The 282,001-nt window shown below is 39.4% G+C and overlaps 1 protein-coding gene across 1 annotated transcript; it reads right to left on the bottom strand.

Annotated features, from left to right (window-relative positions):
- Positions 1–40,968: 40,968 nt before the first annotated feature.
- On the bottom strand, positions 40,969–161,724 carry ADCY8 (adenylate cyclase 8). Its single transcript, XM_083867583.1, has 18 exons — positions 160,780–161,724; positions 129,476–129,625; positions 110,028–110,158; positions 107,713–107,824; positions 96,477–96,604; positions 87,270–87,428; positions 83,003–83,273; positions 77,105–77,302; positions 70,424–70,524; positions 66,137–66,338; positions 63,658–63,747; positions 62,135–62,307; positions 59,212–59,293; positions 54,688–54,846; positions 50,860–51,006; positions 45,490–45,582; positions 43,183–43,297; positions 40,969–41,678 (listed from the first exon to the last, which is right to left on the bottom strand). The coding sequence occupies exons 1-18, from the start codon at positions 161,704–161,706 to the stop codon at positions 41,191–41,193; spliced, it is 3,726 nt and encodes a 1,241-aa protein (XP_083723709.1). The 5' UTR covers positions 161,707–161,724; the 3' UTR covers positions 40,969–41,190.
- Between the last annotated feature and the right edge of the window lie 120,277 nt (positions 161,725–282,001).

Genomic DNA, 282,001 nt, shown 5'->3' with positions numbered 1-282,001 from the left:
GATACACACACACAGGTTGTCCAGGTGATTTTTTTTCTCAAGTAATTCTCAAGTTTTTATAAGTGCAATTTTGTTTTACAGAAAAGTCAGGTTTAATGGGAAAAAACAAACAACTGGTGGTTCATATCCAAGTTCATATCTGCAGGTAAATGGTGAGAGGAGAAGCAGAATATGTGACGTTTCTTAATTCAACAGATATCTGATGTACTGTCTCTGGAATAGAGGACAATTACTTTTTGATCTGAGATCCATAGCAAATGACTGGCAGACATTGTTAAGGAGTGCATCTGTCTGATTCATGCTCCTAAGTGAAGGTGCCTCTGTCCTAAACGGTTCAAATCAAAAGAGAGTTTGTTTAGCTCTTCAAATCCAGCAGCTGTCTCTCATTAAGGGAATTGCTGAGAGCTGTCAGGATATTGTTTCTGGACTTTTTGAACAACTGACATTTGATTCAGGCTTTTTCTCTCCCATCTGATGAAACTAGAAAGAGTATGACAGATGAGGAACAAAAACCAGAATCAGGCAAAGTTCTGAAAATACGTGTATACACACAAACATACACTGCTGTTTTTTATATTAATCTCTGGGAGTTATTTTACATCCTCCACATTTTGCTTGATATAAAATCGGTTAGAAAAAAAAAATTGCACTTGCTGATGTGAGTTCTGGTCTTATGTAGCTGACTTTTATATTTATGTTTATCATAGGATCATGGAATAATTTAGGTTGGAAAAGACCTCCAAGATCAAGCCCAACTGTTAACCCAGCACTGTTAAGTCTGCCACTAAACCATCTTCTTAAGTACCACACTTAGAAGTCTTTTAAATACCTCCCAGGATGCTGAGTGAACCACTTTCCTGGGCAGCCTTTTCCAATGCTTGACAACCCTTAAGTGAAGAAATTTGTCCTAATATCTAACCTGAACCTTCCCTGGTGCAAACTGAGGCTATTTCCTCTTATCTCCTCACTTGTTAACTGGCAGAAGAGACTGACCCCCACCCGAGTATAGCCTCCTTTCAGGAGTTGTAGAGACTGGTAAGGTCCCCCAGGAGCCTCCTTTTCTCCAGGCTGAACACCCCAAGCTCCCTCAGCTGCTCCTCATCAGACTTGTGTTCCAGACCCTTCCCCAACTCCATTGTCCTTCTCTGGACACGCTCCAGCCCCTCTGTGGTAGTTCAAGTTCCATTGTTATTGGACTGTTCTGTATCCCTCTGTTTCCCTGAAATAATGGTTTTGCCCCAAAAGTTGTTTCCAAACCCTGAGCTGCCACTAGCACCTAACCCAACTCCTTTTTCCGGAAAGTTCTAAGTCAATCTTTCCCTGGACCAATCCCTGTTGAAACCCACCCCCAGGAGTCCCCTCATCCTCAACACCCCATTGGCCCAAGTGACCTGTTCTCCTCCCACTGTTTTCCTATTGGTTCCTGAAGGATGAAACTCCCCCTTGTTCTACTCCCACATCCTCTTACTATTGGTTAGAATTTGGTATCCGCCCCTGGGACCTCTCCCATTTATAAGTTGATGCAGGCTGTATTCTGGGTCTCATCTGTCAGTGGCTGTTCAGAGGAATAGACTCTACTGGATTACAGACAGAGGACTTCCCCCTCATTCCTTGTCCCCATCCAGCACCAATCTAAAGACCTCTGTACCATGGAGCACTTTAAGCTGTGTCTCTTTGTCATCCTCTCAGGAGATGTGTCCTCCTCTCAGTGCTGTGCTAAAATAATCCAGCACAGCATCACCCCTCAATGTCTGTCTCACTGTGAGAGGCCCAAACTGGACACAGGATTTGAGGTGTGGCCTCACCAGTGCCCAGTACAGAGGCAAAATCCCTGCCCCAGCCCTGCTGGCCACACTGTTGTGGACACAGGCCAGGTGCAATTGACCTTCTTGGCCACCTGGCCATGGCACACTGGCTCATGTTCAGCTGCTGTTGACCAGCACCTCCAGGTCATTTTCTTCTGGGCAGCTTTCCAGTCCCTCTGCCTCAAGCCTGGATGTCAGAGTCAAGACAGCCACTGCACTCAGAGTGCTTCAATAAAAACCTCAGGGGGCTTTAAGTATCAGCAGCATATTACCTAAACATCTTTCATACCTTTTCTATGTAGCAATCCTATGGGCAGCTCCACGCAGTTCTGGCTCCTTTTCTCCTTTCCTTCTACAGTTCCAGCTCACTGCTTCCTGTTCCTAGCATGGCCACCATGTCTGTCCCTCATACAGTGGCTTACCTTACCTGTCCCTTGCATGACCTCCTGTCCCTTCATTCTCATGGAGTCTGTCCAACAGACTCCAACTGACTGACTACCAACTAACTCACTCTTTTCTTACACCCAGCTGTGAGGGCAAGGCTGTGCCCACTCCTTGTGCCCACTCCTTGGCAGCTGTGTTTCCTAATACAGCTGCAATATATCAGAGGCAGGATTGCTTTCTGCACTACTTCTATCTGTCTTCCCACACCTGGACCACTGCATGAGGTTGCTGCAACCCAAGGGCAGGATCTGGCACTAGTTCTGGTTGAAACTCATACAATTGATCCAGCCTGTCCAGATCCCTCTGCAAAGTCTTCCCACCCTCCAGCAGATCAGCACTTCCACTCAGCTTGGTGTCGTCTGCAAACTGACTGAGAGTGCCCTTGATCCTCTCATTGAGATCATTGATAAAGATATCAAATAGAATTATCCCCAAAACTGAGCCCTGGGGAACACCACTGGTGACTGAGCACCAGCTGGATTTAGCTCCACTCACCACCAATCTCTGAGGCTGACCGTCCAGTGAACAGTGCACCTGTCCAAGCCATGGAAAGACAGTTTCTCCAGGAGAATACTGTGGAAAACAGTGTCAAAGGCTTTCCTAAAGCTCAGGTAGACAACATTCACAAACTTTCTCTCATCTACTTGGAGGGTCAGCTTGTCACACAGGAGCTTCAGTTAGATATCATCACAATAAGACAAAACTTCTCAAACATTTCTATACATTTTAAATACCATACAATAAATGTTGATCTCACTTATTATCTTTTAGAAATAAGTGAGATCAACATTTGAAAAAAAGAAAGTACTCTGAATATGATAGAAGCTCTAAGTCTTTAAAGATATAATAGTTTTCCATCTGGCTATTACTAGATCTGAAAAGGCAGATTTTCATGAGGAACTTTCAGAAGTGGTAAGTCTGAAAGTTTAGAATTTCCACCTTGTTCTGAGCCAGGTTCTTTTTTCATTGCCAGTGTCTGGCCTAGCTGTAGAAATAGAGCAACAAATCTGTTCTTCCTGGATTTCTAATTGTCACAGTTTTCTAAAAAGCTGTCTGGCAAGGGTACTGGATTTATCTTGAAAATGTAAGTAGTTTGGAGACCAAACAGTTGAACAAAGGCCTCATTTCTTCTTTTAATACAGGCAGCAAGAGGTTTGCCACTTACTTAAAAAGAAGGAAAGCTGGATCTATATAAAGCTCTGGATATGTTTCATCTCAGTGTACACATGTCCAGGCAGACAGCTCATCATTCCAGGAAAAATCACCCAGTTTACTCTAAAATGAATGTGAAAAAAGACAAAAATATCAACTTCACCATCTGTCAAGATGATCCTTTTTGTTGCCATGACCATACTGTGTTTTACCCAGACAAAATCCAGCTCCTGGTTCAAATCACTCATCTGAGATGCTCAAAAATAATTTATAGACATTCATTTAATCTTTCAAAGCCTGTATGTGGAGAGCATAAAATGACAGATAGAGAAAGTGAGGACAGAGAAATGTTAAGTTCTCAAAGGTGTTTGCCTTCTCATCTCTTAAATCCATGGAGGGGATACTTGGTCTTGGATCCCAGATGTGCTTTTCAGGTCATCACCCCCTTATACTTCACATTTCACACGTACACATCAGCTTAGACACTCTTCTTCAGCTCATGTGAATTGTGTTCAGCCCACAGTATCCCAGCTAAACATCTCCTCAGGTTCTCAATCCCATGTCCTATAGTCAGAAATTAAAGGACAAATTAAACAGTCCAGGAGAATCTGGGTGAGGGACACCTTTGTCCTGCTTGGTCCTACAGGGATGACAGACCATGCAACAGCTTGTGGGGCTGAGTCAGACCTCTGTCAGCCCCTGGAGGACCAGCTGCAGGTTTATTTTAAGGTAAGAAAAATAAATGCAATGAAAATCTCCCCCTTCCTGCCAAAAAAATTATCTTTGTCTGGGTAAAATGTTTCCATGAAATAATACATAGCATGACTGAAAATACCCAACAGCCAGTGCTGTTGAGGGTCAACCAAAACCTTTAACACATAAAAAATAATACAAATAATACTTAAGATCTAATGAGGCATTTTTGCTTTCCAGGTACTTTCATAACATCAACTCAATAATCCTCATAACTGCCAAAAAAGTATTTTAGAGATGAGAAAACTCATGAATTATAGCTGTTAAAAATCCCAGTTTAAGGATATAAAGTGACTTTTAGCTTGCTCTGGAGAATATTGAATACTTGAGGTGTCATAGCAAAATCTGCAGTCATACCATAAATAAAAAGCCTGTACATACAAACAGAAATGTTCACTTGCATATCTTTAGAGAAGAGAAGGAAGGAACATAACAACATTTACCAATTTGTGAATGTCTTATAAAGACGTGTAGGGCAGTGGTACCTGCCTAGTGGCTGATTTGAAGCCTTGTTCTTCATTCCTTGCTGCAAACCAAACCTAGAAACTGCCAAAAGATAGCATCAAAATGGATATTAGCAGGTAGCATGAAGGTTTGCTTATAAAACCAGCCTATAGCTTTAAAATAATTGTTGGCTCTGTTGCTCTACTGGGATTTATCTTCAGCTAAATTTAAGTCTATAGTGAGCAGGTTGATATGTTAAATCACAGTTTATTGTAAAAATCCTAGAGTTTCTCTCAAAATATGAAATCTTGTCTTAACTACTCCTGTTACCATCCATTATTTTGGCTATCCATTATTTTTGCTATCCACTGACACAAGGTTTTATGTGTTCATAATAAGGTGTTTCATGAATTTCCAAGATGATCTGCTATGTAGCATTAGACTGGGATAATTTTATCACTTTTTCATATTTCACCCAGCAGTTTTGGGTGGGTTGTTAGATTGCTAACCCAGATCTATTTTTTTTCCTCTTCAAATGTGAGCTGTTCTGGAGTTCTGCGTTTTTCCTATTTTCCCTCTGAGCCATGTCTTCTCTAACAACCAGATGGCTGCTAAAAAACAGGGAGGCTTTTACGTGGTCTTTATGACTAATATTTTAGTAGAATGGTGCAGCTGCTTATTAGATGGTCAAATAGAGATTATGTCAGGATACAGAAAACATGAAATTAACTAATAAACAGTGACTGAAAATATAACCCTGCATGTTAAAAAATTGTTTTCATTTCAATTGGCTGCTTTTAGCAGGAAGAGGAGCAAAGGACTTTATAACACATGTTTTAAAATCTTTATCTTGTTCATAAGGTATGGTTTTTTACAGTTTCACTCAGTAAATACATTGAACCAAGCTAGTCTTCTGAAGCCATATATTTAAATTAATCAGAAATAACATGCTGTGAACCAGTTTGAGATGTGAGAAGTACTGTGTTAATCCACTGACTGAAAGAGCAAGAGAATGTTTATTCCACAAGTAAATATTCACAACTTCATGTGAAGGTTGCAAATCAGTTTAATAACCCTCCCTGGCACAGGTATTCCCTCAGTGGAGCATCTAGCAGCTGCCTAAATTGGATCTGTGGCCAGCTGGTCAGTCCTATAAGTGGGCAAAATAACACAGAAAATACCAAGAGTATTAATAATACAAATACTAATATAGAAGTGTAAAATGAAACAGATGGGATATAGTCATTCCACCTCACTGGAAGATTCAAGACAAAAGCAAAACAATAAACTAAACAAAATTACTCTTTGGAGTTCTAAATTAATCTTATCCTGCCACATTGCTGAACATAAAGGCCATACTCCTATAATATGCCTATTTTTAAAAACCAAACACGAAACAAAAGTAAGATTTCAAGAACTGGTAATCTTTATCTGCATCAACATTCCAAATATTGGAATAACGGCAGGTGCCCACCGAAGTTGTTCTGTCACTTCCTTGCTCAACTGGATAGGGAAAAGAAAAGAGAAGAAAAGGTTCACAAATTCCATCATGGACAAATAGACTTGATTTGGCGGAATAAGTTTAATTTATTACCAATCACATCAGACCAGGATAATGAGAAATCAAACCAACTTTCAAAACACCTTTCCCCCACATATATTTGTAGAGATGACTCACCACGTGAAATTTTGGCATGGGTTTCCTGTTATTTTTCAAACATACGCACACACCTCTTTCTTGCTCTGAAAAAATAAATTGTGTGGTAAGATATTGCTCTGCTGTGTCATTGCACTTTCATATGATTCAAATCCACAACAAGGCTGCTGATTGAATGCAGGACTGTATAAGCCCCTGAGAAGTTTAGGTGTTCTTAGGGTACCAGGGGCCAGCAAACAAAAATTTAGATATATCCTCAACAGTGCATGCAGAATATCTCCAGTCATTCCCAAAGGATGAGTGTAGCAGGCAGTCCTTAACCCTTTCTGAGGCAGCCACATGGGAACAGAGCACTTCTTAAAATAAAAATACTGATCAAGGGGTCATTAAGGTTGGAAAAGACCTTTAAGATGGTCAAGTCCAACATTTGACCAAACACCACAATACCAACTAGACCATGTCCCATCAAATCCACACAAGTGCCACATCAAATCAGAGGGGCAAGGGAACAATCACTTCCCTAATCCTGCTGGCCACTTTATCCTTGACAGACAGACCAGGGTGCCACTTGTCTGCCATTGACATGGGCACATTCTGGCTCCTGTTCAGCTGCTGTCAACCAACACCCCCAGATCCTTTTCTGCTGGGCAGTTTTCCGGCCACTCTGTCCCCAGCCTGGAGCACTGCAGGAGTTGTTGTGACCCAAGGTCAGGACCTGGCACTTGACCGTCTTGAATATCATCCAAGTGACCTCAGATCATCGATCCAGCCTGTCAAGATCCCACTGCAGAGCCTTCCTGCCCTCCAGCAGATCAACATTCTCACCCAGCTTGGTGTCATCTGCCAACTGACTGACCCTTGACCCTCTCACCCAGATCACCAGACAAGATATTAAACAGAACTTACTCCATTTCTGAGCCTAGAGAACACCACTGGTTGCCATCTGCCAGCTGGATGTAGCTCCATTCACCACCCCTTTCTGGGCCTGGCCATCCAGCTGGGTTTTAACCCAGCCAAGAATGCAGGAGTCCGAGCCATGGGGCTGTCAGCTTCTCCAGGAGAATGCCATGGGAAACAGTATAAAGGGATGTACTGGAGTCCAGGTAGCTTATATCCACAGCTTTTCCCTCACCTATGTGGTGGGTCACCTGATCATAGAAGAACATCAAAGACCTGCTTTTTTTAAACTCATGTGTTTTTAGGCCTGATCCCCTGGTTATCCTGTATGACAGCACTCAAGGCAATCTGGTCCATAAGTCTCCTGGGCACTGAGCTCAGGCTGACAGGACTGTAGTTCCCCAGATCCTCCTTCCAGCTGTTCTCATAGATGGCTGTCACATTTGCTGACCTCCAGGGAATTGGAATCTCCTCAGTGAGCCAGGACTGCTGGCAAACGATGGAGAGTGGCTTGGTCAGCTCTTCCACCAGCTGCCTCAGTACCTTGGGTGCATCCCAGTCAACCCCATAGACTTGTGAGTGTCTAAATGGCTCAAGTGCTTCCTCCTGGATTACGGGGGGGGTGTAGCCTTCTCCTCTCCTCATCAGGGGGTGCTTGTCCTGAGGATATCAGTTCAAGGCTGAGGCAAAGAGGGCATTGAATACTTCAGCCTTTTCCTCCTCCTCAATGACAATAAAGTATGGAGATATTCCTTAGCCCTCCTTTTGTCAATGATGTATTTATAAAACACTTTATTATCTTTCACAGCAGTACCTGAGTTCTAGCTGACCTTTCATCTTTCTGATTTTCTCTCTACATGACCTAGCATCTTTGGATTCTTTCTGAGTTGCCTGCCTCTTCTTCTGAAGGCCATAAACTCTCCTAAGGTCTTCTGCAGGAGCTTCTTAGGCTGCCTCCTCTCTGCTGTGTTGAGTTTCTTCAACAAGCTAAAAAATCTGACAAGCTAAACTTTCCTACAAAACCAGGGACCAGAGATCATGAAATTTCATTCTGCCATTTATAGAATACCTTGATTGCACCTTCACTGGGATCAAATCTTTTGGGGAATAAACTCAGCTGCTGATACCTGATTTCCTTGCAGGGCTGGGTTATGGCAGCAAGCTCAAGAAACCACTGAATCAGAGCCCTGCAAGTGGCTGCTGTATGAGCTAGAAGTATCAATTATATATGAGAGCATGGATTTCACTCTGAAACTCATTTATTTCTTTGAGCAATGACTGCTTCAGTTCAAATTTGCAAACCGTCAGCTTTCCTGGAGGAGTCCCTTTCTTGGATGTTCTTTATCTTATCATTTTCCACGACATGTGTTGTACTGTAATAGTACAAGTGTTATCTTGAGAACAGTGTTCCAGTCTTCTGTGGGTGCTCTCCTGCAAACTGAATTTTCCTTATTCTCAGTTCTACTATCACTTAGCAACCAAGAGGATTATCACTGAAATTCTAAATATTATCTTCTCAAGGAGGTCAAAACATAAAATACATTATTATATTGCTGAGGAAAAATACCACCTCTTCTTTTGTTTTTTGTTTGTTTGCTTTGTTTAGGGTTTTATGTTTGTTTGTTTGCTTGCTTTGCTTCAGCAAGTAGATGATGCAAAAAATTGCTGGTCATAGTGAATTTATACTGCAGTCTAAGGATCTGGAAGATATCTCCAGGAATGGATGCATTTCAAAACTCTTTAAGTCAAAAATAGTCCAAAGAGACAAGGAGGTGGATCTACTGGAGGCAGAACTATGGCTTAGTGTAATATCACCAGCAATACCCTTCTGATGGTGTTGTGATTTATTCAAATATTTTGTGCACAGAGGTCAGTGACACTTCACCTACTGGAAAGGTTACTTAGAGAACAGAGAAAGATCAGATCTGTGCAAGAATAGATGGTATAATAACACCCAAGGAGTTTGGAAAAGGAATTAGAAGAATTGCTCCCAGTGTCTTAACCTATCATTACTGCCTTGAGATTTGACTTGCTGGATCACCCAGGCCAGAGATTATCACTCAGAAATTCTGTTTAATGCCCATGACTCAGTTAAAAAATATATTTTCAGAGAGGCAGTGTCACAGTATTTAAAGGGTGATGACTATTCAATTAGGTTGTAAAGAAAGATTTTCAGTGCTTAATTATCCAGTAAAATGTGTCTTATTTCCAGTCTGAGTTTACCTAGCTTTAAAAAAACTGAATTCTGTCCTTTTTTGTTACATTAAACAATCTTTATAGAGGTCATCTTTTCCTCATGGAAACATTTATATTCTGTCATCAGTTTGTCTTCTCACTGTGATTTTTATTAAGCTTTTCTATCAACCTTCTTTAGTCTTTCTCCCTAGTGCTGTCTCCAACCTCTCCTGTCACTGTTCTGGAACCTTTATTTCTTGGAAACTAAAGAAAAGGAACAAGAAAAACCCCCCAAAATTTGCAATGGGTGGAAGCCATTGTTCAAATGCAAACCTTAGCACTGAGCTCAGTATCCTAGTACTGAGTTCCTCAGGCAGAGGTAAATACTTTAGACCTTTTCCTGATCAGCATTTCATGGGGTTTGGTCTCTTCAGTGAGTTATTATAAAAAGGGTCAGTGTTCATCTGATTACCCTCAGGGAACTCTGAGCTGCCTTTTTTAAAAACACAGTTTATTATTACCGAAGTGCAACACAGTTACTGTGATGAACATTATTGTGCCTGTTTTAAATAACATCTTGCAGGAGTTGAGCTTGCATATGTTCTAGATCACACTGTATAACTGATGGTTGCTTTGAGTTTTGAGAAACTTATCAGGCTTTGGGTCATTCTACAACTTCACCATTTTATAATTTCTCCTGGTTAATAGCTAATGATCGTGGACTATAAATATAGAAAGGACTTCAGGAGGTCATCTAACCTATCCTGCTGAACACAGGCAATTATTAAGAAAAGTCCCACGCAAGTGAGGTTCAGTGGCTGTTCTGTCTTCTGACTGAAGGCACTCCAGCTTCACAGTTAGCAGCACACAAAGGCAGGGGAAGGTATGACCAGCATTTCCATCTGTCCCTCTTGAATTCTTGGCACAGGGTATCAAGAACTTGCTTACGCTTGGAGGTAAGTGCCTGTCTCCAGCAAGGTCTCAGCTCATGCTTTTGAACCTTTTGGGTAGACTTTTGGTGACCTAACAGCAGCACAGTTGTCCCCTGGGACTCCATTGGTGTCATGGTTTGAAAGCAAAATGAGCGAGAGGTTCACTTGTTTAATAAAGAGAAAGGAAATAAATAAAATAAAATAAAATAATACAAAAGACCACTGACAGAATCAGAACAGAACCTGAGCAGGGTGGTGGAAGCAGTCCAGGTGAGGTGCTCTTCCTGAAGCAGTGATCCTGTAGAAAGGTCTGGTAGCTCTGCTCCTCTGGGAATCCAGTGGGTAAGGGCTGCTTGTACTGTCCCAAATCCCAGATTTTATCCAGGTGGGAATGCTTGGCTCCTCCCCCTGGGCAGAGCATCTCCCAATGGGATGAGGAGTCGTGAAGTGGGTCCTTGATGGCCCATTAAACAGAGATAACCCCTGGAGGGAGTTACCTGTGAGTCATGGGCAAGGCATTGATGGGCCGTTAGCAGAAGAGACCAAAGGAAGGGGGCCTGGGAAAACACTGCCCCACCTGGTTCCAATAGCTCATGGAGATGGTGATAGAATAAATACTTTGTGTACATCCTACACTACAACCCAGGACAGTTGGGATGACAGAATTTAAGACAGACAAGCAGCTCCCTCAAGATACAGCTCCTGTATCTCAGAAACCAGCAGCCAGCAGACAAAGCTTTCTTCAATGGGAGGAGGTGATTAAAAAGTGGAGGACTGTGTTAATATCACAACAGAGAGTTGTGCAGGGGCATTGCAGACTTAGGCCATGCAACTGCAATTGATCTTAATGTTTCCTGCAGAAATCCATGTGGTGAAGGGTAACTGGTTCTGATAGTGTTGTTTCTTATTAAATAGGGAAAAAGATGGACAGGCAAAACCATCCTGGAGCATACCTGTAGTTCAGGATAATATTAATTAAAGAAAAACCAAAAAAAAGCTTTTATCTCCATTTTCAATTGCATTAATGGCAGTTAAGCTGCCTTCAGAGGCCCTGAGGCCTCTTAGAAGAAAATGTTGCTGTCTCCTTTCTGCAGGCTGGGATCCAAAAGGCACAGAGATAAGCTGACTTGGGGGTGTCACACAATCATCATTAAGCATGAGTTATGAAAAGACCCTCAGGTGTCTGACTTTCATTTCTCTGCACTGCTTAGTAGATAATTCCTTCTTTCATTCAGAAAATATACAGAGTTGCTGTCACCAGCAAATGATTTATTTCATCTCCTATTTGTAGCCATATAAATGACAAAATTAATCTGCATACAAGAACTCATGGGACAATGTCTACTCATGTGTACCATGATATCATAGTAACAACAGGTTTCCAACATATTTTCCTGATTTCTTGCCACTAAAGGCTTGGCTGTAATTTATTCTCTACCTGCTTTCTTGTTTCCTGCTGCCTGACTCTGAGGTTCTTGTACCACTAATCAGGAAAGAGGACCATGCTTAAAAATTTCCAGGATCTCTGGCTAAAGTGTTGGTGGATTACCCTAAACTAATCCTAATCTGGATTCTTCTTGGGATGCAGCTGGTATAAAGGGGACGTGCTGCATTAAGCAATATTTGAAGCCTACCAATTGCACACCTCTTTGCTTTCATCTGATCTTCTCACTTTTGGTTTTTTGTGCTTTCAGGAGCCCAGAAACTATTCTGAACTCTCTTCCTTCTGCTTTGGAGTTTTTTTTATGTGTTGGATTATTCCTGGATGGGCACCAGGTACCCACCAAAGCAGCTCAGTCATTCCCCTCCTCAGATGAACAAGGTAGAAAAAATAATGCAAAAGGCTTGTGGGTGGAGATAAGGGCAGGAAGAGACAACTGTCCAGTTACTGTCCAAACACACCACAGCATTACAAGTTAGCAATAGAACCATTTTAACCTTCTGCCCATTTCTGCCTTTCCACTATTTACTGAGTGATAGCTTATGTCCTTTGTGTGAAGTTGTATTTCCTCATCTTCTTAGTAACTTTTGGGAGATCCTCAGATCTTCACGGGTCTACAAATCCTGGAAGACCATGAATAGCCTTCAAGTACTAAATACTTATAAAAACTAACTCAAATAATGTGGGTGCCATCCTACTGATTGCCTAAATTAACTCCTACAGTGAAACAAAAGTACAAACTTCTGTGGCTGTTCTTTCCATGGCATGACAAATAGACAGTGAAATAGCAGCACAGGGGCAGATATCAATAATATTACAGAAAAGGGGATGCAGCAAGGGGTGAGGGGTCTGTGTGCAGGGGTGATCCTTATTCCTGTCTATATGGGAACTGCATTTTCCCCAGGATGGCCCATTCTGCCTCCAACCAGGACTTCCAAAACACGGTGGGAAGTAAAAATTTCCCTCCTGGGATGATGATCTGATACCTTTTTCTTCCCTTTTCATCTCTATTCCTGTAGTGCCTGTGATGCTGAAAGCCAGGGTAGGAGTTTTAATGTTTTCTCTATATGTATTTATGAACCATGAAAATAAATTAAAATCATTGTTTCTGTACCTTTGGCTGAGGCTTACAAATTGCCTGAATGATGCCCTCATTTTTAGCAGCCTCAGTGAAAGGAGACAATTTAAAACTTATAAACTGTTTCCATCCCTTTTTGGTAGCAGCTGAACAACAAAGAAAGAGCAGCTGATGTTCTCACATTAAACATTTGGTTCAATATTTAAACATCGAGGCCTAAATTTTTAACATAATGCAGAAATCTTCAGCTGTGTGCCTCCTGTGAAAAGTAATAAGAGGCATGGAGCTAAATCCCACTACACCACATTTAATATTTATCCCTAAAGGGCCCTTCTACTGCTGAAGAGATTTGAGCACACTGCACTGGCTCAGGCTTTTGGAGGCATTTCAGTATCACCTAGCTGATTATGTGTTTTGCAAAGAGCATATTAACTTTATGCCTTGAAGTGCATATGGAGGGGAGGGAGAAGCAAAACTGTTGTGCCAGGCTGCAGGCTACAAAAGACATTTGTAGGATTTAAAAGAAAACCAGTTAATTAATCCAGCCTAAATGATTTAATATACTAATCTGACAGGGCTAGATAAAAGATAAATGAACTAACAGAGCCTATTTATTTACCATCCCATATTTTTAGATCTTGGCCACAAAACATGTTTCTATTTATGATGTCTTTAATTTAAGCTCCTCTTTCTGCCTATGCAACCTCTGTCCTCAGGTTTTCATCAAATCTCTGAAGAGGCAATGGCACACACTTCTTCCATGGTAGAATGTTTGAGTCAGTTGCAAAAAGGTCCCTGGTTCCCTCTTTTATCTGGGGTAAGCTGTGTCTGTTTTGTATTCCACACAGTATACTTTCCCCTCTGCACCTCCTGAACAGTGTGACTCTCTTGGGGGAGGAAAACCTTCACCCACTGTTGTCCCCCAGACTGCTGGGGGAGAGAGAAGCAAGGCTGCTGTCTTTCACGGAGGCTCTGCACCCTGTGATGCAAAGTTGAGAATGGAGCAGTGGATTGAGGATGCAGGAGTGCCCAGGGCAAGGGGCAGGATTGCCCCGGGGCACTGGGGCTCAGTCTGAGGGCAGGTGAGGCAGTTTTGTGTTGTCCCCATGTGTGGGCTGTGGGTTCTCCCACTCGTTCTTTTGTCCTACAGACACATGGTGTGAGAAGGGTTCCTACCACGTATTTCCCATCCTGTGCTTTCCTTCCCCAAACAGCTGAGTGAATAACCTTCATGGCCATGGGATGCTTCCCTGGGCACACTTCAGGTGTAAACTCACAGCATGGACTATTTACAGTCTGGTCTTAAAGCTGCACTCAGCAGAGGAGGCACAGCCCACTGCCTCATTGTGTGAAACATCTCATGGGAAACTTTGCCCAGGTTTTCTCTCCTTGGAAGGAATCTTATTTTGAACAATTATTGGCCTGCGCTTTTGAGCCCAGACCCAGAAGGAATGATATGACACTTGCAGATTTGTGAAGAAAACTTTACAGGACTACAGCTGATTAATGTGATGGAATAATTAAATATATGGACATATAATATATGGATGATAATTAAGTATATGGACAATAATTAAATGGAATAATTAAAACAGTATACAGACTATTGTCTAATAACTACCTGAGCTAGTGATTTATCAGTTAAGAGATTCAGGAATTAAAAATTTCCATAATCTGATTAGGAATATTTTTTAATTTTTAAGTGACAATTAATGGAAACTCTGAGATAGACTTTATAATTATGATGAATTTTCAGTATAAAAATATAAAAGTAACAAACATTGAGGCATGTGGTAAAGTGGGAGAGGGCATTTAGTGGATCTACTTACCACAGAGAATATAACCAGAATATTTCATCATATGGATCCTCCATCATTATGCTTACAATATTTTAAGACATATGACATAATGAATATATGATTCCTATGTGACCCTCAAAATGAGCAAATTTTTTAATGAATAAATATACAAGTTAGTATATTATAAATATACAAGTTAGTTGTCTTGTAGGGGTGTCCAGTCCAAAGTGCCAGGAAAGTACTACAATTATAAGGTCAGATACTGGGTGATTTTCCTCTACAAGGGAGTCTGTTGGGCTTGTCCCCCAGTGCAGGGTGGTTACGTGAGGATAAGGAAGGGGGGGAGGGCTGATCTCACATGAAGAATCCAGAAAACTTTCTTCCTTCCTCCTGACTTATCTCCATAGGTTGGCTATGCCTGTAAGCCAGGTCAGCCTCTTCATCTTGAGATGGAGCCAAGAGACTTCTAAGACATACCACTAATCTTTCAGTCTGACTCTATTATGTATCTGATAAAAATCTGATAAAATAATATTATCATTATCTTTGGTGGCAATGCTTGCAGCAATGAATCAAAAGGAATATGAGCTGTAGTCTGCTGCTATGGTAGAGACTTGACATGGGATCTGTCAAATAATGAATAAAAAGTAGTGGGAATCAGATTTAACCTCGGCAGCTGCAATTTTTTAATCACTGCTCATAACTGTGTAACATGCTTTATTTCATTTTGCATATAGTGTTCCCTATATGCTCCCCTTAGCAACTGGCAGTAGGAATAGGATATGGTCCTATATTTCCCACTGTGTTAGAGCTTTACTGAGCATTTGTAGGTACATTTGTGAGGCTGCCTGAAGCTGGAACACCTTGATGGAGGATATTGCCAAACTTTCATTGTCCTACCATTACCTGCCTGCAATGACCAAAGGCTGAGGAGGAATAATGAAGGGAAAGAGAAAACAAACAATGCAAAAGCTGCCTCTGAAAAAAAAAAAAAAGCCATGTGTGAAATCAGAGAGCAAAATCCCCCAATAAGTTCACTACTGAATTATTTATCTGAATTTTAATTGTTGTGGTTGGATTGAGTCTTTCAACTCAAAAGTTGTTTGCTGAATGCCCTCAAAAGTGCTCTGGAGGAGTGGTCATGGTACATTGCAAATCCTCCTCTGCTCCTGTCTCTGCTGTCTTGTTCTGCACAGGAAATAAGCTCCTGCATTCTTTCTGGCATGCGGCATTTCACAGGGGTGGGTGGAAAATAACTACAAAGTGGAAAACTGTTCTTTTTTGAACACATAGGTTGCAAAAATGACCTTACAAAATGAGATTCCTTCTGGTCTCATGAAGTCAGAATTAAAAGTAATTTAAAAAGATCTTATATAGTGGTATGTAGCTAAACCCCTATTTTTTTACTAATAATTAGCCTTGTTACTTTCAGCTAAAATCAACCACATAATCAATGTGTTGAGAATAAGGTTGTGATTTCCTCTGCAAGTTGAAAAGGCATGACCTATCTGAGGAGGCTTTCTGAAAGAAAGTCACCAGAAACTGAAAGCACAGCAGAAATTTAAATAGAATGGTTACTCTCAAGCCACATTTTAATTTGTAAGGTGATGTTCTCTGTAAAGGAGATGTGATAGTTGTGTCAGACAGGGAGGCCATCAAACACAAGGGAGGAAGCAGCCCTGACTTGTGATGAAGGCCTGCTGACCAAAAATACAACAGTATGAGCTTGCATAAAAAAATTAGGAAAACCTCTAGTTGCAGTATCTTCTCTTAGGGTAGCTGGTTGGAGATGTGAAAAATTATCTTAGGGAGGCAATGGAAAATTCAACCCTTAAGGAAATAAGGACAGTGCAAATTTGAAAACTAATTTGGTCAAAGCTCTAGTGAAATCTTGCTCCTTAGGATCTGCAACTATCTAATAAAATTTAATGTCCATTTAAAATGGAATTAATTTATTTTTATTTGTTTTAGATTAGTTTTTAACAATAAATCGCCATAACTTTAACCTAAAACAATATAAGTTGTACTCCTGCAATCACTTGCTAGAATTGCCATGCAGTTTTAATTTCTTATTTTGTTAAAGGTGTTTACATTGACTGCAACAACTTGTTATTGCCACCAAGTGTCAATATTTTAGGGTACTTGTCTGCCTCTACGTCATTGGAGAAAGATCACAAAATATATTTAGTTGGAAAGACCTCAATACTAAAACAGAAGCAAGTGAACACAGACTGTGCCTGGCAAGCACTACCATAGGAGCAAACACAGAATGTGATCAAAGTTGTGATGGATGTAATGACAGAAGATAAGATGTTGCTCTGATGAGGGGTTCGACTTTGACTGTCTCATGTGAAACACATTTTTATTTCTATATAGCTGAGTATGAGTAAGTTTTTTGCCAGCTCCAGAGCTTATCCCCCTCCAGTTGGCAGCAGTGAAAATCTGGCAGATTCATTTCCCATGAAAATGAGAAAAGTTTTTTCTTGAAATGTTTTATTCCTCATTGTTTCTAAGCTTGTACAAGATGATTTAGCTCAGTAGTTATATTTGCATCAGTTTTTATTGCATTTGAGGCATCATTAGCCAAGTTGAGGTAGTGAATTAAAGTGCTTGTTACCAAAATTTAATATCCTGAATTTCCCTTTGCATAAAACATGAATTTACCTGAAGTTTTCAAGGTATGCATCTTCTGGATAAAACTACCATTCCTTCATAAGAAAATACATGAGTTTACTTCCTGTGTGTGAGGAGAGTTTCTGTGATGTTTCATAAGGCATTGCCTTCACAAAATGAGGGGAAAACTGACTCTCTTTCTTTTGAAGGTGTAGCAATGTCAATCACAGTTATCTTGATTAGATGGCAAGAAGTATAATTGCTGTTCAAGTCTTCACTGATTGCTGGCTATGTAAATGTGAGGGGTTGATAAAACACCCTGGCAGCAGAGTTGTTAACTCTCTGCAGCTTTTCTGGAATTTTAAAGAAAGTATATGGATGTGATTGGTAAGCAATGGTATTTGAAGCAAGTTACTCAGTTGTCATGATGCACTTTTAGCACCTTATAAAAGGTAACCAAAACATTATTAAAAGACAGATTTGTAAATCCCACTCTGTGTGGGCTGAGGCAGCAACCCACAGTCGCTGATTTGTGAGGATTGGACTTGGATCTTTCTTCTCTGCATGGGTTAAAACTGACATTGTAAAAGGTCAGAGGGAGCTGTCCAAGGACAGAGTTGTGGAATGCATATTAGGGGCTGGTTGTGTGAGTAAGGCAACTGAAAAAGACCTGAAGTCTCTTACGACTTTCAACAAATCCTCTGTGATCTTTCTCAAATGGGGCTTTTCATACTTTAGCACTCCTAAAGTAATACAGCTGTACCAGTAGTCTTCTGTTTTCAGTAAAACTGATGCATGGCCTCAGAAGGACAAAAGTTAAAGGTGATTAAATTTCATTTGGGGGTTCATATCAGGTTGTTAATGAAGAATTGCCCTCCTTGGTTTTCCAGACTGAAGTCTCAAGTCTCCCTTTAATGTACCTGTACAGATGATTTTCCTTTGTTGAGGGTTTGACAGATGTCACGAACTAAAAATCCTCCCATCCCCGGGCATGACCTGATTAACTTTAGTCTGAGGTTATTTTTAAACCTCATTTTACACTGCTTCTTGTCAGTGGTGACAATTCATTATGGTAATGAAGGTTAATAGAGAGGAACATTTTCCATCAGCCATGAGAGATGATCTTTAATTTTCTGTATAGAACCCTTATAAAAAAAAATGTATTTTCCTTGAATGGCAGACATAATATTAATAACAATTATAAAAAGGGAGTTTCTGAGGAGAAGTCCATTAATACCACCGTCAGTATTAGCCAGAGGATTAAACAAAAAATGTGGTTAGTGAAAAGCAAAGCAGGGAGATAATAAAAGGCTATGCCTTGAAAAATAAAAACATAGTAGAATTTTATCAGTACCTTTTATAGAAGCCATTAAAGAGTAAGAGAAGGTAGAATGAATTTGGAAGAGCTTGTGTATGAACACTAATGCCCAGCTATCTGCAAAGGATGGAGCCAGACCTTCCACCTTGCAGTTGTCCTTGCACAGAAGTGCTGATCTCCCATCCAGCATTCTAGTTCTGATTTGTATTTACGTTTCCAAAAACTTCATAGGGCACCTACTGCCCCCAAAATCTAAGGTGGTACCTCTGGGGGAATTTATCTCACTTAGATCTCAGTGTTTGTAATACAGACTCCTGTGGGACCATGGGATCTCTTTGTAACCCACAGAGTTAAAGGAGTGTGGGATGTGATTGTCTTACTGCAGGGTAAGTGCCCGCATCTGACCAGCTGGGTCACAGCCCAGACTCCACTGACTCACCACTGGCTACAGGAGCCCTTAAACTGGTCAAGACAATACTTCACTGTGCTTTCCCCTCCCTTAGCTTTTTGTACCCGCTTACCCCATGACTCTGGGATTTTGGTGTTTTGGCGTTTTGGCAGAGCAGACCTGCATCATGACACATAAAGTCCAGAAGTCCTCAAGTAGAATTAATTGTAACTGGTTACTTGTGGGATTAAAAGCTCTTGAAGTCAATTACTACCAATGCTGCCATTTGTATTGAATTTACCAATGTTAAATGTTAATCACAATTACTTTGTATCTTGTTGGGGCCTATTCAAGAGACAGAAAGGCTCCAGCTGGTTTTAATGAGATAGGGGAGAAGCCTAAGATGGGCATTAAATGTGGGATTCTTTGCTATGTTCTGGCAGGAGAGTCATGGTTTATATGTCTGCCATGGGAAGCCTTCTGTTGAAATAAAATTGAGTCCTCTTCAGGGACAATCAGTTACTGATGTATCTCTCCAGAACGTGTCTGTTGTACCAGTCTTGTGAAACACACATCCTTGGTGGGCTAGTTCAGATCTCATTAGAAAGTATTCTTAAACCTGAAATGCACAAATGGAAATTTTTGTGCTCTAAAGATGTCTAAAGAAGTATATGCCAATTTATGCAGAAACCCCTGTCACTGTAAAGAGGAGACCTATAGACTTTGTGCAGGGCTGGATGAGTTCCCTGTGGATGTCTGAGGGCTGGTCCTGGGCAGATGACAATGCCTTATACACTTCCAGGAAAGCATTAATTTTGCTTATGTTTCCTATTCAACCACATAAGAATAAAATGTAACTGGTGAAGAGTGTGAGAAGTTACTGTTTAGTAGTTTGGAAGCACCTCCCAGATGTAAAATGGACATTTAGATATTCTTACCTTTTTAATTTGACCAATGGCTCATTCTTCCAGTAAACCTATGCCTTGAGGCAGTGATTTTAATGTTAATTACATTTTTTCCTAATTAAAACAGGTGGCTGAATTACGAGTCTATTACACAGACCATTTCCTGTTCTAGGAGTGGTAGATGTCTAATAGTGCTCCTGTTCTTCAAGCATCTAACCACAGGTTTGGGAAATTTTTTCCCTCTCACAGAATGGGGCAAAGATTTGTGCAGCCTCCTATTCCTGTGAATAAATACGTTTCTCTGCTATCTGAAAACTCAAATCTCTCACAGCCGTATCTAAATCTCTCACAGCCTAAATTTCCCTAAGTATAAAGCCAATTAAAAGCATAGAAGAATATCTCCAAAACTAATTAGCCCTTCTTAGCCAAGCTTTTAAGCTCTCCAGGTTGGAGCAGATCTTGAGACAGAGGCATCTGCCAGGTCTGTGCAGCTGTTAGTGTGCAGCCTTGTGGCCCAGGTGATGCAGACAAAGCAATAATCTGGAATTATACTCACTTTTTCATAGTGGGTTGACACTGAGGTGTCCTGGCATGATGGAACAGGGAGTGAAGGTCTCTAGAGAACCTGTCCCAGAGGCACCCAAGGCCAGCCAGCACCTTGGGTGACTTGCTGAGATGCTCAGGTCCTCACTGTGCCACAATTCTGAGACCTGCAGATCACCTGTCAACCACCAAAAGGTTAAGGAGTCTTCTAGATCTTCTCAGCATCAGAAAAAGGGCCATTGTGTTATTTTGCTGAATGCTGTCTCTCAGAGCCATGGCTGCATTTGGTTCCCTTGTGTTCATATGTGCAGGTGCAGGGTCTAGCTGCTTCATCAGGTATTATCAAAAAGGCTATTTTTTTCCTCACTTCCCTGGAGTTGAAAAATGTCTAAATGATAAAGAAATAAATTCATTTAGGTGAATAACACTATAACTCGGAAAGCATTAGACAACTGATAGCTCTGAAAATCCAAAAAATAGTGCTCAGAAGATGAAAGGAAAATGATCCTGGCAACTGTTGTCCCTTAAACTACAAATTAAGTGACAGGGGTGTTCTTGGATAAAGAAAATACTGTGTGCAGAAAAGCATGGGACATGTTTTGAAAACTTGATTTTTGGCAGAATTACACTGCAAAGGTTTGTTCCCTGCAGCTCTCCTTAAAGCCAAAACAGCTTTTGATTTAAAGGAGATACTGAGAATGGTGTGTAAAGGGATTCCTACCCAAAACATGAATTCAAAATGTCATAGCAGGCAAATGGGTTAAAAAACACTGAAATTGCAGCATATTTGAAGGCATGGCTAATGGCTACAGTTAGAAGAAATCTTTTTTAACACCCGTGTTAGTGGTCCAAGAAGGCTGAGTAGACTCATTGTTAACGACCCCATTAACAGACCTTAGAATTAGAAGTAATTCCCTTAGAATTAAAGGGAAATGTGAACACCAGTAACAATGCTAAAAGCGCAAAAGCTGCTAGCAAATAAAAATTAGGTTTGGTTTAGAGGAAAATAAACAAAATGATCCAGTGAAAATAATTTTTTGTTTAGGCAGTAGGTAAAGAATATTAAAAATTAACGATGCTGGATAAAATGTAGAAACAAAAATGTATCTGTTGGAATGTTATGGATAGAAGTGACAAGGTTTGGATCAGAAGGATGGCCCAGATGCTTTCTTCTTTTCTATCCTGCTTTCTAAGACTCTGCAACTTTTCAACAAGCTATTACTGTAATCTTTGGTCAGCATAAACAAACTGAGCAAAGAAAAGTAATTTAGCTGAGCAGTGTCAGTATCTGTATTCTGAGCATCTCTGTACACAGGACAATGCAGCCAACACAACGAAAATTCAAAGGAAGAAAATTGAGGCATTTAGGAAAATGGAAGAATTATATATAGAGAGATAGATTAGATATAGATAGAGATAGATATAAGAGGAAAATATTAGATGCCAAATTGATAAATCCAAAAAAGGTGTTATAAACAGGGCTGGGCAGAGTTCCAGACCAGAGAGAGTGGCTCAGCTGTGGCATTTCTGACATGACAGTTCACTGCTGTGCAGGTCTCCCAAACAGGGTGAGCAGCAGGGAGGGTGGAAGGGGACCCTGCACCTTTCCTGAACAGCAGCTGATACCAAGAAGGCTAAGATCATCCTGGCTGTTATCAGTAAAGAGGGACCAACAGGACTGTACTCAGCAATGGTGAAGCCACACCTTGAATTGTGTGTCCAGTTTTGGGTTCCTCATGAAAATAAAGATATTGAGGTTCTGGAGCATGTTCAGAGAAGGGCAATGGAGCTGGGGAAGGGTCTGGAGCACAAGTCTGAGAAGCAGCTGAGGGAGCTGGGGATGTTTAGCCTGGAGAAAAAGGAGCCCAGGGGAGATGTTATCACTCTCTATAACTCTCTGAAAGGAGGTTGTAGCCAGGTGAGTGTTGGTCCCTCAGACAAAATAATGTGCTAAATTCACAAAGTGTGGATAAACAGGGTTGTCACTACAGTTTGGGAATCAGAAATTGCTGCAGAACTGAATATGTTGCTCATTACTGAAAATCAATAGTTGAGATACTAATTGACATCACTTCCTTCTCTCATAATTTATGTTGTGTTTTCTAGGTGTTAAATATTATTGTGGATCCAGTGAGTGGAAAACTGTGACTTGACATTGTGTTTGCTCATTTTGCCACATTCTGTATGAGGACATAAGAAAAATGATTGCAGGAAATTAGGACGTGAAGGTGTTGGTTTGTTTTTAATGTTCTGACACAAGATTGGTTAAGCTGTTCCTTAAATTGAGCACAAGGAAAATGATACCTTATGGGCTAGAATTTCTGCAGGTGCTAATTAATGTAGTATCAGTCAATGCAACAGAGCTACACCCATTTGCATCAATCAGTGATTCACAGAAATTTGCATTGGCTTGGAGAAGTGTCCTGATTTCCTTTGCACACCTTCCCCACATGTCAAAACAATATATATTTTTGCTTTTCATGTTTGGACTGTTTGTTAATGAGATAGTGACAGGCAGTGCATGAGTTTACAGGTGTCAGTGATTTAAACAAAATAGTAATTACTGTAGCAAATCACTGATGATAACACTTGCCTGGTTCCATCATAAGGTAGTGCTGTCTCCAGCTGTGTGTTGCTGTATGGTCAGAGGAGATAAAAAAGAGCTTGGGTCCACATGGGTGGAGAGCATTAGTGAATTGCCAGACTATTTTGCACACTGGATAGCATTCATCAGCCTTAGAAAGGCACTCACAGTTAGTTATGTCAGGCATTACATGAACAAATGGAGCATTTTTGGCCTGAGAGAATGCAAACATTATGCAGCTTGGTCAAGTGGGCAGAGTACGGGTGTCCAGTTCAGAGAATGGAAAATGCTTGCTTGCTGTGTGACCTTGAATAAATTGATTTGCCATTTAGTTTTTTTAGTTATCTCATCTGTAGAATTGTGGCTGTGTTGCTGATCTCCACTGAAAAATACTTTGGGATAATTTGATAGGCAAAAAAAACCCAGTGATGCCTACTTCATTATCTCTAGCAGAGCCCAGTGAGAGCACTTTAAATTTTAGTGCCAAGCTCAAAGTAGATGAATCTCTTCCATTATAGTGATTCACCCTCTTGAACCGAGGTTCTGGCTCACAACACTTACCACTTTTGACAAGATATTTTCTATTGCTTCCTGAAAAATTAACGGGGATGTGGCTGTTCTGCATTGTTCCAGCATCTTGAATGAATTGCTTGCTGACGAACTTTCCCCCTCCAGCTACCAGATGTCCTCTTCTAGGATTGGTGGCCACCCCCTTTAAACACTTTTAAAGTAATTTACCAGATTTACACAAAAAAATGTTCTTTGCTTCTCCAAATGATCACAGAACCTTTAACACAGAACATTTGTAGTTGCTCCGGGTTTGGGAAGTCACATACACCAAAAACTGAGATACAGCACAGTCCAACAGGAAGACCTGCAGTGGTACTCTTCTCTGCAAATAGGAAGGTGCTGATGGGAATCTTTGAAAACTTGCCCTCAGGTGATCTCACTAAGTTTCAGAATAGTAGGATTTTACATAAAATCTTATTTTTGGTCTTACTTTACAAGTAGCTGCGAAGTAGCACAAATAATGCACTGCTTTAATGAATTAATCATTCTGGGGGAGGGGGAAGTGGCATAATCTCCCAAATCCATTCTTTTAGGGCTGACATTTAGTTCCCTAAGCACCCTCAAAGAACTAACTTGGCTGACTTGTACATGCCAGCATCACCCACAGTGACATCTGAAGGGGGGTTGGGGTGGATTTAAGGGGGTGTGCTCCTTCAGTTAATGGTGGCTCCAAAGGCTTTTGAATGCCCAAGGAAAGAGAGACTTGGAGCATCTTCTTGAAGACCCATGGGAAAGGTTTATGGTGGCCTAAACTTCCACAGTTTGGAAACATCAGCCACTTCTTAAAGACCTGAATATCTGCCTGCTGATTATGGAATTCAGCCTTTGCCATCTGAGAGAGATAATTTTGTACTGAGAGGAAATAAGAGGCAGAAATAATCTCAAGGAAACGTATTTAAAGTGTCTGAGCTGATGCTGTTTCCAGTGCCTTAGTGAGAGACCGGGTTTAGTTGCAGTGCAGTACCTACAGAGCCCTGCAGTCCCCCAGGCTTTTACAGCACTGTTTCATTGGGATAGCAGAAAGACCTTCAGGCCTCTCAGGTTTATGTCACACATTCTGTGGATATTTTCTTTGACAGTGGAGCGAGCTGGAGCTGCAGCTCATCTAGAGATGATTACATTATCTGCTCTGGGCCACCCTGTATTGGATAATAACATTTGGCTACTCATAAATAAGCATCATGTGGAACCATTAGTCAGAAATTAAATATGTTAATAAACTGGTTCTGTGAAAGGGAACATACCATGACTATAAAACACTCAGGTAAATTGTTATGATTTACCACCATAAAGTTACACTTTGTGTTCGTGGTGCCACAGGACATCTTTAAATTGCCTGTGAGTTTTGTCATTCCTATGGACTTGAGCAATCCTTACAGCATCTAATGTATGATTATTCTGTGGGGTTTTTTTGAGTATTTTCTGCTCTTTCCTATTTTGTATAAAAAGACTTGTCTGTCTGGAGAGGTGTATTTTTATTGTCATAATCATAAATTTAAAAAAAAGCATTTACCTGACACTAAACAAGGGCTCACATAGTCTTCATCATTCATCATCTCAAGCAGTCCCAAAAACATATAAACCTCAAAGTGACCTTTCTTCAGCTTCATTTTAGGGATAAATCTGTATTACCCTGAAGAACAGATCTCTTCTTGGAAAATCTTGGATAACAAGATTTTCAAAAGTGAGAGTCATCTGTAATGTGAGATGACTGTAGAGTGCAAGTGACACTGAGAACCTCAGAACTGAGGTCAGGAGTCCAGCTCTCTTATAGACTCTTTTAGGCTTTCTGGGCTACAAGTGCACATTGCTGAATCACAATAAACTTTTTGTCCACAAAGCAAATTTCTCTCCTGTGCTAATTTTGACCCATTCCCCATCCAGCCTGTACTTGTGATTAAATGTATATTTACATAATACATATGTATATAGTACATATAGGTATATATTTTATGTATGTATATGTGTCTGTTTGGTCCCAGTTAAAGGAAAAAGGATTAAGGAATTAACTGTTTCATGCTGGTTTCACCTGTCCTGGACTATGTTGTTTTACCACACAGATATTTGACATTGAGCTGTTTTACCATACAGAGACTAGCACCAACAGAAAACCTGTTTTCTACTGTGAAGAAACTGCGTGAAATAAACCAGGCTTTTTTTACAGAGATCTATCTCCAGTCTAGGTGAATTTAGGTCAGGATGTATTTTGGTGAATGAAGGCTTTTATTTCTGTCCTGAATGGGCAAAGTGTTTTTGCTGTTCTCCCACAAGAGGGCAGCAAAGGAAAGTGGTTGCTGAAACCCAAGACAAAAACATTCAAGGACGTTTAAGCATTTAAGTTTCCCACTGTGTTTAATAGGATTCTGAAAATACCATTGTGTGGGAACTAGGAGAGCTTGTAGAAGCCACCTGGTGAGAGCAGGAGATTTTTTTATTTTTTTTTTTCAAAAGCTCTCCAAGCCTCTCAATCTATTGATAGCTTAATGAAGTTATTTGCTATTACCTTCAAATATGCTCCCTGATCATGTGGTAGCAGCACAGCAGCTGGGCAAGGTCTCCTGGGCTTCAGCATCCTCATCTCTAGTGTTAATTGCTCGATTATTTCAGAATTTAAGTGCTTTATCTCAAATCCCTCCTTCTCTTTCTAAACTCTTCACCTGCGGAAGGGCTGACACAAATGGAAAGGGCTGCACTTGACGAATGACCTGGTGGCAACAAAACTACCTCACTCTGGGATATTTTATTCCCAAATGCAACCTAAATAATAAAGGAGTTCTGATTGGGTGTGTGGGGGTGGGGGGGAGTGGATGTTTGGGGTGTGTTTTTGGGCAGCTTTACCCAGAGCTGTTCAAGCAGGAGTCAGGGTGTTACAGCTGGTTCGAGTTGCTGGGGGAGTGTCTGTGAGCCACACTGGCTGTGCTGAATGCAAATAGAGGTTTAATCAAAGTGGTTCTGTGCAGCAAGCTGTATTTTTATTCATGTGTTCTGTGGTCCTTGCAGGCAACCAGGGCACCAGCATGTTAATTACCGATAAAATAGACAGGAGAATTTTCCCAGTTTTAAATGTTTCAGCTTCTAAATAAATGATAAACAGAAAGTAGAGGAAAAAAAAAAAAAAAAAAAAAAAAAAAAAAAAAAAAAAAAAAAAAAAAAAAAAGAAAACACCCCAACATAAATTAGCATTGAAAAGTGAAGGCATCTTTCCAAGGGATGTATCAGAGCTTGTATTTGGACCCAGATCTGAGATTTTTGTAGCCTCAGGATTGTGGGGTTTTCTGCTACCACTGCTGCTGTGTTGTATTTAAGAGAAAGTGTGCTCTGGGTGATAGCAGAACACAAGTGAGAGGGACAGGGACACAGGAACAGGTTTGTTCATGCCAAGCAGGATCTCCCTCTGTACTACTTCCAGTGAGTGCAGTAGAATGAGAGGTGAATTGCAGCAAGCCACAAGTGCAGCCAAAACTGATACAGCTTACCTGAGGCTGAGGATGCAGAGAAACTACTCCTTTTCAAATGATGTTCAAATGGGTTACTGGATCTAGGACAAGACCAGGTCATCCCTCCAGCATGTGCCTGACTGCCTGAAAACAAATCCTGAGCATCTGCCCCAAGGGAAGCAGCAATATGCTCCAACCTGCTGCTCAGATTAAGAAGGTGGGAACTGTCCCCACTCCAACCTGAGTGGATGTGGCCAGACAGAGCTGCTGTCTTTACTGAGCCAAACTTGGCTGCCTGGAATACTGCTCTAATAAAAGGTTATTACTTCTGTGTACCTCTGTCCCTGCCTTTTATTTTTTTACTGCAAACTGGCCTATTTCTTTTCTCCTAGTGGAGATGCCAGCTTCAGATTCAAGCTAAAAGTGATAACTAAGCACTCAAACTGCAAGTGATAACTGAACACTGTACCTTGTCAGCTGCTGCTAAGACACTCCAGCATTGACTGCAGTGCATCCCACTCTGTGCATCTCTGTGGTGCAGCAGCTGGGTCTTGTCTGGGACCTGCCTGCAGCTGTGCAAACTCCCCAAGCACATCTGCCTGAGACCAAGGGTACCACGTCCCTCTGTGGTTTTTGGGTCATGCTTCTGCTATGGCTTTTTATGGTGAGGGGCATGGTCCCATCCCTTCAGGGTTGCAAGAATCAACCCTAGATCTGTTCCAGGGCAGGAAAGGCTCTGGCTAAGCCCTGGTTAAGACCTAAAATGAAACCCAACTATGAGCACAGTGTAACACTTTAAAGCACAGGAAAATGAAATCTTTTTTGTGTTAGACTGAACATCTAAAATAGTAAGTACCATTCAGCTCTCCAGAGCTCTAGCAGATGGATGAACTGGGAGTGTTTTTTTAAGCCAATGCACATCTCTCCAAGTAAAATGCCACTCTCCATTATTCTGAGTTGGAAGAATAATGAAAGAATCAATCAAATCCTGTAACATTGACAGAAAACAGACAAAAATCCATGAGTCCCTTTGAGGCTTTAAGAGGATTAAACTCCTCAGGCAGGAACTCTTCTGTAAGGCTTTGTTTGTGGTAAGAAAAAAGTTTGATAGATGTGTATGGTCAGTTCAAAACATGAGCCTTACAAACCTCCCATATTATCTGAAGTGAAACAACCCTGTTCCTTAGGTCTGTGTTAGGATCAACAACCTGAAATGCAATTTTGAGTCTGGTACAAACAAGCCAAGAAGCATCAGACAAACCCCTTTGGTGCTTAGAGCTCTTCATGTTCTTCCATATTCAGCCCATTTATTTCTGTGGTAGCAAACTCCTCAAGGCTGGCATTATAGACACTTAAAGAAGCAGCTAATTAGTGGTTAATGCAACCTGAGACCACTCAGGGAGCCTTGTGTAGTGTTACCGTGCTAGATCAGTGTGCAATGATTGAGTTGAGGAGAACCAAGGAAGATCCCCTTCCATCAGCAATGCTTTCTGAGGTGTCAGCACCCTGCAGGAGTCTGTGTTAGTGCAAAAGTGCTGCTGAATTCTTCCACTCGTGCACAGCATAATTGCACCTGGACCTGAATCCGATAACATTTCCAGGAGCACTGAAGAGATAATTAACTCCTTCTACACAGTGTGCAGTGAGGTCCCAGTTTTGGCTAGAGACTATTACAAATCAAGGAGCATCTGGTGTAACATAAAAGTAAGTGTAGCATGAATAAGCCATTTCCTTGTATTTTGCTCAGGTGGGATAACGTTTTGGAGAATATAAGAACAGGGGAGATTTTTCAGGATTTTCTGGGTTGGGTCTCAGGATATATTCTCCTGATCAGAGGAAACCAAAGTCCCATAACTTCATGGGTTGCAATATATTATTAAGGTTGTTTTAAGCATTGTGGGTAACACTGATTTGTCTGTGCAACTGGAACATGGTGGTGCTAACTACTGCAGCATGTTGTGTGACATGGACAGGGATGTACACACTGGATCCCTGAAATGCCATAAAGCCCAGGGCTTACAGAGACCCATCAGGGAGATGTCCTGGGTGCTATTCTCAGTATTACTTCCATTTAGGTATTCCTAGCACATCTGGCTGCTGTACAGGACAAAGATACTAAAAAAAAAAATATAAATCCTTGATTTGGTTTGAAGGGAAACACAGAAAATACTGAGGATTGCCAGAAGAAATCAGATTAGAAAAGTTCACCTGTTTTCTGGCACCCTACTTCTCATTTCAATTGCTGTCCCCTTCACAGAATTGAATCACAGGTCAGTTTGGGTTGGAGGGGACCCTTAAAGATCATCTTGTCCAGCCTCACTGCCAAACCTCAAGGTTAGTTTGGGTCTTACTGCTGACCTGAAAATCTCAGATGTTATGTGTCCTTCTGGGAAACTGATGTGATCTTTGAGTAGAGTCAGATGATTTCCATGCAGTTTAATTTGCATTCTGAATTTTTGGCTCTGCTATAAATACAATGGCACTGTATTTTTAGACATATCTGCATTCCTTGTTCAAGGCAGAGGGTATTGAGCATGAGCAGAGCATCTGATAGTTGTTTATTAGAGGCCCACTTGAATTTAGAGCTCCTTTTAGAAATGATGTACTGTAGAGGAATGAAAACAGCAGATCTTTCTGCACATAAACTTTCTGTGCTGGTAAAAGACTGAGTACTATTTAAGGATGTCACAGAAAAGCAAGAAAGAGAGAAAGTTGTTCATAGCTACCTAAACAATGATTACACAGTAAATGGATCCCTCAGAAAATACTGGAATGATTTCTAATGCTTGTGGTTTTCCTCTCTCTGCAGCATGACAGATTTGCAGATGAATTAGACTGCAACAGTCAGCAGATATGATTGTTTTGCAGAACCACGTTTTAAGACACCCCTACTGAATTCTCCTGATTTTTTTTCAAGCACCCTACCTCCAAAAGGAGCTTTTATTGTTTCTTTTTTTTCCCCACCTCCCACAACATATTACAGATTTTGGTGTTTATTAACTTATAAATGAAGTGAGCCATAAGAGCATGTCGGTTTCATGACAGCTTGTTTCAGATAAGCTGGACTGAGCCTGTGTTTGCCCATGGGTATGTTTGTTCTGCATGCAGTTTTGCATCCTGTCTGTTTCTGTACTTGTGACTCTTTATAACTTTCATCATTTTCATCATAGAATTATAGAATATGCTGAGTTGGAAGACACCCATCAGGATCATCAAGTCCTGGTCCTGCGGAAGAGAACCCCAAGAGTCACCACATTGTGCCTGAGAGCATTTTCCAAACTCCTTTTGAGCTCTGTCAGCCTTGGGGCTGTGACCACTTCCCTGGGGAGCCTGTTCCAGTGCCCAGCCACTCTCTGGGTGAAGAACCTTTTCCCAATACCCAGCCTAAACCTCCCCTGGCACAGCTTGAGGCCATTCCCTTGGGTCCTGTCACTGGTCACTAGAGATAAGAGGTCAGTGTCTGCCCCTCCTTTTCCCCTCATGAGGAAGCTGTAACTGCAATGAGATCTCCCCTCAGTCTGCTCCAGGCTGAACAATCCAAGTGACCTCAGCTGCTCCCCATGGTACCAGCTGTCTTACCACAAAAAAATAGAAGAATTTGCACCTAACTCTAACAAGGGTTCAGGTAATGCCAAGTGTGGGAAGATTCATATGCTAAAAATAATTTCATCTAAGTGTGCATATGAGTGTTTCAGCACCAAAGTTGGTATCATGCAGCCAAGTACTATAGCATAACTCAGGAGAGGTATCTGTTATGATCTGACGGCTCTGGAAATAGAGCTCACAGTCCTTAATGTGCTTTGGCAACCACAGTAATGAACATCATGCTCAGGGGCTAAGTCCAGCAAGAGCACAAGATTCAATGTGAAGAATGCCAAGGTCAGTCCCTGGAAGGGCCTGTCAATACTGGCAGGATGATGATCATGAGGGAAAGTCAACAGCAAAGATCAGTTTAGGAGAAGAATTCAGAGGGGTGTCTGAGACATCAGTAGCCACTTTATGCTGTTTGTCATGGAAAGAAAGGTCTTAGTTGAGCTGGTTGGTGTTCCAATAAAACTTTGGGCTCATTCATTCCCCCAGTTCAAATGTCTGTGGCTGAGATTTGCGCCAGGAGAGTGGAGACCTGAAATGATTAAGAAATCTTCAGACATAGCTGGAAGGACATAAGTTTCCATGAATGCTTGAAGAAATGCAATATATATACTCCTGAGGAAAGGATTAGCTGTCCCCAGGTTAGGGGGGAAATTTCAGGACTTGGCAGACTGACAGGGTCCAGGTCATAGATTAAAATCAAGTGAGGTCAGAAATTAATGCTGATTTTGTTTGGGTCATAAAACTAATTTATTTAGATTATCCAGCTCTAGGTGTTTTCAGTGTAAGACATAAAGACAGGGCTATAACATGCAGAAGGACTGTGCCCACAGGCAATACCCACAGCTCTGAATACATGGTCCCTGCCTTTCCTTGTGGTGGCATTGTGAAAAGGGTATGTACAACAGCACCTTTTGTCTGGATTTATCCTGAGCCTGGTTACTTGCTGTTATACGGGAATCAAAATTAATAACCTGGTCATCTCTGTCTGCTTCATCTTTTCCATCTCTCCAGCCAATAATTTCATCCTGTTTGCAGGTGCAAAAAGGAATTGCTGTGTCATTTATATTTGTTTCATGCTTTAAGTGTTTCTGCAAAAGAAAAAAAAGTGAGTTTCTGCAGCAAAAAATACAATCTTATGTTTTCTAGGTAAATGAATCTGAAAAAAAAAAAGAGATTCATGGTTTCTCTGCAAGCCATCACACCTTGAATTTTTTCACTTATCCAAGATAGAGGAGGTAGGAAAAATTGTAAATGAAGATGTTTCTGAAGAAAGAACTTTTTGCATAGTTCCAAGAGCAACCATAGAAGTGCACAATGGACACAACTTACTCCAGCATGCTGCAGCTTAAACTTCAAGCTTTTTAGAAAGTAAGGTCATTATATTTCAGAACATTTATATGGACACATCAAATACATGACTGACAAACCCCTGAGTTGTGCTTGCTGGCATTTCCCATGAGTCATAATGATTTCAGGACACCTGTGACAGGTATCCAGCAAAAGTGCTTTCCTGTTGTCTTGAAGAAGTTGCTCCTCTGCCTCAAAAACACCATTTAAGATGGTGTAAGATATATTAGGAAAAGATTGAACATCAGAACCTGTGGGGTACACTGCATAAAGACAACGAATAGAAAGGAATAATAATATTTCATGCAAATATTTGCCTACATAATAAAAAAAATCTATTTTTAAACAGAATTTAAGGGGCTTGATGACACTAAACTGTTCTCCCTCCACTTAGATGCAATTGAAAGTGTCTTCCCAAAAAATAACTCTTTTGAAATTCCCATGTCATGCCTCTTAGCAGGATGTTATGTCTTTAAGAAGTCTGCCCTGCCCTGCCCTGACACTACCCCTGGTGTGAAATAGCTGTGTAGGCTCAAAGCACAGTTAAAAGGCTTGAAGTACACTGGAAGCTGTGCTCCCTTCTCCTGAGTCCCCTGACAAGAGAACAGTGTGACTGGGCTGTGCTCTGAGGTGAGGCACTATTAATAATTCAGAGCAGTAGACACTTACTCTGCCTTGCCATTGTGACTTTCCAGTGCAAATCTCTCACCTCTGTCACTTGGTGGGAACTGCTAATCCAAGTGAAAAATTAGGAGTTATTCTCATCTTGGTGTCAGAATTAGGTGACAGTGCATTTTGGGTAGGGAGAGGGAAAAATTCTTCTTGTCAGCCTTTGTGAGAAGTTGGAGAAATACATCATGAATTGCAGGTTGTAAGTAGATAATTGGGTTATTTGGAAGGTATTTTATGAGCATTTAATGTGCCTCTTTTTCTTCCCTCCAGACAAGTTCAGATGTAGCTTTTCCTTTCATTCTTCTTTTACTGCATCCTGTGTTTTTCCTGTTTTCTGTTTCCAAGAGATTTTTCTGGATGTGGAATAAAAGCATATAGAAGCCTTGTCAGGGTGGGTATTTACATATGTAATATCACATGTTTATAAAAAAATGACAGAGATAGATCATTATAATAAACTCCTCTTGCAGAAAACCCTTTATTTATTTAAGTCAAGGCCACATTTCTCGTTTTAAGGGAAAGTACAAACACCCTCAGTTTGACAAAGTCACACAACTCAGCACCATAAGCACTTCCTGATATCTCACTGAACCCTGTGTGAAGAAAGTCTTGTTAAGAAACAAATGCTCTTCCCCAGTGGGTCCTACAGCCTTTCTTAGAACAACTGCAATGGGGAGTGATTGCTCTGAGCACTGGGGCAAGGCAGGAAAAATGGCAGAGTGAGCAGTAAGGGGGTGGGAATGGTGGAATGCAATTGTGGGAGTAATTCACTTTCTTTCTTGATGCTTGACTACAGAGTTTTTTAGTAAAATCAATGAAGCAGTTATGTAAGTGATTGGGAAGGTAAATAGCTTGGTGGAGTGTCTGCCAGTGAGCTGAGCCACTGGTTTGCAAAGCCTCCAGTGCATTCACAAAGGGAGACAAATAACAAATTATGTTTTTTCCAGGCTCTGAATCAATGCATGAAATTGAAAAGGTTTTCCTTCCTCATCTTCAGTCAGTACTTCATCTTCAGTACTAGCAAGAACTGTGAAACATTCTCAGGGCTGAAGATTTTGTCTTTTTCTCTTTTGGTTCTTTATCTCAGTGGTGAAGAGATAATGCCAAATTCATGGATATATCAAACAGAAAGCTTGAAATATCCAGCCTGCTTGTTGGAATTTCACAGATTGTAGAAAACACATTGTTCCCCATCCGTGGACTCAGGCACTTGTATTTGAATAAAGCATAGTTTCCACAAAGGTCTCCATAATCTCATTTTGACAGGAGATAACAGGTCCATTGTTTTTCATTGTGTCCTGTTGCAGTGTTTACTGTCAGATGTATGTGCTTTATTTCCAATTTGATCTTGTGTATCTTCCCATCATAATTTTTGTTCTTCACTAGATTAAAGACATCTCAAGAAACTATGGCCCATGAAAGCATTCATACATTGGGATTAAATCAATTAACTCCAGTGAAACCTTCATTTCCATAGCTACACAACTTGACTTAGTTCTGGCACTGACCTACAACAGAATTTTTATGAACACAGTTGTGAGAGTCTTAGGGATCACAAGATCATAGAATCATTTAGATTGGAAAAGACCTCTAAGAGCAACAAGTCCAACCATTGACCCACCACTGCCAATTCCACCATTAAACAGTACCCTAAGTTCCATGCCATCTCTTTTAAATACCCCCAGGGATGGTGACTCCACCACTTTCCTGGACAGCTTGTTCCAATGCCTGACTGTGCTTTAGGAGAAGAAATCTTTTTCCCAATATCTAATCTTAACCTCTCCTGGAGCAGGTTGAGGCCATTTCCTCTTGTCCTGTCTCTTGTTAGCTGGGAGAAGAGGCTGACCCCCACCTGGCAACAGCCTCCTGTCAAGAAGTTTAGAGTGATAAGGTCTGAGCCTCATTTTCTCCAGGCTGAACACCCTCAACTGCCTCAACTGCTCATCACCAGACTTGTGCTCCAGACTTTTAACCAGCTCTATTATCCACCTCTGGACACTATCCAAAACCTCAAAATCTTTATTTTTATGAGAGACCCAGGGCTGGACACAGGGTTTGAAGTGCAGGCTCACCTGTGCTGAGTACAGGGGGAATGGTCACTGCTCTGGTCCTCTTGGGCTGTTGTGGAGTAGCAAAGATTGTTACAAAACTGAGAGCCAGGGCTGAAATAGTCTGACATCTGAAACAGACTTACACAGAAGACAGGTGCACAAATTTAAAGCTATGGCCTTGAGCAAAGATGATGATGGCTGTTGTTTAGATGTAGTGGTTTCTACATTAAAGGAGGAACTCTGGCTGGATACCAGTCTCTGCTTCAGTCACAGACTAAAAAAAGGCTTTTTTATTGCTTTACTGGTAATTTCTTAGCCTTTGGAACATGGAGCAAAACCTGCTTCTTCCTAATGTATTTATGCTATGATGTAATACTTTCTGACATCCACAAGATATATTACAGCAGGGGTTTAAAAAAAGAGATGGATAATAATTTGGAGCTATGAAGATTGTTCTTGGACTCTTAACCAAAAAATCCATAGTAGGATATGGCTAAGTGTCTGAAAGTGGAAGTCCCCATTGCAGAGATTACTATCAAAGTTTTCTTTCTTGGGTGTCTGACAGGAGGTGCTCCAAAGAGAGAATCCAAAGGTGTGGGTTGCTGGGTCTAGCAGAGATTGGCCAATGTCAGTATGCTCTGCATGGGAATACAGACTAGATGTGAAAGCAGCATCAAATGTGAAAATAAAACCTGTGAAACTTGTTCTGGGGGCAATGGCTGATAGTGGTGTTCTCTGTGCTCACCGTGACCTTAAAGCTGAAAATAAAATACTGACTTTTATCTTGAAAGCTTGAGATAGCTTGGAACTTTTTCATGGAGTTCGTTTTTCATTTTTTAAAAATATAATTCTCAGGCTCATGGAGGCCCTTCTGCTCTAGTCCTCTAGCTCTGAAACTGATGTGAACAGAAAGATGGGGTTAATTGGTGTCTGAGATCACCTCGCAAATATATAGGAAACTTTCAGTTCATAGTGTTGAGGACAGAATAGCTCTGGGAGGTAACTATGGTGGAGATCCATAAACTGCAATGGGCATGACCTACCCCATCCCAGAGAGGAGGAAATTAAGTTTTAAGTGTTGGTGAGTTGTTTCTGAATAAATTCTGAGTGGATAAATAAAATGGAAATTGTGAGGTACTTGAGCGTCTGTTTGTTCCGCAGGAAGCAACAAAAAAAAAAAAAAAAAAACAAAAAAAAAAAAAAAAAAAAAAAAAAACAAAAAAAAAAACCACCAGAAATAGAAAAGGAAGTTGTTGGAGATGGTTCCATGAAAACTTGGTTGCTAACATCTTTATGGTGAATTGTGAGAGGTAATGGGTCCTGCCAAGTTAATTGCCAGGAAAAGGGGAGTCCCACAGGGCAGTAGGTGACTGCACACTGCAGTGTCAGCTGTGGCATGTGGGGTGTATTCCCTGTGCCCTCATTATCCTGTGAACAGGTCTGGGACTGCTAAACTGCCAAGTGTAACAACTTGCAGATTATTAGGCTGTTAATGAAGAATGAGCTGTAAAAGCAGTGTGTTGATTCACCTTGTGATGTAGATCCTGCTAGGATCTTCTTCCCAACATCATTCACATGGGAAAAGTGCTAAAGAACAGCTCCCAGCTTGTTCAAACCTCTGGTTATGCCTTTCTTGGGAACAGGGACACGGAGAATGAATTGGTGCTTCTGCAAGGCTTGTCCTTATCCATACAGAATATGCTGACTCTGAGACAGGGTTGTAACTCCTGACTCCTGGATGGAGCTTTAGAGCATTGATCTGGGCACATCCAAAGGAGGCAATCACTCAACTGAAGCAAAACTAGTTGGTGATTTATAGAAACTTACAAAACTGAGAGCCTGTCAAAACAGTCTGTGTGGAATGATGAATAGGAGGAGGCTGTTGTATTTTTATTATTTTAAATAACTGAGGATTTAATTAAAATTATACTTAATATCCTGTAGCTGTAATAATATCCTTTAGAGTACCTCATGTCACTACTGCTGGGAGTGGGTTTTGCAATCAAAAGTTGTTTCACACATATCATTCGTTTTAGAACCTTAGATTTTCTGCAAACCAGCTGAGATTGCTTCTTCTTTGTCTCCATGTGGCAACAGTGATGCTTTTTTGTTTTCAATTAATATTGCAAAACTGAAGGAGGCACTGATTTCAGGACCCTCAGATCATGCAAGAACTGTGAAACAGAGACATGTTCAGTATATAAATATTAACATAATATCCTGTGATTCTGTCACCTGGAAATATTTCACAACCAGAAAGACAGAACACCTTGAGATGAGGGAGATCTGGGTCAGGAGAAGTAGCATGAGATGGCATTTTACAGGAGATTAACCAGCCCTGCATATAGCTGTTGTTTTCACATGAAAGAGCTGAATTAATCAGTCTCTGTGTAGCTCTGTTACTCTGACAGCTATCACATATAGAATAGCTTGGGGGCAAATAGACAGAAATGAAGGAAATTTTTAGAAAAAAATTGGCCTTATCTACTAAAGTTATGTAAACAATGGAAAATTTTGTTCTTCTGGAAGAGCTAATGAGAGCATTCCTTAAAAACTGCTGTAATCCTCAAGTGCCTGGAGATATGCATATTGAGTTTTTACCCCTTCCCTCCCATCTGCCAGCTGCTCTGCTGTCATATTTATTTTTTTTTCCCTCCTCCAGCAAAACACAGAGCTGGGGAAACCACAAACCCAGAATTGTGTCACTGCCCAGAAGAAGATGGATGAGGAGGTTAATAAGTTGACTGTGCAATTATAACGCTCACCGTGTACCATCGACGATGGTTAATGTGGTTATTTCCTGCTCCTCTGATTATTTTTCTGCCTGTTTGTCAAGTCAGCTGTGGAGCCAGGCTCTGCTCCCTTGCCTTGCTGCTCCACAGTGGGCAGCCCCAGGAAACCTGGCTATCAGGCATTTTGCTGTGCCAGGTGTTTGTATAAACTCCTTGACTCCCAGCGCACTTAGGAAAGGCAGCTGAAGTTCTGCTAATGAGAAAAGGATTAGATGAGATTTTTTTTTTTATTTATTGCTCTGCTTTTCCAAATGTGAAAACAACTGTGAAATAATCAGGAATGGATTAAGACTGAAGATAGTGAGTGATTTTTCCCCCCCCCCCCTGTGCTTTAAAGCTATTTTTGAACTGCTTTTTTTGTTAGCAGACAGTTCTAAATGATATCACACCTATCACATTGTACTCAGTAGGGTTAAACTCAGTGGTTTGAGTCTTAATGTGAGCCAAGAGTAGCTACCTTGACTGGTATCGGTACCTAACTGTGAATTTCTAAATAGACAGGATAAAAATTGGCCAATGGCATAAATTACTTAACACAAAAACTCCTTCACTGCCCTTCAAACAAACACTCTTGCTACAGGTATAACTTTTTGCTAGAATTTAGGTGTGATGGTTGCAAAATGCACTTGGAGCACTACAAAGTTAATGATTTTGGTGAGAAGTGTTGTCAAGATTGTCAATATTCCATCTGCTTTAATGATTGAGTACTTCAAAGCATAAGCTACCCTTGATGCAGTTGATTTTATGTTGCTTTTCAGAGAAAAAAGCTGTGGGTTTCAGCCTGTTTATTTAGAAATCATTTAAGAGCTCCTGACATGGAGCTTCTTGGAGGAACTGAGATGCAAATTTCTGAGGGAGCAGCCTGTTACTGTTTATTTCTGTGTGGAGCACATTTGTAGAAAGAAATAAGGTGACATCAAAGAATATAGTCAAATTTTGCCAAGGCTTTCTTCTCCTAATCTATGAAAAATCTATGAAAGTTCTCAATATTTGGTAGCTGCTTCAGCTGAAGTGTTATGATATCAAGACAATTTGCTTTTATTAACCCAGGCATCCCTGTTTCAAGGGATAATTACTAGGTGTTTGGCTTTATAGGTCCTTCTTGTACAAACAATTCTATCCTTTATGAACAAGAGACCCTGAAGATGGTTTTGAGGGAAAGCTGAATACACTAACGGTATCATAACACAACAAGCAGACTGAGACCATAATTAATAACTGTGCTCCACAGTAAACAGATGCTACAATGAGAAATAACATTGCTGAACATATAAAGTCACCTCATATGAAAAGGAAAAAACAATGCAGTTGCTGGAATGACAAATAGCCAGCAAGTGTAGAAAAATTTTCTCATGCAGGGCTTTACCTGCTACAGCAACAAGTGAAATTCCTCACTAAAGAATTGCTCATGACAATGAGCTGGTTTAACAGCAATGAACTGATTTACCAAACTTTATCTGGTCAACGAGGACTCAGGTTTCACTAGCCAGTGATTTTCTTGGGAGCACAGTTATGCAAATGGGGATTTTTGAGAGGAATGACAGAGAAAGACATCTGTGTCTCTGATAAGAAACAGGAAATTTGGCCCTGTGCTAAGGAACAGTGCAGTTGCGCTCACAACTCCAGTCTCCAATCCTGTTATCCAGTTAACACCTTCCATTCACTGAGAATTGTCATTACAGAGGTGGTGAGAATTAGAAAACCAGTTCAGCTGGGCTATTAGCAAGAATTAAATATTTAGAGGACCAGGAGAACTGGACTCATCCAGCACAGAAAAAAAAAATATTAAAAAAAGCTGTTAAGGAGAGGGCAGGTGTTGATGAACTGTTTAAACCAGCCAAAGCTTCCTTATTTACTGCCTGAAATACCACAGTAAACATGAAATTAATTTAAATGCTTCAGATGTCATCAGTTCCATGTCTTCATCTCTTACAGCATCAGCACTTACCTAGGTAAGCTGATGGGTTTGATTTTCCATGTGTAGCATAAAAGTGATATTTGTGGGGACTAAATGGAGTAATACATTTGGAATTAGAGCTCAGTTACTGGTAGAAACATCACTGGGTATAAGATTTCAGACTGCTCATTGCTTTCTCTCCTGACCCACTATTCAGTGATACAACTTGCTGTGGAATTTACTTGTCCATTTTATTTTCTGTTTCAGAATATGGCACTTTACTCATAAATCATTGCCCTACAAGCCCATTCACTGGGTCACTTTACAATGAAACACATTATTTTTTATCTCATTACAATTAAACACTTTGGTAACTCTTTTGTTAGTAAACAGTAGCGTCTGCTAAAATGTATTAGTCAGGATGTTGTAGACAAATTGGCCATCTTCTAATCCAACAGCAGTGCTCCTAAGAGCCCTGAGTTTTTATTAAGGGCCAGGTAACAGCAGCCTGCAAAAGGCAAGTCTGTATTTACAAAGCATCTCTATGTTGCACTGCACTGTTTGAGTGTGGTTATTTTGGGGATTGCTGTGTGATTACAGGTTCTGCTCTTCCATCTGTGATTTACTTTAAAGATAGTATTTACTGAAACAAACCCAGCTCCTTTGAGAACAGCCTCAATGAGAGGTTGGTTCATGTGCTTTACAGCTGGGTGTGAATCATGGCACGAGTGCATATACAAACCTGGGCTATGTGTTTACTTTTTCCAAGGTGAAGTTGATTAGCCAGTCCCCAAAACGTTAACCTCCTTTTGATGCAGGGCTTGTAGCACTTGATGTCCTTGTAGCACCTCAGTAGGACTGTCTGTGCTGGCACACAAATAATTTAGGGTATTCTCAGTCTTGGCTTCCCCTCATTTTGGGTCAACTGAGTGGGAGCTTAGCAGTGAGTTTTGTCTCTTGCTGTACTTCAACACACACTCATTTTACAGCCTCAAAAAATGCTTGTTTTGGTGGCAACTCAGACTGGTGACAGGGAAAATAACACCAGAGAACCTGATTAGTTTCTTGACTGTACAATTGATTCAGCTGTAGGCTCCAGATGTGTCATTCAAGGTGTAACTCTGTTGTCTGTTTGTCTGTGTGCCAGTCAAGACACCACAGTGTGTTTGGGCCCTCCAAACAGGAGTGATGGATGTGACAAAGTGCCCACTGGAGAATCTTGACCTCCTGCCTTGGGTGCAAGGGGTCAGGTGGACACCAACATTCAATTTATCTACAGTGCAGTCACCCACCTGTGAGGAGGACACCTCAGTCTATTTTAAGAGTGAACTCAATGGAATCACTGAGTTTAGGACAAAATTCATCTCTTCTGTCTTCCAGATCCTCATACCTGGGTGGATGACACACCTTAAAACCCTTTTGCTGTATTGTCAATATTTTCCCTGTAGTTATGGGGACGAGGCAACTACCTTAGATTGTGTAAATCTACTTGAATACAACTAAAAATGAGAAGAACCTCTCAATCTCCTTTTGTTTTGCTTTCATCTGAAAAACGTGGACAGTATTTTCTCCTTACACCATCATTAGCTCCCTCCACAATTCATGCTCTAAATCCTTCCAGTCAGGGGTTTATTCTTGCCCCTTTCTGTAGGTAGATGACACAGCAGGCTGGTGGCCTACACCTACTGTGTCTGGACATTGAGATGTTAACCACAGCTGGCTGGGGAGAGATGCTGCATCACTTGATAAAATATAAGAATTTGAATGTCATCGAAATATCACACCATTAAAAAAAATTTAAAAAATCACACTCCTTCTAAAAAAAAGTAAACCCTTTTTATTTGTATATTTATTTTTATATATAAAAGAAATACAAAAAAACAACCCCACAAACAATGCTGATTATGGCAATTCAGTTTTGTCAGCCCCTTCTGCTTGGGCTGCTGCCTCAGATCCACCGGGAGTGAGCAAAGTCCTCCGGTTGTAATGTCCTTTTATGATTCCAGAGTTATTGTTCTCATTAAGAATTTGTTTCTGTTTTTGCCTGTTAAGAGACTGTACAAGTCCTAATACAACAGCTGCTAATGAATACTGTCCAGTCAGTTTTCTTGGTTGTAAGATTAGAGGATTTGGTTGAACTCTTCCTAGAAGAAAATATGTTTTGATTTTTCCTTCCTGTTCACTGATACCTTTGACATAAATTTCTCCCCGGTAGTCGAAGGCAAATCCCCGGTCCTTCAGGATCAGATACGTTTCTTCAGGCACTTGTATTCTGTCACTGACACCTGTGCTGTCCATTCGACTTGCTAAATTCACTGTTTTGCCCCAGATATCATACTGGGGTTTCTTAGCACCGATAACTCCTGCTACGACAGAGCCATGGCTAATCCCTAATAAAAAAAAAAAAAAAAAAAAAAAAAAAAAAAAAAAAAAAATGAAAAAGAAATGAAAAATGGAAGATAAAGTGTATACAATAATGACTAAAACCTATATTTGCACTTAAGAACCATATGAAGCCTGGTTCAGATACACTTATCTATAGGCTTAAGAAAGAGGTGCATATATAAAGAAATTAAACAAAAAACAACCTGCAAAATCTAGAAAACTTGAAAAGTTATATCAACAGGGTTATTTTATGGGACACCCATGTCAGTGGACTCAAAATACTCATCTGTTATCTGTATTCTGCACATTATTGCCAAAGCTCCTGAAAACTTCGTAGGAAAGGTTTCTGGAACTATACTTGTTGAGGACGACCTTGTTAGTGCTATACAGTCAAGAAATTGCATTCTTATGTTCTGTAAAGTAAAAATAATAAAGCATTCTGGGGAGTTATTGAAAGACTGCGTTTTGTAAGATTGTTGCATAAAAAGACAAGGAATAGCTATTTTTTTTTTTCTATAACAGTGATATAAGAATAATTTCAGTAGAGTGTAAGATATCTTTTGGAAAAAGATTTTAGTTTTTTAGTTTCTTTTTTTTTCTTTTTTTCAAGATTTTTTTTTTTAATAATGATAGAAATATTATCAAATACTCTTGCATTTATGCTCTACGAAATCTTTAATGTGATCCACACTTCCTAAGTGTGGATGCCTGTTCCTTGAGAAATCTTGGGAACTATGTGTTTTGCCTTCAAAACTGTTAGGAAGTGCAGATCAGATAGTGATGCTGTGACCCTCCATACTGTGACTGATGAATATACTTCAGTTTTTCTATGAAAGGGCTATCTATAAATGACATTTCCCTTCCAGGTGCTTTTTTGTTTTGGCCAATGATCGAATCAGCATGAGAAGTCATCAAATTTACTCTTGCTATGTGCCATATATTCAAGCCATTTTTTAATGTGGCCATGCAGGATATTCCATCCAGAGAAACAGCTTATCCATCACAGGAATTCAGAGCTGCCACCACTGGTCAGGTCAGAGATGGAATTCAATTTTTGTGCAAAACAGAAGTACTACTCCCAAAGTTTAGGAAAATCTACTTTTGTCCCTTTACTGAAGGGACAAATATTATACAGGGAGATTAATTAGAGACTGCGTGAGTATCAGTCTTGGGGTTGGATCTAGGTTGTCCTGTTCACTTTCTGTGTTATATGTGCAGATTCTTAATACCAGACTTACTGAAGACAGTAAATTAATTATGTTCCCCGTTCACAATTCACTGAAATTTTGAAGTCCTGCAATCACAAAATCAGGGCCTATATTCTGCAAATGGAGTATTTCATATTTCTGACTTTGCCAAGGCTGAAGTCAATTTGAAAAGAGAGGATACGGTATTTGGACTCTCTTAAATTTTGCACGTCCTTGTAGTGTTCCTGGATTGTAGTTCCTCCACTCAGTCATCCTTGCAGACAAAACCCCATTTTAACTCTTGTGTTTGAAGCATGCTTACCAATACGGAGTTCAAAGTTGTTGAACGAATGCTTGTTGATCTCCTGTATGCTTTCATTCAAAGCTATGGAGAAGTCAGCCAGGGCACACAAATGTCCCCATTTGTCTTCACATTGCTGAGGAAAAGTTATACACCAATAATGTTAATAAAGTTTTGCATTTGCCCAGCTGCCACCCATCCCTACAAGTAGCAAGTGTTTGCATTTGGAATCTAGCCTCAGCATTCTAGATGAAAGAGAGGTACACTGCTATTAATGGTAATGTTTCCCATCATGTTATACTTGTATAACTGGATAGAGGGCAGCTTAAAAGGCCAGAGAAAGTAACTTTCTGTCAACAATCTGACAGGCAATCATGAGAATTAACAAGGCATGTGAAACATGTCTAAGACTGAGAAAGAAAGTATAGAGAGGATTGATATTGCTCAGACTCAAGGGTCAAAATCTAGTGGGAACAAGGGATGACCCCCATAAGCAAGAAGTAGAATGAAAGAAGTGAAGGATGTGTAATCCTCCTTTGCTGAAACTATCACCCAGGAAAAACATCAATTCAAGTGCTCTCAGAGATGTAATGATGACATGAACAACAGGGCAAGCCAGGTAATCTGGGGTTGGTTAAGACAGAGAGAAAAGGCTCTTCTGTAGCTCATTAATTGCCTTTGCTTAGGGCAGGCAAGTCCCTCCCTGCTCCTTCTCTTCCATTTCCATTCCTACAAAGCAGTCAATGTACATTTGGGGACCAGCAGTAGGTTTTAATCTTCCCAGAACACCAACAGAACAGATGATGGGGCAAGGACTCTCAAGAGAGGCAGCAGAGTAAGGAACAGCTGTGAGTTTGGCCCAGTGATGGTATGACGTCTTCTCATCTGTTCTGAAACAAGGTAATTCTTTGTTCAAATTTCCATTTCCTAGTACAAAGGATTGTAAGTCTCTCCCTGGGTCATGCAGTCCAGCCCTTACAGTTTTCATCATCCTGTGTGTTTAATACTGAACATGAACATCTCCTTGGCATCACCCAGTTCTGTTCACACCATGCTTGGTCCTTATCCTTTAACTCGCTCTGTTCAGAGCATGCCAACCTCCCTCAGCAGCCTGCACCTCTTAGGTGCTGACAAGGTGACAGACATGTATGTATGACAAGTATATTTAAAACATCCATTAAAATTCCATTAAGCTATTACAGTTCAAGAAAAGAGAAGTTAATCAGTCTTGGAAAGGCAGTGAAGCTTTTCTCCCTTTGAATTTTTACCCCCATCAAGAGTTAAAGGAAGTGATTAGGAGCTGTGTAGCTATAACCAACTATTCTCCCTGGTGTTCTATCCTTTGCTCATGTCTGCACAGAAGCATTTTGACAGTCAAAAATCCCATGCATATCTAGTTTTATGGATTTCTAGCTGTCAGCATCACTTGCTGCTCCGTAGGCGGGAGACGCTCAGCTAGTTACACTCCATGTGTTTTATAATGTATTCTTAACAAACAGTGGAAATTTTCTGGTTTATAAAGCTCATGATAATTTGGTTTCTGCTTTTCAGATGTTGTGATCAATGTGGGCAAATGTGATTCCCAGCCTGTGCCCCGTCAGGGGCAGCACACCCCTTTTGTGCTGCTCTTCCTGGGGACAGGCTTTAGTTGCCAAAAAAACAGATTTCAGCAACAGACGACTTCTCGTTGGATGTATTTTAGAGCCTCATCTAATTTGTTTCCAGGCAAATTCTTGTGCGGAATTATGAATGGATTTCTCTCATCTGACTTATATGAGGTTTATGTCTGACTGTGTGTATGTCCTCTGTGGCTATTTATCCCCTCAACTTGGTTTGCTTGTCCATCAGTTGAACTGATGATCTGCGTTCTTTTTGATGTGTAGTTCTCATGCTGTCTGTAGATATGCTGTATCAAAAAGGTATAAATGCAGCATTACACTTGCATAAGTACAGTTAATGGCTCCTCTCTCTTCCTCATTATTGGAGGTTGTCAGTCATGCTCCTGTCTGAGTTACTGAGGTGGCTTTAGAGTATGGCTGAAGATACAGACAGACCTGATCCAGATTCACATTGGTGTGACTGAAAGGAATTTTTTTTCTCTTCTAAACCTAAATTTGAGGAAAGAATCCATATGGTTCTTGTTCCAAGCACAAGATGGCATTTCAATTCATCAAGAAGTACAACTGCTGTCTGCCAGAAGCCCCAAATGTCTATTTTATTTTAGCAAAACAAGTTTTATGAACAACATGAAGATAACACTTATATTTTCAAATATGAATGGTCAGAATAATCACAAGCTTTAATTCTTAAAGAAAAGTATCCTCTTACCTGTTTTTCAGGTGATAATCCTGACACGGCCATGTATGTGCTGCCAATTGTTTTAATTTTTTCAATATCTTGAAATCTCTCTTCACCTAGTAACTAATACATATGTAAAAAGAAAAATACTGTCACTTCTTTAATTCTTAACACAAAAATGTTTCTAAAGATGTGAGAATGTATCTTTACACCTGTGGAACTTCCAGTCAGTTATGTAACAGAATTTATTCTGGGTTCTGAGGAACACTGATCTGGAACTTTGGAATTCCATTCTAACCCAACCCAAACCATTCTATAATTCTATGACCTTACACAGTCAATGGATGGAGGTAGATGCCTCCAAAAAAACCCTTTAAGAGACCAAGTCCTCTTACATCCCCTGCTTCCCTCTACCTAGTGTCAGATTGGACTCCAGCATGTCCATTGGATCATTCGTTCTATACATTTGTTATATATTTCCCCTTCTAACAAAAATTCCAAGAACCGATGGGAAATGGTAAATCCCCGTATCTATTTGGGGTTTGTATAGCTATGGGTGTGAAGTAGGTATAAAGAACTTGTAAGATTGAGACTCTGGAAGAGGAAGAATAAATTTAGTTGAGTGACTAAAGCACTGAATGAAGTGGGAGTGAAAGTTTGGTCCCTATTCCAAGACCATATTTATGGTTTACCTAAAGACTTGCCATGGAATAAAAACCAGAGCTTACATTCCTTGAAAGACCTTAGCAGAATTCAGGATGTGGGTTTTTTCAGTGACAACAGAGTGTGAGATATGGGCATTAATCACCTCATCACAGGAAAATATTTGTTGGTGGTCTTAATGCCAAATACCCTGTGAAACTTCGTGATAAGCTGTATAGTATCTAATAAATTTAAGGATCAATATGGTTACGGCATCATGGGAGAAAAAAAGCGCTTCACCAAGAAAAGGAATTTTAAACTTTCAATTCTAAAGGCTCAGTTTTGTTGAGGTTTAAATGGAAAGTCTTTTTGTGGTCAGGCAAAAATGTAACAAAATATTTTCCCCTTTCTTTTTGTATTATACTTTTGTGCATTATGTTTTCCATCTTGTGGGTTGGAATTTCCTGTCCACTAGAGGGATTGCTTCATTCAAAGGGAGACACATACCAAAGGCATAACATGAAATATCCCCTGCCACTGCAGTAACCCCAGCCAGAGTCAGCCCCAGCTCTGGGGCCCTGGAAGCTTTGCTGTTGGTGTGCAGATATCACACCATCTGTCTCTAATGGGAGGCTGCACACAGGGAATACAAAGCCATATGGTTAATGGCTCCTGTCCAAGCCAGGAAAGTCCAAAGACTTGACCTGCTTCTCATTTTTCTTCAAACTGCCAGAACAGCCCATTGTGTACCTTTCTGTCTTTCAAGGGCAGCTCTTCCAACTGCTCTCTTAAAGAAAAAGATAATTTCTTGTAGCTCTGCCTCTGAGCAGTCTGAGAGCACCATGTGTGTGGGCAAGGGGAGAAAATGGTCTTGCTTGAAACAGTCCATATTTTCATTTCCAGATGGTTGCTGGAAGCAACAGCAAACAGCACACTAATTTAAAATTTATAATAAATATCTAAAATTACCCTTTTTAGCAAAGAAAAACACCACTGACTGTAATGCAATTTAAAAAAAAACTGATCTCACTTGTTTTCTTTCCTCATTCATTACCGTTTCCAAATCTCCTGTTGGTTTCTTTTCCCCTCCCCCTGTTTTATATGGCTTGTCCAATAGCTTCTTTCCTTTTTCAAATAATGATCTGTCTACTAATTACTTTCTTCATAGTATGACAGGATGATGGATTTTGATATTGGGGAAAGATATTCCAACCCAGTCCTGCATCAGCTGCCATTTGTTAAAACATTTAAAGCAGGCTGCTAATTTAACATGATAGTCCAGGGACACATCTTCAAACACTAGAATGTGGTTTGTATCCAAAAAGAAACTAATGGCTTGATGCTGCAATTCATGTACAGCCAAGGTTGTGTGGAGGTCAGACCCTGGGACCACATGTACAAAACTGTACAAAAAAGAATACTGCAGGACATGGCACACAAATGCAAAGTAATCAAAGAATCTGAAAGCAGGATCCAGTGTTCTGTTGAAACCTCTGCTTGTGGCAATATAATACATTGGTATCCATTGTGATATACCCTGTAAATCACTGCAGGATAAATAAAATGCAGGAAAATAAAAGGATCTGTGAACAATAAAGCTGTTCTGAAAAAACAAATCTCAAGTACAACATTAACATACATAAATGACAGATTAAAAAGTCTTGAAAGAATACTACATTGAAAAAAAATCCTTCAAGACTCATCTGCAGAAATGTTATAATGTTAATTTTTTGGTCTAAAATTTCTAAGAAAGGGAGTTTAGCCCTCTATGTGTCTTAGAACTACAGTCATATAAAAAGCAATTATAAAAGTAAGTTTTCAATGTTCATATTTGTTTCTTTATGCCAGTCCAGAAACTAGCACCTCCTGTTCTGCCTCAGCTGGCAGGAAGACCGGATAATTTGGAAGTCAGAAAATTTGTGAACCATGAGGGAAAAATAACAACTGAGTGAAGGTTGTATTTTGACAATAGTCAACCACCTATTCTGCAAAACTGACTTTTGTATCACATTCTTCCATTCCCTAAGAAAGACCCAGCCACAATTTGACACTCCTCTGTGGGCACCTACCCCATGCAGTCATCAGTGACAGGTTCTGTTCCAACATTCACTATTTATTTACTATTTCTTTGTAACTGGCTTTGTCTCTCTAACATAGATCTATTATGTGGAAAGCAAAGTAACAGATCCAGACTGTAACCTTGCTGTGTTGCATTAACAAGGAAAACCCTCTAAAAAGAAGAAATAACACAGATTTCTTTCTTGTGTACCCATCACATTTTCCAAACCAGGTCAATTTGTATTTTTACCACAGCTTACATTAGATGCATCATTTGGGCCCTGTAGACAGATCATCTCTAGTATTATTATCTCTGTAGGGAAAAGAGGAAATTCACAGTGTAGAATCTGATATGAGCTTAGGAACTCAATTCAGTTGTCTAAATATGTATGTCCAGTGTGATCCAGAGTTTTCTTGCCTAGAAAACCTCCAGTGGCTTCCACAACACACGTTGTCTGACAATGCAGTATGGGAGCTGATAACCCCGTGTGGGTGCCCCAAATCACTTAAGATGTGTCAAATGCCATCAGGTGCCTGTGTCTTACACTCCTGTGCTAAGATTTCTGCATTATGGTGTCTCTACAGAGGTGCTCACTTGATGCTGAGAAGCAGAGTTTCCCCATGATAACAGAGCTGTTCTGCTCTCAAGCTGTACATCTGCATTTTGCTCCCGGGGCTGTACTGGAACAGCAGGCAATCTTGGCAAGGAACACAGGGAAAAAGGAAGGAATAGTGACATTGTATAGTGTCAGTTACATGGAAACATTGCTAGCCCTGAAACATTGCACCTGGAATGATTTCTGGTTCCTTTTCTGTGGATAAGGTTACTCCTTTCAGTTGTTCTGTCTGGCATATCACCTTTCAGATTGCTCAGGCAGAGTAAACTAATGACATGACCATGCTGCAAGTAGGTTAGCAGTCAGCAGGGGATCCCATAATTTCATTTGCTACCTGCACCAAGAACATATCTCTTCTTCAATGAAACATGTCTGGGACATAATACAGTCTCTAATTAGGTCCTTTATTAATTACAGAGAAGGTGTTAGGGGCCTGACAGTAATATTGTGTTAGGGTTTTGATTAAAACCTTGTCTTCAGTAATTGCCAGAGCAGCAAAGGAATTTTGTTGTGAAGATTACATGAATGTGCATGACAAAATAACTTAATGCAACGACTATTGCTATGAATTAATTAAAGTTTGAGTGGTAATCATTTTAATCAGGTCTGGAAATAAAAACAAAACTATTAATCAAGAAGGATGCTGACAGCTGTGCTAGATCCTGGAGGTAAGAAGCAGTGATTTATACCCATGGGGAATACAGTGCGGGAGCTTAGCAAGTGACAGAGCTCTTCTTGTGATGGAGAAATTTTGTTCTTTGTTAAAATGCACAGGGAAGAGTTTCCTGTGAATTCTTCTATTTCTCACTTGTAGTTTTAGTATCACCATACCAATTATATGGATAAATTCTCAATTTCAGTGTCAGTAATTTTAGCCTTGGTACAGTCTTTGTGAGCAACCACTCATTCCCTCATGCAGATGCCCAGGATGGAGATCACAGACCAATGATACCAGGATATTTTCTGCTTCCCTTTTCTATCTGGACCATTGCAGTCTTCTACATAGGTCCAATCTCTTTGATAAGTAGAGGTGGTTCCAGTTCTATTTTTACCATTCTGGGAGCACAGGAGTGCTGGACACTCCTGAAAAATGTCTGCAGTATAGAGATTAAAATTCTCTCTGCTAGCTAATTTTGGCAGTACTTTTTCATCCTTCCTGGTTTCGAAATTGTTTTAAAGCTTTTCATTGACCAATGATTTGTCTCCTTTCTTAATTCCTCTTGGGCTCATTGCAGGACATGATACCACCTGTCTAAGCTTCCTTACAAACTGCTTTGGAGAGTATGCAAATTTATCCTGACTTCCTCTCTTCATTTACCAAATTTTCTTTGCTTCCACCTAACAAAAGCTACACTGGGGATCTGACTTTTCTTCTCCTTTTTATCTTTTCTTATTATTATTTTTTATCTTTCCCCTCCTTAGCTCCTTTTCTGAAATTAACTGGACAGAATATTTAAATAAATTCCTTTTCCTTTCTGTGTCCTTTCCATTAAAAAAAAAAAATCCCTTCACCTCTGAATTCCTCAGTGAAACAAGCATCTGAACTTCATTTATCTCTTTATAAAATTCCTAGCCAGACAAGTCTTCTCAGTTAATATGTCACCACCACCTTTCATTCTCTACCTAACATTTGCTTCTGAGCTGCGTGTTTCACATTTAACTGGACATTGCTTTGCCCTTTAATATTCATTGAGTCCATTCAACCAACACATTTAAAGCAACATCTTTGCCTGTTAGTATTTAGACCACTATTTTCCAGAACAGTTGCAGATATGCTCATACTTCTTTCTTCTGCAGAATTGAAGTATTTTCTACTTTCAGATATTCTGGTACAGATTTGTGCTTTTATGGATGTTTATACTTGAGCATTGTTTTCATTCTCTGTCTCATTAGATCATTCCTACCAATGTTTGGCAGGATGAAGGGCAAAAAAGCAAATCAGACAATTGTAATATGAGAAAAAAAATCAGAGAATTATTGGAAGCAAAATAATTACCAAATTTGATAATTTAGGATGACATATTTGCCATTTGGAAACTCATATTTTAAACACTCTCAGGTTTCCTCTAGTAGATGGTATTACCTCATCAAAGTCTGCAATGATTTCATTCAGTAAGCGCAGACATTCTACTCCTTGGTTATTCATCTCAGTCTGGGAATAAAAGTCAGCAAATCCAGGAATAGAAGCAAACATCACACCAACAGCATCATAGGACTGAGAGTATAATTCCTAAAAAAACAATGAGGAAAAATGAAGTGGTAAAATAAGGGACAAAATGTAATTGGCAACAATTAAAATAGTTTTCTTAATTATTTTGCATGAAAAATACTTTAACATCCGATATTAGCATTAGTATATTAACTGCTCCGGGTTCAACAGGAGGAGGCTGACAGCTCTTAATGTTTTTATTGCAGATTATATGCAGAGTTTTCCCTTTTTTTGAATGCCAATTATTTCTGCTTCTCATGTAAAGCAGCTACACCAGCAAAAGTGAAATGGAAATTTTGCTTTTAATTTATATGGGAAATGACTTGAAGACATGAAGGATTCATTACCAAGTACAAATACCAGTTATCACATTTTCTGGTGGATAATTTGTACTTCACACCACTGCAGCTCTTTACAAGTTTGTTTATTCACAAGTTTTCAGAAAACCCTTACTCTCTGGTAAACTCTGGTTCTCCTAAGGTGGGTGTGGAGCTTTTTGGTTGCCTGACTCTGGGAGATGTTCCTGCTCTCAGGGTTCGAAAGGAGGGAGAAACAGAAGTGGGAGTGATAATAGAGTTACTGGAGAGGACAGAAAGCAGTTTATAAGGGATCAGTGACAGAAGGATATTAGGATAAAATATGCCCTGGAATAAGCTCCCACTTGCATTATTCGTATAATTCACTCTGGTACTGAATGACAGATTTATTTCTGGAGGGGCTTGTGCCATTACATATGTGAAAACGTTGACAGTTCTTGTCTGAACTAGAGCTAATTTTTAGGAAAAAAACTAATTTCAACTTTAAAGATTCCAAATAGTGCTACCACAACTCCTGGTATGCTTTTCTTTTGGCTAATATACAACCATCATATGTATTCTCCTTTGACTTTTTTTTTCCTGGCTTCAACTTCTGTAGTTTTACCTAATGGTGGACACTTTCATATCTGTTTATGAACATTTCTTATTTTGTTATGACCTGAGGTACATTTTTTTTAACAAAGTTCTTGTTGGTGGCTTTAAGAAATTTTAATGCTTTGGTTTCATGATAAAAAGATTTACTGCTGGTTGCCATGAAAACTTGACATGAGCAATTTAGGCCCTTCTTTCTTTATCCTGCTTCTCCCTAGAAAAGCATCCTGAACCTCTGCTCTTTGATATGCTGCTAATGCTTCTGCTTTTCCAGGCTCTTATACAATGTGTCTTGGAGTAAAACTGGGAAATTCTTCTGGTTTCCAAAGCCACTGTGAAGCTTTGATTGGAGAAAACATGATGGATTTCCTTCCTGCCCTTACCCTTTCTTTCACTGAAGAGCATCTTCAGGGTTGTGGAAGCCACACTCTAAGAACATTCTTATTCCCTTTTGTGGGTAAAAACCATTAATTTGTGGATGCTTATGAAAGATTTGTCGATGTGTGCTAGGAAAAGTGTGAATACACTGAGCCACACTCTTGCCTTGGATCATGAAGATAGAAAACAACTGCCTGAGCCCTCAGCTGCTCCATTTTTCTATTTTTGGCAAGAAGCATGAGGATAGAAATAATACATCCATAAGAAAACGCTACAGTACACATTTGAGAATTTATTTTTTTTGAGAGCAGAGAAATTAACTTAATGGCCAGACATGAACTGTAGGATTGAGTGCACTGAAATCTGGTAGATCTCACTGACTACCAGCTCATGCATAAATCATCCCCAAGTACAGTAACTCTGGAAATTGCCTTACGAAAAGCAGGGGTGGTGGAATTTAATTCAGTGGCAAATTATTGAAACATCAAGCAGTGATCCATGGGGCATCTGCTGGCTTCTGAAGATTATTATGGATGTGACCATACGTGAATGAAAGTGTAAGATGGGAAACTTATTTTCTGAAAATCTCTGATGCAGATATGCCAGAACACACTCTTGCCTGGTATCAAGGTCTGCTCCATTTGCAATGAAACATTTTAACCTGGTTGCTTTCACACTCACATTTTCTCATGTGCATAGCAGGGTTTCTATGGCACTTTCATACCCACAGAGTGTAAAATTTCTCAAGAGTGATTTCTAAAGTGCCTTTTCTTGTAGCGTCTCACTGTTTCATCCTTCCTTAGGTGATACTTGAAATCAGAACACAATTCCTCATTGTGCAGTCTAATTTCTCTGGCTACACCCATTTCCAAAATGTACAACAGAAAATTGTAGCCTTGATTCCTTTTCGCTGCACGATCAGTAAGATATGTCAGGCAAAGTGAATCTTGCAACATTCCTTCTCATTATAAAAGATAATTCCAACTATACATGAAAAAAAATCCAATTTCATCATATAGTACCTTAATATATACATGATATTATAATATACATTTACTTTGTTTCAAATAAGGAATAAGTGACTTACTTCTGCTTTCAGAAACAAATTCTGAAGTTTCCTTTATCCATCTTCAAACTTAATTTTAGGAATATTCAGAGACTCCGTTATCATGCTTTTCTTTGTGTACTGCAAACACTTTCTAAAAATATAGCCACAAACTCTGTCTCCAAATATGGGTGTTTTGTTATCTGCCACAAACAGGCAATTCAGGGCCAATATGAAATGGCAAAAATGTTCCCTTGTGTCTGAAGATATGAGAGCCTCAGGTCTGTTGCAGCTTGTTCCTTCCATAATCACTGTCAGGGCTCTAATAATATTTCTGCAGCATTGGGCTATGATAAACTTGGACAGACATTCTGTTAAATTCACATATCTTTTTTATGAATAGTAGATTTTCATAGACCTGAACACTAGATTTTTTCATAGACTCATAGACCGGAACAGACTTCTGAATCTCATTTAATACAGTTTGCTTTCAAAGCAAGACTAATTAGATCAAGTCTTTCACAGCCTTTTGGATTTGAGGGTTGAGCCCTGCTCTGCCTTCACGGAATCACAAAATCACAGAATCACAGAATTGCTGGACTTGGAAGGGACCTCTGGAGGTCATCCAGGCCAAATCCCCTACCCAGGCAGGGTCACCTAGACCAGGTTACACAGGAATGCATCCAGGTGGGTTTGGAATGTCTCCAGGGAGGGACACTGCATGACCTCTGTGAGCAACCTCTTCCAGGGTCTATGTACAGCAGTTCTTCCTCTGTTGAAGTGGAACATTTTGTGTTGTAATTAATGCCCATTTGTCCTTGTCCTGTCCCTGGGCACCACTGAAAAGAGCTCTGAAAAGAGCAACATCCTCCTGGTGCCTGCCTTGGAGACATTTAAACGCCTTAATGAGATCCCTTCTCAATCTTCTCTTCCCAAGTCTCTCCTCATAAGAGAGATATTCCAGGCCCTTAATAATGTCTATTTTATAAACACTCATTAGGTACTTGAAGACAACAATGAGATGCTCTTTCAGTCTTTTCTTCTTAAAGTTGTATGACCTCAGGTCTCTCAGCCTCTCCTGACACGTTATGTACCCCAATCCTATAACCATCTTGGTGAATTATTGCTAGAATTTCTCTGTGTGTGGCCCATGTGTTTCCTACTGGTGAGTCTGACCATGGAAACATCACTCCAGATGTTTCCTAAAACCTTTACTGCAAAACATGATTATTTTTCAGTGTGGGTCAGATACCAAGTATTGGCAGTGTTTGTGCAATGAATCCTATGGAGAAATAAGTTTCAACAATTTCCTACCAGATCTACTTTTCTCTTACTAATTAAACAAAAAAATATCAGAAAACTGACACGTACTTCATTATCCCGATCCTTCTCCAGGAAGTGACGGGCAACGTGACTGGGTAAAATATTCCGTAGCATGTTTTCATTGTGCTCCCTCAGCTCCTTCATTTCGTTGATTTCTTCTTTTGCTTGAACACGCCACAGAAAATCCAGCCTTGCTGTGTATTCAAGCTGTAGTTTCAGAAAGAAAAAAAGAGGGGAAAAATAAAAGCTGACAAGATAAGAGTAGAGATTGTGCTGCCATCCTGGCAGGCTGCTCCTGCCGTGTAGCCACCTTCAATGCTGCTGGAGATCTCTGAAACAATTTGATTTTCTTGCCAGAAAAAGAGATTATTTCTTTGCCTTATGTGCAGTGAGGCTCTCGGAGTAATCTTGAACAAAATAATATTTGCCATATTACCCCTATGGTCAGTGGATATAAACTGTCACCAATTTTCCCTTTAAGCATATCATTATGGACTTAATGGAGTCAGACAGAAGATAAGGTATTGGCAGATATTGATTTGAAAAAAAAAAAAAATGTTCCTCTTTTCCTAAGTGTTTTCAAATTAAATGAGAAGATTAGCATGAGGCTAACTCTAAACTCTTGGCAAGGATGTCCTTCTCAAGAATGAACATCTTTCAGCAAAACTCTGTATAACATCCTGAAGTACTCCCAAAGAGAATGTCCAGATCTGTGGCACAAAAATCCTATAGTCATACTGTTGGACATGCAGTTGCTTACAACTTTAATCTTATAAAAAATAATGGAAAACATGCTGATTGTCATCCTCTCCAATACTCTGTGCCTGTGTTTTGGGATCAGAGTCTAAAATCACAGTCTATACTTGCCAAGACTCAATGCCTGATATCCATTCACTGGAGTGAAATGATTTCCAGTGTGGTTTATGTGCAGAACAAAAACTGTGCATAGCAGAGATTATACATCCATACATAATATATGCATTGTTGATATATATATATATATATATATATATTCATATTCATTTAAATATGAATGACAACTGTCTGCTAGCTGGAGCAGGGAACATGTTGAAGCATCGTGTTTGCCACTTTTCCTGAGAGGCACATGTGTGTCAGCACATGGACAAACCCAACAATGCCAGAGATTTTGTGTGCATTACACTGGGAGCAGAGTTTTAAGCAGATTTCAAGGCAGCTGATACTGTAGCTTGTACAAGGAGGTACAGCATTGCTGAAAATGATGGAGATATATATATACTCAGTAAACTGAAAGAGAAAATATATTTGTAAGGTCTGAGATGCTCCAACCAGGTATAATAGCACCCAGCAAAGAAATGTTTTATGTGAGCAAATATATGAATTTTACAATTTCGAGAGACATCAAAAGGGGCTGGGATAGAGGAAGTTTTTGAAATATAATTCATGTAACAAACTAAAATAAAGGAGCAGCCTGGAGTGGGTGGGAATGACTAAGAGGGGGTTCAGGCATTGTTCAGTGACTCATCTTGGTCACAGTTTTAGTCAGCAGTAGTCATGAATGGCAAACTCTTCAGATGAAAAAAAGCAAAGCACTTTTCAAGGGATCTTATATGTTGGCTGCACTCTAGGGAGCTTTCCTTCCTAAAAGCTAAAAGTGACCATAGCTTGATATAAACTTCCAAAGACTATATGCAATTTGGCAGTGATTTACTTGCCCTCTGGGTGCTGTAGTCAATTCCCTGAATAAATTTAAAAAAAAAAAAAAAAAAAAAAAAAAAAAAAAAAAAAAAAAAAGCCTGTCAGGAAAGACTATTTTAAACAACTTTTTTTCAGCATTTTTCACTTTCCTTTGCCCTTCTTTTATGCTGGAAGACAGAGCCCATACCAGATAACTGACTTTTATCTTTACCAACTAACTGAGAAGAAAAAATTAACTGTGAATTTGAAAGCAGTTCTAAAGGTATTTCAAAGATTGACTTCAAATAGGAGCTGCTGCTGGATTTTGAGTTCTTTGATGCTTCAAGATATTTAATGCTACTACAATAAGAGCTTGGCAAAAACCTGTGGTAGTTTTTCAGAGCTGATTTTTTATGCTGCTCTACAGAGAAATGTCACATCTCTAAGCCTAGCTCAGAATAGCAGCAGCTAATTTTTACATTTTAAATAACGTCATTGTGGTTATTTATGACCACATTTTAAAATGAAATACCTTTTTTTTCATCATCAGTGGACTACTAAGATGACACTGTCAGCTCAGAAAGCAAGGAGTGATACATATAGATAGATTTGAAAATAGAAAATATTAAAAAAAAAAGCTTTGCTAAGTTCTTATATTTGCTAAAATTAAAAGGATTGTAGGATGGAGTTTTGGGTTTGTTGCTTGATTGTCTAAAGAAATATTCCTGGATTTAAATCCCAAAGTGTCTGTGTTTTCCTGCCCTGATATGCAGCTTTAAGAAACACCTCTAATTACAGTGGTTAGTGAAGAAAAGAGAGGTGTAATGCACAGAAAGCCCAACATTATGTCCTCAATGTGCTGCACAACCCAACCACTCTGCAGACAATTGCCACATGCAATTGAATTAAATCTAATAAGATGATGCCACACACCTTTTTCTCAAACTTGATTTTAAATTTTGGGTGCTAAATTTGGCATTAAGTTGCAATGGATAAAAGCTAATAGTTAATTATCCAGAAATTGAAGTTCCATGAATATTACCTTACAAAAATAATCCTTTTCAGTAAATCCACCTAGCATAAGACAAATTTTAAGCTATTCTACTTCAAAATACTTTTGAAGCTTGTGAGATGGCAAGGTGTGCTGGAGGTCACCTTTGTTGGACTTAATGTGCTCCTTAATTCACACTTTTGAAGAGGTTTTCTTTGTTTTCTTTTTAATGTGGTTTGAATGGAACTTATATACATATTAAGTTAGCAGCTATACAGAGATCTTTAGGTTAACTCTATAATAAGAAATTAAACAAGTGAATGAAATGCTCCTGGACTCTGCCATTGGATGCTGTTAAATTGATAGACTGGCCTTATGAATCATTTGAGAGAACGTGCAGGACTTAGCACATCTCAGGGACCATTTCCAAGGGCAGTTTTAGTGCAGCCGTCCTGTTTTATGGAACAAGAAAGGTCAATAAAATGGAAAATAACTTGTGGTCTGCTTAAAGACCTGCGGACTTGAAAACACTCTTAAACACCCCAGCTCAGGTTTTGTAGAAAACAGACATTTACACTCAGGATTGGGATCCTGAAGAGCATTGCCTGGCTTCTGCCTAATTCTTACTCCACCTAAACTCCTCTAGTACCTTCCTGAGCCTGAGGTTTTTATCTTGACATATGTTAATATTCACTGGGAATACAATAAGGCTTATCACAAATTTAAGTTGTTCAGTTCTTATTTGTTCCATATTTTTCCTAAGTGGACTTTATGTCTTGATAAAGACATGTTACAGTTCATTTCTTTCCATCAAATTTAAATCTGCACATTGTGCAAAATGCATTTCATCCCTTGCTTCCCCTGCTCACTCATTCTTCATTCCTTCAAAAAAGAATATAAACAGTAGGAAATATAATAGAATATTTAGGTGTTTTTGGTCTCCTCTGGAAGAAATGGATGCTTTAACTTCTGGAACAGCTTAGAAAGTTATTGTAATAAAGTGTATAATATTGTCTTATTTATCACAGCATCATTTCTCTCTTCCAGGAAGATTGAGAAATGCTGGAGTTTATCAGCCTAATGGTCTTGAGGGGAAAATCTTTAGGCAAGTCAACAATGTTTAAAGGCAACTGTGCTTGGTTCTTTCTTTAATACAATGTGCTCCTTGCTTTCTGTGGTTAGAAACTGCCTCAACTCAGCATGTTTGACATCCAGAGCCTGAGAGACAGAAACACTGTGGAGGAAACACCTTGCTTTAGCTGGTTTTTTATTAAACTCATTTGTTATTTTAAACCTAAATTTGCAATAGTTCTCTCTCCCTGTGCATTGTGTATGTATTCCTGAAATACCCAGTTTCTCAGTTCCTCCTCAAGCATATCAGTCCTAAAGCTCTGAGGCCCCCAAATCCTGTTTGAAGCCTAGGTCCATGTGAAAGGATTTTTGTAAGTGGTCCATGACACAGATGAGTAAGTAGTGGTGTTTAACCCAACTTTTCCTCATTTCCTTGAGTCTGCTGTTTTTTTCTTTATATACATAATAAGCTATTTCATGATAGTTTCATTATTTCCTGGATTTTATTCCCTTTCTGTATTTTGGGTTTATGCCTATTCAAGGCCACTGAAGCTGTCAGGTGCCTCCAGAGTTGCACACGTGTCTAAAATAATGGTGTCCTGTTTGCTTCTTCAAATAGAAAATGCAATATAATTTGACTATTTCTGAATAGAATATTGCACATGTTCTTTAAGAATGCTAGGCAGTGTCAGGTGTGGGCTTTCTTTAATCTGATTCTCCATATGGTTTATTAAATTGTGAAAGGTCATATGCTCAAGAGGGAGAAAAGGCAGATGGTATTTTAAAAGTAATTGTTGTCACATCTTGTAATTGCAAAGGACAAAGGGAAAGGTTGAAGAAAATGTTTGCATTACCTGTTGACCATGATAAAATACAGCTAAAAGGAACATTGCCATCAGTAGTAAAGATGCCTCCTTTGTACCCAGGAAGTCTGTGCTGGAAAAAAAATTAAAAGAAACAACTAAGTAAAATACAGTTATTGGTTTGTCAGTGTTGTAATTGTTCAGAAGTTTCCTTTTATAAGTGGCAATTTTTGTTGTTCTTTAAAAAAAAATCCACTGATTTGAAAATTTAATTTAGCAGTAATTAGTTGAAGAGAACAAGAGTGTAATTGGAGAGCTCCCTGTTTGGAGACACATCTTAAGTAACTAAATTGTAGCCTACAGGAGGTACACAGGAGGTGATGAGCTTTCACTTTCAAATTGATCTGCAAGCTGTGTGTCAGTCAGTCTCTTCCTGGGAGTTTGGTAAACAGCCCCTGTGGAGTGCAGGAGGTGGCAGCTCTGGGGGGGAAAGGTTGAGCTGGAGCTGACAAAGGGAAACTTCCAGGCTGTGAAAGTCAAAGTCCAGTGAATAAGGACAGAGATAAAGGGATGAACTCCAAGGCAGGAGCTGAAATTAAACATCCTCATATTGTGAGAAGGGTTTGGAGATGACAGGAATATAGGGTGGATTAAAAGAGGACCAAAAAAAAAGGCAAACAGTAGCTAGGACTGGTTTTACTGAGCTACAAAGAGGAGACCAGAAAAGCCTGTGACAAGGGAGGTGAAGGAAACCCTTGCAGAGTACAGGGAAGCAGAGAAGATGAGCCGAGCAGGTACTTGCTGTATGAAATCTGCTGTATTAAACCACTGAGGGGCTGTGTAGGGAGCACAAAGAAAAATTAAAATAAAATGAAAGGGGTTAAAAGCAGTAGCAGGAGTTTTCAAATATTGTGAGAAATTATAGTTATATATAAAGATGAATAAATGCTGAAGAAAGTATCTCTGTACGCCAGGATGTTTTTTAAAAAACATGTTTCCCAGGGAACAGACAAATGAGGTTGGGAAACTGGTAGACCCAAACTTGTAGTAAAGCAAATGTGAAAAAAAAAAAAAAAATTGGAGGTGAATTGAACAGGGGTGCTTGTCATTTATTTTGTTGAAGGGAGATGAGAAAAGGAAGTTTTTATGTGGTGATAAAACCTTGAAATTTTGAAAAAAAAAAAAAAAAAAAAAAAAGAATAAATGAGGACCAGAAATTGGAAGAGACTTTGGGACAATTTTTAGTCTGTCTTGAGATCTAAGAACAAAGCAAAGTCCAGATACTGGATCTGGTTTCCATAGCAATTTTGAAAGAAGTATAGGATAGTATTTGTCAGAGAAGGACTCCTATGACAGAAAAATTAGAGAAAGAGAGAGTAGAACTTGAGACTAAACCAAAAGGAAACTTTCTACTGAGAGAGAGAACTGAACTGACTTTGTGGTCCTAATGAATTTATTGTGCTGGAAATGTGCTGCCACGGTATGAGTCATCAATATAGAGCAAGAGCAAGCAGGAAGTATCTTTGTCATCTGCAGATATGCTGGAATTCAAATGTTTCCTATTTTGAAGTTGTCTGAAATGCAACCTCCAAATGAACACATTTCAGAAGGACCCCTTGAACACTGGCTAAAGGCAAGAACCCGAAAGGTTTATATAGTTTATAACTATATAAACTCTCCTGTTATTGAATATTGTGGTGTTGTAGCTATACCCACCATTGCCGGATGTGTTTTGTAAGGAGTTTCAAACCCTTTTATTCAAATGATTTCCGTAGCTAAAAAACCAAATAATTTTCAGGGCACACAATCTTGAACTTCATTCTCCCATACGTCAGGGCTTAAGTTCATATCCTTGTCATGAGAATGGAGGGTCTCAACTGATTTCACTCTGTCTTGGGCTGTTGGATACCCCAGGGAATATTCCTACATCTTTCTCACTCCTCTGTGGTAATAGTCACTAGAGATTCATTGACACAGGGAATAGAGGCCAATCTGAATTCTTCAAGATTTTTACACAGAAGAGATTCTTTGCCATGCCTGGTTAGTGACAATTTTCATGATTTCTACTTCTAGTTACTTAGCCAAAGTATTGCTTGCTGCCATTTGTCAGATTTTCTGGGGTCTGCTCTGGATATATGATATGTCTGCACGATGATAATGAGCTTTAGGAAAAGGAATTGCACCCCAAACTTCTGATACCTTGCTACTGTATAAGAAGCAAGTAAAGAAAGATTTGCATGCAGAGCCTCACCACATATAAGGATGTTGATATTGTGAGAATTAATTGTACTGCAAATCCATGCTTCTCTCTCACTCTGAGAATCTTCATCTGCATTTACAAGCACAAGCAACTGCAATACTACACTGGCCAAATATCAAGGACTGAACAAGTGTTTTCCTGAATGATTTAAATTACTGCTACTCTGGATTCAGTTATTGCAACACTAAGTGCACTTCTTACTCTGCAAATCATTGTGGTTCTTCTGTGCTTCTCTTCAGTTCCTCGTGCTGGGAAAGAAAGCTGTGGGAGGAGGAGTAGTATATCCCTCAAACAAGATCATCCCTGTGTTCCTTATATCTTTCACAACTGCACATTATTTGTTTGGATTTTATTCTAAAAAATCAATTGTTCACTCTTGTTTTCTTAAACTGAGGGGAATTTTTCATTTGGTATCTCTGGAGGTTTTAGGAACAGAAGTGACCAAGGTATATGTATTTTTAGTCAACATTGATAGACTATAGGAGATGTAAAAAACAAATACTGCTAAATATTTAAATGCCCTCATGAAGTGAACATTTAAATAAAAAGGCTTGAGAAAAAAACAGATTATAAATAATTTTGAATTAGTCATTGCCTGTTGCAACCATCACTCCATATTTAATTATACTACTATCCAATACACTCATACACTGGCAAGACTTGAACCATCACCTTAAGAAAAAGCAGTTCCTGAAGGGGGCTGTGAACACTTACTCTCCATTGTGGTTAAAGTTGTCATATTGCAGGAAAAGGGAAGCATAAATGGTCTCAGTCAGCAGAGAGTAGATGGCAATCATGATGAGAAGCACTGCCAGCTTCAGGACAGAGTTGAGACGAAGAAAGACTGCACAAGTCACCATTGCCAGAACACCAGTGAAGACAAAATACTGAACAGAAAACAGCACTGGTTATTTTGGGAGATCAGAGACAACCATCTATGTAAATAATCGAGTAACCAGAAATATGGAAAGATTATCTTGGATTTCAGTGCTCAGCTAAGTCCTCTTAGGGCCCAAGGCATTTTGAAATAAAGCATTTTGCTAAAATAGAATGTGAAATTACAAATTCTCTATTTTTCATGGTCCCTCCATGTCAGCAGAGATTGTTTTCTGTGCCTTTACAGCAATTACATTGCATTATAAGGGAAATGACATCCTTTATAATTAAAAGAGGAAAGGGAGTGATGCTGCTTGCAGTAGTTTGCTAGTGAAAAGTCAACTGGGAGAAACCAATTTGTATTGCTTTGGGATCTAAATTTCCACAAAACCCACAAAATACTCAGGATGGGAGAATCATATTTCTACTTTAATTCTTCCCACGCTACTGAATAAAGAGGATAAAGCCACAGGTTTGGACATTTTTTCCCTCTTCTTTTTTTTTTTTTTTTTTTTTTTTTTTTAAATAATATTGTAGGTCCAGTTTGGTTACATTGCTCTCTTAAAATGTGATGCCTAAAAGTTTTATTCATATCTTATTTTCTAATCTTTTAATTGTCTCATTTTTCTCAATGATTAGTCATCTGCCAAATGCAATCCATGCAGCTGATACTGGATAGAGAGAGACAATCATGGTCATGAGCTGTTCAGCCTTAAAATAGCAACACCAACATCCACAGTCCAAACGTAGTTTAAATTAACTCCAATCACACAGCTTTATGAGCAATCATATTCATTTTTCTGGGTTTTTTCTTTAGTACAGTTTCCCTGTAGGAAAGTCTGCATCCCTGCTGTTTAGAGCATACTGCTGGCAGTATCATGACTCTGCCATATGACTTTGTAAGCAGCATACTTCTCTTAACTACACATGACCAACACATTGATTTTGTTGCCTGCTTGCTCATCTTAGAGAGGATTTATTTTTTTCTTTCCTCCAAAACCAATCTTAAAATAACCACAGCAGTCTAACTACCGTCTTTGTCATGCAAGAAGTTTTGCTCTCCATTACATTCATGCAAATTAGGTGTTTTACTTCACTAGGTTCATTGAATCATTGCTGGGTGTGTTCTCAGCATAAAGGTTCTGCAGGAAGTTCAAAGGTTAAATCTTATCTGTAAATGCACCATTAGATCATAAGGTCAATTTCTTCTGTAACCAGCCTCTGCTTTTTCTATCCACATATGGTTAGATGGAAATGTTTCTTCTTCACAGTGTTGAGCCCCTGACTCCACCACAAGGCAGTGGTAGCCATATAACCTTTGTGGATCCACACCTCAGAAATAAAAGCACCCTCAGAAATACCTCAGGACAGGAACAGATGTCTGTAAAAGAAGCAGAGGAATTGAAGGTCTGGTTCTTCAGGGCTATTGGTTTGTCAAAATCACACCATAGCTGTGAAGAAATAAAACAAAATCAGGGCTATATTGTGCACTGGTGACTAATTGCTTGTCTGGCTGGCTGGGTTCAGGGGTGGGACTGGCTGACCTGCTGCTCTCCATGCCCAGCTGCCCAGCTGGCACCAAGGACTGAATAAATGGACAGTAAGAAGTCATACTGTGGAGGTGAAAGGCAAAACGGGGAGCTATTTGTGCTCCCTATGCTCTCTTTTCAGAGTGGAAAGATGAACTCCTCTGGGATTTCCAGAGAACTGATGTTAACTCTTAAGAATTACCTCTCAAAGTGCTTAGACTTTGCTATAAACTATAGAGAAAATTATTTAATTGGAAACATAAAATCAGATTGAATGTGTGCCTTTTCTGCAAGCTGTTTGCATCTGCTATGGATACTGTTATCCTTTTGGATGTGGGACATCCATTCTTCATTTTCATATCACACAGACCTGGTTGTACCAAAACATGGTGTGGTTCCAGAACAGCAATTGTGATGCTTAGAATGGAGGGGAATAAAATTCACTGATGAAACAATGGTTCTGATAATGTAATATGCCTTTTTGCTGTTATGACCTGCATTCATTTTAATAGTATTTCTAACCAAGAGCATTAGATACAAAGAAACCAGCAGTGTTGTGCTGGAATACATTATGGTCTTAGAATGAATAAAAAATCAGTAATTGTTTCATGTTTTGACATTTAAAGCAGATGGAGTCTCCTGTCATATATATATTTATTTACTCTGGATGATTTTAATAGGTCATGTCATCAACCTGGTGTGTACAAGCTAGTTAGAGAATTCATTTAATGAGGCCCAATTTCTTATGATTAAATTCAAATTAATTTTGAACTAGGGACTCTTTTGTTTGTTCTTTTAGCCACTCAGCCATCTCTGCAGTGCAGGAGTATTACCTGGCTGGCTGTGCCCTCTTCCCTGACACCTGACAATTAATGGTACCTTCTGAAAATTTATGAGGTGTACAGCACCTCTCTGCAGAGCAGAATGTCACAAGAACAAGTAGAGGTGTTTTTGAAAAAGACTTTCAGGATCAGAAACTTAATTTTATAACAATAAGAATGCACTTAACCCTCATAGGACTCATTTGCCCCCTTGGTGAAACCAAAGCTTTATGGCTCTTCTCAGAAAGCATCTGAGTATTAGACCCCTCCAGTTGGCTGCATTTGAGCTCAGTGAACACATAAAGCTGCAAGGCTGAGATGCATTACCTGTTCTTAAATACATGCAGATCCCTCCTGAACAAACTATTATTTATGTAAGAACTTTGGCATATGAAATAATGAGACTATATTAATGTTGTAATTTCCTATAGAGGTCAGGACTCAGTGACTCAAGCCATTGTCCAGCTAAATATATGACAATACATATGACTGTTTATTGCTTTATAGAAAACCACTGGTGTGACAGTAAAAACAATAATTTTCTTCCGATTGTCTTTAATTAGCCAACCCAGAAAATTGCAATCTTATAAAAATAATTAACAGGAAGTCAGGGGAAGTAACAAATTTTGCATGGATAGTGTGTTAGAGATTTTGTTTTAAGATCAAGACTAATTCTACTAAAATATTTCCTGAAAGGAGTTGGATAGACATGATTTTAAAACCTCTGAATTCTAAAACACTGCTTAGTGATTTATATTTTAATACACCATTGTGCTGTTTTCCGGGAAGTTTTCAGCCCAACTCAACTTCCTGACATTTACTGTATTTATATTTTTTTCTGTAATGATAGAAATGAGTGGCTGTATTTTTCTTTCTCTGACTTACTCTCCTATCAGTGATACTTTTAATCTATCAGTGAGATATTTACCACATTCTTCGCTCAGACTTAAGCGCCTGTCAGGCTGTCTGACATTATAATCTGCCTAATTGTGCAAAGGTCTCTCATGTTGCTGAATACATCAGGATAATCGGGGTCTCTTGGAATTTTTAAAATTATATTTTAGCTATTGTTTTATTTTTCTTCATAATGTAAATAATTTACGAACTTTAAGATGAGCTGAGAACTTATGAGAGAAAGAGTTTAATATCCATAAGCATTTTTTGATTGATTTTTTTGATTGAGTCTCTAAGAAATTATTTCAGCATGCCAGAAAATGACAAATGGTCCTCAAAAGGTGGATATGTTGAACAGAAAGTTGATGAAAAGTTTTAAATATAAACGATACTCATGAAGAAGAAATAATTAGATATTTTAGAAATACATAGATTAAGCAATGGATTGAATTTCTTGAAGCTGTGATGCCTTGCCTTTTTAATATTATCTAAATTACAGCTGGCTTATAGACATAGTTAACAAGTCCTGTGGCAAGCTTAATAATTCATAAATCATCTTTTCCTGTATAATATTCCTTGGTTCCCTATAAGCTTACAATATTGATGATGGCTCCGAGAAAATTAATCAGAATGGATGCAAATATAATGACATTCCTTGCCAAGTAGGTCTCATTAATCCAGCAGCAAGTTTTCCGGAGCATTAGGGGTAAACATTTGTAATCCTCTGCCGTAGTTATCAGCACAAGGGCGGAGTGCAGCATAATCAGGATAGAAAACTGAATGACCATTGGTATCACTCTAGGGAAAAAAAAAAAAAAAAAAAAAAAAAAAAAAAAAAAAAAAAAAAAGAGAGAATCCAGCATTAAATTTCAATACAATCAGTAAATCAAGAGAAAAGCTGGACAGCATGTCCATGTAGAACTAGTCAAAGGAGTCAGGAGAGCTCGTCACATTGGATAAAATTTATCTCACTGCATAGTAGTCTCTTAGTTTTCTGCAGATAGAAGGCACCTTGAGATTTAGATTGGCTTGTTATCCAGTGGCTATACTTTGATTTTGGGTTATGGACACTGACAGAGGGCCATGAAAGATTAGTTCCTTCAGTTTCCCACAGTACAGCAGTGTTCTACAACAGCCTTCTCTCCTTGCAAAGCCAAGTGCCTGCAATCTGATTTGGAACTGATAGTTTCTAAGTGTATCTCAGATATATATAGACAGTCTATATATGCTGGTGTAGCCTACCAGTTCTGCTAACCTAGTCTGATCCAGTTCTGAACAAAGCCAAATTCAGGCCTTCAGAAAGATTAGGATCAAGCATCAAGAGGTTCAGCCTGAGGACACCAAACATTAGTTCTTCTTTTGGACTGCCCAACTCTAAATGTAAGACCCATGTTAGTGAATGAAGGTACTATAAAGAAGCATTTACACACCTAAGTCTGGGATATAAACCCAAAATTGCAGAATAACCTGCTTATATGCCTGAGAAACTGAGACCTTGTATTTGTTCACAATAAATTTATAAGTAACAAAATCTTTTCCACTGTAGCTGTTCGATTGAAGATTGATGTACTTGTCTCTTGCCTAAGCCTGCTTGATTTAAAAACAAAACTTAGAGTAGCATAGTATGACCTCTCAGACAAACAGTCCAGTATCTGTGCTGATTTTGATGGGAGTATGCTGATAGGATCAAGTACAATAAAATGCACAGACAAGGTTAGAGGAATCAAAACAAAAAACAATAAAATTTGTTATCCATGAACTTCCCCCAGAACAAAGACACCTGGCTTGGATTTCCCCTTCATTCAAGAAGAAGTTCAAGACTAATTGATTTTCTTTTTAGGGATTCTCTTACTGCCAAGATCAAGTGAAGTTTTTAAAAAGAGTTTTGTCTTCCCTCTTCCTCATGTTCAGCCTCAAATCAACTGATTTGAGCCAAAAGGAAAACTCATGTAAAACTGAAGATGCAAATGTTTAAATTAATAACGATTTGAAATCTGCTTTTCTCCTTCACAAGAATAACCCATTGAAAAATGGGCAGAAATAAGAGTATTTCAGCAGTCTACTCTAGTAAGATCTACTGTCCATGTGAGCATACAAATAGTTCATTGCAAGAAATTAATGAAGCTCCCAGGACTCTCAGATGGAGATGAATCACGGCAAGGTTGGCAATGTAATATAATGGTTTCATAAAGGACAGTTAGGGAAAAAATATGGCATTAATTTATCTCACTTAGAGTAATTTCCTCAACTCCATATTTCAAAGAATGAAAACTATTGCAAAGATTTTTCAATTCACATGCATCTGCCCTGTCAGGGAAAAATGCATGAATGGATTGAATATTTATCCTTAGGGAGATAGATATAAACTGAGATAAAATTCTGAAACTTCCATATACATTAGATTTGGGATATGGTTCCCTTATTTAACATGTAGACTAACGTAAACCCTCTGAAAAGCTCCCTGAAGAACCTTTGTAATGTGTGTTCTATGACAATTTAAATAGCGTTTTCACCAAATTTTAAGAAACCAAAAGACAGCTCAAAATATATTCACACAGATGTTTGTATTAAGCAAATACAAAATTTCATCCTTGTTCAACAGAAATCTGAAGCATTCACTGAAAAACTCTCATATGAGCTTTTAGGAAATAGGTAAGTCAGCATGAGGACTGAATTATAGTTTCTTAGTGGTTTCTTGGAAATTATTTCCATGGTTTTCCACCCTCGTATTTTACTTCTCTGATATTTATCAGAGGTGTAGCAAATGAATGTGCAGTTATTTCAAGGATTCTCTGAATCCAAATCCTGTCTAACTTTGTGATAATTTGTTCAATTGCTTATGTCTTGAACTGCTTTTAGAACTGGAACTTAGGAAATTTGAACTTCCAGATTATTTTCTCATCCAATATGTTTGAGCATATTGAAACCTTCTCACTCAAAACCCCAATCCTGTTATTTTAGGGTTGCTCATCTGTTGACAGGCATGCTTTTTAAAAAACTGAAACATATTTTTTGAAGCAGAGTGTCAGAACTTGAAAAAACAAGATCAAAATTTGCCTCCTTAAGCCTGCCTTGAGAGTGATCTTCAGCTCCTGACAGGACACAGGAACTGTCATAAAACACCCATATGTCTCCAAAACTTCTCTCACAAAAAGGGTAGAGGTAAATACCCTTTCCCTAAATATCTTCCCAAGTGCCAGCAATCAAACTTTCAGGGCATTCTCGAAAACAAGGTCATATTCTTTTAAAAACCTCTGCTGATCTTTTCTTGTAGGAATTTATCAAATCTTCATTTTGAGCTATTTGTATTTGCAACATGTTTAACATTCAGTGATAAAAAGGTCCTCAGGGAAAAAACACAAGACTACTGGCAAGATGAGAAACTAGGAGGTGAGACAGCTGCAGGCAATGTATTTGTGTGACTCCTTCCCCCTCATTCCAATGACACTAGATACCCTCACAAGAATTAACAGAGATGAATCTGTGCAGATTAAAAAAAAAAAAAAAAAAAAAAAAAAAAAAAAAAAAAAAAGTATTTTTAAATTTTTTCCCCCCTTGCTTGTATGGCAGTGATTGATATAGTAGCAGAAATCTTTTTGGAAAACAGGTTCTGTTAATAAGATCCATAAATCTTGTACATACTGAGGAAAAAAAAATAACAAACAAACAAACACACAAACAAAAACATCTAGCAGAAGTGAAGAACTTTAAATGTGTATTGGGAGAAGAAATTTCAAAAAGCAAGTGAATTACTAGGGGCAATATAGCACAGAAGGAGCAACAGAAGGTCACTCACTACGCTGGGTACTTTCTCAGCTGAAAATTACAGGACATATGAGACACCACTGCTACAGAATGTAGTTGCCTGCCTGCACCTGACCATCACTTTGGTGTTCTCAAACATCAGCCTGGTAACTCACAACTTCCAGAGATGATCCAAGAAATTTTGCTGCACTACTGTAACACAAGAAATGTCTTATTTCTTGTACAAATAATATTAGTATAATACAGTATTTTCAATAGTATAATATAGTATTTTCAAAGTTACTCTACTGCCGGTCATAAGGTTCATCTGAGTGCTAGAAACTACATGAGAAAAATGTTAAGATATATGGATATTTCTCTTTTAACATTTGCTCTGTCAAAGACCAAATGGGACTAGAGGATTGTTATAGTGGCAGTCCTGTTCTAGAAAACTGACCTCAACCCTTGCACATGCTCTTGTGATCTCATTATTAAACTGTAGACAAAAAATGCCAAATGATAGGTTTGAGTCTGTGAAATGTGGACACCCAGGTCTCATCTATGTCACATTTTCATCACCTTGATAGGAATACATTGCTTGGTCAGCCCCGGAGAAGGGCAGAAGTGAAAGCAGATCTACCAGATCACCTCCGTTCTTATTAATGGCCTGAGACTGCTTTTCCCAGCTGGGCAAATCACATTGTCAGCAGCAAAGCAAGCAGGACAATTCTCTTACAAAGCAATTATGAAACAAAACCAAGAGAGTCACTGATACCCAAGGTGCTTATCAATCACTTAGCAAACAGGCACAGCTATTGTTCTGGATCATGTTTCACCAAGACACACTATGGCAAATTTTTGTAACCCAAAAATTCCACTCAGCTTGATGGAAGTTCTACTTGAAAGCATAAAAACATAACATCAGTACATGCTGCTGTCTCACTTGAAAACATGTAGCTGCAGATAAAGTGGTAAAAAAAAATTAGTTAGTATTGCAAAAAAAGTGAACAAATATTTCCAAACACTTCTGGGGAATAAGCAGATTTTATTGGTTCATTGCACCCTCAATCCTAAAAATGTTATTCCACTGTGTCCCTAAGAGTGCCTTCAGATATATAGAGATATGTTTCTATATTTACCTGGAAGAAGGGAGCAAGCTTTGGATAGCGGTGATAAATACAAGAACAATAAATGCACACACCAAGTTTGATTTGAATACTTCATCCCGCATTTGAGAATACTAGAATAAAAAAAAAAAAAGAACAAAAAACAAACACATAGAGAAGCAAATTAACTGTTAACTCATGCAGTAGTTTCATTAAGGCTGATGTACATAGGAGAAAGGGGGAAAATTAGGACAATGCACCAATAAATCAATAAACCTGAATTTTTGTATTAAAATCAAACCCATTGAATAAATTGTTAATAATCTGGTAAAATATTTTAAGCAAGAGAGCAAAAATCTGTAATTTGCAATACAAAATCATTCTGCTTAGTTCAAAATTATTTGCTTTAAAAATCCTGAGGTAGATACGAGGAGCTTGTGCTGCTGAGTATAATACTAAACATTTAATTGCTTAATAGAATACTTAATAACCAGAGAAATCACCAATTTCCTCACAAGCACTGGAGTCATCTGTGACTCTGCATGCATGATGGCACAGAGGTGTCTCCATGATGACCAAATTGAGGCCACTCTGCTATTTTATCTAATTTCCTTTTTTAAGAAAAGTACGTAGTTAGAACATTCTGTGACTATTTGGGATGCTGGAACTCTGTATCTGAACTTACTCAGAGCCTATGTAGAAACTTGGCTATATGGGCATTCTCCAAATATAAAAGACTATTTAAGGTGCATTATTACAAAGATTTATTGAAAAAAAAAAAATTCTCCAGCATATCAAACAACTGAGAATGCTATCAGGTTCCTTTTTTATGGGAAATACCAAGAAATGGAGTAACAGACACATTGATAGATCTCAGTGGATCAGCTAAATTGGAAATATTAACCAAGTCCTAAGCTGTTATTTATTATCACTAATTCATTTAAACTGCAGCTGTGTACAGCAGATAAAGATTAGTCTACAGGAATATTTTTTGTAATTCTCTATATCCTTTATGGATGCCACCAAAGTTTCTTTGTCTTATAAGAAATCCTGCAAAGGCTTGCCCCAGTCATTTTTCTTCCTCTGAACAATAACTTCATTTTGTTTAAATCTTTGCAGTTTTAAAAGGGCTGAAAAAAAAAAAAAAAAAAAAAGGTTATAAGAATCAAAGCAATATCAGATACCAGAATGTCTCTCCAGAAATTTGGATGTAGGGAAAATTGCTGTTAGAAATGCCTAGAAAGCATTATAACATTAAAGAAGTATTAAGAAATGTGTGAGAAACATACTCCCAGAGAGTCTAGCTATGAACTGGATTTCATAGCTAATTTGCTCTTGAAGGGAGATCCTACCTGATTTAGAGTATCTTCCCTACATGGACCTTTGGTGGGACATCATCTCAGCTATAAACAGCTGCTGTAAACAGTCTCAAGCTCCCAGATGGAGTAAAGGTTTCTCACTTGCTCCCATTTGTCATGAGTAAGAGAGGGGGCTCATTTGTTGGTGTCCCTCATTTTGGCTCCTCCTCTCCTGTGATTATACCTTGTGTCTGCTGTTGGCACTATCACTTTGGCATGACTTTTGATAGTGCTTACAGGTGATTCCACTTCATTTTGCTGCTGGAGCCCCAGAGGCACTGACCCTGATTTCATGTGCAAGGAAACAGAACTGCATCAGCCTGCATAAATAATGGACCAGGGCTTTTGTTAAACAGGGAAAAAGAAAGGTCTGTTCCTTAAAATATAACATGAAACCCCAACTGTTCCATAGGGAAATTAAGGCAAACTAGATGAATGAAACACAAACACAGAATGGCCTGCTGTGTTGAGCATTATGTCAAAAGGATGGATGCTGTGTTCTAATCAGTAACAACATTGTGATGAGGAATTGTTGGCATCCCTAGGCAGCACTGACATAAATGATAAACGTAACAGTTCTGTAGCAGTCTACCCCTTAATGACTTGGAGAAGTGATTGAAGGACTGACTAACCCTCAAGGCCCTTCAAAAAGCATGGAGAGGCATGTAGCCAACCAGAGCTGTGCACAGGGGCAGGAAGAATTGTGATGTGACCTTGTCTGCAGTGAAAACCTTCACTGCAGCATCCCACCTCTGCTTGCTGATGGTGCAGTGAAGGCTCCCATGGGGCTTGGGCCACTTGCCTGCCCTGTTGGGAGGGAACTGTTTATCCATGTGCTTGCCCAGCCTGTTGGCTGAAACTAAAAAAGTCCACAGAAAGGTCTCTTCTGTGCAGTAATACTGCTTATTCCTCACCTTTCTTTCCCAAAGCCTCCTTGAAAGGGGAGCACCAGTAACATGACAGGCTTCACATGTTCCCCTAAAGAAAATGTTTGTACCCTGGGAAGGAAGGTTTTTGGTCTTATCTTCAGTGCTGCTCTTTCACTCAGATAGGACCTTAGAGATGAAAAGGGAGACCAGGTTTTTTTCTTCATTAGAGTAATGTTGGAAAAGTTTCTGCAATACAGGAGAGAGATGGAAGAATATGTTTCAAGAAGTCTAAGACAGGAGTGGAAATGAACTCCTGAGAAGACCAAAGAGATCCAATTTCTGACTAATGATAGAAAAGTTGCTGAGCAGACACAGTTTGCCCAGCATCCATTGCAGACCTCCTTGCAACTGAAAGTTGAAGGGAGGAGGTGATGCCTGTGTCTGCTGAGATACAGCCATTACAAAGAGCAAAATTGTTTTTCTACTCATGTAATTTCTATTTATCTTGCCAGTCAGAAATTCTGAAACAGAGAAACTCAGATATTTAGGTCTAATATTTGAACTAAGAACACGTGCACTTTGAAATTCAAAACTCTTTTGATATTTCCTGTGTGCTCACCTCACAGAAAATATGTAAATGTTTCATGTCTAAGCCCAGCCTGTTTTCTGATCCAAGTACAAATATGCAGGAAGACTTTGAATATCCTTATACAAACCTTTACATTGGAAACTTTCTTTAATAAATCTCTACCAGCATGCAAAATTCCCTGTCCTGTGCCCCTGTATGAAAGTACATGGTACAGATATTTTCAAGTTGCTGATCTTTAGGAAGATCATCATGATGATATCTTTTGTTTATCATTGGAATAATCTGAAGTAATATCAGATTTTCCTATGAGCTATTACATATTTGGAAATTTTAGTATCTTTTCATGCTACCATCAGAAGTACTTTCCTATGATGAGTTGGTCTATCTGCCTACAGGGTATTTGTGAAAAATAAATACCTTTAGCAAAATTGAGGGTGAATTGTCTCTAAATGACATATCAAGTGTTAATGAGTGGAATAAAGGTTAATAATGAGTAGTTCATTTTGGTAAAAAATCTATAAAATATACCAGGTGAGGTCCTGCACAAATCCTATGAAAAATTAGATATTGAAGAATCCATATGGAAATACACATAATGCCTCAGAGAGAAAACCCATTCTCTAATGTAACTACTACTGCTTGCTGTGGAATACACACTTATCCTATCCCCATAGAAGAACAAAGAGAAATGAGAAAAGAAGAGTGACAAGATGTTCCAATGGCTTAAACTGCAGTGACATAGCAGTTACCTAAACCAGTGTAAACCAGGATCTGTGCTAGCTCCATGGTAGTTTGTGCATATTGATTCCAGAATTGCTTTGGGTTTTTTCCTAACCTTTTGAAGTCTTAAAGGAAGAAAACCAGAAACTTCATGGCTAGTGTAAACTTGATATCTGGAATTGCTTTATAGTGAAAAAAAAAATTCAAATCAACCCAGATTGTTTAAACAGAGGTGCAGTGTGACATTTCAGATCCATTCGTGTCAACCCATGATCCCTCCTCCTGGTAGTCCTGTTACTAATGCAGGAGGAAGAAATACAGTTTATTGTTCATGTGGTTACTCACTCTTCTGTCATTTGAGTTTCAGAACATTAACACAATTCTCACTGAACAAGTAAAGGTAACATGGCCAGGATCTCAGTTATGGGTGCTGGGTTTTTTTGCCTCCTGTAAATTATGAAGTCTGGGGTGAGAGGCACTTACAGATTATAGAAATCAGTTTATTTAGCAGATGCCAATGCTACCTGAAAGTGTGATGGCTCAATGAGAGGGCACAAGATTTTACACGAGGGAGGTTACTTGACTTCAGAGCTCCCTCTGGCTCGAAGCTGTGACTGTGCTGAGCAGAAGGTGAGTGTCAGCCAAGGGGAGGGAACAGCCCTGGGAGATGGGAGGCCCCCAGACTCCACTGACTCTCAGCCACACTTCGGGGAGCAGCTCGACATGTGGGTGTAGAAGGTCATATAAGCAGTACCAAAATGTTAATGGAACAAACCCCATCATTCCAGACTGAAATTTTAGGGGTGGGGGGAGCAGAGGGAAAAAGCTGCTGAAAGAGCTTTTAATTTAAGCCTGAGTTTGGTGTGTTTCCTAAATGGACCAGAAGAAGTGTGGCAGTGGCAGTAACAAGATACCATGGAGAAAATAGCTATTTTCTGCAGGAAAATGATTAAAATATTACTTTTTCCATGATTTCCTGCAACCTATGGTTAAACACTAAGGTTATAAGGACAAACCTGTAATTACTGTACAGGCATGCAGGAGGGAGGGGACATTTCCCATGCTCTCCCAAAAGACAACTGCTCCTGTCTGCAATAAAGAGGACATTATGGCTCATCTTCCCTTAATTCACATCATTCCTTTGTATCCTGGTATATTCCCCATCACTGTGAGCACACTTGTGATGTCCCAGCACCCTGAACAGAAGCAAGGATGCGTCTGACCAGAGGCTCTCCAGCTGTTGGAGGTGGATGTGCCAGAACAAATAAACAGCAGTGATATTTTTTAAAAAATTATTCCTTCCTTATATGAGAAACCAGTTTAATTGATGGAACAGAAAGAAGACTCAGTCAACTTTGCTGAATGGATTTTATGTTTCTATTTCCTGTGCCTAAAGGCTGGGACTGACACTCAAGGAAATACTGAATGAAAGCATAATTCTCCAAATACTGCAGCCCAATTCTCCACTGGAAATGTCCTACTGGGAAGAAAATGTAACAAGCCTGCTAAAATGTTAACTTTTAAATAGATTTTTTTTCATTCAAATGCAATTAAAACTTTATTAATATTTTAAATATTACCTATGTAATGTGATGGATTAAGGCATGGATCTTCTTTTAGTTCCTTAAATTGCATTTAAATTGAATTCTACACTCCCCTTAGAATTTTTCTTTGTGGCTGAAAATTGTGAAATCTAAAATAATAAGAAAGTTTATATTCTGTATATGGTGATTCTGATTCTGAGTAGTGCCCCATTACACCAGCCCATGCTCATGCCTTGTGTGACTAAATAGCAAATAAAGACAAGGTGAACCATTGACAAGTTTGCTCATGCAGCAAGTTGCTTGTGACCAGGCTGTTTCCTCCTTTGAACAAAAAAATTCAGATTATGTCACCATATTTTTTTATTTTGTGTCTTGAAAAGATGAAAGATGGTTCATAACTTTTGGGACTATGTAGTAATTCACGTGATATTTGAGATCTTGAATTTCGCTTCCTCTGGGTCCCTGTCAGCTTTGCATGATGACTGCACTGAAAGAAATATCTCCATATCTTTCTTTTCAGCAGATAATTATTTGTGGATAATTTGGCACTGGGGGTTCTACTTGGTGTCTCAGTGGAAATATCCCCATGGAGAAATGCAATCCTGTATTTTTGTTTTAACAAACATTTCTTGTTTCTTCTACAAGATTACTAGTGCAATAAGGGCTTAGATATATTTCAAGCAGAATCTTTCTTTTCCAGTTGTCTTCATAAAAATCTCGCCAATCAGTCTTTCTGAGGACTAGTTTCTCATAAATCAAGTAAAAATGTCTGTGTTCCAGTGGAAGTTAGAGTTATGATGGAGAAATGAGCCTCCATGCTTCCAATTCTTCACTGTTTTTATTTCCTTTTAGTCAAGTGAATATAGTACTGCAGACCTGCTGTTGCTGCACTGTCATAGCATATGAAATTATCAATGAAAGTCAATGAAATTATTTGAGATCTGTACAACCTCACCCTGTGCCATCAGCTTTCAAAGAGTGTTCTCCCATTACCTTATCTTTTAAAACTTATAACTTACATCTGGATGTAGACTGAAAGAGAAGTTAATGAGATCATATTGCTGTTGAGAAGCAGCAAAGATATGATCCACATTTAGCTCTTAGAAACAGATTTTTTAAGAAGGATGTTTAAAACAGAGAGTTGAAAAATTACTGTTGACTTGAAATAAATATTGCAGCTGCATAGGGGACATGAGAGGGGTTTTATGACTAAATGGAAGGAACATATCTATATAAATATAGATATATATTTTTTGAATAGAAATGTCAGTTTATTAATATGCTCAATCATTGTTAGTGCCAGAGTAACCTGTCATCTGACAGAAAACTGCTTGTATTCCATGCCAAGTTCAACCTGGCCAGTGGTTGCTATTTTCAGAAGCTGAGTTTGCTCAGTGTACATATTTTCCAACAAAGAAATTCAATCATTTCAGCATTATAACACCTGCATCATGTCACTGTGTTTTATGAACTCTAGCTCATCCCTGCCTCCTGAAAACTGAAACAAAATGAAAAAGAAAAACAAAACAAGAAAAAAAAACCCCAACACAAGCCAGAACCTACAGCTTCTCTACTTCAGTGAACATTTATTACAATATGAGTTGTGAATAATGCAGCTACCAAGCCCCAGCTACCTTATGCTCCAGGCTGGAGTCTTTAAACATCAGTGAAAAAGGCTTGATATGCTCTCTTCTCAATTTATCGCCACTCCGTAAGTCGATGGTGTGCTCTATTCTCTTGTTAATTTCCTCAGGCCCAGACTGGACATGCAAAGCTTGTGCAAGATGGTTTGGAAGCAGATTTATTGAATTTCTTGTTAGGGCAGCCAGAGTCTAGGGGAAAGCACATGCAAACAGAATAAAACTGCTGGTCCCCTTGGGTTAAAAATGCAATGTTTTAGTTCATGTTGCATTGCAAACCATTACAGCATTCCATGCAATTCATTCAATGAAATCTATAGAAGTGTAAAATAATGTCTGTTCCACTAAACACATACAGTAAATTAAGGGCAGCATTTTAATGCCTTGTTTTACAGGCTAGAAGGATTTCTGCTGCACTGAGCATAAGGACTATATTCTGCTTTCCAAATCTAATATTTAATTATTAAAGCATGCATGAGGGGACTATACACCAAAATCACACCAGGATATCTGACTCAGTGGTGTGTTTTAATAAATAAGAATGGAAGTCATATAAAACAAAACCCACAAAACTGGAGTAATGAAGTTTTTCTTATCTCAAAGTTACTGGATGTGTGTAGTTAAGGAACAGATCACTTAGTCAGGAGTGAAGAAGGTGACATTTCTGATTACTTCAGCATGGGTTTTCAGATAATATGTTCTTCTTCACTACTGGTATATTTTAGCCAATCTAGATTACAGTTAGGCTCTATGATTTAATTTAACTGTAATTCATATTATTATTTAAAATACCATCTCAAATGCATTATTCCTTTGGTATTTCAATGACTAATCAAAGGAAATGAAAATACTTTTGCTTCACAAAGGAATTCTAGCAGATAACATATGAAGGGTGTTTCATCTTCAGCAAAGAGTTAGAGTTCACTTTCATAAAGAGAATAATTCATTCCCTTTTCATGGTGCCATCTCATGACACAAACCACAGTGAAGCAGCTCTTTCGCACTTGAATGGGAAAATAAACTCTACTACTGTAATATTCCCAAGGGTTAAGAAATGTTAATGAATGGAAAGGATGTGAAACTTCATACATCATAGCATAAGACACTTCAGCATTATTAAGGATGGGAAATAAAATTCTGCCTGAGAAAAGTTATTCCACAGGCCCTTCATGAAATGAGCTTCAGCTCTATCTTCTATTAGACATTGCTGAAACAGGAGCTTTGGATGTTTTGTCACCAGATGCCCCTGGAAAGCCAATTCTTTTGTGTCTCAGGATTACGTAGGGCAAATGCTATAGGGAGGTTTTCCTATATTTTTGTTGGTATTCAAACTAAAGTCAACAAAAATATTCTAATGAATCTTGGACAGCACATTAAAACACAGGAAAAGTCTCAGGTACTGCCAAAGCCCAGGTGACAACTTTCCTTACAATCCTAAAATCAAATCCATGGACTCTGTAGTCACAGATAATATTTCACATTCCATCTTATTATCGGTAATTTAAGATCCTAAAATACAGGCAGAAAAGTATGTCAGGATTGGAATCTCTTTGTTTAAGTGAAAAGCAGATTTCCCGGTTTTTTAGTAGAAAAAGGACTTGAACAGAGAAGGTTTGGGAAGGCACTCTACTTGAATCCTCCCTTCTTCTGTCTAGCAAATCAGTATCATCACCACTAGGAGAAAAAAAAAAAAAACAGTATCAAACTTTTCTCATGCTTAGGTTTCAGATATGTCTGAATTCATGTCTTGGCCTTGGAGAAAACCATCAAGGCAAGTGGATAAATGCAATATTATTACACACTGTCACACTACTTTAGCTTAAGTACTCCTATCCCTTTTAAACTAGGAAGACAAGCTTTTATCAATTTTTGGTGGCTGAAAGGGCATGAGTGTGTCTAAAGTCCCTGTTAAAGGATAAGATCACATCAGATGATGGTGCATAAATTGGTTCCTCAGAATTGCCTTATATTTCTGCTTCTTCACTAGAAATAAGGGTGGAGAACATCCCTAATGTTATTGATGAGCATTTTGTACAAGGAAAATAATCTGAGTTAATCTTAGTAAATGACTATATTTTGGTTAAAATTCTATTTTAAACTGTGATATGAAGGCTGGTCTTCTTGCTGAATGTATGAAGTGTTTTACAACTCATAGTAGATGAACATGACATAATACCACCACTATGGCCATGGTGCCTGTAGTATTTTGCAAAAATGGACTGAATTTGCATTTATATTCACAATATAACAAGGAAATTAATATTTTTGTTTCATCGTTTTCTCTCCCTCACATACATGCACACACTTAAAAAAACTGCTTCCCCGTATTTAAAAATAAGAACAATGAACAAACATAATGCAAATTGTTGTCTCAAGAATAAGTTCTAAGCATGTTTTGTCTGTTATTCCCCTCCTTGCTCTGCATCTTTTAAGACATTATGCAAACACAAAGAAATATTGATTCTTCCTATTATCTCTCCTACACTTTTGTGAGCAGCTCTATGAAAGATACAGTCGTGAATTCTACAATGGGCTTTTGAAGTTTTCTGATGCTGATAATAGCCATTCATCATACAGGAACAAACACAAAGTTCTGTTAAAAAAAACCCCAAAAAAACCACAAAACAAAACAAAAAAACCTAGCCAAACTTGCATCTGAAACTGAAAGAATATGGATTAAAACAAACAAATAATAAAACTCCAACTTTGGACACATTTTGTAGAGACTTTAAAAGGTAGTTTAGATTGGATTTAACTTCCTTCCTGGGAAGTTTTCCTACAAAATGTCCAAGCATCCTACTCTCAACAAGAAGGTAAATATTTTATCTGTGCCATTTAGAAAACCTTAGGAAGGTCTCAAATTATTTTTTTCATAATGCAAACATCAGGTTTTAAAAGGAAATAGGAAAATAAAAGGTGACATATTTAAAATGACAGGTTGCATATAGGATTTATTTTGAGAGGAAGACACCTAAATGAGGGTGTCTACAAGTTCGGTGTCTACATGCTCAGTGTCTAAACTTCTATTTCTTCCAATATACACTCCAGATACTTTCAGTTGCCCACTCATATGTAGCTATGGTCAGCAGAGATGCCTTAGGGAACTGTAACAATAGCCAGAACATCTGGCACAAGACACAGGGACACCATGTGCCACTGGTGGTCAGTGGTGAGGACCAGCTGGGGTGTGCTGGGGCACCTCAGCACAGAAACAACAACCACGACAATGGGGTAGCTGTAACATGCAGGAACCTTGGGTTTGAACTGAATCCCACCCTTTTGTTTAGATTTGTCTGTCATCTTGGCCATCTTTTATTATAATTCCTATGCTCACTGTTGAGCTTCGCTACTAAGATAACCTATACAAGACAGACATTTTAATGTGCTGCTTTTCCTAATTCACAACCTGACAGGCCCAGCAGGTGCCTCCACCAGCACATACAGTGACCATGTTATGCGTTCAGCTCCCCCTTTTGTAAGGTACATGGAAGAATTCCAACTTAAACAACCATTAATTCATTCTAGAGGAGGAGGTATTTATTCTCTTGAAATAAAATTTTTGTCCAATTTTCTTTGCTTTAAGAAAGAAACCCAGAGACTTGTTTCAATAACAGAAGACTCCATTTATATTGGGCATGTGTGAATTTCAGACAAGAGCTTGCACCCTTGGCTTACCTCATGATCAGAGCAAGGGCACATAGTGATAACTGGGCTGTAGACAAGTATAGTTTTTGCAATATTTGTGACTGCCTACATAAAAATTGGTTATTTATTTCTTACTCACATAAACACATCTACAATTCATTGATTCAGGCTGCTCATAGAACACAAGTTTGAGGTCATGAGTATGGATAAGCATAAATTTGAGTTTGTTTTAAGAATATCCCAGAGATTTCTTTTCACATTCTTCCTAACATAACTAGAGTTAAAAGTAAGATACATGTGATCAGTTGCTCAAATTTTGTTGTAATTTATATTGAGTAAAGAAATAATTTTAATTCTATTGGCAAATATTCAAACATACAGAGTGATTCATTGCTGGGTTGCTGCTACTACCATTCTCAAAGCCTGCTGCTGACAGTGACCTTTAAGCTGCTTAATTAGTGTTATTAAATGCTTATTCTGTCCAAGACTGACATACCTCTGGAAAAAGCTACTACATCCTAGTATAATTTAAATCTATCATCTGATTTTTTTAACTAAATACATTATTTATGAGCAATGCTGCCTATTGTCTTAACTGTAAATTAAAACTTACATAATAATTGAATCATAGATGGAACAGCAGATTTTTGAAATCTTGTCTCCACCAAAAGGCTTATTGTAAAACTGTGTAATATAAAATTACAGCTTTTCCCAACACCATTTCAAATTCTTTAAAAAAACAGTAAGAAGCTGTTCTAAAAGTAGATTGTTTAGTGTCATAAGAAAAAAAAAAGTTTTAAAGAAACTGTTAAGCTATGCCTATTTCAATTACTTTCAAGGCATTTTTACTAGTACTGGGCAGGAGTTGATCAATAATTGAATAAACTCACTAATCCTTTATTTTGTTCCTTTTTAACATCAAGGTCAGGCTTAGCTGAGAAAATGACCAACAAAATGACAGCTTACTCTGCATAGATTTTTTTGGATTACAGAAATTAGAATAACTTAAAGGGTAAGAAATAGAGAGAGATCTGAAGATATTCACAGCAGCATGCACCCATATCTCTGTTCCTAATGAAATGACAATATAGAGACAGGTCAACAAAATACAGAGAGCACTATAAGGCAGTGTACATGCAGATACACAGATGTGCAGAACATATACGAAACAGGTGTTTTATATAACAGCAGACAGTGCCATGCTCAAATTCAATTTGGACAGATGAAGACACTGCTGTGGGCTGATTGATTGTGAAATTTTATCACTTCTGAGCACATTTTGTAAGAAGCAGAAGATGGTTGACAAAAGCAAGACCTCCACACAACAATGCTTAAGGCTCAAGAGAGAGTTCAGACAAGTAGGAATAAGGATGTGCAGCAGGAGAAAGGATATATTATGTCATTACAGATCCTCCAAAGAAAATGAAAGAAAACTTCAGCTGACTTTGCTTCATAAAGACTCATCAGTCTTTCAAGTGCAGTGAGAAGAGTGGAGTGGAGGCATTTTAACCTTTCCATCTTTAATTCCTCTAAACAAGCAGAATTCAGGAAATGATATTTTTTTACTGTACAAGAATTGTTGGTTCCCAGGTTGCTGGCAATCAGCCATGCAGTGCTTTTGGAAAACATTTGATCAGGAGAATGTGCTATTATCTCATGTTTCTATTGAGCTACAGAAGTCTTTAGAATCTAACTCATCAGCTAGTGAACCTTAATTACATCTTAGAGTATGAGTTTTTAATACTTTTTGTTGAAAAAGTGAGAAATTAAGGACCTGATTTCACAAGGTGCTTTTTTTCCCTTCCCTCAAATATCAATAAACTACTTTATGCTTTTTCCTCTGGCAAAATGTCCTTTCCCTCATCCCTTTAATTTGATAGCTCTAAAGTGAAGTTATGCAATGACATATTCACTTTGACTAGAATGTTCCAATGAGTTTAGTAACATTAGATTTCTTTTTAATTGCTTTATGGAGTGGTTCAATCAAAACTAAGCCATGTAGTATTTAATTTCAGTTGGGAAAAAGAATGAAAAAACAACAAATCCCAAATCTCTGCTTCACTGGCATTTTCCCAGTTTATATACATGATTTTTTCTTGCCTTGAAACAATTTGTTCAATCCTCTGCTGTTACAGTTCATGTTAGAATAAAGGTTAAAGATGAATTTGTGTCCTCTGAGGCCTCCATTATTGAAGTGCACTCAATCATGCAATTCATCTCGATGACATTAAAGAAAGTTTGACTTACGTTTTGTTTTCCCACTATGTTATCAAATGGAAGTTCAGGGCTCCAAGATCCTTCAGTGAACGTCGCTCCACTGTTTCTCCTGTCAGAGGAGCTGACAGCCTCTTTCACAATATCTTCAGGTAAAGTCAACAGACTCTCCTCAGGCTGCTTAATTAAATAAGTCTCGATGTTGTGTTTCCTCAAGAATTCGTTGCGTTCTTTTCCGTGCCCTTCTTCGACTTTATAATCCCCATTCAGGCAGTCCAGAGTGGCTTTGGAGATGTGAATCCTCCTGCAGAAATGAAATAAGTAGTAGCAAATGCTGATTGTGTTCTACTACGCATAGGTTAGATGGAGCTTTTGAACTCTGTATACTGTTTAACATCATGGATAAATACAAGATTTTCTATTGCAAACAATGAAAATTGTTTATTTGAGCTTTATTTGGGGTCAAGTAATCTCAAGACTTGTTTACATCAATAAGATGTCATTAATGCACAGAGTCCTGCCACAGGAAAAATGTTTTGACATCCACACCTGATACTTTCGCTCATAGTTAATAGTTTAATGGGAGACCTTCCCAAGTAAAATGCTATTCTGGGTGAAAGAAAATTGTACTTCAGGGAAGCATGTTGAAAGAAAAATAAACAGTAGGCATTAGAGCAGTTCATGTGAAGGTTGTTAATTTCCTTCAGTTTCCTGAGGTAGCTTAAACATTTGAAATTAGTGGTCTGATTGCACCTGAAGTGAATTAGGGGAATAGGGGAATTATGCAAAGGCAAGCAATGTAATCATTTATATTAAGACTGAGCAATGAGTTCAATAAGCTTTGAACAAAATAAAGTTGAATTTAAGAGATTACATGCAAAAGAGTTCAAATTTTGCAATGGTACGGTAGGAATTTGGATGTGTTCCAGCTAAACTATTTTTAAGGAATCCTCAAGTTCCTGCATGTAGGAAAATTGCAGACACCTCTAGAACACATCAACATGGTCAGCTATGCTATACTGTACAATGCAGCATCATGAATGCAGTGAGAGTTGTTCATTAGGCATTTATCTAACCCAAGCAAATACCTGTAGTGACTCTTTAAACCAGCCCATTTTTTAAACTTTGAGTGTATGTCACTTTCTGACAGACAGACTTGCATACAGGTTCCTCATATTCAGAGTCAGCTAAAATTCTTGATTCTTTCTTGATGACACATGCTAAGTTGTTTTTCTCAGGCACCACAGTTTGGCTTCCTCCTGTGAAGGAAATGGTCCTAGCGTGCCCCTTGGGAACTTCCTTGTGCAGCTCAAAGGATGCCAATACAAAATTGAATTGCATAATAGTTTGATGGAATAAAAGACTATAAGGGCATATAAGATGTGTATGCTTTGCTAGAAAATGAAGTGCTGGTTGTATTTAAGCAGTTTGAAGTGCCCAGGACTATCAGAACTTGGCACAAACTGTCCATGCGGAGCATTAAAAGGTCAAAAAATTGTATCCCAGCACTTTTAAAAGCTGCTTCAACTTCCCTGCCTCTTCCCAGGTTTTGTACTATTTTCTCTTTCTAAAGTCATGCTGATGATGATTGGAGAGATTAGTAGTATTTAGTAGTGAAAAATCAGTAAAACTCATGATAAAACCCAGTAAAAATGTTTCTCAAATATAAGAAACTTTTGGCCTGGACTTAAACAGCAAAACATATGACCTCTCAGAAAGACAATGCATTTCTTAGCTCTAAGAAATCCAAATAGGCCAAATTTATTTAAATAAAGTGCTAGCTTAAAACTAAAGAAAAATAAATAAATAAAGTGAAACACTAGTTACCAAGGTGACCATCTCTCTCTTTAGATTCAACTAATATAATTTAGGAAGGTTGAATAATAAAGCTCTGAAATACGGATTTTATGATGGATATGATAGCAGCTTTAAGCAGAGTATGGAGATAGCTATTAATGTAATATCCTTAAATGGGCCAAATATTAATAAATAGTTGGCAGATTATAAATATTTTCTAGCTTCACCTTTTGTACTGCTTGCTTAAAAAGTCTAAAATGTGGGGAGATATCTTTTAATTTTATACAAATACAGTACACTGGGAAACAGAGTATTGAAGGCAAAAAGTATTGCTGACCTACTCTTGAAAGAGTACTAGGCCCACAGTGTTAGATGATACCTGCCATTGAGACATCATTGAAAATTAATTCTTACTTAGGATTTATGCAATTCAGTACTAGAGATTAATACCTACATGCACTTAGTAAAGACCATTAGAAAATGGGATCCTGGCAGAAGAATGTCACTGAAATAACACTGGGATCTTACCAGGCTTCCTTCTCAGGTGTTGTGGACACATTTTTTATTTTCAGAAAACTGGAAATCACTATTTTTTTTCTCAGTGCTCCTAACTGCCTTCTCCCAGGGCAGCTGGGCTGTTGGCCTATGCTCCTTCTGTCAGGTGCAATCTCTCCCTGCACCACCCATGCCCGTAGGGGCTCATGGGGACATGTAGGCATTGAGGGAAAGAGCTGAGCCCCTTCTTTCCTGCTCTCAGACTGGGCAAAAGGATGTTTCCTGTCCTCAGCTGCCTCTCTTCACTGTGTCCTCAGGAAAAAGCTGCAGTTCATCTTTGCTCTTGTTTTAGAGCATGAGAGCAGGACTGCTCATAACCCCAGGGCAGCTTTCCTGGTGAAGCTGCTCTAGGAATGGGAATGACCTAAGTCTTACAACAAGTAGGGGGATTTGAATGCTGGAGGCAGGGAGAAGTGAGGAGAGGCTGAAATGAACTTAACTGCTCTATTAAATCTGCTCTGCACACTAGGAGACTCTGATGTAAATCACTATTCTGGGGGACTGGTTCACTGCTGTCACATACAGGCTTTGTTCTGCTGGCACATGGATAGCCAGGAAATCATTCTGACAGACAGACCTGAAAACCTGCCAGGCATTTTATCTTATAATATTTTATTATAACATTTATATTAAATGCAAGGCTGTGCATTTTCTGGGTTCCTCATTAATAGCCATACAACTTGCACACAGTAATAGCAATAGACCCTGCTTTTTGCAGGTGTGATTGGTGAAACTTAGATGATCAATTTGCTCATGTGAACAAAGCATCCTCTTAGTCATCTGGGGCTATCACGTGGGATAAGCAGCAGGCAATTACATTCTTTTCTTTTCTGAAATTTTATACACGGGTGACATATACAGAGTACAGAAGTTGTTCTGAGAGCATGCAGAATTTCATTTTCTGCTAATTCCAAGAATATATATCAGAATAAAGGCTTACTATGTAGGACTGCCTGCATTTGCAATATATGAAGGAAATTTCCTTCCAGTTTCCTGGGAACATGACAGCTCTGGCAGATCCTGATGTGTGTGTGTAGGGAGGATGGCACATGACTCAGTTTTGATGACTTAAAATCTCTGTCATTCAAGGTGACAGCACCACTTAAGAGTTTTTTCCACATAAAGATGTCTGCTGCTATTGCTTCTAAACTCTGTGGGTAAAATTGGAATTGTCTAGGTGATCTTTTCTATGTCTTTCACCACTGGCAGGTGGAACTGAAAGTTAACGGAAGATTCCTGCAATCACTACTGTTAGTTCAAATTTAAGATTTGTAGCTTCCAAACTAGCAGGATATATAGGCCAGATCAAGCAGAAATAACATTTGACTTTCAGGTGAATCAGCCACATCAGACACTCAGACACAGAAAAAAAAAGGGAATTTTTTTTTAGTGGAAAACCATACATTTCATGCATAGACAGGCTAAGATAAATATCTCCAAAACAACGATTAAAGCATCAAATTATTTAAAAGACTTCCTAGAGAGCCTGCTGCTCATAACAACTTGTTATTAACATATTGACCTATGAACACGTAATTCTTCCTACACTTTGTGCATTATGAATTAAAACAAATTATAGTTTTCTGCCTCATAGTATCATTTGAATGAATAAGGTGAGAGAATGAAGCCTGGGAAATCTCCTGAATGGTAAACACCTAACTGGGAAATTTGGGCTACTTCTGAGGAAAACAAAAATTGATCTTTTCCAGAAAATCAAGGCTGACAAAGAAATATAAAGATTTTTGTCTTTTCTTTTCAAACAGCTCTACAGGCTGACCATTTCTACCTTTTTTAGCTACAGCCTCACTAATCCTTGCCAACTGCAAAATAGCAAAAAAAAAAAGGTCACAGTTGATGAAATGATGCAAGAGAGTTAATCTTTTGGCAAGGCTAACAATGCAATGTGCAGGCAATGTTTTCTGACTGTGGGAAACACACTTTGCCTTACCCAGGAATTCCACCTGACTCGAGTTTGTTTGCAATATCCACGTCCCAGGACCAGACATCAAACTGCCACTTTCTGAGGCCCAGCACTCCACACAGGACTGATCCTGAATGAATCCCTATCCTCATGTCAATGTCATGCTTTGTTCTTGATCTGACGTATCTGTTAAACAAAACACACAGAGAAAGAAAAAAAGCCCAGAGTTATGAAAATATCAGCCACAATTTTCCACATCATTTTGAACGGAGTATGATGTAAAATACAATGTCAATTAAAGTAAAGTGCAGTCTAGCCTGTAAAATGAAGATGGGACTTTCTAAATAGAAAAGGTAGAGGTAGTGATAAAATTATTCTAAAAGCCAGGTTATCATTAAGCACTTCATTGCATGCATGGCTCAGTATCACACTTATTATTCCAATGAGATATAAAGAGAAAAATAGAGAGAAAAATAGATGTCTGAGTGGAAATATTTTGTTGGGCTTATTGAGTGCCTTAGCTCAGAATTATAAAAGGTTCAGGAACAGTACAGAACTGTTGGAACAGTATGGAAGTCAGGAACCATATGGATGGTTCAGGAACAGGAACTTTTTTTACCAATTCATTTATATTCTTGTGTATTTTTACTAATTTTCAATTTTTTAAAAAATAGGTTATTTTATTGATTGGGATTTTTTGGAGCTACCTTTTGTCAAATGATTAATTATGTTCATTGGATTTATCCAGAACAGCATTTTCTCTGTCATGAAAACTGAGTAAGTTTAAGATCAGTTTTGTCCATTCTGTGGGGTGGTGAAGACCATTTCACCTCCCAAAAATAAGCACATTTGAACATATTTGTTAAGAGACTGCTTTTCTAGTTCTGTTTGTGTGACAATAACTATTTGCAGCAGAAATAGTGTTAGACCTTGCGTTCATTAATCTTTAAACAGTGTGGTCAGGATAGGAAAAGCAGCTTGCTCCTGCTGGTCTACAAACCTGCTGTGTCTCTAAAGGCCCCCATCCCTACAGTCACTGAAGTCAATAAAAACACAGCAAGATCACACACCACAGAGCAAAGAATAAACAGCTCTATTTCACTATTTCATTTTGAGTTAACTACCCTACCTCAGATGCCTCAGTAATGACCTTGACAGATCCTCTGTAGAGGAGAAAAGGGTAAATTGCTTACTGCACTCAATACTTGAGCTTTCGTTGTTGCAACAGAGCATCAAATCAGTTTGGAAAAAAAACAAAACAAAACAAAACAAAACAAAACAAAAAACCAAAACAAAAAAAAAACAAAAAACAAAAAACAAAAACAAAAACAAAAACAAAAAAAAAAACCAAAACCAAAACCAAAAAAAAAAAAAAAAAAAAAAAAAAAAAAAACCACAACCAAACCAAGAGTTATATAATGGAGAGAAACTAGTTGCACAAAAATGTGAAAAATTGAAAAGAAGAAATTGATCTTTATTTCCCTTCATATTATGAAAACTTGGAGAAAGGCAGGCATATGATAAGTCTCAGTGCAGTGGTTTGCCTACAAGACCTGTTTATCACATCAGGAAGCCAACATATTTCAAATATCTAAGAGAAAAAGGTTTTAAATAGTTAATCATAATTTTTTTTTTTAAAAAAAGCTAGCTTTGAGAAGGGGTTTATTTGTGTTCTTTTATTTTGAGTTTATAATTTTCATTTACAAATTTCTTCATTGCATGCAAGCAAAAGGGTTTGAAATATCAAAATTAAACTAACAGTTACCTGTCTCTGGAAGATGGGATATGAAACAACTCCTCCACACTAAAGAACTTTAAGTGTTGTGAGAGCAGCTAATAGAAGTGAGACTACTGAGATTTTAACCTATTTTTAAGAATTTTTTTATGCTACAAAAATATCTAAGCTGACACTCATAACTGTCAGGGGAATTATCACACAACTCCTCACATGATTGTTTTCCCAGTCTGCCTTTTCCTTTTGTTCAGACTAAGATAATTATTTCTCATTTTACATCTGATTTCCTTATCTTGAAATAAAAGATCATTTTAACTAGAGGAATAATTGAGGAAAAAGATTTTAATTGAAAAATGCATTTAATAAGAAGGGCTTAAGTTTAATAAAATGTTTTAATAGCCTACATTTATGTAATCTTTCTCTACATATATATGGACACACATGCCATTTTACCAATTTTGTTTCTAGTTTTCCAACTGTCATGTCCTGTGATGAGCAGCTGAAGGCTCTAGGTCTGTCTAGTTTAGAGAAGAGGAGGCTGAGATGTGATCTCATTGCTCTCTAACAGCTTCTTGAGGAGGGGAAGGGGAGAGGGAGATGTTGATCTCTCCTCTTTGGGATCCAGTGATTTGATGCATGGGAATAACTCAAAGCTACATCAGTGAAGGTTCAGCCTGGACATTAGGGAACATTTCTTTACAATGACTGTGGCCAAACAGAGAAACAGGCTCTCTACTGAGGTGATTGATGCCCCAAGCTCATGATCATGAGACATTTGGACAATGCCCTTAACATGCTTTAATTTAGGTGACCTTGGATTGGCAGGCAGTTGGACTAGATGGTTGCTATGAGCCCCTTCCAAGTAAAATAGCTCATTCTTCTAGTCTAGTCTAGTCTATATTAATTCTAAATACTGTAAATTGTGGTCATGCATTTGTATCTTATACGAGAACCAACACACTAGAGAGACCAGGTACAATCAATGGTGCAACTGAGCAATGTGTCCCTCTATTTCCAGAGTGTTTACTGAGGATTGCTGGATTTTACTTTTCCTTTGTCATAAAAATGTGATGATGGCCTGAGAAGGCTTTGGCATTCTCCATCAGCCACAGGACATTTGCATTTGCCCAAAACCTCACACAGCTGTGCTGTCCACACCACATCCTGCAGTGCACTGCAGACACTAATCAAGGTCCTCTCCTCCTTGCCTTATCTGCCTTTCACAGTCTCCCAGCAACTCTTTATATGCCACTCAGGTGATATTTGATCTCAGCTCTTCACCAGCAGACAGAGTGGATTTGGCTTCCTGCCTGCACCCTTCGGCTGAGGCACATTCTGTTTCTGTGTCTGCTGCAGTGCTGGTGCACATGCAGGGCTCTGTCTTTGCATCCTCCTCTTGTCATGCACAGCAATGTTCTCCTGTGTTGATAGGTGGGAAAATAATTGCAGGAGGGGACCTGATGGCATGAAGTCACAGGCAGTCTGAAATACATTTAAACAGCCCTGTCCAGGACATGAATCTAAGCACAAGAGTGATCTAGTCTCACTCAAGTTACTTTATTATTTGCAAAACAAGACTGAAAGCAGAACTGTTGACAACCTGTTGTGGAAACAATAATCTTCATAAAAGTTTTCTTGTAAGATATGAGATTGAACAAGGAATAAATGTTTTACTTTATTTAAAAAATTCTCTGCAAAGACTAAAAGGTTTAAAAGTGAGGTGATTTGTTAGCATTTAAAAAGTGATGGAATTATAATTTTTTTTTTTTTTTTTGAAATTGGGAGTGATATGGATTGAAAAGGATTTCTGAATTATGTAAAAAAGGGGACTTAATCATTGTCAACTCCAACTTCCTAGCAGCCAGACTACCACATACTTTAGGAGGTCTTGTTTACATACAGGTATAGGAAAAACAAAGCCCAAAATAGACAAGCCTGGATCACCTTCATCAATAGTGGTAGTTTTAACTTATTCAGAAAAATTCTCAGAAATAATAGTATGTGCTAGATAAAAAATACAGAGACAAAAAATTAAGAGAGTCAATTTTGCAAAAGCCCAGGTGTTCCACATCTAGTTCTTCTCTCTCTTAAACTTATTCAACTGTCAATGAAGCTTCTAATTAAAAAAAATGTATTTTCTTCAACTACTTTACAGGCTCTCTGCAGATACATTGACAAAGTGCATGCACAAAGATGCATTATTGATGATCTATAAAGCCCTCCTTGCCTCACAAGTGCTTTGATATCTTATCCAGGATGAGGTAACTGTGACTGGTGTTATTCTTGCCATTCATCTCATTTCAGTCTAGCCAGAGGTAAAAAAATTCAATGATTTTAATTGGATCTATCTTGGCATTTTCTTCCGGTCAGCATTCTTTGATGGATATTTGATTTTTGTGGTGTTAATTGAAACCTTTCTTATTTGCATGAAGAAGGCAAGCCAAAAGTGAGACATTTGCTTTTCAACCTTTTCTGTAGCTGTCAAAAATCTGAATGTCCTGGAATTCAGGCCCTGCAGATTGAAAGTGACACACTGGCTGCTTTTGTGCTGACCAGTTCGACTGTGCAAGGTTATGTCATTGCTTTGAGATACTTAAATCAACCCCAGAATGCTTTTTCATTCTCAACAAGCCCTTTCGCAATCTGTTTCACAAAGGTTCAACAGTTTGCATGTGATGAAGATAATTTCTCATAGGTAATTTGAATGCAAGTGCCTGGTTTTGGAAGCAAAACAACTTCAGAACAGTGGAGTTGGTGAGTCTGTTCCACTTTTTTCCTAGTGATGACTAAAATTCTCTAGGGGTTGTTCAATTTACCCATCAAGATATGGTCATTATCATCCTCATGCAGGTGAAATATGAAATGTATTCTGGTTGAAGTAAGTAAGGGTCTTAGCTGACTCTGCTGTGAGCAGAAGGATGGACAAGTGATCTCCTGTGTCTCCTGCTAACTGAACTGTCCTTTGACCATGAGGTTCAGTTATATGGGGAACGTTGTGGTTGGACTCAACAGAATTATGGGATTTTCCCAAAGGCATGCAAATGTTTTTTGGTGCTGACATGATAAGAGAGTGGATGGAGTGAAGTAAGTGATCTTTTCAGTGTGACTCTGGGAACTGTGTCATGCCTGTGAAAGAGATATCCATTATTTTAGAAAAGCTAGGTAACAGGATATAATAAACTACTGAACACTTGGAATGGTACAATGCAGGTAATGTGACTTGTAGGATGTAACACTTTGTAGATGACCTTTACATAAGCTGAATTTATAATTTAATGTAGATAATTTCCCAAGGAACTGGTTTAAAATAGCACCAGGATGGTTCTACCTTGGATTTAGATCTAGAATATAATGTAGGAAGAAACTATTACCTGGAGAAGTTTCATATTGTCAGATCTATCACTAATATAACTGACTTGCTCTGAGTTCAGACAGAAAATGTAGGTACATAGGCAGAGTTAATACTACTGCATTCCTCTTCCTTATGTCAATCTGCTCCGAGAAGCAGGAAAATAGTACAGTACAAGGGACCACACACAATACTATCAGAAGTCTACTTTCTCATTTGAAAATTATGTTATAAAAATCTATATAATCTTATATGTATACATATGCACATATATATATATATACTCATATACACGCATTCCTATGCCATTTTTCCAATATAGCCTTGACTGTGTTATGTGGTGCATTCAAAGGAAAGAGGTTGCAGAATTACATGAACACATCCATCTCTACCTGATTTAGTTCATATCATCATCCAACAGCAAAAATAGGGAAAGAAAAACTATTCTGATGTTTTGTCCATTCAGAGTCAGTGGCTGAAATGAACATGTGGAGGTCACAATATGATCAAGTCTCAGTGAGAAACCTATGTTCAATCTTAGAACTGTCTAAAAAGTGCTGGCTGAACTCGTAAAAGTGTCACAGTATCTGTTTTCACCACCACACAGAAATTAAGTTAAGCCTTAGTTTTTGAATACATCCTCTCTTCTGTGAATCAGAGCTCATTGCATCATAGGCAGAGCCTTGTAGATCATAATTTGTGGAAGGAATCCAGAACTGGATGAATGATATTAATATACAATTATATAATTAAATAATTTAATAATAATAGAATATGAAAGTAATTTGTGTTTTTTTTACTGCCTGAGTAACTTCTTTAACAATAATTTATCACTTCATGATTTTTGTTAATACTCAACAGATTATAAAAGCAGTTTTTTCATTGCTAAATGTAGGAAACCTGCCAGGGCAGTCAGTCTTCTGAAATAGCTGAGATATTTTTGGTTGTAGGTTTTGTTTGATTTTGTTTTAGTTTTCTTTTTTTTTTTTCCTCTCTCTCATGAATTTGCCTTAATATTAGGACTTAATTACAGACTTTTAATGAAGACAAGCTGTTATCTAATTTCTGGAGTTTAGCCTATATTGGATGCTGGGATCATTTATTCTATCATAATAGTTACTCTTTCAGATGGTTTTCAGTGGGAAATGATCCAACAAATTAAACAATTCAGGACTCCTTGATTTACTAAACATATATACCAGCACAAAGGTTTGTTTGAATTTCCACTGTTAAATATATTGTGCCATTTCCATCATTACACTATGAAAGAGAGTCCTTGAGGAGCTGAGTCTCACACAATCTCCCTTCCCTCAACTCCCAGTCACAGAGGGTTTTATGAATAAGCACATTTGAGAAGGTGGTGTTATCCCTGACAACCACTTAGCTGGGGGGATAATTGTTAAAAATGAAACATTATCATTTGGTGACTAAGCATTCCATTGGAATCTCGTTTCCATCAACAGTCAGTACAGACAGGCATTGATACAATAAAATTAAGCACAATTATTGCTGCATGTGAAAAGATAAAATTGAATAAAAGAAGTCCTTGTGAAGAGCTTGTCCTTTTTACTTTAATTCACATTTCCAGCTGCAGCTAAACAGATTTTGCAGTTCCTTGGGTTTTGCAGCACAGGTAGAGAAAGGATTTTTTTTCTCCTGCCCAAATTTGGTGAAGAAAAATGCCTTATTTTGGAGTAAATATCAGATTCCATGGAATCTTCCTGTGTTTACAGGTTGCCCATCAGTTGTTCTCAACAGTTAAGGGAGCAAAGAACAAGAAGACAGATTGGAATAATAATAATGTGAGATTTTTTAACAAAGCATGGTAATGTGGAAAAACATTACAGAGAAAATCATGATCTGTTTTGTTGAGTTCTGAACAGTTCCTTTCTTCTACAAAAGGAATAGTGGAGCTGCAAGACTCAAGCTTAAAATCAAGATGTAGAGGTTTAATTAACAATAAATTAACAATTTAGCTCTATGGATACAAGTTGTATGAAAACACTCAGAAGTCCTTTGTGATACAATCTGTCCATGTAGATTTATTTTATGTGTTGTTTAATGAATGGATATGACATTCTTGTTCTATTCCCTTTGAAGGAAGGGACAATAGAAGGAGTATTCAGCAATGGTATCCTGAGATCACAGGAGTTTTTTGGGCACTGCCTCAGCAGAAGGGTTGTACTGATTGGTACAACATTACCAATGACCTCCTGTCAATGGAGAGAAATGTTTGTCTGTATAACTTCAATGCAGCTCTCAAATCTGAATGAGGGTTTCTCATATCTTGGGTCATCTCCCTATTATTTGAAACTTAAAAAAATATGTATTTTCTGAAATCTTGTGATGGAGAGAAAAAATTTTCTAATCATCAAAATGTCATTTCCGTCGTGTTTTAAAAATGGTAAAATTTTGTGGGGACCAATGTTATAAAAAACCCACTTTTATAAAGAGGATTTTTTCATCTTAACTGTGAGAGATATTTACTTCTTTAATTATAATTAATAGACTCTAGATAACTCCAAATTCTCTCAGAAATGTGGGCAGAAGTATTTATAATATTCAATGGCAGGATTGGTCCTCCCTGTGAACTGTTTAAACACACATTAAGATAAGCCACATAAGGGTCCTATACTCTGAACAGAAAAGCCTAGGGGAAGAATCACCCTCATTGCATAGACAGAAAATCAGATAGTGGGATTATCAAATAAATTGGAGGCAATCTGAACTGAACTAGTCTGCAATAGATGACCCAAGTCTCGATGGACTTTGGTGTCACGGCTCCAATTGACTGTAGCTGTCATTTAAGACACTAAAAATAGAGCACCATTTCTGCTGGGTTACTGTCTTCAGGACCCTGTTCATTGAAGGGCATGGGGTGTTACAGACTTCCAAATGTGTATGGAGATGGAGAGAAATTTACTGTCTTAGAAGAAAAAGGGTTTACAATGGGTTGTCTGAAGGTGGTGTTACCAAGGAAATGTAAAAGATTAGATGTGGGTATCCAAAAAAATTTAACAATGCTGGTAGATTAGTTTTCATCTCTCTGCTCTCTAATTCATGTTTCACTTTCACTGTGGGGATTCCAGAAGCAAAGTATTGATTACTTTGTTAAACATTTAGCCTGTGATAATTGAATCCAGCCTTCTTAGATATCACTGTTGCACAATCATTATTCAGTTACATTTTCCATTAATTAATTTTAGTCAAATTCTTTCTCTATTAAGAGCTCAGTAATGTGGCTGCAGCGTGCATTAACTGTCTGATGTATGTCATGAGACAGACCCAGATAAAAGGGGCAAAGAGGTCTGGAAAAGAAACAGACAAAGAGATTGGACAGCAAAATATCCTGGGAAAAAAGGAGAATGCTCGTGTTAGGAAATACTGCTTTAGGGAAGATAGCAACAGAGGCATATTTGAATATGAGAAATTCAGTAATTTTTTTATTGATACATTACATTACTAAAACCCCATAAATTTCAAAAAGATTGACAAAACCTCTTTTGGAGTATTAGATGTCAGCCAATGTCATGGTAACTCATTGGACAAGCTCTACCCACAGGCTGCTGAAACATCATTATTATTAATTATAATTACATCAAAATAAAATAATCTAAGAGCAACACAATTATATTTACATGATGGGAACACATTCTTTCATTAAAACACTTCCAGTGCTTGTGAATTTAAGCAAGAACCTAATTAAGCAGGTAAAATTTGTTCATCTGGAAAATCTCAGTACTTATGAGTTAGTTTATGAGCTTAGTTTCCAAGCTAAGGGATAGCCAAAGCTGTCTATTTTGTGTTTATATTGTTGTTTAAAAGGGATTATAAGAAGAAATTCAGACTCCTCTTCAGTTTCCTCTTGAAATTGACAACAGTACAAAGGGAGAATTGTCAAGAACTGTGAAACCTCTCAGTTGCACACACAGCTATTGTGTTACATCACTGAAGTGGCACAGGTTAATAAAATCATTTCAGTAACTGTTCCCATGCATTACATGGATCACAAAAGTCCTGTCCTTTTCACAGTGATAATGCTGAGATTTTTGAACCAACAGAATAAATACTTGTCTAGTGATAGCATTCTCAGGTAAGAAGTTCAGAGCAGTGCCAGAAACAATGAATCAGGGGGAGAAGAAGGCATTACCTGATAGTTTTGATCATGCTGAGCCCCATTTCAACACAGCAGTGTGCATGGTCTTGGCGAGGTTCTGGGAGCCCTGACACACAGTAGTAACAATCCCCCAGGATCTTTATTCTGAGACAGTGATGCTCCTATGCATAAATTATCAAAGAGAAAGAAAATATTTGTATTTTTTTTTCATAATTTTAAGGTGAAATTAAAAGCGGTTGAAAAATTACTGTTAAAAAACCCAACCAAACCCCCACCCTGTTTCTGGATATTTCCTGCTTGTCACTGGTATAATTGTGATTTATATCACTTTTGAAATAAAGTGCTTTTACATTTGCAGCAAAAAAGAGTACAGTGATTTTTCTTTTGTGCTAATCACAGACGTCCTTGCTGATGGGGAGAAAGGTTTTATCAGAGCTTAGGTGGAACATAAGCCAAGGATTCAGAAACACCAGCTGAGATAATGAATAACCCAATTTAGGCTATGTTCCTCCAGGGCATCTTTCCCTGACTACTTTTTACACTAGAAATAAACGAAAAATTTCTTTCCTCCCACTGAAATCCCTTCCCACCTACAGTTTCCACAGCCACACTCAAGTATTTCAACAGCTATAGGAACTGATCAAGTATCTGCATGTCAAAGACCTCAAAGAAACTCTCTTGCATCAGGCTCAAGCTGTGGAGAAATGATGTGTCTTTGGCTATGAGCAAATAGTGAATTTAGTTTCTAAAATACATATTAACAGTATAATTACATACTGAAACAGAATATTACTGTGTGATTTTATCATTATTTTAGAAGATCCTTTTCTAGTGAGCAGAAATATCTGAGTTGCTGAAATTTTGCATTTTCCAGAGCAGCACATGAGACAAAGATTGCCTGTAAATTTGCCCAATGTATTCTGCTGGTTGGGCTCTCACAGGAGGCAATCAATGAACAAGAACAGAGAGCATGAACATGAACAAGTTTTTATGATGGAGAGTCATTGAAATATTGAGTGTAGTATTAATAATCAATCAGTACAGACTGCAGTAACAGACCTTTAAAAAGAGAAGTTTAAGTCAGTTCTGGGAGCAAATGTGAATGCTGGTTCTCCCAGGAATCAAGTATGTGTTCCATTCAAAGCTCTGATTAGGAAGAATGAAGCTTTGAAGTCAACCTCAGACAAGCCTTGCACAATCCTGGAGTGGCACACAGAATCTACACACTTTTACTTTTGTGAAGTCAGCTGAAGCTGCAAGCATGCCAGCAAGGGGAATATCTGCTCTGGGCACGAGAACAAAGTAAGCTGATTCACCCTAAAATCTCCTTAAACCATCAGTAGGAACTGATTGTGTTTTGGTTAAGTCTCCAGCTAAAACAGTGCTGCCTTTCAGAGTGCAATCCTTGCTGTCCAAGTTTCGCACAAAATTCCAGATTGAACTCAGGCTTCTAAAATGTCAATTTATATGTAACTCTTCTCTTTCCTCAACCCCTTCTTTTCAGCCCCTCTGCAGACCCACACAAGAACACTGGGAATTTTTCATATGGCTTCAGATGAAATTGTATATCCTAAACCCCTCCAAACCAACTTTTTTTTTTTTTTTTTAAGCAGTTCCCCTTCAATGGAAAGAATTAGAGATCTAATTTTACCACATTTTCCACCTATTTTTTTTAACTATAGAGTGAAACTATGAAACATAAAAGTTATTTGACAAGTAGGTAGGACTCCATGGTATAAATCAGTGCATGTCAAACAGCAAGTAGGCTTCCTTTAGCTTCTCTCCATGTTCCTCCTTTAGACAAAATGCAAAGAGATGAAGACATAAACCACAGATTCAAGAGTCCTTTGGCTTTTCTAAAGGTCCTATATAATTGATTCTTACTATAAGTGATGTTTGCTTTTGCATCCACGGAGTAAAAGGATAGTGTTTAATGCCATATTGGTTTGACTGAGGTGGAATAAATCAAAAGGCAGCACTTTAACTCTCTTCTGAGCCACTACAAAAACTTTACAAATAATGACCTCATAGTAGAATAGAGTGGAAAAACAGAAAAAAGTGAAAATTTTTAGAAAATAAAGAAAGACTGGAAGAAAAGGAAAGAAGAAATATATATCTCAAGTATTATTATATATTAATTATATACTAATTTTTAATTGCATTTTTAACTTCAACATTTATTATACCTATCTGATGATATGGGAAACTCCTATTAATGAGAATTGATTTCATCACAGTTAAAGACTGTAGTCTTCAATAGGATAAGATTGTTGTTTGATTCTTAATGACTCACTTAAACCGGCTAAAGTGCTGATTCCAGTGAATTCAGATGAGACTTATATCACCTTCCTGCATGTCTGAAAATCAGAATAAATCAGACAACTTCAGAGGGATGTGCTTTTTGTAAGAATAAGAATCTTAACACATGGCAAGATCTGCTAATAAGGGTCAGATCTATGCAAATGTGAGTGCATGTGTGTGACACAGGAAATCCATTCAGCTAATCATGAATATTTTCTTTATCTTGTCATTGGATGTCACCTGAGTCATTTGCCAGAGCTCAGGAAGTCATGTACAGCAATATCCAAGTGGAGATGACTGTCTTAGGTGTCCCTGTGCCAGCTTGCCCATTGCAGCCCAAGGAGAGACAGGCAAGGCAGTCAGGGGAGCCTGAGGACAAATTCAGCTCACAGACAAAGCTGCTGGCTGGGCTTCAGGTCAGCTGTCTATACCTGAACTCACCATGTGTCTGCAAAACCCTGAGTATGTGAAACACCCACACAGGACTAACAAATATGACATAAGATTTATGTCCTGTGGAACACTGCAGGGCTCAGGCAAGGTGTCTCCACTACCACAAGAAACCCCAGGGAGCTTTCCCTGTCAAATGACTCCCTGTCTTCCTATTTTCCTTTTTTTTCCTGTTAATCAAATTATTATGGCTGCTAAATGTGATCTGTGTTACAGCCTGACTACATTGCTTTTGCATTTTCTATTCTTCCCTAATTATTCCCATTATACTCATTTCAAAAGTAAACTATGGGCTTTTTATCACTGGAAATATTTCATCTAGAGGCCGATAATTCATTGACTCTCAAGGAGGACAGGGGGCTAATGGTATCTGCCTTTGGCAGAGGCAAAGTGCCTGGTCTCCTGAGATTCTCTCAGAAGGCTCAATCACATCTACAGTTTAAACTCAAAGCTTTGTCAGACAGGTTGTATGAGAGCATAAAGGTTGGATTCATGGATAATGTGGGCAGCCATGCCCTAGTTTAAATCAGAGACTGCGTTTTGTCAAGGCTTGCCCACTTTTCAGTGGTATAAAATGACATTAGTAGCAATCAAGATTTTCCTCACACGAGAGCTCAAGCCAACTTCCTAAGATCATCTCCCTGCAATGGTATCTAAGAGTGGCAAGTAGATATTAAATGAAAATGAATGAAAAATCTAAATATGTATGAAGAGTCTGTAAAATGAGTGAATTATTTAAGAGAAAATTGTCATACAGGAACTTCGATACAGAAAATATTTTTCACAACAGTGTTAAATCCTTACACAGTTATGAGGTTATTATCATCTCCTCTTTAATTTATTCTATTCCTCTTCCCTTCTTCATATGCAATTCTAGAAGCTGTCCTTGGGCATGTAAATGACAGCTGATATTATAGAGACATTCACATCAGTATCCATCAGCCTCACACTCCTTCTAATACTCATTCATTAATAGCATTTATTGAAGGGATCAATTAAAATCTCAGCTTGTTCCAAATCGGGGCTTTTTTCTCCCCTTATTTGCAGATTTTCATTTGCTGCAAGTGGAAGATTAAGGGGCCTGATTCTGCCAAGATCAATTTAAATCAGAATTTTTGCCTGGGGATTTTGAACAGACTCAAACACCCAACTATTTTTAATAATAACTCTAGATTAATTCAGCAGCAATTGATAAGAAACCTTTTTCCAATCCACCTAAATCCAGAGAAAAAGAAAATATGCAGATTTTCCATAAATAATTACCTCGTATGGGGTGAATGATTTATGTTTGTGCTTATTAAATATACCCCTAGTGACTGGAAAGGAAGCAAAGAAAATTGGCATAAGGTGGAGCTGCAGAAATGAGTTTCTCAAATAACAAGTTACTGAAAGGCACAGTCAGAGACTTCATTAATATTTCTTGTTTCCTTGGGCTAAATTTCTGACAAGGGAAAAAAATTGATTTTGTTTTATAAGCTATGCTGCTTTTTCAATTCTGCCAGTCCTGAATTAATCATTTCACCAAGTTTTGAAGCGAACCCCACAGATTAGCGAGCAGACCACAGAAAAGTCAAGTTTTTTTGCAATTTTATAATTTCAAGCTAAAAGTTTAGAACACCGGGGATGAAAAATTACTGCAACTAAACTACAAAACCAAGAGAAGTCATACATGTAAGTCTGCTTTTAACAGGCAGCCAGAGTGGGAGGAGGCAGGGACTTGGCCTTTGTGTACAATAGCTCAGCTCCTGAAACAAGTGCCAAAGGCAGAAGAAACCTGGATAAATCTCATTTCTCAGCATGAATGGGGGCTAGGCCAAAGCTCTTAATCAGCAGTCTGTTTTAGGGCAGGTTGGTGAGAGAGGTCCATGCAAATTCCTTCTATTGCAGCTCTGTCACTTTGGAAAACAGAACTGGGACCTTGAGGGAGCCAGATGGAGGAGGGTTCTCAAGCTGGGTCATGTAGGCAAGAAGGAGGACTAGATATGGTGAAGAGTTACAAAGATTATTCCTAATTTTTATACTCAGAAAGGGAAAAATACATCTGTCTTTCATTTGCCTGAACTAGGGAATGCATAAGTAGAGCCCTATATTAAACATTTTCTACATATTTTAACATACTGTATAAAGAAATCTTTTTATTTTTTCTTTAGAATAACCTATAGTGGGGTGGTTAGAATTTCTCTGTGCTGCCAGAAAAAAATAGGTTTGAGGTCTCTCATGCTGCAGAAGCAATTGAGGTGATTTGGTGAATGAGTTCTATCATATATTATATCAGCAGCTTTATTCCTTGACATGCGATAGAAAAAACCTGCTTATGACTGTTGTGTCCAGTGAGCAATTTCCCTTGCCAGCTTGTGTTAATTAGAAGACTATGCTTTAAGTGATTTAAGGGACAGAAATCTCCAGGAGAAAGATTCAAGGTGTTTCTTTCTAGCTAAGGCAGGAAAAAAATCTGCATAGAAATTCTGCCCCTTAGGAGTTTCTAGAATTTAATTGCTTCAGGTACATGGGACACTGGTTAGCTGTAGGAGAAGGGAATACAGGTGACCTCACCCCTGATAAGTAATATCTGTGTTAATTACCCAATACAGCCTTGCCCCTGATGAGTCACAGCTATATCAATAAAGATAAGTATGTTAAAAGGGAGTAGGTTAACTGGTGAAGGAACCTTGAGGAATAGGGAATGAGAAGATCATGAAGCAGGATCCTGAGGTGAGAGAATCCCTACTGTGAGGTCAGTGTGGATCTGCAGTCAGAGCCTGTTGTAGAAACCTGCAGCCACAGTCTAGCCAGGTAAAAGCCTGCAGTCACAGTCTGCAAATTGATCCCTGCAGTCACAGTTTAGCAGGAAATAAGCAGCAGTCAGAGGCTGCAAGGGGAACCGACAGTAACAGCTTACTTCAGCCAAGGTCAGTGAATGGTTGGAGTCAGGATGACTGAACTGTAAAGAGGAATAAACCAGATCCCTTTTCATGCTGTGATAAACAAGGAGTCTGTGTCTCAGCTCATTTCTACCCTCTAACAAGAGGGCTGCTGCAACAGGAGGCAACATTAGAACACGAGCCAGGGTGTGCCCAGGTGGGTGTGCCCAAAAAGAAGCTGTAGCCAGGAGAGGGTCAGTCTCTTCTCCCAAGCAATGAGAGAGAGGACAAGAGGAAATGGTCTCAAGTTGCCTCAGTAGAGATTTAAATTGGATAACATTAGGTAAAATTTCTTCATCTAAAGGGTTGCCAAGCATTGTAACAGACTGTTCAGGAAAGTGGTTTAGTTGTCAACTCTGAAGCTGTTTAAAAGACATGTGGATGTGCTGCTTAGGGTTGTGGTTTAGTAGGGGCCCTGGAAGTATTAGGTTAATGGCTAATCCTAGTGGTCTTTTCCAAAATTAATTATTCTATGAGTCTATTAAGGATGAGTTGGAGAATTCCCAAGAATTTACTTCTGAAGCCTTTAATTCATATCTCAATTTAGTCACAAAGTGGGGCTTCTTTTTTGGTGAGGTTGAATTTGAGTAATTCTTAGTTTATAAATCACTGGGGAAATTTAAAACAAATTTTATTTAATCTGTCATTTTCATCTGCCTTTTTTAAATAAAAAAACTGTATACTATCGCTTCTAAAAGTGTTTTGTGGGCTGGGTTTTATTTGACTGTTTAAGTCTTTTGATGGGCTCTTTTCCATCTGAAAAAACTGTAAATGTAGGGAGAACATTGTGAACAAGGTTGTTTGTTCATTAGTATGAGACAATTAATTATTGAAATTGATTGGGAGGAAAAACACCTCAGATCTAAACACTGCAAAAAGAGCATTCACTCCATCCCTTTAAAATCATATAATGTCTTTATAATGAGCTATATATTATATATGCATACTTGTAATCCAGGAACTCTGCCTCTTGCTACAGCACCCCAAACATATAGAGATGAAAAATTCACACCTGGCATATATGTTTAAATATATTTTTTTAGGAAGTCTCTGGAATCCTGTGGGATACATGCTTGAAGATAATTTCACCACAGAACAAAGCACTGAGAGCTCAGAGCTGAGATGTGGCCTGGGACAGTAAGGCCCTGCAATGGGAGTATCTTTATCAAGGAAACAGAAAAGCCCTCTAAACCCTCCAATCTTCCCTTCCTGATAGCAGCAGGTGCAGGTATTTTACTGGGACTATGGGGTGATGTGTTCCTGTGGAGGTGGTAGTCAGGTTGGTTTCCACCCCTGGGAACAGCAGACTTAAATAAGATTGGTAATACACTGTAGAAGGAATTTTTGGCAGCTTGTCTGCAACATTACAGGAGGCAATTTAACTGAGGTTACAGAGAAAGATTGCCTCCTTGGAAAAAAATAAACAAAACCCCATCAGCCCTTTAATAAGAGCCTTTATTTAGGCTTTTACTCTTTCCTTTTTGTCATATCTGAAACTGAATCTACAAAGAGTGCAGATGAATTTAGAAATATGATAATTTAAATCATGGTATTGCCTGACATCTAGCACTGCAGAGAAGCTAGAGGAAAAACAAACCTCAAAATAACTATTATTTCACCAAGACAGGACTTTTTTTTAGGCTTAAATATCTTGCTGAATGTCATCTTATTTCCCTTCTCTTCTCGAAATTTCTGCCTAAGGAAAGTATTAATATTAATTTTCTGTTTAGGCCTTTCAGTAGATGAAGTAGTTATAAGGAAATGCTTTCATCAGTTCTGTTTTATGCTGACTTATTTTTCTTCTTTTGTAAATGTCACTTTTTAATAACTATAAATCTTCTACAAATATCACAGAGTGATTAGAAATGGGAAATAGCTGTACATAACATATTAGTACATTTTTTCTTAGAAGAAATTTTGAACTGAGTTCTAATTTTTGTTCGGAGTATTCTATAGTAGTTTTTGTTATTAATTACATGCATCAATGTATGCCATAAAAACTTAATGTAACCTGGGGAAGATTAAAAAAAATTAGGAAGTTCTCATTACTTCTATATTGGTTAATAGGAGAAAAAAAGAAACTTAGCCAAATTACATTTTTCAGTATGCTGTGAAAATGTCTTCTTTAACATGATTTATATAGGATGTTTGAGCAGATACAATGATCCTTTCTATGAGATTATAATTTAATACTTTTATTTAGAAATAAATAAGGATTTTTACATTTTTTCTTTAAAATCTAAAGAAACTGCCTCAAGCTTTGTGCAATTGGCCTCTTTGTTTTGATGTAATTCTTAGCAAAATCTAAGACTCGGAGTGACAGTAACTATTTTAAAAAGTTATGATAACTCCAGTTAAGCTGATTAAGAACTAGCTAAGTGATAGATCTGAAATCTAGATGGGAATTGTGTAATCCTCCTTAGCAGAAGATCTTTCTAGGGAAGCCTTGAAAGGACAACTTTCCAAAAATCCTGGTCGAGAATTTACAGGTGAGTAGGAAACTATTGCTAATAACAATTACAAAAGAAATAAGACCAGTAAAATAAACAATTACCATGCAGACGTGGGGTTCACAACATGGCAGAAAGACTAGAAAATCCTAAAATTAAATTTTGCAGTACAATAGTGTTATTCCTCTGTATTCAGAAACATGGCATTTGGACAATGACTGAGGAAAAAGAGATTAGGAGGAATGGTGATGATCTACTTCCAGTGCACTCATGGAGGTTAGTCCAGGAACACTGTTTTCAGTGCTTTAAAAGGGATTCTCAAAAACAGGAGGTGTTCCAGAAAAGTAGTCCCCAAAACTATTGGAAGGAATAAGTCTTACAGAATAAAAACCTTGCCATGACTTTGGTCTGTTTCTTTCATTGAAAGGAAATCTGAGAAGCACCTTGATCAGAGCATCCAGATGCACTCCTAGAGAAAGTCAGTTGCTGGAAGATGATTCTTTTGATGATAGGGCTATGGAAAGAATCAATGGATGTAATCCAAAGTCAGCAAAAACAAATGAGAAAAAACCCATGCTTGGATAAACTAATGAGAGTGTTAAGGCACTGTAATATACTATCAAGATGAAAAAGTATTAAGACAAGACCATCTCTTGGTGCATTCAGATGAAGACCAGGAATTTTTTCCAAAGGATACGCCTTTACCAGGTGTGAAAGCTTTACACAGTATCAGATGGGTAGGTTGGTAAGCCTGTGTAACTCACAAGTCCTTAAAATTCAGGACAAGTCAGTGTCCACTTCCAAAATTTTCTAAAGGAAAAGTTGAAGTTCAATATAGCATTTAGACCCTTTATTTTGTGCAGCTGGTCCCCTCCATAAGAGTCCAGTGAAGAATCTTGGTTTCCTATAAAGTGCAGAGGGAGAATTTGCCTCCTTGAGTTGGACAGAAACATCAAACCCTTTGTAGGGAAGCAAGAGAGGTTCCTCTCTGTTAGGCATCTCTATTGTCAGGGCATCAGACAGGTATCATCAGGTCACAGAACCCACAAATAAGGAACACACTTGAAATATCTTTCTTTTTACTAAATTTTGATTATTCACGATCGTATCACTCTAATCTTTGTAGGCAAATCTGTTCAATTTCTGAAGTGATTCTTCCCTGTGTCTTCCATGTTTCAGAGGACTGTTCTAGACCAGTGGATTAATGTAATCAACAATGTGTTAAAAAGAGAAGTAAATTCCCAGACTAGGAAAGGAAGTGTATGAAGGATTTGAGGGTCTTGAATTTGGTGACTGGGACATTCCCTTGAGAGGTGATTGTCCTGATGATGGAGTTTTGCAGATACAGATGTTCTTTTATACCAAACCAGGGATTTCTGGATAAGAAATTCTTGGCTATGTAAGAGAGACCAATATATTTACCATTTTTTCTTCAAAATAATCTCACTTACATTTTTAGGATACCTACTACTGTGTGGCACATTCAGTGTTCTCCAGGAAGATTTATGAATTTAGAACTGCAACAGAAAGATTTATAGAAGGTTGAAGTAGGAGTTGTGTGGCAGGCCACAGAGAAGGGGAAAGTGTCTAGGCATTTAAAGAAGCAAAATATTCAGTTCCCATAAGATTTAAAAAAAAATAAGCAGGAAATTGACTTCAGGGTTAAGTGGCAGGTGAGGGAAGATTCACTGGATTAGACTTTTAAATGTAAATGCCTCTTCCATGTTCCTAACTCCTTTACTGGATGTAGTCATTCTATACAAAACCACTATTGGTTAAATATAGCTTGTGAAATGATTACAAAATATGGTTAATGATCATGAATGCTAGCCAAAACTGAAATGTAAAGCAAGGCAATAAAGCATTTTATATACATAGTCTTCCTAAAATATTTCTGTGACATACATACATTCAATTTGGTGTAAAATATGTTTCTTCAGTTAAAGTAGTAGCTATTTTTGTCAAGCTATACAAAAGCAGACATTACTCCTATTAGCTTTCTAAAAGACAGGACTGAGGTAATTATTTCACCTGGCTTGGTTTACAGTCTAGACCAGAGATGATGAGGGCTTTTTGTTACAAAGCAAACATTTTATGTTGCATTTACTCATTTGCCACTGCCCAGGCAATGGGTTATGGCATCACTCTGTGCAAGAGAAAACACATTGCTATTCGAGATAAAAATAGCTGAATCAAAAGAAATTTCAATAATTATGGAAGTCTTGATGTTCTTGACCTTAATGTGAAAGCTGAGAGAAAACCACAAGGCTCTTACTGATACCCCGCAATACGTGTGCAAATACCACATAACCCTGATTCAGACATCTATAAAAGCCAGTGAGGGGTGTAAATCTGTACATCAGACCAAGCCAATTTATGTTCTTTTTATAGTAAATAGATAGCATGGTCTATGATATTCAGAGTGCAATTAGCATTTCCCATGGTATGTACCTACATTTAGCTGGATAAAGGATAAGATAAACTCCATTAATTGTACTTCATTGCCTCCACTTCGAAGCTTAAATAGTCAGCTCAGATATTGACACCTAAGGATAGCCATATTAAATTAAATTTTGACCAAAAAAATGAAAAAAATAAAATATACTTCTATTTTTGTGCTTCACTTTTTTTCTGATCAGTGCCAATTAAGTAGCAACTAATTTTCCTGATGTAATAATTTCCTCTGCTGTGTTTAATTAATTTCATTATTGAGTTTGATAGAATCCAGCCTGAAGATTGTAAGCCCTGCTAGTAAGTAACCACTACAAAGACTGTAGGAACTGATTAGATGACCTGAAATGAGTATGCCTTTTATCCTTCTTCACTTCTCAGAAGAAAAGACAAAATAAAGTTATGGTCTTAAAAAAACAAAAAAAGTCCAGCAAAGATCCAAGATATAAAGATCTGATTTTATACCATTCTTTGTCCAGCACTACAGAAGCCCAAAGTTCTGATGACAGACTCAGCTTTCACTTGCTATCAGAACTCATAATTCATAAAACTTTGTCAGTGTCTTCCAATCTCAAATTCTATATAAAATCCTGGTGGGGAGAATCTGGATATATAATATTCAAGGCAATCACTTCTCAAAGCTCCCAAATATGGAATTGATTTTGACTTTTTGAAAATAAATTGTGTTTAACTCACATGTGCTAGTCGATCAAATCTGGCAAAGAGTTCATTCAGCATTCGGACCAGCTCCTGGGCTGACAGAGTTGTGGAAAGGTTGGTGAATCCTTTAACATCTGCAAAAAGAATGCTAAAAAGAAGACACATTAGTATTTCCATCTATTTCCTTTAATTACTGAATGCTTTAAGTTGCCTTCTAGCATTTTACTAGTGGAACGGTCATTTTACTACCTTTGAAGTGTCATTACCTTTGCTCTAGGCTTCTCTACAGTCTGGAATAGTGAATATAAATATTGAAATGACTAAAAAATATTACTAAGTGTGAGAAAAAGTTTTGTCAAAAATGCAAGTAATGAAATTCTGGATTTTCAAATCCTAAGACTGCAGACAGATTTGTGACAGTCTTGATATATATCAGGCTACGGACAGTTTTATTGCACCTAATTTTAAGCATTTGACAGAAGCACCTGAGTTAGAACTATAGTGCTCTCTTTTTAAGGTATAAACCTTTAATTGGATTCCTTTTTCATTCTACTGTCTTTACAGGGAGGACAGTGTGATCATACTTTGAATTTAGGTGTATGGACTTGTGTGCCTGAAGTTGTGGTAGGATCCTCACTAACAAACTATTTGCAAGCAGACTTCTAACCCGTGCTTGAACATCCAGTTATTTTTCTTACATTTTGACTACTCATTATGCCTGGAATGACCCCAAGAGAATAGAGAGAAACATAAACACACACAAAATCTGTGATGTGCAGGATGCCACCCAGAACAAAGCATATAACAGCTTATAGGACTTATTAGACAAAGAAAGTCTTGGCTACCTTCTAAAGTAGTGATGTTCAAAAAGACATATATCATTCTGGCACAAACCTTGTTAGCACTTGAAAGGAATGAATACTAATGATACACTAAATTTATAAAAATGAGATTTTCAAACTACTAGTTTCTACACTTTTAATTTTCAAACTAACAAAAAATTTTAACTGGATACTACTTCTAAGGATTCATATAACATTGATTTAGGTAGTGTTCAGAATTGAACATTTAGGAAAAAAACAAGATGAACGAAACCTAGTTTTGAAAACATCTAGTTTCTGGAAGCATGCATAGAAGCCAACCAGCATCTATATTTTAAAGCATGCAGAATCTTAATTTCAAATCTCTTTCAAGCATAAAATATGTTTCAACTTCTCATCCTGTCTACAGCCCTTTTCCCATTAAAACAAAAGGGCTATCTTCTCCATATTTTGATTCTTCTACAGCAACACTTAGTCTGAGTATGAAAAAGGTTGATATAAGACATTTTCATTTAGTGCAACTCAAACCTTTATGAGGGTTCTTGATACTTTCAATCAGATTAAATAAAATAATATATCTGAGCTACTGCATGGCCACAGAGGTAGCAGATAATCAATTTACACTTCTGCAGAAGTGCAAATTATGTTTATTGAACTTGTCCAGACAAAGTTATATTTTGGTTTCATTGAAAGGAAAAGGACCTGTTTCCCAAGCAAACTATTTACCATCATATTCATGCTTATTTTTCACTACCTTCAATGATGATTTCAAAGATGGTCACTCAATAATTTAGCCTTGTGTTTTGGGGAAGATTTATGGAAAATGCTATTGACTTAAGAAAATATTCTGATTTTTGGGAAATACAATAAAATCAAGATTATGTTATGTCATGGAGTGGAATTCAATCACTCCGCTGTAAATGAACAATTAGGATTAATCACCTTGAGTAGCAGAGTATAGGATAATTATCACCCTTCTGATAACTACAGGAAAGAAAAAAATTAGAAAGGAATAAAGAAAGTAAATGTATTTATGAAAATAATAATAAGACTGATTAAATTAAAATGGCTGTAAAGCAGAGGAACCATATAACAGGTCACCATCTTTGAGAACATCCTTCACGTCCCCATTTCATTCTTCAGTGTGTGGGATGAGATGTACCACCAGGTTGTGGCAGAATATGTGTCCACATAAGGGAATTTCCTTATACAAGAAAGGCGGGGATCCCTTTCCTGTATAACCCTGACCACTTAAATGAACTGAGTGTGAAAAAATGAAAAAAAGTGTAAAAAAGTGAAAAAAAGTGAAAAAAGGGTCCAGACTTGGTGTTTATTTCAAATGAGTCTTGCCATTGCCATGGCATCCAGCCATACTGATGAGGAAAAAGCAGGCATCAAAATGCTTCTCTGCTGGAATATTAAACAAGGGTACACTGATTTTCTAATTTATGACAGGAGGGAACCTCTCAGACAAAAGTAATTCAGCAACATCTGAGCCCTTAAACATTACAGAAAGTCTACTCCACCCACCTGACATTCTCATAACGATGAATGTAGATCTTATGGAATTGGTGCTGCAAATGTTCATCTTCTACATTGGTCATATCATTTATCATTTCCAGGACTACAAACCGTGGTAACACTGAGAGCACCAGGCGTTCCTAAAACAAGGAGGAAACCAAAGTGTCAGTATCAGTCTGAACTGGTATTTCACAATGACCTGTTTGAAGGTCTGAGTAACTGCTTATTTAATATGTGACCCTCCTCTCTAAAAATTCTAATTCAGGCCATTTGTAATAATTCACTTTATCAACCTGTGTCCAGAGTCCAGGACACCTCTGGTTTAGGTAAAGAAGAATAAAATGAGCTCACATGCAGCCATTCAAACTCATCCTCCTGACTAGGAAGACTGGAGGACATATTCAACATTTCTAATTAGTTTTGCCTGTGTTTCAAGAAGACTCAGGAAGAGTAAACATTTGAAGCATATGTTCATACACATGCACATGCTTATTTATATTAGTAGAGTATCCATGCATATTAGTTTATTATTAGTGTGCAAACACAGCATATCAGTGTGTGTTAGTACACGTATCCTTCTAGTATTAGTGTATAAGGAGATATATACATATATACACAAGTGCTCTTTCCAGCCCTGTCATAATATAATTAACCCCAGAATTTTCATGAAATTTCACCAAATATTTTGAGTTGGAAGGGGCTCACAAGGATCTTAAGTGACTGGCCTATGTGGGGATCAAATCTGAAATCATGGTTAGAGCACAGTGCTAATAACTAACCACATCTTAGTACAGACAGGCAAGCCCTCAAAAAGTAATCAAATTCTTTCATGAAAGTCCTAGATCATCCCCTGAGAGATTTTAGACTGTCCCTGCTTCAGTAGCTCATCAGCTTAATAGCTTTGACAGATTTTGCAAGTATCCAGCCCAAATCTGTTTCTCTACAAATTAAACCTTCTTTTTATCCTTTCAAATTGGGCATGGATAATTATTGATTGCTGCTTTCTCTGTAATAATCTTTCTGTACTAAAATAATGTTATTGTGTCCTCTTGCCCTTAGTCCTCCCCTTTTTTAGATTAGAAAGCTTTGCCCAGTATTGGAATATATAATTCCCAATCACTCTGAAGCCAAGCTACCATTTTCCACTTTTCTTTTGCTTTACAGGATTGTAAATACTGAAATCTTACTGAACTAAAGAAGAAAGTGTTAGTTATGTAAGCTACTTATCACCAAATTTCAGACAACATTTTGGGGAATAGGATATATCTAGGAAAAACCAGATGCAAACTTCCAAATCAGGCACATATGTAGACTACAGAATACACAGATGCTTAAAGTCTCTCCTCTCCTCTCCTCTCCTCTCCTCTCCTCTCCTCTCCTCTCCTCTCCTCTCCTCTCCTCTCCTCTCCTCTCCTCTCCTCTCCTCTCCTCTCCAAGAAACCAATGTTGAATTTGTTTTGAGGCAACTTGATATCAGGAGGATATAAAATAATCTCATACTATACAAGATGTTTTGGTATGTCCCTTCTTGAGGGTCAAAATTTATTCAGAGAGAACAACAACAACAAAAAAAAAAAAAAAACCCAAAGAGGAATGATGAGTGAAATGAGAGAGAAAAGCAAAACAAATAATGAAAATAATGATTTTTATGCCAGCAGGGTTCAATGTCGTGGATGAAGTGTTGCCATAGATGAAACATCTGAATAAATGAAGGAATCTCTCCCTATCTTTTATAGAAGGTGATATCATTACTGACTTACAACTTTCACAGTGCAGAACATGAAGAATTCTCACTCTGAGCAGTCTTAGTCAGCAATTAGGATTGTTTACTAACTAACAGTTCTGATGGAAACACGTTGTGGATAAAAACTTTCATTTGTCTGGATGGCAGCTCCAGCTGAGGTGAGCTGTGTGTTTGTTTAAGAGGGGAGAGCACATGCTGCCAAAAGGTGCACTGGGGCCCAGGAGTGTTTCACCACTGGAGCACAGGAGTGTTACACCACTGAACACGTGTTACACCTCACCCCAGGAAAGCACTCCTTCCTGCACAACATGCTGATTGAATACAGGACAACTGAGAATCTCCTAATATTTAATCCACCTATTATACAAACCTTTGCTAAATCAAAATCTGCCTTTGTGAGGAAGAGACAGAAAATTATCTGAGTGATGGCTGATATAGAGCAGGCTGTGAACTACAATACAGTGAGATCATCCTTTATTCTGGGAAATAGCCAAGCTCAGGCTTTCTGTTTCCCCATACTGAGTGGTTCTAATTTTAGCACATCTGCTTTGTCTTGGCTTTTTTCCATCTTTTCCACCTGGGAATTCTGCTGTCCTTCATTCTTCTGATGTATAAACACTGGATGTGATGCTTGTGATAGCAAGAAGCAAACCAGTCCCTCAGGACATCCTTCATACTCCTGCAAACCCAGGTTTCACAGGAACATCTAGTCCTCAGGTAGCTTCACTCACAGAAATATTTTGAACATTTTGTGTCCTTAAGCCTCCTATGATAGAAGGCATCTATGATAGAAGGCACTTAGATTTTCTTATTCCTTCACTATTAAGACATATAGGTCAACTTGACCAAAAAATAAATCCACCTGCTGAACAAATCAGATAAGTATTTCAGGGAGTTGTATGAATAGTATCCAATGACTCCTTGTGAAGATACATTCAGAATAATACAATTTTTTTTCACTGTTATTTCCTAGCTTACCCATGTAAGATGACAAATTGGGATACAATTTTTTTAAAAAAGAGACTAAAAAAAAGGAAAGCAAACAGAAATCCTGATTTTTATTGAACTGTTTATAAAATCTATGATGAGAGAACATTTTAAGAAAAGGTCAGTTCCTTCATACATGTATGGCTTAAACAGAGCATGTACTCTTTTTTTCCCAGAAATAAAACCTTATATTCCTTATTTGCATTCACTTAAAGGGGCTGCCTCTAGAAAGTTTATTTAAAATAAAACATATTTGACTTGGCACATGTTCACGAAGCCAAGAAAAATGTGCCTAGCACATTTGATCTCTTAACCTTCATGCTACTCATTAAGGTAAGTTAAATGTTCTTGTCTGCACATAAGATCTGGCAATGACCCATAAAACTAAGGTTAATTAGTTTGCCTCTGGAGCAGCTCTCTTGCATTAATACTGAGGCATGTGATAGTCCTGTGTTGGAATCACAGCTGAAGGTTCATGCACAGCTCATGTCACTACTCTGCGTGATGTATGTTGTGCTGAGGAGCACTGTAAGAAAAACAGCATTTAAGTGTGTATGTGTGTATCTATATATATTTTTTTTGAGGCACTTCAGTTATCATCAATTCGCTGGTACTGAAACATTCAAATTACAGAAAATTTTTGCCTCTATGTGTGTCAGCTGTCCCTTGCTATGCCAAGCTACCCTTACATGACACCACTCTGACAAGGTGGTGGGGATGTTGAACCAGGATTCTTTTCCAACCTGGGAACTCAGGTGGGCTCTACTGTGGATCATTTCCATTCTTTCTTTTCCTACAGCTGATTCTAATGTTCTCTTAGCCAAGATATATCCTTTTTCTGAGGTCTTTCACATCACTTTTCTTCAATCCAACAGTTAAGAAAGATTTTCAGTTATTAAAGAATGAGTATCAGATCACTCTTCCCTTGATATAAAGATTCTTGCCGCATAACTCTCCTTCAAGCCACTTAAATACTATTGCTCCTATTTCACATATTTAGATACTGTGGCACAGAAGAACTACACAAATGTATGGAGGTCCTGTACAAAAAAGCAGTGGCTAATCCCAAGAAAAAGGTGGGGTTTTTTTAATTGTCCTCTGTACCTTAGTATTTACATGATCAAGGAGTTCTCACATTTCTAGTAAGTCTCTCTTGGAAGGTATTTTCAGAGCTGGAGGGAAACACATGAGAAAAAAATCCTTCTCTTACAGAGAAAGGCCTATAATAAATGAAGAAGTTTTATGAAGTCTAGGGTGAAGGAAACTCCAATATCCAGCTCTTTTGAAACCTTACTAGCTGAGCAGTGGGCTAAGTGGAGACAATTCAAAACAACAGTAGCAAGTGGTTTGAAAAGGACCAGAGATATATTTGTTCAAGAGAAAAGACATAGAAGAAAAAGAATAGAAGCAAAGGAATGCTAGAAAAGAGCTTGTGAACTATTCTTCTAATAACCATTCATGACATGAAGCAATCCTTGTCTTTAAGACAGAACAGTCAGAGTTTAGAGTAAATAAATTTTAAAAAGTACCTTTAACCCAAAGAATAACCATGGCAAAGGAAAAAGACCAGTAGAAATCACTAAATGTAACAAATTATTGGTTGAATTCAGGTCTGCATTCAGACACCAATACCACATTTTGTGACTCCAAGGTAATTATGCCTGAACTTCCATTTCATCCAATGAATCTGGAGAGATACTCAACCAAGGAAATCACTCCTTCACTGTCACTATGGGTCTCTTTGGGTTCTGTTGTCTGTTTTGACTAGATCTCAGTCAATGGTAGTAGCAGCTCATAGATGTAAAGAGTGTGTAGTCTAGTTTAGGAGGTGTCAAATATGGAGCTGACTCCTACCCAATCTACTCCTTCAGGAAAAGTTAGCAACAGTGAAACAAATCCCGCAAGGATAAGTAAATTAACTTCATGAGTCATCCACATCTACTTTCAGTCCCAAGAGTGTAATTTAACATTGATACTGCCTCTAAAGCCCATTTACTGTTTTATGCATCTGCAAGAGTCATTCTTTGTTGGACAGCTTTGCTGTGGTCTGCATGCACTGATCCCTTGGGTCACTTGTACTGAAATCAGTGGGTACCAGTGCTTACAACTGCACAAATGTAGCTAGGCACATTCATGGAGAAATGGGACATGTCCCTGATAAATAAATAATGACATTTGCAGCAGTTTTTGAGAAGAGTCAATTAACAAGTGCACAAGGCCTGAGTCTTGTGAATAAAAACCAGAGACCTTTCCACTTGGGCTGATCAAAGAGACCAAAAAACCAAAAAGCATAAAACATCAACAAGCGATTGGGAACTGGAGGGGATTGCTAAGAGAGGGGTCAAACTCCCCAAGGTTTTTCTGCAGGTTTTCTGAGGGTGCACCCCTGCAGAGTCTGCTATCTGCATAAACTACGTGCACCAGCTCCACTTGGATAGTATAGATTTTTCTTTATTTCACATAATTTTTATTGGGGATGGCTTTGCCAAGGCATGAAAAGGCCCTCTTGACTGACAGGTCAGCTCAGGTTTTGCTCTTCCTCCTCTCCATGTACCATCAAAAGGGGGAACTTACAGAGATGTCGTGGGAGTAAGTCTGGGTTTGGAATCCAGCTGCTCCCAAGAATTTGTGTAAAACTGGAGTGGGTGTAACCCAGAAGTGTTTAACAATAGATGCTCTAGAGAAAATGTTCCACATCTTTCATCTTGATTTTCAAGAATCATTTTTCCAGAACCATCAAGCTTGTCTTTAACAACATTTACCATTAATATCAGAGATGTTTTATTGTATTAAACAGTGAACTTAATAGATGTGAAAAGGGCCATTTAGGTCAGGAGTAGTTTTAGTCTTTCTGGAGCACATGAGCTTTTATTACATTTAAGGGAAATTGATTAAAATGGTACTGTTTTCTACTGAAAATCTGTTCAGAATAGACATAATTATTGTAGATACCACTCTAGAAAATGGAAATTAGCACCTCTCATTATGATGAATGGCTCTGAAGAGAAATTCCTTCGTGCTTACTTAGTGTACAATGGACAGTCTATTTGCAGCTGTTCTTTCTTGTGTCTCATCAACACAATGGGAGTTAATTAAAAAATATTGAAGGAACTGCAGTACCTAATTCATTCAGACTTGTGGGGTTATGAGGCTGCCTTTTAGCTTTTACTACTTTCTGCTGCAATGTGCGATATGAGCTGTATCAACTTTGTTTTATTTTAATTCCTGCAATTACTATCCCAAATTATCCCATCCCTGGCTGCATGTTCCATTTAGGCATCTGCTGTTTTCAAAGAGAAACAAGGCCAGATCACACAGGAGGTCTTGGAGTCTCCTTTGTTTAGCTTTTGTCTATGAAACTGTCTTGGGTTATATAACAAAAACAAACAAACAAACAAACAAACAAACAAACAAAAGTTTATTTTATTCCATCTGTTGAAACCTGGTTGGAGAGGTGGTTTTTTTCCTTCTCTATTGTAACTCCAGGAGAGAGGGGGCAGCTGCCTTTCTGATAACAAGCCAGCTATTAAAACCAGGTGGGGCATTGTTTCTTATCTCTGTTCACCCTCCCATTACCCCCATGGAGATATCTTGTGTTAATGGACCATTAAAGTTCACCAATGACGTGACACATTACATCATCCCATTGTGAGATGCTCCACCCAGGGAAGAGGAGCCAAACCATTTCCACCTAAATAAAAAGGAGCCACAAGTGTCACCAGATATCCAGTGTTTCCATGGGACTCCCAAAGGAAGACTGGACCCATCTCAGGACCCTTTTCTCTACAGGATCATCTCTACTTCCAACAGGACACATCTGCCACTCCAGGAGGGCTGACTTTGGACTGTTTCCAACACCCTGACCAACAGGGTGTCAGGTTGTATTTCTGATTCTGTCAGGCTTTTCTGGGATTCCTTGTTTGTTTGTTTGCTTATTCTTTTGTACTACAACATTAGTATTTTTCATATCCCTAGTAAAGAACTGCTATACCTATTCCCAAAATCTTTGCCCGACAGCCTTTTAATTGCAAATTTACAATAATTTGGAAGGGGGGGGCTTACATTCTCCATTCCAAGGGAGACTCCAATCTTCCCTGGCAGATGTCTGTCTATCTAAACCAAGACAGAAACATAGCTAGAAACTCAATCAAAATGATAACCTAGTATTTATGAGAGTCATGGTCCTTTATAAAAGTGTCTAATCTCAATTAACTGAGACATGTTCCAAAGTTTGTGGCAATGAAAGAAGGAAAAAGCTTTTTCCACACTATTCTTGTAGGAAGGGCATGTTATCCAATTGTTTCCTCTATGCTGTTGTCCAGAACAGCATCATATAATCTATGTAGCATATGCTGAATGCAGGAACTGCAAGGTTCTGCTGGTCCTTTGTTTTGGCTGGATAGCAAATGATGATTCAATACCTGAAGCCACATTATAAAATCCTGGCAGGGTTTGATGACTAACAGTCTACTGCCAGGTGTAAAAGGGAGTGTATTTTTATTATCCAGTTGGCTGTGTGAGGACATAACAATCGATCAAGGTGCCTGCTTATCCTGCAGTTCCTGAGATGTAGAAGGATGATTCCAGAGCTGCCAGTTTGGGGTTTTATGCCTTCCCAGTATAAATTTGGCTTCATAAATATTTAGCTTATCCTGTTGCATGCTGGGAACTGGTAGAATAACACTCCCTGTCTTTTTTTATTTTTTTACGTGATACTTGTTATTGCTGATGCATACATATTTATTAAAAATTATTCCTCTTCAAAATATTTACAAAAATATTTGCAAAATTAGTTTCAGAAGTAACACAGTAGACCATGAAGCTAAGTGCAGGCAGTGATTACACTATGGCACAGATACAATGAATCAACTTGTCATAAGGCCACATGAGCACCACTAACTTGCACAGGAGTGGGTGGGAGCGCATCATGGAACAATCTCCTGACAGTGCTTTGTGTTGCTCGAGTTGTCTTTTAGCTTAGGAAGTAGGAACTACAGGTCTCTGATTAAATGCTCTCAAATAAAGTGTCCATACTGAATACATACAACTGTTGATAATTCCAGATCCTCTGAATCCTTACATATGACTTTTTGTCTCCTGAATGAAGAGCATGTTAGATTTACCTTTCATTGGGAAATCTAACCATGTTAGACAGATGAGTGGTGAAAATCAGGAGTTACAAAGCAATTTGTATTACCACCCTGCCTTGTAGACGTGAACATTTATTATAGAATCATGCAATGGTTGGGGTTGGAAGGGATGTTCAAGATCAGTCAATACCCCCCTCCCAGCCATGGGCAGGAAAACTTTCCACTCACCCAGGTTGCTCAAAGTCCCATCCAACTTCCAGGCAAGGGGCAGCCACAACTTCTCTGGGCAACCTGTTCTTGTACCTCACCACCCTCACAGTCAAAAATTTCTTCCTAATATATGATCTCAACCTACTCTCTTTAAGTTTGAAGCCATCCCCCCTTGTCCTACCACTATATGCCCCTGTCAAAAGTCCCTCTATATCCCTCTTTTAGGTAATGGTTCCACAGGTTTCCCAAGGAGCTTCTCTTCCCCAGACTGAACAATTCCAACTTTCTCAGCCTGTCTGCATAGGAGAGGTGCTCCAGCTCTCTGATCATCTTCATGACTCTCCTCTAAACTTTCTCCAACAGGTTAATGTCCTGCTTATGCTGGGCTTCCCTGAGCTGAACAAGTGATATTCTCCAGCCCCACAGTAAACCATTAGACTCATTTAATAATGGAAAGGCATATTTTATAGTTTTGTAAGTTTGTTTCTTCCAAATATCATGATGATTTTTTTTTGTTATTTATTCTTTATTAAACAATAGTGGAGAAGACAAATATTCAGAAGAAAAAGATTTTTATGTAAATAAGACACATATTATGACAAAAAGCTTTGTACTGTCTTCTGGTGTATTGGCTTCCATAAATTTCAGTTAGTCTGCAAGGAAGGCCAGTCAGAGCTAAAGAACAGGAGAAAGAGAGACACAACACTGGGGACTGATTTCATAATAGCATAATCTTAAGCTTTTCCTTATTTTATTGGAATAGAAAATGAGCACAAAACAGCTCCCATAATTCAAATTTGTTCTAAAATATCAGAATGGCACCATCTGACTTTAACGCTTATTGTGCTATGTTTCTCTGGAACAGCTTTGACTTATCTGTTGTTAAAACTTCATTTAATTCTTTTGCACTATTTCTATTTTCTACTGATTTAGATGTCTCGTTTTCCATTTTTGTTTCTTTTTTGGGGCTGTTTTGAAACTTGCTAGACAATTTCAGTAAAATATACATTTCTCAGGAGTACTCATGGCAGCTAATGACATGGAAAATATCAGAGAGAAGGCTTTTATGCCTTTAATTGTTCAGCTTTATATCACTAAATCACAGCAGAACACCGAGATGAATAAGGTCATATTTTCTGGTCAAAACAAGGGATGCACCTTGTCAGAGAATTACAAGACTCTAGTACTAAACAGCACAAGCAGGATAAAACTTCCTTTAATCTGGAGGGAGCGATAGTCACCTCCTGAAAATCAAACCACTTTCTATAGGCTTGTAGATGGGCAGTTGAATACTGATGATATGAAAGGTCATTAGCCTATTTATAAATGTTAATCCAAATATTCTACCTTACCTTAAATTGTCTCAGTAATGGCGTCCACTAGCTTGACTCTGTCTCTCTTGGAATTGGTATTGCTCATGGTTATGGGATTTAAAACCATTACCTGGACTACAGAGTCCCTCTATTAATAAAGCATCTTTTAAGGACATTAATTTTGGAGTCCTCTTACAGTCCTTTTTGGGAACTAAGGAAAGTTTCTTAGTACACTAACAGTTCTGATCCTGAATGAGATAGAAAAGTGACCTTAAAATCAGTAAGTATATTCAGAACAGAGGCACTAACTTGATGAATTTGGAGTTTGGAATTCTTCATTAAGCCGAGAGGAATGTACGGCAGCCCAGCTGGTAGAAGTGTCTTCTCACTGAAGGAGGCTGAAATTATTTCATTCTCTATGCTCATTCCATCTCTGTCCACTTCCCTGACACATCAGCAAGGGTCACTAGTTGGTAGCAGCTCTGAAAAATGCTTTTTTTTTTTTTTTTCTTTTTTTAAACACTTCTCTCTTTAGCAAAGAGCTGAGATTACAGGAGATACAGGTCACCAAAATCCGGTCAGTCTCATTCACTATTGGCCAGCACAACATTTGAACAACCTGGTTTAGACATCAAAGTACCCCACAGGAGTTTTATCCTTAGTGAATCCAAAATCCATCTACTGTGGATGAGGTTTCCTTCTCACTAATTTCTTCCAGGGAAAGCCCCCATACCTGAAGACCTGACACTCTGGGATTTTTCCCCTATATGAATTGCAGTTCAGGGTCTGGCTCCTATCTCTCTGGCATTGGCTATAAATATCATTATTCTGTTTGAGTCCGTATGACCACCCCAGATTTGCAAGGAATGGAATAGAAGGCAGCAGATAATTTTTATCTGGACTTTGCATTAAATTTCTATTTGAAAGCAAAATGTGGAAGTTATGCTTTGATGGCAAGAAACAAGCACCTGCAGTGAATGTGAAGGCACGACGTCTAAAATCTGACTTTACAATGTTTGGATTTCTACCACAAATGGGTTAAGTAATGGGGTGTTTTGAGAGAAGATGAGGTAAATATCCATCCTGGTGTCTACGAATCATAAGTGAATATTGTAGAGGTGGTTTCCTTGGGGAAGAAGAGAACCCTGGAAAAATGCCTCAAACCCGTTCAAAATGCCGTAAACAAGCAGCTTATTCACATGTTCAAGTATGCAAATGTTACTAGAATGTTCCTTGTTCTCTGTATTACCATAGGTTAATTTTTGGTGCAGGAATTTTAATATTCTTAATCATTGTCCCCCATTGGACCTTTCCATCAGACCCCACCTTAACTCCCCATCCACACTGGGGTGTATAAATACCTCTGTTGGACCCAAGATCCTGCCCTTTGCCTTTTGCCCCTTGTTTCTGCCTTTGGTCTAGTTCGTTCCAATACAGTAGGTACTTTATTGTTTGTTGTTTTTGTGTTATTAAAATTGCTTTTTGGACAACTGGATCAAAGCTGTCTCTCTCTCCATCAAGTCATCATGAGGCTGAGTCCCAAGGAAACTCAAAAGGAGTCTGATTGTCTGGGCTCAAACCTCCTGTGAGTTTCAGCACATAAATATTTCTTCCCCCGAACAATAAGGAAGAAAAGTCTATTATTGGATTTAGAAAACAGGTCACCTACTAAATCAGAATATGAAAATGGATTGTGAAGAACAATATAAAATTTTCACGTTCCTTTATTTGTTGGATTAACCAGCATGTTAGAGTTTTATCCTCTAAGTGCTGATGGAGCAACATGAAGAAAAAATTTCTGTGGGGAACATGGTCCTTTAGAGAAAAGTATTAAGATGAAAGAAAGTCTGGATAAGTGTGAAGCTTTACTTAGAATCTCACAGTCAAAAAATTGGCTTTTATCAAGAGGGAAAAAAATGCTAAAATGTAATATCTGATCAGATATGTTTAGATAGGTTTTCTTTAAATTGTGAGTTGTTTGCCCTTTTAAAAATAAAGCCTCAGTTATTGTGATCATAATTTTTAAATATGAAGCACTTAAAACTATTTTTATAAAGACCATGTGCTCTCTAAAATTAAGATTATTCTTTTATTTTAAAAACTAAATCTGAACTTTATTCTCATACCAATTTAGAGGGATTTTAATATTCTTACTACCAGTGTGTGTATATATATACACACACATATATATACATATATGTAAATACATGTGTGTATATATATATATATATGTATATATAAACAAGAGTTTATGGTGCTTAACCCTCTTAAAGTGTCCTTTCCAATCTCAGTCCAATCTGCTCTTATTTTAGAGGTTGCAAAGTACTGACAGTTGATTAAATTCTAGATTTGTAAGAGCTTGATAAAACCCACATAACATGTAAGCTGCTTTAAAAAGTTTAAAAAACCAAAACCAGAAAACAATCCAGACTTCATCAATCTGCAGAGAGCTTCTTAAAGCCATGGGAAATAGAGGTTGTTGCAGGGGAAAGTGTGAAAAAAAATCCTCTGGAAGTAGAGGTAAAAGGAAACAAATGGTCAAACAGAACAGGTTTTTTTAATGGAAAAAGAGATTAAGGAAGGATTACAGTTTTTCCAAAGATAACAGGGGGAAGATACTAAATATGCCAACAGCAGATTGTTCTGAAGACTAAGGGCTGTCTCCTCATTTTACAGCTCTGATACCCATACCACAGAAATAGAATGCGTAATCATACCTAGAAAAAAAAAAATCTATCCTCTTCTCACCTGGACAAGTGGTCCTTTTGGGTGGGGAGCTCTAATCGTTTATGCAAATCAAATTAAACAACATCCAAGCTGCTGTGACTTTCAAAATGAGCTTTAACTGGATTTGTGGAATCCCTGATGAGAAAGAGATTACCTGCAACACAGGTGCTCAGTAAATCAGTGGCAGGATTTGCAGAGAGGAGTTTTCTATAGGGTATTCTCTCAGAGGACTCTTCTCATTATGCCATTTAATGTAGAAAAGGTTTTCTTCTTTCTCCCCAGTGATCTGACTCAAGCCATAATTAAAACTTGCAGACCCCCATATTTGTCCCACCTCGATGGGAAACATCCCTAGAAGCCCAGTGGATCAGGTTTGATACCAGCCTGGACCTTCTGCCCTGAATATTCCTTGCAAGACTGGGAGCAGGCAGTGCTTGCTCCCCACCCACTCTCCTGCCTTCAGCCTTCAGCTCCATCTCCTCTGCCAGTGTGTTACATCCTCAAGAGCATTTTCATAAGAATTAAGGAAAATATTAAAGGCCTTTATTTCCACATAAGAGAACCTTCTCTGTGGAATTTGAGATTATTTCTGCAGAGAAAGGGACCTGCTTGCTGAGGACTATCTTGGAGAGGGATTTAAACAAAACAACTATAAAGACTAATGCATCGTGGCTTTAGTAACTCCTAGAACTAGGTAGCTGCACTGAAACTGCACAAATGTAGTGCTAAAATTAGAATATTTTTCTCCATTTGGCTTGTCAAGATTTAAAACCTGGAGGATTTGTTTCTGATTTGAGTTCACTGCCTCCCAATAGTTTATCACAGCAGGGGCAGAGCAGCCTGGCTGGCAAGCTCTCTCAAGAGGTAAAGAGTTTGCTCATCATGAATGATGCATAACCTGCTATGCTGGGAACAATAATGAACGCCTCTCCAGAGGGTGAATGTAAAAGTCAAACAGATATCGACTTTTTTCTCCTCTGATCTCAAACAAATTCTTTATAAAATATTATTAGGTGCTCCAAATCTACTAGAAAGAATGCAAACAAAATGTTTCTGAGAGGATATATATTGGGTTTTCTGAACATTAGTCCAGACCCCAAGTTATTCATGTTAGTAAGATGCACTTTAACAATTTTGCTTAGCTTGAAAGCAGCCTCCCATCCATGTTTTCCTATTGCTTTGTCCAGGCTTCATTAGTTGCCTTGCTCTACGGCAGTCTTGGATAGAGAGTTGAAGTGTGGCCATGACACCAGAGAAGTTTCTAATTATGACTAAATGCCTTTCCTATGAATAGCTGTCCTGTACTGTTGTGATCTTGTTACAAGAGAAGTGGTAAGGGCTGGACTGATTTTATAGTCTTCTAGCCATAATAACTTAACTATTTATTTTTTTGTGATTTTCCCTGTTTAGTCCTTTTAAGTCATAATTTGCAGCTTCAGTTAGTAAAATATTCCTGCAGAATTTTTGTTGCACAACAATATTCCTGACTTCACTACACAATAATTGTTTTCAGATATGTATAACTTGACATATGTATGTGCGGTGCAGGAAAAAGCAGCGTGACAAAGTTATCTGAGAGACTCTTTATAATTAATTTGTAATATTTCAGGGTTTAAATGTTAAGCAAATTTCAAGTAAAGATTGGAGAAAGAGCAGGTTAGGACACCTGGTATATATTGAATGTAATTCTTCATAAAGTCAGCCTTTCAATGTGTGTCTAGATTTAATATGTTGTTCATTTAAAACTTAGAGACTTTTTATCCTGAGAAACAGAAATTAAAACAAAATTTAGTGCAGGTTTCTGCTTCTCATTAAAGAAATTTCACAGCATTTTCACAATGAGGGAAATTACATACTCATTGGTTTTGAAGAGTTTTCAGTAGCTAATTAGGAAAGTGAGTTAAACTATCTATTTTCATTGCCCAGATATGATGAAAGCAGAATTTCCTGCTGTGTCCTTACAACAAAATCAAGCTAAGAACAAAGACAGTGTCTTTGAAGTGTTCATTAACAAAGTAGAGCACTGGTTGTCAACCTTTTTGAAACACACAGATATCAAATGAAAGTATTAAACCAAAATTTCAAACAGGTAGTAGAAAGTTATGATTTTGTTGGAATAAAATGGATTTATGAAAACTGAGAGCCTCATGTTTGTTTTTTTATTCATAGTTACAATGTTTTGAGAACAAAATTGGAGGACATTTTTTGGTGCCCATATTTCATTGCTTGATATAAATACATTTCTTAAGCACAGGCCATTAACTATAATTCATTAGAAAATATTTAAATTTATTTTATCAGTAACTGCTAAACAGGGGCTGTTTTTACAACATATTTGCCTGCGCTGCCTCCTGCAGCTTGCTTCTCTGATATATATTCATCTTTTGATGATAAAGTCTTTCTGGTACTCATCAACTCCTTTAACTATGTCAAGCTCTAAAATGTTTTAGATTTTCATTAAAAAAATCTAATTTTTTAATGAAAATTAGGAAATAAGTAGGCACAGATGTTCCCTCAGTTTCACAGGGTGCTGGGACTTCCAAATGGTGTCACACAGATAATACCATACAGGTAAATGCATAAACATCATTAGCAATGACTGCTGGAGTAATTCTCCTTTGTAGCCACACTGCTGCTCATTTTCATAATTGAGTCATTAGAATTAGGAAATTAATTTCAATTAAAAATGCTAATTGGTACTTTAAACTACCCCAGGTGCTTAAAAACAAAAGGATAACAATAAAAAAATCCTATCCTTCATGATCTGAAAATACAACTGAAAGTCCTGACTTTCTGAAACACTTCTGAAAATTTTGTGTACAAGCCTTGCTGGGAGTTAATGGGCATGGGGGAGGCAGAATGAAAAAATATGTAGGAGCTTTATTATATATAGACTTTTGGAATCACACATTGGAAACTGAATCACTTTAAAACTGGAGTCAGGTTGCCCTGCATCACCCAGGCTCCATAAACTCTTTTGCATCATCCAGGTCTGCACTGCATTCTCTTCCTTCCTCTGCAGTTACTGAATGAATTGCAATTGGTGTAAAAGCTGAACTTGCATCTGAAGATATTTTCAATGGAAAATGAGCCTATGGAGCTAATTCAGATTTACAGAGATCATAGGCCCAGACATTTCTGAACAACAAAATGGCTTCTTTAAAGCGTCAAACTGGAAAACTTCACAGCAAAAGCAAAACAGTGCAAGGAATTCTTGAATCCTGAAAACCCACAAAGGGAGACACTGCTGGAAAATAATGACATCTGGAAAACACATGACATCCAAATTTCAGGTCACAGTAACATGAAGAACAGCAAAAAAGTTTTTTCATCCTTAGTGGGATTTTGGTGATTTCACCTCCTATTTTCATTGCTCCTTATGCAATGTTTGCAAGTGAATGAATGAAACTTGAAAAAAATCAGCTCATATATATGAAATGTATCTGGAAATACAGAAAAAATCTCTTGTTTTTTGCCAGCAGCAGGAGCTGACACAGTAGAAAGTTTATATTTGTTATCCAGAAAATCCACAAATACTTGTTAGAGGGTCCTTAAAAACCTCTGGCAATGAGAGATCTTTCCTTGTCAGTATTATAGTTTCCTTGTAAAGCTCCACATTTCTAATGGTGGTTTTTGCTCCTCTTGCTTTTCTCTAAAACACAGATTATAAAATGTTTGGCTCACAATTGGGTGGCATTCCGTGAGTGGCTGTTTTAGGCATTGCACAATACTGCATAGTGATAGCAGTAACATTTATCATTGTTAGAATGACAGAAGATTAGAGATTATGAATCCAAGGGATATTGAGAAATTGGAAGGGTCATTTTGGAAGAGCAGAAACTTAATTTCTTGGTTTTAACAATACACATTAATGAATAGAAGTACACAGTAACGAATAGAAGTACATCTGAAGCATTTTTATAACTTCCATGATTATATAAAATTGGAGCCTAATTCTGTAATTGTTTATGGACAAGCATACCACTCCTTGTTGTAGTTTAAAACTCATGTTGTTTTGTTCTTACTTTAATTTTGCTTCTGATTTAAACAAAGTAAATTAAAAACAGACCTTACAGGATCTTTCTGGCAAGCTGTCACACTACATATGACATGCCATATATCAGACATGTCAATACATTTTAATTTTCTGTTATTTTCAGAATTAGAAGATGTGTGGGGATGAAAGAAGCCTCAAGAGATTTAAATTAAGTCATCCACTACTATAAAAAGTAGCAGTACCACCACTGAAAGCAACAAAAAAGTTGCCCTTGCTGTAAGTATCCTTCAGTTTAAACAGTTCCTGGGAAGTGAAGGGGAAATAAATTAAAGTGGAATAAATTTGGAACTCCTGGAATTATTATCTGGAAGAATTACACAAATAATTTTTCCTCCATTTTCGCTGCAAATTTTTGCTCCTCAGCAGTATTTCTAGGAGTTTTCAGAAGTCACATCACAACTATCATCCTGCAACTCTTTTTTCCCCTCTTCATAGGAAATTAAAATAACAGAAATAATTTAGTAAACTTTAATCCTTATTTTTTAAAATGTGACATGCATTAATAACTATTTTTTTTACATTCATCTGACCTACAGATTCCATGTATCATGAAATATTTGTCCTCAAGACAGAAAAATGTCAGCAGTCACTGAATTACTGCCTGTGTACTCATTAAGTGAGCGTGAACAAGTTGCTAAAAAAAGTGGTCATCTAAAATGTGACCTTGTCAGTTTTCTTAAAGTAGATAGGTTTAAAAATTGCTGAAATGAGATGTTACCTCAGAAACAAATGGAAAAAATAGAATGCTGTGGGAAAACAGGCTTTCCATTCCTCAAGATGTTCCAGTATTTGAATATATTTTAATGTTGCTGTTCCGAATACAAATGAAAAGCTGAAAAGTTTATTAAACATTTTTATATATAGTGGTCTGCATAATAAAAAAAAATTATAAAGTCACAAGAAAATGAATCAGAAATATTTCAGAATGCTTTGTTTCAAAATTTTGAGTTAGTTTATTATTAAATGAAGTTTTAGAAGAGATCTTTCCTTTAGTGTCCTGTTGTCTGTATTTTTCCCCTGTGGGCATTTTCCTTGGCCCAAGGACATCTCCCCTTATGCATTTCCAGTCATATGATTCCTGTGACACACTACTTTGTTTGCTTATAGGTGAATCTCAGCTTCAGTGAGGTAACACTCCAGGAAGTTCTGCCCTCAGGGAAAAACACAGCCCTAAATCTTACAAAGCATGAGGCCAAGACAAAAGTCATGGTTCAACCTGACTTAACAAAAACAAACATTTTAGATCCAACCACAAGTTCCCCCCTCTCTGAAAAAAAGGAAAAAAGGAAAGAAAAAGAAAAAGAAAAAGAAAAAGAAAAAGAAAAAACAACAAAAAAACCCCTGACAAAACAAAAACCAAACCAACAAACAAAAAATCTGCCACCCAAATGGAAATAATCTGTTTTCATTTTCCTAATGGACAATACAAGTTCAGCAAAATTGGACTTCTCGAAATATTTGTCTTTGTACTAACTTTGGTTTACATGAGAGGATAAAATAATTCTAATGAGAAAATCTCAGTATAATATGGAACAAGAGAATATTTTGTTAGTGTTATAAAGTTTTTTTATAATAAACTCTAGAAAACTATGGTCAGAGTAAAGCCTACAAAATCATGGTTTATGAAACATTATGTAAGAATAAAAGGAAAAAACCCCAAACACACCAAAATCCCCAAAAGACATGAAGATATGATCCTGCAGTTAAAAAAAGAACAGAGCATCCTAGATAACATCCCTCAAAGTCTTTTCAGTCAGCAATGGCTGCAGAGATGTTCTGGCAGAGATACCTGGCATTACTCAACACAGTCATGTGTACTGAGTCATTAGTCAATAAAGTCCAGAATAGGACATCTTCCTAGAACTCTGCTTAAGAGCATGACTTTCAGGGGGCAACTGAAATAGATTTGAGAAGTCATATATATAGCTATACAGCAGGGCAAAATAAAAGGCTAAATTAATTTCAAAATGATACAACCATGTAACATATATGGTATGGATGCTTCTCCTTTGGTGTAAAATAATAACCAGCAACCTTCTTTTTATTTGATTGTCCTGGGTTGTAGTGTAGGATGTACACAAAGGATTTATTCTATCACCATCTTCATGAACTGTTAAACCAAGTGGGGCAGTGTCTTCCCAGGCCCCCTTCCTTTGGGCTCTTCTGCTAATGGCCCATCAATGCCTTGCCCATGACTCACAGGTAACTCCCTCCAGGAGTTATCTCTGTTTAATGGGCCATCAAGGACCCACTTCACAACTCATCATCCCATTGGGAGATGCTCCGCCCAGGGGGAGGAGCCAAGCATTCCCACCTGGATAGAATCTGGGATTTGGGACAGTACAAGCAGCCCTTACCCACTGGATTCCCAGAGGACCCGAGCTACCAGACCTTTCTACAGGATCACTGCTTCAGGAAGATCACCTCATCTGGACTGCTTCCACCACCCTGCTCAGGTTGTATTCTGACTGTCAGTGGTCCTTTGTGTTATTGCATTCATTTTATTTTATTTTACCTTTTTACTTTTCTTCTTAATAAATTATATTTCTGACTTGGAGCCTCTCACTCATTTTGCTTTCAAACCACGACATCAATATTTATTTTGGGTCACAAAAAGTCATTACCTAAGATCAACCATACCTGTTTAGATCAAAAGTGCACCTCACCCAGTATGGTCTTGCACACAGTAGCCAACACTTGATTTTTCAAGACAAGTTTAAGAACAGAAAACCAGAATAGAAATACTTTGCTGCAGTGGCCTCCCAGCTGCAAAAATCCATCTATGAGCCCGAAGGGATGCTTTAGTATTTTCTCTGCCTAGATAGACTGCACTTCCATGAGCTTGCTTAGCTTTGAAAGACTCACAGAAGCAGTCAAATTGGAAGGGACAACATCTGGTCCAGCCTTCCTGCTCAGGAAGAGCCATCCCACAGCACATGGCCCAGGATTGCATCCAGATGGTTCTGGAATATCTTTCAGTTGACTAGTGTAAATTTTAATATCTATAACACTCTGAAACATGAAGCTCCCCAGCTTAACCCCTCTTGTGTAAAGAAGCATTTTTAAACACCTGCCAGTTGCTGTTTCATTTGATGGCCTCTTCTGTGGGAAAGGATGATGAAGAGCCACTCCATTCGTCCTGTTTCCTAGGGGAAACCTTTTAGGTGTCATATCAACACAATACACACCAGCACAGTATAAAACTCAGCTAACATGCACAAATCAGAGGGTATCACACTGGAGCCAACAAGGCTAAAAAAAGCCTGATCTTGTCCAATTATCAATACCAGTTAATACAAAAATAGGAATGTTTTTCCTGGTGACCATACCTGCCTCTGGTTTTCTGTCTCTAGTCTCAGTCTGGCTTCCACACATCTCCTGGTCTCCAGGAAGGCTTGACGCTGTGCTCTGTCTGATAGGTAGCTAATGAAGATTCCTGCAGTGTTCATGCACATAAATAACACTGCCTGAGCTGCAATCTGCAAGGAACAACAAATAGGATTCAATTAGACAGGAGAAGCAAAAAACATCTGGTAAAAAAAAACCGAAAGGGAGACGAAGACAGCTTTGTAGGCTGCAAAAATAGCAGTAAGAAAAGTTTGCATAAAAGAATGTTTTGGATCTTAAGTAGAGACATCAACTTTGTAAATTGTCTCTGCCTTGAGGATGAGATATACAGTATTTGGCGGCATTAAACTCTGGTTGAACCACAAATTATATTTCCAAAAATTGACTCACAGAGCGCTAGCCAGGAATGATTACAAACGTAATTAGCAATTTTTTTTGGCACTGCCTCTTCTACAAGAGCAACTTTGTGATTTGTTTCATTTGTGCTTTAGTTTGGGAAGCAAGCCATATTAAGGAACATAAGGAATGTCAGTTAGCTAAGAATTAATATCAGTGATAATAGTTACTGTATTATTATTGACCAAATTAAATACATTCATTTCAGCTGATGCCAAAGCACGAATTTGCACAATCTGAATTCTGAACCGTTCAACAGGGGAAGCTGAAAGGATAAGCAAATTCTTGCAGAGCCAGTGCCAGTGTACACAGACTTTTTATTTGCTGAAATCTACGTAAGAGCTGAACTGGTTTTCCTTGTAGCAGCTGCGTCACAGCTTCCTTCTTTTCCATATGAAGTCAAGAGAGCCAAATGGGAGTGGATCATTGGACAGTGTAAATTTCAGTGGATTATTTGTCTTCTCTTGACCTCTCTTTGTGCTCTGCATGTTTGTAAGGCAGGGCACATCAACACCATTGAAGTGAGGATTGGTTAGGAAAGTGAGTAAGAAGCTGGCATTATTTGACTGTACTAGAGAGAGGACAAAGTTCTGCAGCCTCAGTACTTTTATCCAATATCTCATCCTTGTTATTGGTTGAGATTTCAAAGGCTATGATAGCTGTGGGTGATACCCACAAGGTCGTAGCAACACCAGAACAGCCACAACAAGGTAGATCAAATGTTCATCATTCAGGATACTCTTTCTAGTAGTGGAAAACAGAAAGTCCTCAGGCAAGAGTGGAAGGATAAAACAGAAAATAGTATGTACAAAAGTACAGCAATCATTCAGTGATGTCTTGTCAAAACAGTCTTAAACACTCCAACAATCTGTGGTTGCAGAACATTTTGAAATAGACATTGTATTTTCTTACTATCATCGAATAATCAGTTTTTCTAAAATCCAAGTGTCGTTTGTCCTAATAGAGGACAAACTTCCTAATCTCATGCTTTGACTCAGATCTGCAGGTCTTGCTCCCCACAGTCATGTGGGTTTGAAAGTGAGATCTGATATCAGACCAAAAGTATCTGGCTGAAAATTCAACTTTATATATTCCCATATTTCTGAATCTAGAGTATTGTTCTACTATAGTACAGGGAATTAATTTGCAATTTATATGCCATGATTAAATAATAATGCATATCATGGCTCCAGATGAAGTTTTGTTTAACCTTTTCCAGAAGCAGATGCCTAGACAAGGCTTGTGAGAAGTAGGGCATGATTAGCATGATCTTTGCATCTCCCTGCCTTCCAGGATCTTCTAAGCTGAAGGTGGTATACTCAGTGCACCTGCACAACTTTTCCTGATGCCTTTCTCAAGTTAATAGTATATTTGGCTCCTGTGTCTCTCAATAATAAAGATTTTTTACAATTTAATTAGATCCTTTGTGATAAATATGTTTCCTTTTTTTTCCTTTTAATTCACAGTTTTATAATTTCCTTGAGTGCTGCATGATATTTATAAACAGTGAGTAATCATTTTCAATTAATTTGCTTGTCACCATTGCTTGATTTTACTGACTTAAGACATAACCCCTCGCTTTTACTTTTTAAAAGGGAGGAATTTGAGACTCTTTAGTCACTCTGCATGTATCACTATTCTCCCTTTGCACTTCCTGCTTTTTTCCTGTTATCTACCATACTCTGGTAGTATCAGAGAGATGTTGCCCTGGACCAGCCAGCTTCCCCCAGACACTCTCTGCCTTTGCTCCAAGATAAATCAGAGAAGGCAGAAATTTATCTATGAGATAACTCCTTTCTGGTGGAAGCTACCAAGAGGTGTATGATGAGATGACATGAGACTAACTCAGAACTGAGTTGTTCAGCAGGACAACTGAAATCAGCTGTGGGAGGTTGGAGGAGACAACTTTTCAAACCTTTTTGACTGACTTTTAACCTTGACCTGGACTGTATTTTCACACATACTAGGAAAGTAAGAGTAGAGAGTGAAAAAAAAGGGAAAATCCCTCCAGAACATTTGAAAAGTGGATTTCAACAGTGAAAGCAATGACAAGGTGGTTGCCTTCGCTTGCAAGTTCATTTGCAATTTCCTCATAAGCCCAGTTCATTCACCTATCTCTGCTAATGCTCAGGACTTGTTCCACTCACTTCAGCAGATCTCCTTAGAGCAAATGCACTAGAATTTGGCTTTCAATTAGATTTCATGAGTACATAATTTGATTTGGAGGAAGGGAATAGTGGAAAACGTGTTACAGGTAAAACAACAGCCTGTGCAGGGGCAGAATCAGCTTTCTTGACACACAGTAGTCTGATTGAAACCATTCCAAAGAGTAAAGCACTATGACTTGCAAGGCATATTAATCAGGGGCTCTTGTTAATAAAAGAATAAAAAATACTCAAGTCTCAAATGTAAGACTTGAGTCTCTTATTGCTGCTCCTTTTTCCCAGAGCTTACTGAGGCCAATTCCAGAAGTCTCGGAGGATTTTCTACAACCAGTCAAGGCTACAAGCCAGGACAGACTGTTTTCAAAGACGTACAGAGTTTCATATCTTTTTTACTAACCTGAAATAATCAATGCTCACACAGTAGGGAAGGTGAGGCATAATTTGAAAAAAGAAAATACTTTCACAACATTTATAAGTCTATTTGTACCTTGCACAGCAGTTAAATAACAAAGAGTAATAGCACAGCAAGTGATCTTAAAAAAGCCATGAGTGATATATTTTGATTCTAAATAGGGCTCTGAGGATGTCTGCTACTTGAATAGTTAAAAAAAGCAGAGAAGGTACCCTTCACCACACTGCTTGGGAATATCTCTGTAACAGGATCATCACTGTCCCTATTGAACCTGCAGTCACACATAATCACATAATAGGAGGAACAGAGCTAAGACAAGATCACTGAGGCAGTAGAATCACAGAATCACAGAGTCATCAAGGTTGGAAGACACATTTCCAAGCATCAACCATTCCAAGCATCAACCCAGCAGCACCATAATCACCCTTAAATAACATCCCAAAGTTCCACATCTAGATGCCTCTTGAAAAATTCCAGACTCAACTACCTCCCCAGTCAACTTCTTCCAATGTCTGACTACTCTCTCAGAAAGAATTTTGTTTCTAATATCTAGTCCTGGCACAATTTACTTTAGTCTTTTCACTTGAGACATGACAGAAGAGACTGACTACCACCTCACTGAAACCTCCACTCATGTAGTAGTAGAAACCATTGAGGTCCCCCTGGATGTCCTCCAGATGAAACAACCCCTGTTGTCTCAGCCTCTCCTCACAGGACATGTTTTCCAGACCCTTCACCAGTTTCATTTCCCTCCTTTGGACATGCTCCAGCAGCTCAATGTCCTTCTGGAAGTCAGGGGCCCAAGAAGAAGCAGCCATTTAAATTCTTACTCCAAAACTCTGCTCTTCGTTTCTCATAGGGGATGATTAAGAACTTAGTTCACATAAAAATCACATGTCAAATAAATTGTCCTTTTATAAATTGTCCTTTATAAAGTGTCCTCCATACAAGCACCTCAGAACCCTTTGCAAAATCATTATGAAAACTAGCAAAAAACCCCACAGGACATGAAAGGAGAGGATGCAAGTCAGACATAAGCTTAGTTTAAATTTGACAGAACACATTGATTGAAATAACATCATTTTTATCTGCCACTCATATAAAAAAGGCTTTGCCAAGACAGCTGAAACAAGAAAATATTTTGAGTTGATTTTAGAACCACCAGGTTTCAAGGAAACAATTTAAAGGCACCAGACATTGCTTATCAGGAAGAAGTGATAATCAAAGCAAGTACAGTATACAAATGCAAGAGAACAGAAAAAGGAAAATTCATTGAAAAGATGGTGAAGAACTCCCAAGTCTGTTGTGATGTGGTAGGTAATCAGCTATGAGGCAGAGTTGAAGCTACTTCAGGATCAGGAAGTTCAGAAGGGTACAAGTGAGATACTGGACTAAGCATAACAACATTTTTTAGGCATTTCTTCTATTAAGACTACCTAATTAAGTGGCCTTCCTTAGGAGTTTACACAGAACCTTGTAAGCTTATGAATGACTGGAAGCAAGTTAAAGAAGGTTTAGCAAATGTCAGAAGTTTCAAGACTTCAAAACTCATACTGTGAAATCACATTGAACTGTGTTTTAGTTTTATTACGATGTCCCTTTTTGAAATATGCAGTTGCCCATCAGGAAATTCAGAGCCACAAGGCCAGTCACTAGCAGATGTTTATGGAGTGTATAGTGATTGACTGAGTTCAGCACTTCCAAAGAACACAATACCTGAGGAAAAGTGAATATTTATGAGCATTCAACAAACCAAATGGATTGGAAATACATTGACTGATAGATGACCCTAAAAGATTGTAACTGACTCAAGCAATCTTTATCATCAAGTTGAGACAACAACAGCATATATCCACATGGAAAGCACAGTGGAGGCAGAGGAAAGAGAGCTGACTAAGTTTAGAAATTATTCTGAAATCCAGAAGGCCCATGAACTTATGTGTTACTACCTCAAGTGCAGAAATACATTCCAGAATGTTTAGCAGAAATAAACCTATTATTAACCTCTTCAGCAGGCAATTTTGGTCTGCCACATAGAAACAGAGCAGTGTTGGGGCTGATGTCACCCAAACACATGTGAGAAGTAAAGAAATGGTTTTCAATGTAATCTCCAGCTAGACATTCTCGGGGCTTTAGCAACAGATTAGAGTATTTCTTGTCTGTTTTGGAAAAACTGGGAGGGTAAATTTGTACTTCTTAAGGAGTATTTTCAGTATGTGCCACATAAAGAACTGGTTGCTATGGTAAACATTATTGGATAATTAAGTTTGGAGATGCATTTTGATTCTTTATTAGCTGTTTAACAAAATAGAAGTTCACCACAAGGTTGTTTTTTGTAATTAAAATGCCTCATAAAACACTCTCTCCCTTCTTGATCACTGTCTTGCTTGGGTTATTTGAGGGAAAATAAGATGCCTGTATAAGAAGAACCTATCACCAGGAATGGACTGAGGATTGCACAAGAAGACCAAAATGCTCTACTTTCTCTAAAATAGGAACATCTGGCAGCACAGACTCTACTGCTCTCTCACTGCTGGGCTGCAGCAAGCCTCTATCTCCCACTGAGAGTATGATTTTATGAATCAAAGCTCTTGGCAAAGAAACTAGTAAGTACCTGTTTCTCTGTACTGCCTCATGCCCACCTTGATCCCTCAGTACAGCTTCCCCTTTGTTGTGCCAGATCAATTATTTGTGGGACCATGCTGTGAACTATATCAGGGAACTTGGCCAACTTAAACAACAAACATTTGGCTTTGGCAGTGATTTTCGTATCTAGAGCAATCGTCTGATTAAGTTCACAGCACAGCCTCCACAGGAAGAGAAAGCATGTGAACATTCATAGCTGGCACTGCTGCCAACTCATTAGATGGAAATCATTGCTGCCTTATTGTTAAATCACCTTGTAAAGAGTGTTTTTATTCCCCAGGTTCACTCATTCTGACTTCTCCTGGGTCTAACTGCTAGATTCCCGTGGCAGTGATGAGAGGGAGTTTTGTTTGTTTTCATTTGTGGGTGCTTCTTTGCTAACTTTTACTGGAAAAGAGTCTGGCCCACAAAGGTGCCCAAACTGCTGCCACAACTTTCCAGAAAACTCACCTGTCCCTACTCCTCTCTATTTTCCAATGCATAAGTACAACAGATGTTTAGCTCCTACTCACAGCTGCAGTGCTACTCTTTTACCTGATCTACATACACATACTTTACTGAAAGACAGAAATATACCACACCCCTCAGAAGACAGGGATGGAGAATGGCATAATGTCTATTTATGGTGAAGTCAGACAAGCACTGACTATGATGGTTAAGAACAGCTTTACCCCACCCACTCTTGATTTGCTACATGAGAATGAAGCCATTTGTACTAGTGTCACCATCTGATTTCATGTTTAGAACTGAAATTTGTGGTTCAGCTGTGCACAGCTCCCATGGGAACATTGGCTGATTCTTCAAGAACTCCAATCTTATTCATGCCTCTAGGAGAGCTGAGATCTTTTAAGAAGCCTGATCTTGCTACTTTCAGAGCTGCCATTGGAGGACTTCACTGTGTACTTAGGAACAGTCTGGCCTTTAAGGTGCATGAAATGTGCAGCCTGCAAGCAGGTTGGCCATACCAAAATATAGGGTGTTCCACAAGAAATTATTAGATTACCTTCAATGAAAACAGCTGGTTCCAGACAGAGTTTCCCTCTCCAGATAGAGTTTTCTCTATCCTGCTGCAGAATATCCTAACACAAATTTTTGTCCTATTAGTGTTTTAGAAAATAAAAACCATTTCCCTCTGAACAATGACAAGTTGGCATAAAATCAATTGTTCCAGTTCAAGATAGTATTTGAAAATGCGTATCTTTAATATTCAGAACACGAGTGTAATTTGCTATTAGAAAAAACCCCTGTATCTTCCTATTGAATCAATTATAAATGTAGAAAATTGATTGTCAATTAAGTTGTTTATAAATAGCTAAAGCCACACAAATTTGGTAAGTCAGCTACCAACTATGGCAAAACTTTTGCAACATGGTGTGGTACAAGAAATCTTCCAAGAAAATAATATAAATCATATAATATCATAATTATATCATATATCAGACACATAAGGACTGACACAACTGAGGGACACAGAAGCAGTCAAGCAAATCCATAACCCTGCCAGTGCTGTTGAGCAGCCCCAAAGTTTCAACACCTGTCCTTCTGTTCCCCTTGAGTTTGTCTAAAATTTAGAATTCAGGAATAATTTTAATAACAAAAATATATATACTGGGACTTTGGATAATCTTTTTTAGGTACTTTTCTTTTTAAAAATGTTAAAATGACTAGAAGTGACTGGGACAATGCCAGTGGCAGAGGCAGAGCCCATGCATATAGGGGAATGAATAAGGATGGGAAAATTACTTTTACTTTTTTAGAAACTGTTTTCTGTGGAGGCCCCTGCCTCTGAAGAGGACATTGAAAGGGTCATGCACCCTGCACTCCCTTGGAGAGCAGACAGTGCATGAGCACCCCCCAGCTATGGATTGGCTACCCCAGTTCTGTTTCCTGGTTGGTCAGTTCTGTACCCTTCCCCTGATTGGTCCAAGTTTCAATCCCCTAATTTGTTTAAAAATATTCTCCCTGATTGGTCCATTTCCTCAGTTTGTAACCCCATTGGCTGTTGGTAAAACCACACCCCCTTTGGTAGGTGCATAAAACCCTGACAGCCGAGCCCTTCGGGGTCTTTGGCCCGTCGGCGGAGATGAAGTAAAGAAGCCTCCTGGAGACCATCCCTGGCTCCTGTGTTTCCTTCTGCGCCGCTTGGGGTCACCCCCTCAGGAAGAGCAGCCTCCAACAGCTAGAGCCTTGTCCGGACTGATAGTCTTGGACTTCACAAAAGAGCTGAAATCTGCCAAGGCGCCCTGCGCTACCTGGGCTGAGGCTGCCTTAGTCAAGGTCGCTGCCCTCAGAAGAGCTAGCCAGAGGCAGAGGCGAGTGGCGATAGTTTTCCATGGCTATAAGGTATTTAGGTGAACTCTCTGACATTTACCTAGGAACTGATCCTGAACTATGCAATGAAATCTTGCAATCACATCTCCAGATGTGATCTGAGCAGCACAGTGCCCTTCTGTTCTCATTTTGTATACAGGATGCTGTCACCTCCAGATATCTGAAATGTTCCCACTTAGAAAAAAAGTCTTATCTTTTTTGACATTAATAACTTTCTCCATTCAGTATTTTCTGTGTGTTGGGTAGCTTTTTTCTCTACTTTGAGATAGCTGTATTGCGGCGTAATTACAAGGAGAACTCTAAAGCTAATCTTCCAGATGTAATTACTTCATTGCCAAAAAGGAAATAATTACATCACCTCGTTTGGTGTATTTATAAGCAAACATAGAGGGCTCAGACAGGAATCTCTTCTCTTCCCCAAATATATGTGACCTTGAAACCACAGCACATGTACTACAGGAATACTTTAAATTACCTGTGCTATCTAAGCAGGAGTAGATCCTGCAGCTGCTTCTCTTCCTACACTTCTATATTTCAGACTCATGAAGCTCTGTCTGACTCCAAAATTGTCCCTATATTTTTCAATTGCCAGTTACAATAAACTGGCAGGAGATGTTGATCCCCCGAAGGCAGAGAGACCCTGAAGAGTGACCTGAATGTATTAAAGTTTCTGTATGAAGTTTAATGAAAACAAGTACTGGATTCTGCACCTGGGAAAGGGCCATGGAAAAGAACCTGGTGGTCCTGGGTAATGGCAAGCTGAACGTGAGTCAGAGGTGCCTGGCAGCCAGGAGGGCCAGCCCTGTCCTGGGGGGCATCAGGCACAGCATCACCAGCTGGGCAAGGGAGGGGATTGTCCTGCTCTGCTCTGCACTGGGGCAGCCTCACCTGCAGTCCTGTGTGCAGTATTGAGCACCAGAGATATCAAAAAGATAAAAAGCTATAGGAAAATATTCAAAGGGAGGCTATGGAGATGGTGACAGACCTAGAGAGGAAGACATATGGGAAGTAGCTGAAATTACTTGAGGAAATTGAGTGGAGATGTCATCACAATCTGAAGTTTCCTCATGGGGGAAGTGGAGTGTCAGGCACTGATCTCATCACTCTCCTGGCCAGTGACAGCACTCAAGGGAATGGGCTGAAGTTGTGTCAGGGAAGGGTTAGGTTGGATGCTCAGAAAAGGTTCTTTACCCAGAGGGTGTTCATGCCCTGGGACAGGCTCTCTAGAGAAGTGGTCACAGCCTCAAGCCTGACAGAGCTCAATGAGCATTTGGACAATGTTCTCAGGCACATGATGTGATTGTTGGGGTTGTCCTATACAAGGCAAGGAGCTGCACTTCAAGGGTCCTTGAGGCTCCCTTCCAACTCAAGATTTCTATGATTCTATGCAGAAATTGTCCTCTCTTACAAGCTGCATAATTACGGTTCAAAACAAATATCCAAGTAATTATTTTCAAAAGGAACCACATTCCATTTAAAGCTGCTGGAGAAATAAATTACTCCATCTGAAAGTTACAACATCTAAACAAATATTTACAAGAAATTAATCTGAAATGGGGAAGTACACCCATGACTTCCTGGATATTGAGAAAAAAAAAAAAAAAAAAAAAAAAAAGCCTATGGGCTTTTTTGAAGCAACCCTTACAAAACATGAAATTTTCCCCTTGCATTACATGCATGGATATCTGAGTTTGAAATAACTGTCTCCCACTAGAAATGTACCAGTATTTGAGGACCAAACATTAAACATCATCTCACTCAACATCATCAGCAAAAAATTCCAGCTGACACCTCATCTGGAAAAGTCTGAGAGCATCACTGAGTTTAGGATGAGCCTGAACAAGCTAAAACTAGGATGCCTAAAGTGAAAGTCACTTCTGGAAATTTTCTTCAAATTAATACAATAGTTTTTACCTAAGTCAATTCCAGATAGCCACAGCACAAGAAAACCTAGTAGATCCCTTATTAGATTATGCAACTGATTAGGAGTAATGGAAGTAAAAGAAAAAAAACTCCACATCATAGTTGTTTTACAGCATTGCGAAGAGTTTCACTACATTTTAAGGAGAAGTGAACTATGTAGTGTGCATTTCTGCTAAGTGATTTTTGGGGTGTTGTTCTGCACAGCTGTTTTTGCTCTGGATAATGCCTCTTATCTAAATAAGATGTTAAAACAGGGTGAGCAATAATTATGTTTGTAGGGGTGACAGTTGTTCATCTTTTCTGGCATACCTCATTGCTCTTTTCTTCTGATGAATTGTTTTAATGTCCCAGAAATTACCTGCAGGACATACTCCATGTCTCTTCCCACTGGAACTGGCAATTGTCACAATTTGTGTGCAGGTGATCCTGCCTTGGTGCATTCTACAGAGCTCTAACAACAGACTGTGCAAGAGAAGATTTTCTTTATTCTTCCTAGTTATGTTAGGTCAGTTTGCAAGTATTTTCCTCTGAATTACCAAGCTATGGCCATAGGATAAAGAAAGAAGCAATATTCTGCAAACCATTTTCCTCTTTTGGTATTACATTGGAAAAAGAAAATAAAGTAATAGCAAACTGTAATGATCTTAAATTACTCTAGAACTCTTTATCAAGAAATAGATGACCTTATAAAATCCACTCTAGTCTGTGTCAGAGTGAGACTAATACCTATTAAAAAATGAATTGGTTTAACTGAAATAATACTGAGAATACTGATAATGAAAAACACATGAGGCATATCAGAGTGTTTAGTGTCCTTTTCCAAACAAGCCTTTCCCTTCAAAACCTGCTTGTATTCTGATGGGAAGCTCTACTAATTACCTGTGTGTGTGTTAATCAGTGATACCTGCTGGCACACAAACCATCCCTTACAGCTGTTCTTTTTTGAAACTATTTAAAAAAAAAAAAAAAAAAAAAAAAAAAAAAGAGAGAGAGAGAGTGATGGAATAAAAAGCTCTTTTCATTTTATTATTAGTATGTTTTACAGCAGGCCAGTCTCAAGGCTACCTTTTCCGCACAGTTTCACCTCTAAGTGGCTGCCATTTTGCAAAGCTGTCACTGGCAATGGAGTTTGCCCATTGAATTTATTGTTGATTGATGTGTGAGAAAACAAGAATCAACTTAGAGTTCTCAGATCAGGTGTTAGCTTTGCTAGACCAGAAATAATATGGAAAATATCTTTCTCCAAATTTCCCATCATGGCTACTCTGCTTCCATTTAAAATTATTTTTTGAAAAGTGACCAAAAAACTCTAGTAAAAGCAATTGATATTCCTGTCTTTATTTTTTTTCCATTGATATCTTTTGTTGCCAACTGTGATGATCTGAAGACCAGGAAAAGACAGAATTCAACAATTCAATTTTTAGAGTCCTTTCCTAGCAAAACCTTGCAAAACCCCAGAACAATCAAAAAAAAGCCCCAAACACCTATTTTCTCAGCTGTCCCTGCTGAGCTGTAAATATGAGACTTACACTTACTTCAGAGAAATCTTTGGGACAATAAAAGAAGTAGTTGTAGTCTGACTTCAGTGTACACAGAATTTCAGGCATCCTTAACCACAGTGAGAACCAGTGCTCAGACCTTAGGAGACTTCAGGAGATGGAGATCCCATGAAGATATGAATGAACTTGCAAGGAAAATTTCAGGATGGTTGCGGATTTGTAATAGGGCCCAGGAGACTTTGCCCTCCAGGGCTGAACTGAAAACATCTCAGGCACAGCAGTAGACATGAGTCACTCAAGGTTAAACAGGAATTTTATCGATATCTAATGTTATTTGATGTTTTCTTTAAAGCCTGCTTTATCTCAAGTTTTTCAAACCATCATTTAGGGGATATCCTGGACAGAAAATAGGGAAAGGATATGGGAGCAAGTGGAAATGTACCAGACAAAAGCCATGAGAGGTTACAACATTCCAGACCAGCTGGATTAAAACTTTATCTCAGGGAGTTAGGCGAGGACAAACATTTTCCTTTGTGAAACCTGTGGGTGTTGTTCTGCTATTAGTCATGGTGAACGCTTCAGTGTGGTGAGCTAGAAGAAGTCAAACTGACATCAAAAGTACAGAGAGTGCTGTGGGAAAGAGTTGATTCAGTCCTTGGCTGACAGAATATACCAGAGACAAATAATGAAGGATTAGGCTCCTCCTGACACTTTGCTAGCAGAGGAGACATATAGTGCAGGATTAATTTTGCACTGACAGTGGTGTGATTTAGGACTAATTCCTTTGAAGGCAGTGGCTTATTCTGGTTTAAAACAAGGATGGAATTAATATCAAATCCTGATATTTACCATGAGCCAAATTTTCCTTGCCTGACAATACAAGCCATGCCTTTGTTTTCCCTGCCTGTATAAGCACGAGAAACAGCAATTGGACTGTTCATGGAATATTAAATAAATGACGCAAAGAAAAACAACCTCTGTCTCTGATGTTGAATAATGAATCCTGCTGATACAAGGATTGCTGCTGGAGACTGTTAAATCTTGATGGACATAAACCAACAAGAGAAGCCCTTCAGATGATTTGCATCAGGAGGGCTGTGTACAGGGTTTGATGCAATGAACAGCCATGAATGATGTGGACATTTTTGCAGTTTGAGTTGTGTATAGGCACCCACCCAGGAGCAAGGTCAGTCTTTACCTGCTCACACAGAAGCTGATTGTCTTCAAAAGGAAATTTTCTTGGGCAAAGCAGTGTTTGGCCTTAGTGAGTATTTAGCTCACAGTTTTGATATTTAAGTCAATATTGCTGCAGTCAGGATACGTAAATATAGTGCTCATAGGAACACTCAGCAGACCAGTGCTTGGAAAGAGATTGGGTGTGGTTTTGGACAGGAATACCAAGGCCGATGGCACTGTGTTTTATGGCACAAAAACTATCCCATAATTTCAGTGAAGAATTAGCTGATAAAGCTGATTCCTTACTGGAATTTTAGGCAGGGGAGAGAACATTATTCTGAGCTTTAAAAAAGAAAACCAAAGACAATCAGTTTTATAAACTGATCTTCCAACTGGTTAATACTTTTTGAAAGCCAGACAGTTCTAGTAGTTAAATTATGAAAGGGTTGAAGGAGAAAGGTCACAGGTAATGGCAGGGTGAGACATTTCATTGAGTTTAACACTTGATCCAGATCTCCATCTGTTTGAGGAGATATTCATCCCGGCCCTGATAGTTTTTTAAGCAGTCTCCTCCAACAATATTTATCTATTACATATCCAAACATGAGTGAAACAAAGTATTTCAGATATCCTAAGGAATCACTTATGGCTCCTTCCTGGCAACAATTTGAATATTTTGGTTGCCCTACAAAGATGAAATCAGTTCTTACTGCACAAGTTCTGCCACTCAGCCAGTTAACATTGGTCAGATTGTTTCAAACTGAAAAACAAAAAAGAGATTTTCTGTGTCTAAAGTAAAATAAGGCCCCAGCCAAGCTCCATTGTTCAAGATATTTTCTTCTTGTTTAGATAGTGTGGTGCTGAAAGCAATTAAAGCCATGTCTGTAGAGAGCATTAACTCACTAGTTGTTGATCTGAAGCTGATATCTCAAGGCTGACACTGCACAGTAACTACATGTGTAACCTATATTAAATTCTAGGTAAAAATAAGAACAAGTTCAAATGACTTCTCTATGTTGTCATCCTTATGAATATTCACATCCATTTGTTAGTCAGCATAATTAATCATTATATGAATACAAGCATAACATATTTTTCCAATAAATACAGTGTGTAATGGTATAATAAATTACTTTTTCCAGGCATTTTGGTTTTTCTTACCTTCTGACATGTTCCTGTATAGTATTTTATGGATGGAGTTTATTAAAAAAAAAGACAAAGACTCTAAAGCATGCCAGTTATTACTTTTAAGGAGAAAAATATTAATTGCAAAAGTAGAACACTGCGACTAAATAATTCACAAGGTGATATTAAAAATACAAATATTAATTATAAAAGTAGAACACTGTGACTTAATTCCTCACAAGATGATAATAAAAATACAAATATTGGAGAACAATGTCTGGAGACAAGCAACACAAATATGGAGAACCAGAACAATTTTATGAAGTGCTAATTTCTTACAAGTGTGTGTTCCTATGTTAAAATTTTCTATGTTCAAAATTTAAATATTTTATGTTTAAAATTTCTGTGTTAAAATTGGCAGAATTTGAAAAAAAACCAAACTCCACCCTTACATCTTTTATATTTCCCTAGTCAGTAATAAAGCATTGCAACTGCTGGATTTCTGAAAAACTCAGGCTTTTAGGAATAGAAATACCTTTCTTAGGCTGATACATTTCTGGCGGCCCCCAGAAGGGAAAACGTGGCTACATAGAGATATTTAAGATTTAGACCACACCTGCAGCCTGTGGGAAGCACGTGGCAACCCTCAGCTTCCAGTTCAACTGGAAAACGGAAATGGAAGAGTCATTGACACTCAGAGCTGCAAAATCCCTCCTCTGGGAGGTGTCAGCTCCTGGTAACCTCAGTATTTCATAAAAACTCTTTGCTGAATGACAAAACACCAGTGATCTGCAGGACTTGCAATTGTGAGGTGGTAGCTCAGGAGCCAGTCCAGTCAGGAACAGAATAATGTCACTGCATTTGGATGGGATGATCTAGACATTTCTGGGAAAATGCATCATAATTGTCCTGGGTTGTAGTGTAGGTTGCACACAAGTATTTATTCTATCACCATCTTCATGAGCTGTTGGAACCAGGTGGGGCAGTGTCTTCACAGGCCCTCTTCCTTTGGGCTCTTCTGCTAATGGCCCATCAACGGCTTGCCCATGACTCACAGGTAACTCCCTCCAGGAGTTATCTCTGTTTAATGGGCCATCAAGGACCCACTTCACGACTCATCATCCCATTGGGAGATGCTCCACCCAGGGGGAGGAGCCAAGCATTCTCACCGGGATATAATCAGGGATTTGGGACAGGACAAGCAGCCCTTACCCACTGGATTCCCAGAGGACCCGAGCTACCAGACCTTTCTACAGGATCACTGCTTCAGGAAGAGCACCTCACCTGGACTGCTTCCACCATCCTGCTCAGGTTGTATTCTGACTGTCAGTGGTCTTTTGTGTTATTGCATTTATTTTATTTTATTTTACCTTTTTACTTTTCTTCTTATTAAATTGTGTTTCTGACTTGGAGCCTCTCATTCATTTTGCTTTCAAACCACAACACTAATCCATACACTGTCAATGTGCACATCTTCAAAATTATTATAATGATGAAAGCCATGGGATGTCCTACCTTTACCTACCACCTGACTTCTACTAAGAAGAGCAAGAGTAACTGTATTTTGCCTGTGTGTTTAATACCATTCTCTACCTTGAACAAAAAATCCAGCATAACTTGCAAAGTATTCATTTTTCAGATTCCTGTGTCTGGCAGGAGTAGAAATAGTTGTCTGAAAATACTTAATTAAAGTTGTCTGTATAATTACCCTGAATGGCTGCTACTGGTTTTGTAGTCTGTAAATGAAGGCATTTTGCTGAAAGACTGAATCGCCCTTCACAACATGAGAAACTTGATTAAAATACACTGCCAAGGTCAGAATTTATTGCCCTTGAAGAGAGCATTACCCACCAGGTTGCCTGAGTTAAAATTGTCTGCTACTAAGGCCGTCCTCATTATTGGAGAAGGAAGGAAATGTTTTATCTGTTCCAAAGCAAAAGCTCAATTCCCAGTTTGTGTCAGAGTGGGATGCTCAGCCATAGGGAAGGAGCTCTGTTCCTGCAGTGACAGAAAGCATCCTCAGGCCTAATGAACCTGTTGTGGGTGCCCCACATGGAAAACTTGGCAAGAGACAAGATGTTCCATGAGCATTCCCAGAGCAAAGTTAGAGACAAGGCTCTTTCCCTTCTTAATGATGCTCCAGACACTCAGCAAACATTAATTAATCTCCATATTTAGTTCTGTATTCCTATATTGTTTCCATTATTGTCATGTGCACCACATGTCTAGGAATAGACCTAAAGTCAGCTGTAGTCCCAAAGATTTCTGAGACACAACTTTGAATGTACACAATTAGTGAAATATTTGCTTAGAGCAGGGACAACCAGGAAAATTCTTATTCTTTGTAATTAAGTGGTAGATGCACATTTATACAATGGACAGAATTTAAAATAGCACTGCTCCTCTGAATTTATGTATGTATATATATACATGAAAATAAATCAGACCAGGTGATTTATTTATTAACCATCAGACATAAGATGAGGAAGATTAAAGGTGAAGTAAAATGAGCTGATGATGACCTAAAAAAGTACTTTTCACTGGGCAAAAATAGTCCCTATTCAATCAACAGATTCACTTTTTCTGGTTTTTTTGTCTTCAACATGACTTTATTGGCAACACAGTCTCTCTACCAGTTGTTACTCTCTTGGAAAAGATAATCAAATTCTGACATTTTCTTGCACCATCAACAATCTTATTGGCTAATATTTGATCCAACATATCTGTAGCAAACCACAAATATAAATACCTGAAGCTGTGGCATTTCAGGCTACATGAATGAAAATAATTCAGACTAATCCATAAGCCTCAAGGCAGAAATCATTATATATATGAAATGGTTTACTTATTTTGAAACTGGAGGTGAGAACACTTTGCATCATAGTCAAAATTAGGAGCAAGTATCATTTAATTATAGAAAGTAGGGCATGAGAGGAGCTTGATAAGTCACTTAACCCATGCTCCGGGGTCCAGGATATTACCTAAATCACTCCTAAAAATTGCCACTCTAAACTGTATAATTATACCTCAGAGTAAAGCCTTCCAAGCAAAATGAGGTTACTTAAGATATTGTTTTTAGGTTGTTTTTTCAAGGTTTCTCTTATTATTTAATGTAACTATTCCTTAGAATAACTTAACCCATCATCTCATGATTGCTCATAGATGAAACAGAGAAGAATTGATTTCTTCCTCTCTGTAGCTGTGAAGGTTGTCACAGCTGTCTCTTCATTTTCCTTTACTCTAGAGTAATCCTCTATCCTGTAGAAATTGTGAAAATAAGCAGGATCTACTGCAGCTGAAAACAGTCTGTTTAAAGATCATCAGTGCTTTCTTGGGACCAGGTTAGTTTCAACTTTTATTTTTTTTTAAAGGTTAGTATCTGTTGCTCATAACACTGTTCTAACTTTGATAGACCGACTGCCTGAGGGCAAACCTGCCTCCAGCTTTCTTTGGCACTTAAGACTGCTGAGGAAGCCCCAAGGAGACCACAGTATGCACACATACACTTATATCACATATTTGATCATTAACTTATCAACCATGGGAAACTGAATGGTTGGTACTGGTAGAGGAACTATTTTTGCTCATAGAAAGAAAGACACGTGTTGCTAATATTGTTCAAACTCTTCCACCTCCAATGTTGCATAGACCACGGAGATCTAGAAAGTGGAGGCAGAATTGTTCCCCAAATGCAGCATGGAGTGAGCAAGTGCCTGATTTTTGGTGTACGTTTGTGCTCTGGCAGTGATTGATGTCTCTAGATGGGGATGGAGAAGGCAAGGTTGATGCTTTGAGCTTTGAACCATGTGGTGGTGGTAAGCCCATAGAACAACACTCATGGAGAAATGAGAGCTGATGACATGGTGGACTCTGTAGTTTTAGGTTTATGGTTAAACTTGATGATCCAAAATGTCTTTGTCAGCCTAAATGATTGCATGATTCTATGATACAGGCCTGCAGGCAAGTCCCTCCCATGACCTGAGGCTAGAATGGACTGAAGTGCATGCAGAAGGCATAGCATATAAGCCAGGTCTCACCCTGTGATCACAGGAGATGTGCCTTCCACATGGCCATGTAAGCATGTTTAATCTGGGTTCCTATGTTAGTTCTGCCCTCCAGATCCTCAGCAGATCTTTTTATTCTTGAAACAATAACTGTACTGTTATTGCAGAATCAATGAGTTTGAAGAGGACTTCTGGAGACCATATTGTCAGATCTTCCTCAAAGCAGGATCACCTGCAAGCTGCTTAGGGTCTTGTCCAGTCAGATTTTGAATATTCCCAAGAATGAATACTTCACAACATCTCTAGGCATCCTATCATAGTGCTCATTCACATTTATAGTAAAAAAAGGCATTTTTTTATGTTTAAGTGGAATTTACTGCATTTCATTTCATCCACATTGACTATAATCCCATCTCTGAGCACTACTGAGAAAAGTTTGTCTCTATCTCCTTACTTTAGAGTAATCTATTTATAGATAATTATCAGATTACCACCTTCCTCCACACCCCTGTTCCTTCTCATCTCCAGCCTGAACAGTCCCAGCTCTCTCAGCCTTTCCTCATTTGGCAGCTCTGTACAGCCCTTCTCTGGCCTCCCTCCAGTATGTTCATGTGTCTCCTGTGCTGGGCAGTCCTGCACTGGGGCTGGCACTCCAGATGTGCTGCAGGAGGACCAAACAGAGGAGAAAGACTGCCTTCCTCAACCCAGTGAGAATGTTCTGCCCAAGGCAGCCCAGGAGCATACTGGCCTTCAGCCCCTTGGTTCCTGGTTAGTTTGGTGTCCACCAGGTTCTCCAGGAGCTGCTTTCCAGCTGCCAGTCTGTTGTGGTACATGGTGTTATTCCTTCCTTGGTGCAGAATGTTGCATTTCCCTTCTGCTGAATAAAGCTGGGGAAGGGGCTGGAGCACAAGTCTGATGAGGAGCAGCTGAGGGAGCTCTGGAGGCTCATTCTGAAGGAAAGGAAGTTCATGGGGCACCCTGTCACTGTTTATGACTCCCTGACAGGAGTGTGTAGACAGGTGTGGGTCAGTCTCTCTTCTAGGTAGTAAGTGGCAGGACAACAGGAAATAGCCTCAAGTTCTTCCAGAAGGATTTAGACTGGATATTAGTAAAAATTTTGTTACTGAAAGAGTGATCAGGAGTTGGAACAGGGTTCAGGGAAATGGTGGAGTCATCATCACTGGGACTGCTGAGAAGGCTGATGTGGCACTTGGGGTCATGGTGTAGTGGTGAAAACAGTGCCTCTGGATTAAGAGCTGGACTTGAGGATCTTAGAGATCTTCTCCAACCTTAAGGATACTGTGATTCTGTGACTCCATGATGGTCCTGTCAGTCCATTTCTCCAGCCCACTGAGGTCCCTCTGGGAGGCATCAGAGTCATTTGGTGTATCAGTCACTCCTCCCAGTTTTGTGTTGTCTGCACATAAGACTATTAAACTCTGTTGAGTTTGGTGGGAGTTAGTGAGTCGCACAAGACATTCTTAAAACCACTTAAGTGATTTAAAGAGATTGTGGAGTGTTGAAACTCTTCCTCACTACCTTGCCATATTTTTAAGTTTCTAGATCACTTTGAAAAATGGGCTTTAGGCCAGATGATTATCCTGGGGATAATTTCTGTGACCACCTATTCTTCCATGCTTTGGACACAAGTTCTATACAAAGTCTGTAAGAAAATCTGGGTTTTTTTCTGTGTATGTATGTTTATGCTTTGGATTTTTAATGATTTCTTTATTTGTAGGATGCTCTAGCATTCTCTTTTTTCCTTGTCTGAGACTCCTTGAATTGTCATTCTGTAGTAAAAGGAACTAAGCTTAAAATCTGCAGCTGCTAAATCGATATTGCTGTTAGCCAGAATATGACAGTTTGATTTCCAAATTATAGTTTAATGACAGTAATTAGAAATAGCATCTCTTAATTAATGGTGTGCATATTTTCCATTTTTAAATTGCACCTATAAACCATCTTCAGACACACACAAACTTTAGGGACATAGTAAATATTATTTTGACTTGCAAATGTAATTACTGAGCCTGAAAGCAAGTCACAAAAAAGAAATAAAGCATGAAATTTCACAGCATTGCTTTTGCTGAGTATTTGCATCATGTAATAAAAGTACACATAAATCTATGAAGTGGACTGAACCTTTAGAAATTTAAATGTGAAATCTTACCAGATATATACATTGCTTTTAGATTAAAAAAAAAAAAAAATCAACTCTGTCAAGTCAAATTACAGAAGCTCTGCATTGCAGAAGCAAACCAGAGGTGATCTCAAATCCTCTTCCTTCTCACACACTATCAGAAGTGTTCTTTAATAAATTCACTTGGATAGACTTGGATATTTGTAACCTCAGTGTGGAAGTTAGCATATTGTGGTGTCATGGAGAGCAATCTGGCCAGCACAGTTCTGTTAACTGCTGGAAGAGGAAAGGAGCAACTACCTTCACAATCTTTGTGCAAAGCCTAAGGGACATTGAACAACTTAAACTTATACCAATCTTTATGTATATGAGAGTTTTTCTTGAGTTTAAAATAATTGACACGTTAAGGTTTTCATCCTTTTACACTCATTCTCCAAAGTCACAATACTTCAGAGAGTTCTGTACTTAAATCTTTTAGATTTTATTGTTCTGATTGTTGATGAGATTTGAAGTAACTGAATGCTTGTGTTAGATAATCTACTTTGCAGTGTTATCAAAGAAGAGTGGCTGTCATCAGAAAATTAAGAATAACCAGACACAAATACTTTTTTTACAAGGAAGAAAATAATAAGTAATTGAAAAAATAATTTCTAAGCATGAAGAGCTATTGAGATTATAAGAAGATTAATGGGGGCCTACCATCCTGTGCCACCACATAGAAAATTTGGAGCACTTCATGTGTACTTCTGGAATTTCTTACAGCCTCTCAGATGAGAAATGGAACACAGCAGACAAGAGCAATTCCATTAGCACAAATTAAATACATGTAATAAATTCTTCTCTTCCTATTGTTGACAGCAAACTGCTATTACTCTCAGGATTGCAGAGAACATGTAAATTGTCATAGCATCAGTCAGAATGGCATTTGGCTACATTTTGAAATGTCAAAAAATGTTTACAGCGACTTGTAAAACTTGTACAGCCCTTAGGGAAGTTTCAAATGGCTTCAGTTCTGCTTAATTCTCAAAAAAAATATTCACTGGCTTCTCTCAAGGACCTTGAGATCCTGGAGGAATCTACTGTAAATCTCTCCAATCATTTCGAGGTATACCACACCCTTAATGTTTCAAGAATAAGTTACTACAAAGAATCGTAGAATCAGTTAAGTTGGAAAAGACAACTAAGACCATCAAGGCCAACTGTAAATCCAGCACTGCTAAGTCTGTCACTAAACCATGTCCCTAAGTGTAAAATCTACAGGACTTTTAAATCCCTCCAGGGATAGTGACACCACCACTCCCTGTAGTGCACAGCCTGTTCCAGTGCTTGACAATCCTTTTCATGAAGAAATTTTCCCTATTGTCTAACCTAAACCTCTCCTGGAGAAATTTGAGGCCACATCCTCTCATCTTGTCTCTTGTTACTTGGGGAGAGAGATCAACCCCCACCTGGCTACAGCCTCTTTTCAGGCAGTTGTAGAGAGTGATGAGGTGTCCCCCATCCTCTGCTCCAGGCTGAACATCCTCAGCTCCCTCAGGTGTTCCTCATCAGACTTGTGCTCCAGCCCCTTCCCCAGCTCCATTGCCCTGCTCTGGACACATTCCAGCCCCTCAAAGTCTTTCTTTCAGTGAGGAGCCTAAAACCGGACACAGGATTTGAGGTGTGGCTTCCCCAGTGCCCAGCACAGGGGGATAACCACTGCCCTGGTCCTGTTGGCCACACTGTTGCTGATACAGACCAGGTGCCATTGACCTTCTTGGCCACCTGGGCACACTCTGGCTCATGTTCAGGCAGCTGTTGACCAACAGCCCCAGGGCCTTTTCCAGCAATATGAAATCTACTTTTACATCTTCTCAGTACAAGTGGATGTTAGAGTCACTGATGATTGGGTTGAAGTAGAATAGAATAGAATAGAATAGAATAGAATAGAATAGAATAGAATAGAATAGAATAGAATATTTCAGTTTCATGGGACCTACAACAGCTTTCTAGTCCAACTGCCTGACCACTTCAGGGGCCATCAAAAGTTAAAGCACATTATTAAGGATATTGTTCAAATGTTTCTTAGATAGTGACAAACTTGGGGCGTTGATCACCTCTCCAGGGAGTCTGTTCCAATGTTTGAACACCTTCTGGGTAGAGAAATGGATCCTAATGCCCATTCTCTGAGTCCTTTGGTCCAGCTTTGAACCATTCCCACATGTCCTGTCAATGGATCCCAGGGAGAAGAGCTCAGCACGTCTCTCTCCTCTTCCCTTCCTCAGGAGGCTGCTAGAGAGCAACAAGGTCACACCTCAGCCTCCTCTTCTCCAAACTAGACAAAACCAGAGTTCTTAATTTCTCCTTATAGAACGTATACCTTTCAACTCTGAAGAGAATGATTTGGAACCAGATCTTTAAAGAAAGAATGAAGTTAAATGCATGCATCCTACTATATTCTATGGATTCATATTACCAAAAAAATGTGCATGGCTGAAAGAAACCAAGGCAGTATCATCTTTTGATGCATCATAGAAGATGTTGGGATGTTTTACACAAAAATCTCAAAGCAATTGAACATACTAGTCACTTATTACAGCAGCTGAGAAAGGCAAAATTTCAAATCAAATGAAGCTCTGAAATGCATAAAGATGTGTGTGGGTCACCACAGACCAGTGATTAATTTAGTGATGGAATGGGTATGATCCTCATCCTCATTCCCAATCCCTATCTGAAATCTGTGGTGACTATTACTCCTTCTGCTCAAAGAACATGCATATCTGCACATCAGATTATATTGAGCACATGTGGGATGATTTCTATGTCAATTATAACCCTGTCTAGTATGCTTGTGAAGCTTATTAATATTAATAAGCATTGAAGGTATTTTCCCATATGACAAGAGGATCATAGGATAAAAGAATGTGTACAACTAGATCTTATGTCATTATTTGAATAACTTCCTTGAGATCTAAGTAAAATCCTAGCTCCAGAATTATATAACCGCTTCTACACCATTTAATATAATTTACTTTCTCTGTTCTGATTCATCTTCCTGGTTTTTATTATTTCTTCTTTTCACTGTAGTGATAGTTATGGATTTATGAATGAGCCTTCTACTGTGGCAGAACTAATGCAAGAAACACAGAATAGATAGCTCCATCTCGGAGTAGTTCTAAGGTAAATGAAGCAGGAGAGTTTGAACAAAGGAGAAACAGTAAAGTGCCTGAAGACTGGATCCACCCAAAGAAATAAACTGAATTTCAAAATTAAGATTCTGACACTACTGAATGCTTCCGTTAATTTCAGTAAAGAAGAATTTCTGCATTTTATTTTTAAGGGAAAAATGAAATTTCTAAAAAGGAAAATAAACATAGAGGAAATACTAAACTACAAAGTGATGTTTAAATCAAAATTAAAAAATAAAAAATAACTAAAATCTAATAAAAATTAGATTATTGAACTCAGACATTATTTCATTTATACTGGGGATACTGTTATCTAGATTAAAACTAATGCATCATATATAATTATAAAACCAACATCAGACTATTTGGAAGAAGTATAATTATTTGTTGTGATCATGGAAAAAAATCGGCTTGTGTTCGTTTTGATTTTTTTTTACATTGATGCACTTCAGCTGCTTCTCACAATGCAGCGATGGTTAATTAATGAACTCTGCAGCCTTCCTCTCTCTAGGGCTAACTGCATGAAACCTTGCAGCAGAAGAAGCTGGCAAATGAAATAACAGCACTTCTTAAAATAGTTGCTAATAAATACAACTCGTATGACGAGACATTCCTCTGACAGCCAACGGCTGCCTGGCTTTGCACTTCATCCTGTGTACAGTTCCTGATGGTTTTGTTCTGGGTTAAGCAGCACCACATTGGTATCTCTGTCAGCAGACCTGGCTGTTTGGAGAGATAAGCATGACAGAGCTCATCCAAAGAGATTCCTGGAGGAGTTGGATGTCCACATTTGTCTTCTCTTTCAGAAGAATTGTGTATTCAGAGCAAAACTTTCCCTAAAGAGAGTCCTGAGAAGTCATCTTCATGGTTCACCTAAAAAATCCTAATATGCATGGGATTCTTTATATTACATTCTGTGGGCTTTAAATCAAGGATCTAAATGAAGCTGCTGGAAGCCTGTGAGTAAGTCAGGTCTTAATAATATCCCTTAGAAAAATTTTTAGTTTCAAGAAACGGCAGATCCTCAGGACATTTTGTGCTTGATCACTTTTGATGAGCCAAGTCTCTTCTATCCCTGGTTTGAATGACTGAGGCTGCTAACAAAATGCTCAAGACTCACTGCAGTAGTAACCCAGTGATTTGCATTCATCTCCCTCCTTGGGTCAGACTAAAACTCTACAGTCTTTTCTGCACTCATGATAGGTACAACCTGCACTGCACCAAGAACAGAGCAAGTGACAGAACTTGTCTTTGTAAGAAAGGGAAGATGAAAAAAAAAAAAAAAAAGGCTTATAAGCCACAAAGCAAAGTCCTTGAGCAACTCATTTTCTGACACACAACAACTACAGTATAATTCAGAAGCCTATGCGGAATGCCACCCTACTCTTACAGATCCTTACACAGTATGCAAAAACACTCTGAAACTATGAATGACAGGGAGTATGTCTAAAACCTCAGTTTTCCCTAGGATTTAGAGACTCACTGTTGTGTTTTCCCCTATATATCTGGGCTTTTCAGTACTCTGAAAAAGAGGTTCAAGATCCATCATGTCAGAGTGGAGACCAGACTTTACAGTCTGCTGGTTGGGACCTGTGCTCGAGGGAATGATTTAACAACATTATATAAAACACTAAAATGTTGAGCAAGGACACTTCCAGTGATGAATTCCATAATCAGTTGGTTACAGAGTCAGGATTATTACTTTTTAATTTTTTCTTTTTTCACATTTAATCTTAAACTTTTATCTTAACCGAAGAACGGTCATGATAGGAATGGGAGAAGTTTGCTTTGGAAACTCTCTGGTGAGGTAAGAGAGACAGACTTCAATCCCCTCTGGAGAAAAAATGATTCAAACCTTGGTCTATAACATCCCAGGAATATTTTCATTACCACATTTGTCACACAGAGGAAGAACACAATACCCTTCCCTTTGACATTGGACAGGTGTTGTGTGTGTAGTACAACTGCAAAATGTGTTCCAAGTAGAACAGTGTTTAGATGCTGGGTAGGGTAGGCTGCCTAGTAATTTAAACCTAGAGTTATTGAGGCACTTCATGGGATACAGGGAAACAGAAGCACAGTTAGGGGCAAGAAGGCTACACTTAGGGAAATGTGATCATATAATCACAGACATTGAATGCAAGGTTGGAAGGCACCTCTAGGATCATATTGTCCAGCCTTTCTTGACAAAAGCACAGTCCAGACAAGATGGCCCAGCACTCTGTCCTGAGGCATCCTAAAAGTGCCCAATGCCAGTCAATCCACCACTTCCCTGGAGAGATTTTTCTCATTGCAAATATTTTTCATCTTGTGTCCAATCGTAATCTCCCCAAAAGTTACTTTTGCACATTACCACACACCTTTTCCATAAGACTCTTTGCGAAAAAAGGAGTCTGATTTTTGTTGCCATCTTTTAAATACTAAAGGGTGAAAATGGCTCCCCTAAGCCTCCTTTGTTCAAGGCTGAACAGGCCCAGTTCTCTCAGCCTTTCGCCATAGGTCAGGCTTCCCCCTTCTTTGCTCATCTTTGTGCCCTCTCTTTGGACTCTGTCCAGCCAGTCCACATCATTTTTTGTATAGCTGGGACCAAACCTGAACACAGTATTCCAAGCCAGGCAAGTGCTTGCCTGGAATAAAGTGAGATAATGACTTCTTGATCTCTGCTGGGGATGTCCTTGGCAATGCAGCCCAGCCTCCTACTGGCTTTCTCTGCTCCAGCTGCACACTAGTGACTTATTCTGAATTTCTTGTCCACCAAGGCCCCCAGATCCCTTTCCATAAACCTGATTCCCAGCCAGGCAAATTCCAGCCTGTGCTGCAATCCCGGATCATGCTTTTTCAGATGCAACACCTTACACCTGTCCTCATTGAACTTCATAGGGTTCTTGCTAGCCCACTCTTCCAGACAATCCAGATCTTCCTGCAAGGTGGCTTCTCCTTTCCTTACTCACTTTGGGACCAAGGACAAACTATGCAAGTATGATCCCATCTTCCAGATCACTTATAAAGATACTAAGCAGCATTGAGCCCAGTATCAATCCCTTGGAGACCACATTTGTGACAGGCTGCCACTTTGGAAAGAATCCATTTGCCACCCCCCAGTGGGTGCTGCCTTTCAACTCATTCCCCACCAATGGCACTGACCATTGCCTGGACCATTATACATTGTGTTAACATGATGTTGACCAAGTGCCTACAGGAATGGAGTGCCAGGCAGGAGCTGAGTAAGGATTTTCAGGTTTGAGTTTCCATCAACCCAAGTATTAATTTAAAAGCATAATTTCTTTTCTGTTTACTAAATTTCACCTTTTATGTGGAACACTGTAGTTTATCTCATGCATAGCCAGATATTCTGGAAATAAGGAAAAGGTAAGGTGAAAGATGAGAAAGATCTCCATCTTCCCTGCCTTCTGGAAAAAGACTAATCCCTTGAACAGTTCTAGTTTTGCCTTCTTCCCTTTCCTGTTCCCATGACATCATCGAAGTGTTGGGAAGTGCAGTAAGAAGCTGAACTGGAGATGTTTATCCCCTTCAGACTTCTGTACAGGCTAATAAGGATCATTCAAACATGATCTGCTGTTAACTGTGAGCTGTAAGTGCAGTGCTCTGTTATGTGTTTATTTTACATTAGATGCTGCTGTTTGGAGCACATGCCTCTTTCTAGGCCATGAAAAACAACAAACAAGCAATAAACAAACTCCTGAAAGTAACCCAGAAGTGTTTTGACAGCAGAAAAAAATGTCATATCGAATCTAGCAATGTAAGTTTTAGTGAGAACAAGCACACTGACTGTTGTAAGCTAAAATTCACTGATGAAAGCAGGTTTCATTCATGGTTTTGCCTGAGTTCCTACGTATTGGAGGCAATTAATCATCAATTTGTAAATATACTTAGTGCATTTGCCCTACTTAGCACAACAATGATGCAGCTGCTTTAGAGAAAAGTGTATCCAATGCTGATCTAATTAAGCTGTGACCCACTGATACTGGTCAGGTGATATTAGAGGATATAAAAGGAAAGCAGTCCGTAATCCAGTCTAAAATCACACACTCCATTTATAAATTGTTCACAAAAGACTATGGCAGGAAAACACCTAGCAAAATAATGCTACAAAAGTAAATATGAGGAGAAAGGTTGAGTGCTTTGATTCTGCTTCTCAAATGGTAGCTAACTTTGAAATGTCCTTATATTTTTAGAGATTGAATAGATTTTGCACAAGCATTTAGCAGGAATTTTGAAGAGATGAGTGTGTTTTGCATATACTCATATCCTCATATCTGTGATCAGATTTTGGAAAACATGTAGCTGAAATATGCATGCAAAAGCTGTCAGTTTTCATTGTACAATTACACAGATTTATCTCCGTAGGGCTCCTTGTGACTTCATAAATTCTGCCTTTCCCTCTATTAATAACCCTGAGAGAGGATCTGGGGAAAAAATAAGCAGGGAAAAAATTAATTCACAGAGCTGCCTAGGCTTAGAAGGAGAGAGGGAAAAGAATGAGCTTACCCAGTCTTAATATTACCCACTTCAAGGTTATTTCTAAATGTACTTTTAAAGTTTTAGTTAATATGCATAATTTAGGACTTGGTTATTCAAGGTATCCCTTATATACGTGATTTAGTAAAGAGAGTAATCATACTGACTCAGGTGGAATTTGCTCATGTGAGCAAATGAAGAGTGCAAAGGCAGAGGATTAAAATCCAGAGTATGTGTGTAGCTTACATAATTTCAAGTCTGTCAAAATTCATGTCTATTTTATCATCTCCCTATGTTACATAACACGAAGGAGTTCTGAGTTGTTTGTTCTTCCCCATATGCCTGAAACACATATGTGGTCTTTGAAATTTTGGATTGCATACATTGTTACCCAGGAGAAAGTAAAAAATGAATGCAATACAAATAAAACTTTCATTTTGGGTAATGTCAGAGACAAACAGTACCCCCATCATGGTATCTGGCCAGGCTTACCAATCCATGCAGTGCACTTGTTTACCAGTAAGATCTTTAATTTCTCATTTGCTTCCTGACCCAGACTTCAATCAGTATCAGTGCAGCTTTTACCTAAGTCATTGTATCTCCCTTTTTCATGGTTCCTCTCAAGCCGAGCAGCAGCTCATACCTCAGCATTTCAGGCTGGGGTCAGTTGGGTTTAACAGTGATCGTATCCCCCCAGAAACACTCAGCACTTAGCAGGATTGAAATTAGTGAGTCTATGTTTGGGGTTTTGTTCTTGTTACTTTAAGAAAATCTAGTTTCAAACCATTCTCCTTCACCTTTTCCTAGGATGATAGGGAAGAAAAAATAGGTGACATCTTAAGTGTTACTGTAAGAAAAAAAGGCAAACAGAGATAATTACTTGTACTCATGATAACACTACAACAAACAGTGGACCAGGCAGCAGTAGTGTATGCTAGTATGGAGCATTACTAATGGTTTGACCTGCTTGTGAACAAACTTATCAGTGAAAACTAGGAGGTTAGGGGAAAACACATAAAACCACTTGATTTTCCTTTTGAACAATGTAAAACTGTTGCAGATTTATGAGTTTAGATAGATGTATGGCTTATACCTGTGTGACTGAGAAGAGGTCACAACCATTTTGCCCATGGATGCTACTGGGTACAGTACTAAATTGACTCCAGACACTTTTTTTTTTTCTGTTCAGAACTGAATTAAGTATTTTCCCTGTATGAAATCCTGATTAAAAAAAAAAAAAAAAAAAAAAAAAAAAAAAAAAAAAAAGGCAGTAGAAAGCCCATTATTTGTACCACGATAAAGAGTTTTGCCATCTGCTTTTCCTTTCATTGCCTACTTTAACTCCGCATTTTTGTCCGGTGTAAGGATCTGTCTGCATCCTGAGGCAGAGCAAGATGCTGACAGATATTGGTACATAATGAAATAGTTCATTTAGTCTTGTAAGGCTTCTTTGAAGGGAAGATGCTGTATTTTACCTGAGCCTTACTATAAAATAGAATGTTTTGCCTGCAACATGGAGAAATCTTTGTTAGCCCAAAGATTTCCTACATAACCTTGATAACACAGTTATTTACATTCTCTGTCTTCACCTGTGAAGCAATAGTTCTACATCTCTCATCAGCTGCAGAAGCCCTCATCCACTAACGCTCGAGAGGGCTCAGACAAAACTAAGAAAATGGTGCAACACCAGAAAGCGCCAAAGTAGGACCGTGCGAGGGGTGGCCGGGGAGGATGGGGGCCATGGGGTAGAGGCGGTAGCGGGCAAGGGGTGGCCAGGGAGGATGGGGGCCGTGGGGTAGAGGCAGTGGCGGGCGGGCTCGGTCCGTGCGGGGCCGCTGGAGGGAGCCCCCGGGCCGCGCCGGGTCCGTGCCGCCTTCAGCACCGCGCGGGTGGACAGCGCTCCGGGCATCGCCCGCGCCCCAACCAGCGGCTCCAAGACCCCTCCGAGCTCCTCTGGCATCGCACCGGGATGGGTCCCGAGGAGGGGAAAGGTCCGGCCTCTCCCGCAGGGGCTGGAGGCAAAAGGCTGAAGCGGCGAGCTATGTTAAGTGGTCCTTGGGCAAGCGGGAGCCAGTGTAAATCAACACCGATATGTGACAAGCTGCGCGGATCCCGTTAAGGAGATTTATATGTGTAGTTCATGAAGGCAATCATCTGGCTGGTAATCTCTCATTGTGCACTGCTCCAAGGCAGTTGGTTCATACAAGTGGCTGCAAAACGAAGATATTAGTATCTCTCCTGGGAAATGTCTGTGAGAAATGTGTGCGGTGTGTGTAGCAGTTAAACAGCTGCAATACCGGTGCGTAATGAGATAGCAGTGCATTACTCACAGCTCCAGGAGAGGACGTGGAAGTAAATTAAGAAATCAGCATAACTCACACAGCTTTTGACCCATCGCTAGGAGCACCAGCAGTGCATGGGAGTGGGGCACGGTGTGTGGCTGCAGTTCATTCATCAGCACATCACCAAGGGCTGGGCAACAACTCTGCCTCAGCCTAATTGTCTCACCTCCACAGGGCTCAGCAAGGCACAACACACCGGGGCAGCTTTTCCCAAAACAGGGTGAGCACAATCACTGGGACATGAGGTCAGGCAGCCCCAGACAACAGTGTATGTAGTAAGGGGATGGGCAGGGGTGGGCAAGGGTTTCAGGAGGACCAGGGTCTAAGGAAGGTAGACATGTCCCAAGAACCATGGATGTCAAACTTCCAAGTGCAAGATCAGTCATTTCCCAGGTGCACATCCCAACACTCATGTAAATAACATGCCACCAGCAACAAATTCCTGTGTACCCTCCCTCCTTTTGAGATTATCTGACAGTGTCTCCACCCTTTTCTCCCCGATTTGGTGGAGCAAGCCAAATGGACATGATAATCTGATATGAAATACTGATAGCACTGAGCTGTGACAGTCTGGAAAGAGAGGGAAAAGGGAGCAGCAAGAATCTCCGGGATTAAATTGTCCTAGTACCCACCGTTTTCTTGCCTTGCAGGGATATGGGGAGCTTGGTGCATTCTCACTTTTCTATGGAAGAAATCATCTGAGTGTGAAATCAGGTGAGAACTGGTTTTAACCTCTCAGACCTATCCTGACCAGTGTCTCTCAGCAGTCTGCAGCACACAACCATGTAACCAGCACTCTGATGTCCTAGACATCACTTGTAAGGATTTAGCACAACAGTGCTTTGCCCCTTGACCACTAGCAGAAAAGTCTTCTTAGTGTCCTCTAAGACAGCCTAGGATCTCACACCAAATCTCCTGGGGGAGCTTTGCTCTGTCTTCACTGAAGTTTCACTGGTTTCTCCTTGCGAAAGAGCAGCATGCTTTGCTCCTGTTTTCCCATCAAGCTGCCCTTCACATATAAAAGTACCAGTTGCCCCAGCAGATTCAGAGTTAAAAGGCATGAGCAGTAAAATGGGACACTGGGAGAGTTTGGCCAAGGCAGTCATCTCAAACCCCAAATCACTGCTGGAGGTCAGGGAGGGGAATAATAAATGCCCATCCTCCCCATTTGCCATAGTAGCTTCTCTCCCCAATGACATTTCAAGGGACAGCAACGTAGAGAATATACAAGCAGAGGGGACAGAGAGGTTAGAAAGTGTCCCAAGTCCCAGCTTGAGGCAAAGCACTGGGATGGGCACTGGGAGACTGAAGAAGGGCAGACAAGAAGGTTGATTTTTTGCCTGTGATCTCCCTTCCAGGTAATGAACTTCTGAGCACCCGGTTAAAAGGAAAGAGATCTTTTGGGACATCCCCCCACACCTCCTCTCACTCAGGACGATGGAGAAAGAGGATTGTTCCCACCCTCTCCTCACCACGGTACCTGGTTGAGGGAAGTCACGGCAAACCTGGGGATAACCAGTTGCATGACGAGCTGCAGGACAGAGGTGACCAGTCCAGCCAGGATGGCCCAAGTGAGCGGCAGCGGGAGCATGCTGTAGGTGGCAAAGAGCGTGAAAAGCACATAGCCAATGCCGTCCCCAAGGAGGCCACAGCCCAGTCCTGCCGCCAGAATTTGTGTGGCCATGGCCACCCAAGTGACAACACCGCTGTACTGCAGGTAGGTGTACGAGGTCGTGTCCTTCCTGACCACCACTAAGGCACAGATCACCACCTCAATGCCAGTGAAGAAGCCCAAGAGGATGCCCTTAATGGGGTCCATGGGAGCGGAGGCCAGGGTCAAGTGGAGGAACAGCAGGGTCAGCTTGGTCAGCACGTCCAGGATGTTCATGACCACCTCAGATTTGCGCCGCTGACCCAAGAAGTAGCGCTGGTAAAGGCGCTCCAAGTCCCGGGACTTAAAGGAGTTGCGGAGGGTGGGGAAGATCACCCCGCGGTACGTATAGCCCCAGTTGAGGAAGAAGTCGGAGTTGCTGGGGGCACAGTCCAGGGGCAGAAAGCCCAAGTCTCCGCTGCTGCTCGTGCCCTCCGGGAAGACTTTGGTGCCTCCGTTGTTGTGGCGCTCGCTCCCCAAACCCCGCCCGGCCGAGTGCCGCCGGAGGTGGTGGTGGTGCGGCGGGTGCGGGTGGTGGTTGGGGCAGCAGGTCTCGTCCGAGCTGAAGCCTCTGCCCCCGCCGCTGCTGCTGCCGCCGCTGCTGCTGCTGTGCTCCTGGATGAAGCGCTGCTCGGTGATGTGGCGCACGGCCGTCTGCCACAGCAGGCGCTGGGGTCTGCCGCTGCCGGGGGGAGTCCTGTTGATGGTGTAAAGTTCATCGCTGTCGCTCAGGCACCGCACCTCCGAGAGCTCCATGGCGGCTACTGGCGGGGGGCAGAGCACCGGCGGGCGGGGGGGGGACAGGGGCGGGAGGGGGGCACACACCGTCTTTGGGGAGGGGAGCAGGGGGAGGGATGGAACGGCGGGAGAGGAGGGAGGGGATGCCGAAGGGCGGGCGGCGGCGGCGGCGGGGCGGCGGTGCGGGGATCACATTTATAGGCAGGTCCCGGGTCTGGCGGCGCGGCTGGCGGCGGGGCTGGTTGGCCGCCGGGCTCCGAGGGGCGGCCGCGCCGGCTCAGCGCAGGCGGCCCGAGCCCCGTGCCCGCTCCCGCGGCGCCCCGCGGAGCCGCATCCCGCGGAGTTCGGCTGCGGCGCGGCCCCGCGGGCTCGGAGCGCGCCCTCCTCGGGGCCGTGCGCGGCGGGGAGACCGAGCCCCGGCTCCGGAGACCAGGCGGAGGGAGGAGCGGAGCATCTACGGGCGCAGCCCCGCTGCCCGGTGGGCGATCCCCGGCCCCATCCGGAGGCCGGAGGCGCGGAGGGGTGGGGGCAGCCGCCTCGCAGAGCCGCTCACAGCGGGCAGCTCCTCCCTCCGGGTGTCCCGGGGCTCCGCTCCGAGCTCTGGCGCCCGGGAGTTGCTGTAATTCCCGCGGCTGCGGTCAGCGGGAGGGGAGAGGTGGCCAGGTCTGGGGCGTCCTCGGTCACGGCGCCAGAGCCGCCGGCCGGGGGCTGCCCGCCCGCTTTGCCCCGGCGGCGGGACATGGGACATGCCCCCGGCTCACGGGCCGCCTCCTCTGCCCCCAGGGGAGGACTCGGGGCTCCCATCCATCGCAGGCATTCGCCTCGCTTGGCAACGAGAAAAAAAAAAAAAAAAAAAAAAAAAAAAAAAAAAGAGGGAAAAAAGGAAGAAAGGAGGAGGAGAAAAAAAAAATCACATCAAAACTCAAATGTAAAAAAAAAAAAAAAAAAAAAAAAAAAATCGAAAGAGCGGGGAATGAAAATCCCGCCCTAAACTCAGAGCTGTGGGAAGCCAGATGGGAGTATCCCAACTTGTCGGCGGGCCGGGAGTGCTCCGGCTCAGGGGCTTCCCCGGCGGCAGGGAGAAGGAGGAGCAGGAGGAGCAGGAGGAAGGGGCGAGGGCAGAGCCGGTGCCCCGGGGAGCTGGAGCAGATGCCGTCCCGGGAGCGGCGGGACCAGCACGGCGGAGCCGCCGCCGCCGGAGTGGAGGGAGCTGCGGGCGGCCCGGGAGGAGGCAGAGCCCGGCGGGTCAGCTGATGCCCGCCACGTCGGCGGGGCTGCCCGCACCCCCCCGGCCCGGTTAAAGCAGCCGCAGCCGCGGGCTGGGACGGGGACAGTGGGCCGGTGTTGCCGCAGAGCAGATCCCCCGGTCCCACGAGGCTCCTTCAGGCGTCGCTTAGGTTTCTCTGAGCTGCTCTTCTCTAGGTCCGGACTCCCGCCTTACCTGACAGGTGCATCCCTCCCCAGCACTCAGTGAGAGCTGTGTGTGTCTGCAGCCGGGCATCCCACTGCTCCCCCACAAGGAAGATCCTCAGGCTTTGCTTGGAGAGAACACACTTACCCAGGGTGGAGGAGCCCTACAAACCCCTCCACCTCTGCCTGAGCAAGTTCAGACCCTCTCAGAAAGGTGATGCCAGTGCCAGGACTGTGGCTCTCATCACTCTGTACTGAGTCTTTGATGATGCTGTCCTGACAGCATTTACATTAAGGATGCTGGAGAAAAAACAGAAACTGTCCCATGCACAGAGCCTGGACATAAAGCCACTCCTCACTCCTCATGCTGGCAGATAAAATAGTCTGCTCTTCTGCTTGTGGAATCACTCTATGCCAGCAAACCTGGATGTGTTGTGAGTGATGGCACAGCCTGGAGAGGAAGAGGTGTCTATCTTTATCACTCTCATTCCTCCTCTTCCCAAAGTAAACCTTTTTAAATTTAAATTTAAACTCCTGGGGGAAAGGCTGAATCTCCAGTTTTGGAGCTGAAGCAGATATAGTCTAAGCATTAGACTGCAGCAAATTAAGGGAGAGGTGTTTTCTCTGTGTTTCAAAAGACAAGAGTGATGCCTGCTGAACTCTTTGAGATAAATATGCAACTGTGTATTGTAACAGCAGCAGTGTGGACAGAGGCCCTGCCTGGAAGGGAGCTGTGCTACTCCACTAAGAGGCAGCTTTTTGGGAGTTGAGGTGTTTAAAAATGGCATGTGATGCTTGACTTCCAGTGGGTCTGAGCCTCCATGAACACCCCTCCAGATGTCATTACTTAATTCACTTATTATTATTATTATTATTATTATTATTGTCAGGAAGACATGGAGATTTAGGAAGGATTTCACTGATTGTTTCTGTATTTACACTACAATAGGTTTGGGAACTCAAGCCAAGTCTGTGTCCCATGTATGAGGCAGGTTTTGTACAGATATAAGCAGAGGAAATTCTTGTTCTCCAGAGCCCAGATAAGGACAGAGTGGCATTTTTGTGAACAGAGATGTGTCTTTCCTGTGGTTCAGCATGACCCTTCTAGCCTGGAAAGAGTTAATACTGGTTTCACAGTAGTAATAGAGACACATATCCTTGCTCCTAGATAAAGCCTATGGAAATTGTAGCATTACTTCAAGATGAAAATGATACTATAAGAAGAGAAACCTTATGCAAAAATATATATTTCTTTAATGAAAGAAATTATAATTGTTAGTGCTATTACCCAAGAGCACAGAATGAAAGCATCTTTCTCATTTAGATTGCTTAACACAAATCATGATAAATAAAAGGAAAAGGAAACAAATATATAGTGCTGTTTAAGGAGACACCCATTCAAAAGAGATTAGATGAAACCAAGATAGGGACATCCCAGTTCTCTAATGTTACTGTATGCACTGAATCACACTGCTGGCAGTTTCCTTTGCCTCATGGCAGAGTGAACTCTCCTTTCATCATTTTTCCTGTGATAGAGGCTCTGTGCCTCCCCAGGCAGTCTATTTTTATGCTTCTCCATCCTTATCATTTTCATATCTAACCTGAACATTCCTTGCAGCATTTGCTAAGCACATCAGTTCTTGTCCTGTCCACCATGAACAGGGAGAACATATTATCCTGGCAGTAGTCTGTACATATTTAATGAATGTCTCTTCTATCCACTCCCTGTTCCTCTTCTCATTGCTTAGGCTAAATAACATAATTTCTGTCATTTTTTCCCCCGTGGGTCACATTTTCTAGATCTCTGATCTTTTTCGTTTGTTCTTGATTATATATTCTTGTTTCATGATTTTATCATCTTTCTTTCTTCCTGCTCTGTGAAATTCATGCAGCTCGACTTTGTTCTACAGTGGAAAGTTGTCTAATATCTAGGACTATGTTTTGTGATCTGCACTCCTATTTATACATGCTGGGGCATATCTGTTGTCTTCCCGTCACAACCTTATCCAGAACTGATGGGCCACTGAAACTTTGCTGTCCTCAAGGCCTGGGCAGGTGTCACTTGCTCCATATGTGCATAACAGCCTACATGAAGTTATCTTGCATTTGCCCTCACTGGAATGCATTGTTTTTTCCACCCTGCATGCCAATTTTGAAATAGAACATGTTGAGAACTAAACCTGTCCTCCTCCATGCCAGCAGCCCTCCATCTGTGTGTTTGGTGAGCCTACTCTCTGTTCAGTGGTGATGGCAGAGCAGTGCAGAGCCTTTAGGTAACAGTCGGTGTGCTCAGTTCTTGCTCGTATTTCTGAGTCAACCACAGAAGTACTGGGCGCCTTTGTGGAGGGTTACCAAGAAAGGGGATAAGATCTGAGCATTGGCACCCACTGCAGCAATGCTCTTGGCTCTGCAGAGCAAAGAGTAAGCTTGACCACCCTGGGGAGCAGGAGAGGGATGATCCTGCCAAAGCCCTGGTTGCCAGTGGAGGCTGGACGAGCTTGGGGTCTGAGAAGGTAATTTCACACACACACACACACACACACACACACACACACACACACACACACAGAGTCCTGTAAGTCCCAAACTCACTTGGCACTAGATTATTACTGTGCATTATTCAGTTTTTGTTCTGTTGGATTTCTTTTTTTTTTTCTTTATTTTTAATAGAGCTAAATGACTTGGCAGTGTCACAAAATCACTAAAAGCCATTTAAAAATAATACTGTCACTAGAAGGCTTTTGAAGGATGAAAAATCCAGTAGAATTCATTCCTCTTCTGTCACCTGAAAGTTTATGTCACACTCCTCTCCTCCTTCCCCCTCTCTACCCACAGCAGTAGCATTTATGTACAATTTAATGTTGTGATATTTAATCATGCAAATAATGATCTCATTCACTTTAGTGAGACTATTTATGTCCTCAGGATTGCAAACATGGCACCATGCTCTGCAGAGTTCTCTAGGGTTCTCCAATAAAGATGGTTTCATCTCCCACATATTGTGAAGGGACACTTGTGTTACTATATGTATTTTTTTATTTAAATAAATATTTGGCAAAACAGTTCAAGAAAGAAAAAGTAAATAATTGACAGAAAGCCACTGTATCTGAAATGTGAAACTTGACTAATGACAGAAATGACAGAATATGAGCAAATTAGCTTAGAATTATCTCCTTACCTCTTTGGTGGTTTGGGTTTTTGTTCCTATATCTCCCTCATTCTTTTTTATTTTTTTCATCTTCTCCTTGGCAACAATTCAACAATTTAAATGTTCTAATACTATTAAAAAAACCCCAAACAAACCAAATTAAAAAACCCAACTTCTGGCACTGATTGAGTCTTCTTTTAAAAACCCTGTCTATCAGTTTCCTCAGATGAATGCATATCCCAACATGCTGTCTGTACAAAAGCAAGCACAAGGCATAAGAGTGTGGATTGAAAATTCTAACACTGGTTAGTGAAAGCATTCAGAGTAATTACTGAAAGCCATGGTAAAAAGAAATGCAAAGCCTCATGGACTGAAACATCAGACAGAAAGAGGACGAGGACACACAGCTCAGCAGATGATGGAACCAATCAACATTTGCTGTGTTTTGCAGATAATTTTTTTTTCAGTATGGTAAAAATATCAATGAAATATTTTAAATTTTGTTAGCAATGAAGCTAAATTATTACATACCCCAGTGATACCAAAACCAGGGGAAAATAAATGAAAGACCAAAAAAAGAGAAAAAAACCCCCATTAAGTCAGAATATAAAGAGGCAGTAAGACATGTCAATTTTTTTGCTTCTCCATGTTGTGAAGCAGCAGTTCCTTCACATGCAAATAATTTTCTCATCTCTCCTGCTATTCACAGATACACATATCCACATAAAAAGATGTGGATAGATGGTCATTTAGAAGATGGTCTAAGCATGGAGATTCTATGAAGAGAAATAAGGGATTTGAGATGAATAATACACCTTTTAACCAATGGTTGAAGCTGTGTTTTCCTCTTCTCTCTTCCAGGTTTGCTCCTTCCTCGCCCACCTTGCTATTCCTCCAACTTTGAAAATGGATTAGCAGCTGTGATCACTGCAAATTTTTTACTCAAGGCTTTTTGGGCACTGCTGCTGACCAGGAATAGCTGTTTTGTACTAAAAAAAATAGGTCTGTATATACAGCCAATTGTAAAAGCAATGGAAATTTTTAGATCTTAGAAGAAATCCACATTTTTAAGACAGTGAATTTAAGCTTTTAATTTTCAAATTATTAAAGCTTTTAATTTTCAAATGATTCTTTCAATTCTATTATTTTCAAATTATTCTTTTGCTGTGGATGGTAGTATTGTTGGGCGTTTCTGTTTTTTGGTTTGGTTTTTCTTTCAGAACCAGAGAAAAAAACATGATGGAGCAAAGGAAAAAATAAAGACTAGAAAGTACTGTTCTTCCTTGTTAGGAAAGGAGTACTTTATCCTAAGTCAGAATCAAATGCAGTTTCAAGAATTTGAAAAAAACCACAAAACCTTCCCAAAACAGAACTGCTGTCCTTCCCATTGCCCTCTGGACCACCCAGAACTTTCCCTCAGTTCTTTCTGAAGGAAAGAAACCAAAAAACCTTTCCCAACTAGGTTTTAGAGAACAGCAGTTTCTTGACTCATCTCTCTGTCCTATGCACAGCATTTCCTGTAATGCTGTTCAATCCCTGAAGCACCTGCACTGCTGAATGAATCACACTTTTTACAAAGCAGTGGATGCTTCTTGACACTTTATGGGCTTTCTTTGAAGGATGGATTTTTTTTTTTTCTTTTAATACATAAGACCTTTGACTTACATGTTAAATGCAACAGAAGTTAAAAGGAAATTAATATTAAATTCACCTGTAAAATAAAATTTTTATAATCCACAGAAGACAATCCATTGACAAATATTTTATTTTTGATTTTCTTAAACCAACAAGTGCTAGGGGTGATAGCCTAATTGGTGAAACTACAACTGAAATTAATACTAGAAAGGAGACTTGAATTTGATACTTGTATTTGAAAGAAACTAAACCCACGAAAAAGCACATATATGACTATTCTGTATGATTTTTAAATTGAAAAAAATAATTATTAGCTTGCTTTAGATGGCTTAACATTTAGATCTCAAAGGTTTTTTCTTGCTACAGGATGGAGTTGTTTCCTGTGGATGTATATAATAAATCTAATTAGGCTTCAAATAGGGAAATGTTATATTGTATGAGACTTTAAATCCATCCAGATCAGTATCCTGCAGTTACTGCAGTATAAGACGTATCCTAAGAGGAAATCCCCCCATCAGCGACTTCAAAGGGGGGAAAGTCTGCTAGGGTTGTGTATGCACGTGCTAATGTGCATATGTTAAACCTTGGAACATGAACAAAACCTAGAAAACTTTCATATTTCCAAGGGAAAGGAATTTCCTTTTGTTTCTTTGCCTCCTTCTGTCTGGGAAAAAGAATTCTGTTCGGTTTTAAAATAAAATATGAATCCAAGTCTTAGGCTCTTGAGAACTCCTTTCTTTGCATGCCTGTTTCATGAACCAAGGAAGCTGCAAGCCCTGGGACTGTCACTTGGGTTTTCAGGTGTATTGGGGTTCAAGGATGGTAAAACTACAAAAATGCTGGGAGCCTGGGCCAAAAAAAACTTTCACTGTGTCATCTTAGAATCAGACTCTGAGCTGAGTTCTCAAGAAGCTCAAATGTTGACAGGGTGCCAGGCAGGTTTTTGAAAGACAATGTTTTTGAAACATTGCTTCATCAGATACTCTGCCTATGTAAATGTGTAGGACTCCAGTTTGCTGGCCTGTAGATAAACACAGGGTTTAATTCAGCTGGGTTCCTAGGCAGCTATTATCCCTACACAATTCTTGCCCCTCACTCTCCTATCTTCTTTATAAAGGTTTCTTGCATTAAGACATGGAGAGTATGTAAAAATAACACTTTAAGTGACTGGTTCTATGGCAGAGAGAGCACCGATGCCTGGTGTGCTGCTGTTAATAGTGATTTATTTCAAACTGAGCTGCCACCATGACTGAAGCATGTTAATCTGCTCGTTGCCAGTCAAGCTGGGATGGTAGGTGTGCTTAGACAAAATGTTTAGGAGGAATCGTTGACTCATGGCAATCTTTAGTCATTCTCTGAAATGATACAATTAATGTGTATGGGCTCAGCAAAGTACTTGTTTCTCCATTCCTTCATCTTGTTTTTACATTCACTAACATCTTCCTTGGCGTAGGGGGAGGATAATAGATTCATAATTGAGCTATGTATTTGATATTGAATTTCTCTAAATCACCAAAACCTGTCATTTTCCAGTGTTGCAGGATTTGCTGTAGAAGATTAACTCTGACTTCCTTTTGATAGCAATGGCAGGTGTTTGGTGAAGATGAAGATTTAAGAATGGTCTGTAGGCGGTCTTCTCTACATGTGAGATTAATTTCATCTTCTCTTACATGACGAGAAAAGACAATGGCAATCTCAAAGCCTGCATCTACTCTGCTTTCAACGTTGTGAGGTTACTTAGAGCCAAGGAAAACATGATCTCACTGCCAGGTAATGCAGGCACCTACAAAACATCCAAATATCTTTCCAAGGAAACAAGCCTAGAGAATGTCTCTGACACCTATAGGGCTCTAAATCCTGAACAGTTCCATATGGAAATCAAGCTGTAGGTAATGTTATTGTTATTGTGATTATTATTATTTACAATAGTACCATCAATAATTTACACAGGGGATGGTTGTGGCTTGTACACAAAATTATTTATTCTGGAATCATAATGGGAGACAAAATATCTTAAATTCCAGTGCTTTGTAAGAAGGCAATTGCACTAAACTCTGCTCTGAGTTTTTGTTTTTTTGTTTTTTTTTTTTTTTTTTTTGTTTTTTTTTTTTTTTTTTGTCATCTCTTTAATTAAGACATTGGATGTTTCCAAACAGTGGATGTTTCCAGCATCCAACAGCTCAGACGTTTTGTGTTAGCAGTATACAAACTGGGGTACTGCTGCCTGTTGATCCCAAGTGTTACTCCAATATGGTTCACATCATAAAGTGAGAGATGCCTCTGAAATGAAAGCCCAGTGTGTTTGATTGCTCTAAGCTTTTGCATATGATTTTTTTCTTTAAATTCAACTTGTGAATTCAACCTCATTGCATAACTCTCCTGATAAGAAAAATATCCCATTCCAATGGTTTTGCAGCCCAGGATGGGACACACCACTTAGACACAGTGAAGAGCCAGTGACCACTGTGTTAAGCAATAGTCCTTATATAGCATTTGACCTCTTCCGAGATCTCTTCAAGAATTATGGTGAGGAAATATTTAAGTATTTAAGGGGAAAGACAGTATCTTTTATAGTTTTTACAGAAACAGGAGGCTGTCAAAGTGGTGAAGCTTTAGTGCCACAATTTCAAGGTAGAAAATGGATGCCTTTTTCCAGATTTGAACTGAGAGTTATCCAATACCACTGCAACAGCAAATGTACTCCTGGTCATTCAGCTTCCATATTTTAGCCAGCTATATTCAGAAACTCTTAACAAACATCCTGGTGGACCATTTTGTCTGTGTTCATAGATCCTTGACTCTTTTTAACTTCAGTGGAACTGCATTATTTGTGCTTTAAAATGTCTACCAGAGTTAAAAGCCTGTGTGACGGAATACATGCTGTACTTACTAAGTACCAGGACAAACAGTAGCACCTGTAGTTGAAGGGCATAACCAGATTTAAAAATAATATTGGCTAATTCAAGATATGGGCAAGAAAAACAAGGAAAAGAACAGAAGGTGCAATTCACTAGGGGCAAGTGGAAGGCACTGCATATAAGCAGAAATAATCAGTTACACTTGCACATGATGAGGAACAGCTGCTTAAATAGCAGTTCTGCAAGAAATGATCTGGGGGCTACTGAAATTGAGCCAACAATGTCATGTTGTTGCAGGGAAAACAAACATTGTGGTGCATAAGCAGAAAGGTATTCTTGCAGAATAATCTTTTCCACTCTGTTCAATACCAGTAAGGTCGTAGCTGAGGACTGCAAGGGACAGACAGTCTCTAGGGAATGGGTACAGGGACACTCCCCTGGTGAGGCTGTGCAGCCCCATCCCAGGTAATCAGGGACGTCTGTGGGGACAGAGATGTGCTGAGGCTGGGACATCAGCCTATGACCTGAGACAGGAGTCTTATGACCTTGTTGGGGAAAGGATTGATGTCCCTGAGATGGGCTGGGATAGGATCCTGACTCATGGGCACAGGTTAGAGAGGCCCTGGGAGAAGTGCATTAAAGCTAATAAAGAGCTAATGATGGCTTTGGTGGATGGGCAACAGTTTTGGGATGTGCATATCAAGAAATATTGGATCTTCTAGAAACAGTTATGAGAGACATTGATCTGAGATGCAGGGGATGTAACCAGAAGGAAAGTATGAAAGAAACACTTGTTTGGTTTTTAAAAGGTGCTGCCTTCAAATGTCATCTCCTAAAAAAAAATTAAAGAACAGTATTATAAGAATAGTAAAGAAGTAAAGCAACACAAAGCAAGTATTAATGTTTTATAACTGCAGAGGATATAGCTGTTTAGGTATTTCTATCTGACTGATGCATATTTCACTAAAGAAAGAAGGCATTCAAACTGCATTAGTGATTTTCTGAAGAGTGTGGTAGATGTTACTTAGATGTGATGACACTTGTCATCACCATATGTAAACTTTATTTATAATATATTCTTGACTCATTTTCATATTTGCATTTCCAAACTTCATTTATTCTGTGTTAATTTAAATTGTACATATAGTGCGTGGGGGGGACAACTTAATTTCCTTTTAAAAAAACATCAGCTTCTAGCAGCTCAATTTCAACTATTTCTGCAGAACAGGGAGGAATTATTTTTTATCCTTGATGGGCTCTCAGCAGTTGAAATGTAGCTATTCACCTTTCTTTATTTCAATAGCTCAGAGTCATAGGTGGTGTACATTTTCTCTCATAATGCTTTGCATTTTTGCAGACCTCAGTGTTTTGTATGAAGTGAACATACAAGGCCATGTTCTCATCTCATTGAGACTCTCTTGACTCAGCAAAGAAAGAAGCTGGCAGAAGTTCAGCCACTTCTCTCCAGTTCTGCTTGGCATAAAGCCAGACCCAACATAGTCACCCATCCCTGCCTAGAAGGAATTTAATACCAAGCAGGCAGAATTCACCCTTCAGACTGCAGTGGGAGTCTCAATGTATTTTCTTGCTGTATCTTAGAGCAGAAAGAATGACCATTGAGCTGGACCTCTTCTCACTGCCTCTGATTTGGTGCAGTGGCTTCTCAGAAATGGCAGAACAAAGCTTGCTGAATGGCAGTGTTGAATCCTTTTGCTCTTGTGAACTCACTTGTTCCCAAGTGAGCTCCACTGATACCTGCTCTGGTTTCCCCAGGAAAGAAAACCTTGCAAGCATCTTACTTTGCTGAAGTCTCCTGAGAAGCACTATTTTCACCCAAAAAGTCCATATATATTTCACCTTATCAGCTTGTCTCCCAATTTATTTTTATATAGCCATGGGGTATCATTGATATGCTGAACTCCAGGTGCCTGAAATTGTAAAGTCCTGACATTAAAATCCTTGAATGATTGACACCATTACTGTCACTCTATCTCTGAAACTCATTTGCTTGGACTCTGTGGAAAAGGTCTCCCATGCAGGCAGTGTCCATAACCAATGAAAAGGGCACTTCAAAGATATAAGAGTTTTACTGCCTCTTTGCAAAGTAAGAAGCAAAGTCAATTTTCCCTCCTATTCTAAGGTCTGACATCAGGGAATGCCTGTGACTTTTACTTTTGTGTTTCAGCCTTGCTCCTCACTATACACTGGCTGAGAACACACAGGGAATGACCCACTGTGGTAAATCTTAATCTAGGAGAGAACTTCTATTTTGCCTTCTGCTTTTAATTTTGAATGGCATTTCCCACAGAAGTGTACCAAGGAGGTGAATTCACTGTTAACTTCTAATTCACCCCAGGACTGTGTAGTAGGTGTAACCTTCTTTTCATGTCCTTTTCAGGAGCTGATGATGTGGTGGGGCCAGCACACAGGAAAATTCTCACTCCAAGGGGATCCTGAGTCATGCATTGATTCTTGTTTGAGTCCAGAAAAAGGAGAGGAAGAGAATAGCAGTGATAGCACCTAGAAAAATGGAGTCACTGTCAGACTGGGAACATCTTTGTCCCTTGGGAGAAATCATTGTTACGAGTTTCCTAGGAGAACAAAGCCAGCCATATGTTCTTGTAGTCTACTTCACACTACAAGAAATGAAGAAAAAAGCCCAAAGGAAAATATCCAGACTGAACTTCCCTTTTTCTAGGAGAGAAATTTGAGGAAAGGAAGGTATGGTTCAAACCACTGAAAGAGGTAGATCATAAGTGAGGAAGTTTCAGGAAAGTATGACAAGTACTGCCCAAGACAGGAACTGGAGATAACACTAAAGAACAATGCCAGTCATGTTGGACAAAAGATTATTTTTCTCATAAAACTCTACCAAGAAAAGGTTTATTGACATTTCTTGTCAAAATGAGAAATCATTTCAAAGATATTCCTAGTAGGGATCTAGTGGTTCAGTTACTTCTCTGAAATAAGGGAAATTAATCTCTTAGTCTGTATTCTATGTGATGCAGAGTGGGATCACACAGGTGCTGGAAAAATCTTTGTCCGACCCACTAAGTGTGGAAGCATTTACACAAACCATTTGTACAAATATCTGCTGTAACAAGATGTGGTGGTTTAGCATTGGATTGGCAGTCTAACTGACCAATAGAAGAATTGTGAAACAGACCCAGACAGAGCACTGAGATCCAGTCTTTCCCAGCTACAGGTGGCTGTATCACACGGAAGAAGTGACTACCAGGAGCTGAGGGTGAATACCTCAGTGTCATTCACTCTGGCCTTTAGAATGCAGGCTCCATTCACCTACGCTCTTGATTCACATTACACAGATAATAACGACTACCAAGGTGATTTTGATAATGTCTTATTGGAAGCCACTTCTCCCTCTGAGTCCTTTGGATGTAGGAAAACCTGCTGTGCACCCTCACAAATTTTCCATTTATATTAGAGAAGCTGCCTCAGAAAAACAGAATGACCTTTATGGGTTTTTTTCCCCTAAAAGTACAATGCAGCCAGAGGAATGCTGGATGGACTGGAGATAGAAGAATTTATATGGTTCATGCCATTAAGCTTGGTAAAAACAACTGGGATTACATATGCCCGCAGTGTCTTTCCTAAAATATCGCTTTGACATCAGAGGTGTTTTCTGTCCCCACAGCAATTGGAAAGGCTGGAGCTATATTGTATTAGGTCCTTGATATGACTGCAATGACAAGGGTGAAATATAAGTGCATATTTCAAATGCAGGGTAATAATAACTTTAAGTTGGATGGCCAGTAAATGTGTAGAATGATCTAGTAGGTGGATTCATCAGAGCTGTGGAATCCTAAAAACACCAGAGGCAGATTTTCAAGTTGAGAGATAAGAAAAGAGAAAATGTAATTATTTATGTCACAGTTATATTCTCTCATTTATTTCAAGAGGGCTGGTTCTTGGAATCTGAGCTGCCAAGGCAGAGGAAATACTCAAGAGACCCTTTGGCCAAATAAGACCTAAACCTACATAGTTCCTCCATAGCTTGATGGGTTGCAGGTAAAAGCTCCACTTAACTACTGGGAAGTGGGATGTGAAGATTAACTGAGTGTCTAGGGAGAATGGAGTCAATTTTTTGCATTTCTGCCTTACACATTTAAGGAAGAAAAGGGTGATGTTTCTCTATCCAGACAAATGAGACTGCCAATATGGAATAGACACCCCTTTGCATTAAGAGGAGCAATTGTAGTGTTGCCCTGATTTTTCAGCCTTCTGATTGTTTTAATTTCTACTGGAGTTTTCTCATGAATTGTAAGATAAACAAAGACTGATGTCTTGTAAACAACATTCTTTCTAGGGGGAAGGACAAATTGATAGACTTCTGAATTGACCACTGTGGTTAGAGGAGTGTTCCTCTCATCCCCCAATCCTTGATCAAATTCCAAACTCTATTTAAACCCCAAATCATAATAAACTTTTTCTTTCTCTCCTCACTTCTCAACCCAACCGGTGAGTGTCATTCTTTCATCTCCTGATTGTGACATTATAGAAGGGAGGCTGTTGGCTTTACTAAAGGCCTGGGAGCACAGAAAAAGGAAGGAAGGTTTTGGGTGAAGAAGTGCTGCACAAAGAATGTAGGAGCAAGATGATATCCTTGTTTGTATGTTTCATGACATATAGCTAGGATAAATTTGTTCTCAGGAATGATTTCTTGCTTTTCTCTCCCCTGGGTTCTGTCAGAGCTGCTTAGAGCTGTGTTGGGGAATGGGCTGTTTGATCAGAAACATCCTTTACTTGACTCAGTCTCTTTCCAGGTGTCTTGCTGATGGCAGCTTATGTGTGGTGACATGCTGACATGTCACTCTTCATGGTAGAAACTTCATCAGGGACTCCCTATGCACAGCTTCCAACTCACTTTGCAGGGCTGGAGCAAACAAAGGAATTAGACTCTTGTAGGTTCCTTCCAAATCAGGATGTTCTGTGATTCTCTGATCTCTGCCATCTACCCCAAGTGGGCAGAGGAACCTAGACAAAACAAAGACCAGTTTAGCTACCACAAAGTTCACTACTGCATAAGATTAAGGATACCATGATTAAGCATACCATGAATTTTAAATGGCAGAAACACTAGCTCAGCCCAAACTATCCAAATATTTCTCTGCAACTGCTTATTGATTTTTTTCTTTTTCTTTATTCAGTAATGCTCTCTCTGCTCTCAGGGATAAGCCCTGCTATCAGTCTCCTTGTCAAAACTGGGAAACACAGTCCTACACAAACATCCAAGGCAGAACCTCAGACTGGCAGAGACATGGGATGAATATGTCTCCAAGCTTATACCACTTTGGAATCAAATCTTGCAGTGCCTTTAACAGGTCTGTTTTGACTGAAATCTAGAAAATTTCTGACTCAGCCACAATCAAAAAATCATCCATACTGTTTATTTCCTCTCTTTGAATGAAAGAGTTTCCAGTTGCCAAATACAAACCCAATCCAACATGCATCCTCCTGAAGACAATGAAACTTAGCAGATATTGTTCTACATGTCAGATTTTCAAGTCAGAGATAAGATTGAAAGGAAAGTTTTGTTATTGAGTAACCTCCTCTTCTCTCTGCCTATACGTAATTGACTTCTTGTTCTATTTTGCCTTTCTTTTAATGACTAAAATGAAGCACTGTCTACATGTTTCTGTCTAGCTGACAGACATTATCATGAGTCTATTTCTTAGAGGCCAATCTACAGGTATTTTTGCTCTGTGTCAGTCTTTATCTTTTGTTTCTCTCCTCCCATATAAAGTAACTCTTATTCCATCTCAGAACAAAATAACAGGTATTCCAGTATGTGTGTGTCAATAACTGCTTAACTTTCCATTTGCCCTCCTTCCAGGTAGTCTTCTAAAGCCTTTCCTTTTTTCCCATACTGGAATATTTAAGTTAAGTTGATATGCTGCCCTGTTATGGAAAATTTTTTCTTCTCTCATGTCATATGAACAGCACAACAGGACATCAGCACTGAGCAGTTGTAAAGATATGCTGGCTCACAGGTGCTAAATATTTTTTTTTCCTTCAGTTCTGTTGTTCCTGGGTTTCTGTGGTCTCAGAAAGACGGAGTATTTTCTGTCGGAGGACTTGGGTGTCATCCTTATGCCGACAGTGCCACCTCTGATGGGGCAGAACCCCACAGGGTCTTGACAAGATAGACAGGTTTGGGCACTGGTAACAGGGTCTGCTTGCAGTACAAGACATGGCAAATGATGAACCATGGTCCAGGTCCCTGGAGGGGTTTTAGCTGTGGGCAGAAGATGATGGAGCAAGAAATGGGACTGGAGACTAGGCAACAAAAAGATTGGGCTCAAACAAGATTGGGCCTCTAAATTCATCCAATAGAGAGCCCTAGAGGCAGGGCTAGGGAGAAGTTCAGAATACATCTGAGGAGTTGGATCTATCCAGGATAGAGTTTATCTACAGTGTAGGTTAAATGTTCATCCAGGAGTCAGATCCAGAGACTGGTGCTCCCAGGACAGAGCATGGACAGGAACTGAAGCTCCAGGACTGGGCTGAAAATCTGGGCCCATGGGCAGAAAACACAGGTGGAATCACCAATGAATTCTGGTCAGTGACATTTATACCTAATAGTGCTCCCAGGGCTCTGAAATTCATCCACTCAGTATGAAAACTGATTGAGAATTACAACACCTAAACCTTCTTCCATGTTTACACGTGGTAGTTGAGCTCCATTAAAGCTGTTAAGGACCAAAAGCTTAAAAAATCTACCTGAAAGCAGGCCATGGGTTTTTGACCACACAGAGACATATCTGAGACATCCACCTGAACTTGGCTGGAGATCATCCTGCCATCCTGAAGCACTGCAGTGAGAGTCTCACCAGGTGAGAGTCTCTAGGACCACTGAGCTGGACCCAGGCATCCCTGTCAGACAATCATGTTGGCAATGGCTGTTGCAGACATAGAGAGATGGACAGTTCATAGCATCCAACTCAGGGGCATATTGCCACTATCTAGGTTCATTTTAGATACCATGGAGAACCTGTCTTAAAACTCAATATAGAGATGAGAACTTTCCAGGATGATACGATAACCTTTTCCTTTATTTTTTGTTTGTCCTGCCCAGCTCTGAAAGACTTTATCTAGTAATGATGATTTTTTTCAGAGAATTCATGTTCTTCCTTTTAGCTCTTCTTTCATTGCATGGAAGAATCAAGCCCTGAATTCAGGGAAGGACAGTGATTTTATAGGAATATGGGCAGCAGGTGGGAAAGAAAACAGTGTTTATCTTGAAAAATCTTTGATCCAGTCTTCTTCATTCCTTGTCAGTTATGTGTTTTAATCTCGTGCTTGTTTTGGTGCTATGGTCCTAATCCTCATTTTCAGAAACAGCTGTGTTACATTGGCAGTACTTTTTTGACTATGGATGCTGACACATAAACTTGTCCAGCAAGGAGAGCAGTGCACTTGAACTATAATCATCCTGAGTCACAGCAGTCCTTCAGAACCAAGGGAAGTGTTTTGACTTGTGCTCCATTTTCCATAAAAAGCTGTATTATTCTTCAGAAATCAGACAATATAAAAAAATAATAATTACGTCTGTAGCCAAATTTTGCTTCTACTGAGTTGTTTTGATATAAGTTTCTCATCTAGCACTTGGAATGATCTTGTTTAAGACAGGATTCTTTGAAAACTTTAGCATCAGGGAAGGTAAAATGTAATTAGTAATCTAATTTAATCCATGGTAGCACAATTACGCCAAAGTTTAGCACCTCAAAAAAAAAAAAAAAAAAAAAAAAGCTCTCATTTGGTCTTCCCTTGATGAAAGTTTAGTAGACCATGACTAGTTTTGGGTTCTCTTTGTTAAAGCTCATTTGAGACAACAGAAAGAAAAAGAACAAAGTCTTGTTAAGAACTATAAAGTATGCCATGAGATGTTCTAATTGTTCTATTGAGGAGACAACTGTATTAATGTAGCTTGTAATTTTAAAATCTCTTTGTGATAAACCTTGAAAGATGACCATGAATAAAAAAAAGAAAAAAAGTTGCCTGAAATAATAATTTGAAAGTGTATAATGTAAGTGGAGCAAGACTAGAAAATGTCCAAAACAGTTTTTAACATCTTAGCACACTGAAGCAGGAGTAAAAAACGATCACAACCTATGGGACTTGCTGAAGTTCTTCCCCTGGCTCATCATGTCTGATGCTCAATGCACATAAGTGTATACAAGTCAACTGCATATGCACTGGACAATTGTAGAAAGATGCCAGGCACCCACCAAAGCCTCTTTCTCACTCCCATCTGCAGGTGGTCAAGGGAGAGAAAAAATAACCAAAGGTTCTTGAGTTCATATAAGGACTAGGAGGGATTACTCACCAAATACCGTCACTGGCAAAATAGGCTTGAAATTAGGGATATTAATTGAACTTATTGCTAAGAAAATCACAGCAGGATAAAGAGAAGTCAAATAAAATCTTCAAAACAGCTTTCCCTCATCCGTCCCTCCTTCTCAGTTCTACCTCCTTCCCCAGCAGTGCAGGGAGACAGGGAATGGGGGCTATGGTCAGTCCATCAAAGGTTGTTTCTCCTGCTGCTCAGAGAGAGGAGTTGTTCCTCTGCTGCACTTTGGGGTCCCTCTCATGGGAGATAGCTCTCCATGAACTTCTCCAACATGGCTCCATCTCACAAGAAACATCTCCCTGCTGTAACATGAGTCCACCCCACGGGCAAGAGTCCCCCTCAAACTCCTGCAGCATGGGTCACTCTTGCATGGGGTGCAGTCCTTCAAGGACAGGCTACTCCAGCCTGGGCTCCTCTCTCCATGAGCCTCCCATGGGGTTACAGCCTCCTCTCAGGCATCTCTCTGCTCTGGTGTGGGTCTCCTCTATGGGTGGTGGATGGATCTCTGCATCCCCATGGATCTCCAGGGCAGTGCAGGGGTACAGCTGCCTCACCATGGGCTGCACCAGGGGCTATAGAGGAATCCCAGCTCTGGCATCTGGAGCACCTCCACCCTCTCCTTCCCCACTGATCGTGGTGTCTGCAGAATTGTTCCTCTTACTCGCTTTCATCCCACTCTTCTCTGGCCACAAATACAACTGCACAATAACTTTTTGTTTATCTTTTCTTCTTCAATATGCTATCACGAAGATGTTACCACCTTTTCTAATTGTCCCAGCCTTGACCAACAGCACATTCATCTTTGGAGCCACCAGAGATTGGCTCTGCCAGACATGAAGGCAGCTTCTGGCAGCTTCTCACAGAAGCCACCCCAGTGACCCCACACTACCCAAGCTTGGCCATGCAAACCCCATACATCTGTAAGTTGTACACTGACATAGTCAACAAGGTTTCACCCAAAAGGGCAGGGAATATCCTGCAAAAGGGGAGCAAAAACCTTTTGTAGCTTCTGCACTGAACACCTAATAAGATATAGAAGCAGCTGTATTCCATGTTTTCGATCATTAGTTTTAATGGTCTGTTCAGTTCAGATCCTGAAAGATAAAAATAAGTCTAGAAGAACCTCAGCTACTTACCTAGGAAACACAAGGCACAGCAGATAAATTGGACTGAAACAGGTGCATGGCAGGACAGAGCTGCTTTGATGTGAAATAATTCCTTCCCACCACTGACCATTTCCTAACATTCCCAGCTGCCCCTCCAAACTCCTTGCACCAGACCTGGCTGCTCAGATCCTCCAGCACAACCAACACCTGCAGCAAAGCATGAAGCCTGGGAACTATTAGCATGGAAACGAGCTAATTTGGGTTTAGGGAGTTAGTACTTTTTCATTCTTTCTCCTTCCTTCGCTCTTACCTATTTGTGGCAGAACTGCTGGATTTTTCCTCCCATTCTTCCTAGAAAAGGACAGTAAAACTTCGGTTTGTGCACATCAGTTTCTCTTTTTCCAGGATTTCTATTCTTAACCTCTTCAATTGTAGAATGACAAAATTGTCAGGCTCCTACTCACCTTTTACCAGTCAGAAGCATATGTCAGGTTGTTTTGTATCATTAGTGTCTTAAAGCAGTCTGGAAGTTGGGAACATTGAAATAGAAGTTGTGACTTTTCTCTCAGAGGAGCTTAAATGGAGTGCTAATGTATTTGAACCAGATTTAATTCCTCCCAGTTGCACTGCTACCTGAGGCTGGAAAAGCCAGTGAACAGATGAATCACAGAATCAGACACTATCCTGAGTTGGAAGGACCCACAATGATCATTGAGTCCAGCTCCTGGCCCTGCACAGAATCATCCCAGGTATCACACCTTGTGTGTTCCTGAGAACATTGTCCAAATGCTTGAACTCTGTCAGGCTTGGGGCTGTGATCACTTCCTTGGAGAGCCTGTTGCAGTCCCCAAACACCCTCTGGCTTAAAAATCTTCCTCTAGTATCCAATCTAAACCTCCCCTGACACAGCTTCAGGCCCTTCCTTTGGGTCCTGCCACTGGTGACCACAGAGAACAGATCAGTGTCTGCCCATCCTCTTCCTCTCATGAGGAAGTTGTAGCTGCAGTGAGGTCTCCTCTCAGTCTCTTCTCCAGGTTAGACAATCTAAGTGACCTCAGCTGCAACTCCTGTGGCTTCCCCTCCAGACCCTTTACCATCTTTGCAGTCCTTCTTGGAATGGTCTCTAATAGCTTTATACCTTTATTATATTGTGTCTTAGGCTTGTCTCTGTGAAAATTTAGTCCTACCTCCATAGGGGGAATGAATCTGCCTCTTTGCAATCCTTCAGAAGTCTTCTAGCCATTTTGAAGACAAAAACTCTTCCATATGGCACTCTAATTGCACTATTAAAGTGATTTAATTGGAAATAATTACTTTGTTTTCAAAGTACCATAATTATTTCAGCCCAGAGCGAGCTTTCGGAATAGTGATTTGTAGAAGAGTTCACAGATGATGGAGCTGTCTGGTTAAATTTTAACTATTGTCTATATCCTTCAATTTACCTACTTGGTATTGTTTATATAGCTGCAAGGAACAAAGACAAAGGGCTGTGGGTAAAAGCAGTCAGAAATGAAACGAGGGCAGATAAAAAATATCTTCAAAGAAAATATCAGAAGGCCTTGAAAGAACAAAGAAGGCTTAGGGGAAGTGCCTATTTATCTGTCTGCAGCCAAGTACACAGACATGTTGGGCTTTTCTACAATTCATGGGTCTAAGATCAAAAACTAAAAGAACACTTCACAAACCATTTCTATGGACAGTTTTGGGGAAAGTCAGAGCTGGCACAGGGGAGTATGTGCGGCAGGAAAAGAGCTATTTAAGGGAGATATTTCAGGAGTGAATCCAAGAGAAGCAAAAGAGGATGAGGAACCTTCAGGAAATGAACCTGGCTCTTTGAGTCAACAAGGAGCATCTAAAACTTTTGAGGAGACTGTGAACTTTAGTTAGGCTTGATGATGATGTGCTCTTGGGCTAACTCTTTCCTCTGGCAGCTGTTTGAGTAAATAAGCAATCCTTCATTCTGACAAAGCTCCTTCTTCCACAGCAGCTGGTCAAAAGCTTCCCAGAGGAGTCTCTTGGAGGTGGAAATGTGGCTAAGAGAGTGAGATCAAGCTACAAAGCAGCTAGACTTTGACAGAAATACAGAAAAGAGTGCTGATTGCCTGACAGAGGTGTTTAAAAGGGACTTAAGGGGTGTCATACAGAGTATGGTTTACTTCATGATGGAGATTTTTATTTTGGGATAGCTTTGGCGTAAGAGCTATTCCAAAAATACTCCTTTTAGAGCCAGTCATAAGATAGTCTAAAGCAAGCAATTTTGCTGCTGAAATGCATATTCACACAGCCTTTGGGATTACTTTAATGATACAGGTGTGACTCCACATTAGCATCTGTACTGATGCAATTTTCACCTGTAGATCAGTTTGTGGTGATGCCTCTACATTTCTGCTGTCACTCAATACATCTGAGCTGTGCTTTAATACCCCTTCAGAGGCTTGATCTCATGGAATCAATTATCCTGGGTGTGATGTGAATTGCTAAGGTCATTCTGTAGTTAATTAATTGGTTGTGCCACATTAAAATAATCCCCCTAAAGTTCTCTGCATTACAGATTAATGGGAGCTTCTCCACAGACCTAGCAGTTTGAAGTGTGTCACTAGTGATCTAAATGACACTGATGTGCTGGGCTGATAGTTATTCTCTGTATTGCAGGAGGGAAAGATTTCAATAACATTTCAGCTGTGTTTGGATGTCTGTGGGAAATGCTCTCCCTGAAATACTAAATGAAATCCATGTGCCATAAAGAGATTAAGTAGAAAAGTGAAGATCATTTGGCTGTGTTTGAAGAGCTCATGTGAGCCCACAGCGTTAGACAGATGATGAGAAGCAATGAAATCATTGCTTTTTAAAAACATGGATGATGAGATTCTGGAAGACACCTGTAAGGAACCTCTGGCTGCTTGACCCCACTAAGCAACTGACCATATTGTTTTTAATAATCTTCAAATGTAAATTTGGGGAAGTTTATTCAGAAATATCATTGCGATTTCCATGGGCAGCTAATCATTGCTATTAAAATCATGCCCAGCTGCAGCTGCCTGCAGCTAAAAATGGAATGCTGAATGTTTTTTTTTTTTTCCCTTGTAGTTTGTTTTGGTAATTAAGATTCTGATAATTGGAGCATTATTGTGAGAGTGAGAAGTATGAAAGCTTTGCAAAGCTCACCTTGTGATCAAGATTTCATCTGAAAAAAATTGTCTCAGAGGCTACTGAGAGGCAGGATTATTATTACCTGAATTGTCCATTGCTCTCATTCTTGTTTGGACATTTCTCTTAGGATCCTAGAATGTTAATACAAATGGCTGTTTCCATTATCAAGCAGTGCTTCAAGCCTTTTCTCTGCACTCCATTCATCTAATTTCTCTAATCAGCCCCTTCCCATGAATGCCACTTGTCTTCCTGATCATTGAAAATCCTTGTTCTTCAGTCAGGATATAAGGAACATAAGAACATAAAAAACAAAAAATCACCATGAACATAGTTAAACAGCGGAAGAATTGCTCACAGAGACGGCTGAACCTCCAGTCTTGGGGATGTTCAGACCTTGACTGAACCCTAAGTAAGGATCTGAGCTGCCTCATCCAAATTCGAAACTAGCTTTGACTTGAGCAGAGGAGTGGCACTAGATATTTCCAGGAGTCCTTTCTGACCAGAGGTTTTCTATGATTGTGTTCATATCCCAGAGCACTCTTCCCTTTTAGTACTGAAATGCACAAAGGGTCATTCAATAATTTAATGTGAAACCTTCCAGAGTTTTGCCTTTGGAAATTAAGATGTTCTGAACTGAGTTCAAGCAGAAATTCAGGCTTCAGACAGCTCTTTGTACATTTAGATGTTGTCTTTTAAAACCAAAATCCTGTACATATATACAAATTTTTTTCTAAAGCAAGTGGAAAATATGGCCAAACCAGAGGGGGATGCATCTTAAACCCACTATTGCCAAGAAGAGTAGGCAGCTCCTGAGGATGAGCTGAGCTGGCACTGCCTCAGCACAGCAAAACTTCAACTGAATGTCTCTGGGAAAGGGAAAGAACTTTCATTTCCTCAGGAGACACCAAAGGCCAGTGCTGTGTGAGGTTTTGCACACAAGCCCTTGCAGCAACAGTGAGACACACAGTTGAATCAGACAAAACTGACGGATAAATAAAAGGATGTTTCTGTTTCAAAGTACATAGTCCCAGGGACAGAAGCTGTTGTATTCCCCAGTATCTTTGGAAATGCTTAAGTGTGTTTTGCAAGACAGTAAAATAGGGATAGAATTTAAGGTTATAAAGCCCCTAAGCCTGTAGGAACAAAGCCTGAAGATTCCTGAACTCTACAGACACCTTTCCAAGCAGCAAAACCTCAAGCCAACTGGGAGTCTCAGAGGAGGAGGTCTCTTCAGTTTTGTTTCCTAGTGAACTGACTGTGCTGCCCATCACAGTCCTCTTTGTCTCCCTTTATGTATCAGTTGAATGATGAGAGAGTTTGGCACAAAACCAGGGAGGTTCAGATTGCATTTTCTCCTCCACCCTAAATGTTTTGAAGTTATTTGCGAGTCAGCCTTGCGTTCCCTCCATTCTCCCAAAGAGGGATCTCTGGTCCTAGAAAAAAAAAAAAAAACAAAAAGAAGAAGACATAATTGTGGTGTGGAACAAAAAGGAGAAGACATAATTGTGGTGTGGTTACAGCACAGAACTGGGGTGGGGAAAAAATTTTGTTCTGCTCCTAATTCTCAAGAACTGCTTCTATGTTATATAACTTTTCTGTTGAAGCAATCATTATGAAAAATACAGGAAAATCTTACTACAGTAGTAAGAATACTGTGTAATTCAGAATGCAAATCAAACACGTGGTTTTATTTTGCTTGGTTCGTAGGCTGCTTGAAAGACATAAAAGCTATGTGAAGCCTGGAGATGAGACATTAAGATTCAGTTTCAGTTCTTCCCAAGATTTTTATTAAAAAATGACTTGGAATAAATGAAGATCAGACAAATTAATTTACATATGAAATGAGATCTGCTTGGAACGCTCTTATATTTGAGCTGCTGCTGAGATGGTTCTTTACAAAACCAACAAAACAGAAAGATTTACAGAAAAAAAAGTAGTATCTTTTTATTATTTCAACTGATACTCTTGAAAAAAATAAATAAGTTCTAAAGAAAACAAAGCCTACTGCAGAAATGTAGACAGTTATGGCTACAAGAACATTATTCAAAATAAAACAATAATAATGATGTTTTAAGTGTAATTGCTTGAAAAGGTTGATTGATATTTTGGGAGGGAAATAAATGAAAGAACTACAAAACTGTCTGCATTTATCAATATCAAAAAAAGGAATTTCAATTGTATTTTTCTTTTAAATGTCAGAGAAACTTGTGTTGTTTCAGAAATTAGAAGAGACTGTCTGTGTTTCTGTTTAAGTAATGATGCTAGTAAATGCTACTGAATAATCTAGAGAGAAAGCACAAAAAAAACCCCAAAATCTGAGTATGAGATAGAAGTACTGATAGCAATTTGGGGAAAGAGTTGAGATCTACGTATCTGAGTAACAGAACAGGAAGCTACTAACTTTCATCTCTATGTTACATGGGATAATTGGGCAAGCTATTATTTTCAAAACCAATCTGTAATTTTGGATGCATATGTTTCAAGTTATTCTTAATTAAGATACAATTTTCAGAGATAAAGATCTACCTGATGTGAGGGTTTGAGTGGTCTTGGAATTTGTTCTTCCATTTCTAAGCTGTAGACCACACACATTGTGGCATCAGATGTAATTTTAAAAAAAACCCAACAGTTTTTAATGCTTGACCAATGATCTTTCCTAGAATTCTTAAGCATCCCAAATAGTCATAGCTATATTTTCACTGAGCTCATTAGCAGTAGTCATATTGGCTTATATTCATTGATTGACTTGCATATAGCATGAGGGTATGGTAGGATTTCCTTGATATTCTTATAGTAATTCAGGAAAAAAAAATTCTTTCTCTATATATATTCAGTGGTGATGGGTTGGTAATCCTATTCCCTGAAGAAGAATAGTCCAGGGCCTTCTTTATTATTTTCCTTTCTAATTTAGATATATTAAGCATCAAGGTCTGTTTTCTACTGCAGATTTCCATTTGATTAAAATCAAACAATTCTGTAAGTCAGGTTTGTCTGTTTGAGAGCTGTTTCCTATGGCCATGCAGGCTGGTCTGTCAAACTGTGACCCTTCCTCTTCCCTGGCATGTTTACTTTGGCAAGGTCACAAAGAGAGACATAAATTGTTTGGTTTAAAGAAAAACAATCAGAACATTTAAATCACAGGCAGATCATAACCTGGTGACATGGCAGTGGAAATGTCTCAAAGTGCTGCCCACATTTTTTTAAATGAGATGCTGTTACTGCATTGATTTATCTGCAGTTAGACTTTAACAAAAGAGAAGCTTGAAAATATCTGCATCTGGCATTGGTTAGGGGAAGTCTGGAGACAGCTGGGGCTAATCCAAGCCCCAGTTACATTAGTTCTAGCAAAATACCTGTGTCTAAAATCATCCTTTAGTATTCTCAACCCCTGTCCATATTGTTAAATTTGCTTGCTCCCCAAAGGATGACTGTACACAGCATACTCACTGAGAGTTTCTGCCCTCTGCCAAGTCCTAGGGGAAGTTCTAGATGTCCCAGACCAAAATTATGCTGGTCTGAAGAATACAGCAAAACATATAGTCTGGATCTGGTGGCCATTGGTGTTCCCTCATCTTTATTAGGAAAGTAGCTACAGCCTATGGATGTTTCTTGCTGTGTCCAACAAACCTCACTTTCCTTGGCCCAGATTCATTACATCTAGTGGGAACCCAGCTGAATGATTTAATGTAAGGCTGGAGCTGAGAGGACTCTATTTGCCCTCAAGGAGTCAGGTGGAATCCATCATGTATAAGGTGGATAGAGAATTCTGCTTTCATGGAGATAACTGTCTTTTCCAGAATACATGGGAGATTTAGACTGACAGCTCCCTGAAGTGGGCACCTCTTGCTTATGCCTGCAGTAAGCCAGGATGAATCTGAGGCTTTTTGTTTCCATTCTTTATCAAGGGAGTTGGGAAATGTATGAACTTAGTGAGGTTTGAAGCTCAGGAAATTGTGGTCCAGTGTATTTTAAGGGCTCAAAATAGTTCAAGTTCTTCCTTCCGACTCAAATTTAAGCTATACACTTTTAGTCTAATAATAAGACACAAAATCTGAAACCATCCAGGCTGGGGGCAAGATAAATGTGGTCTCATACAGACTAATAAAATTGAGTGTACATAAAAATGAATGATTAATAACTGGTGTTTACCATCAACATTGCATGAAATACATAAAAAGAAAGACAAGAAGATTTACATTTACATGACTGCATGACACACACTTTCTAGAAAGTCTCCAGATTTGCATTATTATCCCCCACTTTAAGGTGGATAATGCAGTAGTTTAATGCAACTAGAAATGCTTAGTTATTCCTCTGTGTCATCAGCAACATACAAGAGTTGAACACATTCACTGGACCAAAAAATTCAGGAATATCTTAATGCCATAGGACACGTTTGGGAAATTAAGCTTCCTCCTGTATTTCTAGTGAACAAAAAGAAGCAGGAATATAATATCACAAAGCTGAGTCAAAGCCAGCAAGAACCCCTCGATTTTTTATTTACTTTCCCTTGGTTTTAGCAATCGTTTTGGTTCTTCTAATTTAAGTGGCCTATGTGTTTCAGTACCAAAAATAATGGGAGAAGAGACATCTGCCTGATAGTCTGACAGTAAAATACTATTAATAGCAATCCCAATACAATCAGTGCTCACACTGGAGTCCACTGATTTATCTTCTAGATGGGTAAAGAGTCACAGTGCAAGGCTAAGTGCCTTTTCCAATGAGGAAACTGTCTGGACTGTCAGAGCTCACAGTTAGCTGCAGGGAGGGAAGAAGATTAAATCTCAACCCTCTACAGTGAGAGAGCCTTTGGTTTAGGGAAGAGGGTTTGTGGGAGCAGAAATAAGTGCTCCCTGACACTTTGCCTGGGAGGAAAGAAATGAAGAGTAGGAGTGGGGCAAGGACTGGACTAACCTACTCTTGTTTTAGTGCTCTGTAGCTGCCCTGATGATGGATCCCACTTTTTCTATCCTTCTGCCTGGTCTTCAGGAGTCAGGAGGCTGAAGTGGGAAAATACAAGACTCATTGAAGCAGCAAGGTATTTTTAAACTGAAGGAAAATAATAGCACTGAAATTTTAATTCTTCTGGTATTAGAAATATACACCACTTTTCTGTGCTCAGAAGATCTTTTTATTTACAAAAATAAAGGAAAACATATTAGGGCTGGGTATTAGGGCTACAGGAAATACAAAATACTTTGAGACTTGGAATCAAAGACTGCAGTTGCTAATCTTGCACCCGTATTTCAGATGTGTTACCTACCCTGTATGAGGAGAAAGACAAAGTCTATGCACTTGTATCTCTCTCTGATTTGTGGAGGTTAAGACTCTGATGCTTCTGCAGTGAAATCTAGGGTTGGAGCCTCTGTACCCATTAATCCTACTATTGAATTTAAAGTCTTCCTGGATTTCAGGCCTCAGTTTTCTGCAGTCAGCAATCAAACAGAATATCCCTCTACAAAGCCCTGCTGACATGGCTCTAGATCTTTTGAACCCTCCAAACTGAGATTCTCCACTTACAAGTATCCTTTTGCAATTTTCTGTGAGGCTTTTGGCAAATCTCATTCCCTAATAATAGGACAAATGAAAACGCCAAGCAGGGACTCCAGTTATTGTGAAATTTTTTGATACAAAGACAAGTTTTTATCCTTATACCTCTGACTGCAACAGAAATTGCTGCTAGAGGTAATCCAGCATTACCTGTACTTTCCAAGCACATTGTGAGTAGAGATAATTTCCATTTCATATCAGTAACCAATCCAGAATTTTCTTTGTTTTATCTCTTTACAGGGTTCAGAAAAAAAAAAATTTCTTAGTCTCAAAGCCTTCCTTTCTCTCTCTTCCATTTGGGATCTTCTTTGTGCAAGAACTTTTCTCATGCTTGAAAAAATTCTTCATTTCTCTGGATGACACATTGCCTAAACCTCCCTGACAGTCGCTTTGCATCTTGGTTTTTTATGCTTTTTGCTTTCAGTACATGATTTGCTGCCAGAAGGACCAGGGTTCTCAGCCATCCACTACAATAACAAAACAATGCAGATGAAAACAAAGCAAAAAAAAAAACCCCTCACCATTTACAAATAGTTGAACTTTCTTTCCGGTTTCATCCTGTGTCCCCATCTGTTAATTTAAGAGGAGAGACCTCTGAGACAACAAAGAGCCCTGTAGGGACAGCTGCTCCCACAGCCCTGACAACCTCAGCAGGTCACTAAAGGACACATTCCGAAATATGAACTGTCTCTTGCAAAGAACTGATGAAGCATCTCATTTCTAGGGTCCCCACTCCTCCTAGGTCTAATCCTGTACTGATGACTGCAGTGAAATAAGGGTCACGTTGTGTGGCATTTACCCAGATGACAATTTGCCTCCCTCAAAGCACACAGAGGACTGAGGCAGCTGGGAGCTGTAGACCAAGTGTGTTTCCTTCCCTGGAGCTGCACATTATGATAAAAAACTGACCAACCAACCATCCAAAAAATACTAGAGAGGAATAGAATGAAAACTACAACAATATGCAAGAGATTCCATCCTTAGTTCACTCATCAAGTCAATGTAATAATCATCATTAAAAAAACTTGCCTGGATGTGTTTTTTTTTATTTTCCCCCAGATAAAGGTAGGTCTGTTGTGTGTTGAAATGCCACTTTCAACTGCAAAATATCAGATGCTATGAAAAACTCAGAGAGAATTACAGTTTTAATTTTGTTTTCATTGATTTTCCCAGTTAATGTCAGTTGGCAGAACTTAGGTTAAATTTACAAAAATTTAAATAATTTACACTTAGGCCTGCTGTTTAGGGGCTTTTTCTGTATTTTTATTTTTTGGGGTTTCTTTTCTGTTGTTTGGGGTTTTTTTTCAAATAAGATCCCCATCTAAGCCCTTTTGCCCATCTCTGAGAAGTAGGAATATGATTTTTACTTCCATCACACAGCCAAGCTCTTGATGGACAGGTCGATCTGACACAGCCAAGGAAAACTTGGACATCATATCTTTGCAAATGTGCCAAATGAAGTTTATTTAGTAGACAGAGGCACCAGGTCACTTTTCAAGCAGAAGAAGAGGCTGGACAGCCAACACAGTTTTCACTCAGCTTTTCAGCTCTGCTGAGCCCAGGTTAAGCTGGCTCCCCTCTAGCTCTTGCTAGGGGACTGAGAATCTTCTGTTTTTTAAAATCTTGCCTGCTCTATGAGGAACTTTCCTCTTTCAGTAAATTACTGACATTCCTGGAAAGAGCCTCTGGGCAGAGATGACACCATTCTATGTGCCAGCAAAGGCCACATTCATCTGTCTTCCACTGTTCTACTCGAGGACAAATTCTGGTTTCAGAACTTTTTGTTGTTTGATTTCACTCTTGATTGTGAAACGTGTTTACATGAGGCCAGATCTTAGTGTTTGGAGTGTTTATCCACTCTCCTGGAGGCCTAATTGCTTGTTAGTCACCTCCTAACTGATTGCTGTGGAATGGTGATTAGGAAGGCTCAGAGAGAGGGTAATTCTTCACTTCAGGTGGGATGTACACTGGGAAGCCTGAATAATATCAGACATTCATCTAAATAAACAGGAATTAGGTCAGAGGCAGCCTGGGGAAGGTGTGGTGTGGTGAAGGACCTTTCACTTTTCATTTGGCCATGTGAGCTGAATGACAGCTCCAGGAGCAATTGGAGCATCAGTGACATCTCTCTTTGTGGACAACGGTTTTCAACCTCTCTTTTTAACTGGTTTTTTGTTTGTTTGTTTGTTTGTTTGTTTTTAACACTATCTGTACCACTGGCTACATTTGATTATGGCCCTTGTCCAAGGCACAAAACCACAGGAATATATATTGCTCCCCATGGAATTCTGTGTTGGGTTACCAAGCCAAGAGGGGCAGAAAACTGCCCCTGACACCAGTTACAGGCAGGGATGTCATTTTAGGCACTGAGAAAGCTCAATCTGTTTGTGTCCTCTGCAAACAGGGGAACTCTAGGCAGGAGTGAAGGACCAGGTGGACATGGCAGGCATTGATGCTCAAAGGGAGCTCTGCTCTGGTGAATCTCCATGGATGGGCGGGGGGCAGCAGCCAGGGGTCCTGAGCAATGGAAGTTGGGTCCTGTCTCCACACAACTGTCATCATTCCCAGTCCCTGTATCTTTTGGGGGAGAAAAATCAGGGTGGAAAGGGGGAAGGTAGGCCTGGGAACAAGGGCTGGGGGACAGATCTATTGAAAGTGGCAATAAATTAAATTGCTTTTCTCCAAGTCAAGTCTGTTCTGCCCGTGATGGTAATTGGCAAATGAATCTCCTTCAATATATTTCAAGCCATGAACCTTTCCAGTTTACTTTGTCACCTGTCCTGCTGAGGAGGGATGATGGAACAGCTGGGTGGGTATCCAAAATCAACCCATCCAAGATCAACAGCCTGTCTTGCAACGTGAAGCTCACTGTAATCTGACACAAGAGTTCTATATGATAACTTGTTTAGCTCTTAGCCAGCAATTGTAAAGGCATAGTCCGCGTGTTATGGTGTATAATCATAACCATGAGATGAAAAATATTTTATTAAAATAACTACTAAAACAGGGAAAACAAACCAAAAAAGAGCCTTGATAATTGTGTGGCCTTTCTTCTGCTAGAGTGTCAATAAGCTTGATCTCTTTTTTAAAAATAATCTAATGCCTGAATACAAGAAAATCAAGATCTAAAAAGCCTGACTCACAGTCTGAGATCATTATATTTTGTCCCCCTTACTAGCTGAAGACAAGAAACTATCTCTGGAGGGTGATCCAGGTCACCTGAGGAGTGAAGTATTATAGCAGGGATAAATTGCTTTTCTGAATTATATATTTTTCTATCACTTCAGAGGAAAGTTAGACAAACTTTAAAAGGCTATTTAGCTGTAAGTAGGCTGAAATGTATGTTCGGTGTGATGTATGTGACCTATCTCTAACCAAGAGGGATAACAAGGTAGACATTTTGGCTGGGATGGAGGGAAGTGCTCACACCATCTGACTATTTTATATACAATGCAGTATGAGATGCTGCATGTACCACTGGTACCTACAAGGAGCACTTTGAAAGCCCCAAATTACCTGCCAGCTGCATAGAGGGATCCACAGAAATATGCCCATGGGTGTCAGCACTCCTGAAAGAAGTGACTTGCTGCAGTGCACAGGCCTGGACACTGCAGCTGGTTTTAAAATGGGACCTTCCTGCAGGGCTCTGGAGTCTTAAAGATGTCTGGAAGATGTGCAAAAAATTATCCATTCAGGTAAAACACTAAATTTTACAGAAGGTAAAGGGGAAACTCATTTGGATGCTTTAATAGCTCTCCCTTGACACCTCTTTTTCTTTAGAGGTCTAGGTACAGCTGTAAATCTTGTCTGATAGGCTTACAGACACACAGGGAGTTAGGTGTGAAAGTGCTTCATCAGCAGCTAAAATTAGAGTGCATCTTTGTTTTCTCAGCCATCTCTGAATTGCTGTTTGTCTATCCATTTGAATTTGCAGAGAAAACTGCCATTTGCCTTGTACTTGCACTGGTTTAGAAGTGCTAAAAGTTGATACCTCCATAGCAAATGTCAGCCTGAGCATTGGTGGTCAGGGAGTCCAAGCAGTGAAAGTCTGCTAGAGTCTCCATTTCCTGCATGGAGGAGAGAACAGTGATATCAGTCTCCCAGGCTGAATGAGCAGATGCCCATTTACAGATGAGAAAATTCAGGATAAATGAGCACATATGCTGTGGCCAATAGCCATTGCTTTGTTCCCAGCCTGTGAATGTGCCAAGCCTATCAAGAACACCATAGAGAAGTTAATTCACAGGCACAGACAGCAGATGCTGAGGCATCCTCCACTCCCTGAAGCCTGTTTATTTCTCAGCAAAGGTAAAGCCTGTGCTGTGCAAAACACAAGATTCCTGAGACAGAAGGTCTCAGCAGGTATGGCTTAAGCAAAAGCTCCTGGTTCAGAGAGCACTTGGCTCCTGAGAATGCAGCATAACTTCTTCTAAACTTTTTATTTTTTTTAGCACCTCCTTGCTCAGAATCAGGAGGTGTTTTGGTAGAATAATGAATATAGCCACATGATAATCCATCAAGATAAGCAGCAGTTCCTTTTTCAGAGGCAGAAGCAGAGATTTGGAGTGAGAGCACAAGGAAAGACCCAGCACCTCCAGGATGAGCACATACAGTCCATACAGCCACCAGGGGAGGCACAGGAGGAAGACACACATCCTAGCAGTGACCAGCTTAACTTGTTCTATGCTTCTGAATCTCAGGGGTGGGGAGAATGACCTTTTCATCTGGGCAAGATTCTCCTAGGTTCTTTGTGGCAGAGCAAAACCAAAACTTGTACTTCATCCCTTACCCACAGGGATTTGTACTTTTCTGAAGGTTTTTGCCTCCATGGCAATACTGCTGTGCTGTGGGTTCAGGTCAGTGCAGCACAAAGGATCCCTGAGAGGAGCCTGTCCTCTGCCCACGCTGCCAAAAGCACATCCCTGTGCCCTGGCTGAAGGCGTGTGCCTGTGTGTGCTGCAAACTCACCCTTGACAGCTCGTAGACACTTTCTATTTTTGGCTGTGTGTTCCAGCTGCTCCCCTTCCAGCTCCATTGCACCTTTAACCCAGCACTGAGCTAAAGGGTAGTAAAGGATTAGCAAGATCTGCCTGTCACAAAGGCTGCACTCTGATACCTGCAGTTACTTTTAAAAAGGAATATATAAGTGCTCAGTGACACTGCCTGTGCATCTTTATTTAACAGCTTTTTTTTTTTTTTTTGTCCTTGTTTCTCCTCAGTACAAATAGCTTGGATTTGATATTTCCCCCTTTATTCTTTCTCTTCTGTGTGCCAGCAGTGAGTTTACAGCTTCTGTTTGTGTCATCATGGTCTGTTACAATAGGAAAGTGGGAGCTGAAGGTTGGCCTTTGCTCACAGATAAATGTATCTGACCATGGTTTCATGAGATTCACCCAGATTTGTTCTTTAAAAAAATGTAAATCAATACCAATACTAACTAATTTTTAAATCATAGACTGGGTTGGGTTGCAAGGGACCTTGAAGATCATCTAGTTCTAGCCACCTCTGCTGTGGGCAGGCACATCTTTCACCAGACCCGGCTGCTCAGAGCTCCTTCCAACCTGAGCTTGAACATTTCCAGGGATGGGGCATCCACAACTCCTCTGGGCAGCCTATTCCAGTACCTGGCCACCTTCACAGGGAAGAATTTGTTCCCAATGTCCAACCTAAACTTACTTTCTTTTAGTTTGAGCCCATTCCCCCTCATCCTGTCACCACATCCTCTTGTAAATTGTCTCTGTCTATCTTTCTTGTAGGATCCCTGCAGGTACTGCAAGGCTGCAATTAGGTCACCCTGAAGCCTTCTCTTCCCCAGGGTGAACAACCCCAATTCCCTCAGCTTTTCCTCATAGTAGGGGTGCTCCATTTCTAATAATTTGGTGACCTCCTCTGAATTCACTCCTCATCCTCAGGTTGTATCTTCCTAGTGTCTGGTTATTGGTCTCAGATCCAGAGGCATGGGCTTCATTTGTTGTGCAGTTATTCATTTATTTCTGAATCAAAGAAGAGCAGATGAGGACTATGTCCTACCCCCAGCTGGCAGAAAGCAGTTGAATGCAGCTGAAATCAACTCAGTTAATTGATAGAATAACAGCTGAGGACCAGGCTGGGTAAACCTCTCTGAGTTCTTACTGGAAAAATGTTCTTTTGTCTCATATCCAAATTTCTACTTCAGTTTTATATTAAAGCAGCCAAATTTTCTTGAAGCAGTGAAGATGAAGTGGGAGGTTAAAATATGAACTATTACTGTGTTTTTCTGAACCACTGTGCATGTCATCTGGGCTTCTCCCTGACTTGAATTTGGAACTAATTGAGAACTAGTCTGAAAGAGATACTGTGGCTGGCTTTCCTTTAAGTATTTGTATCCTCAGGGCTACAGAGCTCTGCCACAGTCTGAAGAAGTGGGGAGCCAGATAAGAGGAGAACTATTATCTGAAGATCAGGTAAAGCTGTAGTCTCTGATGTTTGACCTATGATGCAGGGAGAGTCTGGCTGTTCATTTTCCTTTGATAGAAAAGGAAAGTAGGACTTGTAATGTCAAGGCTGATTAGGCAGCTGTGAGTAATCAAAGGAAACTCTATTGTGTTTAAGATCCTGGGAATGTAAATATGAAAAAAGGGTGGGCAAAATCATCCTCAGCTGTGAGGAAGACAGGTTATTCTTGTTGGAGCTTAACAATGTGCTAAGATAAGTGCCAGGGAGGGTTCAGCTGCTCTTTTCATTCCATCCTGGCAGGAAGGCTGAGAAGGGATGGGGTGGTCACACATAATTCTACACTCTGTAACCCGTGTGTGGCATCAGGTCCAGATCTCCCCACAAAGGTACACGAAGGTTCCCTGCCTGCTCTTTTCTAATCCTCGGATTTGGAGTACCAGCTTCATCTCCCTGTTGCTAAAACTGTTTTGTCCTACAAGGATTCTTTCTATTCACAAATTCAGAAGTCTCTTTTATTTGTAGCTCATAGCCCAAAAAAATCAACTAATTGTATGAACCTCGACATTTAAATGCTTTTTTAGGAGCTGTGGTGAACTGAATCTTTTGTCAAACTCTTTTGCAAAAGTCACCACGCTTGAGCTCTGGTCTGTGGGAAGAGAAGACAGTGAAATGAAATCATGCGTCCCACGTAAGCAACAACCCTTTAGTATGTTAGCAATTCAGGAATATTTAATAAGGGATTTTAGAAACTGCAAAACTTTCTCATGAGACTTTCAGCATAGCTGTTGGAGTTTTGTCATAGAATTCTTAAGAGAGGGAATACTTTTCATTATCAACAAGGTAAAAGCAGTATGGCTTCCCTCATTTCTGGAGGGAAATTTTACATTTGAAGGAGAAAGGTGAATAAAACCCAGGAAGAAACAAATATAAAACAGTAAAGATAAAGATCAAAATTCTGTAAGTTTATTGTCTGACAACTCCCATAGAGTCAGAGAGGACAAAAATGCATAAGTGCTTGCTGGGCTTTTAATGGTTATTTTATAATTAACCAGTCATATGAGACAGTTAAATTCCAACCTGAACATACATTATTATGAAAATCAGAAAGTGGGTTAAAAAAAGAGATGAAATATAGCAGTTACCCTTTATTTTATGCCAACAAGGCTTTAAAGCGAATCCTACAGGAGAGATAATTTTTCATCAGAAAGATAAGATTTTATTGCTTCCAGGCATTTACTCTAACCCTGAGCACTCTTCTGCTCACACTGCTTTAAATCTACCCACAGTGGGGACCAGTGCAGTAGAGTGGTTCTCAGCTCTGGAGTTCAGCTACCTCTCTGCACTCTTAAACTCTTCTTCCTGGAGGCTTCACTGCAGCAGAAGCTCAGATGATCTCAGAGTAATGTGGAAACTGTCATGAAGATATATTTCCTAGTCCTGATGCAGGAGTATCAGTCTGCATATCTGAAGACCAGTTTGGCCCTGGTCTGCTATCAAGTGGTCATTCATATGCCCATATAGAGGCAAAGGGTAGAACCCAATTGTCATAATACAGAAGAGAGTTGTTGTGGAAAGAGGAGGGAACCACACAATAATTCCTGATGCTCTGTTGAGGCTCTTCTGCAGATCAGGCTATCTCAGATTCCTGGATCTCAGACATCTCTGCTGGGCTGTGGTCAGGTGTTTATAGTTCAAAGGAACTGGCGTAACAAGCACTGAGCCCCAGTGATGGTGCTGCTTGACTCATCTGCCTTCTGTCTATCAGTCCAAGGGAGACATTTAATGTCTTCCTCATCTGAGATTTTTAGACTGTTTTAGTCATTTCTCTGCTAAATTGATTTTAGTAGCAGCTGTGAGTACTCAGCATTTGAGTAAATTAGACCCTGGGGTCTGCTGTTTGACTCCTTCCCAGTAAAAAGAGGAGCTCAGAGAACAATGTCTTCTGAAGTGGTTTTGTCCAAGATCACATGAAATCTATAGCACAGGGAGGTGGGAAACCCACCTTTTCAGTTCTACATGTCATCCTATTGAAACTGCCTCTCTGTTGCAGGAAGCAAAGGAGGTTCTTGCAATAAGCCCAACAAATTATTCTCCTGTATGAGTTTGGCTCAATTCAAGGACAGAGAAGCAAAATAATTAATGATCAGGTATTTAAATATGGTGTTGTAATGCTTATACACAAATCATCATTCCCAGAGCCATATTGACTGTGATGTTTCCTTATTTCTAAGTGCTTTACTTTGTACCCTCAAGCATTCATCAGTCTGCATTAAAGTTATTTTTGTACAGACAAGGAAGGGAGAAAGTTATTCTAATTTAATTGCTTCTACTGGCAGGACTGATAGGTTTAAACCTTATCAAGGGAAAAATTGCGTCTACCAGAAGTCTGTAGGTGGTTCAGAACATAGAACTTTTGGCCTTAGGACTCCAATGCTTCACATCATATATAGACATTAATGCTCAAGCAAAATAAATCAGCTGTACAGAAGATTATATTGATATATAAGAAATTATGTTTTCATTCTTATTTGGAAACATAAATTGCTAAGGGCCTTTGGGCTTGGTTTCCAGTTTTACTTTTTCTGTCTGCTTGTCCCACCATGAGGTTCTGTTAAGACACAACACTAGGTACTTTTGAGAGGGTTCTACTGTATAAAAATAGATCTATAAAAATGTACACAGTGATGCAACTCAATATAGGAAAGAGTAAAAACAGCACAGTTTCACCCTTCTGTGAGGCTAAATTTCAGGACGTGTAAGAGAGATTATTTAGCTGCACTACTTTCTATAGAAAATGTCAATAAATTCTGCAACAGTTCTGTGAAGGCAACTCTTCTTCCTGGCTTGAGGATAGACACAGTTAAGTGAAATCTTCCTGTGATGCCAAAGAAGACACTGAATAGCTTTTAGCAACATGCCACATGTCAGTACTGTTGGTTAGGCTGTTTTAGGTGTAACCTCCCAGTGCAAGAGCACATTGCAGATCCTCAGGTCATCATAAGCTGAATGGCCCTGCCCAAGTTTCTGAGTATCCCAAAAGAGGAAGAGGTGGAACACTCACCAGCTCTGCTGGATTAATGGCCAGTAATTTGAATGAGAAATTAACAGGCCATGGGAGGTATATTTATCATGCTGAATTATGTACCTCCTTTTTGAGGACAACCTCCTTACAGGGCATTTAGGTGTCTTCTTCTCACATGGTCTTCATTCCTTTTATTCTTCTCCACTTTTTTTTTTTTTTTTTTTTTTTTTTTTTTTAAGAAATGATGAAAATAAAGCTTTCTCAGGTAGTTATTTACAGTATCAAAGAATAGAAATGCTATTTGCTGGTTCCATAAGGACTATATCCCACCCCCATGTCTCCAGCCTCCTGACCATCTTGATGGCCTTCTGTTCAACTTGCTGCTCTTTGTCAGTGTCTGGGGAGCCCAAACAGGGTTTCTTCCCTTTAGTGTCATCTACCAGCTTGCAATGAATACATTCCCTCTCCCTATCTGGGCTCTTTTAGAAGAGGTAAAACCAAATCAGCCTCAGCATCACACCCTGGAAACACTATTTGTGACCAGAGGTTCATATGAACCTCACTCTTTTTACTGAGTTGATCATTGCCCAGTGAGTTTCCAGTGTTGATGCCTTATCTGGCATCACTGATCATCCAAGTTCCCTTTTTAGGGAAACAAATTACTTTTCCCAAAGGGAAATTTCCAAAGTCATGATCACCCCCTGGAGTGAATCACAGCTCACTCCAGTGAGCTGATCATCTGAATCCTTCACATTTTCATTACTGCATATTCCTTAATGAAAACTTTAATAAAATCTGTGAAATCTAATAGCAGTGTACAAAAAAGGTGAAATTTCCAATAAGGGAGAAAGCGGCCTCATTTTAATCCCAGCAGCAAATATTAAAAATGGAATTAAATGCAAAAAGAAAGAAAAACTAAAAAATGTAATTATATGCACCCAACAGAGCCAGAATCCATATAATATTTCCAACTACTTTTTGTTATATTTCTCCAGTGAAGGGCACGCGAGGTGGCACACTAGTGTATTTTGCAAACTGTTTGGCCAAAAGGCATCTGTTATTTATTTCTACTAAAAGACTACTTGCAGGGTAAGAATTTAAGTAGTGACAAACACAGCAATAAAAATAAAATATAAATCAATGTATATAGTAACTTATTGCAGATGTAAACTCTGTCTTTGGAGAGAAGAAATGTATTCAGTAGACCTGAATTGACCTATGTCACAACCTTTAGAAAATAAAACTGTCCAGAGATTACTTATTTTGCTTTATTCAAAACTTGTTATTTGATATCAAATGAGCTCTTGGACTTAAACCATACACAATAATTCCCTGAACCTTCTCACGTATAGACACCTGCTGCTTACACCTTTACTGCAGAGAGGAACTCTCTACTTCAGTGTTTTAAATGATTTTTTCCAGCACAGGCAATACCGCACAACATTCAGATTTGTGTTCCAATGATTTAACAAGGATGTGAACAATGGCCAGTGGCAGTGTGTGACCTAAGCAGATGAGATTGTCAGAACCAAATAAATGAGAATTGTGGTGGTTTGTTTGGTTGTGGTTTTTTTTTGTTGTTGTTGTTGGTTTTTTTTTTGTTTTGTTTTTCTAAATGACTCTTTTGCTACTGCAGGTAAGAAAATTGTAAGACAGGAGATGTACTTTGGAAAACAATTGATGCTGCAGGCAAGAAACTATCAGTGCAGTGTGCATTTACTGCAGGTTTCCTTCCCAAAGTCCTGCTCTGTTTCCAATGCTAGTTTCATGGACCTTCAGATTACACATTAGACAAGAGAGAAACAAAGAGAAAATTAAAAAAAAAATTAAAAAAATTTAAAAAAAATTTAAAGACATAACACCACTTAAATTAAATTCCATTCACATATTATTATAAGTTCTACTTTACTATTTCATAATACCTAAACTCAAATAGGTTTAAATACTTAACTTAAAGCTAAAGTTAAGTGGTGTGCAGAGCTGAAGTCTGTCCTACACATCCAGAATTAAACTGCCCACCTAATCTTATCAAACTTTTAGTAGCTGGTTTTCAGGCAGGTTCCAATGTTATCAGAAAAAATAATTTTTCAAAGTGTTATTTATTAACTATGATCTTTCCACTGTTGAACAAAAACTTTACTAAACAGCATGAGTTAACCTTTTCTATTTCTACTGTGAGAAAAGGACTTGGAAACTGAAAGTCTGTTAGGACTGTGAAAAATAAATGTTAGCCTTGTTTTAAACAATTATATATAAGATCCAAAAACATTCCAGCCTAATCTTTAAAATAACTTTGTGAGAACTCTTTTGATCTGCCCAAACAGAAACTGAATAATGACTGACATAATGCACAGAATCTTTTAAGGTATAATATTCAAATTTGGATACCTAAAGGGAAGTCTAACATCCACATTCTGATAACTAAATGATTTATTGATGTACTTAACAAATTCAAAGTTTATTAAACATGATCCATCTGCCTAAACACAGGGTTAGTGCCATTTAAGGTGTGCTCTCAAGGTCTCAAAGTGAGCCTAACTCCTGTGCCACAGGGTTTATGAGGAGCCCTGATGTCCCAGCTGGACTCTGGAAATCAAACACCACTGTCCCAGGTTGGGGAAGGGACCCTGGTCTATAGAGGCAACACAGAATAGAGAGGGTTTTCTCCCAGGACCTGGAAATCATGTCCCTCTCTGTTGATGCCATTCTGTAAGTTCTGTAAACAAATCAGAGAAGTTTAACCTCAGCTATTGGAGTGATGCCCTTAATGGAGTAATGCCTTAATGTAAAGCACTTTGGAGCTCTGTGTGGTCTCTTATACTAATGGAGATTGCTGGTCATATTTAATGTCTTTAGTAAAACATCCAGTCTCTGTGGGATTGCAATTATGCATAAAGAGGCCAGAGAATGAACAAACAGATCTCACTGCAGGCGAGATCAGCTCAAGTTTGTTAGAGGTAATGGGTAAAGGGGCTGCAGGTAAAACAATGTGCTGTTCTTTGCTACCAGGAATAACTAATTCAGCTGTGTTATCTTCCACCCTACAGGGTACCCAGACCTCACAGGTCCCAGTATCTGTCAGTCAGAATAGTGTCTTTGCAGGTTCCCAGGGATATTTGGATTCTTGAAGGAAAATGCTGAACAAGCCCAGAGAGTGCAATGTGTTCTGGACACAGCTGGCAGTGTCCCTGGTAGCAATCCTAGTGCAGGTGTGACATTCATGTGCAGCCTCACCTGCCCTCAGTGTGTCAGGCCCAGTGGTCACAAACTGCAGCAGATTCCACCAACAGAAAGGAGGGACCCCTAAGGCTCACCCTGACATTAGTCAGCCAAAGGCATGGCACTGAGTGGCACTCAGCCCTGTTCTTCCCCTGATTGTTCTTGCTTTCAAAATATTTATCAAAGACCTTTCAAAATGCTAAGTGATGAGTCTTAATATATATGTTGTTAGGTGGTATTCCCTTTATCCACTACACTAATGACATACAAAAATTCTCCAAGGGAGTAGAGTGATGTAATTTTCTTCTGCAAGGATTGGGCTGGATGGTTCCTCTCTTGAGACACCCTCTAGACATTTGTTATTTTGGCTGCAGTTGTTTACTTATGACATTTACTACCTTCTGTTTTAGAAGAATGAGTATTTTGAAGACAAAATGCGTATTTTTGTAGATTATTTTTCCCCTCCCTTATTCTCCCTTGGAATTTTCAGGTGTATCTGATTTGGGTCTCATGAATTTTATCACGCTATAAATTACTATTTCTTTCCCTAATATTTCAATATCTAAACATGTTTCCTTCTCCATGCCAGGAAATAACAAGTTCAAGGTAAATCTTTATCCAGAAGTCTCCTTCATGAAATTTCTACAAAAAAACTGCTAAGCCTCTCATCCATATGCTTATATTCCTTCATGGAACTCTTCAGCCCCTGATGATTCAGTGCAATTATTGATCTCTTTCATACACCCTGATTTTCATTTGTTTTCACACCATTAGATATTTATTCTTTGAAATCCATCTTGGCCTTCCTAATTTTCTTGTTACTTAACAGCTGTTTACTTATCTTTCCGTTTATTGGCTTCATTAGGGTCATATAATAAAGGATTTCTGTTTGACTCATTTTGCTATTTGGAAGTTACCATTTAATCATGTCAGATAACTTCTGGCCTCCCTTCTGTTCCTCCTTTCCCCTTTTGTTTCTGTCTCCTAATTCCACTCCAGACTTGATTTGTAGAATGTGCTTTTTTTCATAATTGACTTTGCCACTTGCTTTTTTTTAAACTATGGAATAATTTGACTAATTTAACATGTTTTTCTTAATCTTCCTTTGGGTCCATGTTGCTCCTTTTGTGATTCCTCCTGTGTCCTTGAGTGGAAAGGAACTAAGATGTGTTAGCAGTTATTTTAGAGGCTCAGGACTCTGACTTGTGCTGTCTAAGAAAGGAGTCTCCATAAGAGACTCCCCTCAGTCCCAGAGCCTGCCCTTCTGAGGAAGGAAACTATCCAACTCCAAAATTGGAGCAACTGAGTGAATGCCTAAGTTCCAACCACTGCAGTTCACTCTCTGAGGCCTCGGTAAAAATTTTCCTTCTTTGGTGTTTTAAGCTGCATCTTTTGACTACTGGACTATGAACTGAAATGAATTAGTAAACATTATCCTTCTATAAAGATGAGAAAGGAAGGTAAGAGATAACAAATAAATTATAAACAAATAAATTTGGAGGTCACCTCTCAAAGTCTTCTCATACTGGCACTTCTTGAATTATTTTCAATATCCTGCCTCAGATGAAGAGAAAAACGTAGAAGAATGAGGATTCCACTAGCAGGTCTGCATATTCCACATCCCCTTCTGTGACCCACATTTTAAGGAGAGTATTTACCTGCTGCCTGAACAATTTGTGATGTGGACATGATGTACTCCAAGTGTGTTTGGATGCAGTCTGTGCATTTCACTGAGCAAGTCTCTCTCTCTCTCTCTGGCCACATCAGGTTTGGTAGAAACTAGAAGTTGTTATTTCCAATGACAAATTAAAAAAAATAAGCCCTGACCTCATGAGTCACTAAGGCAATACAATGCTTACTGCTCAGTATAAATATGACAATGTTGCTGTTTTCCATCCAATGAGTTCTTAAAACTGCATTTCTCCTGTCTTGTGCTTGAAACAGTTGATAGTTTTTTTCCCTTCTGTTTTGAAATGGGAAAATATGTGGTGACAGAGTCTCCTAATGGTCATTCAGAGTGACATGTTTGCTTACAGTAATTTGTGCAAATTGGAAATCCACTTTTCTCGTCAGGAAATGAAATCATTCCCAGTGTTGACACATGTTCCCAGACAGCTGAAATAAATGGACAGTTCACCTTTCTTAGAACCACACTGCAGGCTGCCTGCAAACTTATCTGTTATTACTTACAGGTAGTCAATCAGTTGTGAACCAGTGTCACACAAGGTGAATGAAGGCTTTGGAGTGGCTGTGTATCTGCTAGTGCCCTTAGAAATCTGGTGAGAATCACTGCAGAGAAAGCTGAGTGTAAGGCAGTGGAGCAATCCCCTTCCACTCAGGCAGAGAGGGAGCACTTGTCTAGGCTCACCTCCATCACTGTGTACTTGCCTTATGTAGTAATTTTGCCTGGTGTATGTAGAACATTGATTCACACCAGCATTACAAATTTCCTGACTCATCTGCTCCTCCCTTTCAGGTCAATTTTATTTTTCAGTCTCACAGAATTTATCTCCCAAGGTGTGTTCCATTATCATAAGTGGAAAATATTAGTTGGTTATGTCATATGTAAAACAGAAGACAAAAGCTAGTCATGCACGGAATCTTATTATTACAAACCCACCACGTGTCTGGAAAGTTATTCATTTGCAGTCCTAGATTTCTTATTATTTCTGCAGAGACTATGTAGAGAATTTCCAAATGCAAGTGGTTAATGTAATTTACCAGGTAATGCAAACAGTGAGGTATTTTTTTTTTTAAAAAAAAAACATTAGCTTTATTTAATAAAATTTTATCTACATCTAGCCAATGCATCACAAATTTAATTATTTCTTAATATACTTTAAAATTGCCTTTTTTTTCTGAAAAGAAATAATGAAATGAAGAAGCTGTGGAATCTGTAAATTTTACATATTTTCAGCGACATGAGCATATATTTTTTATGTTGTATATTATTAGCTTTTTAGTCTTGAATGACAACCTCCTTGAATGTCAAAAAAACCTCCAACCCAGAAAGAATTTTGTTGCATGCTATTTCTATTAATGAAATATGAACACAATTACAATTTTATGCTTTCCATGAGGAAGTAACAATAGTTCTGACTGAATATCTTCACTATATTAGAAAAGCTATTATAAATTATGCATAGTATAAATATAATTAAACATTACCCAAAGGCTTGTTATTACTTTCAGACTCATCTCTCTCCTCACATTCTCTGCCCTTCCCATATGGTTTCATATCTCCACAGACAATAGGGTGTTGGTATACTTGTTTTTTTCTTGGATCTCAGCAGCCACTGAGCACTGCCTCCATCCACAAGACTCTTAAACAAATATTATGGATGTTTTGGCCTTGATGTGTAGAAAGTTAAAATAAGGATATCTTGTTTTGCATTATATTTTCAAATAAGGTAGCAAAGATAGCATGCTTTGAAAGTAAAGTGATAGCTCAGCTGTTCTGAATAAGGATTCCCAGGCCACAAGGATGTGGAGTTTCCATCCATGGAGGTCTGAGCACAGAACAATAGGCTCCTCTTGTAGCCCACAAAAGCCAGGGAGTATTCTGGAAACAGTAGAGAAATGTGGGCACATTTGATTTCTCCTGCTTTGCTCATTCAGAAGCACAAGACTCAGTGCAGAAGTCTCTGGGTGAAATGGCCTGTACTATGCAGATGTTTAGTGTAGCTCACTGAATGGTCTTTTCAATGAGCAAAGAGACTGACAACATTTCTATTCCTCAATACATAGAAAGATAAAAGGCATTTCACAGAATCACAAAATCACTAGGTTGCAGGAGATCTTCAAGATTGAGTCCAACCCAGCCCTTACACCTCCACTAAACCATGCCACCAAGTTACACCTCCAGTCTTTTCTAAACACATCCAGAGATGGTGACTCCACCACCTCTCCGGGCAGACAATTCCAGTACTTCATCACTTTTTTCCTAATATCAACCTATATTTCCCTTGGTGCAGCTTAAGACTGTGTCCTCTCGTTTTGTGAGTTGCTGCCTAAGAAAGAGACCAACCCCCACTTGGCTACAACCACTTTTCAGGAAGCTGTAGAGAGTGATAAGGTCACCTCTGAGTCTCCTTTTCTACAGGCTGAACAACCCCAGCTCCCTCAGTCGTTCCTCACAGGGTTTGTGTTCCCAGCCCCTCACCAGCCTCATTCCCTCCTCTGGATGTGCTCGAGTGTCTCAATGTCCTTCCTGAACTGAGGGGCCAGAACTGGACACAGCACTCAATGTCCTTCCTAAACTGAGACACCCAGAACTGGACACAGCACTGGAGGTGTGGCCTCACCAGTGCCAGGTACAGGGGAGGAATAAACTCCCTGCTCCTGCTGGCCCCACCATTCCTGATCCAGGCCAGCCATTGGCCTTCTTGGCCACCAGGGCACTCTGCTGGCTCATGTTCAGCTGCTGTCACCAGAACCCCCAGGTCCCTTTCTGCCTGGGCACTGTCCAGCCACACTGTCCCCAGCCTATAACATTGCAGGGGGTATTGTGGCCAAAATGCAGGACCCAGCACTTGGACCTATTAAACTGCATCTTATTGGACTCTGCCCATCCATCCAACCATTCCAGGTCTCTCTGGAGAGCCCTCCTGCCTTCCAACAGATCGACACACGTTCCCAGCTTAGTGTTGTGTGCAAGTTTACTAATGAAAGACTCAATACCCTCATCCATGTCATCAATAAAAATATTGAGCAGAGCTGGCCCCAGCACAGACCCCTGAGGAACACCACTGGTGACTGTCCCCAGCTGGATGCAGCACCATCCACCACCACTCTCTGGGCCTGGCCATCCAGCCAGTTCCTAACCCAGCCAAGAGTGCTCCTGTCCAGGCCCCAGGCTGCCAGCTTTTCCACGAGTGTGCTGTGGCAGACAGTGTCAAAGGCCTTGCTGCAGTCCAAATAGAAACATCCAAAGCCTTTACTGCAGCCACCAGGCAGATCACCTGGTCATAAAAGGAGATCAGGTTGGTTAAACACAACCCATCCCTCCTAAATCCGTGCTGGCTGGGTCTGATACCCTGGGCCATCCTGTCAGTGCTGCATAATAGCTCTCAATATAAACTGCTCCATTATCTTACTGGGTACTGAGGTCAGGCTAACTGGCCTATAATTACCAGGGTCTGGCCAGTTTCACACTGGCCAGTTTCCAATCATCCAGAACCTCACCAGTGAGCCAGGACTGTTGGTAAACGATTGAGAGTGGCTTCACAAGCTCATCTGCCAGCTCCCTCAGCACCCTGGGCCCAGAGATTTGTAGATATTCAAGTAGCTCAACATTTCTCTGACTGCCTCCTCCTGGATAACAGGAGGACCACTCGGTTCCCTGACACAATCTACCAGCCCGGGAGGACAGTTGTCCTGAGGACAAGCCATCTTCCCATTAAAGACCGAGGCAAAGAAGGCATTAAGCACCTCTGCCTTCTCCTCATCTGCAGTTACTAAGTTCCCCCCCTCATCCAATAAGGAACAAAGGTTGGTCTTACTCTTCCTTTTACAGCCAATATATTTATAAAAACATTTTCTATTATCCTTCACAAAAGTTACCAAATTAAGTTCAAACTGAGCTTTGGCCTCTCTAATTTTTTTCCTTCGCGCCCTTGCAACCCGCTTAAACAATTCCTGAGAGGCCTAATCCTCCTTCCAAAGATGATACAGCCTCTTTTTATCCCTAAATTCCTTGGAAACCTCCTTGCCCATCCAGGCTGGACATTTGCCTTGTTGACTTGTCTTTCAGCACACAGGGACAATCTGTTCCTGTGCCCTCAAGATCTCTCTTTTGAAGCACACCCACCTTTCCTGGACTCCTTTGTTTTTAAGGGCTGCTTCCCAAGGAACTCTCTGAATAAGACTTCTGAATAGGCCAAAGTCTGCCCTCTGGAAGTTCAGTGTAAGTGTATTATGGATGTTCTTCCTGGTTTCACCAAATATCAAGAACTGTATAATTCCATGATAATTCTACCCCAAGCAGCCTCCAGCCACCACATCTCCCACCAGCCCATCTCTATTTGCAAACATGTCTAGCATAGTCCCTCCCCTGGTGGGTTCACTCACCAGCTGTGACGAGAAGTTGTCCTCCACACACTCTAAGAACTTCCTGGACTATCTCTTTCCTGCTGTATTAAGTTCCCAGCAGATGGCTGGTAGGTTAAAGGCACCTACAAGAACAAGAGCTGGTGATCCTGAAATGGTCTGCAGCTGCTGATAGCATAAGTTGTCCACCTCTTCTTCCTGATTAGGTGGAAGATAACAGACTCCCAGTTGGATGCCAGCTTTGTTGGTCTTCCCTTGAACTCTTACCCATAGGCATTTAACTTAATTGTCATTAGTTTCAATACCTATGGCATCAAAAACCTCCTTGATATACAGGGCCACTCCTTCACCTCTTCTCCCTTTCCTATCTCTTCTGAAGAGCTTGTAGCCATCCAATGCAGCACTCCAGCTATGTGAGTCACCCCACCACATTTCCATGATGGCAAATACATCACAGCTTTGCTTGCTGCACCATGGCCTCCAGCTCTTCTTGTACATATGAGCAAAAAATATTTATTACTCCTGTACCTCATGAACTGCTGCTCTCTATATCAAAAAATATGTTTATTCTTAGCATATATAGAGGAGCAGATAGGAAATGGAAAGGGAAAAGGGAAAAGGGAAAAGGGAAAAGAGACAAGGGAAAAGGGAAAAGGGAAAAGGGAAATGGGAGAGAGCTTCCTGTGTGTCTGACCCAATAAGAATTACCCTTTTTACCTGCTGCAGGGATCCTGGTCTCCAGCATCTATAACTGGGAATAGGAACCATTGCAGGTGGCAGCAGGACACCACCACAGGCAGATGCACTGTGGTGTGCTGAGTAGGATCACAGAAACGACAGACAATATCAGGGAGATGTTCCTCTGCACACAACTCTGTTCACAGCCAAATAAACTCAAAATGGAAATTTGCTGTGTCTTTAAAAGAGAATTGCAGTACCTTTTAATGCACATAAAGGAACCGAAATCAGAATCTGTCACAAAGAGACAAATGTCTCTTCCAGGGCTGCTTTTAGAGGGGGTCAAGACTCTCCTTTTTTTGTCTGCTAACTTGGATTAGTCCTAAGAAAATACTAATGCTACTGGTGAAAAAACCCAAAAAATATTTTGAAAGTGTGTTGGCTTTTCCCACATTTTATTTTCACTAAGTTTAGTTTTCATGGGATTTTTAAAAAGTACATAAGGGAAATCTTTACACTCTAGACTGAATTGAAAAACTTAAAATCATTACACAGGGAAATATATTCTACTTTTGCTGGTAGTCCACTTTTGCCATAATTTTTGATAAATTATGGAATCAGTGTCATGCATAGATTGTGGGGACAATTTTTATTTCAAAATGAAAAAAATACAAATCAAAAAACCAAAACAATTCACAAAAAATAACAGAAAGAAATAAACCTTGCAATCATAAATAGATTTGTTTTTCCTGGTCTATTTATTTAGCCTTTGAAAAACTCCCTTTCTTGTTTTAAAATTCATTTTGTAAGAGAAATGGTGCTGATATTACTCCAATATAAACTTTAAAAAAAAGGAAAAATAACAGAATATTAAACCCCTGTACCTCTAAGAAATCCAAGATAATTCCCGTTTTCCTTTCCAACTGTTCAACAACAAGCTCAAAAACAATGTCTAATTTCCATAAAGATAATATTTCACTTACTATTTGACATGACTGTTTTAATATATTCAACAAATTAGCAAATTTGTCATTCACTAAGGACAAATAATTTCTAGCAGGCTTGGTGGCCTTCCACAATGAGGTTTAGATCATTGGTTGACGTGTGGAGAACAAGTGATATCATTTACCTTGATGACTTCACCTGCTTTTCCCTCATCACATTTAACACTGTCCCACACAACATCTTTGTCCAGAAGTCTGGAGAAGGACTTTTTGCAAGGACATGCAATGAGTGCTCACTACATGCTTGCCTCAAGATGCTTTACTGTGAGTCCTGTGAGCAATTTTAGAAGCCACAATATAAGAGAGACATAAAGCTGATAGAGAGTATCCAAAGGGGGGCTATGGAGGTGGTGAAGGGTCTAGAGGAGAAGCCCTATAAGGAGCAGCTGGCACCACTTGGTTGTTTCAGCCTGAAGAAGAGGCTGAGGGGAAACCTCAGTGAAGTTACAGCTTCCCTGTGAGAGGAAGAAAAGGGGCAGACACTGATATCTTCTCTGTGGTGACCAGTGACAAGACCAAAGGGAGTGGCCTAAAGTTGTGACAGAGGAAGTCTAGGGTGCATATCAGGAAAAGATTTTTTTCCCCCAGAGGGTGGTTGAGCACTGGAACAGGATCCCCAGGGAAGTGGTCACAGCCCCAGGACTAACAGAGTTCAAGAAGCACCTGGACAGTGCCCTCAAGAACACAGTGGGATTGTTGGGGTCAAGGCTAGGAGTTAGACTCAGTGATCTTGTGGATCTCTTCCAACTCAGGATAGTGTATGATTCTATGATTCTACTATCCTGTGATAGAACAAGGGGAAATTGCTTTAAACTGTAAGAGGATAATTTTAGGCTAAACATGAGGAAGAAATTCTTTACTGTTAAAGTGGTTAGGTGTCACACTTGCCTAGAGAAGTTGTAGATAATCCATCCCTGGATGTGCTCAATGCCAAGCTGGGTGGGATTTTGAGCAAACTGGTGTAGTGAAAAGTGTCCCATCCCATGTTAGGTGGAATGGAATTAGATGGTATTTAAAGTCCCTTCCAACTGGATCAACTCCATGACTATGAAAGATGTTTACTTTTCCCAGTGTTTTCCTATAACTGCAAATGCCTCCACAGAACGCCTTTTCCATAGAAAATTTCCAACATTTAAACAAAGAAATGGAGGAGAGAGATCTAAAGCCAAATGTAGTAAATATGAATCAGCCAAATGTTCACCCAGCCAAAGCAGCACGTTCTCTCCATGTGCTTCTCACATGAGCAGCCATCCCTGCCCTCAGTTCTCACTGGTCCTCCTTTGTAAACACCAGATCTAGTCTTTGTGTGCTCAAATTTAAATGCAAGCACCTGTGGAACTCCAGAAATGCTCCAGATGTGGAAGTGATCACTGCTGTTTTGTTTCAGACATTGGGATTCACAGCCGTGCTTTGATATAGTGTGTTAGAAGGACTGTAAAACAGAGAGGATAACTTCTGGATAATACAGCAGTTATCCTTTGTTCTGCCATCCTGCAAAGAGCCCCACATGTAAGGCACTGGAGCCTGTACCTAATGCTGCTGGAATGAAAGAAAATTTGCATATAAACTTCGGGCGTTTGCAGAACTAAGCATGAGAAGCTGTTTCTTACTGACAATACTTTATAGTTAACTAACTTCCCACTTGTACACCTATCTACTTTCTTTCCTCCCTTCCTTGTTTCCTTCCCTTCCTCCCTTTCTCCCTCTCTTCCTTCTTTCTATCAAGAATCAGTCCATCACTGTGTATTCTTACAGAACACTCAGTACCACACGATTTATGTGGAGGTTGCTGATATATCAGTAATGAGAACATCTTTTAGTCAAAGAATAAAGCAGAGATAACTTTGAAGATGAAATTGCAACAGGGTTTCAGAGAAACTCATCTGCTTGTAAATCATGTCTCCAAGCACATTACACCATAGGAATGGAAGGTGAATTGGGTCTACAACCACCCTAACTCATCCCTTACCATTCCCAATCCTGGGAATATTGTGAATACTAAAACTTTCTGTGTTGATTTCAGGGATTTCTTTTCCAGGTTGTTCTGTGATGAAAATTCAGCTGACCTCAACTTGGATTAAAGGGGTATGCAGATTTGATTGGAAGTCTGGAAAATAATTAAATTCAGCTGAGTTTTGTTTTAATTGTTCTAAAGCCCTTCCAACTCTGAACTGAAAATTAGTGCCAGGAGTAACTAATAGAGCTTTAAGAACACATACTGAATTTCAAGTGCATTTTTATGTCCTTTCATTTTGCTTTGGAAATGTCCCAGGTCTATTCAAATTATTGGAAAACAGCAATTAGGAAGGGGAATCCAAAGCATGGCAAGTAACCCAACTAGCCCAAGACCAACTGAGACTTGGTGAAGAAAAAAGCAAAACAATCAAATAAAAAAGCTGTCCAGATTTTATCTCCCCATCTCCTGCTGCAGCTACCAGAAATTATATCAGACCTTAAATATTCTCTTGAGTTTCTGCACTCTACAGTAAAGCACATCTAAACTTTAATTCTGGTGGAATCATAGGATAGTTTGGGTTTGAAGGAAACTTTAAAGGTTATGACCTTCAACCCTCCTGTAATGAACAGGGACATCTTCAACTTAATCAAGTTGCTCAAAGCTCCATCCAACTTGACCTTGAATGTTTTCAGGGATGGGGCATCTACCACCTTTCTAGGCAACCTGTGCCAGGGTTTTTTTTTTTTTTTGTAAAAAAGTTCCTTCCTTATAACTAATCCAAATCGACCCTCCTTTTCTTTAAAATCACTGTCCCTTGTCCTATTGCAACAGGCCCTGGAGAAAAGCTTGTCCCCATCTTTCTCACAGGCCCAGTTCAAGAGCTGGAAAGCTGCTGTAAGAGCTCCTTTCTCTTCTCCAGGCTGGACAACCCCAGTTCCCTCAGCCTGCCTTCACAGACTGCAGCCCTCTGATCATCATCATGGGCTTCCTCTGGACTCACTTTGGCAGATCCATATCCTTTTCCTGCTGGGGACACCAGAACTGGATGCAGCACTCCAGATGGAGTCTCCTCCAGCTGTTTTCCATTTTTTTTGAAATTATGTCTTTTAAAAATGTTTCTTAGCCTCTGTGTCTGTTTGAAATTGTTTTGTAGCATCCAAAAAGTCTTATTTGCATAGGGAGATTTGATAGCAAGGGGGAATATTGTTCAGAAGAGAAGCAGAGCTGACATGCTGGCGTGTCCTTTGCTGCGATTGGTGCGGGGCTGCAGAGTAGGAGAGTATTTGTGATGCAACCTTTCCTATTAGCAACTGACCTTTCTTCCTGTTCAGTCCCCCTGCTTTTTTGGCTTTTCTGTGAAGTGTTGAAAAGAAAAGAATAATCCTCAAATGTCTTTTCTAGCAGGGAATCAGCAACTAGCAAAGGAACTCTGCGACAATGAGAAAAATCTAAAAATGTTTGACAGCAAAGAAAACTGTAATAATGTAAAGTAGATTTCAGGAGAAAATATAGCGTGGGAAGAATAGAAATATGATAAACACACAGATGTGCACACAGGCACACAAAGAAATTATGAGCAGAAAAATTAAAAGTTTGGGGAACAAAATAAAGAGGAGGGAAAAAAAGGCACATATATATAAAGTATGTAAATGAATTAAATTACGATTTACAATAAAAGAAATATTTTCCCAGTCCAGAAAATGGCTCACAGTTTATTGCAAAGTTACTCAGTGCAGGTGCTATTCTTTATCATGCACCTCACATGTGTCTTTGAAAGCCTGCCCCAACAGCAAAAGGATGCAGAGATTAAAGATCTGAGTGAAATATTCCACTGTGTTTTCAATCATGAAATCGGCCTTGTAAACCAGAACATGCTCACACTCAGTTTAATCAAGATGTGTTGGAGTTCAGGATTCTGTCCTTTGAGGAAAAAAACAATTCGAGAAGGTTGGCATAATAGTAGAGGTGCGATGTCTCAATATTTTATAGTACAGCCTCTTTGCAGTGATTTGTGTGTGTAAAGTCTAATCCAGAAGACTGCCTCAAAATCTGCCAGCTGCCCTGATTGTGGAACATAAGATTTACCACAATGTCAGAAATACCATTTGTCAACTCATTTATCCACTTATGGACTAGGGCCAGAGTCAAATACTTCAGAACAAGATGAAATAACTCTCACAGGAGACAGCTATATGATAATCTGCCTGAGTAATGCTCTTATCCTAGATCTTAACAGTTACTGTTTGTCTTGAGCTTTGTATCATGAGGATTCATCTGTCTTTCTTCATCTCAGCTGTTTTCTTTACCTTAATGATTGTGTGTTAGATTATTTATAGGTACATACACTTCCTCTCCTCTTTCTGTGTTCTTGGTCTCAAACACTTGCAGAGGAAATGTGTTGCAGGGGAAATGTGCTGCAGTTGAAATGATGTTCTGTGGGGGAAAAAAGGTTAACAGTTGTATTGGCTTTTGCTCTTTCAAAAGGAGACATTTGAGAATCTTCTGTTGATGTCCAGAATGTCACCTTTTCTTGCAGTCTAAAAGATGCTGTTGTGATTTCCTGTTATATCGGGAGTCCTGTGCCCATGACTGGCCCCTGTAAAGGTGAGTGGGAATGTGACTCCATTGGTGTATTTATCCTAAGCAGCTATTTTTCATAAAGACTACTGAAATTTAATGTACCAGCTAAACTTTGTAGCTTAGCAACTCCACTCGTGTAAAGACCTGCATGTGTGGCTCCAAGCCAAATCTAGATTTCTATGCAAACAGAAGAGAGCCTGCTTTACAGGGGGTTCATTATCTGACTGGGCAAGATGGAAGCAGAGCTGATAATGCAGCAGGTAAGCATTATGATCTGAGACAATTTTGGCAAAACACCTTTTTTTTTGCATCACAGATGACCTTTTAATTCATCATTTGATTGTAATTTTTTAACACTTTAGGGCAGAGTTGTGCTGGAGCAGCAGAAAGCAGACAAAAACATAAAAATGTGGAAGTGCATAAAGGCTGAGTGAAGGGAAAAGGATGTGAGGTAAATATCTGACCATTACTGTTAGATGGGATGAAAGTCAGATGACAGATGTAAAGCAATGTCCTCAGCTGAGGGTGACTCTGCTGACACTGAGTCCTTCACTCTCATGTTGCCCCTGCCTTATCCCATTGATCTCTACATTCCCCAGCTTACCCAGCTGGAGCAATAAGACATCAATGTCTTTCTTGCAAATTCTTGTGGTTTTCCTCCTGGAAACAGATGAGGGTACCTACCAGGAGAAAGAGGAAAATATAACAAGGCTGGGTCATGATTCCTCATTATCTTCTATAGGCTGATATTTTTTCTTAGCTAGATCTGCTGTGTATGTGATGCTACAAGAGATACTTTTATCAACATAAACTTTACACTTATTCCCCAAGGAGCATAATGACCTGCTAATTTTAATATTAATCTCTCTCCAGTAGTGTGAACAAAACATGTCATGATGGAGGTTTTATTTAACCCCCTCACTATGGCTTGCTGCCACAAACTCTTCTGACATTCTCTGTAACGACAGCTGATCTCTGCTTCTCTCTTCCAAATAACTGCAGGCTTATAGAAGAAATCACAGTTTATTATTCTCCCCAAGCAAAATGCAAAGGTTGATCCATGTACTTAAAGCTACAGAGTTGCCAATTACAAATTGTTGGGTTGGTTTTTTTTAATGATAAATTTGGGTTTCATTTTTTTCTATAACACATTAGCACAATTCCTTAATTTCAAAGGTTTCATGAAACTATTTAGCAGAGCTGAAAACATATCCCAATATCTTTAACTTGGTGAGCTGCACACGTGGGAATTATCTGAGCATAGACTGATGATATGACTATTGTCCCATCCTCCCAGCCTGCTTTGGTGCCTCTCTCTGCATTGCTTCTAGTCTTAGACCTTGTGATGCACAACAGTATTCTAAGCAATGAAGAGTTCTTGAAAACAAACTCAATCTCTGGGCCACGTCTCCCTCCATCTTTTTGTATCTCTGTTTTCTTTCTGTCCCTTTTCCTGTTACAACTTCAGCAGTTAATTTTGCAGATTTTTTGAGTTGTTTGGTTATTTGGATATTTTTGTTTTGTTTGGTCTAGTTTGATTTTTTTACTATAAGAATCAGCATAATTGTAGAAAACAGAAATATTTCAGTTTGGAAATAATTCCAGGGTATTTGACTATTAGAAATGTCACAGCATTGATAGATGCATATCTCCTTGTTGTACATTAGCAGGCTGGTTTATGTCTTGACTAATGGATCATATGGTTTTTATCAGTGTATTCTGGATCTTCCCAGTTTCAGTGAATCTCTGGAGACGCAGTTTTTCAGAGAAGAGTGGACCAATGTAACTGGATCACAGTTACTGCAAGCTACTCTGACAAAATTCTGAAATGCAGAACTTTCAGTTATAGAATCTTTGGGAAAAATTTGTTCTCCAGTGTTAAAGTTACATTGAAAAATAAACATGACCTCCCCCCTGCCAAAAACCTTTTGAAAATCCAATTTCCCATCAGTTCTTACGCCCAAAAAAATTTAAATACACCATTTTCAGCTGCCACTTCTTGCTATGACTTTTCACAGTGAGTGGCTCACCAGTCTCAGCCACTGCTCTGTAAATAACCACACAGCCCTAAAAAGAAAGACAGGCCCACAGAATTGCACAACAAAATCTGGATGCAGCCAGGCTTACCAGAGATTCTCAGTGGATAGAGGGATCCATCTGCCCAGTCTGCACACAAGCCCTGACCAGGAGGCAGTGAAGTCACAGATTCAGTTGTGCATAACTCTAGATGTGCACGTTTTACAGAAAAGTCTGGAACTTTAAAGCTCATTCCCACATGGTCAGGTTGGTGGATTGCTTTTTCAGAAATCAGCGGGAGTCAGGCATTTATGTAGAACCTTTGGAATGGTTGTTTTGAATATTGAATCATTTTAGATACCAAAAGAGCCTGACTGTCCATCTGGGTGAACCAAATTCTCTAAAGCTGGAAATCACACACACAGGTCTGACCAGGACCCCTCTGATCACACCTGCTTCTCAGAGCTTCTCAGGTAAAGGCACAAATCATGTGCCCATTTAAGTCTCCACAATGTTTTGCTCCCATCTCCCTTTGGTTTTGTGTTCCATTGCCATTTCTCAGCACTTTTAGCCCTCTCTACAAATCATTCCAATATACCAAAATAATAAAATGAAATCTTCAGGCAATGTGCAGGAAGCCTTCCCTACTCACACAGAGAATACCACTGCTATTCACAGCAATAGGAGACTTTAATAAGTGTATCTCTAAGATCGTTACTCATATTAATCCCCAATAATAGAAAAATAAAAGTAAAATATATTCTTTCATCAGTCTTCTAAATGTCATGATCTAGTGCTTTAATAAAGAAAAGAACTGAAAAGGTTTTATATTTAGAGCAGTGTCAAAACAAGAACTTTCTTCTTCTCATTGAAATTAAGTGTGTTTTTTCTTATTATTCTTTGAATGAACAGCCACTGCGTTACTGTGTCATGCTGTCATTTGCATGAATGACTCTGAACCCAGGAAACTGAAATGTCTGGAAGTTAAGGATCAGTTGCTATGACAAGACTAATGATTTCATTAATAGTACAAGTTCTTCAAGGTCATGCCTGTGACTCTGAAACCATGGAAAGATTTCAAAGAAAGATGGACATTCCTGGCTGAAGCCACAGGCAGCCAGTGCACATATTGCAGCAAGTGGATAATCTGCTTGGATGGGTTCTGTAGATAATTCCAGAGCTCATTATCTGCCCTGAGATGAGATTTATTGTGTAGATGAGGGGACAGGCACCTCTCCCAGGAAAGTGTCTGTTTGGTACTATTGGTCAAAAGGTGAGAGGCCAGTAGGAGAAATTTAAGTATATGTAATGTTGCATCATAATTTTGTATTTCCAACAAAACTTCTTGTTAGATTGCTTGGCTTCCTTTGTTCAGCTTTCAGTTGACAAATATAATAAGGTGGATTGTTAAAAAAATCTCACTGCAGTTTTTTTTGCCAAACAGGAATTCTGTTCTCTCTGCACCATTATCATGTCCCTTTTCAGTTCTGTCAGGGTGTTCTCCTAGGCAGAGTTGTTTTTCCAGGCCATTAATTAAAAAAACCCACAACAGACAATCCAAAACATAAGCTGAATATGATTTTGTCTTAAAAATCCTCATATTTGGGATACACAAGAACACTGAGGTGTTTGTGTTATTGTATGCAATCAAATCCTGGTTTTATTTTTTTCTTTGCAATTTTAGAGGCACATATTAAATATTGTATAGTTTATAATGAAAACAAAAGTTGCACTTAGTATTAGGCTAAAAGGCATGAGTAGGGCAGTCAGTTTTTCTTCAATCATAAGGTTTCATTTAGCTATCTCTGCACTGAATCTGGTGGGTCTGGAAAAAAAACTGTTTCTTTCAAAATGTCATCCAAGCTTAAAGAGACCAAAATATGATATCATTGCAGGATCTGTACTACAGATGAATAAGGTCTGATGGTGAAGAAAGGTAAAACTAACATTCATGGACATTTGTTCTGGCTTCCCTGTTATGCAAAACATTTTTATGTCCAACATGAAAATACAGCTGAGAACAGAAAGAAGATTGGATTTATTGGCTGGTCTTTAAGTAATCTTTAACTCTCTCTGCTGTGCCAGTTAGGGACTCTGAGAGGATAACTCTACAGAATTTCACAGATACAGGTCTTAGCCTAGACTTTCTCTGGATGGCAAACACAAAAAAGGTCAAGACAGGCTTTGTCGTATGTGGCCCCCCACCATGCAGGATTGGCAGCTGGCAGGATTCTCTGCCCATCCTTCCAAGCTGAGCTCCTTCTCAACTGGGGGGCTTCACTCCATTGCCCTGCAAGGATCAGAGGATACTGGAGAGTGCTCTGGCACAGCTGACACCAGCTGGGCTGGATAAGTTCATGGAGCAGTGCCTTCCACAGCTGCTGCTCAGCTCACACCGTGCCAGGGTGCCTGAATGTTCCTGACACTTGGTGACCACTGGAGCTGCAGTGCCACCATGAATTCTTGGCAGGTCCTCCTGCCACAACCTGCTGTCTTGGCTCTTGCTGCTGTGACTTGTTCAGAGGGCACCTCATGCCTCATTAGAGCCTCTTAAGATCTTGACTCAGCAGGTGTGGCTTGGAGGAAGAGATAGAGTCATTACTACCAGAGCCAAATCTGACCCCAGCTGTACTGCACTCACATTTGTATGCTACTGTTTGCACAATAATTGCAAAATGAAAGGGGAGCAGATGACAACAGGATGGCACCAGGAAAACCCCCTGGAAATGCCTGCACCTTCTCACCAGCTGCAGTTCATTAACTTCCCTACAGGAACTGTGTGAATACTAGTGAAGTAATCCCTGAATATTATTTTCTTTCTGGGAAATCTTCAGATTTCTGTAACTTGAAATGGTACATGTGCAGGATTCAAGAAATAAAGCTTATTTTTATTTTACATAATTCAGTGTTTTCATCTGGCCTGCACCTGCAGGTCTTGGCATCTCAGCTCTTTGAAATTGTATCTGAAGAAATCATGACACTTCTGGTGCCACTTCTGGTGGCACCTTTATAATTTCATAGGTGAGTATACTTGTTGCTGACTTCACAGCACTGCCAACCATTTTCCATCCTGGATTTTTTTTTTTTAATCAAGAGAAACTCAGTAAATATGCACTGTCACAGTTACAGGAAATCCATGTGTTTATAAGAAATGCTGAATTCTTGGACATAAAAGCATCTGAAGGATAATCAACATAAAATCTTAGCATTTTCACAGAATTACAGAATAATTCAGGTTGGAAGGGACCACAGTGGGTCATCTGGTCCAACCTCCATGCTTAGGCAGGATCATCCTCGAGCATAAGGCACAGGATTGTATCCAGATGGTTCTTGAATATCTCCAGAAAAGGACACCTCACAGTCTTTCTGAGCAATATGTTTTGGGACCTGACTGGCAATGCAGCATTGCTATCTGCTACCTTATTCAATTTCATCATACCTGCCACTCCTGTCAAGGATGACAAAGCACATAGGATCTGTGTGAATTACTAAAAAAGTGTAAGACATCAAAAAGTGGTGAAAAAAACCCCACCAAAACTGAAAAAAGCTCAGGTATAATCCATCCTAATAATGTCACTCTGGTCCTTGCTGGTAATAAATCATGTAATTTTTTGGTAGCCATCTTTTCCATGAAGATCTAGGTGACATGAATTTCTTGTAAAAAAAAATAATGGCCTCAGAAAAAATTATTGGGATGATCAGCTTTAGTATCCCTTTTTCCATTTTGGATGTAATGACAGTCTGCCATGGTTTAACACCAGATAGAAACCAAGCACTGCAAGCTGCTCACTCCTCACCAAGGCTGCTGGTGGGATGGTAGGATGGAGACAAGAGTCAGAAAATGGTAAAAGCCCCAAATTAAGATAAGTTTTATAATTTAAATAAAGTAATACAATAATAATAATTATTATTATTTTAGTTGTTGTTGATATGGTAACTGATACTGTTATTATTATTATTATTATCATTGTTGTTGTTGTTATTGTTATTATTAAGAAAAGGACAGAGAGGGATATAACCCAAGAGGATCAAATAATGTACAGTAAAACTGCTGACTACTCACTGACCAACACCCAACCCATCCCTGGGCAGTGATCAGCAGCTCCTGGCCAACTTTCCCCAGTGCCACTGACCATGACATTCCACAGAATATCCCTTTGGCCAGCTGGGGTCTTCTGTCCTGGCCATCCTCCCTTCTGGCTTCCTGTGCACCTGCTCACTGGCAGAACATGAGACACTGAAAGTCCTTGACTCAGGGTAAAAACTGCTCAGCACCAACCAAGACACCATGATCTTGTCAACATTATTCTCTTACTCAACCTGAATTACAGCATTGCACTGGCTATTAGGGAGAAGATGAACTCTATCCCAGTGTCTGTGAAGAACACAAACTCTGTCATTAACAAACTTGTCTTTCTTGCAGATTCTCTTTTCAGCAACAGTTGTTGATATGGTCTCATTCTAGTCCTTTTGGTGTCCACGACATCAGAGATGGTTTTACATATGCTGCTTAAATGCTTCCACTCTGTGGAGTAATACCTGACCACCAGATCAAGTACTGCAGAGCAGTCACAACTAACAATTGGGGGCTGCCTCTCTACAGTGAAATTCCTCTATCTTCATCTCATAATTCTTGGAACAATCCCATAGGCCCCCATGGTTCAGCTTTTTGTCCTGGAGTGTGGCATGAGAACATACAATGATGCCAGAGGATGGAAAATCTTCTGGGAGGGCCATATGTTCAGTACTGCAAGTCCCCAGTCTCATCCTTAGGCAAAGTTTCTTTGGAACAATCTGGACCACACAAGTGGGTTTTGTTTCAGAGGGATTTTGTTGGTTCACTCTTCCTACCAGCAGTTGATGCTCAAGAAAACAGGACTTGGCATTGAAACTGGTTATATGACAGTGAAATTCAAAATCCCTGGCATAGCAGAGCCCATCGCTAATCACATCACCAGTGGAGAGCTTGCGTAGCAACTTCCCTCTGTTGCCTGAGGCCAACTATTTCATTCCTTGCCTTGTTTGGATGTCAGTGGGTATAAAAAGAATTGAGGTAACAAAGGAAGTGTGCAAGTCACTGGCCTGGCAGATTTACAGGGGTGATTATCCCAAGCCATGGCTGTGCTTTCAAATCAAACCCAAAGGTTTAATGCAAATGGAAAATCCCATAAAACATGGTCTTATACCACATAAACTGCAAGATGAATAAAGACCAAAGTTTAAAAAAATCTTAAGTCCTTTCTTTTTGAAGAGAAATCTCAAATATGGACTTCCACATCTGTATTTTAAACAGTCTTAATGACATCCAAGGACAGGGACTGTTCAAATGAGCAGATTCCCAAAGCAGTGGTGTGGATGGACAAAGCAATGGTGTGGATGGACAAAGCAGGGGTGAGGATAGGCACTACCATAGACACAAAAAAGCAGAATTGTGTCCTGCCTCACAGCATGCACATCCTGTGACACAGGTGTTGATTCTACAATTCAATGACCTGCAAATTCCAGCCCTACAGAGAGTTTTAACTTATCATCCAACAGTAACCAAAGTGTGCAGCTTCTCTTTTAGGAGTTCTGAACTAGCAGCTAATCAACTTCATTTTTCAAAATATGTGCCAAATTTCCTATTTCAATTTGTGTGGCTGAAGCTTGTAGTCATTAATTCTTGTTAGGCTTTTCTCCACTAGATGAAAGAGTTCTATTTTCTCCTCATTAACGCAAACATTTTGTAATCAATTCATCTCTCAGTCATCTTTCGAAAAGCAGAGCAGATTCAGTTCTTCAGGTCTCTCACAGGAAGGCAAGTACTTCAGCCCTCTAATTATTCTTGTAACAACTTTTTGTATCTGTTCCAGTTTTCCCCAGTCTAACAACCACATCAGGATACAATGCTCCTCTCTTGATGTCTTCTGTGAGGTGTAAATAATAAATTGTTAGTCAATAAATTTTAAAAAGTTCTTTCTGGTCCTCTACCATCACTAGCCAGTACAAATTCCTATTAACGTATATTACCTATGGCATCCAATTTGAAGTTATCACTGGCTGACTTTTACATGAAAATGTCAGAATCAATGACTTTTCAGGACATAACTCTACCTTTCTGTGCTCTGTCTTTCATTCCTGTCCCTAGACTGGTATTTGGATGTAGTGAGATTTCTTTTTTTTCTGTTTGGATGGGTGTAGGTAAACCAGAGATAGAAATTGTCACATTTGTCAGCTTCAGCCTCACAGTTCTGTATCATTCAGGCAAGCTTTAGGGCACCTGGAAACTATACTGTCCTTTTAAAGAAACACTTAACTGAAAGTGGAATTATGCTGGAGTGAATGAGAAGGGCAAGGAAAAATCTTTCCCCCTTTCTGCTTCATTAGAGTGTGAACATCTGTGCATGACTGAGAGCTGGGAGGGACTGAAACATGGTCAATCTCAGAAAATCTCATAGTTGTCCTAATTTAATGCTGATCACCCTTCAGGAGTATTCTGCCTCTCTCCTCCTCTCCAAACTTTCACCATGTCTTGCAAATATCTAATTATTAGCAAGGAAATAAGGCACTGGGTAGGTCACAGACAATAAATCCCTACATTTCACAGGAAAATGAAAAAAATCTGTGTATGAAACCAAGTTTCTTTATATATATATATATATAGAATAAGAATAAAAAACACTTGACAGATTCAGGTCTTGTAGTGACAGAAGAAGGGATTCATTAGAAAGGTTATAAGGCACCATTAGGATGCATTTCTATGAGAATAAATGAATTAAAGCAATGATTTTCTTTGATTCTCTGCAAAATCCATAACCAAATACATAAGTAAAATGCAAAGGTCATTTATTTAATTTTTATGTCTTTATTTTTTCATGGAAAACTCCTGGAGTATGCTGCTTTTTTCTGCTGTCACACATATATTCTAATGGCATTTTAGATTTTACTGCAGTGCAGCATGAATTCTTTTGCCTACGTATGTTCAGCAAGAAATACAAAACAGGCCAGATCTGCAATAAAAACACTCTCCCCACCACATTTGACTCTTGTATTTACAGCAGAATTTCATTCAAAGCAAGCAGGCTCACAAGACTGAATCTAATTTTCTCATATCACTTGGAGAATATAATGCTCCAGTGCCCACATTTTGAGGAAAACAAATTTCAAAGATTTTCGAGCACAGATCAACCCACATATTTAAATGGTACAATTGAATAATGGAATAGTTAACAGCTCAGATGTAAACGACTTTGCAATAAGCTTTGCAGAGGGTAGGCTCACACAAGCACATTCACAAATACAAATTATTTTCTGTGTTGACCAAACTTTGCTTCTGTAGATTTATGGTAAATCATGAGTGTTTCTCTAGGGCTCTTTGATTTCAAAAGAGAGGAAATAAACAGAGAAATAAAATGTCTTTAGCACTCCTGTTTCCTCTCAGCAAGCAGCTCCAAATTTTTTGTTTGTTTGTTTTATGACTGTAGTTACTTGTGTCCCTGACATAAACTGCAGCTGGACATAGAGCACCAAGAGCTGAATAATTCTGCCTGTAAGGCCTCCTAGCCTCACCAGTTTGAAGTGGGCAGTACAGTGCCAATAACTAACCTTGGTTATGGAATATCCTTAGGAAGTTGGGTTAGAACTACATTGCCATGATGATGTGGAAGTTGACAACACAACATGAAGAGGTGACATGAAAAAGGGCTGACAGATAAATATCTTAGCCTTTTTTCCACCTGTAGTGGCTGGCACAGTGAAAGACATAACATCTTTTTGCCAGCCTTGTCCAACTTATATGCATCTCTAGATGAAAGAACAGCACAATCAATAAATACTTTCCAGTGAATTTGCTCCATTATTTGAAAATCTCTTATTGTTACCAGGTTTCCATCCTTGTTTCATATTGGAGAACTGCTCTTTCTTTCATTCATTCCACAAAAGCTATAGGATGCTTTTATGAGGTTTAACTGACTGAAGGTGAGAGCATTAATGGTTCAAAATTTGCTTACAATTGTAGATGGGACAGCTTGTCCAGAATTGCATAACCCAGCTAACAATCTCCTTGGAAGCATGTCTGGTAACGCTTAATGGTGTTTGTTAGGATTGTCTTTCATTTCATCTGAAGTTTCCTACTCACAGAAAATGTTTCCTTGTTATTATAAAGCAGTAGTTGGATTTTTTTTTCATCTAGAAGACAAAGAAAACAAAAAAAATGGAAACAGAAGGAATGCTAATCTTTATTTCCAATTCCCATTTCCTATTGTATTTGTTGTATATGTGAAAGAACTCAAGCTGTTGACTTGCACTTTTAAAACAGGTCAAGAAGAGAAATGGGTTTTTTTTCTGTTAAGGAGCTTGAAACAGAGAAAAAAAAATCAGTTTGTCATTAAATTCTTGGTTTTACTCCACTCTTCCTGTGTGACCCTGGAAAGCTGCTGTAGGGTGCAGGGGGTGGATGAGCAATGACAGACTTGACTCATATCAATGTCAGAGAGTCTGACCTCTACCTTCCTGGAGAGCCACCAGGTCCTTGACCTTCGTGGGTAAATGGTCATGATCTTCTGAAGGAGCTGTAAAGAAAAATAGTCTGTACCTAAAGAAAAGTCTTCATTTCCCAGATCAGGGCAACTAAGTCAAGAATATCTACTTAGCTTTGCCAGGAAATATTGCTCACTTTCTCTGGGAGCGAAACACAGGATGCTTTTGGGTGCTAAATCAATCAGACCATGGTCAAGGCACAAGATTTCCAGAAATAATATCACCCACCAGCAGGGAACAACTAGCACTGCAGAATAAATATCACAGATAAATTCGTGCTACAGCTTTCAGGTGCTGCTGCAAGATACTTGAAAGACTCAGAAGTAGCTAATTACTGATGGTAATAACAAAACTCCCACTGCTAGATTGAGTTCTTGTCTTGGTGGACACTGCTTTTATCATCAGTGGTAGCTAAGGAATCTCTGTTGATTCCAGCTTGCTCATCTGTCTACTTCTTTTCTAAGCACTGTATTACAATATTTGACCATGATGTCAGCAGAGGATTAGAGGGCTGATTCAAATCCTTCATGTTTTACCTGAGTCACAATGATCATAACAACACAAGTATCCTTCAAACTCAAGGTGTATTGATTTTGCATAGTATCAAAAAATGCAACAAAAATAATCCTATCTTTTATAGAGAGGTGTTTGTGTCTAAAAGAATGCAAGGTATTGTGGATAGACTCTGACATTTCAAAAAGAAATTGTTTTCTGGTTTTGAGAGAATACATTCTGTTGCACGGAAGATATAATACCCTTCCTTTTCATCATACAGAAAGAATATTTAATTCACCCATTCAGTGATTCTAGTGAGGTTTGAAAGCAATTATTTTGGGGTATTTATTCATAGTCCATTTTTCCTTATAAACTTTTTGGAATTTGTTCCAATAACAGAATGTCTGTAGTAAGCATTCATTCACAGGGAGTCGGAAAGCAAGAATAACAGGTGAGAAAAAGTTCAGTGGAAATCATCCAACATTCTCATCTGAAATTCTTGTGTGCTTGATTATTTCTTGCCTAGCACCTACCTTCATTTAGAAAAGAATGGAGAAGAATTTTCTAGAAAATAAAAAGCATAGAAGATGCTTTATTCTCTCAAGAATAGGAACACGTGTTGCCTTCTCTCATTTTTGACTGTCATAGTGAGAGATTTGTTATAAAACAGCAAAAACTTTTCTGAAAACTTGGAAATGAAAAAAAAAAAAAACAGTAAAAAGCACAAGCAGAGTCCTAATATTTTGATTAGATTAGATACTTTTCTCTATATATGAATAATGAATCAAAAAGTAAAGCAAGAATTAGGAAAGCTGGCAAGGACGCTTTGTAATAACTGCAGAAGCTGGTTCACAGCATTCTACCCAAGTCATGGAGCACAACTTTCTCTGATGGACTGTTTGTGAAAGGAAAGCTTCTTTTGAGCTGAGCAACAGAGGAAGAAATTTTTGAAATTAACTGGAGCAAACTTTAAGACAGAGGGTGATAATAAAGCTTTAAAACTCAAAGGCATTACAAACTGCACATTCACAGGTATGATTTTGCTAAGTCTTCTTCATTTTTCTGTATCACTACTTAATTGCTTTTACCTCCTACTGTAATCTCCCTCTTTCAGACGATAAAAGCATAAGAACAGAACTATTAGTTAAGAATCTTACAGCCTGAAACTATTTTCATTTGAGGACATTTCCTGAGACTGACATGGTTTTCCATTTAGGAATATTTAGATACATCTCTAACAGCATTTGGAAAATTCTCTTTGTTTATTTTCTATCTGAACCCCTTTAGTATAGTTTGAAATTAAATTAGAGAAGATTTAAAGTTTTTTGTTGTTCTTTTTCCCTTGGCTGAGCCATTCAAAAGATACTTATTTTCTGCTACATTTATTTCCTAATGTAAACTTCATAGTTCAACTTTCAGAAGTTTTTGGTTGACTTCAGAACCCAAAACAACTTGTTTTGCTTGAATAACACAGCTCCTTACATGTGTACTGGAAGTGGGATTGCAAACAGTCTTTCCCAAGGCTATGTTTCTTTCCAAATAGGCTGTTGTTGTCATCTGTCTGCTGGTCTAAAGCCAGACTCTGTATATATATTTTGTTCTGGAGAAGGGTCATATTTAGAAAGATTTTTCTTTTTGGTACTGAAATGGAAGCAAAGATTTTAGCTAATAGGTTGAACTATTGTGGAGGGATATGATGGAAAATGTTTGTGGAAATTCAGAATGAAAGGCTTCTTTCTGTCACAGCCAGTGGGAAAACCAACAGTACAGTGGGACAGTTTCTCACAGCTTTATCATTATTTTTCTGATACAGAGCAGCTTGAAGAAAGATAACTTTATCTGATACACAACTTTTTGAAGGTTGCTTTATCTAAATTTTATTTAAATTGCTTGTTCCTCAAACTCAAGAAAGCAGACCTGTCTGGCTTAGAAAGGAGGGCGAAATTTTTGCCTAGCATATCCAGATTCCTTAAAGTCATCAAAGAGTTGCTTAATTTAGACTGTTGCTATCTCTCACAGTGTAAAACTCTGGAGGGATGGTTACAGAATCTTATAAATGAAAAACTGCTAAAAAGAAAGTCAGCAGAATACAACTCCTGCAAGAACTCCAAGTTTTGCTTCCCTGGGACTTCATAACAAAACCTGTCTGCTCCCGTGATGAAAGCTGACTAGTTTTTCTATCAACATCACTGTTTTCTCATTAGATTTACAGCAAAAAGTTGATTTTTGAGAATCTTCTAAAAAGTCCTGTAACATTTCAAGGTTAGAAGTGGATGACAGCTGACAAAAAATTGATCATTAATATGAGTCAAAGTCAATGAAGAATCAAAAGTGGAAATAAAGAAATCCCAAAGTGACAGGGCTTCCTCAAAGTCATAGCAACCACTACTGGCAGCACTGGTCTCTTAATCCTTCTTAATACATCCTCCACTTTGAATGAATCAATTTTGTATTTGCTTTCAATTCTTGCCTACTGGCTGTATTATTAATTTATTAACATTTATCTATTATTTATATATATTAATTATTGATAATAACTAATTAATTAATTGTGTTTTCTCTGTGAAAAATTGCAGTAGGTCAACATTCAACTTAAAGACACGACAAAAAACATTTATGAATGGAATAGTAAGCCCAAAGAAATGAATGTTAGAGAGAAACTATTAAAAGGTATTTAGTGTTTAATAATAAACTGCATGAATTGTTTATTTGCAACAGAATTCACTCACATAGCAATTCCTTTGATTAATTTTTTACTTTGGTTGGGTCCACATTGCAATCCCTATGCTTTTCATGTAGTAATCTAACACAGCTCAAATATCCAATACTGTAGTGAGCTGCTCATGAACAATTTATTAATCACTTACTTTGCAAAATCATATACACTCTATTGAGAAAAATATATATGTGTGTTTCTTAGCTTACTAGTTATAAATTATTCTCCCACTTGTATTTCAGATGCTTTACATCACAAGACGTACTGAGAATTACATTTTTTCTCAGAATTTCTTTTTTGCTTCAGTTATATACAACCTTCAGATTCATTCCTTAAATCCTTGAGTCCTGCCACTATTACCCCTTGTACCAGCCCCAGGCACCTACAGAGTGGTTTAGTGTTAATTTAGTGCTCCCTGAGAGGTTTTCCCTGACAGCCTGAAAAAACAAACTCCTCTTTTATTCGTATGGGTAAGTGCAGCATGGAAGGAGTGCTACAATTCTCCTGAGCAGTCCAGCAAGTGATGAGACGATAAATCCTTCATTTTCAGTCTCTTTTTCTAAATGTTTTTGATGACCCTTCCAGAGTCCAATATCTGCTGTGAAAGTCATTTGTGCTGTGGTCATTGAGAGGAGAGTCAACTTTAGCAGTTATTTCAGTCCTAAATGGTTTTCATTCTCCACTAGTATGGACTGAATTGGATCAATGGACCTCCTTTTGGTTCTTGCACTGAGGGTAAATGTTGTAGGTAAAATAGATAAGGTGGATACTCTCAGGGTTTGCTTCTGTGAGAGGTGAATCAAATTAGCCCATTTTGGCACTTATTTAAGCACCAGAATATTTTGTATGCTTGTGTATTTAAAAGCTAGCAGAACTGAAGTCCACATACCAATAACATTCTCATTTATTCCCTTCCGTAGGCAACCTTTCAAACAAGATGAAAGGTTCAATTCGATCTCAGGGCATGTGCACAGATATCCTCTCTCCCCTTCTCTCTTCCTCCCCAGTGACTTAATTTACTTTTTAAACCAGAAACAAACTGCAAAACAGAGAGGGCTGTCAATACTTCGAAAAGGAGGTGAACAAAGCAAGGAGACTCCTCAAGGCAGCCTCAAGCAACCTGTGATGGGAGATCTGAACAACAGAAAGGATGTGGATAAATGGGATTTCAGTCTTTGAAACTGTGACCCCATGGCATTCCTGTACCTCTCAACTATGTGCATTTCCTCTTAAATCCTTGCATGTATACCTTTTATACCTCTTACATTTTTCCCTAAAACAAAACCCTACAACTGATTTTTTTATTACCACCTCAAGAGCAATCAACAGTGCCTGAAATTTAATGCAAAATTTTGTTAAGTTTAAAAATGGAATAGTGATTATGTGGAGCCCAATGTGCTCCAATGTGGTCAGGGCTGGTTTGCCGCTTTCAGATATGAGCAGAGAATGTTTCCCTCACATGCAAATTTTTTGTGTTGCAACTTCAGGCTTGACCTTTATTAGTATTTAAAAGCATATTACTGGAAAGTATTAGTGGAGGCATTTCAACCCTACAGACAAGTGGGGAAATTTAAACATGTTATTGCTGGATAGATTCCACTATAAACAGGTCAGCTGATACCTGTAAAAGCACAACCTTCAAGGTCTCTGTGCTTCTTTAGAATGCATTTTCTGATAAGTCTAATTTGCATTTAATTCTAGAAAAAAAATACCTTGCTGCCACTTTCCAGCCCAATCAGACACCAGCTGTCCAGGAGACTGCATATGGAGGCCCTGTAGAGAGACCTGGAAAAATTAGAGTGGTGGGCAACCCCCACCCGTATGAAACTGAACAAAAACAACTGCTGGGGCAGGGCAACCCTGCATGTGTGGATAGACTGGGGAATGAGAACCTAGAGGGGAATGCCCCCAAAAGGGTCAATGGACAGTAGAACAGGAGCCAGCAGTGCCCTGGCAGCTGAGAGAGCTGAGGCATCAGACACAGCATCACCAGATGGGCAAGGGAGGGGATTGTCCTGCTCTGCTGCAATGAGCTGACTTCAACCTTGAGTTCTAGGAGCAGTTTTGGGCACCGCAGTATAAAAAGTAGATATAAAGCTATTATAGAACATCCAAAGGAGGGCAACAAAGTGCCATGAAGAGAAGCTGTGTGATGAGAACCTGAGGCCACTTGGTCTGTTCAGCCTGGAGGAGACTGAGAAGAGATCTCATTGCAGTTACAGCTTCCTGTGAGGGGAGAGGAGGGGCAGGCACTCATCATTTCTCTCTCTGATGACCAGTGACAGGACCCTAGGGAGTGACCTGAAGTTGAGTCAGGGGAAGTTTATTTTGCATATTAGGAGAAGGTTCTTCCCCCAGAGGGTGATTGGGCACTGGAACAGGCTCCCCCAGGGGAGAGGCCACAGCACCAAGCCTGACAAAGTTTGAGAAGCACTTGGACGGTGCCCTCAGGCACATGGTGGGATGGTTGGGGTGTCCTGTGCAGGGCCAGGAGTATTCTATTTTATGTATATCATGATTCTATAAGTCTTGCTCTTGAGAAGCCCTGCTCTAAAGGCAGCACACAGCAAAGCACAGTTCCCACCTGCGAGGTGCTGCAGGGCCAGCCACAGTGCTCTGAACATTGGGGAAGAGGTGGGCTGACAGGTACTTGGAGGAAAGAGTTTCTGGCAAGCCTAAAGATGGTGCAGAGGTTGAAGCAGAGACTGAATTGGAAAAGTCAAAGTGTCAGATCCTAATTGAACTTGCTCATGATTTGCACTGAAGTTTTCCCATGTGAAGCATCCAGCCCCTCTCCACGTGCATGCCGTGCTCCTTCCTTGCATGCTCTGTTTAGCAATGAAGTCACTGACCTTTTCATTGTCCTCATGATGCTTCCAAGTATTGAGTGTAGGCTGCTTTCATCTCCCAAATGCTGGCAGCCCTCTTCTTGATATTAACTATTTTGGGCTCATAGAAATTTTAGAAGTCCACTTCTGGAGGCAAGAAAGCAGTGAAAGAGGATAAAAGGTATCAGGATACACTATTAGGAGATTACTGTGAAAAAAAAATTAAAAAATTAAATGAGAACCTAGATTTTGGCCCAGGAAAAAATCACATGGGAAATATCCTTCCTCAGGGCCGGAGTAGGCTCATCCATGCTACTGGGTAATGGTTTCCTGATATATAAAGATTTATTCTCCAAGATTTACACCATCTTGGGATTCCTTGTAGTCTCATGCTTTATCTTCTGAAGACATTGCACCCAAGAACAGCTTCAGAAGTTCCCAGATTGTATTGGGTTTTTCCTGATTTCTAGCTTTGGATTTATCTATGGGGAAGCATAAAAATCAGAGAGTGTATTTTTCATCTATTTTAAAGGAGACATTAAGGAGAAAAGCAATTATTAGAGTATAATATCTCTGTAATGTGAGCGAAAAAAAGAGGGAATATATATTAAAAAAATAAATCTCTAAACATGCTTTAGAGCTGTCATGCAAAATAAAAAAAAAAATAAAAAAAACCCCAAAAAACCACAAAATCATTCCTATTATGTAAGATCAGAAAACATTGCCAGTAAAATGTTTGTTTTCTCATTGCTTTTTCACCAGGAGGTGGGGCTCTTAAGCACTGAATTTATTCAGTGATGCACTGAAAAACTGGATAAAATGAAAACCATCTTTCTCTTCCTTTACCCCCTGAATCTCATTGTGTAAATGTGAATGAAAAGCATGAACTTTCTGGATATTTTAAGCCTTGATTCCATATTCTGATTCAAAAACTGAAATAAATTTTAAAATGATTTTGCAATGGTTTAAATGAACTGCCTCTAGGAGTGAATTAAGTACCAATAGCTAATTAAAGCATTAACTTGGGAGACTGGAAAACTCAGGAGGTTTGTAATTATTGCTATTCCCAAGTCTCTGTTGTGTCTGTTTCTAGGATATCTCTGCAATTCTGTTACGAAGACTAAGTCACAAAAAGAAATCACAGGACATTGCAATGCAGCTAATTGCATAATAAAAAGATAAACACGTTTGAGGTCACTCGATTCCAATTTTGACAAACTACCACAAGGGATGAAAGCAGCTTTTCTAAAGTAAAGAGCCTGAGCTGAGGGAAGTGCTTATTTTTGGTGCTTCCGTGGCTCCCGCTTCATCACGTCTGAGGGAGAAGCTGCAGACCCCCCTGGGATGGGAAGATGCAGACAAAGGAAGAAAACTTGTGACTCAGCAGGGAAGGAACTTCAGGCTTGAGCTCTCACCCTGTGCCCCAGCCACTGAGCCAAGATGCTCTAATGACTGTTCCACTTGCCCCTCTTCATTATCAGAAAGGAGATGTAAATGTTGGAGATGCACTTCCTCATAAGGGGTGCGTGAAGGGCATGTTGCCACTGGACAGACTTGTAGCTGGGATCATTTAAAGGGCTCCTCTTCCCCATCATGCTGTGTTGCAAGGTCTCACCTGATATATCAGGAAATTTCATTGTCACACCGTGCAGATCTGCTTCTGCACCAGCAAAGAAAACACTTCTGATAGACATCTCCAGAGATTGTCTGTCCTTTCCCTGTCCTCCACCTTCTAGTGGAAGGCATCCCTGCACATGGAATCAAGGTTGGATTAGATGATCTTTGAACTCCCATCCAACCCAAACCATTATATGACTCTAGGATTCAAAAAGTACCCTGGGTACAGACCACCCTGAAACAGAGCTAAAGAAAACACCCAAAGTCCACGCAGTGAATCTTAATAGACATTCCACCTCAGGCATTCCAAGGGTCCTCACCTGCTCACAAGACTTTCGATTTGCACCCCCAAACACCTGCCACATCAGAGGTGGCCCTGCCCTGCTCACAGGCCAAAGTCACAGCCAGGAGCTGACTGGCTCAGAGAAGACCATCAAGGCACATTTACCAGGGAGATGTGACACAGTGACCAGGCAAGTGAAGTTGGGAATTATGTCCTGTCACTGGTGCAGTGGAGTTCAGGGGTAGTGACAGATCTTTGTGTCCTGTGGCAGGCACAGCTTCTGCCAGCTCATCCAAATGCTTCCTCCCACTCACAGCACAGTACTCCCCTCTCCTCCAAGATGACTCACACCGTGTTCACTTCCATCCACAGCCCAATGCCTGCCAGGCACTAGGAATAAAGCTTAGGAATGTGGCCTGGGGTGTCCTGGTGAGATCTATCTGCAGCTGATGAAGGGCAGTGAAGTCCCAAGAATTTGCTCTCCTCCATAACTCCATCTATGTATCAAGCAAGATGGAAACCCATGAACAAGAGGGCTTTTGTTATAGTCAGCTTTCTTGTGTTGTGCCCTACTTGAAAACTTCAAAGTTTTCAACCCCCCAAAAAATTTAAGGCATTCAGCACATATTTGTGACCAATAGTTTCAAAGGTAAATAATAATAAAGTCAAATAAGAGTGGATATCTTATTCCCATCCATAAGTAGAGAGCAGGAAATAGGTAGTGAGAGTTTGATTTTCATATCCATATAAAAACATTAGGATCTGGTCCATTAAAACCTGCAGTAGGGATATAACAAACAGGTAAAACAAATTGCTCTGTTCAGTGATTTTAATGTCTCTCACTATTAGGAAGGAAGGGAGTGTGCAGCATATAAGTTTCAATTCTTGGACTCATAAATTTCATACTTTAGTGGATAAAGATTTCATTTGTTATCTTAGATTAGCCACCCCACATTATCTCTAAATGGCCCTTGACATACAAATGTGTAAATACCCACTAACACACTGTGCTGATGGTGTAGAGTGACAGACACTGAACCACAGAATTGTTAGGGTTGGAAGGGACTTATAGAGATCTCCTGGTGGGGCACCCCTGCCCAGGCAGGGTTGCCTAGAGCAGGTTACACAGGACTGCATCCAGGTGGGTTTTGCAGAGAGGGAGATTCCATGACCTCTGTGAGCAACCTCTTCCAGTACTGTGCCATCTTCAACCAATGCAAGGAATTTTTTCCTCATGTTGAGGTGAAACTTGTGTTTTAGTTTAAGACCATTGGTCCTCGTCCTGCCCCTGGGCACCACTGAGAAGAGTCAGGCACCATCCTCTTGGCACCTGCCTTGGAGACATTTATATGCACTGATAAGATTCACTCTCAGTCTTCTCTTCTCCAGACTAAACAGGCCCAGATTCCACAGTCTCTCCTCATAATACTCTGATCCCTTGATCTCATTTGTGGACCCTCTCCAGTGGCTCCTTGTCTCTCTTGTGCTGAGGATCCCTGTCTCACTCACTGGGGCTGAGCAGAGGGGCAGGATCACCTCTGTTGGCCTGCTGGCATTGCTTTTCCTGATGCAGACACCTGAAAATATTTAGTGCTATTATTTGGGAAGCATCAGAACTGTAAAATCCTGGTAGGGCTCTGAGAGTGTCCACTCCTTGGTGCCAAGGCACAGAGCATAGAGCACAGGTCAGCAACAGAACCAGGTCAGCACATACTGACATATAAGAACATCTTGAAGATTTTGACCAGAAAACTGTAGAATTATCTGTCCAGATATTAAATTCCTATTATAAAACACACTGGACTGGTGGGAGGCAAAGTCATAAGCTATTCTGAGGAGGAGAGGTATTATTGCAGTGTGATATAAAAGCTGCAGATGGGAGTTTTACGGTGGCTTCAATGAAGCCAAAATATCATCCTACAGCACAGAACCCTTAAGTTAGAAATTTTGGGTATAGCACATACTCAGTTGATGATTGTGTATTTCTCAGCTCCTTATCTGAAACAGGGCAAAATAACTGACTTATTATTTTATGACTTTTTAATGAGTTATTAATTTGTTGGTTATCATTAGTAATTTTATTTTCTTTTGGTTTCTTCTTATGTTGAAAATACAGTAAACCCAGGAAAATCAGAACCTATTTTAGTTCCCATGGATCTTTTTTTTTCCCCTCAGCCAGCAGCAACTTTCTAGTCATGAAACTTTGCTTTACCTCTGGCTAAAATTTCACACTCATTTAGTATTAAAATTTGACAAATTGGAAACATTAAAGTGGAATTATCAAGTAGTTTGAGGCTACAGTTTAATCTACTATAAAGCTGACTCAATCTGGTAGGGAATGTCTTGTGGTAGATTTACTCTCTGAGCTTAATAAACTTTTTTGTTACTTACAGCTTAAATAATTAACCACAGTTTATGCTTGACATTGCAATATTCTTCTTTGCATCTAGACAAGCCTGAACTGATTTAATTGTGGCATCTTATGGGCAAAACTGCTGTTTTTCTGCCTTACACATGACTGATAAAATAAACAGGTAAAAGCAATAATATAATGAATCTCAATCAGGCAAGAGAAGGGGTGTAAGGTGTAAGCAAATAGTTGCATCCTGATTTTGATTTGAATCTATTATTTTTCTCTTATTAAGAGAAGAACACACATGAACTGTCACATCTGGAACCTTTATATGAAAATATTCACAACCTTTGCTCAACACAGACTTTGGTCCCACCAATGAGATGTTGGAATTTCTAGGATCTTTGTCTCACTAATGAATTAGATGCCCGTAAATTCCTAACCCTGATGGTCATGTTGTATTTCCCTCAAGGGTCTTTTGAGCACAAACATTTATAAATAGATTGGAATTAATCTGTGAATTGGGGAGTTCAATGTTTGGTCAGGTTGATGTTGTCTTCCTTGTGCTAAAAAGCACAAACCTATTTCAAGCAAATTATCTCCCCAGGTCGAGGTTGAATGTAACATCAGGACCCATGAAAAAACACACAAAAAGCCCAGCTATGTTAAGTTTTGTTTGTATGCAGAACATCACTTGAAAGTTGGCAACCTCAGCCAAAAGAAAATTAAAAGGACAAAAAGTGTAGCATATTGATTTTAAACATTCTTAGAGGGTACCAGAAATGAGGGAAAAATGATGGACACTTTAAACGTAGCAGAAAATGTGCTTGAGAGCAGAAGTCAAGGTTTAGTTTTATTTTCCTGTGCCAGACTGCTCTTGCTGTACTATGATGATAATTTATTATTTCAAAACTTTTCTAAATGTTCCCAGTGTAGGAAACTGCAGAGTGTGAATAGAAATTGGCACAAGGGCACAGCCAGATCCTGATCCCAGTTTCTCAGATTTGAAATGGGCTCGGAGGAGATCTCAGTTGGAGCTGCTCTCTGAGGACAGCCCATCTCTGCTCATAACATCAATCCATTTTTTAGTTCATCCTATAGCATGGGATTTTTGCAGTGATGGTTTGCTTTAACATCTTAATTTATGCTGCAACACAGTCCAAAGATGCTTCTGTCCTGTTGGGATACATAACAACTACTAAACTCATAATGGTGAAATAAATCCCAATAAACTGAGTATAAATGCTTCCTTTAGCTTGAAGCATTTCATAAATTATTTTGAGGATCAGCTAAACACGGATAGCACCTTTTTATAGTTAACTTTTCCACATTTTAATTTGACTGGACTTTATTTTCTTTTGTTTCTTGTGAAACATATTTGAGAATTTCTTCTAGAGGGAGGAAAATTGACTTGAATAATCATGAAAAGCCCATCTCAGATTCTTTACTGAGCTGAAACATTCATAGAAACAGGGATTGCTTTTAATGTGAAGAAATGGAAACCAAATGGAAACCAGCTCTTATTTTTACTGCTTTTAAATGGCTGGTACATATTTCTGTATTTATATCAGCAGATGTTACAGTGTGGTACTGTCTGGCAGGACTCAATAAATGTTTAGCAGATGATGGGCATGAAGTTCTTGTGCTGTAAATGTTACTAGAACATGACCCAAAAAGAGTGTTATAGATGGTAGTACATGATTGGCTCTATGCATATGTCTACCCTTTGCTTCCCCAGGGCATAATTTAGCAAGATATCCCTTCACTATTCACCCCTTCCAAATGTACTTCAAGCTGTAAAAATAAACCCATTTTTGTTCACCTTTACACCTATTTTGCCTACTCTGTTTCACTGATGCTGATGTAACCCAGGAGATATGCCATTCATTGCTTCAGATTTTATTAGATTTACAGGGCTAAACCCAAGAACTTGGCCTGAGAAAGGATTAAATTCAGAGCAAGCTGGTTACTTAATAAACAAATCTGCCTTAAGTTTAGGTTTTTTTCTCAGTTAGGCAGATACAAAGAAATCTTGCACTTCATTAACTACAAGGTTTAGTGTATTTATTTTTCTATTACCATAAGAACCTCATTTCTTCTTTACTGTTCCAAAATGAATATAAGTTAGAAGCTTTCTAATTTTTTGAAAGAGCTAGAGACCATTAAACAGCATTGAAATGAAAAACAAAAATCCAACAGAAAAACTCAGTACCTGGAGAGGTGAAGGCTTTTTCCCACCTTATGCAATATGGACTTGGTGTCTTATACATAAAAGAGAAAAATAGCCATTGAGAAAGGCAAACATGAGTGGGAGGAAGCCACAGAAATCAGACTTGGCCAGCCTGTACAGCAGAACAGAACTTTGTGGGTGTTCATACTTTCCTTCACCAAAAATGTAACCCACAAAACAGGCAGCAGTCCCTGCTCTCACTCCAGACTTCACTCCTTTTTGATCCACCCCTGCTCAAGGAGAGCAAACAGAAACACCAACTGTTTCAGGATAGTAGCACATTTCAGTGTGATAGAAGACAGGAGATACAAAGTAGAGGAGGAGATTGGACTTTGTGAAAAAAACCCCAAGGGACCAGCAAAGCTGCTTTTCTGGGATGACTTTCAGTTGTTCTAATCTGTAGCAGGAACAACAAAGACATCTGGAGATGTTTGGCAGGTCCCTTCCTGCTGGCAAGGTACCTCATCTGCTGAAATTCCCCTCCCCCAATTTCTTATGTAATTTCGTTTAATGCAATTTAATTTACCTGCCTTCACATAGTCCTCAAATCTGATTCTTTTTACAAAAGAGCCCCTTTCCATTTCCTTGGCTTCATAAAGGGGATTTATATTTTATGTTTGCATTGATTTGAAAGAAATTCTGTCCCATCAGAGTGCTGAGAAAAATAGTTTAATGACTCTGAAAATCTGTCTCCATCCGCAGCGTCTGGTTTAATTTAGTCTCAAGATCTGTGGCAGAGGTGTGTTCCTGTTCTCCAAAGCATTCATAGCTGTAATGTCCTCAGTGAAAGAGCTCTCAATTCCTAGGGGAGCCTGAAGTCACCTGTCAGTCCAGAAGGTTACTGAGGCATTTTCACACCTACTTAATTGTAGTGTGCTTAGACTGGGATCACATTCCTGAATCCCATGGAGTCCACATGTGAGCATGTGAGACTGTGAGCTTTCAGTGATTGAGAAAGAGATAATGTGAGATCAACATTCCGCAATTTAGGAACATATAAAATCTTTCATTCACTTGACAGGCCAGAGAAGAACTTGAGAAGCAGAACTAATGAACTTTGTCATAAGCACTCTCTGGATAAAGAGCTTCTCTATTTCTACAAAGCCATTGCTTTCGTCCAGCTTGTAGGTGTCTTCCCATCACTCAGAGGGACCAGTTCCTGGCTGAGTTCATCATCTGGATACCTGGTTATCATCTCCAGCTGGGGAGCAGAGGAGTGAAGGATGTTGCGCTTAGAGACAGCATGAGATCATAGAAGCCCCCTGCTCATTACTACTTCTCAGACCAAATTACTATGCTATTCTTGTGCTGCACTTTGATGAGCCAGGCTTTTTCCTTCAGCCTTCTTTTGCTTCTGGTTTCCTTTTACTCTTTTTCCCTCCACATTCTTATGCTGAATTTTAGTAATGCCTGAAACAGTGTTAGATGTGCTTTATACCTTCTCAGCAATGTTCCCTTGCTTGTTCTGTCCTTAATATGGATTTTTCAGTTATTTGGGCTTTTTTTCACAGGGGCTATTTTTGTTTTATTCTGCTGAGCTATATTTTGCTCAATAAGAAGCAAAGAATGACTTTTCTATTTTTCTATGTTTGTTTGGTTTTTTCCTTAAATAAAGCCAGGGTATATAAGGAATTAAAACAGGTCTGTAAAGTGTATGTTTTCCCCACTAGGGAGATGCAGACAGTGGAAGCACTTCAACTGGTAAGAAAATGGCAAAAAAAAAAAACTACGGTATGGATGCAGCTGTACTGTGAATGTGCTCTTTGTTACCAGTAAAGGAAAGTAAAGGAATGTCCACAACACCAAAAGGAAGGGTCAAATCTGTTCCATTTGTCCTTTTTTTGGTTTTGTTTTCTTTTGGTTTTTTTCTGTATTATTCTATTTTCATTATTGACCTCCCGATATTACTTGGGAAAACATACAGGTTGGAAAAAAAACCTCACATAGAAATTGGATTTCTGTGAAAACAAGATGAGAATAGCTTTACTTAGCAAACTAATGAAATTTCAGTAAATAGAAATCATGTCATGCAGTTGTAACATAGCGAATGCATGTGCTGTTAATACTTGTAAGAACTGTGTGTAAAGGAATATGAATACAAAATGAAAACAACAATTCCTGGGAAAGGAATAACTAATTTTAGTACAGAAATCTTTCCTAGTTTATCTAAGTTCAAGAAACTGAATTGCAATAATATTTTAATATCTCAGACAGGAAGTTTAAGAGTCCCATTCTTCAAGGACACAAAAAAAAAAGTATTCAAAGTACCAGGACCATTTTTTATTTACTTCAATCAATATTCTGAAACATTTTAATCTATAAAAGCGTAATAAGATATGATTACACAGTTTCCTTGCAATCTAAATAAGGCAAAGATTATGTTTATGTCTGCTTAGCAATTAGATGATTTCTTCTAAATTTTTTCCCATCTAAAGCCATGACTCAGTTGTTTCTCATGCTTCTGATATTGTCTGGTCCTAGAAATTTCTTAGTCTAACTAGCTGACCTGTACTGCTTTAAATGTTAATCTCACACTCTTACCCATTCTGTCTGCATTGGTTGTGAGATAGTTTTTTACATTCTTATTTAAGATGAAGATTTAGGAGAATATTATGGATACACATAGGACCTTCCATTGACACAGCCATTTCAGTGAGTAATCACATGCTCAGACCCAGACCAGAATATCTATTTCAGACAAAACTTTTCAGAGTCTCAAATCTTCTGACTTACCCTATTTAAGGCTAATTTAGCCCACTTAGCCTAACCAGGATTTTGCAGAATTCAAGCACTTAATAGTTATTAAATGTTATTAAATGTAACACATCACCTGTTCTGAGGTTCAGAAATGAAGTGAAAAATTACTGTGACAAAGCGCCAGACATTCCACTCAGACAGCAGGTGTTGTGGGATCATGACTACCCAACCCTGCCAGAGTGGCTGATCGGAGGGTGGGTTTGCTTGAACTGATTGAATTGAAGAAAGTTGATATAGACAGGCTGAGAAAGAGGCAAGAAATAAATAGCTCTAATTTATACAGTTAGAGTAGGTAAATACTGGAGCATGTTATAGTCTTGGTATTACATTTCTTCCGCTCAAGTCTACATCAACCTCAGGAATCTTGAGATCTGTGAAAGTCAGGGCTTAGAAATGTGTGTCATCTCTGCTCTAGAAGGGGCAGTTACTGGGATCCCTTGCCTTGCTGATGGAAATGTTCATACTCTTGGGCCAAATCACAGTACTGCTATCAGGGCTGGGCACAAACCGGGAGAACTTTGTTGCTCTAACATACAGTTCTGCTTGAGCCACTGAAACACTTGGAAGTTTGATAAATGCGTAGGTTCTTTCTGCTGTTTGTGGATGTGTTTTTATCTTTATTGCACTTCAAAAAACCCCAAAATTTAATTTGTTTTAATTTATATCAGTGTGGTGTGGTGAAAATTAATTATTTTTCTAACCCTTAATGTTGTGTGCCTTGAAGAAAGAGGATTTTTTTTTTTTCCTCTGGTCGCATCATTTCAAGTCCTTTCAATTTTTAAAGGGGCAGGTCATACAACAGATAAAATCTTTGAATACTGTAAAGTTGGGTTTTAGTGGGCCTCAGAAGATATTGGATCGGCTGCAGTGAAAGGATTTGATAATTTCCAGCAACTTCTTTGTTCTCCAACACTTAATAGTGTTTTTGACATTCATGAAGAAGGTCTACAATTAGAACTGAAGAAACTAATACTTTCCCTAAACAAAGATTACAAGAACTGAGAGAACCTGAGTGGAGACACCACTTACAAGTCACAGGGTTCTAGCTGTTATTAATTTACAACGCACTAATGATGAAAAACCTTTCACTGATTTCAAATTTGCTTCAGTGGGGAGAATAAGAACATGCCCTTTCAACAAAGCTCAGCGGAAATGCAAATAAAGAGTTGTATTTCCTCACTAAAACCCAGGAAAGCTCTGTGGTTTCCAGGATAACGACCACTGTCCCTGGGTGAATTTTGGTGCTCCTCTAACAGATGCAGTTAAGACTGTTGGAATACAAAAATCCATTGAGTAAATACTCACCAGAGATCTTTGTCCCTGCTAATCCCTCTTTCCTTTGGAGGGAGTTGGTGTCCCTAGAGAACAGGGACAGCAAATTTTCTGGCCAAAATAAAACTGTAGTTCATGTACAAGACTCCTCTGAGCCACACTTGTGCACTGTGAATCCAAAAGCAGATCAAGACCACAGATCTCTTCTAGAATATTTGCATATTCAGAGAAAGTGCTTGAGAGAGAATGAAATGCAACTTTTTGCTGACATGTTGAGATATTGATTTGTACAAAAATAACTTTCAAGCTGATAAGATGAATAGCAAGATAATTATTATACACTTTTTGTGTGTAACATACATAGATAGACAGATGGATAGATAGATAGATAGATAGATAGATAGATAGATAGATATAGATAGATAGATAGATAGATAGATAGATAGATAGATAGATAGAATCCAGTAATGATGCTGAAGGGAGCAAAATCTATTTTTCACCAGATCCATAAACAGCAGGGAAATCTGTGAACCAGTAACATGAAAAGAGCCTTTTGTTGAGCAAGCCTTTGGCATAAGGGTGAATGGAAGGCAAGGAAGGTTTTGTGCCTGTGGATTACCAGCTTTTTAAAAGTTAAACCTGTCTTTGTCATTACCTAAATACAACAAGAAGAATATGAATGGCACAAATATTTTCCTAATGACATTCAGTGAACTAAAATATTCTCAAGAATGATAGAAAGGAATTCCAAAAGGGCAGACTTCTTTAGTCAAAGACCATGATTACATTTGTAGTTTGGCTACTATTGGATATTCCTGACATCAGAATTCTAGTATTTCTCCTGAGTTTTAGGAATGTAGTTGTGTCCCTGAGTGGTGCAACCTATTTTCCAAGGAATAATGGAAATTACCTGTCTCAGCCATAAAAGATTCCAGATTGGCTGCTGTGGACTCCTTTGGACAAGACATCCTTGAGAGTTCATAATGTCAGTATTAACAGAAGGGCTGTCAGCTCAGTAAAAAAATCAACTCTACACATTTTACATGCATTTATATGAGTTATTCTTTGTACAAGGTAGAAGTACATTTTGCCTGTAAATTAAATGACCACCTTGTAATGGCTCTATGTAACTTACAGGTAAAGAGAGGTTACTCTCTCTGCAACAGAGTAAGAAATGGGTCTTACTCTTTGTTTCTCCCTCTAACCACAACGCCATGAGCCTGCCTATTAGCAAGGAATGTTTAGGTGGAAAAATGACAGGGACTGATATTGCAGCTTCATTTTCCTCTCCTGTGTCCTGCTTAGATTCCAGATATGCCCAGTTCTGGCAACATTTTCGTCTTTCCATAATATTTATTCCTCCCACTTAGTACAACCAGGATTTGAGCTCTCTACAAGACAACTTGTTGAACCATATCCATGTTTTACTAACTTTGGTGTCTTGTGAATTGTTTAAGTGAAAATTAAAATGCCCTGTTATAAATGGGCATTCAGTCCTTTTCATTTGCCATGACTGGAACAGTAACCTAAGAGAGATATTTTGGATACAGTGTTCAGCAGTAAATCCCAGCCTGCAATAAAAATGATGCTTGATTGGAAAATTCAGAAAAAGGCTTGTAAGGATGATTAGAGGTCTGAGAATTTTTCTTTTAGTGAAGGACTTAGAAAGACGAATGTATTCTGTTTAAAGGAAAGAAGTAAGTAGCAGATTTAATCAAAGCCCAGAATTACCAATAGGGGGTGGATATTTTTGGTGCCACCATCCTCCTTAATCTAGGAGAGAGAAGTTAATAAGAATCAGTGCATAGAAGATAATACTAGACAATACAATTTTAGACACAAGCCTTAACTGCTAGCACTGAGCAAGAAATGATGAAAAAAACCCTCTCTCTTTTTGTTGAGTCTCTAGACTCATTCTTTGTTTGAAAAATAATGATTAAGAATTCCACAGTGAAAAGCTCTTGCCTGTGTTGGCCAGGAGCTCAGTTCAGATCAGTCCTTAATTTCACAGCTCTCTGAAGTCAATCATGGGTCCTTTGAAAAGAGCACAGACACAGAGGACAAGTGTGGAGTTGGAAATGGAGAGCAGAGTGAGATGATGGACCCTATGTCATACTGCAGGTGGGAAAATTCAAAAATAAAGTATGGTCTTTCTGTTTGTCACTGTATCTCTGTTTGGTCACAGAAATTATTATAGTAACCAAGACTCATCAGGAAAGTGTTTTTCTTTTTTTAAAACTATTGATTTTTTTTAGAAATAGCAAGCAAACAACTTAAGACTATTTCAAAAGCTTTGGCTAAACCTCAAAAGTTCCAATATCAAAGGATTTGCAGTTTGCAGTCACTGTGCCCTCAGCAATTTTTAATTTTTTTTCCTGATCAGGATTTCCACTTCACATACTGTGCTTTTCTTCTCCTGTTCTTATTGAGCTACTTCATTATGTCAGGAGAGTCCCACTGTCAGAGGTATCATATGAAAGATGGGCACAGGTCAGTGAGCCTGAAAATAGAAGGAGAATAAAGGAAGGGAAGCAAATAAGCTATGACACCAGGGAGCAGATTGGGAAGGTTTTAATCCAAATTGTGTATTCTGCTCACCAATATTCAGATTCCTTCTGAATAGATTAATTTTTAAATTAAAAAACCTTATCCAAAGAACAAAAAGTTTCCACACAGAGTACATACTTTTAAAAATGTATGAGTGTAACAAAAAATTCCTTTCTTCAGTTTCAACAAAAAAAGTCAGCTAGCCATTCTAATGACTACCACTGGTAAAAAAAAAAAAATCATAATTTCAGTGTTTTATCATCCAAAAGCCCAGATGTTTATCTGACACAATTCTGAGTATTTGATGGGCACATTTTTAATACAGAGGGTCTCATAAAAGTCATATTTTCATCTCTGAACATTATTAGCAATCTACCTGCTTATTTTTACTAGTCACTATATAGCCAAGATAAAGATGAAGAGAAACAAGTAAATAAAGAGACTTTTCTTAAAATTGTAAGTACAATTTTAAAAATGGAGGTAACTTCTTGTTTTATGAAAATTAACTGACATACTTCAAATAAAGGTATCACTGTGACAAAACATTTAAAGTTTTCAAGTCATTAAATTATTATATAAAATTATACAGTGCTATAAAATGCAAAAACCAAACATAATTATATATTATAAAATATATAGATATAGCTCATATTTTTAGATGCTATTAAAGATATAAAAATATAATTCTTATGACATCTAATGTTTTAGATATTAATTTTGTAATAGTTTCAAATGTTGCTTTCATTAAATGGTACTCAGATTAAATATTGGCACACTATTAATGAAACTGTGCTTCATAAATTTTGTTGATATTACTGTCAGATGGGAAACTTGTAGCTTGATTTGATCTGGAAAAATATGGCACTTAAGTTCCCATATGAGAAAGTTATTAATGACTGGATAGATTCAAGTTTCCAGGACAACATATTGCTGTGTTGGATCAGGTGGGATTTTACAGTCATAAATTGTTTTAACAATTGAGTTCAGCATGAAATAGGACCAATGTACCATTAGGGACTGGCTTAAATCTGCATAAGAATTAATAGAATCATAGGATCATTAAGACTGGAAAAGACGTCTAAGGTCATTGAGTCCAAATTTTGACCAAACACCTCAACTAAACCACGGCATCAAGCACCACATCCAGTCAATTCCTAAACACTTCCAGGGATGGTGTCTTTATGCTTTCCTGAGCAGTGCATTCCAAAGTTTTACAACCCTTTCAGTGAAGAAATTCCTCCTGATGTTCAACCTGAACACCCCTCCAGGGCAGCTTCAGTCCATCTCTCTTGTTCTGTCCTTATTTGCCTGGGAGAAGACACCAACCCTCCTCTGCTTACAACCTCTTTTTAGGTCCTTTTAGAGAGCAATAAAGTCTCCCCTGAACATCCTTTTCTTCAGGCTGAACATCCCCAGCTCCCTCATGCACTTCTAACATGATTTATTCTCTTATATTTATTAGCTCTGCTGTCCATCTCTGGACAGGCTCCAATAATAAAGGTGCAACCCTTCTGCTTCCCAAGGCTCTGCAAAAGCAGCTTCCCTTACAGGGCACAGACAATGTGGATCCGTTTGCTTTTCCACCTGGGACAACTTTGAGACTGGGACCCAGCATCTTCTTGCTTTGGGGCATTCTGTAATAAAATACATTTGAGTATGGAGGTTGTTCCATTACACTATAAAATTCTGGCACCATTTCTCACTAAATCCTTTTCACTTCTCACCCTAATACTATATATCTTTGGCATTTCAATTCTTGTTGCTAAACTGGAGAAAAATGCAACCACCTTTGGAAGTGGTGAAATTCTTTTTTAGATCCTTACATCTCTTTTTCTATCTGGATAGTTTATTAGCTTAGTTCCCTGTGTTCAGTCTTGGTTTTCTGTCTTAAATACTTTGTCTCCTCAAACACCTTTCTCCCATAGTATATTGTCCCAGTTGGAGACAAATTAGAAGGAAATGTCCTGAAAAGGGCATCTCTGAGCATAAAGCAGATGATAGTGGATACAGTCACAAAGTTACCCATGACATATATTTATCAGCAGCTTCTTTAGACAGGTGTTGGTATTGGGGGAATTAATGGAGGCAGGACTAATGATGATTGAACCAGTAATTGTGGTGAAAGTTTGTGTGACAGCAAATTTAATGGTCCAGATTTCATGGTCCAAATTTACAACTAGAAATTGACTTTATGTAAAATTCACTTAGGGCACCTTGTTATTTCTATGATGTTTCCCCTCTGTCATGTTTTCTGTCTCTTGTCCACTTTGATGTGTCTGTTTTGGGGGGAAGTCTGTCAAGGGTTATCACAGAGACAGCCACATTTAAAATGGGAAATGAGAGACCACCACAGCATGGAGCTCAGCTGATGGGGCTCAGGAACATGAACATCCTAACACAGGGTTAGGAAAAGGAATGGAGACCACAGTGCAGATAATCTTACTTCAGTGTGTCTGACATAGATCATCTTTCTGTATTGCATCCATCACAAGGAATCTCCTGTCTCAACTGAAGACTGGAAAAACTATCTTTGTAACCATTAATTGTATTATATTCACAAGTAAGTTTTGAAAGCTTATTGCAACTATTATCCAAAGACTTAAGATTTCTGCAGTTTTAAAAGTTAACCAGTCGCCTTAAAATATATATATAAAAAATTAAAATAATAATTTTAAAAAGTTTATTTTAGAAAAACAGACCAAACCAAAACTCTTTCCCTGAAAATATAGTTTTATAGCCAGGAATAAGGTAAAATTGAGGGCATTATTCTCCAAATTATCATTTCTGTAAGGAGGATAATTTTATCAAAACACTCTTGTTGTGAGTATTAAATAGCTCTTTACAAATTATTCATTCTGACAGCTCAGGCCTGTGGGATTCCTCCTTACCCGATATGGACCTTGAGCAGACATGAGACAATTATGAGAGTTCACTGGTCTGGAAGGGGGCACAGGGTGGGGCATCCTGTTTGCAGCAGCACATCACTACAGCAAGACATTCTGCTACCAGTCTGGTTTTTATTAGTAAAACTAGTGGTTTGGGAAATTGGAGGGTGAAGGAAAGTTTTTGCAGACTGTGAATCCTTTCTGCTTCTCTGGGTAGGACTCCTTGTACCTTTTATTATCAAAGAGTTCAGTGTCCAACCCACTTTTAGAACCTGTGAAGGAGAGGAATAGGAGATAACAATTCATCTCTTCTCTCTCAAACCCATTTTAGGATGGGATTAGTAATTTTTTACAATGTGCCTGTTGATCTACATGTATTAGGAGAAACAAAAGCAATAGTTCAGATTCAATGTTGTTTTTTTTCCAGATAACAAATAGTAACTGAACAAGTGACCCTTACACACCATGCTTTTCACATATCTTTTGGACATCCCTTCATTTTTTTGATTTCTCTGATGAGAGAGGTGGTGTGATACAAAAACCAGCCCTCCTCACCAAGTGTTGCCAAAGACAGAAGCTGATTTGATTTCTAAAATAATATTTAGTGTATTTGAGGCATGAGTTTCCTCATACTTAGTTTTCTCATATTTCCATAGTGATCAAAGGCCATACTTTTGATATTACCTCTGTATTTGAAAGAACACGAAATTGAATTAAAAGTCAATATCAGGTCATTGAGCAAAAAAATATTATGTTGGAAAAGTTCCAATCTTCAAAAGCAAAATGTTCTTCACTGGTGAAAAAAGTAAGTTCTTTATCTTAAATTTAAAAATATTATTGTTTTCATTTTTTGGGTGCTGTTTCCCAATGCAAGTACAATGGTAGGTGAGATTCAATTAAAGCCCAATTTCATAGCTTTTAATAGAACTGGTCTTGTCTAGCTGTGAAATTCATTTTTATAAAATCATTTATTTGCTAAGTAGGCTATGTGCTGGCTCATTGGGTGAAATTAAAACATATTTGAATGTCTTTTTTTGTATCAGGTTTTTATATTTATGTAGTAAATCCTATTCATAGGATTTTTTCCTATGAATAATAGGAATGGAATCCTTTTTCATTTTTTCTCTCTGATTAAGAGAAAATGCTAAACACTGAGCAGTGAATGACAAAAGAAAGTACTGTTTTATGCTAATGGATATCTAAAGCAGCCCATGAGATAGAAAAAATTGAGAATGAACTGAAAATGAAGTCTCACAGAGATTATGCTAATGGACATTTTCATCTTAAAAAGACGAATTTTGATTTTTTCCTATTGAAGTATTGTAATTACTGTAAAAGTGAAGCAATAAACAGAATCTAATGACTGATCCTATCTTGTATAACTCTATAGTCTTTATATAACAGAAATATTACATGAATTTTCATCTATAAGAAGACTGATGTGATCATTGTAAATCAAATTGAATGGGATAGATATGATCAATACACTTGTGCAAAAGCTCCAGGGAACTGGAAGTTGATTAACATGAAACCAATAGATCTTTAAAAGGAGACTCCAGGAAATGTAGATTAATGGTGGGAGACTCAGTAGTACCTTTAATGAGGAGTAGAATTGATGGATAAATAATGGGTGTATGCCAAGGTATCCTTTGGAAAAGAATTCAACCCTTGCACGCCTGCAGGGGTACTTTGAAGGACCAAAAAATACGTGGACTTAATAATAATGATAATAATAATAATAATAATAATAATAATAATAATAATAATATATTTGTCTGGACCTGTTCATATATTTTTCTCAACTTCCAAAAGATATTCAATGAAAAGCCAAAGAAAGACATAAAGTAATCTTCCCAAAATAAAGCTGCTGCAGTATAAAATGGGACCTCCTTTTCTGGTCGAAATTATTTGTTAATTGTTAGGAAAACAAACATAGCAGGAAGCAGATTTACAGCATAGATATTCTGTGGCGGAGCTCCCCAGTGTCTGTCCTGAGAAAGGGAATAATGAGGCAAAAATTTGCTAATGACACCAAGTAATTTATGGTAAGGAAGACAGGGAGGCTGATGGCTTCTGGAAGATATTACAACACTGAATAACGAAGTAATAAAAAGATAGATGACATTCAATGCCGGTAAATTTTAAGTGGCGTTCAAGCAGTAACAGTCCCAACTTTACATAGAAAATTATTGGTTTTGATTGCACTGTTATCATTAGGAACAACACCTGGGGTTACAGTACATAATTCTGTCAAAATATTAACTTACTGATAAGGAGTGTGAATAAAGGAAGTGGAATATTCAGCTTATAGGGAAAAAATAAGTTAAAGAACATAACTATACCACAGCACAGGTCCACAATATGTCCCCACCTGCAGGGTATGATATTCTCAGCACCCCTTTAAGTAAAAAAAAAAAAAAAAAAAAAAAAAAAAAAAAAAAAAGGGAAAAAAATGGGAAAAATAAAATAAATTTTAAAAAATTAAGAAGAGTTTTAGAACAAAAGAAAAGGTGATGAAAGGTCTGGAACAGGTTCTGCATCCTATGTAGGGCAGGCCTTTTCAACCTGCAAACAGACATTTCAGGAGAGTATTACTGAGACCTATTTGTTGTCTTTTCCGGTACAAAGCCAAACTGACTAATACAAATGAACCTAAAGGAAACTAGAAAGTGGCAAATTGAAAATAAAAAAAAAAATTAAGAGAGCAGCTTTCATACAGGATGAAGAATCTTCCCAGGCTGCTATTTACAAGAACAGCTGTCTGTTTCTGGAAGTCACTGAGTCATCTAAATGGATCTATGATTCTATAAAATGCTGGAGGCAAGGAGAGTATTTTTGGGAAGTATTAGTATTTGCTGCATAATTCCACTTCCCAGATAGTCACTGTTGGCCACTGTCAGAGATAAAATTGTGGAAGAACTGTATCACAGTTCTGACACAATATGCCTATTTTTATGTGGTTATTATCAGGTCCAACCTCCTGCATGCTGTGGTTAAGTGTAGATCACAAAAAGGTCATTTTTTTTTCCTTTGGAGACAATGCATTAGAGTGATTTAAAAATAGATGAAGTATCCAAGGAGGATACTTGAAAAGACCAAAGTCTTCAATAAAAGCTTCAGAAATTACCAACCTGAATGTACTTTTTGAGGGTGCTTAATCATTATACATTCTTTGCAGTATTTTCTTTTAACTCAGAAAAAGAATGTATTGCTTAACAAAGCAGAAGTACTGAAAATAATGCGACTTTTATTTAACTTAAAGAGCTTTCTCTAATTTTCTGAAAATTTAGTAAGGTTTGGTGTACTAAATTACTATGTGCCACATGCTTTTGCAGCTGTTGGTAAGGACTCAATTCAACTGCATTTAAGTACTTGGCACTACTTGAAAGTGGCTTGTGGTGTCTGAGACATCTTCAAGGGTCTGGCAGATACAACACAAAGGTTAAGCCAGACATTTCTGTAATAGGAACCTGAAATCAGACAAGATAATAACTGTGGCACAGCACATGATGCCAATGATTAACTGCAACGTGACTGTCTCTTTTTGCACCTATTATCCCTTGTGATGCTACTTAGCCCAAAGTATCAGTGAAAAAAAAATCATCTCCATTTTTGTATGAATTAAGAATGTGTAAATGGACAATCACTTATATTCTTCATTTCTGTTAGGATGCCGCATTGGTCATATGTCCAAATATAAACCCAAAAATATTCAGGCTTACTGTCCATTGCTAACCAACTTTGTAACTGATTTTTTTTGTTTTGGTTTGGTTTTGGTTTTTTCTAAATAACATCTTTTTCTCTTTCTGTAATGTAATAGAATGTGCAGAATCCATTTGTTGGGCAAAGAGGTTATAGTTCTGAATCAGTTTTTTTTTATGGAGTATACCAGCATAAAAGTTAATTTTGTATTTATTAGCAGAGATATATTCCAGTAAAACAACTTCAAAGAATCAAACAACAAGGAGAACTTGTCTTTAATTAAGCATTTCACTAATGCTTAATTATCTTCCTAATTCTAGGAAGAAGGATTTTAAGGAACTGTAGATAAATTTAATGAGATTGAGCATCTGAACTCTACTCCACACAGGTGACAGCAGCAAGATGTGTCACTAACAATGAGAGTGTAAACACAGAACAAACATAGTCATTATTTGTCTGCTGTGAACCAGAATTCATTGTGCTACATCCCCTTACATCCATCTTTTTTGTCTACCTCCACCAATAACACATCTATTGGGTTGCATGTTAACATGATAACAATATAAAATTATTACAGGCCAAGTCATGGAGTTTACCCATTTTCCCAGACATGGATGAACTTTGTGAAAACAGTGTTTCAGAGAGAAAATCTTGAGAGGAGCCAGTTGCTGTGTATCTTACCCTAGTGCCTCACATACACAGTGTGCTTTAACTGATCCAGTGGCAATAGGATGGAAAGCTGTCATCACTGCATTACCAATCCAAGGGAAATTCGCAAATTTTTTTTTCCAAAAATTGTGACTGGTCACGGAACAGGACTGCTGGGCATTCCAAAAGGCACACCTGTTCTGCTGCCACCACAGCACCTGCAGATGCAGGGCATCAGTTGTAGGGGCATCTGTGGACGGCAGGGAGAAGGAACTTTGCAGACCTGAGATATTCTAGAAACACGTGGTTTTACTGCAAGGCTCATGGGTAAAGAGGGTTTTGCCGTCAGCCACCAGCCTCAGCTGAAGGGAAGCCCCAAAGAGAGAGGGAGAGAGAGAGAGTATGAGGTGAGGGAGGTAAAAAAGCTAAGAGGGGTAAGAGGGGTAAGAGAGATGTAAGAGCAAGAGAGTGAGGACCTTGTTACAATACATTATCTCTCCTTTTGTGTTGAATATTCTAATTTACAGTGACCAACTGGCACGAAATACAAAACCTACAAACTTTGCATGCACCCTATAAGAACTGCTATATTACCATATGATCCTATATTCTAAACTCTAAAGACTACTTTTCTTATCTACCTTTTTTGATACCTTGGCAGGGTGGAGAGGAGCTGCATTCTTGGGTCTTTTTGTTTCCTGTCCTTCAATCTAACTCCAGCTAATCACTCTCTTCCTGCCTGCCATGATCACATCTCAAAGCTGGCTTTTATTTCTATTTCACTCACAAGTTTTACATCTCCAGTATTTCTTGCCAGACAATCATATCCATAAGCCCTTCCTGTCCCATCTTTCCCAACAATCAGTGTCTTACCAATGAGAAATAGCATGTACATAGCACCAGCATTTACACTGGTATCTGCAAAAGTGACTTTTTGTAACCCTGTTCTCATCCCAACCCCACTGAGATGACTCACGTAAGGGCTGGTCTGGAGGAGCTGTGTGGGTAGGAATGGGAAAAAAATCTTTGGTTCTCATGTCTTAGCTCACTTCTCTTTGTAACAGCTGGATGTCAGAATTCACAAACCATTTCCTTTTGCTGTCAAGGGCTGTGCAAGGACAAGATAATAGCATACATAGTGGGGCATTTAAATGTGACTTGGTGAGTGTACTTTGGAGCAGGCTGAGGTAAGATAAAGTACCGTATTATCCTCCAATAACTTCCTATATGCATTAGAGTACAATGATAGTAATGCACTCACTGTCCTATTTTCTTAATCCTCTTGCTTGGGGAGCTGTGGCGTGGGTGGAAATCAAGATTAAAAGATAGGAGCCTAGATAACTGTGCATAGTTAAGCCCTGAAAATATTAATTTTTGTCTTTGAACTGCGCTAGTCATGGTGGGGAGTAAATTAATGCAGGATTAGAAACACTATTTTATACAAGATGTGATACAGGACCAAAGTGAAGAGCCTTATTCCCTGTTAATTAAACCACAGTTCATATTGTTCAAAAATACCAATTTAAGGAGGAGAGCTGCAAATTAGAAAATGTTTTGGTGTGGTTATGTTTAATTTTAATTAACTGGAAACAAACTAATTTGACAAGTGTTTCACAACATAGAACTTTTAAAAGGAGAGTTGAAGGTTATATATCATCTGTGGGTTATATTTTAAGTATAACTACAGTAAAAAAAACCCCTAAATAAACACTCTAGCATTTAAAAAAGACATTTAATATGTCTTACTGTAAGCTTTTTATAAAAATGCTTTTACTTAGCATAAAATTAATAGTTAAATATTTTTTAGCTCCACATTACATATTTCAACAAACACAAATGACCATTTAATTTCTTTTTTTTTTTTTCTTGAATTCTAGAGAAAACATGCATGTGGTGAAATACAGCTCAGCATCAGCACTCTAGAGAGGTCATACAGTGCTGGGGTGTGTCTGTAACAAACCTCAGCCTTCAGAAGTAAAAATCTCACTTCAGTGATGAAAGGGGAAGCCAGTGGAAACCTTTGAACAAGTGATTAATTTGAGGATCACAAAAAAAACAAAACAAAACAAAACAAAACAAAACAAAAAAAAAAAAAAAAAAAAAAAAAAAAAAAAAAATCCCATGAATCCCACCTTTTAGATTATTGACACCAGGACACCAGCTTTGTTCAGGTAGATAACTTCCTACATTATCTTTGCTTGCTAAAGAACCAAAGTAGGAGTGATTCATGTCACGTTAGATTATCTGCAGAATTCAGTGGGTTTGGGTCTCCCTGGGATTGACAATGTAGATGTTTCTGTTGTGAAAATCTAAGCTTCTGCTTCTACATCACACTGGAATATCAGCAGCTCTCAAGTGTTAAATATATACTATGAATAAAAGAAAACTTAAAATTGGAGGTAAGGCATTAGACAAGTGGTCGAGAATAATGCCTTAGTATCTTCAAAATCTAGGTGAGAAAAATTGAAGATAAATATTTAATCCTAATTTGTATTTTACATTTATTTACAGCCAATTTCCCTCTAATTTGATTAGTTTCTACTAAGTGTATTTATTACTCTCCTTTCCTTCAACAATGGTACTTAAAATCATTAATTATTTCCCATTACTTGATTTTTCTGCTGTGGAGAAAAGGAATTTCCCTGTACCAAGATTTTGTTTACTTAAGATTTTAAAAAGGTCTGTAGGAATAGACTGACCCACTTGGCTTTGGAAGGATCAATCTCTACAGATTGCAAAGCCCTGATTAAGAACTAACTCTAGGGAGAAAAAGGTGTTTAAGATATGTCTGAGAGAGAGAGAAAGAGAGAGAAGGAAGGCAATGTGTTAGTCTGGTCAATATCCGAGACCTGTCAGACAGGAAAGGTTGTGGACTTCATGAGGGACCCAGTGGTGGCTCGGTGGGATAAAGGGAAGAAGAGGAATATGAAGTTGTGAGTTCATTGAGAGTGCTTACAGAGAAACTGCTTATGAATTTTGGGCATTTTTCTAGACTTCAATTTCTGTTTGTAAATTGAGCATTTTCAGGTTGGAGTAGTGGGAAGCAATGATATTTTTGACTCTTGGAAGTCACCACATTATGATTACTTCATGAAGTGTTTGCTCTTTGTAATGCCAAAAACATTTTCTTAATATGACAGTTTTCAGGTACTCATAACTGTTCCCTGAGCACAGAGACCCCTGAATTTTTCTCTAGGGCAACTGCAATGTTCTCATTGCAATTCTTTGAGCAGCCATGAGACTGAGACTGAGAAACAGATCCTGTAAAAAATATAGAAAAGTCTTCATCTGAAGCTTGCTTACAACTAAACTTTCCAGATAATTTTGTTTTTTAATGAATTACTTAGTTAAACACAGCACTACACACAGTTATTTTCAAAATGAGCACTAAATTAAACTTTCTTTTTTTCTTTTAACATATAGGGCCAGTTAAGCAGACCATCATTAACTTTCACTAAATCATGTCAAGGCTTTTTCAAAAAAGCCCCTCTTAGACAGAAATTTTGAGGTATTACTAAAGATTTCATCAAGCCCTGATAGTAACCTCAGGAGGTGAAGTCTTCAAACCTTTCTCACAGTCTTTTGAAGCAATCTCTTGATCAGGTCGGTCAGTGCAGCCTGGGAGCTGGAAAAGCTGTGTCTCTTGACAATAGACCAGAAGTGGGAAGGTGAAAACAGAGTAGGAGATTTGGAAGATGAGAAGACCTTCATGGACGCTGCAATAGAAAAAGGAGCAGGTTTTGCCTCATCTCAGTTCAAGCTGTAACTATTCCCCTGCTAATAGAAACAAGGGAATCGCGTTGAGGAACATCAGGAATATATGAGGAGCTGCCATTTCCTTCTGCTTCTGAATTTCTGTTTCCCAGAGGTTTTCAGATGATCTTCTAAGGCTTTCATGATGTTCCCAAGGAAATGTTTCTATCTTGTCTTTCCTATGTTGAATCAGAGGAAAGTGGTCAACTGAGAGTCTTCAAAATTGGTGACAGATGGTGACTATAAGGTTTGTCTATACTTGTCTTTATTAGGGAAGGTGAAGAGCCCATTATTTACTAAAATATTGTAGGTCAGGTTTTATAAATTCATGCACCTGTGTATGCACTGATTTCAATACTTTTTTTTTTTTAATTATTTGACCATGGTGATAAGTAAATAAGTAAATATAGGCACTGATTGAGAGAACTGAGGTGCTCATGCCATGTCCTCAGTAGTTTCTGAAAGTGTCCTGTTCTCCTCAGAGATCTGAACTGGACAGTGACTATGGGTAGTTCCTTACAGTAACCAGTTCCTGAGGAAACAATGCTCCTGTGTGAAATTTTCACAAAGAGTATGTTTTAATGTATATGTTTAATAGGCTGCCCAAGTTAGGACTAAGCTCACAAGACTCCCTATATCATCCACATAGAAGAAAGCACCTCATCAGATTTATTTGGGGAATGCAAACTAAGCCATATTCTATATTGCCATCCAGAGCTGCCATTTTTTTTTTTTTAAGGGGAAAAAAAAATATCTCCTGACCAGGGATTCTTCTTTCTCACCAAATTGCATGAAAGTGACTGACTGGCTTCTACTGGCAACTCTGCAATCATGACATCACAACTGAGTCTGTCACCCTCACTCAAAGTAAAAAGAAGATGTTTTGGTGCTTAAATGGGTCTCTGAGTCACTCAGAATCAGATTTGTATCATCCCTGAAAGAACTTATTTATCAGAGGATCTGTCTTACCAGGGTGGCGACAGCTACTCTGGAATCTCTGAAGTGCACAGACACCAAGGTCCCCACTGTGGTACTGCTGTGATTTGGGGCATCTGCCTGCAGACAGCTTATGAACTGCAATTCATGTCAATGAACCATCTGTATTCCTGTTTGTTCCTATGCTTTGTACCCTTAATGTGGAAAAGAAGAAGAAAAGTACTTCCAGCACCATCTTAAAATTCTCTCTTTTAAAAGGTTGTTATTTAGTGAGGGTGGGGTCTAGTCTAAGAAAAGCCACATTTCTTATTAACCTGTAGTATTCCCATAACTAATAAATAAAAACCAAAATAATCAAGAAATATTAAAAGTGAGATTCATACTTGGATTTTTCATTGCTTAATGCACTTTGCTCTTACCTGCTGCAGGCAAAAATGATTTTTGCAAAAAGTGTCAGACAACATATGGGATCTAAAGTTAGGTGTCAAATCAAACTTTGGCATATAATGTGATTGTCCATATAGCAGGTACATATGTATGAATGATGCAGGTGCATGTCACTGTTGGGTAAGAGCCATGGTTGTGAATAGTGGCTGTTAATATTGTGTTTGTCTTAGAGACCCATGGCACTGGATATTCAGCCCAGATTGATAAAATAATTTAACTTTACCACCAATTCCCTCAGCCTCAACTTCCTTATATTTTCCAGCAACATTTGACAATGTAAAAGAGATAAAAATCCCATTGGTCAGCCTCCCTTTCAAACTGTCAAACATCCTTGAGACACTTATCACCTGCCTTTGAGAGAGTTGCTGGATAGTTAAGTGGCTTTTCTTCCTCCAAATCTTCAGAGAATTTCCTGACAAAATCCAGGTGGGAGGCTGAGTGTGACCTGGAACCTTTGGAAAACCACCAGAAAGCATTGACTCTAAAATGTTGCTTCCATTGTCTTCCACTGGGAGCAGGGGAATTGCAGGTAAAGAGATGACAACACAGTCAGTAAAAGAAAAGGTGTTAGTGTTGAAGTGCCAGTAACACTGCAAGAGGACATAGGACATGGATCCAGAAGGGACCTGGAGAATCTGATCAGCATTGGAGGCAGGAGCACAAAGCCAGAAACAAGAAGAAAAGATAACTTTTAAAAAAAGGTTGTGAGGAAGGAGATTGAGGAGGTGTTTCCTCATTGTGAATCTTCCACATCAGAACTGGTAGGCAAAGATATGTCAATGATAGCAACTTTGATTGCAAAATCAAAGTGATTTTGACAGCAGCATCAGAATTATATAAAAAGCAACAAGTAAACTGCTCATTCAATTTAGCTACCCAAGTAGACAGAAGATTATATTAAATGACTAATACCTCATGGCAACAGTCAAAAGCACAACAACTTTAAAATGACAGATGGATAACTCAAGGGACCAGGCCAAAGCAGAGATTTGCCAATAACAAAGTTGCCAATCATTGATTATATGAATGCTTGGAATAAGGAGCAAAGATGAAAGAAAATAGCTAAATAACGTGCAGAGTGAGAGCTGTTTTATTGACCAGTTAGTGTAGCTGTGTACTACTATTTCAAATAAAATATATGCTGAAAGCAATCTGAATTACAGAATAGCTTAAAAGAAAAAAGGTATTATGAGCAGTGAATACTTGTTCAAAGAACAAAACCAGCTTCAAAAAGAAGGCAGTAAGCCTTCAATAAGATGAAAAAGACAGACAGTGATATGAAAAATGCACAAGAATGAGAAAGAAGGAAAGAAACAGTGATCTTTATGACTGGAAGTTTCTTGCAGATCCAGACATAATTCTTGAAAAGGGGAAAGAAGCTCCTGAGGGAAATGTAGGTCCATATATGAGATATAACAAGTTGAAGTTGAAAGGAAATTCATCACCAAATTCAAATCCCTTGGGGGAAAAAAAAATGAGAAAAAAAAGAGAGAAAAGTATTTTATTCATTATAAAAGTGATAGGATAGGATTAAACACATAAAATCTTTCAAAAGAGTTCAAATATTTAAGCAGCTGCAATGAAAGCTTTTATATTGTCCGACAATGAAAACACATTTCTGGAATCACACATTTTTGAGTCTCTGAAGTGCTGGTTTTTACTGGGGTGAAATTAATCTTCTTCATCAGTTTGGAGTTTTGCTGGAAAGAATATTGATAAAACCAAGATGTTTCAATTATTGCTGAGCAGGCCTTACACCCAAGGGCTTTTCTGCTCCTTACCCCAAACCACCAGATGCACAAGGAGTTGGGAGGAGACACAGCCAGGAGAGCTGACCCCACTGACCCAAGGGATATTCCATACTGGCATCATGCTCAGAAGTAATAGTTGGGCAAAATTTGGTACCAAGGGCTGGGGGACTGGCTGGGCATGGGTTGGTCAGTCATGTCCAGCTGTTTTTATTTGCATCACTTGTCTTTCATGTTATGAATGTCTTTAGCTTTGTGGGTTTCCTTTTTGTTACAGTTTATTATTAAAAATATTGTATTAATATTAAGAAAAAAAATTCAATTATCAAACTGCTGTTCTCTCAACCCTTCAAGTTTTCTCACTTTTAGACTTCCACCTCTCTTCTCCTCATTTTCCTGCAGGGGAGGAGTAAGTGAGAGACTGTGTGCTGCTTAGTTGCCAGCTGGGGTTAAACTATGATATTTGACCAGAATAAAATTTGATATTTACCATTGTAACCCTCTGCATAACAGGCTTTCAAACCTTTCCCATTATCCATTCCCACTCCTTTACCATTTTTGTTCTTCCTTCATTGAGAAGGTAACTTGTTTAATGTTTGAGCAGTTTAAGCTCTCCATTCCCACAGAAGTCATGTCAGTCAGAGCAAGGATTTTAGGAAAACAGGGCAACATTTGGAAAGGGTTTTTTTAAATATAAGTCCCTTATTGCAGTTAAATTTGTATCCAGGAGTCTCTATTGTGTTCTGTCATTAAACTCTGAGACCAAATTGCTTCATGTTTCTAGGTTTTGGGTTTCAATTAAAACCCAAAACCAATAGCTAGGCTGAAAATAGCCCAACTATTGCATCTATTTTGCTTGCCTTATCAATATTTAAAACCACTGGGTAGGATACTATATTATCCATCAGCTCTCTGAAAGGCAGGTGGATATGAAAAAAATGTCTCAAGGGTGTTTATGTAGGTAAAAAAAAAAATAGTGTTACTAATTCCCTGACCAGAAAAAAATGTGATGTCATTATAGTCCTGTTTCATCATCTTTCATTGAAAAGAATTAGGAAATAAATAAAAATGGAGGTGTTAAGCAGGAAAGGAATTTAATTCTCCTCTGGGATATTTCCATGAGTCAGAGCTGGATTAAAGCATAGATTTTGGCCCAGAACTATAAACTTGAGGCATAAACACATTAGGCTTGTGCAATACAGTATTTACAGCTCCCATTAAAGGAAAAGAAAAGTTCTCATCCTCTCTGTTTTAGAGGAAAGCTTGAGAATAAAGACTGGTTGTAAACCAGTCAGTGAAGTCTGTTCAATTTTACAGAGTCCATTCATCCAGAACAGGATAAAAATCTGCAAAGGGAGAACACCTTTGTCCCAGAGTCATTTCCATGGTCAGTTAGACCAGCACCATTCAGAGAACAGTGGTTTGGAATGGGACAAACCACTGCTCCACTGGAATGGGAACCTTGGGGAAGGCAAGTGAGATTTCCATCAATCAACCCTGTTGTGAGCAGCCATGCCTGATTTTGTGTCCCTTCCTTTACATTTTCCTGAAAGAAAAAAAACCAAGCCTCATCTGTGGGCATAGGCAGCTTTGTTCCACCAGAATCCTGATGTTCAAACAGCTCGAATTAAAGGGCTGACAGTTCTTCCCCTGGCATGTGAGACTGCTTCTCCTTCCTCTGAGAGGGGCATGTGCTGAGAGCTTGTTGTACATCCCAGGAGTGGATGAGAGGTCTCTGGGGAACAGTCAGGACCTCAGGAGGCAGCTGGGGTCACACATGTGAGAAGTGATGCCCTCATTTTTATTATTTTATTTATTTAAGATTAAAGACTATAAACCGTGTTTATAGACAGTCATTGCAACCATATCCTCAGGGAACAGTTCTCTAAAAAGGGCCATATAAGAGACACAGAATGATGTAAGGAAGAAGGAATGGAAAGACTATCAGACCTGGTTTCTTTTCACCTTTGTTAAATCCCAAATATGATGTTATCATGATGGAAGATCAGAATCCAGAAATTAAAAAAAAAGAACAAGTAAGCAGATAATATCCTCTGATACAATGAAAATATTAATGATAGCAGCCTATAAAATTTTTATCTTTAACCACACTGAAATCAATCCTTTAAACTCAAACCTTCTTTTGATTGTAACTGTAAAATTACAAGAATGTTACCAGACTACACAGAGGTATAATAAGGACCAGAAATATTCTAATAGGATAAGTCTGTGGTATGCTTAAATTCAGGTGATTAGGAAATTTCCAAAAGCATTTGCCAATCCACAAGGCATCACATAAATGTAAAATACTGAATCTATGAGAATGGAAGAAGTTATAAATATATCAACATATTTCAGAGTGTTTAATAGAACAAAGAAAGAAAGGGTTTTAGTACAAATGTTAGGGGAGCTAAAACCATCTTTTCTAAGCCCACAAGGGTGTACAAGAGTAGGAACAGAACTCATGTTTCAAATTACTAGTGAAAATGGGCAGGCATTTACCTGGCCTCAGAGTGGAAACCTGAAATGAGGCTAATACATAACAGCAGCAGAAACCCATAGGAGCACCAGAATGTAAAAGAGGATTTAGGAAATAGGGCAGGAAATACCCTGCATATTTCACTTGCAAATATTATTTTGCTTTTTTTTTCTAATATTAAAGCCTAACCAAATAAATATGTTACAAGGAGAAAGTAAACAGTATTTTTAAGGAAATAATTTCACCTTAATATTAATTATATTTATGCAAATAAAAATAACAAAACTAGCTGTCTTTCTTTGTTCAGCTGACACCAGGAGGAGAGGGAAACACAGCACCAGATACAACTCAGTGTTAGAGACATCAGTTATGAATCCAGTACAAGGAATACCTCAGCTCTGATCAGAGAAAAGAGCCATAAAAATCAAGAAAAATCAAGAAAAGTTACATTAATATATAGTGTGACAAATTAGAAAATTACTATGGTAGTGCAAAATCGGAGCAGAATGCCAAAGAAAAGATGAAGGCTAAAATTTCTGCTGATTCTGTTAACTAAAACTCATGGATTCATCAGCTTATCAGCACTAAATCTGGGACAGGCTATTCAGGAAGAAATAGAAAATGACAGAAAATGGAAAAATGCTGAGCTCAAAAAGTACACTGTGAAATTTTTCAACAGAGCTGTTAACTGGTTACCAGAAAAGTTTTACCTGCCTTGCAGGATTCCTTTATGATGCTCTTCACTTAATGCAATATCTGTTTGCAATAATGGTCCAATGTAAATTAATGGAAGCAAAAAATCCCTCTTAAAACTATTAATCATTTCACAAACTGAATAACCGAAAGTGTATCTACGGCAGTGTAAGGAAGCTGTATATTTGTCTGGAATTAAAGAGAATTAAATGAGACCAGTGCCAAAGTCTCAGACTGAAGAAGTGTCTCTTGATCATTAATCATTGGAAGCGGTTTCATAAGGAGAGTGATTGCCCCACCGTATCTTGGGTAGCACTGGTGTACACATACATACATATATATATATATATGTGTGCGTGTGTGTATAAATATATATAAATATTTATATGTATATATATACACTATATCTATCTATCTCTCTCTATATATATATGAGCAGATCATATGGAATTAGATTTTGATAAGAGCATTTGGGTTTCCTGCACAGAGTTGAAGATGACAATGCTGGTGCCTGGAACTGGAAACAGTAGGGGTAGCATGTGGCACATAACCTATCCACTGTCTTGTTCACTCTACTAGAATTAATTAGCAGGGTAGAAAAGCTAGAATTCCAACAGACCAGATTGTTTTTTCAGCTACTGTAGAATGATATTTGGGATCCTCACTGCCAACCAAAAGCTGAACCCTCACTCTGGATGAGGACTAACTAGGCAGTCAAGCAGGTAAAAGAAAGGAAAAAACACTCTCACTTACCTATGGTTTTCATTTTAGGCAGCATACACTGTCTGAGTGGTTTAGGTGATGCCTGAGCAAGGAGGAAATGTAGATATTGCTGCTTTCACACAATCTAATGTGTAGCACAGATGTGGAAAGCAGCAATGCCAACTGTAACTGCTTCTGTGTATATGGACAAGTGACTCTGCATGGGGATTGAGTGGGGCTTGGACAAAGATTGTCCTCAGAGCCATGAGGAGGATAGACAGATTCTACTTCCATACAAACTCTGGTTCCTCCAATAGTTTTCATGATTTTCTCCAGGTTTTGTAAAAGCTGGAGAAATCAGAAGGAAGATGTAATATCCAGGCACTGTGCACCCACAGATCACAGAACAAAGCAGGAGCAAATATTGTGACTAATTACTTCTTTCACTGCTTGAGTGCTGCAAACTCATACTCTGGTTTCTGTGAAGTAAGGAATTTGTCTGACAGTGTCAGAACAGCCATCACAGGCAGAGCAGAGGAAATTTACCACAAGGACTGCTATCCCAGCCCATTCCTTTTCAGATAATAAACTGCAGTTTACTGGTAGCCAGACAGTACAATTTACTCAGCAATGAGAATTCACTCACAGCACATCACACCTCTCTGCATCCAGACAAATATCAACATTGAATTAGCAGTTGAAATAAATAAGACTCTGTGAAAGAAAACTGTAAGCATCAGAGAAAATCCATGGCAGGCTATACCTAGCTGTAGAAACATTACCACAAAAGATATTATTGAACATCTTTGTGCAATTTCTGATGTCAAGACGCTGTCATATCTTGCTGCACATAATTCCATCAGTAGCAGACATGACAATGGAAGAAGTGCAGGATTAAGAAATTATGCACAGAGAAAAGTTGAAGAACTTTCAGATGCCCACTGTGGAGAATCTCAAAAACTATTATCTCAGGAGAAAATGCAGCTCTCTAGAGAATTTTGCAACAAGGCTATGAATGGGCATTTAATTCCCTTGAGTCCTCACTGTTGTAAACACCACTAGAAGACAGGTGGAAATGGTCAAATTGGCATCTCAACAAAACGCAGTTACAAGAGGTGCAAGCCCATGAGGGGCTGATGACAGATATGAGAAGGCACTTAAAATGTTAAACTTGCAAGAGGAAAAAAGCAAATTTCCTCAGAATAAGGCTCTCCTTGGCACCCACATCAAACTGTCCCCACTATAGAGGAGAGATTTTGGGCAGTGCTCAGATGTGAAAAGACATCCTTTGCAAGAGGAACATCCTTGGCTTCCAAGAAAGGTAAAAATGAGATAAAAAAAATAAGAGATGGCACTAATAGTTGGTAAAGTACACAAACCCCACAAACTTTATTACCTGAAGTGCACATGAGGAGCAATGCAATAGTGTACAAGGTTTCCACAACTGGAAGAAAGGTTGTGCTTGTAGAAAAGGCTGTAGAGAAATATTTGGTGTATTACAACTATTTTGGGAGGAAATATTGAATGCTGCACTGTCTTGGCAGTGGTTTCCTCTCTCTCTCTCAGGCTGAATAGCAAACAGATGGAACATAAAATATTTCAATTAGGGGCAGCTACCAGTAAAATTGGTAAATGTTTGGGAAAAAAAATCCACCAATGTTTTCACAATGATTGTGCTATAAAAGCTGATGGATTCTCACATTATTTGAGGTACATAGGCTCTTTTTAAATTTGTGTCTTTTAATCTGAGATTATGGAGAATATGTACCACAAAGTGGCCTTCCAGGTTCCTTGTGAAGCCATTGATATTTTTGCACCAGGCTTCCTCCCCTGGGGTCATGTCAAACAACTCTGGGACTGATAGAGAGGCAATCAGAAGCAACAGGGCAAGTGACAGCTCTGACAAGTGGTTGTGGAATAACAAGTAAACTTTTACTTGGCTGTGGGAAAATGACCTAAACTTTACTGTTAATCCTGAACACCCCTTAGCAGCACAGTGTACTGGTGCTTACTACCACAGTGTATTGTTATATTGTCAGAATGCTTAGCAGAAAGTGGAGTTTTTTTCAATGCATGACTGAATTGCTCCATGTTTGTACCATGCCCAAGGAATAGTGTTGAGAGAAAACGGTCACTGTGCAGAGCACAAACACCAGCCTGCTCTCTCCCTTCTGCTCATGTGATGCTTAACTTTCTTTCTCAATATGTTGTTGACTTTTCCTCTGAAGTCAGGATCAAAAAAAACCACCTTCTTTTATGTTCCCTGTGAATGATCTCAGGCAGAAAAGTTGCACATCAACAAGCAATAAAAAGGAAAACTTATCAGGAAGAAGCACAGATGTAAAGAAAGATAAATAAAAATTCTAAAAAAAAAAAAAAAAAAAAAAAAAAAAAAAAAAAAGACAAAAGGACCATTCTAACATTCTTCTCTTTTTCCCTGTTTTTGGACCAAACCCAAGCTTATGTAAGACTGTGGTCATGTTTGTTTATGTGTGGAGGTGTATTTAACTTCATCCTAAGCTGTTTTCAGAGAAATCACCTAAATTTGATATCTGGGACCTTTTGATTTGATGGCCTTCATATCTACTTGCCTTTTCTCTTGCAGTCTTTCCACAGGGATGTTTTCACTGGCATCACTGAACTTTGATTTAAGCTATTAAATCATATTTTGCTCTCCAATGTATCTACTGACATTTTATTCTTTCTAATGAGATAAAACCTCTATTATTGTCAAGTGCATCTGAAAGCATTTTCTGCCTGAAGGTGTTTGACTGTTACACAAGAGAAGGAAGGGGAAGGAATAAAGAAGCTCTTATGGATATAAGCATTTGATCTGTTACAAAAATGTGACTAAAAGCAAGTGCCAAGAACTTTCTTTAGGATATTATCCAGAGCACTAGTTAAACTTCCAGCCAACACAGGGCGTCACTGTTTCATACCTAAGGGCAATAGAGGTCTGGCTTGAGGTCTACTTTAAGTACGAGCCTGAAAATCTGAGATAATGTAGAAACAGAGTTCAGAAGGAAGTACTGTGATGGGAGCTAGCTGGACAAAGAAGAAGTGGCAGGAAGGTGGGGTAGATCTGAGGTGGGGAGGTATCAGCAGTGAAGTGATTCAAATTCTTCCCTCTCAGCACCAGCAAGGTCTGCATCAGTATATTCTGGTAAGGAGCTGTCACAAACCACCAAACCATATGTAACAGTAACAAAAAGTACTAAACCACTAATTCTTTAAGATGTATAATAGGGATTTTACTGATATGCTGATGTTGACAACAAAATCCCATCTTTAGCTGACATAGATACTGTGGGCTGACCCACTGCAGATTTTTTGGTCAGACTACAAAGTTCTAATGAAGATTTCCAGAAGAAATCTATGAGATTCTACATTCAAATCCTTAGATTTGTTTAGATTGGCCATGTAATTTTGAAAAACAGGTCCCCAGTCAGCTGCCTAGGCTTTCCTGGCCTCTACTTAACACAGAATCTAAACCTTGAAACTACTGGTTTAGATGTTCTCACAGTCTTGCTAAACATCAGAATATTCTTCAGGTTGTCAATACTCACTGGAGGAAACTCTGCAAGGACGCCAAATTTCCATTTCCCAAAATACCTTGTACAGTTCAAATGTGTACTCTCTGCATGGACACAGGAGCTGGGTAACTCCCAGACCCCAAGCACCACAGCTGGAGGCATTGAGTATCATCTTGTAGCCAATTACAGTCACCCCAAAAATCATGCTTAATTCAAGCCAGGGGAAAATTAAATAGGATATATTTACTAAACCAAACCAGGTACATCTGCAAAGCTGCAGAAAAGTTAAAAAAAAAAAAATTACATCCACCTGCCTAAAGACAACCTCTAACCCTTTCTCTCACCCCACATATACCACAGCTGATACCAAAACACTCTCATTCTCTTTGCTGTTGAAAATTTCAGCTGTCACCAACAACTGAACTCTAAGTTCACCTGCACAAAAGTCTAAACATTTAGGGCAAACCTGTTTTATAGCTGGGATCCATCTACTGGGAACATTTGTGCTCCCTATGTTCATTGTCTCTGATCCAAACAGACCCACTTGAAGATGAAGACATCTGTGTGTCTGGCACAGTTTTACTGGTGTTGTTAGAGGGTTTAAACCCTTATTCTTGTCTAAACTTCTAAAAAGTCTGTAATACGCAGTAAAGCATGGTGCCCTTTTGTAGTGAGTGGGCAAATTTCACACTTCAGACTGATGTCTTTTCAGAGTCAGCTTTAGTATTTCACATACAGCGGATTTTATGGAGACAGGCACATGAGTTAGATGAAGATTATCACTGGTATTTGCCTCAGACCAGATATTAAGGTCATCAAGGACTTTGGGTGTCCATGGTTTTGGCCATCTTGAACTATTACATGACAGCCTGCCAGAGCAAATGAAAGATGGCAGGAGAGTGCGCTGACAATTGTTGCAGAGGGCATCAGAAGTCTTTGCTGAGCTGGTGCTCCTCATAAAGCTGCTCTTGGAACTGTGATATACTGAGGCTGCAGATGGAAAGCAATAAATTATTTCTAAGGGCAGCTGGGGCTGAACAGGTTTTGCTATAGGATGGTGGTTAGAGCCCAGTCTGTTGCCTTATCACCCTGATCACATTTGCTTTCTCTGCAGCATCTGCTCAGAATGACGTTTTCCCAGGCTGTATGTACTAATAATATATTATTTAACAAACACTTGAAGGGGTGTGATGGTGTCAGGAACATTTTGGATAACAACTCTTATTCTCCCACTCTTCTGTCACTTCATTTGTTTCCCGCGAGGGTATTTCTCAGCTCCAAATTTGATCCCTGATATCTATGAAATGAAAGGAAAAGTATGAAAACAGGATACGCTTTTTTTTTTTTTCCATTTCAATTTAGGGTTAACAAAATGGTTCAAATTAGAAAAATAAATCTTCTCCAAACCAAAACAGCTTTGTTTTTCCCTTTGAAGTCACACTAATTTTAGTGAAGTCTCAAACCAATTATGTTAATTTCTTTTTAATAGCTTCATAGCAAATCAGCACAAAGAACTATTGGTTTTAGTCCTGTGAGCTTGTGCACTATGCACTGTCACCACAAAACCAGCAGAATCAACCTTGCTCAATAAAACACCTTTGCCAACCCCCTCTTTCTCTATGTGGCCAACTGTCCTCACAAATAACCTGTCTCTCATGCTGGACTAGTGAAGAAAATGAAGTTTGAAGCTTAACGTGTATGACTAAAGCTGGAAAATTATTCTCTAAAATGTGGAATTGTATTTTGAGTGCAACTACATCCTCAGCACCTGGAAATATTTGTAATATTCATAATGTCTCTTATCCACCTATGGTATCACCCTCCATCCTTCCTTTTGCCAGGCAGCATTCCTGAAAGGAGACATCACCATCACAGAGAGCTTAAATATCTAATACAGATTTCTAGTGAAGAACAGGAAAAGAATCCACAAGCCTCTTGTTGGGAAGTTACAAATGAGGCTTTTTTAGAAAGGAATGACTTGAAACCTCCAGAAAACACTGGATGGATAAGGTGGACAAGGGAGATAAGAATAAGAAGGGTGGGAAGTAAGGAGGAATAATGACTACACACAGCTTTTTAGAAGCAGAGAGGATTGTTTAAAGCCCCAGAAAGTTGTGGTAAAAAGCCACCAGGATAAAAGAAGGAACTCCAGGGAAAGGTGGGGGTCAAGGGTCATAAAATCCTGCTGCTTCTGCATTGGAAAGCAGAGGACTTTTTGGAGAGAAAAGTAGTGGCTGCATTTCATTTACCTTTTTCAGTCACCTTTTTCACACTACATTTCATTCTAATCCTGGATAAAACACAACTATGATAGCTTATTTACTGCTGCACTTGAGACCTTGAAATTCTTTTAAGTCTTCAGAGACCTTAAAGTAGTGGAAGAATAATACAAATAGCATATAGGTGAAAAAATTTCCGTATGCTTTACCTGCTGTAAAGACTGCTTGAAAAGAAGATTAAATTTCTTTAGTTTTGCTTTAAACTCAGTTATGACCCTTCTCTTTTCATTAGTTTCTTGGATCAGGTGTTCCTGTAAGTGGTTTTTTGTTTGTTTGTTTTGTTTGTTTTGTTTGGTTTGTTTGTTTGTTTGTTTGTTTGTTTGTTTTGTGGGCTTGTTTTGTTTTGTTTTGTTTTGTTATTTTTGTTTGGTCTTCTGTTGTGGATAACATCTTAGCACTATTATTGTAATTTACTTTGCTACTTTTCTGAGCTACCCTTGGCTTTCCTCATTTCAGGATTACACCAGACCTGGCATCTGTCTTTACTTGGACAAGATCTGTCTTATACTGTGTAATTTACACAAGAATCACATATGTTTTTTTAAGAAGGCTTCTTTAGCCTTGGAAAGGATGCTCATTTTTCTGCCTAATCATGTGGTCTTGCATCCTGGATTCATCTGGGATAAAGAAAATTTTCTTCCAGATAGCTGGTGCAGGTCTGTGTTTTGGATTCAGTATGAGAGTAACATTGATAACATGCTGATGTTTTGGTTGGTGCTGAGCAATGCTTTCCCTGAGCCACTGACTTCTCACTGTCCTGGGCTCTGCCAGTGAGCAGGTGCACCAGAAGCCAGGAGGGAACATGGCCAGCAGAGGTCACCTGAACTGGCCAAAGAAGGGACTGATCACAGCTCAGAGATGGGCTGGGCATTGGTCAGTGGGTGGTCAGCAATTGCAATGTGCATCACTTGTCTTTCTTGTTTTATTCCTCTCTCTCCCCATTTCATTCTTAGTCTTAGTTCTGTTTTATTTTATTTCAACTATTAAACTGTTATCTTTTATCTTTTTTTCTGATTCTCCTCCCCCACCCCACAAGTTTAATGATGTTTAATAAGTCCAAGTGCCGAGTCTTGCATTTTGGCCACAATAACCCCCTGCAGCATTACAGGCTGGGGTCTGTTTGTCTGGACAGTGCCCAGGAGGAAAGGGACCTGGGGGTTCTGGTGACAGCAGCTGAACATGAGCCAGCATGAGCCGAGAAGGCCAATGGCTCCTGGCCTGGATCAGGAATGGTGGGGCCAGCAGGAGCAGGGAGTTTATTCCTCCCCTGTACCTGGCACTGGTGAGGCCACACCTCCAGTGCTGTGTCCAGTTCTGGCCCCTCAGTTCAGGAAGGACATTGAGTGCTGTGTCCAGTTCTGGCCCCTCAGTTTAGGAAGGACATTGAGACCCTTGAGCACATCCAGAGGAGGCAACGAGGCTGGAGAGGGGCTGGGAACACAAACCCTGTGAGGAACGACTGAGGGAGCTGGGGCTGTTTAGCCTGAAGAAAAGGAGACTCAGAGGTGACCTTGTCACCCTCTACAACTTCCTGAAAGGTGGTTGTAGACAGCTGGGGGTTGGTCTCTTTCTCCAGGCAGCAACTGACAGAAGGAGGGGACACAGTCTCAAGCTGCACCAAGGGAAATATAGGTTGGATATTAGGAAAAAGCTTTTTACAGAAAGGGTGATACAGTGCTGGAATTGTCTGCCCAGGGAGGTGGTGGAGTCACCATCCCTGGATGTGTTTAAAAAACACTAGATGTGGCACTCAGTGCCATGGTTTAGTGGAGGTGTTAGGGTTGGGTTGGACTCAATGATCTTGAAGCTCTCTTCCAACCAAGTGGTTCTGTGATTCTGTGAAGTGGTGGAAGGTGGTGCAGAAATGACAAAGTGTTGTACTTAGTTGCTGCCTAGGGTTAAACCCAACAGCTGCCTTTTTTCTCTTGGCATTCATTGTCTCTGGAATTGCTCCTGACATACTTTCTACGTCAAATTTGTGGAGTGTAGGGTGTTCCTTTTGTATTACATTCTCCAGCATACTGTTAACCTTTTCTGTCAGCATTTAGAGTTTGCCCTTTCACAGTTCATTGTCACAATATTTTCCTTCTGGGAGTTACTGTTAGCCATAATATCAAATCTAATTTCTTCCTGATGCCCAGTGGAATGTGTGTAACCTTTGTAGATCAGTATAATACATATGATTTTACCAGGACTCAGAGCAGAAGATTAAACTCTATTTTACAGCCATTGCCATTACTAACAAATGCTCCTTCCAGTCTGACTCCTTGATTAAGGTGATGACTTGGAGGGGTTTGGTTCTACCTATGAGATGATTTCTAAATTCGTGCAATACCATGGCTGACACTGCTCAATTTTGCTGTTTTGAACAAAGCAGCTCAAATCAAACAGGTACAAGAACATTGTTGAATGCATGTCCCTTGTAGACAGAAATGAAGAGACCAAGAGGATTATTTATTACCAAGCACTAATACAGATGGAGATGAACACAGACTGAGATTTATTTATCATATAAAAGTAGGAAATAGACACAGCTTCTCTGCACAACTGCATTTACATCTGGAAGAATGTAGAGAGGTAAGAGATACCAGTATAGACTGACATAGATGTATAACTGACATACTTATTTTAGCCCAACATGCAGGTTATAGAATAAGGAATAAACAGGCTTTTAGGGTGTAAAAACCTTTTTCTTTTCCTGAGCCACACAGCAGGATGGAACAGCCCTGTAGCCTTTTGTAAATTTTGTTGGTTTATTTTTGCCTATAAAAGCCTTGATGTTGAAAATGTTGGGAAATTAAGTCATTAAATCCAGCTTTGTCTCCAGTGGTGGGGGCAGGGAGAGTTGACAGGAAAATGAACACAGGAAAATGAACACAGCTATTTACAGGAATTGAAATTTGAATCTCATATGAGAAATATGGGCAGGAGTGGTAAAGAGGAGGGATTTTTAATTGTTACCATTACTCTGAATGGGTGCAGTGGAAAAACTAAAAAAAAAAAACTAAGAGAAATCACATGAATATTCATCATCTGGTACTGCTTAATCTTTTTAAATTATAAAGCTTTTTTATAAATTATAAAGAGGAGGAAAGATTTCATGTATGAACTGGAAGTGGTGTCATGAAGAGCAAAATATGCTCTGGCTTTTTAAATGGACTTAATGTTCAAATAAAATTTGAGAAATGACAGTATATAAACCACGATGTTGGAAAGGAATTAGGGGCAATAAATACAGGAGCTTAGTATGAATCCTGTATTAAGAACTGACAGCTGACTTCACTTTTCCTTCCTCTTCACTTAAATTTTCTGTGAAACTTTTGAGACTGGAATTTTTACTTAGTTGATCATGCAACTTATATTGAAAGAGTAAAAACTGAGTTTACAGTTGCTATTATCTGTGTTACAGTCCATTAATCCCTTCTAGTTATTAGTGAAATCCCTCCCAGTTACTTTTTTTTTATTCTAGAAAGTGTGATACTTTGTAGAATGGTGTAGATACCCTTTCTGGGGAAATGTAAATTCAGACTCACCATTTTTTTGTCCTGTACATGAAAGTGGTGGTACAAAAGCTGTGACAATTCCATCTTTTGCCTTGTCTCTGAGAGCCTTTGGTCACTTGAATGGACATTTGTGTTAGGTTGACAGTTACTAGTGCCTCCTAGGCAAGGCTGACCTTGGGAGCCCTTGTCAATCAACCTGTCACTGAACCTGTCTTACCTTCTATATTAAACTTATTCCCTCTGGAAACCCTGAAATCCATCAACCAGGTGCATTCTCTTACAGAAACTCAATGACCTCCTGGAGAGTGAGACTCAGCAGAAGTCTTGAAAAAGCTGGATATGTTTGGATTGTGTTACAGCAGCCACAGCTGCTGAGCTCTGAATGCTTGCTGAATTACACAGACTGCCTGAAATATCTGTGTCACAGGAGGCAGAGGAGACTCCCACTTTGCTGCATTCTGCATCCACTTACGAGCATTTTATTTCATTGTAATACCAAGAACAGGAAGAGTTATTAAGAGATGCCAGGAGATGTGAATTCAATTACAGTTTATTGTAAAGTCCTCAGCTATAAAGTAGATTTACAAGGTAGAGGTACATACTTTGTCCAAGTAATAATGACAAATATAATTGCCTTCTTACAATATGAATGGCATGAGGAAGAAAGGGGTAAATTGTTTTCTGTGGCTTTCATGTTCAGAATCAGAAGCTCAGGAGCATGAGTGATGAACACAGCACACTGGAGCTCATACAGAACAAATTTTTAATAAGAAAATATACTTCAACTCCTACACATTTGTAGCAAATTTTTGAACAGTTTAAAAAGTGAATAAAAAAGTAGTCATTTAGGGAAAAAAAGTGTTATATTCAAAAATATATTTAAACTTGCAACAGCAACCAGCTGGAACTGTAGGCAAAAGAGACCATGAAGTCCCTTTTTTCATCTTCTTATATTGAGTGGATTTACTTTTTTTAATAACAACAAAGTAAATTTTTCTCCTGGACCCAAATTAAACACTGATTTTCAGCCCCAATACATCACTGGTCAGCATGATAAAAATTTAGTCAACAGCAAAGTTCTCCATAACTGTGGGGGTGCTGGAATGGTATCATAAGTTTCTTAGTTGTAGGTTTGATGTGATTTGGACTTTAACCCTAGCCAGGTAAAGTTTCTGTCTTGGAATGTGCTTATCAGAGGTTGATAAGAGTTGCCAAGACAACTCTAATCCTCTGCCCTGGGTTTCGATCGTCCTATTGTGTTTTCCCCCATCCCATTGTACTTCTCCCCCACATGTCCACCACCCCCCAGACCCCAGACCTTCAGGAGAGGTGTCTGACAGGGATTGGTGAGTCTCCCAGGGCCACATCCCAAATCCACCTGATTTGTTAATGTTGTGTATTGCATTTTGACCTTACCCACCTGGCTTTGTGTGATTGGTCTTGTAACCTGTATCCACCCCTGAGATTTTGGGGGAACAAAAACCCCCTGTAACCGAGGCCCGGGGTCACTCCCCAGAGGCACAGGCCTGGAACCAGGGGCTGCCCCCTGAGTTACCCGAATAAAACCTTTTCTCCCTGAGCCTCCGGAGTGTCCCCTCTTTCTAACCACGGCCGAGACAGTTAAGGCAAAAGGACTGCGGAACCAAAAACCCACGCGAAGGTACTGTTGGGTGTATCACAGCTAGCAGGGCGGCTCGGCTGACGCTGAGCTGACCTGAGAGACAGATACGCGAAGCAACAGATTGGCGCGCCAACTGTGGGGCCTGCAGACGCCTTTTGACCCGCTGTGCCGTGGGAGCTGACACGGAGGCCTGAGGAAGACTCGGACCCTGTGACCCAGAGACCTTCTGAGAGGACGTCGCCTTGTCGTGTCCCGAGGTCTTCAGCATTTCACGGAGCCACTGGGGTTGCTAAAAAGCACCCCTGGTGGAAGAAGGGAACAGCTCCTGCCCAGAGGAGTCCCCTTCAGGCTTGTGGTTGCCCCAGCAACGTCTCCAGTGTCCCGAGGGCTTGGTGAGTATATTTCCTCTAAGGGAGGGGAGGATACTCACCACAGAGGCTTGGGAAGCCTCAGGGAACCCTAGGAGGGACGGGACAGGGGGGGACCGGGGGTCCACCCGAAGGAAGCCCTTACCCCTAGGAAAGGACGCCCACAGGGATTTGGGGGGTGGTTTTGCTGGGAAGGGGTGGTGGAAAAGGATAACAGCTAGTCGGAATGGGAAACGGACTAAACACCACCCAGAAAGAGGTTTTTAAAAGTTTAATTGGAGTTTTAATTGTTGCCAAAGTTAAATACTCAAAAAAGGAACTGAAAAAGTTTATTAGGTATTTGTTTTTGCATTTTCCGAATGTTAATTCGGACCAAGTGAACAGCATTTGGTTCTGGGAAAATGCTTCTAAAAAGTTGGAAAAATTAGGGAAGTCAGGAGACGTCCTGGCTGCAAAATTTGCATTCTGGCCGTGGCAAATAAAAGCTGCCTTAGAAGAGATCACAGGAATGCAAGATAACAAAGTTGCATTCTCTCACTGCCGTCCCTCAGTCCCTTCCCCCCATACCCCTCCCCCTGCCTCTCCCAAGTCCCCCCAACCCCCCCGGTCCCATCCCCCGGCCTCCCCGAAATCTCCCAAACCCCCCAGGTCTCCCCTTTTCCCCTCCCCGAAATCGCCCAAGCCCCCCAAGTCCCCTAAAACCCCCAAAACCCCCCCAGGTATTTTAAAAAATGCTCCGGCACCCCCGGGGTCCCACTCTCCGAGCATTTTGAGAATTCCTGGGTCCCCCGCGCCCCGCAGCCACGGCCGGGCTGTTCGGGGCTCCCGGGGCAGTCTGGCTGGCCAGAACGCCCAAACCCCCCCCACGACCCCCCCGATTTCCCCAGCCAACAAACCCAGAGTCCGTTTCTCATTTGCCGAGGAAGACCACCAGTCCCCAACCCGCCCGGTGGGGTCCGGCAGCGAGAACGGCTGTGAGAAACCCCCGAAGGGAGACACAGAGACCCCCCCCTCCCCAGAGAACAAAGAAAAATGCCTCCATAATGGCGGCAGCCACGAGGTGCAGCCTCTTGGTGCCCTTCCCCCTTCTTCTTGTTCCCAGAATGCCTTTCAGCCCCCTCCTACTGGCCCTTCCCTGTACCCGCCCCCTTTTCCCTCACAAGGCCTTCCTCCGCCCCTTCCCCCGCCCCTCCCCACGCCCCTTCCCCCGCCTCTTCCCCCGCCCCTTCAGAGCCAGGGGTGGGGTTTACCCCACTCCTACTGTGAAGGCACTGCCCCTCCCCCGCCGGCGCTGCCGGCCCCTCCTCCCCCGCCGAGGCTGCCGGCTGCCCCGCCCCTGCCCGGGCTGCCGGCGCCTCCCCCAGTGCTGGGACCGCCCAGTGCTGGGACTGCCTGGGCTGCTGCTTCCCCCCCCCCGGAACCGCTGCCGCCGGCGCTGCCGGCCCCCCATCCCCTGCCGGGGCTGCCGGCGCCCTTCCCGGAACCGCAGCCGCCCGCTCCCCTCCCCCCACCGAATGCCGGCGCTGCAGCCGCTTTTGCCGGGTTCCCGGGACAGTGGCTGAAAAGACCGAACTCCGTGGCCCCCCCTCCCTTTCTCCCCCCGCCGCAGCAGCACCCCACAGCGCCGTGGAGCCCCTTCCCTCCCCCCCACGGCGCGAGCGAGGCGCCGCCCCTGCCCCAGCCCGCCCCCCCGCAGCCACCTCCCACAGGGGGAGCCCCACCGGCACCGCCCCCGCCCTACCCCCCACTCGGGAACACGGTGTCCCCGACTGCACCTTTTTTGGGAAATGCTTTTCCAAGCTTTCAACGGCCACAGCCGCCCGTGCCACAGGCAGGCTGGGAGCAGCCCCCAGCTTACCACTGGGAACCTGAGGCAGCGGCTGGGGTCCAAGAGGGAGGGAAGCAGGAGCTCGGGGATGCAAACACAGATGGGGTACCCACAGTTACTCCGGTGACATACCGAAGGAGCAGGGGGCAGGGAACCACGGTAGCCACCTGGAAAGCGTTGTCACAGACGCTTGTTAAAGACCTCATGAAGGCATTAAAGGAATATGGGCGACATAGCCCTTATTTCGAAGGCTTGTTGTTTACTTCTTTTGGTGGAATCACAGTTGTACCTTTTGATTTGAAGCAGATTTTCAAGTGCCTCTCAAGCAAAATGGAATTTGAGCTATGGGAGGTCACTTGGAGAAAACTGCTGAAAGCTGCATTGCCAGGTTTGCTGGAGGACCCAACCACAGCAACTGATAATGCAGGCAATCCTATTACCCTAAACCACCTGTTAGGGGAAGGGGATTGGAAAGCAGCCGCAGACCAGGCTACCAACATTCCCCAAAATGTCCTTGAGTTTGTAGCTAATCAAGCATGCAAAGCCTTTCTGAAAATGCGGCCCGATGGCCCCTCACAATATTACTTAGACATTTTTCAGGAACCACAAGAACCCTATGTCAAATTTGTGGAGCGACTTGCTTCAGCTGTGGAACAGCAATTTAATGGAGAGGAGGCACAGAAACAAGTAATTCAGCAGTTGGCTTTCTCTCATGCGAACGAAGAGTGCACTGCTACAATAAATCTGATACCCAGAGAACCAGGCTCGACACCTCCTCTCAAGGAGATGCTACAAGCCGTCAATGCCGTCGTCCCACGCTGCAGAAAACCAGCCCTTAGAGAGGGGAAAACGCGCCATACACTTGCCATCGAATTCCCACCGGACTCTGACTCCAGCAGCGAATGTGATTCAGATATCTCCACTCCAGACCAGTGACACAAATAAAAGAAAAAGGGGGAGGTGTGGGGGTGCTGGAATGGTATCATAAGTTTCTTAGTTGTAGGTTTGATGTGATTTGGACTTTAACCCTAGCCAGGTAAAGTTTCTGTCTTGGAATGTGCTTATCAGAGGTTGATAAGAGTTGCCAAGACAACTCTAATCCTCTGCCCTGGGTTTCGATCGTCCTATTGTGTTTTCCCCCATCTCATTGTACTTCTCCCCCACATGTCCACCACCCCCCAGACCCCAGACCTTCAGGAGAGGTGTCTGACAGGGATTGGTGAGTCTCCCAGGGCCACATCCCAAATCCACCTGATTTGTTAATGTTGTGTATTGCATTTTGACCTTACCCACCTGGCTTTGTGTGATTGGTCTTGTAACCTGTATCCACCCCTGAGATTTTGGGGGAACAAAAACCCCCTGTAACCGAGGCCCGGGGTCACTCCCCAGAGGCACAGGCCTGGAACCAGGGGCTGCCCCCTGAGTTACCCGAATAAAACCTTTTCTCCCTGAGCCTCCGGAGTGTCCCCTCTTTCTAACCACGGCCGAGACAGTTAAGGCAAAAGGACTGCGGAACCAAAAACCCACGCGAAGGTACTGTTGGGTGTATCACAGCTAGCAGGGCGGCTCGGCTGACGCTGAGCTGACCTGAGAGACAGATACGCGAAGCAACACATAACCTTTCCAGGGCCATGTTTTTTGAACACAATAAACCATCCAGGTCATGTACAGCAGTGCTGGCTGGAGAAAGAACACTTTGTTACCTGCTTATTTTGTTTGTGTTGCTGTCTCAGCATCTCAGTGCCACTAAATATGATGTTCCTGTTTCATTACAGGACTTCACAGCCCAGAAACTGTCTTCATTACCTTGAGGGTCATGCTCACCACAGCTTTTACATTGTTGTCTTTGTTCGTCCAATGAGTAAACCCAGGAGCCTGCAGGCACGTGCAGGAAGAGAATATTTCTTCAGATGCCACCCCCCTCAGGATTCCCTGGACCCATGCCCAAGGAGACTACCTGGGAGATGCCTGCAGACTCACCTGCTCAGTATTTACAGCATGTAGAAGTATGCAAACTCAGCTAGAGACAATAACATATTTAGGAGCCCAGATCCCACTGAAGTACAGCCCTTCCATACCCTGGACACAGAGATCAGCCTGTGTTGGATATAAGCTGTGTGAAGAGGTAGATCTTTTCTTTCTCCTCCCACTATATTATATTTCTCATTCAATCATTAAATCACAGAATCATTCAGGTTAGAAAGGTTGTCCCAGATCACTGAGCTCAATCATTAACCCAGCACTTCCAGGCCCACCCCTGCTGCTTTAATGTGCCTGGCAGTGAACAGAAAAATTCAACAGAGTCTTTTCTAAAAGGGTAAGAGAAGTGATAGACCTTATAGAGTGCAGACAGGCATGGCTGCAGCCACTGCCTTCCTGCACATAGAAATTCATGTTCAGAGAGTTGTGCCAGGTATCAGGCATGGTTTTGGCAAGCTGGAGCTGCAGCACACTGTAAGCTTCCTCTCCTCAACTGAAAAAGCTCTTGGAGCTCTGTTGAGGTACCTCCAGCCCCAGTAATTTATGGGGAAACCTCACAATATTGTGTTACCAAGTACCTCTAGGGCTGTCGCTGCTAATAAAAAGATGACAGGCTTCAAACTTATGCTTCAAGGCCTCTGTACTGGGGCTTGTCAGGCTTGCTGTGTCTAGTTGTGTCTAGACTGTGCCTTGAGCTTTGGTTTAGATTACAGCAGTTGCCTGGGGAGCCCCACACCTAACTGATCTTTTTTTCTTTGCTTTGTACAAATGTGTGATGTAAAGCCTACTGCTAAAATAATTTAGACAAATTACCTTTAAGTGACAGCTTGTGTTAACAAATACTTAATCTCTTTAAAATGAACAATCTATGACTCAAGAATAATGATGTGGTGCAGAGTGCAGGTATGAAGAGATATCATAGGCTTTGAAAGTATAAGGAATGGATTATACTAGAGGCTCTACAGTTATAAAAAGCTCAGCTATGTTTTGTTCCAGACTGTTAAAGGAATGAGACTTCAAGAGCTGGGTAAGAAAAGCTTTAAGCATAATAAAATCAAAACAGATCAAATATCCAATAAAATTTAAATATTCAGTATAAAGTCAGATGAAATGGAGAACTGTAGATCATTAAAGAAAGATAAGGTGCAGAGTATATTCAAAGTATAAAAAGCACCTGAATTGAACCCAAGGAAATGAGTAAAGAATCCCAGCATCTGCATTGCAGTCCTCTGAATTTTGGGTGTTGAGGATTTCCCTGCTTCCCTTTTTCTCAAGAAAAACTGCTGCCATTGACTACAAGACCCAGGAGAACAAAAAAAAGTTGAGCAAAACTTGACAGGACAGGAGTAAGTATTAGAAATAGGTATATAATAACCATAACATAATTTATTAAGATTTTCCTTTATTAAATACATAATTTGGTCTGTGACTTTGTGCATCACTGCAACAATATCAAGTATTTCCTCTACTTTTATTAGATTTTTTAGACTTCATTAAGCCAACAATGAATTCTGAACTTTGCATATAGGATGTGTTTACTTTTTCCCTAAAACAAAGTTTCTGGTACAACAGCTGAAGCTTACACAGTGAAAACTTCAGTAAATCATTGTTTTGGTTTTGGCTGGCTTATCTTTAATTTTCTCCATAGTAGCTGACATGAAGCTCAACTTTGGATATGTGCTGGACACAGTGTTGATAAAACAGAGATGTTTTGTTGCTGCTGAGCAGAGCTTACACAGAATCAAGTGCTGCTCCTCACCCCAGCACTGAGGATGCTGGGGGGAACAAGAATTGAGAAGGGACACAGCCAAGGGATATCCCACACCATATGGTGTCATGTTCAGCATATAAGGCTGGGAAAGAAGGAAGACAGGAACATTCAGGGTGGTGGCATTTGTCTTCCCAAGTCACCACTACACGTGATGAGGCCCTGCTGTCCTGGAGATTGCTGAACATCTGCCTGCCCATGAGAAGTGATGAATTAATTCCTTGGTTTGCTTTGCTTATGGGCTCAGCTTTTGCGTTCCTATTAAACTGCCTTTATATCAACTCATGATTTTCTCACATTTCCCATTCTCCTTGCCATTCCTTCGGGGTGGTTGAATGAGCAGCTGCCTGGGGTTCAGTTGTCAGCTGGTGTTAAACCATGACAACCACCATGTGAACATGTAGCCTCAACAAAGATCCAAACTCCCTTGTCTTTTGCCCTCCAACAGACATTCAAATGTCAGTCTGCTCAAAATCATAAACTAAAAGGAGTAGGATGGTTCCACAAATCTCTCCATCCTTCACGTGAGTCCAGAGATGACTATCAATGAAGTCACACAATGTATAGGAAATAAAAGTTAACAGTGTTGGTCACCAGAGGCATTGGTGGTATCTTTGTTCCCCATCTTGTTTAGAAATGTTCCCATTTTAAAATATGCCATTAGTTCAGACAGCACTGGAGGTGAGCTAGGAATTTGGCTGTGCAGACAACATCAGTCTTCCAATTAAATCAATGAAAAGATATCCAATAGAGTACTCATGGTCTGAAAAATACTGCCAAGTAAATACATCTTCATAGTAATTAATCAAAACCATAGTAATTAATCAATGACCATATCTAATAATATGGGCAGTCAGATAAAGAGAGAGCTGTAGTCTCTTTGAAGAGAAGAATAAGGCTGATCACTGAAATAAATATTTCTTTGGTGGATTCAGTTCAGAGATGGAAAGTTGTCCCTGTAGGATAAGTAGAGTGGTCAGCTGAGGAATGGTTAAAATAGTGACATGAAAGCATGAAAATTACTCTCCATTATGTTGGATAACAGACATCTTGGTAACCCTGATAGGTAGGGAAATGTGGGGAGCAGAGAAGCCTCTGCATAGTCACACCTGAAGCCACCAGTCTCCCAGAGCAGTTAATCCACAAGTCCTATAAACTGCCCATGGATGCAACTGACTGTTGGCTCTATCAAGATTTAGGGTAATGTAGTTCCAATCAATTTAATTTGATTTTGTTTTTCCACCTAACTGCGGAAGGTGGTTGATAACAAAACTGCTGAGAGGTAGACAGGTGGGGTTTTTAAAGGAAATAATTGATCCATCCACAACATTGCAGGAGAAAATGGGAATCCCTATCCGTAATCTCATCCCTCCAACTTTCCTACATTTACAAATACCCATCATGATTTCAGCTGATTCCTCCTCTTGCTGCCAGTCTAGTTATCATTGGGCTGGAAGAAGCAAGAAGTGTGAGTACTCCCTTTGCCAGTTTCTCTCAGGCCATGAAGTTTCCTCGAAAACAGGAAAAAAGACAGAGTGATCCCAAATGCAGACTAGCTCTTGGTACATGAAGGCTGCTTTCTAAAGTGGTACTATTCAGGTGAGGGGAAAAGAAGGTGGAGCTGACAGCCAAACATGGCAATATCCTTAAGTAGTGTCAGATATGTAATCATACACCCTGTGCACACTTTCTAGATCAGGGCAATTCTCAATATAACACCTGTGACTGAGTTCTATTTTTGTGAAGCTTTAGTAGCTTAGTGGAGTAAAATGCTCCAAGGAACCTGTTCCACGGATGACGTTAATGTTAAAGTTAGGCTTAATTGCTTTATATAGCATTTAAAATAGGATTTCCCAGAAAAACTCCTTGTTTTGTTTCTGAGTGGATGTCCTTTTATATTCAATGAAAAAGATACAAATCACCCAGTAGACTGATTTCAGAATGATGCGATGATTTTAGAATCCTCATTGGCAAAAGTGATGTAGAAAGGTTTTCCAGTGACACCACAGGATAAATAGGTGAAGGATGTGCATGTCATGCATTTATTTTTGACAATGACCATGATGTCAGTTTAGCAGCTGGTCTGCCACAGTTAGTGGTTACTTGCTTTTCCTTGCCATAGAAAAGTCAGTTTATTTCCACTATTGATCAACAGGGAAGGACAAGGGATCAATTCTGCCAGTGTCTTGGGAAAAAACATAGATATGTCAAATTTCCATTTGCTATTTATGCTTTATGGGAATCATTTTAAACTAAATTTCTTCAGCTGGTTCTGACTTGTAGCTCAGGAATCCTATTAATACTGGCATTGCCAGTCCAACCATTTCTCAACCCTGAATGCGACTTTTATAATCAAAAGAATTTTTAATAGTACAAGAAATGTGCATATTTTTTTCATTTTTTCAAGATATTGAATCTTGAGATAATAATTTGGATCTTACTTTCAAGATCTTCCCATAATCAGGAAGGCTGGAGTTTATTTCTTTTTAATGACTGTTAAATATTTCTATTAAAGTACTGAAAAATAACACACCACATGTTGTAACTATAGCAATAAAATATCAAGAGTTGGAAAAATAATTCTTTTCTCCTTTTTTTTTTCTTCTCTTTTTCTGCAGAGAATCTATAATAGATAGAGCTGTGTCAAAATCTGCAGTCTTAAGTCTGTATTTGTTTCCAGTCTGATGTTGCATTTCCCAGGGCAAGACATAGGAATTTACTTCACAGTTCAGGCCTTCATTTCTCCCACAAAACCAAAAACCCCATGATTTAAGATATTTGTTGAGACAGCACACAAATCTTTAACTTCACATCCCCTAAAAAGGACTCCCCAGTGGAAGAGAGAGGCAAGGCTGTGTTGTGTTAAAAGTTTTCAGCACCAAAACCCAGACCTTTGTCAGAAGAATCCATTAATGAATTTTGGTGTTAATGCACTGGGACTTGCTGGGTGGAGGACAAAAGAAACGCAGCAATGGATAGACTGACTCTCAGACACTTAAACAGCCATTTACAAATGCTTTTTCTTCATTTTATACTTGTAATCTCATGCTGATTTTTTAACCTCTTTGAACTACAGAGACCTATTCTGCATTCGTTTTTATCTGTAAAATTTTATTGAAGGTGAAGTGATTGAACAAAGAGAACACTTTCACTGAAACATAGAACAATGTCAGTTAAATATAACCTCTATTATTTGGGCATTGTTTTAAAATAATGGGTGTATTTTTATATATCTTGTTCACATTAGTTTTGGGAATAATCTTGTTCACATTAGTTTTGAACAAATAAGTTACTTGAAAATCCCAAGGGAATATGATCCTCAAAATACTCTAAATTTAGGAATGTACAAGTCTGAGGTCTTTGGGTTGTTCTTGTTATATATGAATAGTACAGGTAATTTTCATCAAATAATCTAATGATAAATAAAGCATATGGTAAACCCAGGTGTTAGATGTTACAGGCAAGGCAGCAAGAAGTTATTGAAATCCTCAAGGCTCCAAACAGCTGTGGAAAAATGCAATTTGGCTTGCTTTGGGGTATATAAAAATAAACTGATGTGCTAAAAATATTTGAATAATTCAAGTGTTTACTCAGTGTTAAGAAGCAACAAATTGATTAACAAGAACACAGGGAGCAGT

Source organism: Zosterops lateralis (assembly GCF_965231275.1).
Source record: "Zosterops lateralis genome assembly, chromosome: 1".
Taxonomy (NCBI): Eukaryota; Metazoa; Chordata; class Aves; order Passeriformes; family Zosteropidae; genus Zosterops; species Zosterops lateralis.
This window is presented reverse-complemented; position numbering and strand designations above follow the sequence as displayed.

Bases quoted from the DNA above. Each gene is read 5' to 3' on its own strand.
- ADCY8 (XM_083867583.1), bottom strand. From the start codon at position 161,706: ATGGAGCTCTCGGAGGTGCGGTGCCTGAGCGACAGCGATGAACTTTAC. The intron at 70,525-77,104 runs GTAGCTGGGGCT...TTTTTATTCTAG, and splicing joins ACTCCAGCCTGGAGCATAAG to TATTCTCAAATGCGGGATGA. The intron at 51,007-54,687 runs GTACGTGTCAGT...TTGTTTTTTTAG, and splicing joins AGAAGGATCGGGATAATGAA to GAATTATACTCTCAGTCCTA.